The 288,358-nt window shown below is 43.6% G+C and overlaps 4 protein-coding genes and 1 long non-coding RNA gene across 7 annotated transcripts in view; 2 read left to right on the top strand and 3 right to left on the bottom strand.

The window, feature by feature from the left end:
- The window catches only part of APBB1IP (amyloid beta precursor protein binding family B member 1 interacting protein), a 49,839-nt gene extending 7,959 nt beyond the window's left edge, over positions 1–41,880 (bottom strand). Inside the window, exons 1-10 of one of the 2 annotated variants that reach the window (XM_083406375.1) lie at positions 41,507–41,880; positions 21,531–21,602; positions 18,789–18,876; positions 18,005–18,306; positions 15,528–15,605; positions 12,512–12,671; positions 11,210–11,331; positions 7,441–7,515; positions 6,427–6,570; positions 3,384–3,494 (exon numbers count right to left, since the gene is read on the bottom strand). In XM_083406375.1, the coding sequence (XP_083262501.1) occupies positions 3,384–3,494; positions 6,427–6,570; positions 7,441–7,515; positions 11,210–11,331; positions 12,512–12,671; positions 15,528–15,605; positions 18,005–18,306; positions 18,789–18,876; positions 21,531–21,602 (1,152 nt within the window). In that variant the 5' untranslated portion in view covers positions 41,507–41,880. Of the gene's footprint in view, positions 1–3,383; positions 3,495–6,426; positions 6,571–7,440; positions 7,516–11,209; positions 11,332–12,511; positions 12,672–15,527; positions 15,606–18,004; positions 18,307–18,788; positions 18,877–21,530; positions 21,603–30,959; positions 31,112–41,506 lie in introns of those variants that run through there. The other variant, XM_083406376.1, reaches the window with a different exon arrangement.
- Positions 41,881–59,285: 17,405 nt separating this feature from the next.
- On the top strand, positions 59,286–67,356 carry LOC310661353 (uncharacterized protein; the record flags this gene model as incomplete). Its single annotated transcript, XM_083407202.1, has 4 exons — positions 59,286–59,991; positions 61,166–61,704; positions 62,560–62,626; positions 63,981–67,356. The coding sequence occupies 4 exons, from the start codon at positions 59,286–59,288 to the stop codon at positions 65,516–65,518; spliced, it is 2,850 nt and encodes a 949-aa protein (XP_083263328.1). The 3' UTR covers positions 65,519–67,356.
- Positions 67,357–84,543: 17,187 nt separating this feature from the next.
- On the bottom strand, positions 84,544–123,140 carry GAD2 (glutamate decarboxylase 2). Its single transcript, XM_083406867.1, has 16 exons — positions 121,851–123,140; positions 120,867–120,926; positions 120,408–120,560; positions 118,959–119,192; positions 105,763–105,853; positions 104,253–104,365; positions 102,279–102,394; positions 101,482–101,561; positions 100,707–100,761; positions 98,469–98,585; positions 96,766–96,830; positions 95,350–95,428; positions 92,923–93,072; positions 90,345–90,452; positions 88,415–88,504; positions 84,544–87,631 (listed from the first exon to the last, which is right to left on the bottom strand). Exons 1-16 carry the CDS (start codon positions 121,924–121,926, stop codon positions 87,458–87,460), a joined length of 1,761 nt encoding a protein of 586 aa, XP_083262993.1. The 5' UTR covers positions 121,927–123,140; the 3' UTR covers positions 84,544–87,457.
- A 4,569-nt stretch (positions 123,141–127,709) lies between these two features.
- On the bottom strand, positions 127,710–228,765 carry MYO3A (myosin IIIA). Of its 2 annotated transcripts, XM_083406047.1 has the most exons (36): positions 228,351–228,765; positions 223,179–223,361; positions 220,961–221,095; positions 209,472–209,576; positions 208,580–208,679; positions 195,466–195,542; positions 192,709–192,854; positions 191,198–191,263; positions 189,094–189,249; positions 182,221–182,320; positions 180,641–180,757; positions 179,844–179,948; positions 179,670–179,753; positions 178,953–179,155; positions 177,955–178,053; positions 177,704–177,818; positions 174,802–174,928; positions 172,760–172,970; positions 170,853–171,000; positions 164,745–164,898; positions 163,506–163,594; positions 162,510–162,639; positions 158,363–158,442; positions 158,160–158,201; positions 157,452–157,529; positions 154,108–154,313; positions 152,341–152,452; positions 151,163–151,325; positions 149,518–149,604; positions 148,953–149,076; positions 146,197–147,613; positions 145,647–145,785; positions 135,668–135,777; positions 134,146–134,186; positions 130,463–130,606; positions 127,710–128,149 (listed from the first exon to the last, which is right to left on the bottom strand). In XM_083406047.1, the coding sequence occupies exons 2-36, from the start codon at positions 223,344–223,346 to the stop codon at positions 128,035–128,037; spliced, it is 5,493 nt and encodes a 1,830-aa protein (XP_083262173.1). In that variant the 5' UTR covers positions 223,347–223,361; positions 228,351–228,765; the 3' UTR covers positions 127,710–128,034. The 2 variants fall into 2 exon arrangements, with proteins under 2 accessions (XP_083262173.1, XP_083262174.1); XM_083406048.1 differs by lacking the exon at positions 158,160–158,201.
- Positions 228,766–253,270: 24,505 nt separating this feature from the next.
- Positions 253,271–261,043, top strand: LOC310661170. Its single transcript, XR_014503806.1, has 3 exons — positions 253,271–253,763; positions 257,999–258,093; positions 260,726–261,043. It is a non-coding gene; the product is annotated as an uncharacterized lncRNA (long non-coding RNA).
- The last annotated feature ends 27,315 nt before the right edge of the window (positions 261,044–288,358 follow it).

Genomic DNA, 288,358 nt, shown 5'->3' with positions numbered 1-288,358 from the left:
ATGTTCGCATGCTAAGTAGAATGTTCAGCTCAATGCTGATGAGTACTTCCATTCTAGAAATGATTCTTCAGTCTTCTGTTGGGTCAGAGAACTTGGAATTTTGATGCGTTGTAAGTATCAGTTAAATCCAGCAGATGGCATCAGATACTTTTCAATTTTTAAAGATCTCTTTTAAACAAAACAAACATTACCGTGAACCTAACCTTTGCCAGTCTTCCTTAATATTCCAGATAATATACTTCATTATTTTTAAGAGGCTCCATAAGGATGCAATGCAGATTTTCTGAAGTATTTTTAAATTCAAATATCTTCACTTGAAACTCCCCTCATGAAGCAGCTTTTCTTTTTAAAGAAATAAAAAGGCTGGCAGGGTTTTTGACATCCTTGCTGACGTGTAATATTTAGTTATACCCTCCAGTTCCTTTCTCTTGTCTTCTCTCTGAAGCATTCTTATTAGTTATTAGTTGCCAATTACAACATGAGGCAGGGCTCCCCTGTCTTAAGGTCAGCAACTCAGTGGCTACATGGCTTAGCGTGAAAGCTTGAGTGTGTGAGAATTCCTGCCCCCTTACATTCTACAGTTGCTTTGACCTAAGCCATAGTTTGGCTTAGCATGTCCTCCAAACCTGGGCTTGCGGTTTGTCTCCTTCAGACAAACCACGAGCAGTAAACCTAAGAACAGGCTTCCTCAACCTTGGCCTTCCAGATGTTTTGATACTACAATTCCCATCATCCCTGACCACTGGTCCTGCTAGCTAGGGATCATGGGAGTTGTAGGCCAAAAACATCTGGAGGGCCGAAGTTGAGGAAGCCTGCCCCAAAACAAAACCTTGGTTATAGATCATGGTTTGTTTGAAGCAAGACAAACCATGAGACCCAAGTTCAACCACGGCATCTCTCTCAGAAGCTCTGCAGCAGTACCACCAAGATGTGGCTGGGATCTCCTCTTTGAGAAACTGCATATGTGTCTCAAGTGTATTCACTCTTAGCCATATGTACGAACTGGATTATTGTATGGAAGGGAGCACTTTAGGAGAAGTAGCTATTTCCATTATAGCCTTTAAACTTTTACATTTCAAAGCAGAAGCCTACAAACTCTTTGGTGCCTGATAGAAGCATTCTTATTTAGACAAACTTGCCCAGATGCTTAGAATGTTGGGGTAATTTTAATCTGTTTCGTTATTTTAGCTTTTGCATGTTTAAAGTCTGGTTGTGGGGGGCCCCCCATTGATTTTACTGTTTTATCTTTTGTAAATTGCTTTGAGGTGGTGGTGGTGTTTTTCACAATCAAGTTGTGTATGCTTTTTGTGAAACAAATAATAAATACAAACTACTGTCCTGGTCATAAGCACATGGTGGGCATGACCTCCCATTAACTTGGAACAGTTCTCATTGAATGCTGGAACACCTCTCATTGTTTGAATGTGTGATTATATTATCACCAGTCAAATACCTCAGTTTGTTTCTTTGCATCACATCAACCAGTTTGCAAGGGGAAGCAGGCTGGGATGCAACAAGACAAACTCCGGATTTCAGCTTTATGCAGTTTTTGAGTTTATTACACTACGAAATATATGTACCAAATACATGGACTAGCCCTAGAAGGCCAACATTAAAGAACATGGCAACACAATTCTCAAAAGCACCATCTGAAAGATGTCTCTAAAGGTTATTACCAAAGCCCAGCTGGATGGGCTGCAATGGCAGGTACTAAGGCGTGGAAATAGGGTATGATGATGCTATTGTGCCAGCTTGTTCCCAGGGCACCAATTCTTTCACCCTAGATTAATTCCACATTATGCACCATTACTCTCAGGTTACTCATGCAAAACCTGCGCCAATAAAGCATAATTAAATTCTCCTGGTATCAGACACAACAGACTGACTAAACGAGCCAATTTACATTTAGATTACCTTGCTACTGTCAACTGTGAATATATATTTTATTAAAAAAAACCTTGGGGTTAAGATTTTATGCTAGTGACTCTTTGAATTTCCAAAAGTAATGCCATAGTGCTCATAACTTGAACTCAAAAGCAAATGCTCCTGACAAGGCGCTACCATACCCTAAGTTTTAGCAGGCTTTTCGGTGAAACATGGGGATGCAAACACCTAGTTGTTTGTTGGCAAAAAAGACAGACTACAAACGTACTTGAAAGTTCCATTAAAATAAATAGGACTTAGTTCATTGCAACCAGGCCAAGGCCTGTACATAGCCAATCCTCAAAGCTCTGTGTCTACTATGCATAACTGTTCATTTAAAATCAGTGCAAATTGGGATTTATCATTCAAATATTTCAACAGTCCTGGAGTCTGCCAGGCTTTACAGCCAGACTAGACATGATGCAGGATATTCAGTTCAAAAGATCCTCTGCATTTTAAAAAAGTGTTAATAGCAGCTGGGAGCCTGGGAAACTGAAGAAACTTGGTGTGTAATGTGAAGCGTATCATAAGGAAAACTTTTATACTTCAATAATTTAAATCAGGATCATGGAGCTTGGGGAGGGACTTAGCATTCCCACCATGCCATTTTTCCAATCGACGTTCATCTAAAACTCCATTTCACACTGTCATACCTAATTTGTGTTGCAATCCTGGAAGCCAAGACCCAAGTCTGGGGCAAGTACTGTTGGATTAGAAAACCCCAGCAGAGATTTAAAATCACAAAACATGAAGCAAAGAAAAGAAAAGCATGGAAATACAAGTTGTAAAAACTTAAAAATGTGCTCTTCTGTTCGAGTCCCCAAATGTCCCCTTTTAAAAGCTTTTTCCAAGCTAATCCACACCCCACAGCACAGAGATAGACCACACCTTTGGTAAGTCATAAAATGGTTTACCTACAAAAATCTTCAAAGGTCAGATTCATGTGCTTTCCCATGCAGCAGTCAGAAATGATGCACAGGCAGCCATAATATGATTTAATTACAAAAGGTAAAAGTTTCTAAACTATTGGTAAAGAAAAAAACCACTAGTTTCAGACTCCGATCTGGTCGGAAACAAAAGAGGCTGGTTAAAGCCATGCAGAGCTCCTTACATATTGAGTCATATGGAAAAGAGGAATATTATAAAGGCTTGGTGACCTTTTCCTCTCAAGGTAGGAAGTGGCATAGGCTTAGGCTTAGTCCTGACGGGACAGCTTACTCTATGGTTTAAGGCCTTCATTGATTAGATTCAAACAGGCTAGAGTTATATGAGGTTGAAACCCTGCTATTTCCCTCTCTTACCTTTGCCCTCTAAAGATTGTTTATATCCAGAAACTCTAGAAATCTCACTTCCATTTCTAGGCTCTAACTAGTAGAGTTTTACAGAACAACAGGATTGCACTACAAATGTGACACATGTTTACAACAGCCACTCCAGAATGCATGATCTTTTGTACCTACCTTTAAGACAAAACAGTGGTCTGTAGGTGCCTTATACTTTGCTTTGTACTGAACACCGTAATAAACATTTACGTTCTCAAACTGTATGAAGCAAGCCAAATCCCGAGATGTCTACAAAATTAAAGCCAAACACACCATAAATTATTATAGGTAAAGGTAAAAGGTAAACATTATTCGAAATTACATTATGACACTAAACACGGTCATCAGGTTAGTCTGATCCTGTTTCTTAATGCAAAGACTTTTAAGCGTAACAACAACAGAGAGAATATCAGACTTAAGGCTTCTCCTGAGCTTTCAAGTTAAAAATGAGTAGCTGCACTATCAGAAGCTGGTTTGTGTACTGATTTGCTGTGTAGCCTTTTTATTTCCTAATTCGGTACCATGAACTTTCCTAAACAGATTTCTTACCCACGTATTCTAACACAATCTGACTTTAGTTTCCTTTTTAGAAGTGTACGCAAGTTACTGTGATCCCCTGGAACCCATGTATCCTTAGATGTTTCTATAATGGCTGTGTAAACACAACACCTTTAAAACACATTCAAAGCACATTCTTCTGCTCAAATACTTAAGGGCGCACTCTGCATTGAGGCAACACCGGTTGTTGAAATTTTGCGCCCCTAATAATTTTGCACCAAGGGTAACCGCCCCTATGGCCTCCCCAATGCTAAAACACTGGGTGGATCATCACTTTGAGGGGTAAAATACAATGCCCACATGTGCAAGAAAACCACATATATAATTCATGTTCACTGGAAAATGCCAGCATGGGTTCAAGCATCTTTATAAAATAATGAATTTTTCTCCAGTCACATTCAAGGTTTATTTGTATACAAGTGCAAAGTTGATCTGTGATTCTCCTCCAGGCTGCATCAAAAGGGCAAATTTCCCTCTCGCCTCTAGTTGCCTTTTGTCTAGTGCTGTGAAATAGCCCTTGCTTGTTCTTAATGGGTTGCTATGGCAACGAAGTTTGTCTTACTAGTGCAGTAGTGCACCCGATTTCCGAGCTAAGGAACTGTGAGTAAACGACATAACACAGGCATTCATGTGATGCTTCTTTAATGGAAATGGAACATGGTCTCAGAATTCTTCCTAACTTTGGCTACGCTTTAAGCCAACTGATGACAAACTAGATGCAGCGTTAAATAGGTATTTGCATTTAACATGCACATTTATAAAGACTGCAAATGGAAGCTCTGCTGGGGGGCGGGTCTGAATAGCCATGGCGACTGCAGCAAGAGTCCCTCCTCTGAAGTTCTTTGCAATTTTCTCAGCTCCGCAGCAAGGAAGCAAGGGTTAAACTCACCCTCCACACTTGGTGCTATCCTGATAACTATCACAACCACACCTGTGCCTTCTGTTTGTGTTTTAATACTGTTAACCCCCCCATCATCCATTCCAAACGGCTTCCTCCCAAATCAGCTTTTCCTGGAGTGAGGATGGAGGAAAGGTGTGTTAGGAGTTAAGTTATGCATAGCTGCAGGTAACCGGTCATTAGGACCCGAGAGAAAAGCATGCTTGCAGACCTTAAGGACACAAAGCTAGGAAGGGCAGGGCAAGTTGTCAGTGGGTGGGATTTCACTGCCATCATGCACTGTTCATGACCCCTTCCATAACCGAATTAAGAGGAGCCCTGTAAAAGGTGCAAATAGCGAATTCACATCTTTACAGGTCCAAGACTGTAACATGCTTTGTGATGTTTTAAGTGACGAATATATGCACACATGTTAATGGCAGAACAGAGAAATGTCCCCCCAGCAGTGAATTGCTGTTCACTTTCCTTATGTATTTCTGGATGGCAATTCAAGGTGAATTTTCTGACGTGATACTGCCAGGCTGTGCCCATTCACTTCAACAAAATGTGTGTGAAAAGAATGGAAATGCCATAGTAGAATACTGGATTGCACCCTCAGACTTGGATCCACGCAGCAGTGGATCCACCACAGGCGTTCTGCTCAAGTGAGGACCTCCCCACACCCCCTCACCAATTTAAGCCAATTTCCACCCTCCCTGCAGCTATAGTCTCCTTTACTATCCCTTATGCATTTGTGGGAGGGGGCACATGGGTGGCAACCATAGGAAGCTCAAGCTTGTTAGTAATATACCAAAACCATAGATTCAGAGAATCCCTTTGCCTGGGGGGGGGGGGGGGGACACCAAAACCAAAGGAGAGAGAAAAGGGATTCATTGTCTTCCCTCAAAAGCTACATCCTAGAGATGCGGGTGGCGCTGTGGGTTAAACCACAGAGCCTAGGACCCACCTGCCCACCTAGCAGTTCGAAAGAACGTCAAAGTGCAAGTAGATAAATAGGTACCACTCCAGCGGGAAGGTAAACGGTGTTTCTGTGTGCTGCTCTGGTTCGCCAGAAGTGGCTTAGTCATGCTGGCCAATAAAGCGAGATGAGCGCCGCAACCCAGGGTTGGTCACGACTGGACTGAACCCTTTATTATCCAGACAAAGAATAATATTTGGTAGAAAAAAATGCATGGCAGATATGCTAAAGGACGGAAGGAAGGAAGGGAAAGAAAGAAAGAAAGAAAGAAAGAAAGAAAGAAAGAAAGAAAGAAAGAGGCTATCAAAGCCAAATTTGATACTTTCTCTAACTTTCTCATTAGCCTGCCTTGAACAATGGCAAGACTCTTCTGCTTGCCTTGTGCCAAAAGAAAACCCTGAATGTTTGCAAACTGTTGAGATACGTTTCCATAGGGAACTAGACGAAAAGTAATGGCACCTTTTTACTTTGAATGGGCAACTACAGATTTGGCCTTTTTGGTTTCCTTTCATGTCTGGGTTTTAAAGAAACGAAATGTTTTTTTTTAATCTAACTGGAAAAACAAACCTGGGGGGGGGGGAGTGGGGGGGGGTAGCCCCAAAGGAGCTCAGCCACTCTATTCTAATATTTGCACAAGTGCTGCAGCCCAAAGAAGGACCCTCTCAGGTGCACCAGATGCTGCCCTTAGAATGTCACCTCGGGATTTCTTTACTTTCACCTTCATGAATTGCTTTATTGCCTGAAAGGATTTCTTTGACTTGCCTGACCTTGGTCTTTCCTTTGGGTACATAATAAATTCCAGAAGCTCGCAGGAGAAAATAACGTCTCTTCCAGGACTTCTTCCCGTCTTCTTTTAAATAAAGGGCCCCTTCAACTTCTGGTACAATGACAGATGTGCCACAGAAGCTTTCCTGTGGAGTGAAAATGGGGTTAGACAAAACAGAAGGGGAACGCAGGAAACGTCAGAGCCAGCTAGCTCAGTTCTGCCTGCACAGGCTGGCAACCATTTTCCAGGGCTTCCAGACTGGAGTCCTTCGTAGCCCTACCTAAAGATGCCAGGGGCTGAACCTAGTTATACATGCAAAACATGTGCCCTATCGCCGAGCTATGGCCCTTTGTAGGTCGTAAAGGCTATTGAGATTATGTACACCAATGATTTGCGCACTCAGAAAAGCACTACACATAGGGGAACAGCACAACAGATGGGGATCTTTCAGAGCCTTTCCAGGGACTGAACTTCAGATGTTTCTGTAGGCAAAGCAAGCGTTCTGCCACTAAGCTACTGCCTGCCCACAAGCAGTCGTGTTAGCAAGAGCAGCACACTGGCCACAGGTTAGCAGGTTAACTATACAAAAATGATATCTCCTAAGGCAGCCTTTCTCAAACTCCCATCACCCCTAACTACCAGGACCAGTGGTCAGGGATGATGGGAGTTGTAGTCCAACAACATTTCCTAATCCTTTGTTGTTGTTGTTCTTGTTGTTGTTCTTACCACCTTAAACAATCTGGTGTCATCAGCAAACTTGACTTACCTCACTGCTTCCCTTTAACTCTAAATCATTTGTGATTTAGAGTTACAAAGTCAATATTGATTCTTTGGGGACCTCACATCTCACACCCCTCCACTGTGAGAACTGTGCATTTAATCCTATTGTGCTAGAGCTTCCTGTTTTTGCAAAAATGAAGAACTTGAAACACGTCTATTGTGTTTGGGGTCTTAGGAAGACAGCCATCCATTTCATAGCCAAATGCAGTGTTGCTTATCCCAAAATTTTGCTTACCTCCAGTAAAGCCTCTTTGCTTTTTTCATTCATTTCCTTGCTTTCATTTTTCCCTTTATTGGTCAAGTAGAAATTCTAATTAAAAATGCAAAGAAGGGTGAGGATGATAAGGCAATGCCCATAAACTGGGAAGGTCACTAGACCTAAAACAACAGGTGTAAATAGCAGGTGCTATACCTGTGTCTACCCCATTGCATTTCACGTCAAAGTCCCAGTAGCTGCCATAGTCCATATAAAGTTTCCAGTCAGATAGCCAATCAGAGCTCTCAGGAGCAGTAGGTACTGCTGTGTGCCTGTTCATTTGCCTAGCAAGCAAGCAGGTGATAGCAGGGAGGAGCTGGAGGAGCAGCTGGTGACAACTATGGAGGAAAAAGTGAGGGCCTTGGACAAGTCAGATAGCCAATCAGAGCTCTCAGGAAGGTGTAAAAAAAAAAAACACCTGCATGCTATCGCACGTTTTCTATGCAAAATAATTTTCAGTATGTGTCTCCTCATTCATTAGAGTGGACTACTTGCTTCCTATGATCACTACTTTCATTATACAGACTATGATCAGTGAAGGCTGGTGTGGAATTTGGCAAAAAAGAGCAAGAGGTGAGAAGTCTGAAATAAACATAGAAACAAATTTATGTGACTTCACATGAACATTTTGAATCTGAGTCTCCCCAATGGAAAGAGAGGGGAAGGTATTTCTGTACGTAAACAGTATATTCATGATACATACAAAAGGCATTTACACTCCAATCCTATACCGACTTTCCCAGGAGTAAATCCCACACAACTATGCTGCCAAAGCCCAACCCTAATCACATTTACTTGGGAAAGTCCTTGAAATTTTAATGGGACTTAACTTCCAGGAAAGTACCATATACACAGAACAATCATGCTCTTCTTGGACACTGAGACTTGCACAGGAAACCAAAATTTCAGCGAGCCTTGCACAGAAAACACATGCATTGAACCTAATGTCCCATTAAAAGACGACCAAAGCTGTTTGCATTTGTTTATGTTTGAATATGCACGACAAACCCAATTCTCATCTTGCTATTGTCACCATTTAACAAACTCAAAACAGCTGCCCACAACCTTTTTTTTCTTCTTTTTTTAAGAACTTCCTCTGGCTACAAGCAATTTATATTTGAGCATCTGGTATTTATTTAAAGGGGAAACAGACCACCCTGTATCTTTAACTCAGTTGCTATAGACCACATTTTGGTACTGGTAAACAAGAAGGATAATTGACAGGAGTTTTTGACAACAGCATATGACCTTGCTTGTCAAACCCATATTAAGACAGATGTGGTTTTTTCCTTGTGTCTCATTTTTCAGCATTGCTATGCATTGTTGCTTACTTGATACACTTCCATTGCTAAAAAGGGAAAATGCTCGCCATTCACCATCCTTCAATAAGCAGGCTGGGTCAAAGGACGAGGCTGCAAGTTATACAGGTGGATATATCGTCACGTGATCTCCTATAGACTACAGCACCACTGAAGAAGACCACGCATGTCTGAAAGAAGTCTGTGGTTCCTTTCTGAAAATACTATGAGGAGAAATAGTCTCTGACAAAGCAGACACTATATGCTGCTTAGTTCTGTTGCAAATTACCGGTATACAACGTAAAAAGGCTGGTGAGCATTATACTGGATATACACGCATGCATGCAAAGGAGAGACTATGGATTCTTGTAAGCCACCTTGTTATGAGATATACTAATGGAGAGGGTATAAATATGTTAAATAAATAAATCTGTGTGAAAAGGAAGGTCGCTTAACAATTTTGTTGATTCTCCTGGGATTGTAACACAAACCTAAGTATTAGAAGTATAGCTTAAAAACTAATGTTTACTTTCTCTTTTCTACCAGCTTTCCCATTTAACAATTGGTAGTTGTTGGTTGGGAGCAAAAGGATCTCCGTTTCTGTGATTCCCATGGACAACTGTTTTTCGTTATTTGAAAACGTGATTCTCAAAACAAGCATTGTGCATGGTGTTCTTTTACTTTAACTAGAGAATTGCTAGTGGCCCTCAGATAGAGTTTATGCCAAGATGTAACGTTTTGGCACCACCGGAAAATCTACTTATTCACCCAGGATTTTGGTTGAATCTTTGCCACGGCACTTTGTAAAAAGCTATTTAACTGTGCATGTGCTCTTGCGTGTTTTACTGATGGGAATATTTTGTTGCATTTTATCAGTATTGTACCCCACTTCATTTGACTAAACTGCGGGAGGCAGTGGAAGACAGGTGTGCCTGGCGTGCTCTGGTCCACGGGGTCACAAAGAGTCGGACACGACTAAACAACAACATCATCCCACTTCAAAATGTTATTGTAAAAAGCAGCAACAAAATTTATAAATTAATAAAACAATACATTTGTAAACCGATGCTTTATCGTATTACTGATTATTGGTTAATTATCGGTTGTAGTCAACTAACCTTTGCTCAGAATAGATAAACCCACTGAAATTAATGGGCCTAAGTTGGTCACAGCCATTCAATGGGCTTACTCCGAGTAAAAGTTAATTGAATACAACTTTATATAATTTCTTTTCATTTTTATTGGCATTGTACCCAGGTTTGGGATTATTTTAGAATGAAAAGCAGGCAATGAATTTTATTTTTTAAAAAGCGGAATTTGATGTCCTTCTGCTGTTATTTTCCTTTACGTGTCATGACAAGCATAAATAAACTAGCCCATTTACTTATTCCAGGTCATCCTTCACCCACCAGTACACAGGAAGGTTGGGGCATAGTGATTGAGGCAGCTGTGTAGTAATTATCTGTATTTTCATTGTTGAGTGACTGCACCTGGCTCTTCCTTATTAACCACACAACATCCAGCTAATTAACTGAAAGAGGGGTGGATTCCTTGGTCCATTGCTCTGCATGCAGGCTGTACACCAAATGAAACTTTATCAAACACACACAATTAAGATTATGTTATCATAAGCAGGATGGGCTTCCAAGGTCACTACGAATCCTCCCAAGATGTGGGTTGGATGGTTTGGTTTTCTTATGCTTTCCAGGAATTTGAGTTTGCATCCTCAACACAAAACCCCACGGTCACCCCAGTTCTAAAGTGAAGATGCATTAACTGGGAGGCACTGATAGAAATAATTACAGCAGCAGCAGCAGCTGGTATGAGATAAGTTTATTCTGCAATGCTGCTAAGCCAGGTCTGGGAAACACTCCGATCTTCCCAAAGAGCAGTCCATTTGTCATAGCAGTCACTTTACAAAGTGAGTTAAATTTCACGTTATAAAGATATTTTGAGGATGTGAAGTTGCAGCTAACGATGTTGCAGCTTCCGACACAAGCTTGTGACCATCCATTTTAATGAGTCACTGGAGTAAAATGGAGCAAAGCCTTTTAACATGATTTCCCTGGGAAAATAAAACTAATTATCCAATGAACAGAGTGATTCCCAGAGCCCATGGCAAGCTGAATGAGTGAAGTGGGGCTCACCAAATGGATAAATCAAGAAATCCACCAAAATCTCCCTTTCCTTGTTGGATGCTAAAATGCACTTTGGTGTTACTTCAGTTTTGACCTTCAGTGACTATTCCCAAGAATGACTATTTAGTGTTTAGTAACCAATATTGTGCTCTGATACATAAGAAGCACAACTCAAGATCCCTTTGATATACCAAGACTGGACGCACCTTCAATCTTTGTTACTTGGGCGGCAGAGCAAATAAAATATCTAGTCATTACTGTATGAACTAAAATCTTACTATACACCAGCTTGCCTAAGTTATGTTACTTTACCTGTGGGTTTTTAAACACAGCGTATTTTTCCTTTCTTTCCAAAAACAGAATCTTATTCTCAGTGTCACGGGTCCAATGTGATAAGACTTCAATCACATTTTCATGGTCTTCAAAAAATCTTTCTAGGGAAACCCAAACCAGAAATGTTAAGACAGACAAATATATTACACACATGCTCTGTCATCAGTTCACATTCCTATACTTAAATGTAGTAAAATGGTTCAAAGGGATGTGGGTGGTGCTGTGGTCTAAACCACTGAGCCTCTTGGGCTTGCCGATCAGGAGGTCAGCCGTTCAAATCCCTGTTGCTCGGTCCCTGCTCCTGCCAACCTAGCAGTTCAAAAGCACACCAAGTCCAAGTAGATAAATAGGTACTGCTCTGGCGGGAAGGTAAACAGGGTTTCCATGCCCTCCTCTGGTTTTGGTGTTCTGTTGCGCCAGAAGCGGCTTAGTCATGCTGGCCACATGACCTGGAAAAACTGTCTGCGGACAAACGCTGGCTCCCTTGGCCTGTAAAGCGAGAAAGCACCGCAACCCCAGAGTCGTCTGTGACTGGACTTAACTTTCAGGGGTCCTTTACCTTTACTTTTTAAAAATGGTTCAAAGCAATTGCTTATCCATAATATTCAGACCCCAAGAGCCATGATAGACTAGACCATATGAAAGCATCTTTGCCAAAACAGAAAAACTTCCCAGATTTTCTTTTTTTTTTTTCAGTTTGTAAAAATTTGCAAAGGAATTCCCTAGATTTCACTAGGTACTTTGATGTTTCAGACTTTTTCTTTTAACACTCCCCTGCATGTATATATTTATATATCCTTACATATAATAAACATGTAAGGCTGTCGTGATGCAGCAGTTTGCTACCTACGGGCAGGTGGTGCTGTGAACTACAGCGTTATGACAAACTGGGCTCTTAGAACTGCTTGGGCATGACACCAGCATTGGAGGGTGATAAGCAGGCAACCAGAAATTGAGGTGGGCAGACCCAGGTGGGTGAGCAGGCAGACAGGTGGCCCAGGTGAAGTGTCAGGAAAGTGGGGAAGTGGGATGGCCTTGGCAGGGAGTAAAGGGAGGGGGCAAAGGGAGGCACTGCCCCTAGTATGTGACACACACCATTAGTAGAGAGAGGACACACCAAAACTAGGAGCTCAGATCTATCAGACACAAACAAGAACCCACCAAAACGAAGAGATGGGTGCTGGATGGCAATGGCAAAATGTTACCTGATGTGGCATTTTGAGCTTTCTAGTAAAGCTCAAAAAATATAGCGTAAGAAGATCCAAAATCTTTGCAACGTACCTATTTGTAGCTCTGGGTATATTTCATAAAGGCACCAGTCCACATTACAGTCGCAGTGGGTTTTCTCAAAGAGATTGTCCAATACATCACGTGCCTCTTGCCGTTCATCCACCATCAGGGATTTCGTACTGTTATCATTCATGTGCACCTTGACAACAAGCTGCAGAAAGAATAATAGATGAGGCAGTTAATTTCAATGTGGACCAAAAGGCTACTGTGGTCAAGAATCTGCCTGGGCTGATCAGAGAGAGCATTGCCAATTCAAATCCATCATGTATCATAAAATTGGACCTGGGGGTGGGATGGGGGGACATAATATGTCTTGGGAACACTACCAAGTCAACCAAGAGGCTTCCCTGCCTCTTTCCAAGACAGAATTCATGTTTTGAGTAAAGAGTAACTGAAATGTCATGTAAATATACAGATTGTTTCTCTAAAACATTATTAAACATACAGTTTGCATGATAGCAGAGTTGCCAACATTTTTACCAGCGCTTGCTCCTACATCTTTAACAGCATCAGCTTCAGCAAAAATTAGGAGGTTTTAATGCATATCTCCCTCTCGTTAAAAGCTCCTCTTCCTGGTGGTAGAAAATCAGGCTACTATTAAAGATACAGAAGCCGGCTGCACTAGTTTTTCCACATCAGCTGGCAACATTATATAGTATCCCTGAAATTATTATTATTTTCTCTCATTCTCTGTGTGGTTTATTTTTAGAACCTTCTCAGAGGAGGCCATAATATTGGTTGGGTTAATATAAAATGAAGGAACAACAAACCCATCAGATCAGACCTAATCTAGAATCCAGTTATAACTGACTGGAAATTCAACACCTAATCTCATTTTATATTGACTTCAGGGATAAAAACATCCTACCAGATCTTCTGGTCTCTGCTTGAGAGATTCGTTAATTGGTGACTGTTTCTGACGACCCGCATGGCTGACTACACAGGTCTAGGATTGGCATAGACTGTGCAGAAGAAAGGGCTATGTCTAAGAGAATATAGTACCTGCCTTTCACCAGGACAGAATCCCACTTGTATATTAAAGCATTCTGTCGGAAGAAATAGGAAGCCATTGTTTAGGTATGCACCAATTTAGGGGTAACTGGCCTTTCTGCATTAGAGACACTGAACCTTTAATGGTTTTGCAGACATGGGAATTTGGGCACCTCCAGCTTTCCAAAGCCCTCCAATACTCTGCCACAAAAAGCTGCATTTGCTGAAATACCTCCAGCTGCACAACAATGAAAGGAGCAGGTGTTCTAATGTGGTCTAGTGGTTAGAGTGTTAGCAATGAAGGTCTAAATCCTCATTCCGCTATGAAGCAAACTGGGCTATCTTGGACTAGTTATTCTCTCGCTCTCAGCCAGACCTACCTTTTGACTTTATAATAGCTACAAAGGCTGTGCATCCCCCCCCCCCCATGTTAAGCAATTTTTTTACATTTTAAGCAATTGGCACATGTTGTTCATGTTTGTGTTTATTTCATGATCAAAATGCTTGTTTCCACAAAGTGAAAAGAGAAGTGTTCACTGGAAGGAGACTTTAGACTTCCTAAATAATCACAGTCCTACTATCTGTCTGCATCTAAGAAAATAAAAAAGTCAGTTCCTTGCCAGGAAATGTTACTTTAGTTCTGCTAATTCTAATTATAAGATCTCTGCACGAACAGCTCTGGCAGCGCAGTGTTGAATTTTGCTCAAACTATAAAAAGCAAGGAGCGTTGAGAAACTAAGCTGTATTCTTTCCAAATATCTCCACTTTAGTAACTTGTACTTTGGTACTTGTGCAGGATATTTGTTTGTTTTGAATACACTATCATAATTCTTTGAGAAGAAAAGGTAAAGGGTAGTGGAAATAATGCCAGGCCAATATTTGGGATTGCCCAGAAATATGGTGATAGCATTTTTACATTCTACTCCAGAGGGTTGGGGGGAACCCCTATAACAGATTTGGGGAGAATTGCGCAAGTGGAAATCCATTTAGTGTAGCACCTTGGTGCTACTCTAAATAAAACCCAAAGGCTTAAGACTCTCAATTACTCTTCTATTTCGCAAAAGTGTGTGTCTGTGCGGTACTGCTAACCTTCCCATCCACCTGCAGCCCTCACAGCACGGAAACCATTCACAAGGCTCCTCCAACCTTAGGAGCAGATTTTTTGGGATGGGTGGGTGGGTGCACAGGGAGTTTTTGGAGACATCGTGGGGCACGTAGTGGGCCAGAGCTCTGGAGCCTGATATTGTTGCTGCTTACCTGGACCAGAGTGGACCAGGACAGTGCAGCAAGAAGGTGTGCAGGCATGCTGGCTGAGTCAATTTGCTGTCCTGTCCTGTCCGTGAGCCCAATGCAGCCCCAACCTCACTGCCACCAAGTCCCATACCTGCCTCATCCACTTAAACAGCAGCAACCGCGGATGTCAGGCTCCATGGCTCTACTCGGCTACAAATGCCATTACAGCTGCAGAAGGAGGTTGACCATTCAGATTTCATAAACAGACTTCTCTGTTGTGTTCACTAAAGAGGCTAGGATCTAAACCAAGGTGACATATTTTTACACGTCATGGAAAGGGCAGCTATTTTTGTTTCTTTAAAAAGTCATTAGCAGTCCTTAGGGCTACAGTTCCCATTTTACATGATAACACTCCTGTTCTAACGGATTGTTATCAAACACATCTATTTGTTTTTTTAATTGTTTTGTGTATATTTTATTGCCACTGTCCTTTAACTGTTCTGGAATAAATATTTATGAAGGGTGGCATAAAAAAACCGCCTTCAGTAAATAGAAGTGGAATATCCACAGCTTGGTGGAAACCAGGTATGACCTGTCTGGTTTGTGATCTGGACATCTTGGCAAATCATCCAATCAACAGGCAAACAAAATGGAAGGGAAAGTACATGAAACAAACCAATACTTGACTGTATAAAATGGTTGTTTAAAATCATAAGGTTTGATTGTCAATACTTTTGCAAAAATAAAATAAAATAAAATAATAAAATAAAATAGAGAATGCTACCTTTTTAACTTTGGCTTCCTTCAGTTTTTCTAATGCAAGCTTAATCTTGTCAGCTTTTGCTTGCGCTTCTTGTTCTTCCTGAAAGAAGAAAGATTGTAAAGCCCCTTTTAAAGACACCACACCCCAGTAAGAAGCATTCTATCCCCTTTCCATTTCATGAACATTTTCATTTCTTCTCCCTTTTAAATTTTAATTTTGGGTGCTTTCTGCTCCAGGATGGGTTTGCACAGCATCCCATTATGTCGAAGACCACTCTTCTAGTTGGTTGGTTTCTTCTTGTTTTGCGGACCGCCATAATTTCCAACATTAAGGCCATCACACAGGAACATAAGAAGAGAGCAGCATCCTGTTCTCACAGTGCCCAACCAGATGCCTGTGGGAAACCAGCAAACAGTATTTGACCTCAAGAGCACTCTGCCCTTCTGTGAATTCCAGCAACTGGTGTTCAGAAGCAGGGCATGACCTTTGATTGCTTTCTCCTCCATCAATTTGTGTAATCCTCTTTCCAGGTTGGTGACCACCACAATCCAGCCTGGATAGCTCAGTTGGTTAGAGCAGGGTGCCGATGACACCAAGGCTGCAGGTGCAATCCTTGTAAGGGACAGCTGCAGATTCCTCCATTGCAAGGGGTTGGACTAAATGGTCCGTGGGTTCCTTCCAACTCTACAATTGTATGAGTTCCTTAGTTAAACGATGTGCTGCGTAAATAAGTACTGTAGTTTTCCATGTATAAGACGATGTTTTTTATTCTAAAAGAATATTAAAAATTGGGGATCATCTTATACATGGATAGTGCAAAGGGTGGACGGGCAATTGGTTGTAGCCGCGAGCCAGAGATTGTCAGCAGCGATTTGGCGTGTGATTGGTGGCTGCGACAAGGGCTGCTGTTGATTGGCTTCTGCTGCGGCAATTTTGCGGGCGACTGGTGGCTGGTGAGCGATTTTCGGCAATCCCCCCCAGCCCCACGACTCTGGGCAAACTCCCCCCATTTCCTTAATTTGGAGTCCCCAAAAATAGGGGCCGTCTTATACATGGGGGCATGTTATAAACGGGAAAATACAGTTGTTTTTTTAATCTGTCCTGAGTCTTCCAACATTTGTTATGGCTATATGTTGCCTCCAATATCAGAGATGGTAGCTCTCTGAATAGGAGCAGGAAAGTGCTATCCCACTCATGTCCTGCTGGACTCAATAGGTCTTTGGTCTGATTCAAGGATGATATGTTTTTACACCCATTCGTTGAAGTTTCAAACTGCTGAAGGTACAAACTCAGTTTTAGCTTAACATTTCAATTTATACAGAAAAGTAGTCTGCCCCTTCAGCAGGAAAACTTCCATATTATTCACCTCTCTGCTTCGTGATCTCAGGCAAAACCAGAAAGACAAAGAGGACGTAGTAGCTCTCTGGACTAAAGAACCACTATACTTCTCCACATCGGGCTGTCTCAACATGAAATACCTGATATTGTGCTTTCTGGCCAAGAGAAACTTTCGGGGTAGTTGGATTGTACTTGAAAAGGTCAGGAGAAAGTGATTTTGCTTCTAAAACAGAAGGGCTTTTCATTTTGCTATTCTAGGTTCTCTCTTTTGGTGCTACGGAAAACATCTACAGAATCGTTAAAACAGCCTTTGCTAACCTGGTGCCCTCCACCAGGTGACAACTCTCATTATAGGCTGGCTATGGCTGATGGAGGGTGGCGCTGTGGGTTAAACCACAGAGCCTAGGACTTGCTGATCAGAAGGTTGGCGGTTCGAATCCCTGTGACGGGGTGAGCTCCTGTTGTTCAGTCCCTGCTCCTGCCAACCTAGCAGTTCGAAAGCACGGCAAAGTGCAAGTAGATAAATAGGTACCGCTCCGGCGGGAAGGTAAATGGCGTTTCCATGTGCTGCTCTGGTTCACCAGAAGCGGCTTAGTAATGCTGGCCACATGACCTGGGCTCCCTCTTCCAGTAAAGCGAGATGAGCGCCGCAACCCCAGAGTCGTCCGCAACTGGACCTAATGGTCAGGGGTCCCTTTACTTTATGGCTGATGGAACTTGCTGTCCAAAGTATATGGAGGACACCAAGCTGGTGAAGGTTTACATTAAAACAAAGGCCTAGCAGAGTTTTGAAATGAGATTCTGTCAGTGTTTGAAAAAGAAAAGGTTCTGACCTCCTTTGCCTGGTCCTTGGACCTTAGTTGGCACAAAGAGTCCTTGAGAAAGAGTACTTTGCATAATGCTGCTTTTATTCTAAAAAAAGTCTTCTCCAACCATGACCGACAGCTTTATACATATCAAACGCAATCAGCTATCAACCAACCAACCCACACCGCACACAATCAATGACCACTCTATATATACAGGCATATGTAGGTGAAAGGTTGCGTGAGTCATGCTGGCTTTGCCAATTCATTGTAGGCAGCTGACTCATGCTGACTCAGTTCCTTTCATATTAAAGAAACAGCGGCTAATTTGAAGCCGTGACAGATTCTGCTCACCTGAGTGTGTGGTTCAGGAGGCTGGGTTGGAGCAGGTGGAGGAGGAGGAGGAAAACCAAAGGTTAGTTCTGGAGGAGGTGGCGGCAAATCATCCTCAACCTGGGTAACGGCAATATTTGGGAAACTTGACTGGGCATAAGTGGCGACAGGAGCATTTGCTGGAGCCTGAGTCTTGGCAGCACGTTGGCAATGAGAGGCGTCTTTCTGTTCTTGGAATGCAGCTTTCTCCACTTCACTTATGTCTGCTACAAGATCAGACATTAAAGCATCCAAATCGGTATCTTCCAATGCGTTTAAGGATTCTGTTAAGGGGCGGGAAATACAAGATATCTCAGGCATCATTTCAGTACTGATCTTGAGCAACTTGCTCTGCTGGTCTGAGTAGATGCTGTTCCACAGATTATAATAAGGATGGCTTCTAGCCAAGGAGGTGACAGAGGCAAGTTTTTAAAAGAGCACCTGGGAATACTGTACTAGAGGAATTTACATCTGAGTATTAAAAGCCAGGCTAAGATTTGCATAGAGAAATGAAATATAATAACCTGAGTACCACAGTCAAAAGCAAATTATAGCTCTGGTAAAATTTACAGGATCGCTTTTTTGAAAGAAAGAGAAAATTTAACCTTTCATTGTTTCAAGGGTTAGACCGAAGTCGTTTCACACATTCAAAATGAATGAATTGTTTCAGAAGAGAAAAGTGTCCATTTAGCTTTTTGCTAAATAGTGCTTGCCCCCTCCCTCCCCCCACAAACAGATCACAGTAATACAAAATACAAATACTCACCATTTAAATCTTTAAAACCAACTGCAAAACTAAATTCCTCATTGGCTGCTTTGCTGGGTGGAGGTGGGAGTGTTTCTACTCCCAAACTCTGATGAAGAAAGGGAGGAAATATCACTGTCACTGGCAAAAGTCATGGTAGAAAAGTTATTCAAGGTATCCTAAGACCAGAAACTTATCTACTGGGCTGGTTATTCTCTATAGAAAGACGTTTGCTTTGTGATTGGAAGTGTAGTCTTAACATCCCTTTCTCCAGAATAACTTGCCCCACCTTTGACATCAAACACATTTGAATGCTGCTTCATATGTCATGGGGGGAATGAGTTTTGAGTTGTTTATTTATCATGTATTCAGTGTGAACACCATAAGGGGGGCAGGAAACTTTTGACTATAAGCCATTCTCCCCCTCCCCGCTTCCACAGCTCTGTTCAACCATCCCCCCCAAATCCCCAAGTCACTAACAAAACACAAACAAGTGAAATGTCATGCATTTCACATACTATCTAGTTTGTCTTAAGGTAAAAAAATAAAAAAATAGAAATGTAAGATCCATGATTGGACCTCCTGATGTTGATATATCTTTTTAAAAGCAACAGCTTAAGTTGCCAGGGCACTTGCAGGGTTTAAAAAATCCTTTCCCCTGTGCTGTTTCCCTGATTTAAACCACCTTCCACAAAAGAGCTGTTTGTTTCCCCAGCAAGATAAATAGCAGCTTACAGGGCAGGTGGGGAGACAAAACTGGGGAAACAGTGGCGGTGGCCACTGTCACAAAGCAGACTCAGTGTCAATATCTACATAGAAAAGGTTATTTATTAGTTTTCTCATTTACACCTAATCCATTATTAAGAAGCCAGAAACTTAATACTCTGGTTACATACTTAATTCGTTCCAGAGGTCCATACTTAACCTGAAACTGTTCTTAACCTGAGGTACCACTTTAGCTAATGGGGCCTCCTGCTGCCGCCACGCTGCTGCTGCACTATTTCTGTTCTCATCCTGAAGCAAAGTTCTTAACCCGAGGTACTATTTCTGGGTTAGCATAGTCTGTGACCTGAAGCATCTGTAACCTGAAGCGTATGTAACCCGAGGTACCACTGTAGTGAATTGGGATTACGGTTCTGATAGCCAACACTGTGTCATTAAATCATAATGTTTGTGGGGTGCCTGGACTCCCCTTCTAATTCTGGGGTGCTAGATATTTATTCTTGCATATTAAAATACAAGTCAGGATGAGTCATTAGCTGGGAAAATGGAAGTGGCTCAGTGCTGCCGTCCCTCCCAAAGGTCAGTTAGTTCGAAAGACAAAAGGAAAGTTTAGGATGGAGTTTTTGCAGTGATGTTGTAGTCTGGAAAAGATCAGCAAGCTGGAGAGGGGGGGGGGGTCAGAGCAACATTTTGGAGCATGTTTGATTTTCTCTTTTGAATCCAGGAGTGTGCCTATGGGAGAAACAAGGCGCTTTTGGAGTGGCAATGATCTGAACCCCTCCATGGCAGGCTCAGGTTATATATATCTGTGTCCATAAACCCTATGCCATAAAGACACCAGTCTCCCCTGTGCCTCATTTCCAAAGGAAACATGAACCTTGGGTAGGAGCCTGCAGCCCTGGAATTTTGCACTGCTGTGGAGGTTGGGGTGGTATGAACAATATTTTATTTTATTTTATTGGTTTGCAAGCTCCTTCCAGCAGAATTCCTAATCTACAGAGTAAAATACAACTGACGGAACCTATCTGAACACCATAAAAAAAAAAAAAATCAGAAATAAAGCTTTATGCCAAGGGACTCGTATATAAAAACCAAAGTGGCAGGTTAAGTGCTTCAAGTTACACTTTCAAAATTTATGTAATTTGTGCCATAGATTCTTATTTTGCTACGTTGCCAGCATTCCGCTGAAGTCTAAAGGCCAACTTGACATTACAAAGGATATATGCGACCCATTTCCCAGAGGTTTCTTTTTCTAAAGGAAAAGCAGCCGCAGGACTCAACAATCAGAAGCAGAAGAGAGGTGAGGTGGGCCAGGGAGGGAATTAAACTCCCCTACAGGAAGGAAAGTAGCTTGGTGAAGGGGCAGGAGAAGGGTTTAACAGACAAATGGCTGAAAATGAAAGACACAAGGTCCCCTGTATACGGGGTCTCCCCACCCCCCACAAGAGGGAAAGCAGAATTTAGTGAGCAAATACGTGCTCCAATGACATAGTAACCTGTTTCTGCTATAAAATCCCCCATCCCCACATAATGCATGCAGGGATAGTTATACAGTCGTACCTTGGAAGTCAAACACAGTCCAATTGACTTTCAAAATGTTCAAAAACCAAAGCATGGCTTCTGCTTGGCTTCAGGAAGCTCCTGCAGCCAATTATAAGCCGTGGAAGCCCTGTCGGACGTTCGGCTTCCAAAAATAGTTCACAAACTGGAACAGTCACTTCCGGGTTTGCCAAGTTCAGGAGCCAAAACGTTCGGGAACTAAGCTGTTTGACTTACAAGGTATGACCGTAGTGTCCTTTCTTTTTAAAAAATGTTGATAGGTGTGCTGGTCTAGCACAACAGGCATTGTGATGTTTTGCTTCAACTGCAAAAAGTCTCTCACGACTGGTACTGGTTATTTCATGGGAAACGTGGGGGCAGAAGATGAGGAATCAATCTCGGTATGTTGAAATAATTATATTTAGTAAGAAAGAACAACGATGAATGAATTTTTACTGTCTTTTACCAATTCTCCAAATCAGCTAAGAAAGTACAACTTACCTGTGTCAGCAAATCCATTTCCCCCAATAAATCGCTGAACATCTGATCTATATCGTCACATGTTTCCTCCATCTGAAAAACAAAAATCAGGCAAGGGTGAGAGCAGGGAGCCTCAGTGCCTACCAAAAACATCACAAACTTCTGCAACATAAAAGGGATGCCCTCAAGTTTCATTCTTTTACTACTAACTGTAGCTTTTCTCCTATTATTATTATTATTATTATTACTGAAATAAACCATTTCATTTTCAAAGCATTTTGATAAGACTAGTTCTCAGATATAGCCCCCCTCTAAGGCAGGTCACTGATCACCTGTACTGGTTTTGCAGTGTCTTTTTCCTACTCCAAAGAAATAATATCCTACTTACTCAGCAGTTATCCTGATTTGCTCACAAAAAGCTTACATCAAAACTAGATTTTATTTAGTCTTTATTGAACATATGTTCTGATTTGTTTGTAGAAAGGTTATAAATCAACGAGCACTCATCCTAATTAACAAGTGGGGTGTTTACCGGTATATGTCTTCATTTAAATCATTCATTCATTCCACGCCTTTCAGTTTATTTCTTAGTCACTTTCCTAACAGCAAAAAGCCCATTTATTTTTTAAAGTGGATTTGTCGCACGAAGGCAACAGATCACTTAAGTCCATTCTAATTGCACAAACCTAAATTTCCCAGTACGTTTGAATCCCTCCCACAAAATGCTGACAATCTGAAGGCACCCCAGCGTCAGAGTTCAGTAAAGCATGTCCTAGAGTAATTCCAGCCCTTTCCTTTTGATCCAACATGACTTCATTGGCCATTGGTGAAGTTTGATTCATTGGAGACCACCACCCAAACAATGTATGGAGAAATTTCCACAGAATATTCGATCTTTTCAACTCCCCTCTGATGCTTACACTATTCTATCAAAGAAATAAAAGTCAGCTTGCTTTGCGGAGCGTACCCTTTCCAGCCAACATGCCTTGCTCAAAACAGTAACAAAGAGCAAAATTATCTCCTAGCAGGCAAGGAATGCAGCAAAGGCTGCAGAATACTAAAGTACCAAAGAAAGCACACACCAGACACATGATTGTGATGGGGAAGATTGCATAAGTCATAACCTTGTTACTGTTACATGTGAGAATGACTCAATATACAGCCGGGTGGAAAATCGGTAGCAGGCAAATGGCTGAACCCATTCCTGCTTCCCCTCCCCCCAATAAAATTTAGCCAATTCCAAACTAATTCCCATTTCTCTTAGGGCTATCACTCAAAGAAATCTTAGCCAAATATATATAGGTAAAGGTAAAGGGACCCCTGACCGTCCAGTGGGGTTGTGGCTCTCATCTCGCTTTATTAGCCGAGGGAGCCGGTGTACAGCTTCTGGGTCATGTGGCCAGCATGACTAAGCTGCTTCTGGCGAACCAGAGCAGCGCATGGAAACGCCGTTTACCTTCCCGCTGGAGTGGTACCTATTTATCTATTTGCACTTTGATGTGCTTTCGAACTGCTAGGTTGGCAGGAGAAGGGACTGAAGAACAGGAGCTCACCCCATCGCGGAGATTCGAACCGCCGACATTCTGATCGTTAAGTCCTAGGCTCTGTGGTTTAACCCACAGTGCCACCTGCGTCCCAAGCCAGATATATATATATATGTATGTATGTATATGTGTGTGTGTGTGTGTGTGTGTGTGCGCGCATATAGCAAAAAAACACTCTCACTTTCTTTCTAAATAAGGTGCAGAAGTGGCCTGGTTCACACTTTACACAAGGTCAGACTGTGAACAAGCAAATGCACATTTCTGGGGACAGAATTGCAGGTGCTTTGCTCCTGACTCATTCCAGCATCTACCATGCTGCTTTGTAATCTAGCAGCAGTTACAGGCTTGGCTTCCTGGTATTTCTGGCCATGCATGATACATGTGATCAAATGACAGTCAGCTCTCATTATTTCACCCCCCCTCCCCCAATGAAGACTTTGTAAAATGAAAAGAAAAAGAGGAAGTTAATGTCAGCGTGCAAAATTCATAGCAAATACCGTCAAACCTCAGCTCTGTTTTCAGCTCTGTTTTCAAGCAATTCGGCTCCCGAACACTGAAAACCCAGAAGTAAATGCTCCAGTTTAACATTTTTCGAAAGCCGAATGTCTGATGCGACTTCCGCTGAGTGCAGGAAGCTCTTGCAACCAATCAGAAGCCGTGATTTGGTTGTCCAACGTTTTGGAAGCTGAACGGGCTTCCAGAACGGATTACGTTTGACACCCGAAGTTTGACTTTAGTTTGATCACCCGTTCTTATTTATCATTAATCACAGACACATTTCAGAAGTGTGGCTGAGTTGGTTTATTTAAAAAGAATTCAAAAAGTATCCAGGAAAACAAGTTCAGGCTTGAATCCCAAGTAAGTCCCTTTTGAAATCAAATGGACTTCAAAATAAACATGGATTAGGACAGGGCTCAGAATAATTCCATGCTGCAAGGGGAAAAAAACCCTACTTGATGAATGGTAGCTATTTATTCAACACTCTGCAATTGAGGATTCTAATTAGCTTCTCCTAGCCAACAGCTTTTTAACGCATTGCCAATTGTGAAGAAAAATTAACCAGTCCCTGATTAATAGGGAGCAGAATCACCCCATTCTCTCCTGGATAGAAACAACCTCAGCCATGAGTTTATGACTATTGCCCCTGTAACAAGAATGTTTTTGCAGCACAGCCCCCACAATGCCTCTGATTACCATAAATGAGCAGTAGGCGAAGGAACAGGCCAATGATCTGCGCTGATATGGTAATTGCTAGGGAGAGAAAGAGCCACCAAGGCCCCGCTAGGCATAGCTGACTAATATGCAGTTCAAACTGTTTAATATTTATGAGATAAATATGAGGTTATCACTTGGGCAGCTCCACTCTAAAAGGCCGCTTAAATTTCGCAGCATAACTGAAGTTTTGCACCACTGCAGCTGAAACGGCATCCTCCTCTTGCCAGCTAGGCTGCCTGTTGCCTGTCAGAATCAGTCACGTTTCACCGAAATCCCCCAAATTACCAGGAATATGATGCACTGCACAGTGTCTCAAAAACTGGCACGGAAACATTCAGCAAGCCTTTGGAACCGCCCCCCTGTCTCTGTCTCTGTTTCTGTCTCTGCTGGGTAGGTGTTCAAAGGCTAATAAACTCCTGTTAGTACCAGAAACTGGGTCAAGTACTACAGCCATGCAAGAGAATGCACAGACTCTAAGCACTGCTGCTTGATTCCTATATGCCAATAAAATGGCCCAATGCAGTAACTTGTGGAAACATGCTATAATAATCATATTCTTTAATGCACATATTAGGCTTGGCCTTGATTTCTTTAATAGAATTTTCCCATTCTTCAAATCCACACTAGAGGAGATAGTCCTAGCTCTGAACTACTACATCCCACGCTTCTGCCTCTGCCTGGAAAGGTGTTTACAAAAAAACAACAACATACAATGGTACCTTGGCTCTCAAACTTAATCCGTCCTGGAAGTCTGTTCCAAAACCAAAGCGTTCCAAAACCAAGGCATGCTTTCCCATAGAAAGTAATGCAAAATGGATTAATCTGTTCCAGACTTTTAAAAACAACCCCTAAAACAGCAATTTAACATGACTTTTATTATCTAACGAGACCACTGATCCATAAAATGAAATCAATAAATAATGTGCAGTCACACAATCAATCCATCAGTAGCTGAATTGGGTTCCATACAGTCACAAAAAACAAAAACAAAGAGCCGCAAAAACAAAAGCAGACCTCAAAATCAATAGCAAAAACAGACAGACCTCAGCACAAAAGTATGGCACTCAAATCAGAAGCATAACATTCAAAACGGAGCACATTTGACTTCTGAAAAGAGTTTGCAAAGCAGAACACTTACTTATGGGTTTGCAGTGTTTGGGTTTCAAGTTGTTTGAGTACCAAGGCATTTGAGAACCAAGGCATACCACTGCAGATGCAGTCATACATGCTAAGGTACTAATGGTAGCAAAGTGCTGAGGAACTGATAGAACTAACATTCTTATTCTTCTTCTCCAAAGGACCACAGCACTCCACAGCATGGCACACTTACATAAATTGCCTCTTGTACATATAGATCACCAATATTTTTTAAAATTCCTCCTGAATTTGGAGCATGGCGCTTGGCTCAATCTCATGTGATAGGACAGGAACCAACCATGTTCCAAAGCAGCCTTTGCCAACTTGGAAGGCTGGTATCCAAAACATCTGGAAGGCACCAGGTTCATAGAATCATAGAATCATAGAGTTGGAAGAGACCACAAGGGCCATCGAGTCCAACCCCCTGCCAAGCAGGAAACACCATCAGAGCACTCCTGACATATGGTTGTCAAGCCTCTGTTTAAAGACCTCCAAAGAAGGAGACTCCACCACACTCCTTGGGAGCAAATTCCACTGTCGAACAGCTCTTACTGTCAGGAAGTTCTTCCTAATGTTTAGGTGGAATCTTCTTTCTTGTAGTTTGGATCCATTGCTCCGTGTCCGCTTCTCTGGAGCAGCAGAAAACAACCTTTCTCCCTCCTCTATGTGACATCCTTTTATATATTTGAACATGGCTATCATATCACCCCTTAACCTCCTCTTCTCCAGGCTAACCATGCCCAGCTCCCTTAGCCATTCCTCATAAGGCATCGTTTCCAGGCCTTTGACCATTTTGGTTGCCCTCCTCTGGACACGTTCCAGTTTGTCAGTGTCCTCCTTGAACTGTGGTGCCCAGAACTGGACACAGTACTCCAGGTGAGGTCTGACCAGAGCAGAATACAGTGGCACTATTACTTCCCTTGATCTAGATGCTATACTCCTATTGATGCAGCCCAGAATTGCATTGGCTTTTTTAGCTGCCGCGTCACACTGTTGGCTCATGTCAAGTTTATGGTCAACCAAGACTCCTAGATCCTTTTCACATGTACTGCTCTCAAGCCAGGTGTCACCCATCTTGTATTGATGGGTTGATGAAGGCTGTTTTAAACTGAGATGAGTTTTAAACAATACGGGAGCATTTCCAGATAATCATACCATAGCATACTTGACCTAAAGGTTTGTTAAGTTACAATGAATAATCAGCAGGATTACTGAAGTACAGAAAGTTCAGTACCAAACATCTGAAAGCTAGCGTGAAAAATGCGTCTCCACTTTCTAACACTACTTCAAGGTATGCATTGTTAAATTTATGCTAGGATATACTTTATGGCATTCGTGGGTGTGATTTAGTGAGACAAAAAACAATTGATTTTATGATTTAAAAAATGAGACCAAAAAATTGTTTCATTTCATAAACATTCATCGCATTGATTCTTATCAAATAAACACCACTTATCACATAAGATAAATACAAAACAGATGGACCATCAGCAACTGTAATTTCTGGCACACCAAAACTGATTAGCATGACATCAAATAAAAGCATGCCCTTCAGGCAGGTTGGTTTTATAGATATTTGGGGATTGTTATTTATATTAAATGGCAACATGAGCTTCGAAGTATATTTGTAATAGGGGAATTTGATAATGTGGCATGTTGCCCGCTTTCCTAGATCTTGTTTATTAATAACATGTAACAATGCCTGGAATTTGATATTGTTTTTACAAGACTAACGTTGTTGATTATGCCCCTACTCCACTGAAGGAATTAGATAAATCTGACGAACTGGAGCTGTGAAGCAGCAGCAGGTCGGGGCAGGGAGGGAATATGGTACAGTACAGTTTCCTTTGTAATCTGCTTGATGGGAGACAAGATGCAAGAAAGCAAAGGTTCATCTAGGCAACAGCTCCCAGTCCTTCTGATCTAGCATCACAACAAAGAGTGTGGGAACAGAAAAGTCCCTGGTCCCCAGATCAGCCATGCTATTAGTATGGAGAGAGACAAACAGCTAGTCCTGCTGCAGTCTTTATTAACAATGGTGATCATCAGCAACCATTATGGACTGAAGCATCCTGAATATTTACCCTGTGGGAGAATCAGTAAGTGCTGAAGCTGCTCTTGATCCTCAACATGAGGTCTCCCTGGATGAGCCCTTAGTAGTATTACTGAAGTACTCTTGTCTGCCATTACAATGGCTACATTAGCATGAATGCAAATCTGTTTCTCAACAGCGAGCCACCCAATTTGTGCGATGCCATGGTCTATTACACACCCAATCTGCATTGTAGATGGGTGCAGTGGTAGTGGGGGGGGGGGGCTGCTTTTGTCTCATGTTGAGGTGCTGTTGACAATGAATAGGCATATGCCACTTTTTCCTTCATTCGAGCGGGTTGCATTCTATTTTGAAATCTTTCACCCTCCAACAGTGTTGATTCTACCACAGTACAGATGGGGAAACATGTGCCCCTCCAGGCATTGTTGAATAGCTCCCACCATCCCTCATCATTGGCCATGCTCACTGGGGCTGATGGAAGTTGCTGTTAGCTGGGAGGCTTAGTCACTGCTGAATAGTAAGAACAGACTTGCTCTGTCCAGGTTCCAAATTCTGTTCAAAGAACTGGAAGTGGGAGTCATTTCAAGAAAAGGGGAGCAGAATTTCACACATACAAGGAGGAGGGTTTTCTTCTTTCTGAACATTACTGCCAGGAAGAATTCTGGATTGTTGACAGAGCTAGAAAAATATTTCAAAATCTGAGGTGAGGTAATACCCAATGAGCAGCACTGGGAGGGGCAATTTCAAGAGTGATAGTTGAAACCTGACCACAGAACCACACTGTGTTCTATTAAAAACAAAAACCCATCTATTTATTTAACAGAAGTTGTAGACTGTTTAATTCTAAAATGGAACATCTTTAAAGCAGTTTACATAAAATAGTGTGAATAGTTACGAAATTACACACACACACACACACACACACACACACAATTATCAAAAACATTAGTAATGCCACTAATATTAAAGTAATTTGAAAACAAGTATGCATAAAACTGCATGTCTGGGTAGACTTGACAAAAGTGGTCAAGCAGGCACATCAGAGTCAAAGGTGATCCTTCAAGTAAACTGGTCTCAAACTGTTGAGGTTTTTATATACCAATAACCAGTGGCGTAGCGTGGGTTGTCAGCACCCGGGGCAAGGCAAGTAATTTGTGCCCCCCCCCCGCTGCACTGTCCCTCCCCCAGATAGTCCCTCGCTCTCTCTCCGCACCGCATCGCACGCCTGGCACCCTCCCCTCCACAGTGGGCGGCGACCCGGCGGCTCGGATTCGCACAGCCAGCACTGCAGTGAGAGAGAGTGAGTGAGCCAGGTAGGGGCAGAGAGCTGCGATTGCGAGCGCACCCCCCCCCAGATGTTGCGCCCGGTGCGGCCGGCCCCCCCTGCACCCCCCACGCTACGCCACTGCCAATAACAACACTTTGAACCTGGACCCGTAACAGGTCAGCACCCAGTTCAGATCTCTGAGCAGAGGTGGAATATGTTGACAGAATCTGACTCTTGTCAGCAATTGTGCTGCAGCATTCTGCACTAGCTACAGCTTTCCGGCTCAACCGCAAGGGAAGCCCCACATAGAATGCAATGCAGTACTGTAATCCATTACCAATGCCTGATATAATGCAATCAAGCTATCCCAGACCAGTAACAGTCGCAACTGCTGCTACAGCTGAAGCCGACACATTATTTCACTAATGCGCCACAGTAAAGAAGTGTCTTTAAAAAAAGGAAGTGGTTCTCTACTAAGTATCTCGGTGACTCAAGTTTCTGACTGTTAATGAGTAAACAGGTTTAAATCTTTGAACAATTTGTAACAGGAAAAACTAAAGGTCATTTTAAATTTTGACAGAAAGCCTAAAGAAACAGAGGAGGAGGGAATACTTTTTCAAAACGAATAGAGGTGGTGCAGGAACAGTGCATATCAGACTGCTTTTATTTAAACAAAAGGGTATAAAAAAGTAGTAATAATAATACAGCCACATCAAGGAAGATGCTTCTAATGGAGGCAGAAAAGACTACTCTTTTCCACATTGACTTTTATCCCATAAGGGTGGGGAATACCTGGCCTGCTAGCCTAAATAGGTCCAGCATGGGTCCTATTTAGCCCGTGAGGCCATTTCCCCGCCTGCCCCACACCTTGATGTCATATGTGATATTAGGATTGGGGCAGCTACTTCTAAGTAAACATGCAGAGGATTGTGCTGTAAAGCAACTAATTTTAAAAGGGAGGCAGGGGGTTAATTTTTAATGGGTACACAATTATTGATAATGCTCCATAACAGATATACAGGAAGCCTCATTATCGAATTTTTCTTCCTTAACTGTTATTTAAGCACCAATAAATTAGCAAAACTATTAAATTCATTTGCAAATATCACCTGTGCTGAGGGGGTAACTACATGTCATGTGTTTTGCAGCTCCAAAGCCTTTTTTTTTTTAAGGAAAGCAGCTGGCAAATTGAAAAGGAGAAAAAGGGAACAGAAAAAGGGTTAACAACCACTCCCCCCTAGTGCTTATCCACTCAAAATTACTGGCACCAAAGCTGTTTTCTTTTCAGATTACTCTATTATACCAGTTTACACATAACATATAGTTAGCTCCTGATATTGCAGCTGCAGCTGCTTTGCCCCAGCAGGAACAGCACAGCAAAATTATTAATTAGCTTTACATGGGATTAGCTGAGCAAAAAACCCCCCAAATCTTGTGATTCAGGAGGCCTGCACGTGACTGATAAGAGAGGCATGGGAGAGAATATTCAGCAGTTTCTGCAGTGAAATTTTGCCATATTCAACTATCTTAAAGGAACAGTTGTCTATAGTCTGGAGGGTATTCTAATTCAGAGCAGTGCAGCATACAATTGCAGCACAAAGCACCTCTGCAGTCAGTGCTGTAAAACAACAGGTTTGCCGCAACATCTGTTTTAACGTTTCTGTGTGCTTCCTGTTCGATATGGGTGGGGGAAGGACTGAAGGAACACCATCAGTTAAGTTTAATTAGCAATACTTATATTTAAAATGAACCATACCTGTATAAATAAAGTAAAAAGAAGAACAGTTCAGGCAGGAAACAATCACTCAGGAAGACAATGAATAGCTGTTTTTTCATAATCAGAAATCATGTAAGGCAGAAATAGCCTCCCAACATTGTGGACTACAATTCCCATCATCCCTGACCATTGCCAGGTTGACTGGGGCTGATGGTAGTTGGAGTCCACAACATTTGGAAGGCAACTTATTTGCTGTTCCTTTATCCCTGCTCTCGCCCTCCATGTGTTCATAGGCTGCTGTAGTAACTTTCTTGCCATCTAAATGGTGTGCAAGTAAATGCCTATCCACTGTTTTCACTTATAGCTAATAACCTAGTAGTAGTAGTATTTAAATCTATATACTGCCCTTCATCCTAAGATCACAGGATAGGTTACAGTATAAAGTTGTTTTAAAATACACTGCTTACTCTAGAGCACTCCCCCCAACAATTTTAACCTATGGCAAATTTCGGTTTACCTCTTATCTGTGTAATCTAATCAAAGTGGAAGCAGATTAAGGGGTTGCCCCTTTAGGATTGCAGAGCTATGTGTTCAAAGCAATGTCTTTCCATCTGCCACTTCCCAGAGTTTGCTTCTAGCCCAAGGACTAAAGAAGGCAAAACGAAAACAAAAAAAAGGTTTCTCCTTCTAAGATGTTTATCCTCTCGCTTTGAAGTAAAAGTTCACATTGTTGTTGTTTAACCATTAAAAAGTTATGCCTCTCTCTTTGATTGGTAGACAGGATCCTCCCACACCCCTCCTGTGGCTCACTGGATCAACGGTTAGTTAACTGCTCTCATCAGTTCTCCCTGCAGGGAGCCTCAAATCCTCACCGGTGCACTAAACAGTGCACAGTCTTATCTTGAAATGCAGCCTTTATTCCCTGAGATCTGACAGAAGGAAGGGGAGGGAGGGCAAATGCAGCTGGTGGGGGGGGGGGAGTCCTTTTATGTAACTGTCCTTGCGCGAAAGTATAAAGCATGAGGAACTTCGTAGGGTTTTGCAGTCAGGAGGACTCACAATGACCGGTGATTACCTTCATTAAAGCCACTTGTATCCATTCTACAGGAACACAAAATAAGTCAACTTTAGACCCGTTTTACACAGTTGTTTTCCTTTTGGTTGCGCATGTGCCTAAAATTGCATCATACTGCGCAAACCGGAAGAACTTTGGCACTCCTTGTGCAGCACATCATTATTAATGGCTTTTAATTTATTTTGTATGTCTGTCGTTTTATTTTGTTGTTAAGTTGCTTTGAGACTTTTTTGTAATGAAGTGAATGACAAATGCAAGTCACCATCACCATCACCAGTTGACCCACAACATCTCCCTTTGTGACTTATATTTAGGCAACACTCCCCAGCCTCAAAGTGTCCAAGGCACTTTTGAGAGCTGTGACAATCATGGAAATCTTGCTGGGGCATCTGATTTACAGGTCCCAGGTTCATCCCAAAGCATTTCCCATTAAAAAAGACTGGGTAGAAGGGGATAGCAAAGACCGTTGTCTAGTATCCTAGAAAGCTACACGATGCCAGGCGAGACAGACCAATAGAGTGACCCGGTATGAGGCAACTTCCTATGTGAAAGTTCACATCACACGTTTTTACTTGTGATGAGACACCCATGGACTGGTGAAAAAATAAAACAAAATTGCTGAATATAACCAAATGCACCACCCCTTATAAAACATGTCACAGAGAGATCTCTAGGACAGAAGATTCTCTCCACCTTAATATAAATGTTAACATATACTATATTATTGTTGGATATTCTACTTGAGAGATTCTTCAGAGGTAAGTCTGCTTTCAAGTGTAACCAACTTGTTCTCTTGCTTGGTCATGGGGCTACAGAAATAATGTCAAGCAATGTACAGTCCTTAGCAACCATTTTGGAACAGCTATTGCTAATGTATTCAGAACACGGAAAGATCTGGTTGCTTGGCTGATCATATGATGACTCTAAAAAATTGCAAAGCTTTTCCATAGCATGACCTGTCAGTAGACCTCAGTGGTGATTTGTCTAAACTAGCATGACAGATTGAAATGGGGAGATTCTTATATTTCTGGGAAATTTCCTTGAAGAGAAAACTGAAGTTAGAAAAAAAAGTTTAATTGATTAAGCGATATGAGGCTCCTCAAAAATGTCCATCGGTTGTCATTGGGAGAACAGGAATAAGGTTCTATGTTTAGTTCACAGAAATTAGAAAATATTTTACCTGACACTAGGGAGGCAAGAACTGACTCAACCTCAGTCAAAATTCTATCACTGGGTTGCGGGGGGGGGGGGGAGAGCAAGGCGGTGGCAGGAAAAGTATGCTAACTAGAAATGGTAAGAAAATTTTAAAAAATCCAATCTGTTAAAGTCACTCTCAAATGACTATTCCCCATCCTATGCTGTGATCCACATGAACCTGCCATTTCACATTGTTGTACAAAAGATCAAAAATCCAAATATCTGAAAATGTTGGTACATATTCTGTAGGAAGTCGTCCAGTACAGATTATAAGAACTGCACTGTTTTCCAATATGCATACATGTAGTTCTGGTTAACTTGTAAGGACATATGTTTCATGAGTGGAATTTAGTTCTTTAACTTCCCTGCCTCATCAAAACATTCGGGGAATGCAATCACCTGCCTTTAAACCCTAGACTCGCATGTTACATAAGAAGAGCCTGCCTGGATCAGAACAAATGCCTATTTAGCCTAGCATAAGTTTTCTCGCCATTTCTAAACAGATGCCTAGGGGAAGCCCGCAAGCAGGGCATGAAGGCAATAACAGCCATCTCTAGCTATTGTTTCCCATCAGTTAGCAAGCCGCCTCTGACCTTGGACAGCTACAGAGGCAGATTTAGGGCAGTGCAACCAGTTTTCCCCCATACAGGGCGCAAAGCCAAAGTGGGACCTTGCTGCCTCATTCCCAAAGCCTAGTAACAACTTGCAATGGGAAGGAGGAGTGAGGGTTCTGACAGGGTCCTATATAGCCCGCCCTCCTCCTACCCAAAGCCTAGTCAGCCCCTTCCCAGGAGGTGGGAGGGCTCTAGGACCTTGCCCGAGCCTTCACGCCTCCTTCCTTAAAGCCTGTTACTGTGCTTACCCAGCTTTGGGAAGGCAGTTGTTGGCTGGGAGGGGGCATCAAATTTGGGCCTTGCACAAGGTACCCTATTACCAAGGTCTGCCCCTGACAGCTATTATGGTTAGGACTCGCTGATAGCCTTATCCTCCGTGAATTTATTTAATCCTTCTTTAAAGCCATCTCCTGAAAGAAAACACACACAGCAAAGATCCCCTTGAGCAACTTCTCTTTAGGGTGCACTAATGTAGTAAAAATCAGTAAGTGCAGCTATTGCTGCAATTAATTATGAATTTATTACCTGCCCTCCACCCTACATTCCCAGCGCTGGTTAAAACACAACGTTAAAAACAGTTATTTAAAACCTAAAACTTATACTCACAAAAATGGGGTGGGTCCCAGAAATATAAATGAGGGCCAGTTTAAAGATTGCACTTCCATGCCAAGGAAAAGTCATCTGTTAATTTCTGCACTTATTAAAGGTACAGAGGCTATGTCTATAGAGTATGGGCAAGCCAAGGTGGTGCAATTCGTTTTTAGATGTATTTTCATATTGTGGTTGTATTTTCAGATTCGTGGTCATGTGCACTGGGAAATGGGATTTTACATTGAAGGAGACACATCAATGGGGCATATGACTCACATACACAGGCTCGTCCATTGAACTATGGCCTTCTCCTATGGATTGTAAGGTTATATTGTGTATTGTATATACAAATAATGTATATTGAAGCACCACACAATGCTATGATTTTTTATCTGAAGAGCCTTTCACTGACCTACGAAAACAATTGTGATAAAAATTTGTTGAAAGTGTCTGTTTGCTAAACAAATCATTGGACAATGGTCAGGATCAGGTGTTCTTGTGATTTAAGGAATTTAAGGGGTCAAATAGCTAAGCCAGCATACCAACCCCAAACCCAGTCTTTAAGGTAAAGGTAAAGGTAAAGGTACCCCTGCCCGTACGGGCCAGTCTTGACAGACTCTAGGGTTGTGCGCCCATCTCACTCAAGAGGCCGGGGGCCAGCGCTGTCCAGAGACACTTCCGGGTCACGTGGCCGGCGTGACATCGCTGCTCTGGCGAGCCAGAGCCGCACACGGAAACGCCGTTTACCTTCCCGCTAGTAAGCGGTCCCTATTTATCTACTTGCACCCGGGAGTGCTTTCGAACTGCTAGGTTGGCAGGCGCTGGGACCGAACAACAGGAGCGCACCCCGCCGCAGGGATTCGAACCGCCGACCTTTCGATCGGCAAGCCCTAGGAGCTGAGGCTTTTACCCACAGCGCCACCTGGGTCCCCAACCCAGTCTTTACTAGGCAATAAATACAAATTAAAAGCACACACCCCCCCCCAAAGGTAACAGGAACAGGACAGTATTAAATTTTACTGCTCTGCCAAGAGAAAATGAAAGCAAGTGGATTTGTCAATTACATTGCAAATGCTGATTACAGAATATGAAAGGCCTGCTTGAATCGAATAATGAATGTAATAGAATAAAAACCTAAAAAGAAGCAATTCACACTAGAATATGGACATTACTGATATTATTCATAAGTAATGAAATTATTTCCCCCAAAATAATCATTCCTTATGATAAGAAGCTCCTTCTGCAAATTGATGCAACAAAGTATTTTTGCTTAATGCTGTCATAGGTTGAGAGTGAAGTCAATGCTAAAGTCATAACATTTTGAAATGTAGCCCATTTTATCTTTATTAATGGAAATTAACCTGACACAGTATATGCTTAGCAGCAGAGGAAAGACAATCCAATTTACAACATACCATAGTTACAAGCTTTTTTTTAAACTCAATAACTGTTCTGTATATTAATGATTACATTTCTTAGCTGCACTAGAATATGGCCTTGTCTGTATCCGATGCAATATTCAGACAATCAAGGTCAAACAAGTTGTCTCCTTTTGTTTGCTACATGTTTATATTTTTCTATATAGTTATTGCACCATTTCCATATCTTTTCAAGTCTGCTGTTCTGTCAGAAACACACACACAAACCGGAAATACATTCTGCCAAGCAAGACTCTTCCTTCCCCTAACAATAACCCACCTTTTAAATGTTTGTTGAGTTTTGCATGCAACTGAAATATCAAAAACCACTGGTGCATATCAAGATTTACATGTGAAAACGGAGCTTTTCACCTTACGGGAAAAGGTGTTGTTTTTAATTTTATTTTTGCCTGGAAGCACAGGAAAACATAAAAAAGCACAAAGGCTAAATTAGAAATTATATTATTATTGTTGTTATTGTTGTTAAAATATGTTTACCGCCCTTCACCTGTAGATCTCAGGGCAGTTCCCAACAGAAAACTACATGATAAAAAGCACAAAATATAAACAAGAACAAAACAAACCGCTAACCAGCCCCTGGATCACCACTATCATCCTGTGGGTTTGTTTGAGGCATCAATAAGCCTCCCTAGAAGCAGGTTCTCGGGGTAACTTGCAGAAAAAAACGAATTTTAAATGCATACAATAAAACACACGATAATGCAAAAGCAACATCAAACCAGTTTGCAGTTCTGAAGCCTGATAAGGCTTTGTGCAAGACAGAGACAGAGAGTCTTCCCCTAATACCAGATTTTCTTGTACAAAATGCATCAAGACATTAGAAGCCCCATGGTTTTTTATTCTAGTTATTAGTGTGTTGACCTAAAAGGGATGGCTCAAGCTCACATGCCCACTGAGCTATGAAGTTCACTGGGTGGCCTCGGGCTAATCTCTATCTGTCAGACCAACAGACCTCACAATATTGTTGTGAAATAAAATGTTGGGGGGCGGGGAGGCTCTTTACATGACCCTGAGCTCTTTGGGGAGTAGACTAAAAACACAATGAACAAATAAATAAACAAATACTGCTTGACACAAGTAGCTCTGTTCATGGGTATAATAGTTTTTGAGAGTGCAGTTCTCAACATACTTTCCTGCACGCAGACATGCACAGGACTGCAGTGTAAGAAAGATAGCATTTAACACTGTAAACCTTGTTAAGTTTAATAAGAAAGGAGTGCACTGAATATACTTCAGTTCTACTTTCAACAAAGGAGTGAGTCGGAATTACCCCAAAGGCGCACTCTTCCATTGTTTTTCGAGACAGATGAATGCCAACACACAAAAATTAAGTTAGGTTCACGTATCTTAAGTCCTAAAAAATCCCCCACCTCATTCCTTTTTCTAAAGGTGAAAAGGGTGTGGGGTTATTTAAACTGGTTCCTCTGTCCCAATTCTAATAAGGAAGGAGGAACTGAAAAACACACAATTCTCCAGAAAAGTAAAATAAGGAAGGCATCCTCATGCAAGCACCAGGTAGGCAATTATTTACCGTATTTTTTGCTCTATAAGACTCACTTTTTCCCTCATAAAAAGTAAGGGGAAATGTGTGTGCATCTTATGGAGCAAATGCAGGCTGCACAGCTATCCCAGAAGCCAGAACAGCAAGAGGGATTGCTGCTTTCGCTGCACAGCGATCCCTCTTGCTGTTCTGGCTTCTGGGATTCAGAATATTTTTTTTCTTGTTTTCCTCCTCCAGAAACTTGGTGTGTCTTATAGAGCGAAAAATACGGTAATTCTATTTTGAACATCAATTTTCATCTCAGTATGCAAAGCAGCAACAACATTTATCTGGAATGCATAGAGTACTGATCCTGGGCAATAATATTAACTGACTCAAGCTTCCTGCACTTCTGGTCCAAGGCTATGGTACACCGTCAGAACTAGAACTAGAGGGGAAATTTGCGGGAAGAGAGAAGCAGGCATCTCTAGTCTGAGACAGTTCTTAGGAGCCATAAAGGTAAGCATAGACTGAAGAATGTGCACATTACATCTAGCCTGCAAAATGGAAGCTAGCTGTTTTGGACAAACTTCAGTATATATTCCCAGCAAGTGTGGTGAAACTTCTGCCTATTTGTCCTTAGTGTACTTTGTATGTAACACGTTCTCAGTGCCTGATGGCTGCTCAGCTCTGAAAGTGCCGTTTTTGAGAAAAATACAGAATCCAGCTTCTTTCTTTTCTGCTCCAGGATAATGTTCAACGCCGACAAAGCAGGAAATAAGCAATCAAGGTTTTGTAATATCTTTACTCAATTGTACTGAGGCCACAAGTGTGCTTATGCTTTTCCATTCTAAATCCAATACAATCCATGCCTCATGGAAAAGGAGTATGAACATATTTTTCTTTGGAGTCAGCAATCTTATAGAAAAATACCAAGGTGCTAAAAGCCAGGTTCTGCAAATTTGTGTCTCTCTCACACACAGTACATGACTGGTGAGCTGAACTGAGTCCAGCTTCGTGGGTCAGCGACAGGCCACATGCTTTGCTTGCAGAAGGTCTTAAATTCAATCCCTGGCACCTCCACTTTTTTAACAGGAGGAGGACGACAATGTATGCTAGATGGACAGTCTTTCTATATGCCTATGACTTTTAGACACCAGTCCAGGAAATTTCTATGCAGATGTGCCCCATAGCTGAATGTTTTTTCCAGGTCTTCAATACAGGTAGTTCCAATTGTGTACTTTTGCAAAAGGTGGGGAAACATTGTTTGTTCCCTAGATGCTCTGCTTGAACTTCAAGTGGCTTAACTGGTTGTTATTACAATATACATATGATCTGTGAACAGTCATACACATGAGGTAGTTGTGTGTGTGTTTGTGTGTGATGTTTATATGTGTGTAGCATGTGTTTTGTAAACCATCAAGAGGTATTATTACAATCAAGCAGCATATACATTTTCTTAGATAGACAGATAGCTACATAAATAATGGGAACAGGGTAGAGAAGAAGTAGTTGTTCTCTTGAATACAGTGTTTCTGTGGTGATCTGAAATAAGAGAATAACTCTTATGCTCTCATAGGAAAAGGGGCAGTCCCTTTTTTATTTTTATACATACGTAAGTATATAAACCACATGTCTGAAATAGAACAGGAGAGCAATCCTGTAGCCATTTTGACTCTTCCAGTGACCTCAAATATTCTCTGCAGTGAGGAAGGAAATGGGAAAAGCCTCCCCATTGTCTCTTTGCTCACAAATCCTGTCTTAAGGGTGTATTTGTGCATGAATAGGGTGAGTCTGTGACCTGGATTTAGGAACTATTTAGCATCTCAAAAGGAATGGCCAGGCTGTCCAGGTAAAGCAATCAAGTGACCACTACAGTGGTACCTCAGGTTACAGACGCTTCAGGTTATGTGATTTCGGGTTGTGCACTGCGCCGAAACTGGAAATACCGAAACGGGTTACTTCCGGGTTTCAGTGCTCACGCATGCGCAGAAGCACTAAATTGCACTTTGTGCACAAACGCCAAATTGCGACCCGCACGTGCGCAAATGCAACAGGTTGCGAATGCTGCAGGTTGCGAACGTGCCTCCCGCACGGATCACATTCGCAACCTGAGGTTCCACAGTATCAGTATCTTGCCAGACAGCATCGCCCCCGTGATGTATTTCTGCTGTAGCCTGCCTCCTGTGATGTAGGTATGATGTTTTGGGGGGTGGTCTTGAGCTACAGGGTGGGCAATTTCAAAAGTCGATATAAGGACTTGCACACCATTGTTCTGGGTCCCTCCTGCCTCCTGTGTGTGGTTGTGAGCACCCTGTTGCAATAGTTAATAAAGATCAGGGTTACTAATTGCCTTGCTTCTCAAGATTCTCCGTTATTTACTCCTTCCGATAGGCACTCTATATGGGCACATCGATACCCAATAAGGTAAAATGAGCAGTACTTTTCTTATAACACTTTATAATAAGAAAACTCTGCTTGTTCTTTTTTACACAGCTTTTTTAAAAAGAAACTTTAGGTGTGGTAAGTCAACACTGTGGTTCTTCCCCCTGTGTTGCAAGAAGGTATGCGATTCCGGCCTCTACCAGCAATTGCAAATTTCTGTGGCAGGAAGTTTTGCAGAGCTGGCAAAACCACTGTAGAGAACTGAGAATGCTGAGAGGGGTAGAGAAACGAGCATACAAAATCTTCACAAACCAGCCACAGAAGAGAGGTTGTTATGAGGAAACTGAGCCGCCTTTTCAACCCTTCTCCACCTATATACCCAAACAACTTTCAAATTAGATTCTTAAGCAGAACTCAATTTTTAAAATCAGAGACGCTTAGTGATGCTGATTGAAAGCCAATTATCAGAGTTTGCAGGAGGCGGGGGGGGGTAGGAAAAAGGAGGGGTAAAGAAAAACTGTTTCATGTACACTTGAGGAAAAACACTCAAGACATGTCCTGAAATCTATTTGTTTAAAATATGTTATACAGCCTGTGCCAAGCCTCAAAAGGTGACCTGCAATGCCCAGTAAGGCCCTTCCAAATTAATGAAAATCCACCCAACCACACAATGCCATAAAAGAAAATAGCAGCCACATACTGTTACTGATATTATTGATATTCTCTGGACACAGTACCTATAAGACAGAGATAAAAAGTAATTTCTATCCTACAATAAATTTTCTTTAGTGGACCTAGGGAAAGGAGAGGACTTTTTAAAGACTGTCATTGCTTTTGGTGTGTATTTTTCATATATACGGTATTCAATTTTTCAAAAAAATAGCATGATGGTTGTTGAGTGAATGGTCTAGAATGATCCTGGAAAATGCTCGTTTTCATCTCTAGCCAAGGATGAGGGAGAGAAAATCACCCTCGGAGCATTACGTTGTATATGAACCCCTGTTCCCCAAAAAGAAAGGTGGAAACCCACAGGGTACTGGAGACAGCCATGAACTCTTTCTGACTTTTAATTTCCTGCTCCTCCTCATTCAAATCCTTTTTTTCTGGCGAAGGAAAGAGCCTCTCTGCCTGTTAGGTCCAGCTGCCTTTAGGGCCATGGTTTCCAACGGTGTGTGTGTGTGTGTGTTTGATTTTTAAGGGGGGGAATTTGAGAATGAGTTATTAACAGTTAATGGCCTTTTAGGCTTTCTCCACGTGAATTGGAGTTCACCTTTTGAATAATAAGAATTACATGTCACAGTAAAGGTAAAGGGACCCCTGACCATTAGGTCCAGTCGCGGACAACTCTGGAGTTGCAGTGCTCATCTCGCTTAATTGGCAGAGGGGGCCAACATACAGCTTCCAGGTCATATGGCCAGCATGACTAAGCCGCTTCTGGCGAACCAGAGAAACGCCGTTTACCTTCCCACTGGAGCGGTACCAATTTATCTACTTGCACTTTGACGTGCTTTTGAACTGCTAGGTTGGCAGGAGCAGGGACCGAGTAACGGGAGCTCACCCCGTCACGGGGATTCGAACCGCCAACCTTCTGATCGGCAAGTCCTAGGTTCTGTGGTTTAACTCACAGCACCACCCGCATCCCCATGTCACAGTAGTAGTAGTAGTAGTAATAATAATAATAATAATAATAATAATAATAATAATTTGTTTGTTTGTTTGTTTGTACATACATACATACATACATACATACCCTGCCCATCTGGCTGGGTTTCCCCAGCCACTCTGGGCGGCGTCCAACAAAATATTTAAAATGCAATACAGTGGTACCTCAGGTTAAGTACTTAATTCGTTCTGGAGGTCTATTCTTAATCTGAAACTGTTCTTAACCTGAAGCACCACTTTAACTACTGGTGCCTCCAGCTGCCGTGTGCAATTTCTGTTCTCATCCTGAAGCAAATTCTTAACCCAAGGTACTATTTCTGGGTTAGTGGAGTCTGTAACCTGAAGCGTCTGTAACCCAAGGTACCACTGTACAATAAAACGGGGGTTTTAGAGGTGCTTAGGTGGGGCATGGCCAAAAAAGGGTTGAGAACCATTGCTTTAGGGACAAGTCTTCTCATCTTCGCCCTTGACCCCACGACTAATAAAATTTAGGTCCCCCTCCTAATAAGGGGCTTACCCCCCAAAACCCAAAACACCCCGCTCTGCTGCGATAGGAGGAAGGGGAAATGCAGTTCCAGTCTATGCGCCCCACAGAAGCCCAGCAAGACCCCCGAGGCTTACCTTGGCTGCTGGCCTTGGCCTGCCCGGCGTCCAGGCAAGGCGAGGGGGGTCACGGAAGCGCGCGCAGGGACTACACGGGTGGCTCACGCAGGCAAGGCAAGCAGGCAACCCGTGGGGCGAGCCCGCCTCTGCTCAGCTCCCGCGAGCTCCTCTCCGGCGAAGGAAGTGGCTCCGGGGCGGCCAAGTGGGCGCTGCTGGGCCTCTCACAAGCACGAGGCTGAGAGGAAGGGCCGGGCTCCGAGGTGAAGGGAAATTTCCCCGGGCGTAACTCGTCGAACGAAAGGAGGGGAAGGGAGCCCTCCCTAAATTGAAAGAAGAAGGGAGGGAAGGAGGAACCTTCTCAGGAAGCAAGCAGCAGTCACCCTTAAAAACAAAAACCACTACTGTTAAGACTCAACGGTGTTTTATTCTTGCTCGCTTCCTGGATGTCAGACGTTCAAAAGGGCTCACGGGTGCATGTGAGGGCGAAGCGCTGTTCTCAACCACCATACATTCCTCCTGGGTGAAAAGTAACCTTCGCCCAAATAACTCCATGCCTGGCTGCTTGTAACTTGTGGCCCAATTTTGTTTTCTCTCTCCCTGTTTTGTTTGAATTCTACCTGCCCTCCTCATGAATGGATTGCTGAAAGAGGCAAGCATGGTGGGTGGGGGGTCTGGAAGATGTCTCAAGCATCATTTTAGCTGTTTTGAGATGTTTGCACAGGATCTAGTCACACAACCCATTTTTAGCATAAACCCAGTATTTAGGTTTAACTTCTATCCTGGACCCCCCCCCCAAATTAAACATCTGAGTGGGAATATAGATATATATTCCAGTGCACATTGATATAAGTTCATTCAAGTTGCAACTCTTACTAACACTACAGCCAGCTCCACTGCAAGACTAAACATTCCATTAATTTTTATAAGGCAACCGGTCGATTTACAATCTATAGTTGAGGGAGAAGAACCAGCAACCATATATTGGGGTGGGGTGATGTGCAGGCAGGGGAGTTAGTTATTCTTACATCACCTGCTCTGTTAGAATAAGTGATGCAAATACCCAGTTTCCATCTGCAAAATGCTGGAATGTTACTTTCCACTCGCAATGCATCATACGTCTCTAGTCTTCCATCTCCATATGTCTCCCTCTATCACAGGCTTCCTCAACCTCGGCCCTCCAGATGTTTTGGGACTACAATTCCCATCATTCTGAACCACTGGTCCTGCTAGGGATCATGGGAGTTGTATCATATACAGTCATGCACACACCTCTGCCTGTCTGAAGGATAAGCAGCATTTGACCTATGGGGAGAACTACCCCAATTTCTTTTTCTTTTTTAGCATTTTTAATATCTCAAATGTGTTCCAGTAACATAAACATAAATCTGGAGGGATTTTTTGTTCTCTAAAGGGGATTCCCCATGTATGTGGATGTGGGAAACTTACAAACTCTTACATTTCAAAGTGGGTGTTGTTTCTTACACATGTAGTGTATTAGGTTGCAACTGTGAGGTGACCCCGGCCATGGATTATTTGTGAACACAAGCATGGGCTGATAGTGGTCCACTTTAAATGTCATGCCACCCTCTGCACAGATAAGTTTCCTTTTACATTCAGCTCTGCTTTTTAATCCAGTGAAGCAGGCAATAGCAGATTTATAAAAAGAGAAGTGCTGGGCTGAGCTTAAGCTTGCCTCGAAACTGCGTTTTCTAACATGGAAGTATTGAAAAAATTCCAGATGAAAACAATGAGTTGCAGTTACACAGTGGGAAGGGGAAACAGACCCTAAGCATATTCAAAGGAACTTCCTCTTAACATCACATGGCTCAAATTAAACTCTGCCAACTGGCTTTCATTCATCCAACCTTACCACAAAAACTTTCGGGGGGCTTGCCTCTGGAAATTAAGGTATGCAGAACACCTCCTACAGTGCTTCCAGACAGAGGTTTATTGTGGAATTGGTACTGCTCATGCACCCAAATATTTCACACTGTCCGCATGATGTTATACCTATACTTTTTGTTACTGTACACTTAAAGCAGATTTCCTCTTACCATGGAAAATCCATTAACTAAAAATAACTTGTTATACATTCATAGTCACTGCAGCTGTGGAAGCTCATTGGCACATTTTTTGGTGTGTGTGTGTTTGTGTGTAATCATATGTGTGATGATGTTTCGGTGAGTGGTCCCTATCATTGCAGTCCTGCTTTCGCTTGCTCCCCACTCCCCTAGCACAACCTAGCTGCTCAAACAATGCAAGTGTTCCTATTTGCACAGATTGCTACATGCTGAAGGTCCATTTTTCAACAGCCCAGTTCAGAGGAATTATGCGGCAAGGGTAAGGACAGTGTAGCAGACACCAGAGTAGGCATGCCTAGACACACAATATCAACTCACCCTCAACTCACTGATAGTTAGAAAGACAAAGGCCAGAGTGGAGGGTTGAGTTATATGAGCTAGAAGCTGGAAGCAAGAAGTAGGCTGGGAAACCAGGGAGTCAGAGCCATGCTTGATTTCTACTTGAATCCAAGGTTGTAGCTATGGGAGAAGCAAGATCATCTTGGGGTGTTAATGCTGTGAACTCCTCCATCATAGGCTCCGGTTGTATATCTGTGTAAATAAACCATTTATCATAAGGACACTACAGTCTCTGCTGTACCTCATTCCGGGTAAGCAACTGTAACCCCTGGAATTTTGCACCGCTCGGAGCTTGGAGTGGCGGGAAACAATATCATCATATGAGGTTAGGGGGGAGAGAATTGGGGAGAGAAAAAAGGGGGTAATGATATTTCATTCTTTTGCTTAGTATATGTGCAGAGGTTTTGCTTCAACTTCATGAGGATAGGTTCTTTATTTGTCTGTTTGTTTTTGACATCAATGTCTCACACCAAATGTAACCGACCTGTAGAAAGGACTCTTGGAATTGAAATCAGAGACATTGTATGTACCTTTACTATTCATGAAAATATTTCAATAAAAACATTTAAAAAAACACCAGTAGCATCAGATGACTTATTTTTTTCAAATTTTGGTTTGAGGGAAGATGCATCACAAGGCAGTATTTCACAGGAGAGATGTGATTTGTGCCTAGCATCACATGTGCTGCGGTAGGAGCACAATGGATGCAGGGAAAATGGGAGTTTTGTATACAGCCTGCTTTCAAACTGTGATGCAAATGGAAAGCACCAATAAAGGAACACCACCTGCAAAAGTGGAACAAAGTCACAATGGCTGTTAGCAAATTACTTAACTCGGATTAATTGGATTGAACAAACAAATAAATGTTAATACATCTTCTGGGGGTGTTATAAAAAAGGCACATGGGGAAATAAAGCTGAGAGATATACCACTGGGACAAACTTATTCAAAATGCTTTATTGCCCTCTTTTAGAAAAATAGTCCCCTTGCCAGTTTACTATTATTTCTCTTTCCAGAGGCCAAACCAAACAATCTCCCAGCTGAACTATCTGATTAGAAAAATATATCTAGAAGAGAAGGAGAATAACTGCTTTTTGGCTTATTCCCAAAAGCATCTGGAGTATTTGCAGTGAATGATATGCAATTATTGCCAGGACTTTCTAGCCTGCATATAAATTATATAAAGAAAAAGCTTTTGATTGCTTAAAGTCAATCACTGAAATTCTAATCTGTTTTTAGCGTGACCAAAATAATGTCCTGGAGTCTCATGCTAGGATGGAAACCACACTAAAACAATAAACCCTGAACCATAAATACCACACAGCTTGGAGCAAAGATAAATGTAAACTGTTTACAGAGGGTCTTTGAGAGCCCATCAGATTATGGAGCATGTCTCCTTGCAGTGGAAGCCTTTAAATTCTTGCAGATTTTTTCATTAGCAACCAAAGAAGCGGAATCTCTCACAGAGCACAGAAAGACAAAGTGGGGAAAGGTATTTTTCTTTATGATGTTTTGGTCCAGTAAAGGATATCACTTTACCTGGTGCATGTTTGTTTGTTTTTTAATTGTCTGACAGTCATTTGAAAGAAGTTAATATGAAACATCTTGGATGCAATCACATTTACATGAATTTACATAGGTCATCTAAGTATTATCCAGTGAATGAAATTTTAATGCGACTTGGAAGCCCCAGATCAAACCAATTCAGCACTGGGATCTGAACCACTGAATCAGCGGCGTAGCGTGGGTTGTCAGCACCCGGGGCAAGGCAAGTAATTTGCGCCCCCTAACCCGGGGCAAGGCAAGTAATTTGCGCCCCCCCGCTGCACTGTCCCTCCCCCAGATAGTCCCTCGCTCTCTCTCCGCTCCGCACCGCACACCTGGCACCCTCCCCTCCACAGTGGGCGGCGACCCGGCGGCTCGGATTGGATTCGCACAGCCAGCACTGCAGTGAGAGTGAGTGAGCCAGGTAGGGGCAGAGAGCTGCGAGTGCGAGCGCCCCCCCCCCCAGATGTTGCGCCCGGTGCGGCCGGCCCCCCCTGCACCCCCCACACTACACCACTGCACTGAATAAGTTCAAAGCTAGATTTAACCTGGCTGCAATCTGCCAAGCAAACTCCATTCAGCACCATGGAACTTGCATCTGGGTACATAGGCACAGCATTGTGTTGTAACATTTGGACGCACCCAGGGCTGCTAACTGCTACCCCTTTTCATTTTTCTTTTGTCCTTACTGCCTTACCGTCCCCCACTCCCTGCCCTAGTCTGTCACCACGGCCTTCTAAAATACATGTTGCATGGGTCAAAGTTACAGGGTTTGAGATAAAAAAAAAATGTCACCCCTTGACGAGATTAGCACAGAAACAGGGAATCTTGCTCTCAAAGCTTTATAGACAAGATTCCAAAAGGTTCAGTGCAATAAAATCACTCAACAAAATCTTTAACAATTAAAATCCTGTTGTATAACATTCATGAATTCACATTGTGTGTTGCAGAAACCTGGCTGCTGCCTCCATCTTTTTAAAAAAATATTTTTTATTTGATTTTACATATAAAAAGTTATCACATTACCAAATATATAACCATATGTAGAGTTTTCTCTGAATCCCTTGACTTCCCACCATCCCCTCCATGGGTCCCATTGTCAGCATTTTCAGCTGCATATTATTACCTAATCCATATTTTATATCTTTCCACGCTATCCATTGTATTTGTTACATTACAAGTGATGTTAAAATCCTGATAATGTTTTCATCTGCTTACAGTGGTCTCCTAAATAAATCATAAATTTTCCCCATTCTTTCTTAAAGTTATTGTCTTCTTGGTTCCTGAGCTTTCTGGTCAGTTTTGCCATTTCGGCATAGTCCAACAGCTTAGTTTGCCATTCCTCTCTCGTGGGGACTTTGCCTTCTTTCCATCTTTGGGCTAGTAGCATCCGTGAGGCTGTTGTAGCGTACATAAAAAGTATTTCCTACTCCTTTAGGATGTCGGTACCTGCAATTCCTAATAGAAAAGCTTCTGGTTGTTTTGTTTTTTTAACGAAAATTATTTTAAACATTCCCCCCCCCCAATTCATTATATATCATTTCCCAGAAAGCTTTCATTACCTTACATGGCCACCACATATGATAAAAGGTACCTTCTTTCTCTTTACATTTCCAGCAGGTATTTGTACTTGTCTTATAAATTTTTGGAAGGGACGTGGGTGGCGCTGTGGGTTAAACCACAGAGCCTAGGACTTGCTGATCAGAAGGTTGGCAGTTCGAATCCCCACGACGGGGTGAGCTCCCATTGCTCGGTCCCTGCTCCTGCCAACCTAGCAGTTCGAAAGCATGTCAAAGTGCAAGTAGATAAATAGGTACCACTCCAGCGGGAAGGTAAACAGCGTTTCCGTGCGCTGCTCTGGTTCGCCAAAAGCGGCTTAGTCATGCTGGCCACATAGCTGTATGCCGGCTCCCTTGGCCAATAAAGTGAGATGAGCACCGCAACCCCAGAGTCGGCCACAACTGGACCTAATGGTCAGGGGGTCCCTTTACCTTTAACTTTTATAAATTTTTGCTAACTTACCGGGAGTCAAATACCACTGACATCTTTACAGTGGTACCTTGGGTTACAGACGCTTCAGGTTACAGACTCCATTAACCCAGAAATAGTACCTCAAGTTAAGAACTTTGCTTCAGGATGAGAACAGAAATCGGACTCCACCGGTGCGGCGGCAGTGGGAGGCTCCATTAGCTAAAGTGGTGCTTCAGGTTAAGAACAGTTTCAGGTTAAGAACGGACCTCTGGAACAAATTAAGTTCTTAACCCGAGGTACCACTGTATCTCCATCCTGGGCAGACATTAGGAAGGCTGACTTACATTCATCCGACTGCTGGTGATAGGAAAACCTCTGACCTGGGGGCAGATTGTGGTCCTCTGTCTGACCCCTAGGGCTCTCCCACCAAGCTGTGCTCCCTCTCCAGACCACACCAGCATCAGCCCTGTTCTGCTAACCTCAAGTGCTTTCACTTGGTGTGAATGTGTGCCCTAGACCAGGGATAACACCTGTGGCTTACCTTGATAGTAAGATGGGAGAGGAAGTAAAGGTAAAGGTCAAGGTACCCCTGCCCGTACGGGCCAGTCTTGACAGACTCTAGGGTTGTGCGCCCATCTCACTCAAAGAGGCCAAGGGCCAGCGCTGTCCGAAGACACTTCCGGGTCACGTGGCCAGCGTGACATCACTGCTCTGGCGAGCCAGAGCCGCACACGGAAACGCCGTTTACCTTCCCGCTAGTAAGCGGTCCCTATTTATCTACTTGCACCCGGGAGTGCTTTTGAACTGCTAGGTTGGCAGGCGCTGGGACCGAACAACGGGAGTGCACCCCTCCGCGGGGATTCGAACCGCTGACCTTTCGATTGGCAAGCCCTAGGCGCTGAGGCTTTAACCCACAGCGCCACCCGCGTCCCTAATGGGAGAGGGAGTAGACTATGCCAAAATCTCGGGCTTCTAGCATAGCTGAAATGTAGCCTACAGTACACAGCTGAGAATCACATTGTGTCCCACCCACTTTTGCCTCTCGCTCCCTTCACCTGTGGGATGTGCTCCCCAGAAGGTTACTTCCAAGGGAATTTGGTCCTCAAGTTGAAAAACATTCCCTACCCCTTGGATTAGGAGCTGGAGCTAGTTCTGAACTGCAGTTTAGGAGAAATCTGGCAAACAATGAGTGGGATTTGTTGGGGCCACAAGCTGAATGTGAAACCGACCCTTAATTAATTAATTAATTAATTAATTAAACCCCACCCATCTGGCTGAGTTTCCCCAGCTACTCTGGGTGGCTCCCAATCAAGTGTTAAAAACAATACAGCATTAAATATTAAAAACTTCCCTAAACAAGGCTGCTTTCAGATGTCTTTTAAAGATAAGATAGCTGCTTATTTCCTTCACATCTGAAGGGAGGGCGTTCCACAGGGCGGGCGCCACTACCGAGAAGGCCCTCTGTCTGGTTCCCTGTAACCTCACTTCTCGCAATGAGGGAACCGCCAGAAGGCCCTCGGCGCTGGATCTCAGTGCTGAACGATGGGGGTGGAGACGCTCCTTCAGGTATACAGGACCGAGGCTGTTTAGGGCTTTAAAAGTCAGCACCAACACTTTGAATTGTGCTTGGAAACGTACTGGGAGCCAATGCAGATCTCTCAGGACCAGTGTTATGTGGTCCCGGCGGCCATTCCCAGTCACCAGTATAGGCCCTGATGACTTTCTTGATCTTTACTGGTCAAATGGTAGTTCTATTAATTGGTCTTCAAAGATTTTGGTGATAGTAATGCAGAAAGTCAAAATAAATTTAAGGAAAGAACTCCTGGGCAGCAAGTTCTTTTCATGTAATTGACATCACTTAACTTTCCCATGCTGCCACCACCTCAAAGGCTCTGCTCCTCCCTGCCCGGAATATATGTGTGTTTGTATGTACCTTGCAGATAAGGGGGAGGGGATAAATTAAGAGCATGAGACTCTTAATCTCAGAGTCCTGGGTTCGAGCCCCACCTTAGGCAAAAGATTCCTGCTTTGCAGGGGCTGAACTAAATGACTCTTGTGGCCCCTTCCACCTCTACTATTCCATGACATTACCTCTCCACATGCATGTATATCGGTGTCATAGTATCAGTTGTGCAGTAGATCTGAAGGGGTCCTCATTCAGAAGGAATGGGAGCTACTTGCTCATGATAAATAGTCTAATGCACTGTGCAACATGCATGCATATTTCAAATTGGCATGTACTAAAGGCTGTGTGAATTTGCTCTCAAGTGGTTTCTGATTAGGTGCCTTTTTTATTATTATTTTGCAAAGCAGGTATACCACCACATGGAGTCACTGCTTCACTGATTTTTCTTAGTTCCCCATCCCAGCACAAACAGCTGCCAAAAAAGGTGACAGGCAGCCTCAAGAGATATTGTGACATATCATTTTGCAAGTCGTAAAACCATTAGTATACTGTAATGAATAAAGTGGGGGTGGGGGAGAGAAGTAGGAAATATATATTCTAGACATTTTGAAACTGTGGAGAACAATGGTTCTGTTGAAAAAACCTCATTCATCAAGAAGCAATAAATTTGCCGGCTAGAAAGTACCATTCTGTTGTCTCACTCTAATGAGGTCTTAGTTACATTACATTGTAAAATGGCTCTGTAGAAATAAATATTAAAGAATAAGATGAAAGGGGAGGATTGAAGATGAGGAATGTTGACTTCTGTAATAGGAATTGTATATTGTATACAGAAAGCACTGTCTAGATCATGAAGTCACTGAAAACTATATTGAAATTTAGAAGCAGGAGGGCAGGGGGAATAGCTTGTTACTTGAGTTTCTGTTGGTACAAAAATATAGAGAGAAAGGAGATGCCAAGATCCAGGTTTGGAGCAAGTACTTTTTGGTAAGAGAACCCCAGCAGAGATTTAAAATCACAAAATATGCAGCAAATAAAGCATGGAAATATAGGCTGTTAGACCTTTAATACACACCCTTCCAAGTCCCTTCCAAAGTTTCCCCCTTCCCCCAGCATAGGAAAAGGCCACATATTTGGTACGTTAAAAATGGCTTTAGTTAAAAACTCTTCAAAGGTCTGGGTCATGTGCTTTCCCCTACATAAATCAGAAAAGTTGCACAGGCAGTGAAACTTAGCTTAGTTAAAAGGTAAAGGGACCTCTGACCATTAGGTTCAGTCGTGACCGACTCTGGGGTTGCAGCGCTCATCTCACTTTACTGGCCGAGAGAGCTAGTGTACAGCTTCCGGGTCATGTGGCCAGCATGACTAAGCTGCTTCTGGCGAACCAGAGCAGCGCACGGAAACGCCAGAGCATTTATCTACTTGCACTTTGACGTGCTTTCGAACTTCTAGGTTGGCAGGAGCAGGGACTGAGCAACGGGAGCTCACCCCGACGCGGGGATTCGAACCGCCGACCTTCTGATCGGCAAGTCCTAGGCTCTGTGGTTTAACCCACAGCGCCACTTGTGTCCTAAACCATAAAAGTTCCTAGATTATTGGTATAGAAACTCAAAAGTGGCTGGTAAGAGCCATGAAGCTGAACTGGAGAAAACAGCTTAAACCTCTTCACACACTGAGCTTCTCAAATAGACTAGTGGGGTAAACAATAGGCTTGCTCACCTATTTCTTCCAACAGTTTCTGGTATCAACCCCTTAATTTGTTAATTAGATTTAAGCATGTTGTTTTTTTGGGCCGGTTATCCCAAAGCTTCAGGGAAAGAAACATGAGTCTCATGGGTAGGTAGTAAAAAGTGTGACAAATGCTGACCTTTGGCAACCCTTAGTGCTCTGTCCCACAGCACAGCATGGCTAATATTGGGATAACTGGGTCAATTACCTATTGAAACCCTTTTTTATGCAGAGTAAGCAATATTTGGCTAGTGAATCTTGTTTAGAGAATAGGCTTTACCTGTTGCATCCACAAACATAGAGATGGTTGTAGGTATGGGAATGATAAGGTTGTTTATTGCATTATAGAAATTGTAGAAAAGTTTCTAGTTCTAGTTTAACTAGACTAGAGAAGAACAAGGCAGCCATGATTGTGCCGCTGATCTGTTTACCCCGCTGCTTTCTGCTGTGGAAACCTGTGATTTAGCACTGAACTGGAACAAACAGCAAGCGAGTTTCCCATGGATTGCTGTTTCTTCTGATTTGACACTAAAGAGCAGGTTTCCCCAAGGGAAAGCAGTGGGGTAGAGGCAAAACCTCTCAGACCCATGGCTAGAAAGCATGGGAGAAGCAGGAAACCACTCAGGCCCCCCATGCATTCTAGACACAGGGCAAGCCCTCAGCATTGCCTACAGTGTAGACCATTTGGTAGACCAGACTTGGGTCTCCAGCTGTTTTTGGACTACAGTTCCCATCTTCCCTGACCACTGGTCCTGATAGCTAGGGGTGATGGGAGTTGTAGTCCAAAAACAGCTGGAGACCCATGTTTGGGAAACCCTGGTGTAGACTCTACACTGACTGCCAACAGGATTTCAGACAGGGGTCTATCTCAGACCTGCTTGCAGTTATTGGGGATTGAACCTGGAACAAAACATGTGTTCTGCCACTGAGATCCAGGTTTTCCCCAGTGTGTTTGTATGATGGCTTCTGAAGCCTCCTTGAGTGATCGTTTCTCATCCCCTGAGGAAAGAGAGAAGGAAGATATAGGGTCGCTGTATCTTTTCCACCATCAATGAAAGATCAGCTTGCAGTGGATGATTTATTTTTCAGCTATAAATCATCCTCCCCATGCTGCTCTATGCTGTTTACATGCGAAGACCAACCCCATCAGGCTGTGATTTGGGGTGGAGGAAGGATGTTTGGACAGAAGCTGATTAATGCCTACCACTTTGATTATTCAGCCTCTCTCCAACCAGCCTTCCTCCATGGAGACAAAAAACAATCCAACTCTACCATTCAAACTCCTGTACACTAGTATACATCCCAGTTTGTGCAGATATGATCTATGATTAATCATACATACATATTTGCACAATGAGAACTGTCCTAATACTAATAATAATGGTTGGTTCTGAGTTGGTGCTCTTCTTTTCCTTTTCTTTTTTGCCTAGGTTATCTTGAGCCTATATTCAGTTCTTAAATGCGACATTCCTCTAGGGAAACTGGGATCTCAGCCCAGACTTTGCTATTCATATGGAGTCAATACACGCCCAAATGATTGGAACCAAGTTCAAAAATAATTATGTTGCGTATATGAAAGTCATTTTGCACAAGCATATGGAAGCAAGATGAGAAGGAAAATCTAGACTGGAGGAAAAATATAAAGAGAATAGTGCATTTCGTCCAGGAGTAGGATATCTGGGTTTTAGCGGCAAGTCAACTAAGAAATAGTTGATCATGGGTGGGAACTTCTATGATTCTGGTTTTGCACGTGAGTATGCTGGTATCAACCAGCTTATTCCAAACAAAACGCCAATACTGGAATGGCTCCAACTTATATCTAAAGCAAGAGACTTCTTTTGTTCTTTACTGGTATTTGAGCTAGGGCCATTTTAAACAGAAAGACATTCCCTTTGAAGTTGAAACAGTAATGCAAGTGAGGTGTTGTTCCAACTCCCTAAATGCGTGAGCAAGTAGCTTCAGATGATCAAGGCTGCAATCCTAAACTCACTCGCTAGAGAGCAAGTGCAATTGATTGAACTTTGTGGTACTTATTTCTGTGCAGAGGACAGGGCTTTCTAGCTAACAAAAGTGTTGCCTTTCCTCCTTATCTGATTTCAAAGTTGAGGAAAATCAGCGGCTGGTGGCAATTTGTGTGTAATCAGTGCTATTTTTCTAGAAAAAGAAGTGTTGGAACTCACAGTGAACACCACCCTCATGCTCTTAGAATGGCAATGGAGCCCAGCTAAGAGGTGCCCAAACTGAGTTGGGCTGAGTTCCCACTGTGTGTAATGCTCATCTCACTGGTAGTAGTAAGATGTTCCAAGGACACAGCATTGGTATTGGTATTGGTTTCTTTCAGAAGCCTGAATTAAAACTTATCACTTTGGGGGGGGGGATATTTTTTAGTTTTTGGTATCACAAACGGAATGCAGAATGTATAGGAAAATATCTGACATTAGGTATAGAGTCAGACTAAAATGACTTAAGTGCATTGATTTCAGTGGCTCTGAGTATGACTAACATTTAATATCATCCCTATGAGTACAAAAAAAATATAACTTATACAAATGTGAGCTGCAAAATGTGAGAGAAATCATTGAAACATAAACCTTTTGTTGAAATTGAGGCTGACGATGTCCAGAGCAGCTTTTGTGCCACTTTAGGGGAACAGCTGAGAACTGAAACATGTCTAGCTTTTGAATATAACACTTTGCTAGCAAAAATGAAACACCAACTTCACATTTAACAGACAGAGAATAAAACAATGCATTTGCAGAGCTAACTCTGCACGGCCAATAAAAGTATAGTGTTATGATTCAAACGCTGAATAAAATATAGACCAGATGGCTCCCTACAGTAGATCAACTACAAATCTCTCAGAGATTTAAATCGGAGTCGGGATTGCAAAACTGCCTATCTATCTCTAGCAATCTTTCAAGTTAGTTTTCAGTTAAATTATAAATGGTAGCAACACACTTCTTCTATTACGTACTCTTTTATGTACTTCAGTAGGGCAGAATGTTGGATGTTGTAGCATTCTACTGTTTTGTTTTATTCATGTACTGTCATGTACTGAACCATCTACTTTTTTGTACAATTGATTTGAACATAAAAAAATAATCCAATATATACAAATAATAGAGAGAAACTGAAAAGATGGAATTAAGTTTCACACTGGCACATGGATTTAAATATGCAAATATCTGAGGACAGAGCAATCACAGTATAGCAAAGATTTGTGCATGCTTTTGCAAATACCATAACCTAGTACAGTCTTACCTACTCTAACTGGTAGCATCTCATCAGGGTCTCAGGTAAAGGTCTTTCGAAGCCACCTGATCTTTCAGTGCAGGATGTGAAACCTGTGGCCCTCCAGATATTGCTGGGACTCAAAACTCCCATCAGCCCCAGCCCACACAGCCAATTGTGAGGGCGGATAGGAGGAAGCCCACCTTCAAACAACACCAATCTCAATGCTTTCCCAATATAAATTTGGGGTTACCTTATATAGGGATAATTCTACAAGCTGGGGGAAATCAGGCTCCAAACTGCTTCACTTGGGGTTGTAGATTATTTGTTTTGGTGTGGGTGGGTCAATTGTTACTTTCTCCTCCTCCTCACCATTCCATTTACAGTTATACCTCGGGTTACAAACACTTTGGGTTACAGACTCCCAGTGGCGTAGCGTGGGTTGTCAGCACCCGGGGCAAGGCAAGTAATTTGCGCCCCCTAACCTGTGGATTTGCGCCCCCTAACCCGTGGATTTGCGCCCCTTAACCCTAACCCCCAGATGTTGCGCCCGGTGCGGCCGGCCCCCCCTGCACCCCCCACGCTACGCCACTGCAGACTCCGTTAACCCGGAAATAGTACCTCGGGTTAAGAACTTTACCTCAGGATGAGAACAGAAATCGAGCGCTAAAGTGGTACCTCAGGTTAAGAACGGTTTCAGGTTAAGAACAGACCTCCAGAACGAATTAAGTTCGTAACCAGAGGTGCCACTGTATATCCTCAGTGCTTTCATTTCCTTAATACTTGTAACTATGCAGTACTTGTAACTATTTATGGCACTCAAGCACATAAATGTTTTTGATCCCTCAGATTTGTACAAAACCAGAAAACTGCACCAGCAAATCATATTAAAAAAGAAAGAAAGATCGCACTAGATATTGAGCAGCAACATGAATCTGAAGTGTATGCTAAGAATTTGCAATTCATGTCATTTCATTTCCAGAGGTGCTGGTAAGTATTTCTGATGCAGGAGCATAAATAGATTCCTGCATAGCTAGCTAGCTATTGATTCCTCAGATTTGCAGAACTGCACAGGTAACCCACACTGAAAAGTGTGCTGAGGATTTATAATTGGCTGACTGTGTGCTTTTGAACACTACCTTCACAGTGAGCTTAAAAATTAAAACAAACAAGATGCACACTCACCTGTCTCCACGCATGCCTTGTTGGTACTGAATCTGCATAATAGGGAACAAAATACAAAAGGGAACACCTACTGGTGGGAACAGAAAAATCCAAAGTGGTTCCTGATATATAGATTCCTATTATGTGCGTGTGTGGACTTCTCTTTTAAACAAAAGGAAGTGGCTTAACAGCCAAATAATGCGCAACTGTGGACAAGTCCCAATTGCTTCTGGAAGGCCACAGGTTCTCAACTCTGTCTCAGAGGGAGAAACCAATGGCTAGATCTGGGTTCTTTAACTTGCAGAGCAACATTGCACGCAGGGCCAGATTTAGGTTTGATGAGGCCCTAAGCTACTGAAGGTAATGGGGCCCTTTCTAAGTCCAGCTGTCCTTTGTCAACAACAAATTGTCGCTGTTTTCTGTGTTGAATATATGCTGTATGGTAATTTATGGAGCTAATAGGTATCTAAAGCCATTTGCACAGGTTGCCATACAACCAGTCCATGCAGAATGTAGGTACCCTATATATGGAAATGAGCAAACCAGTGATATTTTAGGGAGCAGGCTAGCAGGCAGGGTCCATTACTGTGAAATTCCGGGAAGATTCTTTCCCACAGCTAGCCACACTGTTGCTGTATGTAGGTTTTATTTTATTTGCTTTTTATCTTATATTTTGGAAATGCACATCCAGGTTTTTCCCCTCTTTAATTTTTTTGGGGGGTCCCCAAGAGAGTGGGGCCCTAAGTTATAACTTGTTTAGCCAATACATAAATTCAGCACTGGTTGCACATATTGTTAGACAGGGGTCAGAGTGGCCGGCCGAGGCGGGCTGAGTCCCTTCCTGATGCTGATTGGCTTTGACGCTAATACCGGCGTCACTTTTTGTTTTGACTCGGGGGTGACAGGAGGAGCCTTTCATCTTCGCCCAAACGCGGTTCTTCGCCCTCTCCCTGCAGTCAAGACCTGCGCGCTCCCCAGTTAATTCCGTAACCAGATTCCCAGTGTTGCTCTGCCTCCTCCTCCTGAAGCTGCTGCAACCAGGGAGACTAAATCAATCGCTACTCACCTCTGAACGGCGGAGCCTCCTCCTCCTTGAACCTTTTCCTGCCTCTGCGGCAGCGCGGGATTTAAAGAGTTAAAGGGAGGGTCCTGGGAAACCCGATGCTAATGATGCCTAAAGGAATTGTTGCACTTTAACATTCCCTTCCAGGGTTTCTGAGGAGGAGGTCAGTTTCCCGCCGTGGAGGCAAAACAAACTTTGCCTTCTTCACGCGATCATTGATTCATCTCTGTCCAGATCCAAAAGAGCAGAACATTAGATCTCCCCAAAACTACTGGTTTCGGCTATCTGCTCTTTTTTTATTTATTTTTAAGGTAAGCAGTTCGTTTTCTCCCGTAAGACTGGTTGGATCATGCTCTCTCTCTTTTTTAAAGAGTGTTAACAGTCAGTTAAAAGTTCATAGGCGAATGTACCCAGCTCGGGAGTGGGGGGTGTCTATATTGTAAGGAGAAAGACTTTTACTGCAGCTTTGTTTTTCCAGATGGGGATAAATCTGCCAGAATAAAGTTATTTTTCCTGAATTCAACGAAGTTGTGCTAAGGGAACCATTTTAGAGCTTTCTTGAAAGGTTGATGGGACAGGTAGTTAGGATAATAGAATAAAAATAACAACTATTTTTAAAAAAATTGCTTGGTATTAAAACCTAACTAGAATTCTTCTTGCAGATGGACTGTTCTCAGGTCCGCTGCATCTGATCTTTTCGGTTTTTCTAAGGCAGAGGAATAGAAACGTGTGATATCCTTCTAAGTACAGGAATGTGAGGCCTGCAGAAATCAGTGGGGCTTAACTTCCAAAGAACATGTTTAGGATGCGGTTGGGTGGCTGAGAGGAAGTTCCTTCGCTGCTGTGGTTGTTGATTTTGTTTCAACATTTGCGAGACTCCCTTCAGGTTTTATGTTTCACTCTGCCTGTAATGCAAATTTTAAACATTCACGGACTAAAATGTATGTTTGATTCCGCCGCCGCCAGCTCTGCCCCACCTTAACACCAGAAGAGAAGTTTGAGCCTTTCAGAAGGGATACCTTGGAATACTGTCAATTGATCAACAGTTTGCTTCTGGGCACAGAGGTGCTGCTTCTCATCATTAAAATTAATTCAGTTCCAGGATCAAGATTTAAAGGCTGTCTTCTTCCATCCAAACCTGATTGTTGTTGGTGAAATCCACTAAGGCAGGGATACAGAACCTGTTGAATTGCAGTTCCCATCATCCCTGACCACATTAGCCATGATGCCTGGGGCTGATGGGAGCTGAGTACTACTGAAGGGACAGAGAGGTCACCCATACCTGGAGTAAGGTCCTTTTCTGGATTTTCCTGTTAGGATTTTGAGGGGTGAGGGCCTTCTCTGTGGTGGCATCCAATTGTCAGTTGCAATTGTGGATGTAATCCTTGAGGGAAAGACCATAGCTCAGTGGTAGAGCATCTGACTTGCATGCTGAAGGTTCTGGGTTCAATTCCCAGTGTTCTCCAGGTTGAAACAATGCGGAGATGGTGTCAGTTAGTGTTGACAGTGTAGACCAATGGTCTGACTCTGTATAAGGCAGCCTCCTATGTTCCTATCTGAACCCTTTTCTACTAACAACAATGGCTTTCCTAACATTTTATGCTTTGCTGTTTTGTTATTGTTCTCTGTTTTTAATATCAGTATTGTTTATAGATATTTCTCTCCTCAGGATAAATATGGTATGTCCAATATCCCCTCCTCTATTCTAAGAATCTGGATTTTGTTTTAGGGCATCTGTAAACATTGGCCAGCCTCTGCTCATCAGCCTAGTTAATATTGTTTCAGAAATCCCTGCTAAGATGGGAGAAATGGTTGTTTTGCCCCTATCAAGCACAGCTATCGCATCTTGGGGTGGGGTAGGAACGGCAGTTGTTCTAGACAAACACTTCAATTGGACAGTGACCCTGTGACATCACTGCTTGTGTGGCATAAGACCCTCTAACCACTATGACACAGTGACTTCTACCATTTTTCCCATGGGCCTTTGCAATAATCCTGAGAGGTAGTAGAAATAACAATGGTTGCCTGTCCCACTGGGATTTGCACTTCGTCCACCCAGACTGAGAATTCTGTCCTAACACACCACTGCTTTCTAGTTTCTAACAGAACATCTTTCTTAAAAACTGTTGTTTTCTTTCTTTGATCCTATATGCATGTAATGCTAAACGAAAATATGCCTTAGCATGAATGAGCAAACATGCAGGTTCATAGCTGCTGTATTACTCACCAGTTCCTGCTGCTTCCATGACTGAGGTTTGTATTGCTTTGGGGAAAAACCAAAAGTTATAACCAGGGTTTGCTTTTCATTTACCACCTGTGGTTTTTCTGGGGGAGACGAACATAAGCCTGAGTTTGAACATAAAGCTAAACCAAACCATGGCTTAGACCTGAGTAGACTTGCAGCAGTCGGACTGAGTAAGGTGCTCAGTACTGGAGATCTTCACTCCAGGAATCCGCACACTTGCTGGTTCATATTAAGGCAGAGTGCTACCTGCAAATTGGACCCGTATGCCAATGCCCTAAAAGCACAGACTTGGTCTCTCTTTCCTTGCCCCAGTGCTTTCCTTGCCCCTCTGCTTTCCTTGCCCCTTGCCCAAGAGAGCCAGTGTAGTGGTTAAGAGCGATAGACTCGTAATCTGGTGAACTGGTTCGCGTCTTCGCTCCTCCACATGCAGCTGCTGGGTGACCCTGGGCTAGTCACACTTCTCTGAAGTCTCTCAGCCCCACTCACCTCACAGTGTTTGTTGTGGGGGAGGAAGGGAAAGCAGAATGTTAGCCACTTTGAGACTCCTTAGGGTAGTGATAAAGCGGGATATCAAATCCAAACTCTTCTTCTTCTTGCCCCAGGAACTGCCAAGGTCTCTCTTCCTCTTGCAGGTGACGCTGGAGATGCTGGTGAGACAGCTCCATTGGGCTTTCTGTTGCTGGCTAGGGGTTTGCCTGTGGCTTCTGGCTGGCGAAAGAGGATGCATCGGCGCTGCGCACTGCCGGAGCCCCCCATGCAGCCGGAGCAGTGACAGCGAACATCAGCCCAGCAGACAACACTGCCAGGGCCCCCACTGCTCAGGAAGGGCAAGGCACCCTTCTCGTGCCTTTGCCCACTCCACCACACCTGTGCAAGGGCAGCTGCAACAGCCTCTAGGGGGCAGCAGCCTGGGACATGCTGCCTTGGCCGCCACGAGGGGCGCAGAAGAGAGTTGCTCTGGAGGAGACTGCAGCGCTGGCGCTCCCAATGGCACCGTTCGGGACTGCAAAGGCATTGAGTGCAGGCTGCCTCTGCACATTCGCCAGAAGTCCAGGCCAGCTACCCAGACCATCCCATGCCCTCCAAAACAGGGGGAAGGTTGCCAAGAGCCCACCTTGGTCAGAGCAACTGAGAGGGCAGCCCAGTTCATTGGAGAAGATCTTGCCTACACAGCTTCAGAACTAGGCGGTGCTGCCCTGGGCGTTCAGCTGACCTGTGATGTCAAACCAGGTAGGTGTGGTGTCTAAACTAGGCCAGTTCTAAAATGGAAAACGAGCGAGGTCCCAACTAAAGAGGAATGGCAACTTAAGCTGATGGAATATGTGCAGCATGCGGACTTAACATATAGAATAAGAGAACAAGAAGAACATACGGTTATAGAAGATTGGAAAATGTTTATTGAATATATGGGGGGAACTTGTGTACACTTGAAAACGTTGGCAGCATTAAGATAAATTCAGCAGTGTAAATAAGTTTGGATGGATGTAATAATGGAATACTGAATGGTTTAGTTTATGTAAAATATGCAGAGACTTATGATATGCAAAAAGAGGAAAAGGGAAGTCATTGATATTTTAAGGATGTTTAAATGAATGTTCTAAATGGTAAAACATAAAATTATATATATATAGAGAGAGAGAGAGCCAGTTCAGATCTGTGTTTCTGATCACCTTTCCCGATGTTTCAGTGACTGTTAGCCAAGATGACTATGCTCTGCTTCCGTAGTAATTCTTCTGAATATCAATTGCTAGAAACCACAGGAGGGGAGAGTGCTGTTGTGCTTGAATCTCATTTGTGGGTTTCCCGCAGGCATCTGCAGAGGCGCCAAGTTGCCCCCAAGACTGAGAGTGACCAGCGCACAGCACACGTCTGTGACATGCATTGCGCGACATCTCACACGTTTCCTGACACCCCGCAAACTGGTGCAGTCTTCTGCAACATTGCATCCTCTGGCGGAGCCGGGCCCTGAAGCTGAAGCTCTGCCACCTGCCCAAGGATGTTGTGTGCTGATTCTGGGTGCGAGGCTGGACTTAGCCTGCAACAAATAATATAGCACAGCAACATGCTAAGGCCAATAGAAAAACACATACATAACTAAATGATTCAAGCTTTGAAATATTCTGAACTCTTCATCAGGCAAATAGTGCCTGATGAAGACTTCTGGGTATCAAAAATAGGGTACATCAACTTGGTTTAATGGTAGGACATTTCCCCATATGGATTACACACACACACACACACACACACACGGCTTTGCTTTATTTCTGCCCTTGAATGCTATTTGCTTGCACCAAGCTGAATGCTCCAGCAAGTCCTGTCACACATTCTGGTGACCTCGTTTGATGATGTTTTGAGAAATACCACCAAGGATTTATGTTTTAATGCCAGGTTGTTTGTATTTTAGGGGAAAATGAGGTTCCGTCTGAGGATGCGCTTGTGCTGCAACTTCAGCTTACGAAAGGACAAGAGAAATTTGTCGACTTGCTAAAAAGCCAGCAGGTGGTGATTGTGGATTTACAGCAAAAACTTGCAGAGCAGCAGAGCATGTTGGTGGCTCAGCAGCGGGAAATCGTAGAGCAACACAGGAAAATGTATGAACAAATGGATCTGATCAAGGTCCAGTATGGCATGCTTTTTGACACGGTGAAGCAAATGTCGTTTCAGAGTTTGCAAGAGGATATTCAACATTATTTCGAAGCCAATCTCCAAGGCCTTCAGAACCAAGTCAGAAGTCATCTCCAAAAGTCCTACTCCATGCATAAAGTAGAAGTCGATGCCAAAGTGATTGATGTTGGGGAACCTTTAATGGACTGTGGCCTTTGTGAAAGTGACGAATTTTGTAATTTCCAAAAGACACCCTCGCAGTGTGAAAAATGCACCTTATGCCCTGCTGGCTTTTTCCAGCTGTCTGAGTGCTCGACAAATGCTGATCGGATATGCCAGGTGAAAGATCATTGTGCTCGGAATCTCAATGGTACCTTTCCCCCAAAAAGGAACAGCCCCACTGAAAGGTCACAGACAGACCAACTAAAGTTAAAGTACAAATACAGTGGTACCTCTGGTTACGAACTTAATTCGTTCCAGAGGTCCGTTCTTAACCTGAAACCATTCTTAACCTGAGGTACCACTTTAGCTCATGGGGCCTCCCGCTGCCACCACACGATTTCTGTTCTCATCCTGAGGTAAAGTTCTTAACCTGAGGTACTACTTCCGGGTTAGCGGAGTCTGTAACCCAAAGTGTTTGTAACCCGAGGTGTTTGTAACCTGAGGTACCACTGTACCCATGTTTCAGTATTATATACTTTTGGGTTTCGTTGCATTATTCTTTGTGCAAACGACGTTTATTATGGCTGTAGTCTTATCACTTTTAACTTTTGCCTGTATGCTCCAGCACAAATTACACATTTAACATAGAAAGTTGCCTGATGCTGAGTCCATTTAGGTCCATATTGTCCACACTGATTAGCAGCAGCTCTCCTGGTCTTCAGGCAGGATTATTTCCAGTTCTACCTGGAAATGCCATTAGGGATTGAATCTGGGACCTTCTGCATGCAAGGCCGATAGATGCTCTACCACTGAGCTGCGGCCCTTCACACAATTTATACCTTACTTCCATAAGCCTCTACAATCAGGTCCACATCCAAGTTTGATGGGCCCCTGGGCAAAGTGTCCTGGGTTGGGTCTCCCTCCTCGGTCGATGGACCCTGACCTGGCCACACTGGCCGTTCTCCAAGCAGCACAATGCCCCAGAGCAATGCAACATGTTTGAACCTGACTCTTGTTATCTGTTACTCATAGGATAGAGATGAGTGCATTGAATCACCAAACATCTGTGGAGAAAGGATCAAGTGCCTGAACACTCCAGGTAAGTTGCTGCATTTCTGTGAATGAAGCCATTCATGAAGGCAGGAATGTTCCCTCATGGTGCAGTTTCAAGTGGAAATTGTGGAGTTGGGTTGAAGAGTAAGGGCTTTTAGGACTCTTTGTTAGGAAAAAAAAATCACTTTTATGTTGCAATGCATTATTTCAATTCAATATGATCTCTTTACAAGTGCCGCATTTATAGAATTATTGCAAATAATTTAGTGGCAGCCATACTTAGTCATGAAATATGGGGAGCCCCTCCCAATTTAGTTTGATGATACACAAGTTTTCAGTTACATATATATACCATTCCCTGAACATCCCCTTCAAGCCGCTTCAACAGGACTCACTACACCCTCTAAATTATTTTTTAATTTTGGACTCCCATCAGCTCCAGCCATTGTGCTTCAGAATTATTGCATGCAAATTAAAAATTGGGTCTATCAGTTATATTTGTATGTAAGTAATGGCAATAGTTCAATAGAATTGCATGCAATTTAATCAACACAGAAGCATAGAGCGGTAGAGTTGGGTCATCTAGTCCAACCCCCTGCAATGTAGGGATCTCATCATGCGGTCCCCCATCTAATTTGAAACCACGCTGGCCCCTGCTTAGCTTTGCAAATGTGCTAGCAGTTTTAGAAGGGGATAAATGTTTTTAAAATCAGAGACAGCCCTCTTGGGGTATATATTGCCTCTGCAACATTATGTTTTTATTGTATGGTGCCTTAAGAGCATGGACAGACAGGATATAAATATTTTCAGGTTGTTTGTTGTTTTGGGTGTCAAAAAAGGTTATTTATGTATGCTACTACTGTGGCCCGTGTTTTGTTAGCCCCCAAATAGAAAATGAGCGAGGTCCCAATGGCAACTTAAGTTGACAGACAATGCACAACTTGAAGACTTAATATATAGAATAAGAGAACAAGAAAAACATACGTTTAAAGAAGATGGGGAAACGTTTATGGATTATATGGGAAATAATTGTGTACAGCTGAAAATGCTAACAGCATCAAGATAAATTCAACAGTGTAAATAAGTTCTGACGGATGCAATGATGGAATACTAAATGTTTCTGTAAAATATGCAGGGATTTATTATATGTAAAATGAACCATTGAAAGAGAAGAAGGGAAATCACTTTTATTGTAAGGATGTAAAATGAGTATCTTAAATTGTAAAACAGAAAACTTAGTAAGTTGCTTTGGGTTAGTTTGTGTAAAAGGGGGGGAAAAGCATGACTAATAAGTGCAAATAATAATAATAATAATAATAATAATAATAATAATAATAATAGACTAATAATAATGCAACATGGGCCTGCGACTGAAACTGTATTTCCCTGTGTGTGAACAGGAGGATTCCGATGCCTTGGAATTGCAGCAAAAGAAGCTGCCTTGGGATTGTGCGGAGAAGAGTATTTCTTTAACAAAGAGCTGCAAGAGTGCCAGGCTTGCTTAATGTGTGAAGACAGGGCGGTTGTTCTCCCCTGCTCCACCGTCAGCGACACCGTTTGCTCAACAGCCGGTGAGAACAAGCTGTCCGAGTCCTGGACTGCGAATGTCATTTTACCCATGGCAAATTCTGGCGCTTCTCAAATTTATCCCGGCGTTACCTTGAAGATAAAGGGGAAGCACGAGTGGGAGATCGTCACGGTGGAAGAGAACAGCCTGGTCTTCAAGCAGCACGGCCTAATGTGGGCCGACTTCAATTTTGCCGTGAAACACAACTGCAGGAATTTCCTCCAGCTTGCCTTGAAAGTCAGCAGCCAGGAGGAGGAAGGCTGCGAGCTGAGTGCGGTCCGCATTGAGCAGCCGGAAGGCAAAATCTTCCAGAGCGTCAGTGTGAGCGCCGCTGCGGAGGTAGAGCCAGGCCAAGCTCTCTGGCTGTTTTTGAAGAGCCCCAATCAATTCTGCAACCAAAGTAAAGACTTCAATGTTTACGACCTCAACACACCCCTCAGTTTGCTTTGGTTATCCCACGATACGGGGGCGGTAGCCATGACTGCGCAACTGTCCACCGCGATGCACTACCAAACGAACTACCGGCCAACTTTCAGATTGGTTTCCCTTTCCGACCCTTACATGCTAACCTTGTCCCACGATGGCAGAGCCGTCAAGTTTACGGAAAGGGGCGTGGTGAAGTTCGTTTTGCACCAAGCCTTATACTCCATGGGCCCCACCTGCATCCGCGAAGGGCTTTCCCTGGTGTCTTATCTCAACCGAAACGGCACGAACGCAGAACTAATGACCGTGCACAAGTCTGGCGTCAATTATCGAGACACGTCGATATCTGCCTCTGGGGCCACCAAAGTTGAAGCCGGGGATCTGATTAGCTTTGAGATCCTTTCGCCAGCACAATGCAACATTCGTTATTTTGGAGACAGCTCTGGAATTAGTACGCTGAGCCTCATCTGGATCCCATCTGCAGTTTCCACTGCTCTCTCAGCCTCAGTCTCCGTTAAGGGGCTGCCCACAGGAGCTGTCAGAAACAAATTACTGGATTTTACTCAAGTTTCCTCCATTGAGAAGCAGATCCGTCTGGTTTCTACTGGGCAACTTGCTCAGAAATACTTTGTCTTTACCGAAAGGGGAGTCGCCAGTGTTGTGTTTTCAATAAAGCTGATCCACTCGTGTAACATGCTCCGGGTGACTCTAAATCAGCTCCTGGGTGATCATGGGCAGCCTCATTCAATTGCGCAGCAGGTTGGAGGGCAAATGCCAGAAGGAAGTATCTGGACCAGCGTTGCGCTTCGCTCCTCCTTTGAAGTTCATAACGGTACAATGATATCTGTTTCTCTGGACTGTGTGCGTGGCAGGGTCAACCACGTTGCACATCAGCATGGAACCGGCTTGTCCATTTTATGGGTTTCATCTATCCCAGGAGGAAACTGACTGTTGATAAAAAGTATGGAAGGAATCGGGAAAGGTGATTGGTAAGCTCATGTTGGGCATTTTCTCCTTTCTCCAGCTGCAGTTGAATGGCACAGAACTCGCTCAGAGAACAGGTTAGACAAAACGCAGAATACAGGGATGGGGAACCATTGTTCCTTATCGTTGGCTGAGCTGATGGGAGCTGGAGTCTGCGAACACCCAGAGGGCAGTTTGTTGACTTCCTCTGCTCTGTTGGTAAACTTTTCTAGGGAGTTAAATCAGCTGACTTTCAACAGGACTAATATCTAGCTGAGACATAGCAATGCCTTGGATGTGTAGTTGCCCATTCAAACATTAATAGAGTGATGCTGAAGCCACTTTGCCATAATTTTGAGTGTTACGAAAGGCAGCAAATTGTTAGATCTTCAGTTTTTTATTATTGTATTTTGATGGCTGGGATGGATATTTGTTGGGGCAGGAAGAGAGGCACCATTTGCTCCTCTGCCTCAGGCATCAAATTGTCTTGGACCAACCCTGCATGTAAGTCCATACAATCACCCTGGGAGCCATGCTTCATAGAATCATAGAAATGTAAGAATTAGGAAGAGCTTTGTAGATGTCCAGTCCAAGGCTGGGGACTCCATCTCCCATCTGTTGTAGTCAGATTGGGAAGCTCCACAGGTTCCCTACTCCAGATGTAATCCAACCCCTTGCAGTGGTGGACCTTGCGGTCTCAAATATCAGTGGCACTCTGTGCGATGCCAAAGTTCCCCCCACCCATGCCCCTCACGCTCCATTCCACACCATAGTTGTTGCGCCCCCAAGGCTCGGCACCCAGTGTACCAAACTGGTCATGCTCCCTAAAACCCTCCTCTGCCCCTTGCTTGATGCAGGAAATAAGAAGAGACTTGCAGGATCAGGCCAAAGTAGATGCTTACTGGAAGACCACTAGCAGGACCTAAGCACAACAGCACTCTCCCCACTTGTGATTCCCAGCTTCTATGATTTCTTATGTTATTGCATTGTTTCAAAATCTGTATACTATGGAATTCGACGCAATAAAACACAACATGTAAGAAATAAAAGAAGCAATTAAAATGCAGTTATAAAATCACCATGGATCAAGCCCAGTGCATTGCAATTGCTACAAAAGGCAGGGAAATTGTTAAGGTGTCTGCCAAGACCCTCAGCAATTCTCAAGTAGTCTGTGGGGGCCGTTTGGGAACCACTAGTCTAGGTAACTAATCCTGTTATCAAATCCTCTTATGATCAAGATATTTCTTCTGTTGTTTATTGGGTCCTAGCCGTACCAAAGCAATCCCTCTGCAACCACACAGGCTGCACTAGGGACAGTTGTGACCATTAAAAAAATCAACACACACAAATCTGCTCTGCTTGCATAATTCTCCTCTCAGACTTTGGAGGGTCTGCCAGGAATTGTATGCGAAATAACAGAGAGGTTTGATTTACATCCATTCGCCATTTTATAAAAGGTATAATATTAACCCTCTAATTACTTGTGTCACATTTTACAGATTTTATTGGGATACCTTTTCTATGCTTTAAGACAATTTTGTATATTGGCTAAAGTGTGCCGACATGGGGGCTTTTTCTAGTATATTAATTTAAAGTATGCAAACTGTGACTGTTGTTTTCTTGGTTTTGTGCTTTGTGCTGGGCATTTATGCAGAATATGGAACGTTCTGAAAACTATATTTATGTTTGTTTTTATAGCCAAATATCACTTTAAATATTCTAAAAGCAAAAGCACAGCTCTTGATCTGTTTTTATATATATATATATATATATATATATATTGAATTGAGGGAATTTAATTCAAATAAAAGATTTTTAACTTACTTACTGTCTAATGGCCTGATATGAAGAAGTTGTCTGTAGAGTGGTCCTATTCAGTTGCCTGAGACACCAGTCTTGTGTTCTCCTGCCTATTGTTGGACCAATAGGGATGGCCAGTAGGGATGATGGGAGTTGTAGATGAACAATTTGTGGAAGGCACCAGGTTGGGGAAATAAGCTCCATGTAAAACAGGGAGACTTTCTTCTGAATGGAAGTGTGCAGAATTATGCTGTCACCTTATGCAGGCTCATCTGGAACTGAGCCTCATTGGACTCAATGGGATCACCACCAAAGGATTCATCACTGCTGTTCTTGTAAGTACTTATAGCCCAACAAGACGTAGGGGACCCTACGTCCCTTGACCTGCATTCTATCTGCTGATTATCCCACAGGCATGCTTTCTGGATAGGAATTGTGTAATATTTGGAACTGTCCTTGCCGGTATGGCATTTGCTCAACACAGGTGCATCGCCTGTGCCACTATTTAAGGGTGACTTTCACCTGCTTGCTTCATTGCTGCAAACTAGTCTAGCTAAAGACACCCCTGTGATGTATGCAGAGGAGCTTTCATCTAATCACTTCAAAGCAAATAGGGCCCATCTAGTGATTTAAGCCGGTAATCGCATCTGAATGGCATGACTGCGGCCCTCGCCTGAGAGCAGCATAAAAGCCTTCTGGGAATATTAATAGATGGAAAACAGGTGGCGTCAGAAGAGAGTTACAGATGCTTTGCATCAGACACAAATAAAACTCACGTTCCTTTTGGGAGGCCAAAACTGGACAAGGATTTAGTATATACTATAAAATGTTTTGTTTGGTCAAGGAGACGTTTTGTTGGTTTTATTAAGAAAGAAAGGAGAACGGGGAGGGGGAGGAAATGCATTTATCTTGTGCCAAGTGGTTACAAGTACCTGAAGCAAATGTGTTTTATTTTCATGCTTGGAAGAGCATTAAAATTCTTGGGAGGCAATTTCATTCAGACTTCTGAGTTAATTTATTTTATTCGCTGGATTCAGCTTATTATGCATTGCCAACGATTAAATATTTTGCGTGACAGGAATTGTAATTTTTCCTCTTCGGTTGGAGGTGTTGGAGCTCACAAAATAATTTTAAGCTGAGAAAAGGGAAAAAAACAAACTCATTTACAAGGGCTGTCAATGAGTAGTGTCATAATTTCCATGCACTGTAAATCTATACAGGTCTACTCAGAAGCAAGCCCTATTGAGTTTTGTGTGTGTAGGAAAATGTGTACAGGAATCCAACAGTAACTAAACCCACCTGGGCTGCAAGTCTCTGCCCAGATTCTTACTTGTAAACTCACTGAACTTGATGGGACTTCCTTCTGAGTAAACGTGTAGAGGACTGTACTATTACTGTGGTTCAAGCCCTACCAAATACCGTGGAACTTCCTTCTAAGTAAACGTGCATAGGATTGCATGGAAAGATTCACTAGAAATCTCCCTTCCTTCCTTTCCAGTCTTGCAACAGTTTCCCAGCTTAGCTACCCAGCTAAACAATTACTTGCCTGATTACTTTTTACCTAGGCTTCTATATAGTTTAAACTCTTCTAGTTATTTTGTAAAGGTAAAAGGGACATGGATGGCGCTGTGGTCTAAACCACTGAGCCTCTTGGGCTTGCTGATCAGAAGGTTGGTGGTTCGAACCCACGCGACGGGGTGAGCTCCCATTGCCCCAACTCCTGCCAACCTAGCAGTTCGAAAGCATGCCAGTGCAAGTAGATAAATAGGTACCGCTGTGGCGGGAAGGTAAACAGCGTTTCTGTGCACTCTGGCTTCTGTCATGGTGTTCCGTTGTGCCAGAAGCAGTTTAGTCATGCTGGCCACATGACCCAGAAAGCTGTCTGTGGACAAACGCTGGCTCCCTCAGCCTGAAAAGCAAGATGAGCGCTGCAACCTCATAGTCGCCTTTGACTAGACTTAACCGTCCAGGGGTCCTTTACCTTTATCCTTCTACCTAGTTATTTTGTATAGTCTCAATATGTACAGTTTGAGAACCAGAAACCCACCCTTTAAATTTATAAACCACTTCATGAAGAAATCTCTTAAGAGGTGTACATAAAGCAGTAATATACTTATGAGATAAAATCAGCAGAATTAAGAAAGAAGTACATATAACTAAATTAAATGTGGAGACAGACTTGCTAAAGTTAGTTTTTAGTTATAACTCCGTACTTAGTCCCCCATCTTGCTGGGGCTGATTTATAGAATATATTTTAATTAATTTTGTTGGTTTGTCAGAATTTATCAGAGAATGAATAAGTGTTGGAAGCACAGTCACTGACATTTTAAATGAGATCTGTTTTGTTTCCTGGACCATGTTTCAGCATATCTATTGCGTGTGATGGTATGTATGCAAACAGCTTAGGCAAGAACGGCAAGGAGAGGCTGCAGGAAAGACCTTGAATACATTTTAGGAGGAGGCCCTTAAAAAGCCTCATGTCTGGTTCACTAAGTATATACGATGGCTGCAAAAAAAAGGAGAAAACTTGATGAGGTTTTGTGCTTGGTGGAGGATTTCATGACTTCACTATATCTTGGGGAAATTATGTCGTGGGGGAAGGAAAAATGAGGTAAAGGAAACAGAATGGGGCTGCCAAACTGGCTTTCGCTAATGTGGTGGCCTCCAGCTGTACTGGCTAGGGCTGATGGGAGTGGGACTGCAAAACATCTGGAGGGCACCAAGTTGCCTGGGGCTGTGCTAGAGACAGACCCTGTCCTTGTTTCTTCGGAATATTCATACCTGGCTGATTTCATCTAGGAAGATGTGTTTTTAGTCAGAAGGAAAGTTGGGGTTGGACAACATGAGCCTCAGGTCCCCTAGGCCTGCGCCATGATTTTCTTTCCCATGGTGGCTTGTCGACACCAACTGGAAATAATCTGCAACCCTTTTCTGACTAGCGTTAAAACGTGGCTTTCGGAAAAGCCTCACGTCTGCTTCCCTAGTTTGCCCTCGAGAAAATTAGAACAATATGAATTCCTTGAACAACAATTAGCATTGCCATCTGTTATTGCCAGCAGATGGATGTGATAGCCTTGTGATCTTTGCCTTAGGATTAGACTGTTGTGTTGCTTTCATCTATGTGATACGCACATAAAACCAACCCAACCCTGTCTTTAAAATAATCATAGTGCTTGGGAGAAATGTACACAGCAACACATCGCAGGAATCCTCTTGCGTTTTCCATGTGAACTGAGATCCCATCACCTTTCCTGCCCTCTCTCAAGTCTTTCTACAGAAAGTCCACAGGAGACAATGGAACAACTCAACTAAATAAAATGCTTGCATTTTTATGTATGCTGTGAGCTTAACATGTAAAGCATGTTCTCAAAAAGTGGATTATGAGTCCTTTGAATGACTGGGTGATAGTTGGGAGCATATTGAATGCTAATGTTAAGTGGAGTATTTTGGAATTGCTCAACCAGCTTTCATAAATGCGTCTGTCCAGATCAGCCTTGTCCAGCCTTGGTTGGACTACAACTCCCATGCTGGTTGGGGCTGATGGGAGTTGTAGTCCAACAATGCTTGGAGGATGCCAGGTTGGCAAAGGCTGGCCCAGAACCTTGAATAAGAACAAGAATATCAGCAGCAGTAATAATTATATTTTGACTTCACCCCCAAAGGTGCACTCCTCTGTGGTCTCCCCAGACAGGTCGATGCCAACAAGAAATTCTGTTGCAAAGACATAAGAAGAAAAAGGCATCTCTTTAATATGGGGCATTCATAAAATAAAATAAAAGAAGAATATAACCATGTCTTATTTTCATTGGTTCTTTGTTGGCGGTAATTTGCTGAATGATCCCTAATAACTTTAGAAAGTTACTAGATTGAGAATTAGCACCCAAATACTCAAAACTGGACCAGACAGCATCTTGGACTCCATTTCCCCCAGCTGCATACATCTTCCCAGGGAAAACTGTCTTCTGCTTAGAGGCCCCTGGACATAGGAGATGGACTTAGTCTCAGGTACAGGGACAAACTTATTGCATATGAAAAGTTCCAGATTCAGTCGCTGGCATTTCCAAGGCTGGGAGAAGCAGAAATTCCAGAAAACCTATGAACCTGTGCAGGCAATACTGGACTAAGTGGGCTAATATTCTGACTCAGTATAATAAGGCAACTTCCTACATTCCTGGTGTAACTTTGGGTGAAATAAAAATTCTACTTCTTCATCAATAAACAGACCACTATGTTCCATTCAGTTTTGCTGTAGGTTGTTCTCAGCTGCAAAATGCTGGGCTGCAATGTTGTGCTAGATTGCGGGCTGGAGGGGGAAGATCAGTGAACAGAATGGGGGAGGGAATATAGTTTAAGAAACTGGCTGTTATTTGAGGTTGAGATGAAAGATGAATCAAACGATATGTGAGTGGGCAAAACTGGATTCCTTTGAAGAGCATCGGTTCCTTCCAATGTCTACACACAAATGTAACATTACCCTTCCTGCACTTTGGGTGCCAGCAATTTCGCCTTGCATTATACAGATGTTTAACATCTGTGAATACCTCCCAATGGTAGAAGAGCTTCAAATTCTTTGCCAAAAGCTGTAGTCTGGAAATGTGCTCCTGTCTCCCTGGAATTTTGCAGCTGATAGTGAAAAACCTCTCCGTTTCCAAATTCAACACATCTTTTCCAGCCATGCCAAGAACATTGGCATTAAGAACTGCATTTGGTTTGATTTTTCTTCCATGGGGAAACAGCAAATCATTATTTTGAGAGGCTGGAATAGGTGCATGATGCCAATTCTCTATGCTTGAGGCCTGCTAATTCTGTCCTGCATTTCATGACCCTTGGAGTTGAACGCAGCCTGGCTTCACAGCTCAATGTAAGATATGCTGGCATTCCAGTGGCAGCCAATAATTATTTTACAAATGTCAATATTTTGTCATTTAAGGCACAATAGCAACATCTCCTGAATGAGATGAATAAGATCACCTTGTCTAATGGATGAATAGCTGGTACAGGGCTGTTTTATATTAACTTCCTTCTTTTGTTGCCCTACAAAACAGCCAGGTGAGTGAAAGAAAACACACTTTCTCCAGCTTGCCCTGTAAAGTAGGACAGGATAGGGCCACTGTCTCTTGTAAGAAACTTCCTCCAACAAGTTTTATCCCCTAAATTTGAACTGGGAGGAAGATTTGACACTGTTTGCATTTTCAAGGGAGGCTAAGTAAAGGTAAAGGGACCCCTGACCATTAGGTCCAGTTGTGGCCAACTCTAGGGTTGCAGCACTCATCTCGCTTTATTGGCCGAGGGAGCCGGCGGACAGCTTCCGGGTCATGTGGCCAGCATGACTAAGCTGATTCTGAACCAGAACCAGAGCAGTGCACGGAAACACCATTTACCTTCCCGCCGGAGCGGTACCTATTTATCTACTTGACGTGCTTTCGAACTGCTAGGTTGGCAGGAGCAGGGACCGAGCAACTGTCGCAGGGATTCGAACCACCGACCTTCTGATCGACAAGTCCTAGGCTCTGTGGTTTAACCCACAGCGCCACCCACGTCCCATCAAGGGAGGCTACCTTGGACTAATATGCAAACCAAAACATAGCTATCGTTGGAAATATGCACGTCTCTGAATCTTCTAGCACAGTCCTCCTGCCAATGAATGTTTACAAAAATGCATTATACTGGGAAAGCTGCTTGCAAAGAAAGAAAGAAAGAAAGAAAAAAGTGTCTATCTGTAATGTTGCTCCAGGGCACTGTGTGAAATTTCAAACGGCAGCTTGCCAGCCTAGCTTCTGCCACCAATCAAGTTTGCAGCTGCAACCAGTCGTGGAATGCATGCTTTCATTAGTGCAGGGATGGGCAATTTGTGGCCTTCCAGATGTTGCTGGAGTACCATTCCCATCATCCCTGACCACCAGCTCATGGGAATTGTAGTCCCACAACATCTAGGAGGCCACCGCTTTCTCATCCCTGCTTTAGTGTATCTTCCAAGATGCTTTTATATACAGTGGGTGACGTTTAGTTAGATTAAAACACCAGTTTTCTCAATTTCACCTATGTGTCCTCCAGGTTTTTAAGCAGACTTGATGAAGCTCTGTTTTGCTGAATCAATAGTAACCAATTTATTTTCTCGGGTACAAGGCTACATTTACTACCTTTATCAATGCTGGAATCTCCTCCTCCGTCTCCCTGAGCTTTCTGTAGTAGCAATGTGCACGATACGGGTCATTACCCAGAGATTGGGGTCAGTTCCTCAAATATCATGTTACTTATCATTGGCTCCTTCTGGGATCTTTTGTCCCATGCCTGAAAAAGGTTTAGCTGTGTCTTTAACCAAGGTCATCCTGTTTATTAGGACTGAGAATTCCTGTGCCTCTTGACAGTGAAATCCTTTTGACTGGCAGCAGAATGACTAAGCATGATTTCAAGTGTAAGGGACTTGTCTTGGTGTGCACAGGCCCCAAGACATGCCTTTTATCTGTATCTGTGCTTTTTAGAAATTCTTATCTGTTTCTGAATTCCTCTGTGCTCTCTTCTTTGATTAGTGCTCCCAGTTCATGATAACGGATACTCTCAAAACGTTTATAGCGTTTCCTTCTGGTTAAAGTGGATGAAATGTACACACTGAGGAGTCCCTCCGTCGTGGATTAAGTCTGCCAAATATTTTCTGGGGATTTAGGGGGCAGGGGCAAGTAAAAGGAATTCACTTTTACCAGAAGCCTTTTTATTGGGTATTGGGTATAGTGGGTGAATCCAAGAGAAGATAAAAGACTGTTTATGTATGCAACAACTGCGGCAATAATTATTTTAGCCCCAAAATGGAAACAACAAGAAGCACCAATGAAAGAAGAGCAGCAAATGAAGATGATGGGCTTTGCAGAACTGGCGAAGCTGACAGGAAAAATCCGAAACCAGCAAGATCAAGTATCGCAAAAGGACTGGAGTAAATTTATACGATATCTGAAAGATTATTGTAAGTAATTAACATCACTAGCAGGGTAGTCTGAAGACTTGTAATGAGAAATTCTCTACCTTTCAATATTTTAAGTTAAATTTTGAGTTATTTCGTAATGTGTGTCATTAGAATTGGAAAACGTACAAAATGCAATGACAAAAAAGGTTAATTTTGAAAGCCATGAGGCGGGAGGGAAGAAAGTTAACAGGCTCTAAAGAGCCAGGGACATTAAGTGGAGCGTTATGATGTGAACGTATATTATAAATTGGAATAGATAGATAGATAGATGATAGATAGATAGATAGATAGATAGATAGATAGATGTTTCACTTTTCTCCATAATTGCTTGAGGGGGCAGGGTAGGAGATAAGAGTATTGGACTAGGATTCAAACTAGTCCACTCAGTAATGAAGCTCACTGGGTGACCTTGGGCCAGTCACTCTCAGTCTAACCTACCTCACAGGGTTGTTGGAAGTTTTTAATGTTTGACATTTTATTATTTTGCTGGAAGTCACCCAGAGTGGCTGGGGAAACCCAGCCAGATGGGTGGGGTATAAATGATAACATTATTGTTCTTATTATTATAAAATGGGAAAGAAGAGAACTATGGTATGTGTGCCACATTGAGCTTCTTGTAGGCAGGGCCGGATTTAGGTTTGATGAGACCCTAGGCTACTGAAGGTAATGGGTCCCTTTCTATGTCCAGCTGTCCTTTGTCAACAACAAATTGCCGCTGTTTTTTGTGTTAAATATATGCTATATGGTAATTTATGGACCTAATAGGTATCTAAAGCATAGCTGTCAACGTTTCCCTTTTTTAAAGGGAAATTCCCTTATTCCGAATAGGATTCCTCGCAAGAAAAGGGAAAAGTTCACAGCTATGACCTAAAGCCATTTGCACATGTTGCCATGCAACCAGTCCAAGCAGAATGTAGGCACCCTATATATGGAAATGAGCAAACCAGTGATATTTTAGGGAGCAGGCTAGCAGGCAGGGCCCTTTACTTACATCATAGGAGCCTACACAACACAAAACACTGTTGCTGTATGTAGGTTTTATTTTATTTGTTTTTTATCTCATATTTTGAAAATGTACATCCAGGGGTTTTTTCTTTATTTTTTGGGGGGGCCCCCACAAGAGTGGGGCCCTAAGCTATAGCTTTTGTTTAGCTTATATGTAAATCTGGCACTGCTTGGAGGGAAGATGAGATATATAAATGCAATCAATCAATCAATCAGTCAATCAGAGGTGACTGTCAAATCTTGCTTGTCAATTTTTGAAAAAAGTTTACAGCTTCAGAGCGGTCTCCTTTTCAGTTCTGTGCATGCCCTGTAAGTCATATGTTTTTGCTCCCTTCCCTGTTGACAAATGATAGAAACCAAGCACACAATCTTTACCAATTACAATAAAGTTGTGTCAAGTTTAGTGCTGCAGTAGCATTTTTGGGATTGCCACTGACAGCTAGGCACTTACGCAGCATAGAGGGCAAGCAACCGACTTACCTCTTATGATTAGGAGTGACAGCATTAAAAATCTATTAGTTCATTCTCATTAAACTTATTGGAATGCCAACTTTATTAGCATTGCTGCTGCAGGAAATTTCCCACAGCAGAACAGGCAGCCGTTTGTGGATTATGTATCTCAGGGATGGGTGTTAAAATGGCCCTTACCACAGTCAGCTCAGCTTTAGAGGTCAAGTTGCACAATGAATGACAAAGCATAGCCCTGGGGCTTGCTGAGATCTGCAGAATATTTTCTTTGTCTCTTAAAGTGACATTGACAAAGAGGGAGAGAAACGCACCTTGAAAAATGAGGAACCACAGGCTCTTTTCTCAGGCATTTAAGAATGGGAACATGTGCACCTAATTTCAGGATTGTGCCCACTTCGGTAAAATTGAAAGCAATTTTCAGGATGAAGAACTGATGAGATTTTAATGTCTCTTTGGTCCTAATTTAACCTCTAGGTAAAGGTAAAGGGACCCTTGACCATTAGGTTCAGTTGTGGCCGACTCTGGGGTTGCGGCTCTCATCTCGCTTTATTGGCTGAGGGAGCCGGCGGACAGCTTCCGGGTCATGTGGCCAGCATGACTAAGCCGCTTCTGGTGAACCAGAGCAGCGCACAGAAACGCCGTTTACCTTCCCACCAGAGCGGTACCTATTTATCTACTTGCACTTTGACGAGCTTTCGAACTGCTAGGTTGGCAGGAGCAGGGACTGAGCAACGGGATCTCACCCCCTCGCGGGGATTCGAACCGCCGACCTTCTGATCGGCAAGTTCTAGGCTCTGTGGTTTAACCCACAGCGCCACCCACGTCCCAATTTAACCACTACCACCACACTAATGTCCAGATGGCATGTTGTACACACCTGAAAACATACTTGAAATCACTGGTCAAACAGTTCTGTCCCTGGGCAGTTGTAGGATGCCTTGAGAAGACCACCCCACCGCAAACCCTTTGGGGTAACAGGGTCCTTGCTGGGAAGATGCCATTTTCCCCCACCTCATACATTCCTGGGGTCCATGCTCTTTTTTTGGCATGATGAACTTCTGACCTTCCAAATTTGGCCTGCACCCATTTCCCACATTCCAGCCACTGCAGTTTACCCCTCACAGAGTTACAGTTTCCCTGCAACCGATAGCTCACTCAGTACAACATGAGACTTTTAATCTCAGGGTTGCGGGTTCGAGTCCCACGTTGGGCAAAAGATTTCTGCGCTGCAGGGGGGTTGAACTAGATGACCCTCGGTGTCCCTTCTAGTTCTGTAATTCTATGATACAGCGCTCAGAATTCTCTGAGGGCAAGAATGCACTTCAAATGCACTTTAAAAGTTCAGCATAGATCAGCCAAAAGGCTCACCTGCATTTTTTGTGTGCCGGGCGGTTGGCAAATGCATAGAAGATACATATCCTTGAAAGAGACAAACAAAAAGATGGTGACCTAGGAAGCCATATCTAATGCAGTCCCAGAATACAGGACTCATTTGGGTTCTTGAGCTGCATGGGGAAGTAACTTGTCCTGTGTGATGTATACTTTGTTCCTTTATTTTCATGATATACAATGGTACCTTGGTTCTCAAACTTAGTTCGTTCTGGAAGTCCATTCCAAAACCAAAGCGTTCCAAAACCAAGGCGTGCTCTCCCATAGAAAGTAATGCAAACTGGATTACGGTAATCTGTTCCAGACTTTTAAAAACAACCCCTAAAAGAGAAATTTAACACAAATTTTATTATCTAACGAGACCATCGATCCATAAAATGAAAGCAATAATCAATGTACTGTACAGTGGTACCTCGGGTTTCATACACTTCAGGTTACATACGCTTCAGGTTACACACTCCGCTAACCCAGAAATAGTGCTTCAGGTTAAGAACTTTGCTTCAGGATAAGAACAGAAATTGAGCTCCGGCGGTGCGGCAGCAGCGGGAGGCCCCATTAACTAAAGTGGTGCTTCAGGTTAAGAACAGTTTCAGGTTAAGTACGGACCTCCGGAATGAATTAAGTACTTAACTCGAGGTACCACTGTACTATGAAATAAAGAAAACATTATTGTAGATGATGAAAACTAAAATTATTATTTTTTCTTACCTGCACTGATGATAGTCATTGTTTGGATGGGGGGCTTTTATCCATTTCCGCAGTCACATAATCAATCAATCAGTAGCTGAACTGGGTTCCACACAGTCACAAAAACAAATTAAGCGAAAAAGCCTCAAAAACAAAAACGCAAAATAAATAGCAAAAACAAAAGTGCCAAACTTAATCAGTTCCAAAAGTCCGTTTGACTTCTGAAATGTTCAAAAACCAAGGCGCAGCTTCTGATTGGTGCAGGCGCCCCAGAAACAATAGCTGACAGCCGCATGTTTGGCTTCCGAAAAACATTCAAAAACCGGAACACGTACTTCTGTGTTTTTGGCATTTGGGAACCAAGGCGTTTGAGAACCAAGGTACCACTGTACTTGTAAAACACTGGTTAATTCCAGACAGTGGCGTAGCGTGGGTTGTCAGCACCCGGGACAAGGCAAGTAATTTTCACCCCCTAACCCGTGGATTTGCGCCCCCTAACCCTAACCCCCAGATGTTGCGCCCGGTGCGGCCGGCCCCCCCTGCACCCCCCACGCTACGCCACTGATTCCAGAAATCCCAGGAGGGATTATTTCCCATCTCTCCCCCTCCCCTGACCCTGTTTAATGTCTTTGTCACTCTGAAGTGTTAATAGCTCTGATGGAGGTGTAAATGGCTTCTAACTGGGCCTTTTTAGCATCTGGCACAGACATTGTTACGTGTTTTAGACCATATGGGATTGTTCCTTTGGGGGGAACACCTTGATCACCCACAGTCTCTCTAGCTTTACACAAGGAGGGACTGTTGCTATAAACAATTAAATGGGCCTGTGATTTTATTAACGTATTTTATTCTTCTTGCAATCACTTCAAGACTTTTGTTTTTGGAAGCAACTCAATAAACCTAAACTATTCCAAAAGGAGGGGAAGTTTGACCTGTTTGCTTAATATGACACCCTGCTCACTTTGCTGGGTATTTTTTTGCCACTAGTCATCTTGTCATCATTATGACACTCAGAATATAAGACAGAAGATCATCAAAAGCATATGCATGAGACCAGAGAACAAATTCCCTGGAAAGGTGTTCAAATTTCATAGAATCATAGAATCATAGAGTTGGAAGAGACCACAAGGGCCATCGAGTCCAACCCCCTGCCAAGCAGGAAACACCATCAGAGCACTCCTGACATATGGTTGTCAAGCCTCTGCTTAAAGACCTCCAAAGAAGGAGACTCCACCACATTCCTTGGCAGCAAATTCCACTGTCGAACAGCTCTTACTGTCAGGAAGTTCTTCCTAATGTTTAGGTGGAATCTTCTTTCTTGTGGTTTGGATCCATTGCTCCGTGTCCGCTTCTCTGGAGCAGCAGAAAACAACCTTTCTCCCTCCTCTATGTGACATCCTTTTATATATTTGAACATGGCTATCATATCACCCCTTAACCTCCTCTTCTCCAGGCTAAACATGCCCAGCTCCCTTAGCCGTTCCTCATAAGGCATCGTTTCCAGGCCTTTGACCATTTTGGTTGCCCTCCTCTGGACACGTTCCAGTTTGTCAGTGTCCTTCTTGAACTGTGGTGCCCAGAACTGGACACAGTACTCCAGGTGAGGTCTGACCAGAGCAGAATACAGTGGCACTATTACTTCCCTTGATCTAGATGCTATACTCCTATTGATGCAACCCAGAATTGCATTGGCTTTTTTAGCTGCCGCGTCACACTGTTGGCTCATGTCAAGTTTGTGGTCAACCAAGACTCCTAAATCCTTTTCACATGTACTGCTCTCAAGCCAGGTGTCACCCATCTTGTATTTGTGCCTCTCATTTTTTTTGCCCAAGTGCAATACTTTACATTTCTCCCTGTTAAAGTTCATCTTGTTTGTTTTGGCCATTTGCCAAAACACTAGATCCATTTGCATGCATCTAGTGAGAGAAAAACTTCTGGAATATTTTTAGAGTATGGGGCTGCAAGTTTCATATAATGGCACTCCCTTTGGTCTGTGGTAATTGGCTACAATGTACCTGACAATACTAGGGAGAGATATAAACATGGGTAGGCAAACTAAGGCCCGGGGGCCGGATCCGGCCCAATCGCCTTCTAAATCCAGCTCACGGATGGTCCGGGAATCAGGTGTGTTTTTACATGAGTAGAATGTGTCTTTTTATTTAAAATGCATCTCTCGGTTATTTGTGGGGCATAGGAATTCGTTCACCCCCCAAAAAATAAATTCCGGCCCCCCACAAGGTCTGAGGGACCCCTGCAAGGCAGGCAGAAATGCAGTAGGTGATGCTCTTCCTGCCATGCATGTGGATATGCTGTGGTGGTGAAACTTTAACAGCTGCATGTCAGGTAAAAAATAAACTAGCAAAGTTACAGGAGCCTTGTCAGGGGAAAAGGTGACAAACATCCACTAAAGGATGAAGCCTTTAGCTGTGACATATGAATATTTGCATTTCTGCCAGTTCAGCCATTAACAGAGTGAGGAAATCCTGATCACAAATTACTTGCCTTGTATTATGGGGAATTCAGTATGGTCAAACAAGCCTCAGAAGAAAGTATGGATTATCTGAAGCACAAACCATGTGCAAAATGCATCAACTTGCACTCCATTTTTTCCCCCAGGTTATTGCTTTTAGTATTGATAATAATATTTATATAAATTTGTTGAGATTTTTTTGGGAGTTTATATTTATTTATTTTAGCTTATATACAAACAATTATAACAACAGACAAAATAAGGTGATTTTTTAAAAATAATGGTATTTCCGCAACAAGCTAAATGTGTTTTGAAATCTTATGTCCACAATATTAATATATTAGCCGAAGTTTCAAAGTGCTCACAAGCCTCTCTGAAGTGGTGTGAGTCGCCGGCAGGGAGGCTGGGGAGAAGGAAGCCGGAGGAATACCAGCTAGAGCATGGAAGGTACCCATATTGTCAGCAGCTTCATAATTCATCTCTGCCCGAGGTTCTGTGCAAGGACAGAATGAGACGTGGAGTCACTTGCCATTTTTTGTAAGTGCTATGATTTATCATCTGCCTGTCAGGGAATAATTTGTGAGGCTGTTTAAGCTATCATGTGGTCTAGACTCTCAGAGAACACACACACACACACACATTTCCAGCTCAGAATTATTGTAGAAAATACCAACGGCATGTTGCTCTCTGTTAAGTCTTTTTCCTGCCCGTGTCCTCCTATTGCCCAAAGGTGTGGTGGTTCTTGTTGGATGAGGAGCACAATAAACACACAGAGGCTAAATATTTTATTAAATAATAGCCCATTGTCCTGCAAACCTTCTGTCTTTGGCTGCTGGGAACCCTATTAGCAACAGTTGTGAAGATGGATCAGGAACTCTGGCCAGTGCACAACACTTTCTGTGGCCTAGAGATTCTTACTAGTAAAGGTGTTTGGGAGGCTTATATACCCTTAGGGTACATTTACAAAGTTAGGAGATTTGTTTCATTTGTTTATGCTTTCTCTGAAAGGGACACCCTCAGGCCCAGGCCATGGTCTGCAGATACCTGATGCTGTAAGATTGCGGAATTGAAAAGTCTGGTCAATACACAGGCCTGATCCAAGACATTTCTCTTCCTGAAGGGAAGGATACCCACCTCCCCAGTTCCACATACAGATGCCAACCAAACTTGTTGAATATTTATTCAACATTGGGAATGGAACAATGTCCTCCAGCGCACCTGAGGGCGTCAGACTTGCTTAGGGGGTCTAGGACTGGCCACATGGCACCATTTTCATAGACTGTGTTACTATTCCCCATTCCTCCCTCTATCTGCCCATGGAGGTGCTAAAAAGTATGGCAAGCTGTCTCCCTAGCTGGTTTGGGGGTAGCCCCTGGTTCTGGTGCAGGTCAAATAAATGCACCTCTGCCTCCCTCGTTCTCTTGTTGTTGTTGTAGTTTAGTCGTTTAGTCGCGTCCGACTCTTCGTGACCCCATGGACCAGAGCACACCAGGCCCTCCTGTCTTCCACTGCCTCCCGCAGTTTGGTCAGACTCATGCTGGTCGCTTCTATAACACTGTCCAACCATCTCGTCCTCTGTCGTCCCCTTCTCCTTGTGCCCTCCATCTTTCACAACATCAGGGTCTTTTCCAGGGAGTCTTCTCTTCTCATGAGGTGGCCAAAGTATTGGAGCCTCAGCTTCAGGCAAACAGCTAGGGCAGCTTGGAAGGGCCCTTGTGCAAACACAGATGCATGCAATGGTTGAGGCCTGTCTGGAAAGCTTAAAGCCTGCTTCACGGGAGATGGGTGGAAGAAAAGGAAATGTGAGTTGACCCTGCCCATAGCTTGACCAATCGTGGCTAGGAACAGCTAGGAGCTAGGTGGAGTTTTGACTTGAAATGTTCATTTTGGGCTTCTCAGAAGTACGTAAGGGCAAAAAGTGGGCAGGGGGAGGGCCTGCCTGCAATGGTGCCAACCTGAGAGGTACCTTGGCACTCTCCAGCTAAAAACAAGCACTGGTTAAGAGGCATACTGTATGCACACCTATCTAGATAGGGGCAAGGCTGAGCTGATGATACCTGATCACCCATTTTTAAAAAGATGATCTGATGATGCAGATGGAGATCCTACAGGTTGTCCCACATGCTGCAGTACCCCTCTGCTTGCTCTTGGTGGTCAACCTTGCTTTGTTTTCCTTCCTCTTTATTGTACTTGGCAGCTGGAGAATTTGGGAGAAGGGAGAGCAAACAGATGGTGAGCTTTGAAGATTGAATGCTGTGAGTCAGTGCTCAGCTAATGTTTCCATTTATATACTTCTCGATCCCCCTCCCTCTTTCCTCCTAGCCATTTCAAACCAGCTGTAACGATTCCTACCCATTTATCCTGAAGGGTGCTAATTAAGGCTGTGCACACACTTTGGATAATAGCATTGGAATTGGCTTAATTTGGGCGCAGAATCCAAGCCTTTGCATGTGCTTTAAAACAAAAACCCGACTCAGATATTTGAAAGCTCCAGCTGCTTTACCAACCATTTTTAATATTTGGATATTTACAGCTAGGAGATGGGAGAGGCATTCATGCAGCTCACATTTCCATATGGTTTTACAACCACGGATTTCCTGCACCCAACCACATAAACCTGACCACAAGGCTAAGCAGTAGGAGATATGCTATGCATGCAGAAGACCCCCACGTTCAGTCCCCAGCATCTCCAGATAGGACTGAGCAAGACCCCTGCCTGAAACCCTGGAGAGTCACTGCCAAGCAGTGTAGACACTATCTATCTCAGCACTGAGATAGATGGCCTTAGTGTAAGGCAACTTCCTACGTTCCAAGCCCTCATGGTGAACACTGAACAGGGATGCCGGCAGTGTGTCAGGGCTGGAGTCAGATGCAGGTCAGCACGTAGAAGCAGAGTCAGTTGTCAGTGAAGTTCAAGGAAACAGCATACAACTCAGCAACACATCCCAGTCGGTCTTGCCCCTATAGAGCAGTTTCCAGGACTGAAGGTCCCTGCCTTCCACCCATTCTAAGGCTCCTCCTCTCCAGGATATCTCCCAAGCCTCTCTGACCTCTGTTCCACTCTCCTCACGATCCTGCACGTTCTTGGAAACCAGGGGGGGAGGGGAGCTTGTTGCAGCAGGAGAGGGGGACTCCCTGGATTCTTCAGCAGCCTCTTGATTCCCCTCCTCTGCTTCAGCCTCAGAGTCTGAACTGCTCCCTGTCACCGGTTATCCCTACTCACTAAACCCTGTTGCTCCTTCAGCATCAGGTATCTCCTCCCAATCTTCTTCTTCTTCTGGCTTCTCCTCAGTGTCCCACCACCAATCCCCAGGCTCTGAGCCTTCCTCCTCTGGTGTTTCTCTAGCGTATTCCCCTGGCTGGTACCTCCCACCACTCCTCTTTGTCCAGCCAATCCCTGACACAGTGGCAACCTTGCAGACAAGCATTAAAATGGGGAAGAGGTTTTCTATGGGTCCATTACAATGAATGAGTTGAAGGCATATGGAACCTTACTGGAGATTGCTGTGGACCAAATGGGAGACTGGCTAGAAGAAGAAGAAGAGGAAGAAGTGTTTGGATTTGATATCCCGCTTTATCACTACCCTAAGGAGTCTCAAAGCGGCTAACAATCTCCTTTTCCCCTCCCTCCCCCACTCTGTGAGGTGAGAGAGGCGGAGACTTCAGAGAAGTGTGACTGGCCCAAGGTCACCCAGCAGCTGCAAGTGGAGGAGTGGAGAAGCAAACCCAGTTCACAGGATTATGAGTCCACCGATAGTGGAAGAAAGAAAGGCAAAAAGAGGAAGGAAGGAAGGAAGGAAGGAAGGAAAAGAAAGAAAGAAAGAAAGAAAGAAAGAAAGAAAGAGAGAGAGATTCCTTGTTAAAAGAAACATAAGTTGCCAAATGAGCTACAGGTTTTCATCTCCTTTACAAAAAACACATTTTCTTTTATTTGTGATCCCACATCCCTTATAAGATAATGAAACAGGTAAACCACTTTATGTATATATAGATAAGAGGGGAATCAAGAGCCTGTGAAAGTGTCCCATTATTTCTGTGCTTATCACATTTAATAGAAAATGTGCTGAAGCAACAACCTGACAGTGGGTGACAGCTGGAATAAAGCTCCCTAGTCCTCATGACCTTTGGCGAGAGATGGCACAAAAGATGCTCCTGCTTCTTACGATCTCCCAGGTCGGTAATGAAAAGGGAGGGAGGGAGGGGTGTGTGGAAACCCCGCAGAGACATGTCAGCCACATTTTTACACTTTTTATTTGGGTTCTGAGTGACATCACAGATAAAATACTTTAATCAAATACAAGAAGAACAGGTTGCCATGTAGTTCTCCCCCCCCCGCCCCCCCGTCCAGATGCAACAAACAGAGTTAACATGGAAAAGAAAATCCTGCTGGTGATTATCCACATGAAAACACCAGTTGAAGATCTCAGATCGGCACACACAAGTAATATCTACACGGACCGTAATTAGCTTTATTAAGCAAAGCAAAAAATCACATGCAAGATGTAACCCAGGCCTATAAATCCTCTTTGCCATTGCTCCCTGTACCTTCCCTGCCCCTGGGGCAACAGGAACATTTGGCTGGTGTGTTGCAAACTGGCTATTATCCCAAGTTTGACTGCCATGCAACTGTCCATTTCATTCAGTGGAAGTCGCAGTAGCACCAACTAAATGGAGATTTCACAGCAGCAGAGTTTGCTGGGTGGTCCTCAAATGCCCTGATTCATGGAGATCCTCTGGCTGCCCTCCCCCCAATCCTGCGGCTGCTCTCCTCCAATGAAGTGAATGGAAGGAAGAAGCCATTATGCACAGAGGCCTCTATAGTCTCTGTTGTTATCTGAGTAGGGATCTCATTGGCAGAGCTGTTCACTTTCCAACTCTTAAGCGTTAAATGTCTAGAGTTAAACATCTTTTCACAGGAATCAGCTTAGGGTGGAAGAGATTGTGATCCGAAGCAGGTGAGCAATAGAGAAACTAGAACGGATGCAGTTCTTACAATATCAAGGTTCAATATCGCTACCACACAATTAAGGACGGCTCAGTTAATATATTGTACAAGCTTATACAGCGATACATGTTTGATTGGCAACACTGTACAGTTTTAAGTCTAAAGTGCACAGCCTCAGTCCGAGGTGACAAAAAAATAAAAATAAAACCTTGCTATCAATATAATTTAAAAGGCAACACAAATTACAGACACAGCTTCATCTCCTTGCTCTTATATTTTGCAATGCTACAATGAGCCAGTACCCAAAAATGTAATTATTTTCTATCAATTGTGACGACATCGCATTGGTTTACTTCAAGTATTTTGAGAGAGCGTAAAACAATATTGCTTTACAAACCCACGTGGCCACGTTGATCCTAGTTAAAGCTAAAACCCAAAACTTGGCCAGTGTTATAAGTAGAGACAACTCCAAGATGTGAAATTCAGGTAGATGGAATTTCCCTCTTTCCCACTCCCATCTTGCCTGCTTCCAATATGGCCTAACTTGCAAGTGTAAAGTCTTGGTGGGCCTTCAATATGCCATAAAAATGGTCCTCATAATCAGAAGAGGGTTTTGCTAGGGAAGGCAGGAACAGTGCCTGAAACTGCAAAGAGGTAAAGCTAAAGTGCTTTATGTGTATTTGAAGGTATTTCCTTCATATCTTGCAATCCTCCATCTCTGCATAAGTGCAGGGAGTGGCTTGAAGGACCAACAACCCAGTCCAAGATCTTTTGTTGCCCGAGGCAAAGCAGCAGATGCCTCTCCAACCACATGTTAGCGTCAAGGTGCATAGGACCTATGACTGGTCAACTTATTTTGGTACCTGAGGCAGAAAAAAACCCAAATTCTCTCTTGCCTCCCTGGTTGGGGAAAAATGCAACCATAATAAATTAAATAACAAACCAAATTGCTGCCCTTTCACGGCACTGGAAACTAGCTGCTTCACTCTGCCTAATGGTAGGGCAAAAATTATATAGGGGCTTCTGCAGCTATGTCACCTCGCGTTGAATCTATGTGTAGAGGTTGGATTGCACAAAGGAATTCTGGTTGGCTGCTTTGGTGAATTTTGGCCATATGATTCCAAGATTTACCCCACCCCATAGCTGTCAACCCAGCAATTTGGCTCCCTCACTGGTAAGCCCTATGGTTTGGTCTACTTATGTTAAGAAGTTTTAGGCTTCCTTTACCTGCAGCTCATTACAATGCTGATGGCACAAGCAACTGATCTGAACTTTGACCTTTTTATTATTATTATTGAGAAGACTCCAAATACAACGCCATGTTAAGTCCTGGGTAGCACTTTCTATGATGATTGTGCGTCTGCTTAGATAGGCCACTTGAGAAACATCGTAAAGATTTTATAATTTCACTGTCATTGATCTTGTTTTGTTGTTGAAGAGCTGCAGTAATCTCTTGAGGTTTTCGTAGTACTAAACTCTGGAGATGTAAAGTGACAAGCAGAACAGAGACATTTCTATTGGATAATTTTATGTGGGCTTCTGTCTCAAAATAAGCATTCAATGCAATTTCTCTGAAGGAAAATAAAGGATCTTAATATCTACTATTACTATTTTTTTGCCCCTGCAGTCTTCATAACCCATAGAAAATAAAAATCTATATTTTACAAAATAGGATCTTTTTTAATATATATAATATATATATATATTTCTTTTGTAAAATTATATGTAGTTAAATACATCTGAAATGTATGTAAATTAGAAATTCTGTTCTAATATACCAAGAAAAAAAAGGCAACATTTCTTTATTTGAAAGCATTTTTTGTTTTATGCTTTACAATGCCCCTCACTGTGTTCTGTGACTGTCTGGGGGCAAATTTGGCTACGTTTAATGCAAACTATCGCTTTTACTAACTGTACTAAAATTTGGAGGGTGGAATCATGAGCATTTCATTATTCTGGATTTGTTTGAATGCAGCCTTTTTATATTTTCTAATTGGGAAATATTCACAAACTCAACGGGGAGCGGGGGAATACTTTTAAAGAGGAGCAATGTTCTTAAGTGTTAAATTGTACTCTACTTTGACGGCACAATATAGAAATAGATTCACTTTGGAACAAACTACAAATACATTCACCACAGTTTGTGACAACTTAATTGTCTACCTAGAGAGACATTTCAGAAAGGTCTGGAAGACCACACAATTATAAATCTTGCCCAAGGCGCTCTATTTCCTCAATCAGGAAATCAATGTCTTGGTGAGCCGCTGCTGGATTGGAGATCACCATGCGGAAAAAGTTGACCTTGTCTCCCAGGGGCTGATAGCTGACCATTGTGGTCCCATACTCCATCATTCGGGCTTTAATAACTGGAGCCACCTTCACAGACACGGTATGAAAAACAAAATTAATATTCTACTGCCTCTTTTCTGAGCATATTCTTAGGGGCAAGCTAGACATGCGGTCCTCTCCCTATAGCATCCAGCAGAACTCACCTGTATCGCAACATTCTGTTGCTCTCCCTTCCCGTTCAACATCATTGGCTGACCTGTGTTCTGATGTCACAACATTCCGTTGATCTCCCCTCCCGCTCAACATTATTGGCTGACCTGTGTTCTGATATATGGCCACATTCTATGTCTCTCCCTTCATTGGCTACCACTTCTTGGGTTTACACCAGTGTAGCATTTGTCCTACTTGGCTCAGCAACCAACCCAAGCCCCCATAAACTGTGCAGCCTTGTGTAATAACTGCGTCAGGGACCCTCTTCAGTTGCAAGGGATCTGAGTTCATGCTGGACATCTGGCCTCCAATGCCGTTTAGGGGTTGTCCACACTGGAGTTTACCGTGTGTTTGCAGCTGTTGGCGTTCCCATTTAATTTGTGCAGTCCACATGATATTACTCCCAAACAACAGCAATCTCAATGCTTTTTGCCTGTAAATTGAGTTTCCCTGATCCAGAGATACTGAATCAAGAAATAAGAAATTAGAAAGCAGGGACAAACACAGAAGAGAATGCTGACAGGTATGAATGGGAAAGACCGAAACTGCTGCTCATATGCAAAGGCATATATGTGCAGGTGTGGACTAGTCTGGTCTCATTTGAAAAGGGGGAAAGTGCAGTCTGTAATAGAAATGAGCACATTGTCTTCTTCTTTTTACCTTTGAAAGGCGGTTCATTCTTTCTTCATTATCCTCCATATTTCGTAAACTGGGAGGCACATACCAGAAGCAAACGTTTGTGTGCTGAGGCTAATGGAAAGAAAACAGCATCTTAGATTGCACAAGCAGCTCAATTGCCACAAGGTCCATGCGTTCCACATAGCTCTTCCTATGACACTAGATCAAAAGCAAAAAGCCAACAACCCCAAGCTTGAGTAGGGTGCTGTTTCTCAACCTTTTTTAACCTCAGCTCCTCCACTGATAAACTTAGGCTTCAGTCTCCAGTGTAAATTCCTAGGGAATAAGCCCCATTAAACCCAGTGAGAAGTGCTTCTCAGTAAACATGCATGGGGTTGTGCTGTTTACTTACCTTCTGCACTCAGCAGTAGCAACAGGTTGGATTCAGAATATGCTAGTTAAACTTGTTTCCCATTGAAATGAATGGGTATTCACATAGCCATGACTAACTTTGATTTTGAAATGTTCCAGGTTAAGAAACTTGTAGATTTCAATGGGACCTAAGTGCAACTCAAGTATGTTGGATCCAACCTAATGTGTTCCAAGGAATATGGCAGGGATAATGGATACTGGGAGAAGGTGATGGGAGCATATGCTTTGAACACACAATGTCTGAGCGTCAGTCCCTGGCGTCTTCACTTAAAAAGATCTGGCAGCAAGGGTAGGAAAGATCTCTTCCTGGAGCCCTGGAGGGCCACTGCCAGTTAGAGAAGACTGAGATATATTAGGGTTTCAAGAGCAGACTTGAGTTTTCCTATGGATTCCTTTAATTCCCTAGGTGTCCATAGTTTGACATCAATTAGATCTACAGTCAAACCTCAGAACTTGAATGTAATCTGTTCCGGAAGACCGTTTGACTTCTGAAACATTTGAGTTCCAAGGCACGGCTTCTGATTGGCTGAGAGCTAGGTTTTTGCATAGCCACATTGGACATTCAAGTTCTGAGGAACATTCGAAAACTGGAACACCCACTTCCGGGTTTTTGGCACCCGGTAACTGAAACATTCGGCAACGGAGCTGTTTGAGTTCTGAGGTTTGACTGTATTACTTGTGGTGCCTGTACTCTGAAGCTCAGCAGTTCGAATCCATGCAACGGGGTGAGCTCCCATTGCTCTGTCCCAGCTCCTGCCAATCTAGCAGTTAGAAAGCACACCAGTGCAAGTAGATAAAAAGGTACCGCTGCGGCAGGAAGGTAAATGGTGTTTCCGTGCGCTCTGGTTTCTGTCACGGTGTTCCATTGCACCAGAAGCAGTTTAGTCATGCTGGTCACATGACGTGGAAAGCTGTCTGTGAACAAACGCCGGCTCCCTCGGCCTGAAAGTGAGATGAGCGCCACAACCCCATAGTCACCTTTGACTGGACTAAACTGTCCAGGGGTCCTTTACCTTTTTATGTAACAGGGAATACACATATGTATTCACTGGGTTAGATTTACAACCTAAGAGCATAATACGAGCTGGCTGGATTAGGCCAATGGCAAAGTGCCAACCAGATTCCTATGGGAAGCCTGCACTCTTGTCTTCCTGCTAGGCAGGAAGGCTGATTGATGTTCTGGTCAATTCAGGTGCTCTCTGGGCTCCTTACACTGATCTTGCAACTGATTCATAAATCAGCATAGTAATCATTCTGCTAGTGCTTACGTGGATTCCTTCTAGCACACTGGGCGGGAAGATTACTTGACAAACAGTCCCTTGGTAACAGTCTGATCTCTATGATTAGCAAGTACAGGGCAGACTTTTTAATTAATAAAATCCCCAATCTATAAAACGGTATAGTAATAGATGTTCTGGAGCAGTGCAATCCCAGTGCACTTTTACTTGGAAGTCTGCCTTTCTGTGATTGGAGATGCTTACTCTTAAGTAAGTGTGGAGGGATTTGCTTTTCAAAGCTATGTTAAAATAAACACACACACCTTTCCCTCAATCACCAGCTCAAAGCCTTCTCTGTTCTTTATTTTGTTGTACAGGTATTCTGCAAGTTCCAGGCATTTGTCAATGTGTGCTTCAAATCCTACAGTGCCCTTTGGAACAAAGGAAGAAAGAGAGAGGAATGGAGGGTTAGGTTTGTTAATTGTATATATCGCTTGGCTACAAGAACCCCTGAAGAAATTTACAATCAGAAGAGAACAAAATATTATTATTTTTTCTGATTTTGGAGGATGCACTAAAAAAAAAGCATCTCAGCAGGCACTGTTTTAAGATGAAACTAACACTTGCCTTGTTCAAATCCTTATGCAGCAGATCAGCATATGACCTGAAGGGTGCTGCTTCTCTAATATACAGCAATCTATTAGCAGGAGATGCTGGAGGTCTCTGAATTGTATGGGAATCAGAAATAGGCTACCTAATTGAAGATCAAAAATGGGAGGGTATCTGACCACTTCCCACCTTGAAACCCTCTCTGCTCACTTACAGGAGGCCTCGCTCAAGGTCCCCCTTAAAAAGTAGCAAAAGCAGCAGGCTGCATATTGTATTTATCATTGCTCAAGCTCCTGGAAAGTTCTGGGCAAAGTTTTCCTATTGAATCCAGTAGGGCTTCCTTCTGAGTAGGCATAGTTAGAATGCATCCTTTTGTGTTCTTACTTATGTACAGAGATCACAGGACATAAACCCTTAATTTCACAATTCAAGAAATACTGTATTTTTCGCTCTATAGGACACACCCAACCATAGGACGCACCTTGTTTTAGAGGGGGAGAACAAGAAAAAAAAAATCTCCCCCTCTCTGTGCAGCACCCCTTCAGCGAAGCGGCAGGAGAAACAGAGCCCCTTCCATTTCTGCTCCCGCTTAGCTGAAGGGACGCTGCGCCTTAGCTGAAGGGGCACCTACCCTTCAGCCAAAGGAACGCGAAGCCTCCGGAGCGCGGTGGGAGCACTCCCTCTGCGCTTTGGAGGCTTCGCGTTGCTATCGCTGAAACCAAGGAGCCTGCATTCGCTCCATAAGACGCACACACATTTCCCCTTAATTTTTGGAGGGGAAAAAGTGCGTCTTATAGGGCGAAAAATACGGTATGTGAATGTAGTCAGGGTGAAACTTGATTTAAACCATCCTCTTCTTTTCCTGTGTGGATAAAATCAATGAGTTAAATCACCTTGATTTCATTCAGTCTGTCGGGTCTACATAACTCGTGACCCACCAACTATGTGTTGTGGTGCTGCTAGGTCCTGGATCATTCCCTTCATTTCTTCTTTTTGCATCCACATACAGAGAAACCAGGAGCTTTATGGAGCAGCTGTAAGGCCTCTATAACTGGGACATGGTGTGCATTTCCTTGTTGGATCAAAAATGATGCACACCTGACTTAAAGCAGTGGCAACCTGGTTAAGGTTAGCTATAAGATGATGCCAACAATGGGTGGCAAAAACATCTACAGCTGCATGAAATGTGTGTTTTCTGCAGGCCATTGTAGTAAATGAATTTGTTCATCTTAAAGGAAATCTTGGGGGAGGAATCTAAAACCACTCAGCAGGAAGCATTATATTTGGCAATATTTCCAAACTGCAAAATAAGCTGGTCCTCGGAGAGTCTTTACAAATATGCCCCTAGAAAACAACAGATTTATAATTGGTTTCCCCACATCAATATTACGCCCGCTCCTAATTGCTGCATAAAATGGAAGCAGGTGTTCTAGTCACAGTTTTGCCATGTCTAGTTTTAAGAATTCATACAACAAAATCCTCTTGTCGTTCTCAAAAGCTTTTAGCCTGATTACGCTAAAACAGAATTGTTAGGTTGCCAAATTGGCTGGAGTTGAGGTGCAGCAACTGCTCCATGATGTCACAGGCTCGAAGCTTGAAAGCGGCACTCAATTCCTCATGGCTGAAAGGTGAATTGGCAATTATTATTCATTTGTTCACTCCCAGGTTTGTGCTTTTTATTTATTTCACGCACAGAAAGCTCGTGTTAGGGAGGGCAGTGGCTTACCCAGAGACAGCTCTTGTAGGAATGCTCAGCCGCAGTTGCCTAGCAACCTAGCAACCAACATTTACTTATTTAGCAAAATTCTTAATTGCTTTGCATTCAAAAGAATAGTAAAGCGGTGTACAAAACGGAACTCAAATGCAATACAATGCATTTATAATGAAATAAAAACCTCCTATTAAGATAACATTATGCTGTTCAACCAATAATGCTCACAATTACACACTCATTTATATATACCTGAGTACAAAATCCCAACCAGTCACTTTATATAGTAAAGGCCCCATTCATACCATGCATTTAAAGCAGAATCAGGCCACTTTAAACAGTCATGGCTTCCCCCAAAGAATCCTGGGAACTGTAGTTTGCTAAGGGTGCTGAGAGTTGTAAAGAAGCGACTAAGTTTAATAATATTGCTAATAATAATAATAAATGATGTTGATAGTATTATGATGAGTCGCTCTTTCCAGGGAACTCTGGGAATTGTACCTCTCTGAGGGAAATAAGACACCTACTTTCCCCTCTCTTTTTCTGACTCCCTTGCTCCCTCTTCCACTGTAAATACTCACCTTTGCCCTCCACATCAGCCATAGCTTGAAGACATCAACATGGCGCCCACATTGCAAGGCTTTGTCTCCAGTGTCGTATGACAGGTCGTAGTGCTTATCTTGTTGAAAGAGGTAGGAAGCGTGCATTTGGTTACAGCTTTGCATCAGGCCCTTTAAAGAAGCAGACACACTCTGAAGGGCAAGTGGAATAACATGGAAGTTTTACTGATTCAAGAAAGCGCTTGCAAACAATTCCCCATCCTTGGCTGTGCTGCGAGGAACAGTTGATGTGTGTTTGTAAAGGCCTCATAACTTTGACCTTGTAAGAAGAAGAAGAAGAGTTTGGATTTGATATCCCGCTTTATCACTACCCGAAGGAGTCTCAAAGCGGCTAACAATCTCCTTTTCCCCTCCCTCCCCCACAACAAACACTCTGTGAGGTGAGTGGGGCTGAGAGAATTCAAAGAAGTGTGACTGGCCCAAGGTCACCCAGCAGCTGAATGTGGAGGAGCGGAGACGCGAACCCAGTTCCCCAGATTACGAGACTACCGCTCTTAACCACTACACCACACTGGCTCCCTAAGGTTTCCTAAGGAAAGGATACAGGCTCCAGTGCTGGCAGAAGAGGGCCATCAGTTGTATCTTTAGACTATATTATGAAGTCAAGAGCATTATTTTCATCCATGCTTATGGGACACCTTTGGGAGAAGAAAAGGCTAAGAAGCAAACTCTACACAAATCGGGAGTGGAGTCGCTAAGATGATGTTTTGTACGCCTCCTTCTGGAAATTCCTGCAGCCAAGCTGGTGCCAAATGTATTGTTCTGCTTTCCTTGTGACCACATCAGTGAGGCCGAGAGGGCAGCCCAGGCTCCATACACATAGCCCAGACTTGCTTGCAACATCATCACATAAATATATTCTTGCCATTATAGCTATTACCCTCGTCCCCAACTCTATAAACAATTCAGCTGAATATGTGCTATTTTCTGCTTCACCTCCTACCATGCAGCCCCCAGCCTGGAGGAAGCCAATGGGGCACCCTCCAGAAACTGTTGTGTTCCAGCTCCTCTCATCCCATGCCAGCACAGCCAGCGGTCAGGCATAATGGGAGTTGTAGTCCACAACATTTGGAGGACACCATGATGGCTATTCCTGCCCTGGCTGCTGTGAAGATGGAAGCACCTAGTAACCAACTGTGTGTCGCTGAGCTCTTAAATCCACAGTAAGGAAAGCTAGGGACCTTTTGGAAACCCCATTTGCTTCTCATATTCACTCGACTGCTAAAGTAGCATAGTGCCCCCAGTGCAGCATCCCTCATAATATTCCATAGTAAAGGTAAAGGGACCCCTGACTATTAGATCCAGTCGTGACCGGCTCAGGGGTTGCGGCGCTCATCTCACTTTACTGGCCGAGGGAGCCAGCATACAGCTTCTGGGTCATGTGGCCAGCATGACTAAGCCGCTTCTGGCGAACCAGAGCAGCACACGGAAACGCCGTTTACCTTCCCGCTGGAGTGGTACCTATTTATCTACTTGCACTCTGAGGTGCTTTCGAACTGCTAGGTTGGCAGGAGCAGGGACTGAGCAACAGGAGCTCACCCCGTCGCGGGGATTTGAACCGCCAACCTTCTGATTGGCAAGTCCTAGGCTCTGTGGTTTAACCCAAAGCGCCACCCGCGTCCCTCATAATATTCCATACTAGTTGGGGAAGGAAAGATAGGGCGAAGGAGCCTTACGCTGCTGGGGAAGGAACAGGAGGAGGAGCTTTGGAGAGCAGGAGAAGGTGGAGAACATCAGTCCTCACAGCTGTCTCATTGGGGCAAGAACTATTGAGAAGGGTTGCTGTGACCAAGCTGTTTTGTTTCTCTGAATAAAGCATTAACTTCACTGCCATTGGGTGCTTTTTGTTTTACTGCTGACCTAAGCCTGACTCCACCTCCTGATATCCCCATTTCTAGGCAATAACCACTGCACCCATTTTTTAATTTTATTTTGTGATTTCAGGTTGACTATAGATTTATTGGGGACGCGGGTGGCGCTTTGGGTAAAACCTCAGTGCCTAGAACTTGCCGATCGTATGGTCGGCGGTTTGAATCCCCGCGGCGGGGTGAACTCCCGTCTTTCGGTCCCAGCTCCTGCCTACCTAGTAGTTCGAAAGCACCCTTAAGTGCAAGTAGATAAATAGGTACCGCTTTATAGCGGGAAGGTAAACGGCATTTCCGTGTGCTGCGCTGGTGCTGGCTCACCAGAGCAGCTTCGTCACGCTGGCCACGTGACCCGGAAGTGTCTCCGGACAGTGCTGGCTCCCGGCCTCTTAAGTGAGATGAGCGTACAACCCTAGAGTCGGACACGACTGGCCCGTACAGGCAGGGGTACCTTTACCTTTACCTTACGGATTTATTATTATTCCTTTTCAGGCGAAAGATGTCAATATGGATGTAAACATACCTCTTCTCGAACGAGCAGAGCGGAGCATTGCAGTGGGACCCCCATCATTTTGTGTGGGTTCCATGTCACAGAATTGGCCCTGGAACAGCAACCAAACTTTAACATGAGGTGCGGCAAGGGCAGATTGCATTCACAGAGGCGTAAAATGCAAACAGCAAAACCAAAATAAAAAGGCGGCTCTTGTATGGCCAGAACAGTAAGGCTGAAAATAAGCCAAGCAGCTGAAAAAGAAAGTCATTATTTCATGCCATAATCAGGCTTTTTACAAACATCCAATAACAGTTAATATAAATGTATTGGCACAGATAATGTTCCTTAGAAATGACAGAGATTTTTCAGCTTGGAACTTTTCCAGTGAATGTCTTTTTACAAGTCCATAGTTGTTTAAACTATGGTTAATGAGAGAGTGGTACCCTGAATAGGTATCCTGGCTTGCTTTCACTAACCAAACAAACCACAGTTCCCTGTGTCTCGATGTCATGGAGAACTTTGACTGGCGGCCCAGCTGCATCCTTGTCTGGGCAGGAATAGCCTAACTTCTGTTGTCTATGCTCTGGTAACCTTTAGGTTCAATTACTGCAACACATTATACACAGGGCTGCCTCTGAAGATGGTTGGGAAACATCAGCAGAATTCAGCGGCCAGGTTGCTCACCGGAGCCACAGAGTTTGAGCATATTACACCAATCTTGGCCCAACTGCACTAGCCGCCAATTAGTTTCCAGGCCCAATTTAAAGTGCTGGTTTTGACCTATAAAGCCTTAAATGGCTCAGGACCGCAATACCTTAAGGATCGCCTCTCCCCGTATGAACAGACCTAGATCCTGCAGTCATCATCTGAGGCCCTTCTTTGTGTGCCTCCTCCTCAAAAGGTCTGGAGGGTAGCAACATGAGAATGGGCCTTTTCGGTTGTGGCTCCCTATTTGTGAAGTGTTCTCCTCAGGGATGCTCGCTTGGTGCCTTCATTACATATCTTTAGGCACACGGTGAAAATGTTTCTTTTTAACTAGGCCTTTGGCTAAATATTTTAAATGTGTTTGTGGAAGGGGGGTTATTGATTTGTTATTGTGTATTTATTATGTATTTGTGTTCTCATTTTGTATTTTTTATGTTGTGAACTGCCCTGTGATCTCTGGATGAAGGGCGGTATACAAATTTAATAAACAACAACAACAACAAAGTAAAAGGAACAGCAGCAGGCTCTTATGCTTTGCAAAGATTTGGTCAACTATTTCAATAATGATTGGAACTTGAAAAATAGTTTCTGCTGCCACATTCGACAAGAGGATATTGACTGGTTTTAAATTTGCAGGAATTCTGGTGGCAGTCAAGACAGCATATGAGTAGCGTCTAATAATATTTCCATCAGTCACTGCAGCACATAAGTGATATTTAATGACATGTCCGTAATCCCTACCTTTCAACACCATTTAATTTCCATTTATGTTTCCTTGACATCAGCAGCCCACCACCCCACGCTCCCTGGAAAAGAAAAGAAAGAGCATTAATTGTATTCAGTCGTACGGATTTCAAGGCTCTAATATCCAAACCCACAAGTCACTTCTGAATGTTCTCCTTGTGTGATCAGGGAAGCAGCCAAAAAAATATTGTTGAGGAAATTTCAAAACAGGGGAAGTGTATGAAACATGTTCCCCAAGTGCACATTTGAAATTTGCAACCACATGATGCAATGACGCTGTTGGTTTAAGTGGCTGTAGAAAAGAAAGAAATACCTTAAGCCCTTCAATTCAAGTGACTGTCCCCTTGCATTTTGTCAATTCTGTGCAGACAAAAGTCGTGCTGTAACAGCAGAGGGGAATCTGTGGCCCTCCAGATGCTGTTAGACTTTGTCAGCCCTAGTCAACAGGACCAATGGTCAGGGAGGAGTGTGGATGTTTGTGCAGAGTTTGGATTTGATATCCTGCTTTATCACTCCCCTTAAGGGATCTCAAAGTGGCTCACATTCTCCTTTCCCTTCCTCCCCCCCAACAAGCACTCTGTGAGGTGAGTGGGGCTGAGAGACTTCAGAGAATTGTGACTAGCTCAAGGTCTCCCAGCAGCTGCATGTGGAGGAGCGGGGAAGTGAACCCAGTTCACCAGATCACGAGTCCACCGTTCTTAACCACTACACCACACTGGATCTCTCATACCACACTGGATCTCAGTAGGGGGAAGAGGAAGAAGTCCTGATAAATCATAAGCTGTTTTCCCAGCTTTATTTATTTTTAAAAAGCAAGGGAGCAATCCAACACCCAAGATCTTCTGGGTTGAGTAGAGTTTGAAACAGGTAAATCTCTGTCTGAGTCTGGGCTTAGCTGGGGCAAACCCACTTCAAATCCCTCATTCCAGCTCAGTTAGAGGTACACTGGTGTAAGTCCTTCAGCCCAGCTCTGTTGCAGCTGGTTTAGCTGAGGCCAGGATCAGCGATGGAGCATGTTTTCACTGTGTCCGGGGCATGCATGCCTGTTGCAGCCTCTTCACAGTGCCTTGCCAGCACCCCCCAGAAAAAATGGGACCATCGCCCCAGCAGACCCCCCCCCATGTTACACCCCTGGCGAAGACAAGTCCCCCAACAAGGGGACACAGTGGGGCAGGGGCACACTCACACCTGTTCCAAACCCTTTCCAAATTGGTCACATGACCTAGCAACCTAGCAGAAGTTACACAGCCACCTAGATTGAACCAGCTCTGACTGTTGAAGGCAGTATGCTTCAAATACCAGTTTTTGGGTAGGGAAAGTGTTGTTGTACACAGATTCGGCTTGCGGGTTTGGCCACTGTGAGAGCAGGATGTTGGCCTAGATGGGGCTTTGGCCAGATCTAGTAACCTTTTCTAATGTTCTTAAATAAACAGTCACATTCCTATAGGATGGGCCTACTACCTGCTACTAAACACAAGAGCTCGAGGTAATATAGCTTTGAATATCAAAAACTAGGGACAAAGAAAATGAGATTGCCCACACCTTCCTGCTCTTCCCGACAGCTTCCAGAATCTGGGGTTCTCAACATCCTTCAGAGACTCTGCTAGGACATGCATTTCCACTTTAAACAGCATGGTTTTTGGCTCTGCCAGCTTACTGTTTTGTAGCTCAGCCCTTTTAGACTGTACTTCTGTACTCACATCAACATGCATCCAGATCTTGTACTTTTTGCAGATATCTGCAATAGCTATAAGTGGATCAAATGCCCCATAGACTGTAGTTCCTGCTGTGGCGCTCACGAGGAAAGGAACAAATCCCTGCAGGAAGAAAACAACAACAAAAACAACAGGAAAATGTTCCAGTGGAGAAAATTTCCTTTAGACATAGAGACTATTTTCTGAAATTGAGCGTCTTTCAGTCGCAACAGCTCTGTAGGGAAGTGGCGTGGAATGGAGGCTTAATACTGTGATAAGTTTTGGGATAAGGCAAGGATCCCCAAAACTCCTGGCTGCCAAATCCTCCTCGTTATTCCTAGATTTAGTGAAAGTTAGAATTAATCAAGGTTTGATTAAACTGTGCCATACACTGCTGGATGCACTTAATGCTAACAAGCCAAGCCAGCCTGAGAGTGTGGGTCCGTGGAGGAACAAAGCTGATAATGGCCGAATCATTAACTCACCAGGAAAGCCTTCAAGAGGGTGAAAGCTATGCCAGACCAGGAGGGGTAGGGGCTCTCCTTCAGTGTGTGTTAGTGGACATAGACCAAAGGGATTAAAGGGTGTAGGGTTTTGGTTTGGAGGAGATAAGCCAGGGTCTGTTAACTGTGAGAAGGATGAAGAAGGCGGAGGGCGGGGCAGGGCAGGAACATCCTATGGGCTGGCTGTGATAGGCTGTAACAAAGAGACAGAGAGCATGGCTGATTTTCTGTCTTTGAGACCCAAGACTGCTGCACCTATGGGAGAAGCAAGAGACCCTCTTGGGGCGTAATGCTATCCACACCTCCATCATAGGCTCAGGTGGTATATATGTGTGTAAATAAACCATATATCTTAAAGACACCACAGTCTCCACTTTGCCTCATTCCCAAAAGGAAACACGAACCCTAGATAAGCACCAGAGATCCTTGGAATCACATGCACCGCTCAGCAGAGATTGGGGCGGCATGAAACAATATCATTAAGGCGAGGCATACCAGTAATCACAGACTCAACATCTAAGAAACATGCCTGATTTATGCTGCCAAGCAAAGCTTAGATGTTATAAGAGACTGCCACTTGCACATCTTGGCTTCGTCTTCCTACACGGACTGGCAAGAGCTCTCTAGAGTTTCAGGCAGGGCTATTTCCCCAGTCCTATCTAGAGATGCTGGAAAGGACTGAAACTGACACCGTTTATTTATTTTATTTTATTGGTACACTGCCCTATAATACCCTTAGCAAATGGGCTTATTCATACTGACCTTTCCTCCACTCTTTCAAGGAACGGTCTTTAAAGCTATGTGTCTGACAGCACATTCTCATTCTTCTTCTTTTGCTCCAGAGCGCTCCCTGTGAAAACTTGCTCTTTAAATCTCAATCAGTGCAAAGGGCAATCTGCTTAAAACCCAATGGAGTGCTAAAGAGCGGGTTTTTGTAGGGAAAACTCTGGGACAAAAAGCTCTACCCCCCAAAAAAAATGCTCAGACATGCAGCTTTTAAGCCCAGATCTATGCCTGGCGAGAGTGGAGCAAAAGTTAAGTGCGGATAAGCCCAATGTTGCGACCCATCAACATCCTTTTACTGTAATTTGCTTATGTCATTGATACTTCTGCCTGCAGGTGGCAGCAAACTGCTAAGGCGACAAAATGTGTCCAGATGTTCGGCTTTTGTATGAGGCTTTTCCTGGCAGGGAGTAAAAATGAGCATCTGGTAAGGGTAGGTTTACTTTGCAATTCTGAACTCTGTTGAACGAGTGATTTACACTCTTCTGGCCTCAGCTGGGCGGTGTAAGAAACAGTTTGTTGAAAACCAGACAGTTCAATTTTTTTAAAATCGTTGAGAATGAATGTGGGACTTTCTAGATGCAAAAATGCATGCTCTCTGACAATGGGCCTGCACCTCCTACAATCACAGGGTCTAGACTAGAGGATAGAGAGAGCTCAAAAGAGTTGGGGTGACCCAACATTCTTGCACATGCAAACTCAGTGAATCACTTTGTGATGCCCACGTTATTTCGGAATAGTCTATTTTTCGGACAGGTTTCTTTCAGTGCATTGGTCCAACTCATCATTAACTCACATTTCAAAGGGGGGGGGGGTCTTTGTGTGCAGATTTATAAGGCAACTCAACTTTTAAAACAATGATTGAAATTCCATAGGCAATTCCCTTGCCTCACTCCCCAAAACGGTATGCTTTCCTATACACGTACAGATTACTGACTGTAGGTGGAAATCTACTTGCCTTTTGCTTGGCCTCAACAATTCTCCTTTCAAGATCAGATGGGATCATTTTGCCTCTGCAATAGAAAAGGGGGAAAAAATAATCAAAATACCATGGCTTTGCTGTTAGCTCTTTCTGTCCTCTACTCAGGTTAGTTAACTTAGATAAGATAGTGATTTATGAAAAGTTCTACGCAACATTTATAAACCTAACTAGCCACTTGGAAAGCGATTCATTCCATTCTCCATCACCTGCCTCCCTTAACTAAATTTGAGTCAGTTGAAGAGGTTTGCAAACAGGTCCTGTTTCTTAGTACAGTACTATTAATAATAATGTATACTTTTGTTTTGTTTTTTTGCAAATCTGAATGTTTATGTGAATCTCAAGTGAAGTGGGTGGAAAACACCAAATGACAGAATGCAGAGTTATGGTTTTTTAGTACATTTGATGTACTCAAGGGCCCTTGCTCCTGAACTCAGTTCACTAACTTATGTCCACATGGTGCTTGACAGACCTTCTGCAATCCAAAAATGTATTGTGCAGGTCACAAAATATATAACTCTGCTGGTACAGCCCTGGGGCCATGAGCTTGGCTCAACAAACCTGCTATAAACCACTTTTTGAACTCTCTGATAAATGCCCAGCATGTATGTGGCAGAGCTTCCTCAGCCCAACACAGGGCAAGGCTATATTATATGAACAGGCCATTTTTTTATTTTTATTTTTTTAAATATCATTCTTTCTGCTGCTTTCAAAGAATGGCTATTCCTGCTGTCATTCATAAGGCTGTGCTTACCTGTCATCACACCTGATCAAAATCACACTGTCAGTACCAATTCCTAAGGCTGCTGCTCCTTTCTTCACAGAAAAATGACTCTGAAAAAGCACATGGGTTATTTTTGCAATGTTTACAGCAGCTTCGCTTCTTCAGCTGTAAAAGAATCATGAAGCAGCACCTAGGGGAACAATCCAGCAAGCCCTTATTCCTGTGCAAATGAGGCTCTGTTTGCAGGCCCTGGTGAAATGAATGGGAAGTTCTGCGTGGAGACCTTAAACATCTATAGCTTGACTGTTCGGTGATTAGGTGTTTAGTCAACCACCGAATGCAATTTAATAAGGGCTGACAGAACATATGTGGAAGAGCTTTGAACTCTGAAGTGCTGATGTTGCTAAATGCTCTCAGATGACTGTCTTTTTCTTGGACACCACAGGAGTTACATTAGCCTAGTCTTCCCCAACTTGGGGTCTTTCAGATGTTTTGGAGTGCAGCAACAGTCCCAGCCAGTGTGGTCAGCATGGATAGCGCCATGTTGGGGGAGGCTGGATGAGATGGACATAAATGGAAGCTACAAGAGGTCACCACGAGATTCGACAGCTTCATAAAAACACACCTTCCCAACATAACCGACACAGCACATTTCAGAAGGAGGGGAGTCATAGCTCAAGACTCATTTGTATGCAAAAAATAAACAGAGGACTCTCATGTTAACAGTAGGAAAGCGGCTATGTCTTTCCCCAAAGGGCGTTTGAAGGAGCCTGGTTTAATCAGCAAAGAAGTGAAGCTAGCAAAAGGTTGAAAGAGAAAACACCTACATGCTCCGATGTGAAGGCAACCAGTCTTGGAATAGCTGCCATTCCTTTCTCTTTAACTTCCGGGAACATCTTGAAACGTGCAATCAACATAGCATACATGTTAGATATGGCACCACCTGGAGTCCACAGTAATACATCGTTACTTCCTCTATTCATAACGGCACAAAAGCTTTAAGCACAAACTGTACTGGTCATGCAACTTTTTCAAAACAAGAGACATTTCTCATATAGAGGGCCTGGCTTGATCTTAGGTAAGGGAACTCCATTTCCCACCCGCCACGGAGAAAACCCACTGAACACGTCCTTGAGTTTGCCTACAGTAGATTGGACCTTGGGCTGCATTTTAGATCAGGGATGGGGAACCTCAGGCCCAGGAGTGAAAAGTAGCCCTCCAGACCACTCTGCCTGGCCCGTGGGACTCCCCCCAGGCCATGTGTTCCTGAACTGAGATTATAGGTAAAAAGGTAAAGGTAAAGGATCCCTAGATGGTTCAGTCTAGTCAAAGGCGACTATGGGGTTGTAGCGCTCATCTCACTTTCAGGCTGATGAAGCCAGCATTTGTCCACAGACAGCTTTCCAGGTCACGTGGCCAGTATGACTAAACCACTTCTGATGCAATGGAACACTGTGACGAAACCAGAGCGCATGGAAACGCCATTTACCTTCCAGGTGCAGCGGTATCTATTTATCTACTTGCACTGGCATGCTTTTGAACTGCTAGGTTGGCAGGAGCTGGGACAGAGCAATGGGAGCTCACTCTGTCGTGGGGATTCGAACTGCCAACCTTCTGACTGGAAAGCCCAAGAGGCTCAGTGGTTTAGACCACAGCGCCACCCACGTTTATTATGCCTACTGCTTCCCTAGACAGAGAATGGAGAGATGCGGTGTGTGCATGGAAACCTTTCATTATTGCATGGCTGGAATGTAGCCTACCCTACTAAGGTAAGAGTTGCATCTGTGGCTTCTTTTCCTTGCCCAACACAGCCATGCAACCCTCAGGAAGTTGCCCACAAGGAAACATGGCCCTTGGACTTAGAAGGATTCCCCACCCTTGTTTTAGATACTTTCAAGTGCCTGTGGCTGCATATTTATTTTGGAAATACCCTGCTTGCCCAATGGCTCTACATACACTGGGTTTGATTCTAGCCTAGTTAGCTGTACTTCTCCCATTGGAATGAATGGGGGGAAACTGTCTCATTGGCAAACTGACTTTCTCTGGTGAGGGACCAGATATTCCTTCCATGTCTGGACACCCCTTTCTTCTGGTCAAATGTCAAGTCCCGTATGGCCGATAACCAACATGATTCCTTTGAGATGTTGTTGGAGTACAAGTCCCATCATCCTTGACCATCAGCCTCGCTGGCTGGCGCTTATGGGAGTTGGAGTCCAACAATATCTATATGCACACTGGCTGTCCCAACCTGCAGGGTTCACATAGTGTAGGATTTCCCCCAGCAGACTAGTTGGAGAAGGCTGCCCCAAACTATTTTGAGAGGCTGCTTTTGCCTGAGAAGCAAAATAACCAAACACAAATTTACAGGGCAACTTGGATTTAAGGACAGGAGAGAGAGAGTACATATTCCTTGTTATTTGTGTTTCTATTCCTATTTACTAAAGGGCTCAAGAGAGCACCACTACCTCATTAGTAAATATTAAATAAAATAGCTGTAATTCCTTTCTTTCATTTCAGAACACTTCAAAAATATTTAATGTACCAGAAGAACCGGGCAAATGTCTCTTCTGATTAATTTCCCCACTTTGGCTGTTTACAAAGCAGAAGGAAGTATTCAGCAGGGACAGATATTAATGTCTTTAATAATCATGTCTCTGGACTGCCATAAATATGCTTTTTTTATGTACCCAAGAAAGGATACTCAGGATTATGAGTGAACGAGAGCCCTTCTGAATATTGCAGACTGCGAAGTACATCATACATTACAGACATAAATAGGTTTTTTAAAAAAGATCACTCACCAGGTGAAAATATCCCATCACCAGCACCTCCTGGCCAACCAATGATTTCTCTCATTTTCCTTAAGGTGACATACTCCAAAAGTACAAACACTGGAGCAATTTCATAGGTGAACCTGAAACATAGCAGTGCCCATATTTTATTGACCTGGTTAAGATATAAACAGAACACCCTACCCCCACATGATTTAACTACAGTTGTACCTCAGCCTAAGAACAATCCTGTTAACAAACAATTCGGGCAATGCACTCCGCAAAACCGGAAGTAGGTGTTCCAGCTAGCGAACTTTGCCCTGGAAGACAAATAGAAGCCGACTGGTGGAAGGGCACCAGTGGCAGGAAGCCTCATTGGGGAAAGCACACCTCAGTTTAAGAACGTTTTTGGTGTAAGAATGGACTTCCGGAATGAATTAAATTCGTAAACCGAGGTACCACTGTATAACATATCCTCCTTCAGTGGAATGGGATGTTTTAGTCCCGCCTTTTAAAAACATGAATGTGTATTAGATTTTTCTCTGCTTTGCTTTGTGCTGGTTTTTAATGCATGTGCTATTTATGTATTTGTTGCAAGTCACTTAAAAAGAAGTGATGAATAAGTTTACTTAACAACAACAGGCATTACAAGACTGATACAAGTGTGAGATGTAAATAGAGGGCAGATTAAGGAACTGAAACCTACAAGTTACCAGTTCACACAATCCCAGAGGAAATAAAAAGATTTACCTCTATCTAGTGAGGCTTAGGGACGCAGGTGGCGCTGTGGGTTAAACCACAGAGCTTAGGGCTTGCCAATCAGAAGGTTGGCGGTTCGAATCCCCGCGACGGGGTGAGCTCCTGTTGCTCAGTCCCTGCTCCTGCCACCCTAGCAGTTCAAAAGCACCTCAAAGTGCAAGTAAGATAAATAGGTATCTGACGGGAAGGTAAACGACATTTCCGTCCACTGCTCTGGTTCACCAGAAGCGGCTTAGTCATGCTGGCCACATGACCCGGAAGCTGTACGCCGGCTCCCTCGGCCAATAAAGCGAGATGAGCGCCGCAACCCCAGAGTCGGCCACGACTGGACCTAATGGTCAGGGGTCCTTTTACTTTACCTTTTAGTGAGGCTTAGTGATGTAGGAAATAAAGGTTTTGACTTGGCCCAGGGAAAACCATGTTCTAATCCTCACTCAGCAATGAAGCTCATGCAGCAACCTTGAGACAGACACTATCTCTTAGTCTAACCTACCTTACAAGGATGTTGTAAGGTTTAAAGGGGCAGGGAAGAGAAACAGGCTGTATGCTCATTGGCGGAGAAGCAGAATAATAATACATTTATTCACGTAAAACACAAAATAATTCTCTGTTGCATTTCTTGAAAGTTGCTAAGTTTTGAAACTGTAATTTTTTTCAGTGGGAAACAACATGACTGCAGTGATTGTAATAGCCAGACTAAATTTTTCAAAAGATATCTGGACTCAATACTAAGCTTAGACAGACCCCATAATTAAAAGCACCAGCAAATTCACATACTTACATATTAGTGTTGGCCGTAGAAGTTAGCCAGTCTGCAGCCAATCCGACCATATCCAGTCCAGTTGAAAGCTGATTGAAATATCTGGGATGTCCTGCATAGCATTGAAAAAGTGGATGGCATTTTTTTGTTTCCAGCGAATCATGTTTTCTTAATCACTTTATTGAAACGTTAACTGTATATTTCACTGCACTGGAAAAGCGATCAAAGCATGAGACACGAATGCCACATTGCTGAACTTCTTGTCTACCTACATTTGCACCATATACCTGCCACGCATTGACCCATGTAATCCATCTAGCCTTCAATGTGCCACAAGCAGAAAGGAGACATTTAAAGGGCGAACGACCTGAGAGAACTGACTGGTTTTGCCTGATGTCAAATTCTTAGACTTAAGCAGTGACCCAACCCCTGTAGTCATATAACTCTATCCAAAGAAAACCTGAGTACCAGACCTGATGTGAAGAGACCCTAACTGTTCCTGGACCAGGACCAAACAGATGAGACTCCTGTTGGCTGTAAGCAACCCTGCAGGCCTCCAGCCAGCAGAGGGCAGGGTTGAGACTAACAGATAGGGGAAAACACACTTTGTGGCTTCCTCTCAATCTCCCAAGCTCCACCCTTTCCTGTTCCTTGTGCTCTCTCTCTCTCTCTCTGCTGTAGAATGCAGCCCTGAGAAACTCAAGTCTGCCGTGTAGGCTTAGGATCTGTAGACATCTTTGTAATAATAAAAAAGTGTTTGCCAATAAGACCTCTTTGTGTTTTATTTACTCTTTTAAGTAATGCTAGTTTGTGTGAATGAGACAGAATGGGTGGTGGTGGGAATGAACAGCTCCAGCTTCCAAGCTTTTAAAATCTGCTGTATATGAACCATTAAAAAAAAAACCCCACCAAGAACTCAGTGACACACTGATCATCTAAACTGCCAAGCACGAACCCTCTGAGAAGTGCCACACCATCTGTCCCAAGTCTTCACCTCCCGCCCCCAACAACCCTTGCTAAAGACACACCTAAGGAACCATCAGCATGACCTGTCTTACTCAATGTGGCGCATCCCAGTCAGGATGCTTCCTGCCCTTTAAAATTCACAGTCCTTGGAGAGGAGGCAGAACTTGGCACAAACAGCAAGCAAGACACAGGGCGCTTCCAGACAACCTGTTCATTGAGTATTCCACTGGATTTGTTTTTAGGGAGATTAGATGATGTTGGCTACAGTGGTACCGGTACCTTGGTTTGCATACATCTTGGTTTGCACACGTTATGGATTACAAACGTGTCAAACCCAGAAGTGCGTGTCCCGGTTTGCAACCTTTTTTTGGATTACAACCCATTTTTGGGGGGATTATGAACAAAATTTTTTGGGAGGCCCCATTGGCGAAAGCGGACCTCAGGAACGGATTATGGTTGTAAACCAAGGTACCACTATACTTAATGAGCATTAATTCTTTTTTTTTTTGCAGGGAGGTTAAACAACATTATATCAAGACAAGTGGTATCCCACACTTTCCAGGGGACCTGTTGTGCAAGACCTACCAACTATAACTGTGTGACCTGAATTTGTTGATATGTGATTGCCTATAGTCTGTGATTGCCTGTTGCCAGGGCAACCTGGGAGCTGTCCGTTGTACCTGTATTGCCTCCTTGCTTGCCAGCACGTGGAAGAACGAGCTCCATCGGCCGTGACCCTGTGAGGTGTCGTGGCCAAGGGAGTTTGTTTCTGGGCTGGTGGGTTCCTTCACCCTATGAGCTCATGTGACGCCCCTGGGGGCCCCTCCTCTCCCTTCTGGTAAAAGATGCCTTCAAACAGAGGACTGCCCTCTGTAAAACAGGATATGTAGTCAGCCTACTTTCCTTGTATTCCCCAGCATGCAAGTGTTCCTCCCAAAATGCAAGGGGTATGTTCATGCATGTGCAGGCGTGCATACACACACAGCATTGGAAGGCCCTGCTCTATCCTATTTCCTTGTCACTATTTGAAAAATCATATGTAAGGAGGCAGCCAGAAAATGGCTGACCAGGTAGTGCTGGAAGAACGATATGCTAGTACAGAACTTGTGCTTGACAAATATCCCCTGAACACCTGTGGAGTACAACTGTATTATTTCTCGCACCATGCTGTTCCGTTGCACAAAGTGGGTCTCCCTTGGGCCTCAACATTAATGGGGAACATTAATTGGCCAATTAGGCTGGTCTTTTGTCAAAGTCACCTTGGAGTGTTCTTTAAGACACATGCAAACACAAGAGGCTAAAACTGGTTTGCTCAAGCGCAGAGTGTGAAAAGAGAACTGAAAATGAGTAATCCAGGTCTTGGTAGGTAAGTGGCAGGTGGCGGAGAAGTAAACAGGCTGTGATGACCTGGGATTTGGACTCGGATGCTGAACCTGAGGAATCCCAGCCTGCACAGGATTCCCCGCCTCCAGAACCAGCTGAGCCGGGGCTGGGGCATGAGCCTGAAGGGTCCTTACCTGTGCTCGATCCTCAGGTGCAGGCACCAGCTGAGTCTTCTCTGGCTCCTGAGGTGATAGAGGACCCATTGCCTGCAGGTGCTCCACTCTCAGCCCCGTCAGAGGAAGCTGAGGTTGCCTCTGGGTCCGGTAACCCTCCAGCCTCTCCTGAGCTGCAGAGGCTCTGGGCAGAGAGGCGGAGGGAACTAAGTTCCCGCAGGAGGAGTGCTCGCCTCCAGGCCAGGAGAGGCGAGTCACATGTGGACCGGGGCTGCCCTATGCCTCGGGGCAGATAAAAGCCAGCCAGCCCCAGCCCCAAGTTGCGGGAGCAACATTGTTGGTAGCCAGTTCTTGCCTGAACCCTGTCCTGCTTTCCTTCCGGAGCGCCTGACCTCACCCGACTCCCTGCCCTGCACCCAGCTTCAGCTTTGACGGACTGCCTCCATACTGCACCTTCGACCTCGGACTGGACTCGGACCTCACCTCACGGTTAACCCGCGGGACCAGCACACAGGCATTACAATGAAGCTGTAATGCCTGTGCTGTTATGAATAGGTAGGTTGCCACAAATACCTTATGCCCCAATCCAGAGGAAGCTAGTGACCTAGTGGCAACCCCATGCATGCCTATTGTATCCAATTATTGTATCCAATCACATCCAATTAATATCTATGAGACTTAAGCTAGACTAATCTTCTCTGCCTACGAGAAGAAAAGCCATGGTGCATCTGCAGCAGCACAACTGGACGCCTTCATCTGCCCCAGCTGCAACAAGACTTGTCTCTCCCATATCAGTCTCTACAGCCACAGCAGGCGCTGCCTGCAACCTTCCAACAGCTTGACCTCACCCACAAAGGCACACTCCTCCAATGTCTTCCAAGACAGACAGATGCCAACCAAGTCTGTAGTGCTTTCTCTTCCACTACAAAGAGCCCCTTTCAAGGCTGACCTTTGTATCCTATTACTCAGGAAAGGGTGGATATTTGCAAAGCTATTCTCAGGGATGGGTATCCTTGGGACTGGTAGGAAGGGAACCCACACGGTAGGTGGAGCCAGAGCCAGTGATGGGCGGAGCCAACTCTTTCCAGTTTTGTCCCCATCCACTTCCCTGCTAAGTTCTTCAAGGGCAAACACTGAGATGGAGGAACAGGAAGTTGACAGGCAGGGCTAGCCTCTGGACTGCATGTAAGTAGGACGATGGGCAGGTGGGAGCTGGCTGAGGTTAGTAGGACAGTGGCCCATTAGCCCCAGTGCACCAGCCTCCATTGACTACTGCAGAGATCTGACATAAGCCAAGGTTTGGAGATGTCTCTAGATACTCTCGGCACACAGTGTAAAAAAATGTGCATACTGCCAGGAGCAAACCAGGGAGCGCAACTGGGCTATGATCCTGCTCTACAAAATACTTATCAAAATGTTTAATCTGGACCTGAGCACAAAAATGGATTTCTGGAACCAGTTTTCTATCTAACCACAGCTCAAGAAAAGCTTGAAATGATAAGCCGAGGTTTGCATTTCCTTCTCCTCTTTAAAGTCAACTTCACGGTACCTTGTAGCAACAGCCCTTTGGAAGACCTTTGCTCACATGCCACATGTTGTCAATGAACGCTATATTTCAGAGGCGGAAGCAGGCCTATGAGCTGAGGAGCTTGCTGCGGCTTGTAATAACCTCTAATGATTACAAGAGACAGGGCAAAATGAGCAAATGGAACTCTCTGCCGACTGCTTTGCGCCGTGAGTGAAGGGGCTGAGGATGGCATGCAGATTGCTCAGACACCAGAAAATACAGATCATTTCTCCCTTCTCAGAACACACAGTTATGAAGCCCTGAATCTCCTGGTAATTGTGATTTTAAAAACAAAAACAAAGAAACAACAACAAATAAACATAATTCAAATCAACGTCTTCAATGTGTCAGAATGATGCATGAGAAAATAGTCAGTGGCCTGATAAGTCCATTTACAGGGCTTCTCGTTGTTTCGATTTGCAGATCTTTCGGAGAGGTTTTGAAACATAAAGGAAATGTTCCCGAAGCTCAGTAGGGCCATGGAACACCCTTGCCTGGCTATATCCAAAATAAAGCCCTTTCTAGGTTTCAATACCAGCAAAGAGAGAGAGAAAGATTAAGAGGCGCTTCAACAGCATTGGATGATTACGAAAGCAGGCCAGGAACACCTGTTCCAACCCAGGCAAAAAGAACATTGCTGCCTGCCTGCCTGCCTGCCTGCCTGTGAGGTGGGAGATACAGAGGAGCTATTAAAGAAAGGCATACAAAAACCTAAGAGGGAAATTATCAGTCTCCAGCAGTCTTGTATCAGTCAGGCACACACTCCACACAAATAATTCAGCCCTGTCCGTCATCCATGGTACGGGCACACAAAGGCTCAGAAATCAGGTTGTGTGGGTGAAGCAAAAGGAGGGAAATTAGGGGTGGGGGAAGCAGCAGCAAAACTCATTATTCTCTTATAAATGGAGTCTCTGCCTCACCCTTCTGAGGCAGCTACTTTCGCTTAAATGATGTTGATTGGATAGAAGCGCCTAGCAGCTGCAAAAGAGCACTGGCTCTGCTATTTGGCCTTTTTCTTTGTTATGTTTTTTAAATATAAGAATAGCAATATGTCTCCTTCCACCAAGGCAGGGGTAGGCAACGTGAAACCCTCCCATCCTTCCTAGCCCTTGGCCATGCTATGCCAGGCGGAAGGCACATGTCGGCTACTAAGAAATTTTGCTTTATGTTATTAGTTATGTCCCACCATTTATCCAAGGAGCTTGAGGTGATGTGTTTATCCTTGTAGCAACCCCATGAGGCAGGTTAGGCTGAGAGGCAGTGACTGGCTCAAGGTCACCCGTGAGCTTCGTGATCAAGAGATTTGGACTCTCATCTTCCAGGTCCTATTTTGATACACTAACCACTACACCATCCTGGCCCTTAAGTTCAAGGTGGCCTAGATGGTTTGGCAACCATCCAATGACCCTGTGAGGAAGATTAGAGTGAGAGAGACCCCGTGGGTCTCCCTGGTCCCAGTCCGACAGGGTGTGCTCCTACATGACATGGAACCCAGGCCAGCTAGACATTTGCTTGATATGCAGCCTGCACGTTTTTCCTTCGTTAATAACTGTGCACAGGGAAGGTTGCACACACAGGAAGGTCAGGCTGACCTCTTCCCTTCCTAGCGCAATCAAAGCCAAAATCCACTGAATATCAGTTGTTGGGAATCAAAGGTAGTTAGAGAGCTGTTGCGCTCATGGCCTCCTGGAGGAATTCCCCCAGGATTCTGGTTGTCCACTGTGAGAACAGAGGGCCAGGCTAGATGAGTCACTGGCCTGATCCCCCTGCAGATCCCCCTGTGGAGAGCCAGTGTGCTGTAGGGTTAAGAGCGGTAGACTCGTAATCTGGGGAACCGGGTTCGCATCTCCGCTCCTCCACATGCAGCTGCTGGGTGACCTTGGGCCAGTCACACTTCACTGAAGTCTCTCAGACCCACTCACCTCACAGAGTGTTTGTTGTGGGGGAGGAAGGGAAAGGAGAATGTTAGCAGCTTTGAGACTCCTTAGGGTAGTGATAAAGTGGGATATCAAATCCAAACTCTTCTTCTTCTTCTGGCAGTGAGAACAGCAGGCAGCCGTTTAACAGAAGACCACAATAGAAGCCATTGGCGTAAAAATGGATAGAACTGTGCTGCAAGTGTATTTTCCAGTATAATCTATTTCAGAGGCAGTAATGAGGGGGTGAGGAACACGTTATCTTCCAGATGCTGGACTACAGCTTCCATGATCTCTGAAGACCGGGCACGCTGGGAGCTGGCTCCAACAATATCTGGAGGGCCACAGTTTCCCCACCCCTGCTATGGGCCCTCACTTGCCCTTACTTCACCTAGCCAACAATGACCCTGCAACAACACTGGAACAGCAGGAGATGGGAAATTAGTATCACTTTCACATGCATTCTTTTTAGATTCCAGGTTAAAATCCAGTACCAAGTTTGAGGACCATTACCTCTATCTATCTATCTATCTATCTATCTATCTATATTTGTTGATTTTCATAGGAGGGAAATCTTTAGAAGAGTTCAAACATACAGGAAGAAGAAGACAACAGAAAGGCAAAAGGTGGAAAGACACTGGTATCTCGGGTTAAATATTTAATTCGTTCCGGAAGTCCATTCTGCATCAAACGCAGCCACCATCCTCACAGCTTTGGATGGGAATTTCATTGCTTGGAAAGCGGGAACCAGGCAGACTGACAACGCCATGCCTTCTCGAGCGGAATGTTTGGCTCGAATCCGGCTTGGAATTTGCAGCTCCAAAGAACGACTTCAGAAAGCCAAGCTCACAGCAGCGCCCCCTGGCGGCGTGATGTTTATCTCCTGCTTTTGACAGACACCGATTCCACGGAGCAATTCTACACGTGCTCCGAAGCGAGTCCAATATGCCAAGGACGTGCAGCAGGCCCGTTCACACGCTGTGCTAGGCCTTTGTTCTGGTTCTTGCTCGTCCCGCACTGCATCTGCCGCTTATGTTGCCGCTTTTCTCCCCCACCTTCCTTCCCTTTGACAGCAAAAGCCCGCAATACATGGTTTAAATCGGATTGATTGCTCTTTATAATGCATTTACTGTAGTACGAACTCTGCTCACAGCCATCCCCCGCCAAACCAGAGACAGACCCGGATGAAGAAGCCACTCTACTTCACACAACCACTCAGGGCTTTTAGAAATCGGGAGTAGCTGAATTTCCATGAACTACACATTCCGTCCTCCCTGCCTATTGGTCACATTGGCTAGGGCTGATGGGAGTTGGAGTCCAGCCGCGCATACACTCCTCTAAAATTCATCTGGTGAAAGGCATCGGGCGCAAACCCGGTTTTGTCCCCTAGCGAAACTGAAATGACAGTCCACGTAAATCTGACCCAATTACAGCCAAGCAGCCAATTCCTTTCCTAATCCAGTCTAGCATTTTGATTGGCATAATTTACCGCAAATGGCAGACGATATATATATATATCTATCTCGTCTGCCATTTGCGGTAAATTATATATATGGAGATATATATATATATATGGATGGGGCGATTTACAATCGCTTCCTACACAATTGAGTCATGTCGCTTTTGTATTTCCTCCCCAAGTTTCGAATTCAGGGTTGCAAACAAAGCGCAGTACAAAACTGGTATCCCTTACCAGGGAGAAAACCCCATCGAACTCAGCTCACCTGACTTCCGATTAAACAAAGAAGAGCGCAACCGAAGGGCAAGAAGTAGATTAAGTTTATGGGGCTTGTGGGACAACAACGTAAATCTCTGAAATACATCTTGATCGAGTTAAATCCAGTTGAGACCAGCGGTGGGACGAATCCTATTGAAAACTCAGAGGGCCTTACTCCGGAGTAACTGAGCTGCCACAAGCCTGATTTCTCGAAAGCCAATCCCTCTGATATTGAATTTTCAGGCTCTTCATGCATCTGATGGAGCGGGTTGGAGCGCTTGGCAATGTGATCCTGCGCATAAATCTCATTGAATTCTATGGAGTTTCCTCCCAAGCCATTAGGCGCCAGGCAAAAACTTTCCTCTCATAACCAGGCTTTTGGTCTTTAATGATCCTTCCAGAAGCGGGTGGAGTCGAATCATAGATTAAGAGTCTCCTGAGCTACCGACTGAATCATGTTAGTATCGCAGGGGATCGTATTTTCGAGTGTTTTTCTCGTTCTCTGCTACAGAATCGAACAAACCTTCTACGTGGCACATCGGAGAGATAGACTTGGTGCAATCCCCGCCCTGCTGCGCTCATTTAGGGGTCTTCTCGCTCTCTCTGAGCCAGCCACGTCGGTGCATCCCCTTGTGTGCGTTGTTGTTTAGTCGTATCCGACTCTTCGTGATCCCATGGACCAGAGCACGCCAGGCACTCCTGTCTTCCACTGCCTCCTGCAGTTTGGTCAAACTCATGCTGGTAGCTTGGAGAACACTGTCCAACCATCTCGTCCTCTATCGTCCCCTTCTCATTGTGCCCTCCATCTTTCCCAACATCAGGGTCTTTTCCAGGGAGCCTTCTCTTCTCATGAGGTGGCCAAAGTATTGGAGCCTCAGCTTCCGGATCTGTCCTTCCAGTGAGCACTCAGAGCTGATTTCCTTAAGAATGGAGAGGTTTGATCTTCTTGCAGTCCATGGGACTCTCTAGAGTCTCCTTCAGCACCATAATTCAAAAGCATAAATTATTCGGCGATCAGTCTTCTTTATGGTCCAGCTCTCACTTCCATACATCACTACTGGGAAAACCATCGCTTTAACTGTACGGACCTTTGTTGGCAAGGTGATGTCTCTGCTTTTTAAGATGTTGTGTGTACACTTACACATATGATCACAGTCCTTCCTCGATATAACATATTCCTTGTACCTCTGCTAACGCACCTGTCCATCCTCCTCCTAGGATGGACTCCTTCATTCCCACGTGCAGTGTCGCTCGGTGACTCACCACAAGCTGCTTGGCTCGCAGCAAGAAATGCGAAGAGTCCTGCAAGAAAGTGTCTCGCTGCCTTTTCCAGCCCTGGTTGCGAGCGTCCTACTTGGCTCATTTCTCTTCCTCGCCAGCTCCCTCCTCCCCCAAAACACGCGCGGGCGGGCCCGCCTGCCATATCCGCGCACCGCGATCCTCAGTATAACAGGTTCCTTCTGAAAAGGCTCCCGGGAGGCGCAAGCAGGCAGGTAGTGGCTGCCCGCTCGCTCCATCTTGCTCCAGGCGCTCTAATGAATAAGATCCCCTCCGGGACAGGCGATCGTTAGGAAACGCGTTGAGAAAGGGAAACGCGCAAATGGGATGTGACGATCGCCGCTCGGGTAACTGCTCTCATTTCGGAGCGTTTGGAGAGGCGCCAATCGCGGATCGTGACCTTTCAGAACCTACTCGCTTTATAACGCAGCCTTAAAGTACACGGGACATCCGACAGATCCAGTTGCGCGCATCAGATTCAATACCCAGTGGCAAAGGCCCCCCCCCCAGCCACTCCAAATTAATACATCTTTCTTTAGGCTCGGCTGTTAATACGCGCAACCGTGATTGCGATCCACAAAACGCTTAAACCGGAGTAGCCAGGTTGGCAGCCGTGGGATTAGAGAGACCCAGATGGGGAGAGAACAAAAGACCACCAACCCCAGCGCCACCCTCTCAATCGACGCAATCCTCAATCGCCCGTACGATCCCAGAGCGACTGACTACAAATGAGAGCTGCGCTTTCGTAGATACGCTTGACCTCTTCCTGCTTGCGCACAACACAGAATCATTCGGAGTCACTGGGAAGACATTCAAACTGATTTCAACCGCGCTTCCTTCCAAGAAACTCGGCTCTATAGCCTTACAGCCGTCGGATCCTTTACTTATTCCGAAGTGACTCTCCTTTCTTTCAAAGAAGACGCTTACAAGAGAATGTTCAGGGTTGTTTACTGGTGGTTTGGCCGATTTGTGGACAGAAATACAAATGTCATACGCAAAACAGAATTTGCTATTTGATTGCCGCAAATCTTGGGTCTGTTAATCTTGTTGACGTTTCCCCCTGTATTTTTAATATTCATGTTTACGCAGAACTAAGTGCTCCTGAGTTGAATGCAAAGGACTCCTTAGGGACCGTGTTTAGGATTTCAGCCGAAGTCAATAAACGAATCGGGTCGAAACAAACATGGCTCAGCCTCAGGGCCGTAAAGTTGACGGTTTGGGGCACTGAATGAACCGAAAGATGGTTCCTTCCTAAGAACACAGTCGCTCGAAATAAACACAAACTCACAGGTGCACTTTCTTTTCAACAAAACAATTAGGAAGGGGACACAAGCAAGAAGGACTACTAAAATCAAATTTAAAATATTTAAATCATTTTTTCGAAAACTGCTCCTAAGGAAAATCATCTATATCTATATCTATATCTATATCTATATCTATATCTATATCTATATCTATATCTATGAGAGGGAGATGGAATAGACACTGTATTAAAATGATTAAATTGGAGTTAGGTAATAATACCTATATATGTAGTGTGCGGGTCCTACATTTAATTTATACGCGGCTCGGTTTTTCAGTCACTTGACAACATAACACTCCTAATTGCTGGTTTTTAATCGGCCACGCTTCTCTCTAGGTATCCCGGGAAAGGGCGGACGCTCTGGTAGGAACCTCGTTTGGAAGAATTTACACCCGTTGAAGGAATCGAAATAATATAATAAGGAGCGCGCGATGGAAATGATCGATAATGGCTAACAAATCATTTTGATTGGGAGGTTGTCATCTCCAAGACGTTGTGAAGCGTTTCTCTCGTTACATCCTCCACACCCGGCGGGCGGGGGGAGAGCTCAGCTCCCAGTACATCCACCTGGCAGTTAAATGATGTTCTGGACGTGCTCCGACGGATTATCTGCTCGCGTTTCTTTGGGAACATCGGTCAGAATGAGCAGACGAGACTCTGCCGGCTTCGCTGCTTTCAATGCTTTCGCCAACGTCCCATCGCCTTTAATGTCACTTTCCTTTGGGGGGGGGGGTCGCGAGCGCCCGACTCCGTAAAAGCCGCGCCCTGTCGCATCCTGCCTCTTGGATTGCGCGGCGTTTTGACTACACGCGCGCACTATTTACGCTTTCCCCTCTCTATACCCACGCCTTATACGTAAATGTGTGTATGTGCGCGCGTGTGTGGCCGACACTAGAAAACCCACCCCCCCACGTCTGTATCGCCTAACCCGTTAATTTCCAATGTGTTTACAGCGATGCCTATGAAGACATAAGGCTCAACGCGTGTCTTCTCAGAAATAAGCCCCACTGGTTTCAAAGAGGCTTACCCCCCAAGGTTCTAGATATGTCTATTCGGAAGCAAGCATTGAGTTCAGTAGGGTTTATTCCCAGGTATAAGATTGCTGTTTTAGCCGTCCCTTCCTCCGTCACGTTTCTTGATTTGTTATTAAGTTAAGGCTCCGGTCAGATACACGCTTGAGGATGAATCCCTCTGAAACAAACGGGCCTTACTTCCAAGAGGCTATGTTTGGGATCCGACTGCCAAAGGCCAGCCCACACCACCCTGAAACCAATGGCACGTTTTAAGGCGCCGCCTTTAACTGGTGTTATGGATTGCATCCAAAACGAGGCACTTTAAGGCATGAAATGATCTCATCTCCGCTGATAGATGGCCAGGTCGTAAATCAGCACGTCAAACGCTAATGCAACCAATCGTGACGTCTGGGTCTGAGTTTTCTTGACAGGGAGTATTATTATTATTATTATTATTATTAAAAAACACGATCAAGCCCTAAAACGTACAGGGAGGGAGGGAAAGAATACAGGGCAAAAACCATCATTCACAATGAAAATCACACATGAAAGAAAAGAAACTCGAAGCAAAATCAATACAAACCTCACACTCTGTGTTTGTTGATTCTGTAGGGTAGTCAAAGGCTGCAACCCTATGGACACTTACTTGGAAGTAAGGTCCGTTGAATACCATAGGATTTACTTCTGAGTATATATATATAGGAGGAGGGTGGGGTGGGGGAAAATCAACTGCGAGAGAATCACCTGGGTCCTGTTTATTCAGAAATGTCCTACTAGGTTCCAAGGTGGGCTTAGTCCCAGCCAGGTAAGCGTGGGTAGAATTGCAGCCCAAAGCTTGTATCTCCATGGCTGTCCACCCTCTTACGCGTGTGTATGTGTGTGTGAGAGAGAGAGGGGAGGGGGAGAGGAGAGAAATCTCCTCGACACACTATGGATTATTAGCTCATATTTCCAGCAATCAGGTACCAACCTCTTTTTGAACCGGGCGACAAAGTGGAGCTTAAAAGGCCATTTGGCATTTAATTCACCTTGTTTATTGGGCCGCCGTCCATTTAGGAGAATGAATCAGTTCCGTGCAGCTCAGGATGCCCAGACTTGCCATCAGGGGTCAGGACTTTGCTCCAGGCGCCAGAGCTCAATTTACCCGCTGTTTCTTGCCCAGTTGGTTTTCCCCAAACAGCCCAGAATGCTCCCGATGCCCTTCTGGGTGAATTCCTTTCTTCAGGAAGTCTGACTGAACCCTTCTTTTAGAGGAGCTCCTTCCGTCAAGTGGCATAACACCGCAACCCTATACATGTCTGCTCAGAAGTAAGCCTCTCCTTTTTCTATGTCGCTTACTCCAACGTAAGCAAGTAGGGCCGTAGGAGAGTAAATCCGGTTTGCCTCCAGATTTGCGCTCTGGAAGTCCCTACTAGGATTTTAAACGTGAAAGAAAGAAGGATCGGGACCTCATTTATGGACCTGGGTATGTTTAGTGATGGTATAATAATAAAAAAGAAGAAACTATTTTCCCCTTGCTGGCTAAAAAAAATGGACGAGGACGTCTAAAAGAAGCGACTGTACAATTCTGAGATGGCTTTTACTCTCAGTCATAAGGAAATCTGTAATTTACACTACGCCAAAAATGTGTATATTTAATTCAAGAACCTGTTGTCACCACCACAAGCCATCGCTACATGATCTCATAAAACAAAACCAGCTAGTAGTATCTTTTCAGCCAAGAAGCTATGAGTGATCTGCACCGAATAGACTGAGCTCCCCTCTCTACCCTCTTTCAGCGCAGGAATTACTGCTTGTTTGTTCCAAACGTCAGACATTGCTCCTCAGCGCAAGACAATAAATACTAAAAACCGGCCAGGTTTCTCACCAGATTCCAAAAGCACAAAGAGACGGAGGGTGGGGGCGCCTGTGACTTTAACCTAGAATCATTTTACATTATAACACCCGAAGGTAGCTGTTACCTGTTTTAATGGCATATTTTAGCGCGATCCTGCAGTTCGACAGAATTTCTTCCAAAGTCTGGGGTTGATCTGCCAAATCCCAATTATATTCCTGAAGTAGCTCGTTTGGGTAATGGAAATCAATAACTTTGGTTGATCTGTCGAAATTTGTCACCAAGTACTGGAGCAAAATGTCCATAACATCTTGTAGGAAAGACAAAGTAGCTAATTCTCCGTCCGAGGCTGGCAGAAGATCTGGAAGGATGCAAAGAGGTGAAATACGACATTGATTTCATAGTTAGGTTTTGGACACTTTTTCTACTTACGGTGGACTATCGAAATTGGTCTCTTTTATGTTAAATATTATTCAGAGGTACAGACGATTACAAAAACCACTGAAACTTTATTTTACAAATGTTCATTTCCTGATAATATAAATACTGTACTTTTATGTCTCTGTTAGTAAACAAAACCCCGTACTTAGAAGTTGATTTATTACTTGAAAATGGGTCCGTTAAAGATCTCATTGCTCCTACTCATGTTTCTACTTGTACTGGATATTTGAGATTTTTTTTTTAACAAAAATAAAAATAAAAATAAGAGTCATCTACCAAAAAGCAGATTAAATGAAAAAGAAAAATTCAGAAATCAAGGTGCAATTGCCTCACTTTCAAAATAGTAAACATCTTTGTATTTCGTGCATGCCATGTTTTGTAATGAGTTCCCACCACTAATTTCTCCTTAATTCTGACATTTATGTCGTCAATTACCAATATGCCTCATCACGCCGTTAAGGCTTAAATTGTTCTTAGTCGCTGTCCCTCCAAGTGGTGCTGAAACCACCATAAGGTAGTTAGGAAAAGAATCTACGGTATCAGTCTCCAATATTTTCAGGCGCTGACTAATTGAGAATGTCGAACCAGCGCCTGTGATTCCGAGGAAGGCCATTTATCGGTTTAATACATTGCCACTCGGCGTAGAAGGTTTCGGAGGGATTTGATGAAGCAGAAAGATTCATATCCTGTCAATAAGCTTTTTGGCAAGAGTTTCCAGAATTAACAACCTGATTCCAACTGCTGGATTTCCCTCTCGCCGCACACCCATTCACACATCACCACCGAACACGCGCTTTAAAGTGGGATAACGACATTTATTGCCTTTAGAACCTAGAATGCTAACGACAATCAATTGTGTCCTGGTATACACACACACACGTATTTATGCATTGCTCAGCCTCTGCCTAATCGAAATCCTCTTGGCAAGAGGAAGCCAGGGTGGTCGCACAGAGATGTTTACCAAGCCTCTGTCAATGGCAAAGTTCCCATTGGATTTAATGAACCAGGATTATAATGCTTCCCACCAAAAGGCTTCCTCCTTTGGAACATATACCAGCTGATGAGTGGCTTCCAAAGCATCCAGTCCGGCTGACCCCATTCTGACACCCCCCCACCCCAGTTAGGAGATGGTTACCTGATGCGTGTAAAAACGCATAATTGACATCCTCTTTCTGGCAACCGCAGGGCTTTTTATTGCAGGTGCAAGGGGCCTTCCCGGCGGCCGAGCTCGGGTCCTCCTTAGCAGCCCCCGTTTCCATGGGCTTCTCCCCATCTCCGTACAGCAAAGCTAACAAAGACACAAAGGGCGAAGCCTAAATGGCACAGCGGAGACTCAAAAGCACGGAGTGGGGGACCCAGTACGGTTCGTTCAAGGCGGCTCCATAGACCCATCACCGAGTCTTCAACTTACTCTGGGAAGTCCTCCTCGGATCCTTTGGAAAACGGAGGGTGCGCGCGCAGGGTGGGGTGGGAGAGGGAATGTATTTTTGTTTTGTTTTGTTTTGTTTCCTATGTAAAACGTCTCCTCCCCCGCCCTATTTTATTAAAGCGTCTTCCTGCGATTTGGTCCCCCCATTTCCTTCTCATCGCTTACCACAGAGTTTGGTTGAAATGCCTCCTGTAAACTTCTGGGCAGCTTGACACCAAGCTTTTGCTGAGGGGGGAGAAACAAGAATATAGGATCAGACGGGTCGTTTCGTGTGGGTTCGATGAGGAAGATGGCCCCCCACGCAAGCACACATAACAGGGTCACTGCAGACCAGACACGATGCTTCCCCCTCGCCGGGGGTTTGCTTAGGATTTAGCGCATGGTATATGGGTTATGTTATGGGTAATGTAAGGGCTGCAATCCTGCGCATACTTAGACGGGAGAAAGCCCCAATGAAATCAGAGGGTCCTTACTTCTGAGTAAGAAGATGCTTAGGATTGAGCTGCGCACGTATTGCTAGCTGCCCCCAAGCCCTACATATGGGAAGAGGCGCGTTAGGATGAAGCAAGCGGACAAATGCGCGTAAGCAGTCTTGGCGATGCAAGCATATGGATCCTTCAGCAATCCAGGACACTTTCTAAGCGAAAAGCGCTCCCGTCCCCTCTCAGCGACGCAACCTGTGTCCACCCTTCTGCCCACCCCGCTCCTTCCCTTTATTGAGGGCCAGTTGTGTTTGGGTGAGTCCCAGCCGGGTAGCAGCATCCTGAGAGATATTCCACTGAGCTGCTTTTCTCCGAGCCGGCCAGGGGCGCTCCGGGTCCCTCGCTGCGCGCAGGTGAGGCGGCCCGCTGCGTCTTCTTTAGGTCCTGGTATTTTGGCCCCTCCAAATGAATCCTTTCTTAGAGGGGCGCCTTCTCCAGGCAGGGACGGGCGGCCCCCTCGATCTTCTCAAGGCGGCCAAAGGCACGAACGATTATAAAACCAGACGTCGGTGGCAGCGGTGGGGGATGGAAAAAAAGTCAGGTCAGGGTCAAGCCAAGCCTTCCAGGATCTGGGCTGGCAACTTTGCGCAGGAGGCAGGCGCTGAAAGATGCGTCGTGGTCTTCCTGGGGCGGGGGGGTGACTGAGTGAGTGAGTGGGGGCTCCTACCTGGACCGGGGTTCTCAGGGTCTCCAGATCCATCTTCAGACCCGAAGGACCAAAAACCCGCGCCGGGAGTTGCCATCTGCGGAGCTTGCGAGGAGCCGGTGAAGTGCAGCGAGCGCGCCTGGGCTGTATGTGCGAAAGACAGAGAGACGCGGGGAGGGCGGGGGAGGGAGGGAGCGTGTGTGTGTGTGTGTGAATGAGCGTGTGGCGGGGTTGTGGCTGGGCGAGAGGGCCGGGCAAGGCGGGTGGCGATGGCGGCGACGACGGCGCCGGGAGAAGCAGCTGAGCGTGGCGCTCTGGCTGTGCGCTCCAGACAGACACCGGCGCTGGCTGGCTGGCTGGGTGGGCGGGAGACGAGCTAGCGGCTGCGCTAGGTGCTCTCCATGGTGCTGATCCGCTCGCCCTTCGCTTTCACAGCCAAGCGGACAGAGGAGGCGGGCAGGCGGCGGGGTGCATTTATTTGCGCTCCGCCAGATGATCGCCTCTTTAGCCCCGGGACTTGTGGCGCGGATGGCGAAGGGACGCGCTGCCTGTGCGTCTGATCACGACTCCCTTCCAGGCGGCGGAAAGGGCAGCGCTGGCCGACTCGGGCTCTGGCGACAAACGCGCTGACCCCTCGCGGAAAGAACTGCCTCGCAGGGACAGCGCAGAGGTGTGGGAGACGTGGTGGCCGAGGACTCCGGCTCGTGCGCTCAGACAGGGAATTCAGACATTCGGAAGGGAAGACGTTCGAGATCGGTGCTGGGATGCTGCTTCAGGATCAGCCTGGAAAAGTGAGAGGGATCCTCTGATCGCGTTCGGATTTCAGGCTGCTCTGTCTGGAAGTGACCTTGCCTATTGGGGAAAACACATTGGATTCCACCCTGCCTGCCGCAGCAGTGTAGATGCCACAACGGACTAGCATCTGATGAAGTGGGCTTGAGACGCAAAAGCTGATGCCGTAATGGATTTGTCAGTCTTTAAGGTGTGCACAAGACTCTGTTGTTTTTGCTGCAACCTGCTGCTCCTCTGGAAATGGATTCTTCAAGTCTTCTGCGTCATCGTGATGGGGATGGAGACTGTGGCAGAGCCGTCTCCCAACAAAAGGAGGTGCCAGGAAACAAACTCACTCACACATCACATATGCCCCAGTTATTAAAGATTCCGCGGTGAACCATAACCTTCAGAGTGTCACCACTAGTCTCTGCCTGCAAATACTCAGCAACCCACCAGAACAATCCACAAAGCAGGGACAGCTAGGAAGAAGCTAGGGGAGGTGTAAGTAGCAGTCATATCTGAGCAGCCTTTGGGCTGTGACTCTCCTACCACAGACCTTTGGGGACAATGAGTAAAGCAACTCTCTGAACATTTCTGGTTCCTGAAATGTTTAACACCAGCCCACCACAGCTGTGCCCAGCTAGAGAGAAACTGAGAAAAGTCAGCTTGCAGTGGAAGCAAAAAGTTGGATGGTTCAAGCCTGGTTGGAACACATCCTTGATCTGTGATACTGCCTGTGTGTGCATCAACCTCTGACATTTGCATGGCTGGAATGCAGCCTACTGTAGAGATATGAGAGTCGCATCTTTTGTGTCCTCCACTTCTGCCTCTAGCCCCTGCTAGTCTTTGCTACTGGGTCCCCAGGAAGCTGCAGGTTCAGGGAATGTGCCCTCAGGCTGAAAAAGGTTCCCCAACCCTGGTTCAAAACAACACCCATATGGCTGGTTGTACCATGTAAGACTAGCTCTTAGGTCCCCATCTCCTAAACCATGGCTAGACCCCTGGTTCGCCTTCCCTTTCTCTCTCTGTCCCCTCTTACCATGGTGACTGCTCCTGAGCTCCTTCAGCCCCAACATCTTGTCTGGCAGATGGGCAAAAGTGCACTGAACAGAAGAACTACTAAGGCTTCCCATGAATTATATTCATTGTCTTCAATTCCACGTCAGGTTCTGGTACCCCTGTAACCTTTACAGATGAGCTGGAACTGAATACACCCCAAATAATGGGAGGAAAAATGTGGTACTATGAACATTCCAGAGCAGGAATGGCTCACCTGTGGCCCTGCAGATGTTGCTGGAATACAGCGCCCATCAGCTCTGCCACCATGGCCAATGGCCATGGATGATGAGAGCTGTAACCCAATGACATCTGTTAGGCCGCACCTGCTCTAGAAAAATTTGGAAGTATGTGAAAAGAGAAACAAAAGGCACAATACATCTTAGCTCCATTGGGCTTTGTTTCTGGAGCATCCCAAACCAGATAATGGCTTTTACTGAAAGATGCCCCACTGGTGGGTTGTTGGATCACAGAATTCAGAGAGCTGATGAATCTGGCTGGCAGTGGAAGTTGGGAGCCTTATGGCACAAGGCCCCAGACAGTGTGGGGTCAGGACTGTGCATTTCTATGGGCACTGTGAAATCAACAGTAGGACCATAACACAGATATAGTCAAGTGTGCTCTCCATATAGTCTAGCACTGCTGAGGCCTCTTTGTAAGAGAGAGAATGAGAAAGAGAGAAATGGAGAACCTTTCTTTCTTGCCTCCTGCCTGCCCTTATTCTCCCAAAGTAGCTTTTGGCTCAGCATGTCACTAAACAGGTGGTACGAAGAGGGACCTCAGCTGGCTGACTGAAGAACACATTTGTGAGTTAATGAACTGCAGAGACAAATGTATTAGTCTCTCCAGCAAAATATGCTGGAGGCATTAAGGACCATCTCTGGGGTGACTGCAAGCCAGCGAAGTACACATGGCAAACACACCAGGTCCCTGTTTCAGGGTATAAGTTTCCAAAACATATACATTTATTTTGGGCTCTTGTTTTGAGCTGGAAATAGGAGTCACTGTGGAATCGGGGGGGGGGGGGATCTGTTTGACAATGCCCCGTAATGTTCTGCAAAACTTGTGAATATGGAAAGCATGAGCACATTCCCTCAAAATCAAGGGCCTCTTGAAGCTATTGCTCAGTTCTCCAATTTAACAGTAAGACTACTCAGCAGCCTCAAAGCAGAGGGTCCTTTCATTTATGAACCATGCCAGGTTCATGGAGATTGGCAGTGCAATACAACAGATGATTTCAGGAGCTGCAAAAAGTTAAGAATGCACATGAAACAAGGGTGCAGGCTCCAGGCAGTGTGGATGCTAACATGCTGTTGGTTGAGTTATCTGAATATTTGAAGTTAGGGGACAACGCTCCCCCCCATGGAGACACCTCTTGGGGAAGGCAGATATTAAAGCTGCCAGCAGCCTCTCTTCCTTTGTTCTCTGAATTCTTCTTCTTCTTTCTTTGGTGATCACTCTTAGCCGAGTAAGATTGTCTTCCATAAACACAGTTTTAACAATGAGTCTGTAAGTGACTGTGGAGGCCAATTCTGGACCCACAAGTCCTTCCACAGTGGGGAAAATGGTTCCCGGGTGGGAACTGATCATGGTGTGGATTTGCCAAGAGTGCCTTCCTCTTAGCATGTTTCTCCCTTGCGTCCTGAGTTTGAGTGTCTTCAAAGCCCATGACACCTTTGGTAAAGGCTGTTCTCCAACTGGAGCGCTCGCTGGCCAGTGTTTCCCAGTTGTCGGTGTTTATACTACATTTTTGAGACAGTCTTTAAACCTCTTTTATTGACCACCAGCATTACGCTTTCCATTTTTAAGTTCGGAATAGAGTAGTTGCTTTGGAAGACGATAATCAGGCATCCACACAACATGACCAGTCCAACAAAGCTGATGTTGAAGAATCATTACTTCAACAATGGTGATCTTTGCTTCTCCCAGTACACTGATATTAGTTTGCCTGTCTTCCCAAGTGATGTGTAAGATTTTTTAGAGATACCATTGATGGAATCTTTCGAGAAGTTGGAGATGGTGTTTGTAAGTGGTCCATGTTTCACAAGCATACAGTAAGGATGGTAGTACAATAGCTTTGTAAACAAGCATTTTGGTTTCCCTGCGAATGTCCCGGTCCTCAAACACTCTGCACTTCAATCGGGAGAAAGCCACACTTGCAGAGCTCAGGCAATGCTGGATTTGCAGGGCATCAATAGCACACATTCCACCTTCCTGTATCCTGAAGCTAGTTTAAGTCTTGTGTTCAGTGAAGCAGGCAGTCTCTTGGTTTCCTTTTAAAACTGCCTGGACGGGGAAACAAGACTCGTGTTTATGAAAGGGCAGGTCTGGCTTGAGTTTGTTTCAAGCTTCCAGTTGACAAGCACATCAAAGTAAAAGAGGAACATGGGCTTCAGTGCAAGAGAATATTGTACATTCTCCTCTCCCAATAGATTTATCTTTCACTGGAAGTAAACCAAACGTTGCTTGGACTAAGGTTTCCACTTTAAACGGTCATTTTTATATTTGTGTTTATTTAGCAATTCTAAAAAAAATACTAATGGGCATGACTGAACTAGTCATACAGGAATAAAAGACATCAATACAAACATAAAAAACTGCAAATAAAACACATTCCGACTTCCAGGGTGCAAGGTGCACTCATTGCCACGGCACTCCTGCAATGTAGGTCAGCCTTTGGCAACCTAGCACCCTCCATCACATGCTGGCAGGGGCTGATAGGAGTCAAAGTCCAAAACATCTGGAGGGGGCCAGACTGGCCAAGGCTGATCTAGGTCATTAATATTCCCCAGTTGACAGATAGGGAACAGAAGAAGAAGAGTTTGGATTTGATATCCCGCCTTTCGCTCCCTTTAAGGAGTCTCAAAGCGGCTAACATTCTCCTGTCCCTTCCTCCCCCACAGCAAACACTCTGTGAGGTGAGTGGGGCTGAGAGACTTCAAAGAAGTGTGACTGGCCCAAGGTCACCCAGCAGCTGCATGTGGAGGAGCAGAGACGCGAACCCGGTTCCCCAGATTACGAGACTACCGCTCTTAACCACTACACCACACAGGAGCAAAGGGAGACCGTAGCTTCCTAAAAGTCATCTCCTGAGTTTGTCTCTGGTTGACTGTGGCTCAGTCGCCCCCTTTGGTCTTGCTTCCTGCCCCCTTTTGTGTAGAAGTATGCTAATGAAAGCAGAATCTACATTTTAAAAGGGATTTTCAGTTTCAGCAATTGAACACCCCTCCTTCCAGCAACGTTCAAATGTACACTGTAAAAGAAAGAAAAAGCACCCACTCACACGCATACCAATGGAATGGAAAGTGAAGAGCTGCTTTTAAAATGGTTGTGTGTATGCCTAAAGAGTGGTAGAAGGGCTTGCTGGCAGCACACACCTTAAGTAGCTTCTGAGAAAACACCTGGTTTGAAAATGGGAGTCATTGTCTCTTCCCCTCTGTGCAGAGAACCTACCAGTCAATTATAAATCACTGGTGCAGAAACTGGAATGCTAGCAGCATTCAATATTTCCATTTGTTTCAAAATAGGTGAAATTATTGAAGAATCCATTTCTCTCTCTTCTGCCCAAAGTAACCAGCAGGAAATAAACCAATTCATATTTCCCTAACCGTTATGAATCCCAACAAAGACTAATGGTTTTCAGGAGAATCTGGATCTATACCAAATGGAGTAGAAGCGAGAAAAAGCAGGAACACTTGTCTACTTACAACCCCAAACAAACTGAATGGTGTTTTGCCTTTTTCCCACGGAATCCTTCTGGTACAATTTTGCTATCAAACACACTTTGCATTTCCTGTTTTTTGGGGCTACGAACGGGCACTCAGTATGCTGAAAGCTGGTCCAAGTTGGTTCCTTGTTAAATTGTGCCAGATGTTTATGGTTTGCTTTTTGTTTATGTGTTTGTGTGAATTGAAATAGCTCCATTTTAACAAGATATAATGTGCCTGAGAGTTTCAAAGGTCAGCAGACAAACCTAGTCTAAAGGAAGACCCACATTTGAGTTTTCACTGTAGATAAATGATAGGGGAGAAAAAGAGAAGAGAACAATGATTTGATTTTTCAGTTATCTAGACTTTTAATAAGTTACAGCATACTAATAAAATAATTTTTCACACATTTACATTTTCTTTTTTTAAAAAAACCCACCTAACAAATTACAGTACTCTGTAAACCCTGACATCTTTCCCTGTAAGGCGCTACAATCTTGTGTGTCCACAAACGTAAGCACACAGTTGATTTAAAATGCCAGAGAGAATTGCGGGGCGGGGGGAGAGATTAAAAAGAAAAGGACACAGTATAAAACCATACAAAAAAAAAGGAGGAGAAGCTTATGCTGATGAAAACCAAAAAGCAGCAGCAGCAACAGCAGCAGCAGCTAATACTGCTGGATAAGGCGCCGGCGCTGAGAGGTCTTCCGTAACAATTTTTGATAGTCATAAGGATTATCCTTGCTTTTGTTCTCTTCCACTGGAGTCTCTGTGACCCTTGGCCTAGGAAGAAGGGAAACAAAAGTGCTTTTGCAATAAGAAATCAACACATTTACTTTGGAAAACTTTGTTAATCAACTACTTAACCTTGACCTTTGGCAATAAAACAAACCAAACCCTCACCCCTCTTCTCCCTGCAGCTGTTTCACTCTCCCTCTCCCTCCCAGCCCTCTTTTGCAGCAGGTGGAAACTGCACAATGTATGCAGTGAGAGAGACATCGCATAAAAGCTGGGAACTAAAGCAGGGTGCAGTGAAAATGTTGAATTGGCAGGGAATGATCCTCTTGGTACGATTCAGCAGCTGTGTTATCTGTCTTCTTAGCCCCAACTATGCTAAACCATAAGGAATGTAAGACTTTATGGACCAGATCCTGGTGCTCTTGGAGGAAACCAAAATATTAGAGAGTACCTCTCACCATATATTTCTTTTTATTTATTTTAATTAGACCATTTCTGTACTGCTTAATATATAAAAAAATCTCTAAGCAGGGTGCAGAAATGTAAATCAACAAAAGACAAGTTAAACAACAAGAAACACAGTTACATTCACACACATTTCTAATAAATATAGACCAGTATCAATTCATTCTCTTTCTGATACACTTCCCTTCTCGGCCTTCTGGCACTCAGTCAGGACTCAACCCATCCACTCTGGCTCTCATCCAGGGCCCAGACTCACAATTCATCCACAAAACCTCACGTAGAAGAGGGACCCTGGATACTGCTGACATCACCCTAACCCAGGGGTCAGCAAACTTTTCCAGCAGGGGGCTGGTCCACTGTCCCTCAGACCTTGTGGGGGGCTGGACTATATTTAGAAAAAAGAAAGAACGAACGAATTCCTATGCCCCACAAATAACCCAGATATGCATTTTTAATAAAAGGACACATTCTAATCATGTAAAAACATGCTGATTCCTGGACCATCCGTGGGCCGGATTTAGAAGGTGATTGGGCCAGATCCAGCCCCCGGGCCTGAGTTTGCCTACCCATGCCCTAACCTCTCACTTTTGGCTTGCTTTGTATGGGAGGGCATCAAGGTGGGTGGAGCTTTAGAGCATTGCTTTAGAGCATTGCCCATAGCTGGGACCCATTCAGCAGTATCCACACCCAATGATGACTGGAGCACCATACGCCAGATCCTTTTTCTTTTCTTTCTTTCTTTCTTTCTTTCTTTCTTTCTTTCTTTCTTTCTTTCTTTCTTTCTTTCCTCCCTCTCTCCCTCCCTCCCTCCCTCCCTTCCTTCCTTCCTTCCTTCCTTCCTTCCTTCCTTCTCTCTCTCTCTTTCACTGTGAATGGGGCCTTTTCAAGTGACTGTCCTATGGACATGCATTTATTTTTCTTCACCTCTGAGCTCCAGTTCAAGAGCCTAAGGCTTCTTGGTTCACGAAGGCCTTTGGACAGGCTGAAAGAGAGCACTAGAAAGGCCTGGCTCCTGCTGTGAACATGGCTCGTGGCTTGTGCCACTGTGACTTTTGATTAGGGATGTCAGAGAACTCTGATGAAAACAGGAATGGAAAAGGCCAATGTGAGCTTATTCGTTCCATGGCCAGAATGGAAATCAATCCAGTGAATGCAATTGGCATTCACTGTTGCTTTCAGTTCACAAACGATACGTAATTTATTACTTTTATTTCCCCCTTTGCATTGTGATTCCTTTGCATGGAAATGATTGGGGTGGAATAATGTGATGAATTACAAAAGTTATATAATTCTGCCACAGCAGAGAGCAAGATGAATAATTCAGCTTTTGGCAGAAGATGAACTGCAATGGAAGAGAAACAGCGCTGCGTGCTATGAATTTAGGACAGATTGGAAAACAATGCTTTCTTACATCCCTGCTTTCAGTCATGCAGTCTGTTTACATGGATGCAAGACCCGAATGTACAAAGGTGCAAAGGATTGCAGCCTGGGTCTACCTTTTAATATTGATTTTTGCTGTATAAAGTATAGTTCGAGACCAGTTAAGCGGAGCTTAGACCTCACTGAAATAAAGGGAACAGTTTAGTCTTGGCCTGAAGCCTCCTGGTGCTAATGTGAACTCAGTATACAATCCATATCTATAAGTGTCTTTGAATAACATTGTGATGAACTAACTTGTGTGTACCTCAGAAAAACAGGATGGAAATAGTTTGGATAAAATACAATATACACGTTTGCAAATTAAGCTGTCTGTAGTTCCTTCTTCTGGATAATCTGCATGATCCAGTTGCAGCTAAGCAGCTAAACGACTGATTTCACTGGAAGACTTGAGGATAGGTCCCATTTAATTCAGTGGAATTTTAAAGTGTTTGACAATCGTTTGGTATAACTTACCCTTCACTAACGCTTAATGTTTCAGTTCTGGGCTCTGTTGGCGGTGTCTTTTCTCGTGTGCAGGTATTACTTGCATTTGAGATTAAATCAGTGGATGAAAATTCTTGGTAATAGGGATCTTCTACATCTAGTATCTTGCCCAGACTAAAACAAACAAACAAACAAACAAACAAACAAACAAACAATATGGTAAATTCCTATTCTGTGTCATCTTATACAGTCAAAAGACATTCCGCAATGGAGATGTCATATCTTGGAATATGCAGAGATGGTAAAATTGATGGCACTGATAAAAGATACACATTTAGAATCTTTTAAAGAAGGCTGGAAACCCTTTCTAGTCTATATAAAAAGTTATTTCCCATATGTGAAGACCACAACGGGGTTTGAAGTGTAAGAAAATAGCAGAATATATTAAGAAACATGTTAGAGAGGATTAAATTAGATAAGACAGAACCTTAAGGTGCAATTGTATGTAATTTGGGTTATGAACTTCATGTCAGGTGAGCAGGAAGTCACTAGTTTTGTGGAATTGGAATATAATATAATTGTTAAGCAACAAACATAACTTTCTATATGGAAAAGAGAAGAAATTATTATTATAAGAATACAATGGAAATGTCATACCTTGGTTGGAATAGGTCTGCAAAGCAACAGCGGAGTACAACAAAAGACAGCTAGAAAAATGCTTTTCAATATAAAAGTATGTAAAGCTGCAGTCATTGCTTTTTATCAGCTACTTAAAGAGCCACCTCACATACCTTATATGGTCTACAAAGTATTCATTCAAAAATCGGCAGTGGGATAATATGCATGTTAATTGATAACGGGGGCAGGGGCATCGTGTTTTTAAAAGGCTTTGAAAGCCCGTTTGTGAGCATCTACTTTTAATTATATCCATGCAGATTTGAATTTGGGAGGGGGCAGCAGAATCTACTATTAATGAGGAAATGGATCCCTTTGTGTCCAAAGCAAAAATGGGCAGGAACAAGACTTGGAGCGATCTGTCTGTCATCTCTGCATTGAACAGTCAAACATCCTTATGATGGAAATGTGTTTTTCTACCAGATATTTTTTAATGACCATCTTCTAACAACGCTGAAAGGCTGGGCAAACTTCTACATCCTGCAGAAGGTCTGATCCAATAGAAACATCTCACATTATTTTACTCATTCTGTATGTAACACTTTTCTGGGACATACACACATAGAAATTAGTATCTGTGGGAAATGGACCTGAGGTCGTTATTCAGTCTTTGTGCATTGCTAGGCTTAAGGACAGTTATTAGAAAGCACTCCATAAATTATATCGTGCCTAAAAAATGTAGTCCTTGAGTTCCAGACAGATGCAATGGGAATCCTCAGAATTCTGAACAAAAAATTGCTCCCCCAAGTCTTACTGCAGGATAGAAAAGCAAAACACTGGCCATTTAAAACACCCACTGCTGTTGCCAGAGATGGGGTCTTTTGGAAGGTATACAGAAAATCCGCGCTGGGTGTACTTCAGCACTGTACCAGGACTGAAAGGCTCTACAATTATTGGGCAATTTTCCGCAATGCTACTCTTACTGATATAATTAGGGCTGTATTAGAACTCCCTTTATAAGCCCCTATTTCTAAGGATTTATGCATTTAACACCAAAATGCACTCCACTTTGCAATTTCGTAGGCAAGGCTTCTGCTAAGCCAAGGCTGCAAGGCATTGAAATTCAGCATTTTGCGGTATCAGTGAAAATGTGACATTATCAGAGGCAAGTCAGGCTCAGAAATGAATGAATGCCTTAGGCTGATCAATAAGGAGCACAGAGATAATCACCATCTATATGTTTAACTGTTTCAGCACAGGGCCGGAGAGTGCTTATAAAATAAAAGGATTCGATTCATGTACAGCACCTCCTGCCACAATCCATGCCACTTATTTTTATTTTATTTTCTGTAAATTATTGGTAGATCTTGGTGGACGGTACTGGAGACCACAGCAAAGTGAAAGGCGTGCTGGTGTTTGCACAGTTAGAGGAACCCTTCAACTGGCTGCAAGAGGGTGATGAGGGCTTCAGTCAGTCTGACGGCAAAGAGACCACACTACATGTTACATACCCCGCAACATTTCTCCAATGAAAATAAGGATGCCCTAAGGAAAAGTGGACGTGGGTGGCACTGTGGTCTAAACCACAGTGCCTAGGGCTTGCTGATCGGAAGGTCGGCATTTCGAATCCCCGCAGTGGGATGAGCTCCCGTTGCTCGGTCCCTGCTCCTGCCAACCTAGCAGTTCAAAAGCACATCAAAGTGCAAGTAGATAAATAGGTACCACTCCAGTGGGAAGGTAAATGGCTTTTCTGTGCACTGCTCTGGTTTGCCAGAAGCAGCTTAGTCATACTGGCCACATGACCCGGAAGCTGTACGCTGGCTCTCTCAGCCAATAAAGCGAGATGAGGACTGCAACCCCAGAGTCGTCTGCGACTGGACCTAATGGTCAGGGGTCCCTTTACCTTTACCTTAAGGAAAAGTGGGGTGTTCTGGGATCAAATCAGAAACCAGGACGGCTTCTGTAAAACTGGGTCTGTCCCTGGAAAATAGGGACACTTGGAGGGTCTGCGTAAGAATATTAAAAAGGCCAAAGGTCTGTCTACTTGAACATCTTGTTCTCATAGTGGGAAGCTTGTAAGCAGGACATGACTGCAAGAATAGATTGTGATTCTCAGCAACAGGTATTCAGAGACATACAACCTCCAACACTGCTAAACACTGGAGTTTCCTGACAGGAATCCCTAACCTAAGATGCTTCTTCAAAGGCAGCCATGAGGAGTATGGCTAATGGCAGTGGGGCGAGGAGGCAAAGACCCAATGTTCCCCCCTGTGCATTCATTGTGGGTCAAATCCCCTGCCCCCTCAAATGCTGTTAGCCTTAGAGGAGAAAATGTAACATGTATACAGATTGTAAATGAAAATATGGACATTTAAGGATCATCAATATTTTTGTTTGTTAAGAATTTTCTTTGATTTTTTTTTTAAAACTAACCTAATTTACAGATAGGTGTGTGATGCCACAGTGAAACTGTGATTTAATTTTATTTATTTTAAACACTGATAGGCCACCTTTGAGCGTCAAAACACTCTCAAGGGGGGCGGGTGTTCCATAGAATATATTAACATTGGTAACAGCAACATCAAAAGAACCCCCCACCTCAAAACTGTGATAACCACTAATGGAATCAGCCATGGCACTGAGAAACATTCACCTCAGTAAAATACTAAACTCCATTAAATATTACAGCTAAAACCAATTCAATTCAGAAACCCAATAAAAATTATTTAAGCAAACGCAACAGAGAACAAATGAGTCGTTAAGGCTTTCCCAAAGGCCTGCACCTTGGCCATGACTAGATTATGCTTGTCTACCCTTATCCCCCACAATTTATTTTTATTTTTTTAAAAAATTGGTTTCCTGTTCACGTCTTTCACAGTCTCCCTGGGGCAAGTAGATGGGATGCATAAATAAACCAATGTTCAGAATTCAGTAACAAATTTTGTTCTAATCAAAAGGCAAGAATTCGACCCTGCAAATGTTTGTCTTCAGCAATGATCACGTAACAACATTCCTTTCCTTAAATATCAATTAACAATTCCCCCTTGTTGTCACACCAACATACAATTGTGCCTTTCTGAAGCAACAAGAAAAGCTACCTGTTTTTTCTTGGTTTCCGCTTTTCATCCTGGACTGATTTCTGAAAACACAAATTTTGGAGTGGTTATAACTATGATCATATAGTCTGTACAAATGTTAATTTATGGTCCTTTTCTGTGACCCAAAGATGTGCATCATGGTCTCATCCCCTCCCCTCTGCCACCCACTCCTTCAGGTTACAGACTCTTCCATGCCACTCCTGAAACTTGAGGGAATTCTCTGTGATTTCATTTTTTTTTAAAAAAAACCTGATTTAAGATTCACAGATGGCTTGACCTAACCCTCCAGCCCAACCCCACTGTCTATATTTCAGAGATGTCACAATTTTTTTTTTTTTGTAAGCCACACTAACCACTATGGTGAAATACTGAAGCATGCAAACGCAGTGGCATTTGAGAAGATGTACCTGGTGAAACATCAATTCTTGGACAATTGTAATGTCCTCTTATCCTCAAAAGCTTTTAAACCATCGTCATTATTACTTTTATGCAATATATTTCTTAACCACTGTATGCTGAAGAGTCTGGCTTTGGATGCCATGCTAAGCCAAACCATGGCTTAGCTCAGTGCGGGGTAGAGGCAAAATGATTTGGGAGGAGTGAAGCAGCTGTGGTGTCTTGTCCAGGAGCAGCATGCTAAGCCATGGTTCGGGCTTAACGTGACACACAAACCATGCCATTGTAACAGACATGGAGCATGTCCACCTCCCTCCCTCCCCCCCTCTCTCTCAATGCCTATTATGTCACAGGATATGATGCCACAGGATACATCACTGTGCCTTTCATCTCATGCCCTTGGCTTACATCATTGTCTCCCAGTGGTGTGGAGGAGAAACAAACAGGGCAAGGACGTCACAGCATCATGCATTTATCATCACAGATGGGTGAGAAAGAGGGAGCAAAGATACGTGAAACAGTGGCTGCTCCAGAACATCTAGTTCCACCCTTGTTTTGTTCTCCTCTTCTTCCAATTCCTCTGCTGTACGTTTGAGTGCCAGCAATAGCGGCAGCCTAACTAAGCAAATGTATTCTGTCACCTGCTGCTAAGTAGGTCAATAGTATGCATGTGCCTCTAGCAAGTGGGCTTAATTGCTCTTAAGAGGAACCTACAAAACAGCTTTTTCCATTTCCTTCTGACATATCTGATCACCGTCCCCCCTCCCCTTTCCCCTTTTAAGCAGCAGAAGGGTCAGATTTGGAAAGCTGTGGCAGATAGTTGACCTCAGTCCTCCCCTTTTGCGATTACCTTTCACATTGAGAAAATAAGTTGCAGCACTACGACGCTGCCTTGGTGCAGATGCTCAGAAACAATGGGATTCCAAAATGTGGAATTGCAATGAACATTCTGGTTTCGGGGTACATATCTAAGCCTTTGAAGGCCAGAGTTTTGGGGATTGACCTTGGAAGAACATACATCACACCAACATTCAACTCACCAATATTAGTCTTGAATTAGAGCTGCTCATTCAACTATAAGCTAAAGGGGCAGATTTTAGTCATATCGTTTGACAGTAATGCTTACATGTATGAGAGTGTAATATGTCGAGTCTTCGGGGTTGTTTAGTGTCTTCGGTTTCTGGGGCCTCCTTGGGCTCCTTTGCACAGAGTGAGCATCCTCTGATTTGGAAGCAACTGCAAGAGAGGAAAATACCTTTATTTTACACAAGAGAAATGTGGGCAGGATTCCTGCATTGAAGGGGTTTGGACTAGATGATCCTCAGGGTCCCTTCCAAATCTACAGTCCTACGATTCCATGAAATACTTTGAGATACATCAAGCCCTTTAAAGAATGGCAGTGCATATATTCAATGATCTGCTAACACCATCCAAACCTATAGAAGATGGCTGTCATTGTTTCCATGGCTGCTATTACGACATTAAAAGAATAAAAAAGATGGCACAGGTAGAAAATTCTTATATGTTCTTATACTGCTTCTGGAGCAAACTCAGTCATGTGCACACGCTGCAACAACTATCTCAGTTTATGTTTAGGGGTTCTACATGGTTGAGCCTGGATAGCTCAGTTGGTTAGACCATGGTGCTGATAACACCAAGGTTGCAGGTTCGATCCCTGTATGGACCAGCTGCATATTCCTGCATTGCAGCAGGTTGGACTAGATGATCCTCAGGGTCCCTTCCAACTCTACAGTTCTATGATTCTATGATTCTATGTTCAGCAAAGCCACAAATAACCAGTCACTTGACTTATGCCCTCAAGACAAACAGGGACAGAAGCTTTTGTAAACTGGAAGCAGCTAGCCAGACACCTCAAGGTTAGGAAAGGGTAAGAAATTGGTCTGTGTTTTAATGTGACCTTACTTAATTCACTCTTCCTGAAACGGTACACAAACCAAAACACAGCTATCCTTCAGAATTCTCTGAATTTGCTGATACAGTTGTTCAACCCCAAAGTACGACATTTAGAGTGTGTATTCAGAAGGGACTCTTGCCTTCAGAGAGCATTTTCTCCCTCTCTTTAATACAGTGGTTAAAAAAGTTAATAAAGCAGAAAACTGAATTAATGCATATTTTAAAATCTGATGAGTTTCCAAAAAAAAAAAAAAAAAAAAAAGGTGGTGTGCTTTCGCATTTATAGCTTTTGACATTATAATATCTCAGTGCAAAGGAGTAAGACCTGGGCACTGTTCCTTTCCAATCAGCTACAGCCATACATTCCAATTTTCCACTCATATACTTCAAGCAGTTTTCAATAGCTGGTAACCTCCCAGACTGCTATTCTGCCTGGTCTTGCCCAAGCTAAGCCTCTCAGAGGCTGATATTTAGCTTTTCATTTACACCTGGAAATATACATTCAGATCTGAAAAGGAAATATTGCAGAGTTTAGCATTTATTTATAAGTGCAAACATAAACCTAATTCTTTTAGAGGTGGCAAGCCTGTGTCTGGGACATGTCGCTTCAGGACACAGGTGTTGGTATTTACACCGGAACAATCTCCAAGACATCTATACACACAGGAAAGCAGCATATCAGGGGCAAGGCTCAGATAATGCATTGCTCTTTGGTGTCTAGTTTGTTTTATGCAGAGGGGATTTTCTTCTTCTACAGAGGATCACACATTCATGTGACACCTCCCTCCACATCCGCAGACTGAACTGGTATTGCCCAAACAGAGTTTTATCACCTAGGAACGTAAGAGGCAGGCTGGATTAAGGGCAAAGGCCCAACGAATCACGTCCTCTTCTTACAGTGGCCAAACAGATCTCTTTGGGAAGTGTGCGAGCAGGATGTGAGTGTCTCTCTGTTTGTCCATCTTGTCATTCTCATCTGTGCATTTTGGGACACTGGAGTTGTGCTCCCCCCCCAAAAAAAGTGTTTTTCTTGGGGAGGAAATCGCTCGAGATCACAACAACCATAATGGCTGCCGTTCTCTCACAATAAAAAACAGGATGTCCTGGTTTTCCAGGGACACCTGTGGGGTATGCCATCGCTATACCCTGTGGGAGAAAATGTTTAACTGTGCACTGTGTAAGTAAATACTTTTATTTGTTTTCCGTCATTCAGCTTTATGGCATGACCCTGAGTTTTAGCATTAATGTATAAGAGAGGGACAGAAACCTCCAAGGACTAGGACACAGTTACAAGACCTTCAAGTGGAGACACATTTAGGGGAGCGCAACAGGTTTGACCGCACTGGGTGTGGAGTCTTGGGGGGGGGGGGTGCAACTATGATGTAGAATGGAAGGCAAGAGGTGGTTGTGGTGGTGCCAAAATTTAGCATTGCAAAGGGTGCCGCTGAAATTTCAGACTCAAAGGGCCTCTGCTACTTTAATGTTGCAATATTGGGTTGTAGTCAGCTATGTTCTACTCAAAGTTGACCCACTGAAATTCATGGACCTAAGGTAGTCATGTCCATTAATTTCAACGGCTTTGCTGTGAGCATAACTAGTGTTGGACCCAATCTTCAGTCTGGATTGTGCCTGGGACAATCGCCCCCTTTGCCCAACTGAAGTTACACCATCTTAATGCGACATGCTCATATGAATGGCACCCAAGCTCTTTGCAGCGTTCACCTTGGTTTGACCTATATGGATAGGAAAAGGAAGTATTTGCTCTCTTATGCTTCACAGAAGCTTTCATCCCTGGTGGTAAGGAAAATGCTATTCACCCACTACCATAATACCATTTTAATTAAGAAAGTGGCACAAGCATTTATAATCAAAATGATCAGCAATACATCAGTGTAAGCACCAGCAAAATTAGCTGTATAACTTTTTCTTTGTTATGTGTGATAAATGCAGCCTTGGAAAGGTCACTGATATATTGGAGGACCAGAAGGAATAATGTTAATTTACAACGTAGTTGAGTAATGATTACATTTATTGTTCTAGCTTCTTATCTGGAATGCAGGCGCTGCCTAATTTAATGAATGGACAATTATCTCTTAACATTTTGCCTTTTGAAGAACAATGGCGCTTTTCTAAACCAAGGTGTAGTCAATTTACCTTAGACAATGAAATTTCAATGCAATTAATTAATTTTACTACACTGAAAGCAAATATGAGCCAGAGTCTTTAATTTAAAGTAGATAGTCAGTGCTAGATTAGAATCTCACTTAAAACTCTTTCATTGGGACACACACACACACACACACACACACACACACACACTTGTGCTGTTGCAGTGTAATGACTAAGGCCACATTCAGATATCACAACAAATCATGGTTAGTAGCAATGTGAATATGCTGTAGTGAGCCCCAGGGCCCACATCTCAAATTTTCCTTTCCGTCTCCTTTGTACTTGGGAGGTGAAAATGTGAAGGTTCTCTTAATCTTTGGAATCAAACCGCCATTTCCCATTTCATATATTATGGAAAACCACAGGCAGTTAACAAACTGGAATATCAAATAATGGTTTGAGATCCTGGCTTGTTAACTACATTTGTTTAAGCCACGGTTCCCTGTATTCAGACGAAACAGGAAACTGTGTTTTGTTCCAAACCATGAATGGAAGTTTCAGACACCAGGGTCTAAACTGATTATGGTGACCTAGGAAAATTATGAGAGTTAATATTATGTTAATATTCGTCATACCAATTCCATGTGCTGATAAATGTGCCCCTGTGCAGCCAAGCACAGGACAACAATGCTCCGAAACCTCCTCTTCCTTAAAGTGGCTATTTAAAAACATTAAATTCTCAGCCATAACACATCAGCTTGTTTCCTTGCTACCCTTTCACCTTGGGTGGCCAACAAAAATAATCTCCAGGAAATATAGCTAAAATCAAAAGTTAACACAATAGCCATCGTGGGTTGTCAAAGATGAGTAATGTGCTCCTATTCATAGCTAGAGGCAGACAAGCATTCCTGTTTGGCATACAAAGTACTATTTTTGGATTCACATATCACAGCTGTAAGATGACATACAGAACAAGTGAAGTTGAAGGAAACATGTACAATTATCACTTGAACTATTACAGTAATTATGGAAATTGAAATGCCAACTGATTTAAAGGAAAACAAAAGATTTGCAGTTGTTGCCGTTTGCTGATTAATGCCTTTATCAGAAACGGGTTCCACAAGGATGCTATTCAGCAGGAAATATTCTTGAAGAAAGTATTTGCTTTCTAAAGGGTAGGAAAGAAGATGTGCTGGTTTTAATTCATACTCCACTTAGAGGCAGGTCTTTGTCTCTGATAGATGGACCAGCTGAAAAAGCAAAATCATTGCTGGGGGGGGGCAAATATTTTTATTTTATTAATGAAGAAAAGGTCAGGATACCCATTTTATTTATTGTATAATCAATGTTTCTAGTTATCACCTAACATATTACTTCATCCCCCCCATTACAGTATATTTTTTAAAATCCATAATAGATCATAATCTCTATATTACAGAACACTAATAATGAAAAAAGAATGTGTTGCTATTATTTAAAAAAAATATAAACTGCCCACCACTGATTCCAGGGCAGTATACCAAGAAATTTAAAACTACAGAAACACAATATGGTTAAGAGGAATAAATCCATTTAGCATGCTCAAACTTTCTTAAACTAATACGTGCGGGCAAATAAAAAGGTTTTATTTTAACCTTGCATTGAGAAGACAACAATGCCAGCATCAGGCATGCTTCCATCAGGAGGCCACTACAAAGAAGGCCCTCTCTACTGTACATACATATATAATGTACTAAAGAAGGGACATGGAAATACAACTGTGCAATGAAATAAGAGCTCAAATTTGTGACTTTTTGGAACTGTTATAATGCACACTATATTGTTTAGACAGAACAAAAAAGGAGACTGGTATCGTTTCTCCACTTGTACAGTTGACCCCATCCTAGATGATCAGTTGGAATACACAGCTTGTGCTGGAACTACTGTAAAAGGTAAAGGTGAAGGACCCCCGGGTGGTTATGTCCAGTCAAAGGCAACTATGGGGTGCAGTGCTCATCTTGCTTTCAGGCCAAGGGAGCTGGCGTTTGTCCACAAGCCGCTTTCTGTGTCATGTGGCCAACATGACTAAACCGCTACTGGCACATGGAAGACCATGATGAATGCCAGAGCACACGGAAATGCCACTTACCTTCCTGCCATAGCGGTACCTATTTAACTACTTGCACTGGCATGCTTTTGAACTGCTAGGTTGGCAGGAGCTGGGACAGAGCAACGGAGGCTCACTCTGTCACGGGGATTCGAACCGCCAACCTTCCGATCGGCAAGCCCAAGAGGCTCAGTGGTTTAGACCACAGCGCCACCCGCATCCCACACTACCTGCATGTTTACTGGTTGTGTTCAGGGACATGTGGAAAACACTCCAGAACAGCTGCTTACTTTTGGGTTGAGTATAGGACTAACCCCAAGCTAATGGCACTCAGTACTGCTTAAGAACATAGCTATGTAGCATTTATTTGTGGGGTGGTGGTGGTGGAGGCTGGGGCTGATGCACTCATGACACGCACTGGATGCCTATAGTCCACTTCAATTTCTCCACTTATTCAAACAACCAAAGGGAACAACTGTGAGCCCAGCATGCATTCTGCCACCTTCACAGCCAGATTTTCAGGGCTGATGACAGAGAAATCTAAGATAAAGGTGCTTTCATTTTTTAAAAAAAATAATCCAATAGTTTATGAGGGTTTTCACATCATTACAATAGAACAATGGATTTCGTTAGTCTCCCTCCCCTACCCCAGCTTCCCCCTTCTTCCCAACCTTGTCCCCACCCTCACTTTTTAGCTGCAATACCATTTCCTATTTGTGCATTTAAATGACGATTATGGGAAGGTGCCCTGCCGGTGTCTTCAGGAATTCTGAAGCAGGTAGTTGGGTAGCTAAGCTAGTTAGGTCTTGTTTTTCCAGCTCCTCAACAAGTCTCTGCTGTTACCTGGGAGGCAGAATGGAACTCTGGCTGCCCCCAGTTGTCAGGCCTTAAAGGATGGGCTCAAGTCGCTTCCAGGTGAGCTGTTTATTGAGCATTCATCCTGATTTGCTTGGAGCGCAATTAGACAACCCTGACTAGTCAATGGCAATTCATTCAGAGTTGGATATGGGAAGGTTAGAGGCCGCCAGGGCTTTTTTCCAGCCATAATTCATTGGAAGTTCTCGGCAGCGGCGCCCGCCCTGTGGAGTGCCCTCCCATCAGATGTCAAGGAGATTAAGAACTACACAACATTTAGAAGACATCTGAAGGCAGCCCTGTATTGGGAAGTTTTTAACCTCTGACGTTTTATTATGCTGTTATATTTTGCTGGAAGCCACCCAGAGTGGCTGGGGAAACCTAGCCAGATGGGTGGGGTATGAACAATAAAATTTATTACAAGGTGTGACTGGAAAGTTCGATGAATGGTCACAGAAATCAGATAGCGAGAAATATTTGAACATGCAATCGGCATCGGAAACCCACGAAATGCTCACAGATGTGTATGGAGATGAAGCTGTAACTCGAAAGACAGCGTATGAGTGGTGTATGTGTTTCTGTGAAGGGTGGCAAACCGTTGAAGATGACCCTCAGCCTGGCAGACCATCGACAAGCAAAATGGCGGCAAATGTCAACAGAGTTGGTGAGTTATTGATGTGGGATCGCCGTTTGTCCATCCAAATGGTGGCGGAAGAATTGCATACTCCGTGTGAAATTGTTACTAATGTTACTGAGTTGTCCCACCCTCCATATTCTCCTGATCTGGCCCCACCAGATTTCCTTCTTTTTCCAAAACTGAAATCTGCACTGAAATGGCACTGATTTTCCAACATTTCACATGTCCGAGCTGCTGTGACGAAGGAACTGAAAGCAGTACGAAAAGAGGACTTCTCCAGAAGTTTCCAACAGTTCCACGAACGTTGTCAACGGTGTATTGTATCAGAGGGGCCTACTTTGAAAGCCTGTAAGGTATGTATGTTTGAATATTTCTCGCTGTCCGATTTCTGTGACCATTCACCGAACTTTTCGGTCACACCTTGTGTTATTATTATCATCTCAGTCCCAGCACCTCTCAGGGTTCTTCCATTAGGAAGAACTTCCTGACAGTAAGAGCTGTTCGACAGTGGAATTTGCTGCCAAGGAGTGTGGTGGAGTCTCCTTCTTTGGAGGTCTTTAAGCAGAGGCTTGACAACCATATGTCAGGAGTGCTCTGATGGTGTTTCCTGCTTGGCAGGGGGTTGGACTCAATGGCCCTTGTGGTCTCTTCCAACTCTATGATTCTATGATTCTATTCTATGATTTCCATTATAAGAAAACAAGGGAGGTGGGAGGTGTTTATAGTGAGTTCTAGCACCTCTGGATGCTGCTGTATCAAAGCAAGCTTTATCTCACACTTTACAGTGCACCTTTTTCCTGCTCTTCTCCTTATCGCCCAAAGCCAGACCTTTTAAGGACACACAAGAGCTCCAAATCAAATGAGCAACCTGGATGTGTCAAGGTGCGATTGAATCCCATCCCAACATAATGACAAGTTTGCCCTCAAGGCCATAGCTCAGTGCTGGAGCACCTGCTTTGCATGCAGAAGGTCCCAGGGTCAATCCCTGGCATCTCCAGGTAAGGACTAGGAATTCCCCCTGCCTGAAATCCTAGAGAATTGCTGAAAGTCAGGGGAGACTAGATGGTCCTTTGGTCTGGCTACCAGTATAAGGCAGTTTTGGATGTTCCTATGAAGTGCTCACAGAGGACTTCATTACCCCTTTCTCCCACAAAGGCCTGCACTGAATGCATTTGTTTTAACCCACCACACCAAAAATGGGCCAATTAAACTTCTTTCAGAACATCAATGCTTTTCCAAAGGGCAACAGAACGTGAGACATAATGCCTATGATTTTGTGCCTCTGGGGCTCCTATACTGTTTTTGCCAATAATTGAATGCTTGAAAGGTGCTATTATTGCTCCCGATTCCACTCCAAAAAGCAATTAAACCATGCCTTTGCTGGGCAAAGAAAAGCAATGAAAGATAACTTTTAAAAAATATATATATTTAAAAAGATACCATTGCTTTTGATATCAGGCTTCTCAATCAAATGATTGCTGAAAAGATGACTAACTACCCCGCAGGTACATAAAGAAAATGAAAAAGTAGCATTTTAGAAGGTTAAAAATGCAAAGAAAGAGAGCCTCATTTAAAACAATATTTTTAAAAGGGCATCTAGACCTTTTTTTAAAAAGCAAATTGCTCACAAGAGCATTTATTCAGTGAAGGCCATATTGTCCCTGAGTCCAATCAAATTGCTGCTCAGTTCAGAAACATTTGTCCCATTATTATTTATATGCAGTTTTGAAAGGATAAGGAGAACAATTTTCATTTGCTATATTGTGGGTAAGAAAAGAAAGTATGAGGTAAGGGATGGGTAAATAATACATTCAATGCATATTACGAAGAAAGGTAAATTTTGTGTGTAGGAGAATTTTTTTTTTTTGGTATTATAATAGACTTAGATTTCATGAACATGCATTATGAACTGGGTATCCAAAATTGCCATCCAAAGGCTACTTGGACCAAAATATTCACTTTTAAGTAGCTTTAATCTAAGGCTGGAAAGCAGACAGGCAATTTAATTTGGTTTAGTACCTGCTCAATGGTTCAATCCTACGCATGCGATTCTCACTGAGTTCAGTAGGACTTGCTGTCTAATTCAGCCTTTCCCAGACTGGTTTTGGACCACAACTCTCACCACCAAGTTTTCAAGGTATTAAACACCTTGAGTCCCTTCTTTCCTTTTCTGCCATGTGTGAACGGACAGGAGAGGAAAGGCACTTTTAGCTATGCATTCTCTTATCCCTTTCTCATGTGTGTTCTGTGAAAAGTGGCATTTGTTACTTTTCCAAAATATTATTTTGAACATTTAATCCATATTAGCTGGGAATGATTACTCATGCTGTCAGGCCTCACTTTAAATTTAATCCTAGAATTCGGCTTAAAGCTTAAAGTCATCGGCAAATAGAGTATGATGAAGGTTAAAGGTCCTGCCAAAATAACGAAGAAAAGCTTTCGATTCACTTTTTGCTCTCACGGGTTTCAGAAACTAAGAGTAATTAAGATAACCAAAATGCAAACTTCAATTTCCATCGGCACTGGATCTTTTCATTATGCAAAGGCATTGCTAAGTGGCAGCAAAACTGTACACGTATTTGTTCCTCACCATAGCTTGGTCCACATGTAATGCGGACTATAGGATAACTGGAAAAAGAGGAGCCTCTTTGGGCCTGAGCAAACAGAGAGACTCTCACCCTCCCCATTTCCTTTTCATTTCCTTCTGCACACTCAGGCCAGGAGGAAGACTTCTGTCAAGTTTTGCTGCACTTTCAGACAATTTGAGCTTACTCTCATGTACGAACCAATGCAGACTTTGGTCTGATGCTAAACAAATCAACTTCCATCCATGAATTATGAAGCTGGGTTGTATGTAATGCTAAGCTAAGAAAGTCTGAAAATGGAACTGAACTAGGCAGACTAAACTGCTCCTGGCTGTGCAGAAGGAGAGGGCAGGTGAATTGCACATGTCTGACACCTTGGAGAGCCATAGGTAAAGGTAAAGGGACCCCTGACCATTAGGTCCAGTCGCGGACAACTCTGGGGTTGGGGCGCTTATCTCGCTATATTGGCCAAGGGAGCCGGCGTACAGCTTCTGGGTCATGTGGCCCGCATGACTAAGCCGCTTCTGGTGAACCAGAGCAGCGCATGGAAACGCCGTTTACCTTCCCACCGGAGCGGTACCTATTTATCTACTTGCACTTTGACATGCTTTCGAACTGCTAGGTGGGCAGAAGCAGGGACTGAGGAACAGGAGCTCACCCCGTCGTGGGGATTCGAACCACTGACCTTCTGATCGGCAAGTCCTAGGCTCTGTGGTTTAACCCACAGCGCCACCCGCATCCCATGGAGAGCCATACATGTAATCTAAAGCCAGGCATAGGGAACCTGTGGCCCTCCAGAATTTATTGGAGATGCATCAGGAATGAAGAGAGTTGTAGGCTTACAGGTTCCCCATCCCCGTAGTTGCAGAGTATATTCCTTTCAATACTGAGAGTGATTGTTTATTTATTTATTTTTTACCAGGCTGGCACACACGAGGAGAGAGGTGGCCATTTGTTTGCTTGTCTTTGGAGAGCATCACAGGCCTCAGCTGATGGGACAGAATCATTTCGTTCAGCTTCTGCTGCAGCACCAAATAGTCTTCCGATAATTTTGATATCTAGGAAATAAAAACACCAAGCTTTAATGCAAATCAATGCTGGGCAATGGGAGTAGGAGAAGCAATGATGGAGAGAGGGAGAGAGAGAATTTTGCTTTTGTAGATAGGTATCTTGACAACCTCAACAACCCTTACTGCTGAACTCATACTATTTTCAAAGGCATTACTATTGTTATTAGCAAGCATATTTTTTAAATTCAGAACAGGAGCTGATTTCACCAACCCTTAAATACACCTCTGGATGTGGGAGGATATAGAAAATCTACATTACAAAGGTAAAAATCTCATTCATTGCTCTACCCACTTTTTCCTCTGGCCCTACCTGCCACTGGCATGTGGCCCTCAGAAGGCTGCCCAGAATGGAATATAACCCCCAGATTGGGAAAAGTTCCCCAGCTCTAATCTCCTCACCTGCCTGGAAAATGCCGCCAGATCAGACTTGTCCTTCTCTGGGCCATCTTCCGGAACATCATTTGATCCCTCAGCCTCAGCGCTGGATCTCTGCCTCGCTATTGTTGCCTTGGGACTGGGATTTTGACTGCTCCCTCCACCATTCCCCTCACGGTGTGCTCTCTCTTGGTTCCCACCCGGCAATTTCCCTTCTTTCCTGAGCTGTCCTCGCCTTCGGTATCCTCGATAATTACTCTGGATGACTAAGGCTGCCTTCTCTTTGTCTCCCAAGGTTTGCTTGCTGGCTTCAATATGTTTCTGAGAGCCTCTCGCAGAGCTTTTCCTTACACTTGCTTTATTTTCAAAGGGAGGCAGCTGGCCGTGTTTCAAAGAACCTCTTTCCAGGTGACTGCCATGGGGAACAATGGGCCTTTGCACCTCCGAGCCCCTTCTTCCATGCAGAGTTGGCTGGCTCAATTCACTTGCCTTTCTGATAGATGCTTTCTTAGGCAAGCCGTCGGAAATGGCCTTTTTCTCACCTTCCTCCGGGAGCTTTTGTTTCACAGAAGACTGCCGTTTCCTGGGAAGTACTCCTTCCTTCTCCTCTGGTGCCTTCAGATCTAAGTCAGAGATGCTCTGAGTCACAACAGAAGCTGCACCTTTTTGGTCGACACCAGCTTCTGCTTCTTGCGCTGGTTTGAGGTTCTGCTCTGAAGGCGGTTCTGGCCCTGCCACGTTCTTGCCGCCCTGCTCCTTGAACATCTTCCGTTCTCTGTAACCGCGGTAACTACTCTGAAGGATGACAGCAGCCTCCTCTTCACTTCGGGGAGGAGACTTGTTGTGTCCAACAGTTGTGTTACTCTCAATCTCTGTAATTTGTACATCTTCTTCAGTCTGAGGTGGTGACTTGGGCACAGCAGCTGCACTGACGTGGACCTCTGGGGGTGAGGTCTGCCCCTTATCTGTACTTCCCAGTTTCTTACACTGCTCATCCTTAAACTTCTTCCGTTCTCTGTAACCCCTGTAGCTACTCTGGAGGATAACAGCCGCCTCCTCTTCTGTGTGAGGCGGTGGCTTGAGCTCAACAGTTGCGTTGACCTCAACCTCTACAGGAGAGCTTTGCATTTCATCTGCATCTCCCATTTTCTTACAATGGTCCATACCAGCTTCGGCTTCTGGTGCTGGTTTGAGGTTCTCCTCTTGAGATGGTTCCTGCCCAGCCACATTCTTGAAGCCCTGCTCCTTCACCTTCTTCCTTTCTCTGTAACCACGGTAGTTGCTCTGAAGGATGACAGCGGCCTCCTCTTCACTTTGGGGAGGAGACTTGTTGTGTCCAATGGTCGCGTTACTCTCGATCTCTGTAATTTGTACATCTTCTTCTTCCTTTTTACTTGGGGTAGCCGCCCTTTCAGCCTGTTCCTTCCTAAGAAGTGACTCTCTGACAGAAACATATTATATTTAGGAGATATTGTGACCCTGATACAATATGTATGCATTAAAAGGTTAATATGATATGTGCAATTTTAAAAATGAGAACAATATAATAATAATAAATAATAATAATAATAATAATTTATTATTTATACCCCGCCCATCTGGCTGAGTTTCCCCAGCCATTCTGGGCGGCTTCCAATTGAGTGTTAAACACAATATAGCAATACAGAAAATGTTGGGGGTCCTTTTTTTGTTGTTGCTTACAAGAAGAAAGAGCGTTAGGGGGAAACAATGAAGAATACCCCCTACTCAAAGTAAAAAGTTAAAGGGACCCCTGACCATTAGGTCCAGTCACGAACGACTCTGGGGTTGTGGCGCTCATCAAAAAACCAGCCATTTCAGATTGTTTAAAAGATAGTTGGCATCATTCACAAAGAGGTTCCCCAACCCTGCCCTAGTACCCACATTTCCATATACATTACTTGACTGGAGAATTGAACCTCAAAAATTTGGAGAAGTACAAATTTCAAAGGATAAACTAAGTTTTGGTCCACCTATCAGTTCAAAAAACATGACTTAAGTAAGTTCCCTTTTTGATGTGAACGGAAACCACTCCCCCTTCCTCCCTACCACAAACTGTGGTTACTCCTTCCCCCTGGAGATACAGATGGCATTTCCACCACCAAGCAAAAACTTTTTTTTTAATTCTTCCAGGATTTGGGGGTAAATAAATTATTGCGGCTTAATGCCTTTGATTTTTATTTTTTTTGCTCTACTGTGTTTTGTCAATTGTTTTAAATTAATGCATATGTTATGTATGCAACTGACCTCCCTGAGATCAGGGAATCTGCTCCTGAATCTGTTTTGCTCCTGAATCTGTTTTAAAGAATAGAAACATTTGTTGCAGTTAATTGTACCCTAGTTTGAGTGTTAGGTAAGGAGATTATTCAACAATATTTTCTTGTTCATGCTTCCCTCCGCCACCGCCTGTGTTGAGCTCTCAATATCTGGCTGAAAGGCCTTTTCTTGTTTTAAAGCAAATGGAGCCAGGAATCCAATATTCAGACTTAGAGCTACCAGACCTTTTACAAATCAGATGTGGATAAAATGTTAGCAGTCAAATATCATTTATTTGCATCCAGTGTTTTTAATGGAAATCACATGCCCTTCTTTGACACGTCTACTGAAAACAAAACGCAATATAATGAGATATATCTCACCTTGTCTGCACGGAAGAATGCAGTTCATCATGGTCTAGGATATATTGCTACTTTCTGACTATATTTTATTGCAGAAGGAGACGGCATTTAACAGAACAATCACAACGAGAAAGCAAACAGTACCTTTTCCTTTTGAAGCTCCTTCGCTCCCTGTATCCCCTGTAATGACTCTGAATTGTCGTTGCTGCTTTAGAATTTGCTTCCTTTTCTTCCTTAATTTTCCTCCTGATTAAATATCCTCTTGCAGCTGATGTAAATTACAAGAGGAACATAACTCAATAATTTGTTTATTCATTTGAGCTACTCATATACTGCAGCCTCCCCCAACCTGCTGCTCTCCAGATGTTGTTGGACTACACCTCCCATCAGCCCAAGCTAGCATGGCCAAAGGCCAGGGATGATGGGAGTTGTAGTCCAAAACACCTAGAAGGCACCACGTTGAGCACTCAAAACAACTCTTAGACCCTCCAAATACCCACATCTTGCTTTGGAGGGGAGATATTCATGCATAATAAACACACAACACTGGTAACAACTCTTTTTGGATAATTTAATCATTTGCTGTGATCTTTGTATAAGGCATTCTGCAGCTACGGTAGATACTGTCATGTATGATTACTCTAAGCTGTTTTTATTTTTATTTTTCGAAACCAACAAGAATTATTTACAAATTATAAAAAATACTTGCCAGCCTGTAGCTTGGTAATGCACATTTCGATTTTGTGTGCTGCCTTTGCATTTGAATACTGCTTGCGAGTAACATATCCCCGGTAAGCTAAAGAGAGATAGTGAAAGCTTTTTTAAGCAGACGCCATTATTTTCACTGAACTACTGATGCATGCTCAGAGTAGAAACAGAGAAGAAATACATTCGGAACCAGGTATATAGATGAGATGTTACGCAGATTCCAAGATCATGATAAGAAAGCACATTTGGATCAATATAAACACCGTTTTCTATACTCAAAATCAGCCTTCCCCCAAATTGGTACCCTCTAGAAATTGTTGGACAACAACTCTCACCAACCGTGGCCACTGTACATACTAGCTGGGGCTGATGAGAGCACCAGGTTGAGGAAGGATGCTCTAAGTTCAGGACCACACTATTAATATTATTCTCTTGACACAAAAGCCCATTCAGTTTTAATAGGGAACAAATCTTAAGTGTGGTGAATAGATCAAAGTTCCACCCATCACATTAAAAGTATGAAAGCATTAACCATCAAAAGGGCAGATTCTCCATATGTTGTGATAAAAGTTCCATTTGTGGTTAACACAATAAAGAAGAAGAAGAAGAGTTTGGATTTGATATCCCGCCTTTCACTCCCTTTAAGGAGTCTCAAAGCAGCTAACATTCTCCTTTCCATTCCTCCCCCACAACAAACACTCTGTGGGGTGAGTGGGGCTGAGAGACTTCAGAGAAGCGTGACTGGCCCAAGATCACCCAGCAGCGGCATGTGGAGGAGCGGAGACGCGAACCCGGTTCCCCAGATTAGGAGTCTACCGCTCTTAACCACTACACCACACTGGCTCTCCAGTGTGATATAAAATAAAATCATAAGAACCACCTACTAGATCAGACCAAAGGCCCATCTAGGCCCGCAGCCTGTTCTCGCAGTGGCAAACCCGGTGCCTGTAGAAAATAGGTCCCAATACTAATCCTTGAGGAACTCCACTTTCTATTTCACTCCATTCAGAGAACTGTCCATTTATTCCTACTCTGTGCTTCCTGCAACTTAACCAATTCCTGATCCTCTAGAGGACATCACCCCCTTTTCCTTGACTGCTAAAGCTTACTCAGAAGTCTTTGGTGAAGTACTTTGTCAAAAGCTTTTTCTAAGTCCAGGTACACAATGTACTTGCCTTGTCTAATTCAATGAAATTTTCAGATGGTCTTAAGCTTAGATTGTTCCTGTTCTTAAAATAACATGTCATTCTTTAAATGGGGCCTGCCATTAAAAATACAATTTTCTGGAAAATATTCCACGCGGAGTGGGAACACAACTCGGGGGGGGGGGTGTACCCATTAACCCCACCCCAGCTACAACTGAACCTTCACCAGATATTCCCCAGGCCACCAGTTCAAGGTGCTGTGAGCTTGACTCTTGACATCACCATGCAATATATATATATAATTATATATGTTAAAATATAAAATTTGCCACTCAAGATGACTAACAACAGCATAAAGGTAACAAAACAAGATAAAATATTATCCAACAACCAGTCAACCGCAGCAAAAAGAGCACCTGCTGTTTTACACTGAATTTCTTATTTCACATCTATATGAACAAATACTTGCACATAATTATGTTTGTTACATTGAACCATTACCTGCTTGTATTTTAATTGCACTTTCTTCCCTTTTCTCCTTTATCTTTTTGTATCTCTTTGAACCAAGCCACCCTCTGACATACGCTTGAATCAAAACAATCCTGTTAATGGTCTCCTTTCGCATTAAGTTCAGCTGCTCTACATGATAGTATTTGAGAAATACCTGTAGGAGGTAAAAAGAGAAGAAAGAACTACATAGAAGGCTGACAACTCCTTCCATCCGTAAATGGCACCCCCAGTGTTGGACTCTCCAGAGTTTAAAATAAGCAGTTGCAGATCTGCCTTAATAATGGCTGTTTGTTCTTGAGGAGTATATTTCTCTATCACTCTGCCAATCCTGAACTCCTTAGAACAGGGGAACTACTGACAAACACAATAACTTTTAATTCCAAGCTGGGTGAAATGCATGTGAACTTGCATACCGTATCATAACAAAACATAATGTACTTATCCAACACACTTTCCCTCTCCTTGGATCTGACTGTAGTGGCGGAGCAGGCAGAGAATATGGGACGGTCTCCTTTAGGAAGGCATTTAGCTGCACCCAGTTATACAGGTGGAGCTGAGATCAAAGGAACTGGGCTCAGTTACTGCTTCAGCTCCAACATGATGTGTGAATTTAGACTGGACAACTTTTAGTTTATCTACCTTTTACTCACCCACCTGCCCAAAGAAAAGAATGAGAATATAAGGTGATGTTTTATGAAGAGCAACGCACACATGATTGATAAGAGCAATATATCTAGTGTTAGTGAATTTGTAATGCTCAACAAGAGACTGGACGCCACAACTTAACAGGCCCCAGTGGAATTTATTTATTTCATAAAATGTATATACTGCTTTTTTTTAATAAAAAAAGCCCCAAAACGGAATTACGAGGGATCTGTCTTCATCTTTCCTGTCTTCTCTGCAGCCCATAAGATTACAGTAGGGAAAGACTTACCGTACCCAATGTACAGTAGGTGGTACATTGGGTAGTTTTGTGGGTAGGGCATGGATGGATCTGTGAGATGGACAACGAGCTTTTGGGACCATGTTGCCCTTAGATCCCCGGCCACAGCAAGATGTAGCCTCATTCCAACTTGTATTAGCAGAGGCAACTCTTTTCAAATCCATCAGTATAGTCATTTATACCATTTATTTCAACGGGGGCTGCATCTAATGAGCAAAGGTACTACCTTAGTTTTCCCAAGTATCCAGTTATCAAGCTGGGCTTTTTCCAAGATGGCAGCACAAGTTTCAGGGCTTACAGGGGGTTTGTCACTTGATTTGTAACAAAGGAGATAGTATCTAAGACAGAGAGAGAGAAACCCAAATCCTTTAGTATTGCATTTGCAAAAGACATTCAGCGCCAATCAGTTAACTTTTATTTCATTCATACAAACTGTGAACTTGCATGCATAACAGTTCACATCTGAACTGATCAGCACATTCAGAAAAACCATGTGGTACAGCCCCCAGTACGGTGCCATGTTAACATATCAGTGGCGAATGGCAAGTCTGAATGGTCCCCAACATAAAAACGAAAGAAGTGTATATACCAGATATCAAATATACCAGAGAGAAGGCTAAACAACAAATCTTCTTCCTGACAAACACAAGTTTTGCACAGGAAGCGGGTTTTCTGAATGGGAGAGCATTCTGTCATATGTTTCCCCAGCTGTCTTCTGATGCGGTGCAGGCTGAGAGCAAGCGTTTTTCTGAATATATAGATTGGGCTTTACTCCAATTTACAATGCTCCCAATTTGCTTCTGAGTCAAATGACTCTTTAGAGCTAACCTTCACCACTCACACACACAATAGATTAGCACAGGAGTCAGCAACCTTTTTCAGCCGGTGCACTGTCCCTTAGACCATGTGGTAGGCCGGACTATTTTTTTTGGGGGGGGGGGAATGTACGAATTCCTATGCCCCACAAATAACCTAGAGATGCATTTTAAATAAAAGCACACATTCTACTCATGTAAAAACACACCGATTCCCAGACCGTCCATGGGCCGGATTGAGAAGGCGATTGGGCCGCATCCGGCCCACAGGCCTTAAGGTTGCCTACCCCTGGAATAGCATAACTGTTCTTCAGTGTATTGTTGGTTGGTTGTATTTGTTGTTTTCACTGTTCCTAATTTATTGTGAAGGAATTGTTTAAGCTGAATTTTATTGTATCCAGAAAGTTGCTTCTTTGTAGACAGAACTACAGCACAGGATGTTTAATCTGTGCGGTATTCCTGAATCAAAATGCAATGCCTGTTCTCCAAGACTTTTCACCCCCACTTTTTCAGAAGCTTTCCCAACATCAAGGGATGATTTACACATGCTTGTCAATACTGGTTGACTTTAACGGCAAGCGATGATTTGTGTATGTGAACAGATAGCTGGAGGGATGCGGGTGGCGCTGTGGGTTAAACCACAGAGCCTCGGACTTGCCGATCAGAAGGTCGGCGGTTCAAATCGACGGGGTGAGCTCCCATTGCTCAGTCCCTGTTCCTGCCCACCTAGCAGTTCGAAAACACATCAAAGTGCAAGTAGATAAATAGCTACCGCTCCAGTGGGAAGGTAAATGGCGTTTCCGTGCACTGCTCTGGTTCACCAGAAGTGGCTTAGTCATGCGGGCCACATGACCCGGAAGCTGTACGCCGGCTTCCTCGGCCAGTAAAGCGAGATGAGCACCACAACCCCAGAGTCGGCCACGACTGGACCTAATAGTCAGGGGTCCCTTTACCTTTACCTTTCTACAGATAGCTGGAGATATAATACTGCAGACAAAACGTCTGTATTACCTTGCATCACTGAAAGGGCAAGACTTTTCTGTGGTGACCTTTAACTGGCAGTTGGCCCATGTGCAACAATCCAGTGTAGAAAAGCCTGAGTGAACCAGAATCTGGTTTGGTACTAAAATGTCATTTCTGGACACAGTCTACCAAAACAACACTTGTAAAGGACTTACCGCTCTATGAAGTTAGCAAAGAGAATACGGTGAGAATAACCCTGTCTCCTGATCCGTGCCGTTTCCAGAATTCCTGTGTAGCGCAGCTGTACCAATACCTTTTCTCTGTCATATTTGTTTGCCTGTCGATCATTGTTCGGCTTAATGCAGCGCACAAAGTGAGGTTGACCAACCACCATTTTAGATAACAAATCCATGAGCGAATACTGAAAAGGAAATACGGGGAGAAGCCTTTGGAAGCCCTTCCATACAGTGCCTTTCTTGTGAGTGCTCAAAAGCTTTGCAAAACTTGTATTCATTGAAATCTGTTTGAATTTTCCTTGCACCAGATTAAGAAGATTATGGGCCTGCCCACGTTTTATGTAGGCAATTATACAGTACACTGTATTTGCGGTACCCCTGTAATGCATCTGGTATAACACGCGTGCAGAGAATTCACCTATAGTAGGAACTAGTACAGTTGCACTGTTCCCATGCTGAAAACACCAATATCCTATCGCAGGCACATAATTTCACAATTTATTACTGCCCTAAACTGTAATTTTATGGCAAATTCTAGACTCCAAAAGCAAGGTGTGCTGCCCTAGTGGTTGAAGGTGTGGGATATACATTTATTAAATTTATTAAATAAATAATACTTTTCCAAATAGGTTGCATATGCGCTTTTGACTGTTCCAAAGAAACTGAGAACATTCGTTGTCTTGACTTTTCCAACAGGTAAGTAAATCGTGGGGTTGCTTTATGTACTGTACTGAACTGGTTTCTAAAACAACAATGACATTTGTAAAAGTTAGTGTTGTAAATTGCTATGTAGATTTCTTAATATAGGCTTGAAAAGCAGTGCCTGCAGCTTATAATTTACATTTCCCATGGATGCTTGTGTCATCTTCTGGCTGAAATGCACATTGTCACTTTGAAGCACTACTTCTTGGTTGCATACTTCTATGCTCAAAGTCATGTAAGAAATCTCAGTATGACCTTTAGTGCTCAGAATTATTAATCCTGTTTTGTTGTGGTTCGTGGCTTAAAACAAAACATTGAAAAAGGGGTCTGTGGCCCCCTGTCTGTTCTGCAGCCTTTATGAGCAGATGATGGGCGATGTAATTGCCTGTTGACAAGAAATTGTTAATGGCAGTTATGGCATAAAATGATGTTCTGACAGGTGTTCTGGAGAGTGTTTCCAACGCAGATTCTTATGCAAAACCAAGGAGCTAATTGTGCATCAGGTTGACTCAAAGGAAAATAACAGCAATAATGGAATAGCGCATTATTCAAATGTAAATTCAAAAAGTGCATTACGTTCTCCTTTGGTTGTGTACTGTAGAGTACCAATTTGGATGTGTACCACAGAATTATAATATTATCAGTGACATAATAATGAAGCCAAGCCAACTCGGACAAAGTGACTGTTAAAATGCTTGGCAGTGACACATTTAAGTGCTGTTATGAACATTAAGCATGCTAACAAACTACAGCCAGACTCTTTTTCTGACTGCCATTCTGTCCCTGTGGATTTCGGCCTCTCATATAAAATAGGGCCTGTTCAACCAATAATATCAACTAAATTGTATTTTGCTTAGGGCAGTGAAGCTTCTGTCTCCCAATTGGCTAAGCTGCTATAGAAGCATAACAGGTTCAGCTTTCCTGGGATCTAAACGGTTTTTGTCATTTCTATGTGAGGAAAGGAAAGTTGCCAGTTTGATTGGGATTGAAATCCATGGTAGCCGTGGAAAAAAGAGCTAAAAAAAACCTTCCTGTGTTTTTCTCCTTGACTAGAAGGACCACCTCTCCTGGTATGTCCCATGGAGGACCTTACAGTCTTCAAACAAAAACATATTGGAGGTCCCGGGCCACAGGGAGGTTAGGCTGGCCTCAACCAGAGCCAGGGCTTTTTTGGCTGCGGTCCCGATATGGTGGAATGCTCTGTCACATGAGACTAGGGCCCTGCGGGACTTGACATCTTTCCGCAGGGCCTGCAAGACAGAGCTGTTCCACCAGGCCTTTGGCCAAGGCACAGTCTGACCCCCTCCTTTGGCAATCCTCATAGAACTCAAGCCCAATGGTTGCCATTAATTTGATTCTGAATTGATTTTAGAATGAATTGATTTTAGAATGCTGTGTTACTTTTATTGTTGTTAGCCGCTCTGAGCCCAGCTTCGGCTGGGGAGGGCAGGATATAAATAAATTATTATTATTATTATTATTATCATTATTATTATTATGATGCAGTTCAAACACAGAAACCATTCAACTTCTCTACAATAGAGAGAGGAACCTTAGCTCAGAGGGGCCTGGCAGAAGTTCCCAGGTTCAGTCTTGGGCATCTCCAGTTAAAAAGGCTCAGGGACCAAGGCCAGGAAAGATCTGTGCCTGAAACCTTGGGGAACCAAGTGCTGCCCATCAGTGGAGACAATGCTGGGTTAGATGGGCTGATAGTCTGACTTAAACGGCAGCTCCTTGTGTTCACATGGCTGGATCAGCAACTGGCATGGGCAGGAAAATTCCAGGGACCATGAGACTTGGAGGATCAACTGTGGCTAATATGGGTACCCTTCTACTAAAAAAACCAAAAAAAAAACCCTGAGAAAACAAGAGCCAGGTGAGATGGCCCTGTCATCACATCCCCTGCTAAGCTAACTTGCGGGTGCACCAGAGAAACATTTGGCTAGCACCTAGCCTCCCCCTCAAGGTCACATGGGAGATGAAAATATATATATCAAAAAGCTGGAAGAGATATCCTGAAATGTAAACATCTGGAAAATGTCAGGGTATCAGTTTGAGGAAGAAGAGTTTGGATTTGATATCCCGCTTTATCACTACCCGAAGGAGTCTCAAAGTGGCTAACATTCTCCTTTCCCTTCCTCCCCTACAACAAACACTCTGTGAGGTGAGTGAGGCTGAGAGACTTCAAAGATGTGTGACTTGCCCAAGGTCACCCAGCAGCTGCATGTGGAGGAGCTGGGACACGAACCCGGTTCATAAGATTAGGAGTCTACCACTCTTAACCACTACACCACACTGGCTTGAGTGAACCAGGGTGCCCTGAAGTGTTTTTCTTCAGAGGAGAACTTGTGGCCCTCCAGATTCACCCCCCCCTACATACTGATCATGCTGGCTTGGCCTGATGGGAGTTAGAGTCCAACAACATCTGGAAAGGGACAGGTTTCCCACCCCTGCTTTGGATATTCTAATACTAGTCTAAAAGCTTTCAAGTTCCAAGTGAATTATCTTATCCCTAAGGAGAAATAGAACTATTGCATCTATAGAGACGGGCCCAGAAATCAGCAGGCTGGCTGCTGCATAAATCATATATATTAAGAGGAAGAATAACAGCTAAAGCTTACTCTGAAATATGAAGCAACTGTCTGCGTTTTCATATTGGTTGTTTCCCTCGGATGATGCGTGGAATCCTCCGGCTCACTCTATATGTATCAAGAAAGAAAATAGCACCCCTTATCTATACAGTGTCTGAAGCTTATTGCACCAGTTTAACAAAGTGTCCTCTTAAAGAACACTATTAATAATAAAAAATAGTCATCCTAAGCTGCAGATGCTACTGAGTAATCACTAGGAAAGTCAGAGGTTATTACACTAAAAACATTACAATACTTTATCACACTGTACACACATGCAGAAACACACACATATACTGAACACAGTTTGATAACTGAACATACAGATAGATATCTGTTGCAAATGGCATCTGAAGGAAAAATGGTTTGTCTAGATTTCTCTCTTTCTTTTTTTTAAAAGATTAGGACTGTTAACATCCTGCAAATAATAATTCTGTACCCTTGTCACAATGGTTGTTTTCAACAGAGCCTGATTAACCCCACAGCCAGAACCTTGGTATGCTCTCATTTTAAAAAAGCATACCAATCAGGAACACATTTACTTGGAATTAAGACTTCAGTGTAGTCCAGAAAACATACTTGCAAGGAAGCAGGCTTAGGGATGAGTGCTAAGGACAGTGACAGCAGAGAATTAATTTAGCTTTCCCTGAAGTAGTTATAAAACTATAGTCAGAAAGAAGGGAAATGTAGGTTTTTTACCTCACGGAAGGAATACGAATTGCACAACACAAAGAAATCCAGCTAAACAGAAAAGAAAACAGGAGAGATAAAAAGAGAGGGAGAGAAACCAAGGAAGGGGTTACTTGCTTACTTTTTTTGTTTTTGTTTTAGTAGCAACAACAACATTGCCCCTCTCGACTTCAATATATGGGTCCAGGCGGCTGCCCATGCGGTTTCCTTACCTTAGTTTGGCTGATTGATTTCTGTGGCGTCCATGTCTGGTAGTTTATCGCACTCTTGGTTTTCGTATGTGCCAAGTTACCTAAGAGAAGGAAGAAGGCACCTTACTCAAGATGTCCACCCCTCTAGATATTAGCCCAGGATGAGCAGAAGGCTGATCTACTGGGATAACTCTGGGAGACTTGCAATTGATCCGAAAGATTTCTGACTCCCAACTGTTCAACAATAGCAGTGGCAGAACAACTACCTCTCCCTATGACTGATGAAATGGAGAACGCTTCGGCAGAGGTCGCACACCCAGGAGGTCAGAGCCTCAACACTCCCTTCCCAGCAGTGGTGTTGCTTGCTGTTTACTGGAGGGAAAGGGCTGAGGGAGCGTGTGGGAGTGACAAATTGTTTCCACTGGTGCACCTGCACCGTGCAAACCTCCTTGCCCCCTCTCCCTCTGATAAACAGCAGTGACACTGCTCCCAGGAAGTTAGCGTTGTGGTTCCACCCAACTGGGCAAGCTGCTTCTGAGTTTGGAGCAACCAGGAATAGCTTTCTGTGTGGAACGAGGGTATGTTCACCTCAGTTCTCGTACTCAGAAGAAACCCCTGTGATCAGCATCTGCTTAAGCAGCACCATATTCTTTAGTTCCAAGTGAATGTATTTTGCTTCTCAGGGCTCTAGTAAAAAACAACAACCAGTGGTTTCCCCCCCTAAAAAATGTTTGGGGTACTCTCATTTTCCTACTCATATTGAAATACTGCCCCTCAATGAGGCCAAACTTAGATTCACAAAATGTTTAGGGGTATGTGTCCCCCCCCCCAGAAAAAAGCACTGACAACAACACAGTAGATTCCGTAAGATTGAAGTCTGCTCTCCATGTATGATTATTATCAACAAATTTATAGACCAGATGAAACTTTTTATGTATGCAAGCACGGCTGTGTGGATTCTGTTAGTCCAGAAATGGAACTATGCTGAGATGGCAAAACTTACAGGAAGAATAAGAAACCAGGAAGAGGAAGTCTTTAATAAAGAATGGGAAAAGTTTATAATTTATTTGAAAAACTATTGTATCAAAAATTTGAACTAGGGAATGATAAAGGATTTATCAGAATAGTTACGAAAGAGATGCAGAGGTGAAAATCATTATATTAAGATCCACAATGGGGGGAGGGAAGTCAAAGGGGACTACCGTATATGTTTATTTATTTTTTAATTCACTTGTTTATATAAAATAGAAAATACAAAAATAAAATTTATTTTAAAAAACATAATACATGTAGCTTTCAATGAGCCACAAGCACATTCCTCATTTCCCTTTTGCTTGTGAAGAGAGAAGATAATGAATACTTGGCATTTACATTTATTCTCCATTACATTCTCTGGTGATTACAGACACCAGAGCCCCCCTTATCACCCTCGCCTTTTGTGGAACTGCACTACCTTAGAGAAGTGACTGGTGTGTTCTGCATCATTTTGAAGCATATTGTACAATTTTATGATGGCCTACCAAGCTCTAATATAAACGAGGAACAAGTCTTAGAAACCATTGCCCACACTGGTTCAGGAAGCAAAGAGGGAGGCTATATTAATGAGCATTTTAAATGCCCTTATAAAGTGTTTATTTTTATGTTTTGCATTTATATCCAACTTTTTTCTCCAAGGAGCTGGAGATGGCATACAGTGGTACCTCGGGTTATATACGCTTCAGGTTACATACACTTCAGGTTACACACTCCACTAACCCAGAAATAGTGCTTCAGGTTAAGAACTTTGCTTCAGGATAAGAACAGAAATCGAGCTCCGGAGGCACGGCAGCAGCGGGAGGCCCCATTAGCTAAAGTGATGCTTCAGGTTAAGAACAGTTTCAGGTTAAGAAAGGACCTCCGGAACGAATTAAGTACTTAACCCGAGGTACCACTGTACATGGTTCTCTCCCCCTCCTTGGTTAATCCACACAATAACCCTTTGAGGTAGGTAAGGCTGAGAGACAGCGGTCGGCCCAAGATCACGCAGCAAGCTTCATGGCTGAGTGGGGATTTGAAAACCTAGTCGCCCAGATCTTAGTCTGACATTCAAACCACTACACCATGACTGCCTCCATCCTCTGCAACTCTATTGACAGGCCCCCACCTGGCCCCAGAGCCAAACCCCAGCTGTGCCGTTGCCTGCCTCCTGATGAACAGCTGAACAGGCTTTTGCTAAACTTTCTTCTTTGTGTGGACTATGGTAGCCTGCAATTCAGACAGGGCAATGCGGACTAGCAGGGCCTAGTCTGCTTACTATGTGATTTGTGGGGACTTGATGCACCCAGTTTAGAGCATTTGCACCAAGATTTTTTAAAACCCTTGACTATGAAAAATTCTAATCCCAAATGCCTTCCATAAAGCGACTTCCTCATTACAATTCCAGAAGTGGCTTCAATTATGCAGAATTTAAATATAAATTAATCTTGCAGTTGGGTACTTGGGAAAAAAAACACCACCATATACACTTGTGGGAAAACTAATTATGTGCTGGCTGCTGAAATAATTGACAAATAGTGCATAAGCATAATTTGCATTTTTCATATTCTCATGCCATATTTGAGGTGAGCAGTGATAAATATGTCCAGAATGGCTGACCAGCATTGCTGGCAGCTTCCTTTCAGCTCCACCCCCAGGGGCCGCAGCCAATTGGCTGGTGGTGCAGGTCACCTGGATGACCCACAGCCTATGGGGACAGCCCAGGGGTCAGAGCCATGGTTGGCATGACCCCCTGGGTCAGGGGAGCCAGCGCTGGGTCACAAAAGCCGCCCACGTCATGCCTGGTGAGTGGTCACTGCTGGTTTACTTAAATATGTGGTTGGTGGATAATAAACATGAACCAAGCACTATGCATCCTTGGGGGGGGGGGGGGGCTGGCAGAGGGTGCAACTGGAGCCTGAGAGAATGTCAAATGTAAAGAGAAAGAAGGTATCTTTTTTCATATGTGGTACCACATATGGTCCTGTGAGACTGCAAAAGCCCTCTGGGAAATGATCCATAATGAATTGAAAATAATGTTGAAAATAACCTTTGTTTAAAAAACTAGAAGCTTTTCTTCTAGGTATACTTGGAAAAGAGGTGCCAAAAAACCAGAATAAACTATTTATGTATCCAACCGCGGCTGCCCAAAACTGGAAAGAGGATTTGGCCCCCAAAAGAGACCATTGGCAATTAAAATTGATGGAATTCACAGAGATGGCGAAACCTACTGGAAGATTATGAGATCAAGATAATAGACTTTTTGTAACAGAATGGGGGAAACTGAATACATGAAAACAAATTGGAAACAAAAACGTTAGCAGGATTGATATAAACAAGAGCAGTAAGAAATTTATAGGAATTATAAAGGATAAATTTGTAAAAAGGATAAATTTGGATACGCAGTAAGAAAATAAGCTGCAGAAGGGGAGGGAGGGAAGTCACAGTAAATATTTTTGATTTGTGTAGATTTATATTCATTGTTGAATATTGCAAAATGGAAAAAATATATTAACAAAATAAAAGAATGTCAAATGAAGAGTTCATATTTTTTTCTTTTGAGTCCTTCCTTCATTATACTACAGCCAATTTCCCCTGCAACATACTGCTACACAAGAGTAGGGGCATAGAGTTGCACTTTACATTTTTTTTACTGGACTTTAAGGAAATAAATCGTTCCGCCATGACTTTTCAGCTCAGCTGCTTTGCACACAAGAGTTCAAGGGCTGAACTCTTGACATCTCCAAGTAGGTATGCCAGAGACACCTGCGATAAACCCTGGAGAGTGGTTGCCAGTCAGTGTAGACAATAGCGAGCTATATGGACCAATGATCTGGCTCAGTGTAAGGTAGCTTTCTCGGTTCCTAGTCTCTGAAGCGCAACAGCTGAGGCACAGGGGTTCTGCAGCAGACCGAACTGTGTGGAAAGAGTTCCCAGAGGGTAGGACATGTGGAAGGACGGCTTGTAGGGAATGTTTCCTGGATGAGGGCAACACATCCGCTGCGTAGCCTTCATTCCACTGCTCCTTTCCTGTGGCGCTCAGTAACGTGGCAAATGCCTGCTTCCCTCCATGGTAAGGTGGAAGATGCTAGCCCAGTTGTGAACTCAAAGGCAGGCAGCACCTAACATTGGACCTGTTAAAGGGTAGCATTACCTGTTTTTGTAAGAGGGTGGATTACCAGCTGCCGAGTCAAATAGTTTTCAGAGGATCGCAAGAGCAGTACAATGTCAGCTGGTAAGGTGTCTCGGTTTTTGTTCAAGAACCCACTTGCGTTATATAGAACCTTAAAAAAAAAAAAAAAAAAAACAGGACGGCAAAGGTTATACAGCAAATTTCCTTACGTTGACCAATACTTCCATGCATTAGGCCTACTGGTTCCAATATCAAACCATTCATTAAAAGCTACAAAATGGTAACAATCTACAGCAGTGGTGGTAGTGTGGAGATGCTGAGCTGTTCTCCTGACCCCGTCCTTGCTGCTTATTTGTATCGGGCTGTGAACAGGGGGGTGGCAAGGTCAAAACTGGACCTCTACCACCCACCCAACACTCCTGCCAATGTGCTCATGTGCCCCTGACATTTGCACCGGCCTGCCTCACACCAGTGATGCTGGTGTTAGGAGGGCACGTCTGCCTCACCCCATGCTTGGCTACTGGTGACATATGAAGTGGGTCTCAGGCTGTAATCAGAAAGCTGAATCACTTGCTACCTCACCCACCAAGTGATCATCAGCATACTTCTGATCCAAAAAGCCCTAACATGCCTACAATGGATCTGTTGGTGAGTGAGGCGCTGCTTCAGGTAGTTTCCAAATTTGTATTCCATTCCTTTGTTTTTACAGTTGCATTGCTTATGCATGCCTTAAACAGCAAAAAGGATGCCATGACTGTTTTTGGGCTGTGATACTGGAGGATTTCTCTCCCAGCAAAACTTTTTTCCATTTATTGGGAAGACTATAAATGATTATTCTGATCCAATTATTTTTAATTATCTGAAGTCTCATGTCCTCATGTGCCAGAAAGTAAACAAGTATCATGATATATTATTGAAATTATGCAATTTGATAGTGTTCTATAACCTGCTTTGGAAGAATTCTGCTTTGATAAGTAGCCTAAAAATGATTTTTATAAACCAAACAAATAATTTTACCTTCCCTGCATAATGGTAAATCCCAAACGTCAAGTCTATTCTTTTTGGTCTCCAGAAATATTTTGATTTCAGGTTGTCTTCAAATTTCTCTGTAAGGGAAACACACAGGTTTTCTTCTAAGGGAATAACATAAATGCACTTAGGTGGTTGCTTTCCACCACCTATTCCTTCTCCATCTGCAAATGAGTAGGCATGTGCAGATGCTTCCATAAAAACTTCTAATACCGTTTTGGTGGTTTCTTCTCAATTGATGTAATACAAATGGCCAACTAGTGGTGGTGGTCATAAGACCATTAACTGCAGGGTCTAAAATTACCTGGCTGCACCACTGCATGTAGCTCACCCCTGCTGTAGACAACACTGAGCTAGTTAGTCTGAAGGTGTCTTTCAGTAAAAGGCAGCTTTCTGTGCTTGTTCTTCCCAAAGGCACAATAATAATAATGAATAATAATATTTTTTTATTTATACCCAGCCCTCCCCAGCTGAGACTGGGCTCAGGGTGGCTAACACTGAATATAAATATAGCAAAAACATTAAAAACAAACAAAAGTTGATTAAAACATAAGTTAGATTAGTTTAAAATGCAGCTTAAAATGCATCCTCGTTTTAGTGGTAGGCTATAGATCAAAGCCATAAGGGGAGAAAACGTCAAATATTCACTGGGGCCAACTATCCATGCTAGTCCTACATGGATTTTTCCCAGCGAGGGAAAATTTATACAGTCATACCTCGGGTTGAAGTTGCTTCAGGTTGAGCGCTTTCAGGTTGCGCTCCACAGTGACCTGGAAGTAACAGAATGCTTTACTTCCAGGTTTCGCCGCTCGCGCATGCGCAGACGGTCAAAATGATGTCGCGCGCATGCGCGGAAGCAGTGAATCGCGATCGGCACATGCGCAGAGGTGGAGACGCAGGTTGCATTCGCTTCAGGATGCGAACGGGGCTCTGGAATGGATCCCATTCGTATCCAGAGGTACCACTGTATACAAATCCCACATAAGGGGTTTCATTAAAAGAAATAAATAAATGAGACACAGAATTGCCACTGGCACCCTTTGGTCTACTCTGATTGGCAGTGGTTGTCCAGAGGTCGAGACTGAAGTTTTCCCCACCCCTAGTTGGAGATAGCAGGGATTGAACCTGGAACTCTTTGACAACGGAAAATGAAAACACAAGGAAATGCTCTTTAACTTGGACTGTTAATACCAGCGCACCTTTAAGTACAAGCTGCAAACAGCTTACCCACAAGCGTCTGATCAGTGGCGCGAGGAAACCGGCTTTCCTCATCAAGCAAGGACAATAATCCCATTGGTTTTTGCAGGAACATATCTAACAGGGGCCTGTTGTCTTCATACTCAATAACTCGTGCATCAACGCCTTCGTACAGGTATTCATTCTGCAACAGAGGACAAAATGTGCTTTGCTGCTGAGCAACACTGCAAAGTGCTTCATGTAAATGAAGAACACAGAAGGGAGTTGGAGCTTTTAGGTTAGATGTCAACACGCCCCCCCCCCGAAATAAATCTGTTCTGCAGCAAATCTTTCATCCTCTGCTCTGGTTTGGGGAAAACTAAAACCTCTGTTTCCCGTCAAAGGCATTTTTATGACCCCAAATCTCCACACTAAGTATTTTTAAACCTACAGACATGATTCTGAGTATAAGATGACTAAAACATCGCCATGATCCTCACATGCACCAGAACAAACACTTCTGTGTCGTGCTGATAAAAGCTGTTCCTAAAATAGTCAATTCTTGTAAAAAGTAGACAGGTTGACAGGGCTGAAAATGCAGGTGTGTGTCTGGGGGGTGGGATATTAAATCACTATTTATGAATTCTCAGTCAGCTTTTGTATGACGAAAGCACAGTCTCCCCACTGATGTGACATAGTGACAGGAAATGGCCACCACACAATAACCTCCCATCTTCATTAAGTCTCTGGCTTCTCCATCAAGATTACCAAAAGCAGCATCAGTGAGCGCTAAAGGTGTGGGTAAGGTTAATACCTGCCTCTTAGACTGAAGCTGTAGAGGAGAGCATTGAGTGGGAGCTGGTTTATGTGATTTGTGGTGGCTGGTGCTTCCCCAGTGTTTTCTCAATGGGCTGAAATTGGCGTTTTTGCTCCAATTAGCAGGATAAATGCCAATTTTCATTATATTTTAGCAATATATTCTATCTTGTTGGGTTTTTTTGTTTTTCTTTTTGTAAACCTCTTTGGAAACTTTGCTGAAGGGTAAGTGGCTAATTAGAATTATAGAACTGTAGAGTTGAAATTATAGAATTGTAGAGTTTGACTAAACTGCGGGAGGCAGTGGAAGACAGGAGTGCCTGGCGTGCTCTGGTCCATGGGGTCACGGAGAGTCGGACACAACTAAACGACTAAACAACAACAACAAGAGTTGAAAGGGACTGCTAGGGTCATCTAGTCCAACCCTCTGCAATGCAGGAATCTTTTGCCCAGTGTGGGGCTTGAACGTATGACTCAGATTAAGAGTCTCCTGCTTTTCCGACTGAACTATGGGTGGTATCTCCAAATATGTGATAGGTTGTCATATATGTGATAGGTTGTCATAGCAACTATGATTTGTCCAGTTAGCATTGCACGCATAGGAGCTGTTACATCAAGTGACCAGTGCAAAAGCAGCTACAGCAAATAGCTTGTATCCGAGCCATTCAGGTTAATAGTCCCCTTCTCTTGGTTATAATGATATGCGTTACATGGGTTAAGTGCATTTTACAAATATATATATATTCTGCCTCTAAAGCAAAAGACACATTAAGCAGCAGAGTAGCCATCTGGAAACCACTTATTCAAAGTGCAGTTAAAGGAGTTATTTTAGATTATAGCGTATTCCAAAGGGACAAGCCTATTTATTACCTTACTTGGCACTGTAAAAGCCCACTCTTCCAGGTGAGAGCTGTTTTCCCCTCACTTATTCTCGTGGTATGAAACTGGGAAGAGTTTTTACTAAGCCACCCTTGAAATGGCAGGATGCATGCTATGAAGTGGGGGAGGGGTGGAGGGAAGGAATAACATCTCTCCTTCCACTATAAAGGGAGACTTCTGGGGAGTAGAAAAGGTACCCTCTATATGGCAATGAAGCTGCACTTTGGATCAGATCAGAGAGCAAGCTCCGAATCTACAACACAGTGGAGGAAATTTTCAGGTAGGCAGTAAAGAGGTCCTTTCCTTCCTCTTCTTCCTCCACAACCCCTCCCCCCATGGTCTCCAAGTCTCCTGATTCAGGCTGCTAAGAGCTTGTATTAAGAGTTTGGGGATATCTAAACTTAGGGTTCTTCCAGATGACCATAGCTGTCAAGTGTCCCTTATTTGAAGGGACAGTCCCTTATTCCAGCGCCATGCCCCACTGCTGTCCCTTATTGATAGATGTCCCTTAAATGTCCCTTAAATGATGTCCCTTAAATTTCAAAGGAAGCAGCTCCTCTCCCTCCCTCCCTCCCTGCCGGCCAGGGAGGAGGGAGGCTCCAACTGTGTTGCTTGGCTGTGTTGCTCACCCAATAAGAAGTCTAAGAACAACTGGGGGGTGGAGCTTGCATGCCTTGTGTGTGGCTAGTTAATGCAAGCTGAGGGGTTTTTTGAATGCTGGACGCCATTTTGTTGCACGTGCTGCTGCAAACTTTGCAGTGCAAAGCCAGGCCGGGGAGCCATCTTAAGTTGAGGCTGCATAGGCCTTGTGGTGCATGTGATTCAGATTCTATTCAGTTGAACCTCTGGTTACAAAGTTGGTTGGACAGTGTTCTCGAAGCTACCCAGCATGAGTTTGACCAGACTGCAGGAGGACAGGAAGACTGGAGTGCCTGGAACAGGTGAGGTTGCAGATCCCTTATTTTGGCTGCTGGTCCCTTATTTCCAAGGCTGCTGGTCCCTTATTTTCAAATCTGTAAGTTGACAGCTATGCAGATGACCCTTTTAAAGCATTCATCCTGGCTTGCTTGCACAAAGCTTGTGGGAAGAATGTAAGCAGGACCAGAGCTCAACAACTGAGATGCTTGACATATAGCAACTGTTCCATGACAAGCACCCATCCTGACTTGCTTGATGATCTTCTCATTGCCATTTTCCTAACCACAAAAAAGTCAATTTCTTTGCAAAAGCGGATTTGTTGTGCTGCGGCAACAGAGTGCTTTAATCCACTTCAGTGGCACCCACCCAGCTTGCCCCGGTATGCGCTTGAATCCCTCCCACAAAATACTGACAGTCTGGAGGGCAGCATAATAAAAAAAGGAGTTTACTAGATCGAGGCTTATAGTCAGCAGTTTCTGTAACATTTGCTCTTTTCCTTGACTGGGGAATCTTTTCCTAAACAAATACCCCACTGCCATTTTAAACTGTTAAATATTCATTTTTCACCCTTTTAATAAGCTCCTGAAGTCTGTTCACTGACCCTTCAAGTTCATTAGCATTTTGGTAATTGCACTATCTCATTTGGCACCCGTCTTAAAAAATCAGATTAAACTGTACAGTCAGACTACCCCCCCCCCACCTTTTGAATTGCAATAAATTTCAAAACTGAAATAAAAGCAAATTGTCATTTCCCTCCCCCACAGAATATTCATGGTTAATATGCTTGTTGGCAAATGATTATAAAAGTTCCAGGTTTTTAAAGAGCTGCTCTGTATGATATTCACTTAAAAAAAAAATATTCTGCTGCTGAACCATAAATTACACAGTACACCTTATTCCTCATGAAAACAACATAGCATTTGCACCAAACCTATTATCACTGTGTTCTGTTGCCTGGATACTGTAAATGGGAAGCCTAATGTAGTTTTAGACGGACATTTAAATTGCAGAAAGCAATCATACAGTTCTGCATAGAATGTATTATAAACAAAGCATTTTACAGTCTTTGGTTGTTTGTTGCCTCTCCAACAGAAGTTGTAGGTAACTTTTCCTAGATAAAATTGGGTATGGGTTCAAAATTACCCGGCTCACTTTCACCACGCCCACCCTCAACCTTTTAGCCTTTGCGTTAAATGCTCTTTTTACATGTAGAATGACCTTATCCTTAAAAATTAGCGGGATAGACAAAAGAAAGTACTTCATGCACCAAATCGGGTCCTCCCTTAAAGAGGGCACGTATTGCAGTGAGACCTGGAAAACCGACACCCTGTGTTGTGGGTGGGTACGATTGGTCAGCCACAACACCTGATTGGTAGGTCCCTTGAAGCTGGGTACAATCTGGCCAATGGGACACAGTCTAAACGGTTCGAGGGACCTATTTATGCCCATGCACGTGACCCAGAGCTTCCTCTTTCGGTGTGTGCATTCGGAACACCCACCTACCTCTCCCTACTTTTTGGGCTTTGCGCTTGACCTTGCTATGGCATCGTGTCATCTGTCGTTGGGACAGGGGCACAGCAGGAATTGCCCCCACTTGGCTGATTGGCTCTTGCCATTTGGGTTTCACCTGCTGCGTAGAAAATCATCACAACTTGTAAGGTTGAGGATAGGCTCTAGTTCAGGTGATAGGGATGGCAGAACGCTCGCGCCATCCCTATGTGAAGGGTATTCCATTAAAGGAATCCAGGGACTCGATGGTTTGGTTAACCCCTGAGAGGGGGTTGTGCCCGTGCCTGAGTCCAGGGGGACATTTGGGTGGCGGAATTAGCCCGTTCCCAGCTTTCCACTTATCCAGGTGTTCACCCTTGGCTGACCTATGCTGGAACCCTGGGTCAGCGCTACCTGCATGGCAGGGAGCTAGTCAAACCAGAGCCTATGCAACCAGTCACTTTCTGTAATCAATAAAGTTGTGGCCTAAATTCTGCCAAAAACCAAAACTAAAATTTTGAGTCAAGTGTGAATTTATTTAGGGGGGAGGTTTCTGGTTCTGAACACACAAATAGTTAAACAATGAAATTCACTCTCAGAAGTAGCAGTAGCCACCAACTTGAGTGGCTTTGAAAGAGGATTAGACAAATTTGGTAACGGTAAAGCTATCCATAGTTACAAGCCACAATAACTTCCTCATGCTTCTATAGCTGGAGGTCGCATGCCTGTGAATACCAGCTGTTGGGAATCATAGGTGGACAGAGTGGGGCTGCCCTTGGTTTCTGGTCAGGGGCTTCCCCTGAGCATCTGGTTGGCCACTGTGAGAAGAGGATGCTGGGTAAAAGAGAGGCATTTCGTTCTTATGTCCTTAAACGGGACTCGGGTGGTGCAGTGGGTTAAACCACAGAGCCTAGGACTTGCCAATCAGAAGGTCGGCGGTTCGAATCCCTGTGATGGGGTGAGCTACCGTTGCTTGGTCCCTGTTCCTGCCAACCTAGCAGTTTGAAAGCACGTCAAAGTGCAAGTAGATAAATAGGTACCGCTCCGGCGGGAAGGTAAACGGCATTTCCGTGCGCTGCTCTGGTTTGCCAGAAGAGGCTTAGTCATGCTGGCCACTTGACCCAGAAGCTGTAGGCCGGCTCCCTCGGCCAATAAAGCCAGATGAGCGCCGCAACCCCAGAGTCGGTCACAACTGGACTTATTGGTCAGGGGTCCCTTTACCTTTACCTATGTCCTTAAACACCTCCCAAGCAGGGGAGGTAAAGAGACTGAAAAGGTCTGCTTGGTCACACTTGTCAGCCCTGCTTCCACCAGAGGGTCTTGCACCTTGAGGGGCCTGACATGTGTTGCACGTGTGCTGCTGCATAGTCAGGAGGAGGCCGAGTGCAGTGCGGCTTCCTCTCTTGTTCTCAGGAGGAGCCAGCCACTGAACTGTGCCTCTCTTGGCTCCGCACTCAGCCTCCTCCACCACCTCAACACTGAGGGGCCCGGCCCTCTGCCAGCCAATATGGAGGGGGTCGAAGACACCTCCGCCTCTAGGAGTTGGCATGCCTAGCCTCCACCATATTCCTTCGGCTTGTCATACATTCAGAATGTGTGAGAAGTCCTATGCACATAGATTAGTACGCTCGTTAAGCATGAGGGATGCATTAGCTGAGAGGCGCTCTCCCTGCCAGTGTGCAAAAGGTGTTGATTCGAACACTTGAGGTGGCATTCAACTAGTTTTACCTGAAGTTAGACCTAGTGAAGTTAATGGACCTAACGTAGTCATGTCCACTGATTTTGATGGGTGAACTCTGAGTAAAACATAAGCTGACTGGGAGTCCTACCTCTGTGTTTGCCTTTAGCACATGCATCTTTTTCTTCTCCTGGTTTTTTGCGTGGCCCAATAATTCGATTGGCAATTTGATGCTGTCATTTCAGTGTTGTCTTTATGCAATTTTAAAAACTGACCAACTCTTTTGGTTTTGTATGATGCTTTGAGCTGTTTTTCTTTTTTAAAGCAGCATAAAACACTTAAAATAAACACAACACAGACACAAAAATTATAGCACCCACCTGCTCCCATGCAAAGACATGTTGGTTGAAGTAGAACTGGATCTGCTCATTGGCAATGTTGATGCAGAGCTGTTCAAACGAATTCTTTTTGAAGTTTTCAAAACCAAAGATGTCAAGAATCCCAATGTTCAGCCCTTCGTCATTACCGCTGAAATTTACAGAATTTGCACATTAGATTCTCCAGCGCCGTTTGGTTATTTCACATCAGCTTCAACCCTGCAGCTATTTGAAAAACATAACTATTACATGTCTGGTTTGACACGGCTGGGAGTCGGCAACTGGGCAGGGTCTCCTCCAGTATGAGATTCTGACAGAGTCTAATGTGCTGTGTGCCAAGGAGAGTCGGCCGGAGACCAAATGTCTAACTACAAGCCCTTTATTTCTGAATGTAAGAGTGGCCACAAGATCAGCCAGTCCTTGCTCCTGGGCAAAAAGTGATCATAGAAGGCACAAGTGTTTGCATATCCCGTGGGTTAATTTGCATTGCAAATCTGAATTTACAAAGGCATTTTGCTCTACAGCAATGTATCCCGGCTGAATCAGGACAAAAGCCCCTTGCTTAAAATATATGTAAGAGATTGGCTGCAACACTTACAATTAAACGAGGTATTTAAAGAAGATAAAAAGAAAGGTTTCAGCTATACTTTATCTAGATTCCAAAGTGAAATCATTGAAGATAATACAAAACTCCTAAGGAAAGCATATAAGTTACTATTAGGATGGGAAACTAAAGACGAGGAAGTCAAAAGTGTGATGATAAAGTGGGCACAAGACCTGGGACGCAATATACAAATGGGAGATTGGGAAAAATTATGGAAATCTAATTTAAAATTTCCTGTTTGCATATTGTTAAAAGATAATTATATGAAGATGATGTATAGATGGTATATTACACCTGTAACAATGGCAAAAATGTATAAAACAGGCTCTAAGAAATGTTGGAAGTGTAAAGAAAAAGAGGGTATGTTTTTACATATGTGGTGGAATTGTAAAATAATCAAGAAATATTGGGAAATGATATATAATGAAATGAAAAAGATGTTTAAAATAACCTTTGTTAAAAGCCCAGAAGCCTTTTTATTAGCTATTATAGGTCAAGACCAGCTGAAAGGTGAAAACTAGTCCAGGGTCTGCTGCTACATTACATTGGTTTGGTCCATTTTCTGCAAGGTGGAGAGGAAGGAGCCCATCTGTTTGTGCACTATGCTAATGTTATCACTACCCAGGCAAATGTCTGAACCTAAGATAGCAACCTGTAGTGAATTCTCAGGGCAGGTTTATCATGAATGGCACATGAAGGCAGATTGAAACTGCTTTCACTGCAGCTGCTGCAACACACAAAATAGCACTGCCTGGATCACTCTGATCACACTGTCAGTTTTCACACCTTTGGCAGCAGCTGCCAGAAACACCAGCTGACAGCCAATCCACATGGTGAGCTCTTCTTTTCACTCTGCTGCAGGCATAAGCTACCACACACAGAAGCCATGGCCAGTGCATATCACAGGCTCCTTGCAATGCATAAATCAGACCTTATGCTTGCATACTGGAATGCAGAAAGGAAGAGGTGAGGCTTCTATATGCATGGAGTGGTGGATTGAGCCCAAACTGTAAATTTAAACCTAAGGGAGGGATGAGGCAAGGGATGTGGCTAAGAGAGACATGTTTGTGCTGCTGAGAAGCACAACTACAAATAAACTGTTCACTATTGTCTTGTTCTTGCTTTGTTTGCAAGGGCTTAGAATAGAATATCTTAAAAGTTGGGTTTGGGAATAGCTAGTGAAATTGGTATTGTATTCCATTTGAAATTTCTGGTCTGGATTACTGGGGTCTCGGGACATTCAAGATACTGTGCATTTCACATTGAGACAAGGTTCTGTTTCTTACGAGAGAGAAAAAACCCTTACCTTAAAAATGTACCTGGCTTGAGCAGCGCATTGATGCGGTTGACTATCCAACTAAAGAGACGCCCGTACAAGGCTTTGGCTGTGGCGTCTCGTACATCGAAAGCTTTTTCCATCGTGTTGGGCCGTATAATAGTTTCCCCTCGGGCCACCACACAATGAGAGGTCAGGGCTTCTTGCAGTTCATCTGCCTGTATACACAGCAAAGATGCGGCTGGAAAACGGAGGAATGGTGTCATGTCCATAATGTATCAAACATTTCTTAATTTTATATGTAAAAGCTCCCTACAACAGGTGAGGGGGACCCCTGGACCACAGACTGGATACCACATGCATTTCATTAAGCACCCTGGGTCTCCTTCTGCTCATCAGCTGTACAGCAGGAAGTAGCTGAGAAGGATGTTGTGCAAAGTATGAATACTGCAGCTCCTTGCTCTGCAAGAAGATCAAAACAGAGGGGGAAATACACCAGCAAAGAGGTAGACGTGTGTTCCTTACAAATATACATGATGAGTCTATGCGTTTTGCAACTGTGTATTTGTAATTTTCACGATGCAATTGGATTTGGCTGTTTGAGGCTTTAAATAAGGCAGGGCTTGATTTCACCTGTGCTTTTCATTATTTGCATTCTTCTGTAAGGGCTATTGAGTTCTTTTGGCTTCAGGCGATCTGGGCTGATAAAGGGTGCTGTAGAGGGTCTCTGCCAGTTTTATAGCCTTGTCCTCATGATATCACTTCCCAATGGCTATATCTCCCTTTATCTGTGATCACTGAAACTGGGGTAGCCTAACCCATGTCGCTCCTTCCCCAAATGCTTCCCAAACACATTGTGCAAACAACAACAGGACACCAACAAAATCAGCCGCAACTAATCATCCCAGAAGGCACCTGACAGAACTGGGAACAGTGTTACTAAGTCCACAGAGCTCACCAAGTTACTATCATGCTAGAGCGCATCTACTCCCCCACTGTCTCACACCAAGGGAGGACCAGCCTTCTGTCAGTTACAGACTCTCACTCTGAAGGCATCTGGTGTCTTTCTTTGTTGCACAGGCTCTCACCCTGCGCAGGAAACCAGACATGCACCTTAGGCCCTCCCACTATCTAACCTCCTCCAGGTTCGTGTTGGGGGGGAATAGAAGGGGGTAGTGTTCTCACTGCTGGGAATCCTGAAGAGATGAAACTCGATGGTGTCACCCCTGTTGTGTAGACTCTGCCAGCAAAGGGCTGCAGGGCTTCTATGTTCCCTGACCCAGCAAGGAGCTGATGCAAGAGGCTGCAAGATTGAGTGCAGCTTCTCTCTGGACTATGGACCAGGCAGGGGGTCCCATTCCTTACCACACTTACCAGGGACCTCAGCTGTCCCCAAAGCAAAAAACTAATCACCCAGATGCTCAGGTACTCAGCCCCAGGAAAGATCTTCTCCAGTCCCCCAGTGCTACAGCTATTCATCTCAGGAAATAATCTCAAGGTTGAGGGTCACAGGAAGAAAGTCCCCACTCAAACTCTAGACCAGTGTTTCCCAAACTTGGGTCTCCAGCTGTTTTTGGACTTCAATTATATATCCTATAATTCCTGACCACTGACCCTGCTTGGCTAGGGATGATAGGAGTTGTAGGCCAAAAACAGCAGGAACCCAAGTTTGGGAAACACTGGTCTAGGCTTTCTAAAAATTCATGTGGCCTGTTGTGGGAGACACTGAGCTTAGCTCAGTTGGTAGAGCATAAGACTCTTAAACTCAGGCTCATGGGTTCAAGCCCCATGTTGGGCAAAATATTTATGTATTGTAGGGGGTTGGACTAGATGACCCTCACAGTCCCTTCCAACTCTACAATTTTATGATTCTATGAAAAAACAGGCCATGCCAGCCCCGTTACCTGCTTGAAAAACATGTGAAGTTTGTTAAGAGGCTGGGTCCAGGCTGTGCAGAGCTTTTCAAGCAATGAGGTAAGATTTCTGCAATATGCATATAAGGCTGGAGCTCATAATTATGGAGACAGTTCACAAAAGGCATTTAATTATTATAAAAAGGAAAGAAAACTCACAGTTCTCCAGAGGCGTTGGATTGGAAATGATGCTCTTGTCAATCATGTACTCAGTTACTACGGAAGAGAATTCAATGTTGCCCACGTTTAAAATGGCAGCAAGGATGCTGTATACGCTCCCTAGTTCCTGAAAGACAGATGCACAAAAACATTCCAATTCATAGCCTTATAATTGACACCCCAGGCAACAATCACAGCATTCCATTTCTTCATTTTAATATCCATCTTGCATTTAGAGAAACAGCATTTTACCAGGGGCTGCACCCTCTTCAATTTGCTTTAACTTTACAGTGCAGCTTGAATGTTGTTGTTGTTTTTTAAAAGGTATGGCATGGAGGTTATATAGCTAATAGACTATGGAGCATGGTTGCTTGGTAGCAAAACAAACTACAATTTCTAGCTCATATTACTATGAGTTGGGGGGACGCACACAGATAGGCTGTACGTCAGTACTCAATGGGTATGTTTTTCTGGATCTTCCCCTCTTAGGGATTTTCTTCTAAATATTTTTCTGATTCTGCAAATCTTAGGGTAAGGAAACAAACAAACAAACAAACAAACAAACAAAAACAACCTACTACACATGGGCTTGTGTTTTGATTCTTTTTCTTTTGAAAAAATAATCTCCCACTATGTCTATTTGTAAATTATTCTGATAAATGAAATGAAATGATTATATTCTGATTACATTGACTTCTGTCATTACACCATGTTACATGTATTGCAGCTAACCTCTTTTGTACCCTTTCCTGATCTCTTGTAAGGCGTGATTACTTTTATTCCCAACAGCCCTTTTCCTGCACCGTGTGTGTGTGTGTGTGTGTGTGTGTGTGTTGCCATGTAACCTTCAGTTTGATTTTAAAGGAACAAAGGAATATATAGGCTATGTGTTTAAAGCACAGGGACCTGCCGCTCTGTTAAAAAGGGAGAGTTTTTCTGAAATGCTTAGAGGGTTGTTTTGACCATACTGCAATCAAGATCTGCCCCAGAGCCTTTCTAAACATAGCAGAATCTGGAGGAAACAGAAGTCTAAAGAAGACATTTCTGGGGGCTTCACTTTTTCATGCACTCCCATGTAATTTTCCCCCATCCTGTGCACCCAGAAAAGCAGAATGCTGTCAATGGAGAGGCAAAACCTGCTGTGTGTGTGGCTATAGCTCTTAAGAGAGCACAAAATAGACAAGCCAGCCTCTTCTGTTAGGAAACAGGGTACAGAGAAACCTAGAAAGATGTTACAACTCATCCCACTTGTGTGTGCTTCAAGGGCTAATTTTGCCTGATGAAAAGCTTGTTGAAATTACAGTCTTTTGTACTAGCTGGTCCGAAAAAGCCAAAGCTGACACTGAACACGATTTCATGGCAGTGTTCACAAATCACAGTAAGGCATTAACTATGCACAAGCAAATTGGACAGGAGTTGCTCCTCCTGCTCACACCGGGACAAAAGAAACCACAAATCCCTGTATTAAACACACCACCCCAATCTCTGAGCAGTGCAAAATTTCAGGGGTTCCAGATGCTTACGAAGGGTTTGTGTTTCCTTTTGGGAACGAGGCACAGCAGAGACTGTGGTGTCTTTATGATATAAGGTTTATTTACACACATATACAACCTGAGCCTTTGATGGAGGGGTTCACAGCATCAACACCAAAAGAGGGTCTTGCTTCTCCTATAGCCACAGCCTTGGATTCTAGCAGAAATCAGGCCTGGCACTCTGTCTGTCTTTCCAGACTTCTATTGCATCCAGTTTCTAGCTCATATCACTCAACTCTCTGTTTTGTCTTTCCAAACAACAGACAGCTGAGGGAGGGAGGCCTACCCATTTGGCCTCTGGCACACTCTCTTTATTCCCTTAACAAACCATACTTAGTGGGCATTACCAGGCTGGCTTGGGTATTCCAGCAATTGATTCCGTGCTGGATCCAGGAATTAGAAGGGAAGCTCTGACATACAGCCTATCTGTGTGCCTCCCCCCAACTCATAGTAATATGAGCTAGAAATTGTAGTTTGTTTTGCTACCAAGCAACCGTGCTCCATAGTCAACTGATTATGGTTTGTGCAGACTCACAACTTAAAGCCACCACCAGCTGCCACCTTTGGGGAAGTACTCTAGAATGGGGTGGTCAACCTTTTCTGGACCAACAGGTCACTCTTTGGCTAGAAACTGAAGGCTAGAATCTTAGACATACAGACCCTCCTCCTCAGCTAATCCATGCAGATCAGCTGTGAAGAGGGTGTTGCATACTCTCCTACATTTCTCCAGTGAAAATAGAGACGTCCCATTCCCTACTGATAATTTTACTATTTATACCCCACACATCTTGCTGGGTTGCCCCAGCTACTCTGGGTGGCTTCCAACGTATATAAAAATGTAATAAAATATCGAACATTTAAAAAACTTCCCTATACATACCCTCCCATATTTCTCAAATGAAAATAGGGACATCCTACCATACCCTCCAACATTTCTCCAGTGAAAATAGGGACATCCTAAGGAAAAGCAGGACATTTCAGGATCAAATCAGAAACCGGGATGGCTTCTCTAAATCAGGGACATCTCGGGAAAATAGACACTTGGAGAGTCTGGTGTTATTGCCCTCTCTCTGCTTATCAAACAGCTGATCTGATGACTGGAGAGGAGGTGATTTGCATTCCTATCGGGGCGATGGGTTTCAGCCACTCTAGCACTGTGTCAAATGTATTCCCCTTCTTTTTGCCACTGCCTCCAAAATTAGTGGCATCTTGGGGGGGAGAAATTAGTGTGGGGGTTGGATCAGGCCCCTGAACTGGGAGCAAGACAACCACTACTCTAGAAATTATTGGCAACCTTCATACGCGCTACTGTCAATCAAGGCCTACTTCTCTCTCTAAGGTGCACAAGTTAAAACATCACTGACACTCACCTCCATTGTAAACCCAATCACCTTGAAGCACTGCTCAATTAATTCAAATTGGGCTTTGTAGAAGCTATTGTTCATGAAATCTTGTACAGTTCTGAGATGTTCATTTTGTAGATACCTAGAGGGATGATGGGGACAGGGAAAAGAGTATGAGAAATTGTGAATCCACTCCACATTTCAGAAGGCTCACTCTAGCAAAGGCAGCCCACTTATGCATTCATCCTAAATAATGCAATACAAATGGAATGTTATACCTGGGAGGTTTATTTTCTGGCAATTTGTAATGAGCTAGTTTTTTCTTCTCAGCCAAACCAGCATAGATGTAATAGAAAATATGAAAATTCTTCTCTCCGCTGAAATGGGAAAAAAAACACACCACACACCCCAATATGGCAATTATTGAAACACAATCAACATTGAACCAGTAACGTCTAATTTCTGATTGCCTTCTACTATTATAAAATTCATTTTATTTGAAATGTTTTCCCACTGCCTTTCAGGGCAACAAGCCCTCCTAAAACAGCTTACAGTAAGATTGCAACAGCTAACAAATGCAATAAATGGTAATAGTAATCATAGAAGTAGCTTAGCCCAACTCAGGGGAATGCGACATCATGATTCCCAGTACACTGTTAATGCTTAACCCACATAAATCTATGTGTTGGTCATCATAATGTTTACACAGAGCTTAGATCAGGCTTCCTCAAACTCGGCCCTCCAGATTTTTTGAGACTACAATTTCCATCATCCCTGACCACTGGTCCTGCTAGCTAGGGATCATGGGAATTGTAGGCCAAAAACATGTGAGTTGTAGGCCGGGGTTGAGGAAGCCTGGCTTAGATGTACAGGCCCAAGCTACATGGGCATTAGCCTACATAAAATGTAAATTATTATTATTATTATTATTATTATTATTATTATTACACAGTTCATGTTATGCACAAGGCAGTTTCAGAGGCTACATCCAAGGTGTCTGATTGGGCTAGTCCAGGCATCCCCAAACTTGGCCCTCCAGATGTTTTGGGACTACAACTCCCATCATCCCTAGCTAACAGGACCAGTGGTCAGGGATGATGGGAAATTTTAGTCCCAAAACATCTGGAGGGCGGAGTTTGGAGATGCCTGGGCTAGCAGATGGAGTCCCACCCCAATGACATGTAGGCTGTACCACCCTTAGGGTTTGTTTGAACCAAGCCTCCCTCTCTCTTTCCCACAGCCAGAAAAGCTCCCCCTTTGTTTTCCTTTTACTTACACAGCTTGATGTATGACTCTTGATTTTTCTAGGAGGTATTCTGAAATCAGAGCACTTACAACAGTTCCACTGGAAGTGAACTTCATTTCTAGGTATTTCCCAAATCTGCTGGAATTATCATTAATAATAGTGCCTGCATTTCCAAAAGCCTCCAGCAGATTGTTGACTTGGAGAATTTTTTCTTGAAGTGTCCTGTTATTAGCCTAGATACGCATTCCAAAATAACAACAACAATAAGGAAAATGCACAGAACTTTAAAACACAAATATAATTCTTCAAAATAGTGATGAAATAGTACTCCTTTCCTCTGTGGGTTGTTGGAATCCTCCTTATCTGGGGATGTCCACCATCAATAACTAGCAGAAAGTAAGGGCTAGTTCACCTATTAGTTCCTTAACTAGGGGAACATATTTATTTGAACCACTCTCCATCCTATTGGGGATTTGATCATGTCTAAGGGTGCAAAAGAAAGATGTAGCAAGGCTTTATTTACAAGTTGGTGGCTGAGCTGGCATGGTACAGGATGGCAGAAGGCAAAGACCAGGCATAGGCAAACTCCGGCCCTCCAGATGTTTTGAGACTACAATTCCCACCATCCCTGACCACTGGTCCTGTTAGCTAGGGATGATGGGAGTTGTAGTCCCAAAACATCTGGAGGGCCGGAGTTTGCCTATGCCTGGCAAAGACATAAATAAAGAGGTCTAGGATATGTCTTACCCTTCCAAGGACAGTCAACTGCTGAACCAGAAGATGGGCACTTTGTGTCTTCCCTGCTCCACTTTCTCCAGATATGACAATACACTGAAGGCAAGAGTGGAAGAGCACATGCTATAACCAGCTATCTCCACAACCCAGAGAGGTATATCAAACCCAGCCCACCATTACCACTACCTGATCAGAGCTGAATGTGACCATGGACTGGTATGCGATATCAGCCACAGCAAAGATGTGAGGAGGGTTGGCAGTCCGTTTGGCCCCAATGTACAGTTTGGAATGCTGAAAAGTTAAAAAAGAAATGCTATGTACTCCTCTGTTTTTAGACTATCATCTTGTGTCACTGGCCTCATGAGACTGACCAGTTATGAGCAGTGATGTTGCCAAAATTTATAATTACCGTATTTTTTTCCTCTATAAGACTCATTTTTCCCCTCCTAAAAAGTAAGGGGAAATGTGTGTGAGTCTTATGGAGCGAATGCAGGCTGCGCAGCTATCCCAGAAGCCAGAACAGCAAGAGGGATTGCTGCTTTCACTGCGCAGCGATCCCTCTTGCTGTTCTGGCTTCTGAGATTCAGAATATTTTTTTTCTTGTTTTCCTCCTCCAAAAACTAGGTGCGTCTTGTGGTCTGGTGCGTCTTATAGAGCGAAAAATACGGTACCTGGTTCGGAATACTCATTTGCCTAGCTCAGAATGCTCAGAGGCAACATTCCACTCAACGTTCTCTTCCAACTCAGAGTGAGAAATGAGACTTTGCACAACTTCTTCCCTTGTGGCCTGTCTTTAGTCCAAACGTAGGACATCAATCACTTCTCCGACAGATCTAAGCAAACAGCTCCAGGGAGGACTTTGAAAGCTCCAGGGACATGTGGTCAAGCCCAGTGACGTTACCAAGGGGTGTGTGTGTGTGGGTGTTTGTGTGGGTGTGGGTGTGTGTGAAATCACTCAAAATTGCAAAATTTTATTTTCCTACCTGTGTAGCGTAAAGGTCTAAGTTCCGAAAAGGATTGACTGCAATGAGAATGTCCCCCACGTAGGTGTAGATCTGATTCTTGGCGTAGCTCTTTTGCAGTTGCTCTGTTACTGTATTCTGTTGGCGGGGAGGGCAGAGAAGGACATGTCTATTGATGTCTGGTTTTGAAAATTTATTCAAAGGAATTAAGAACCAGGACTTTCGGGCATCTTGATACTACACAGACATCAGTAACATTTCGGTGTCTTGAGCCATATTGCCAACATGCATAATTGTGTGTTCCCTTACTATGTGCTCATTTACCTTCAGTTCTGTGCATCTGCATTCGTGATTAGTAGCACAAAAGTGTATTAGAGCCACAGGAGACCTCCTACTATGTCACACAGTGTGTCCACCCAGTTCAGTATTGTCTGGAATGACTGGCAGCATTTCTCCAGGGTTTCTGATAAGTGACCTTCTCACTCAGCCCTACCTGTGGGTTGAATCTAGGGCCTTTAAAGCATGCAAAGCATGTGCCCTGTCACTGAGTTATGGCCCATCCTAACTGTGTCTGACTATTGCTCTATCTAACTTGTCAACTCTCACCACCATTAACTTTCCAAGATTCTCCTAATCTGCTGCCTGACATCTATTTAAAATTAAATGGTGACACCAAGGATTGAACCTGGAACCTTGGTGTGCGAGGCGTGTACTCTACCACTGAGTAATGGCTCCTTCTACTGAGTCTACTCACTCTCATATAGAATACGCACTTGGGGATCTCTATCATTTCCTTAGTTGCCTTATTTTGTCATTTGCCCCAAGTAAGAAGTAACAGATTGACTCTAATCTAATTCAGACACTTCAGGTAACATTATGCAGGAGACCCTAACATATCAGGCCACAGTTCGTGGATATATAGCACTTGTGTTGCCCATGATTTCACCTTCACTCTCATCATCCACCATGTTTTTATACCTGCCTTGCAAAATTCACACAAGACTGGAGAGGAGAAGAGAAATTTGCTACTTCTTTCTCTCATTAGCTACACACGTTATCACATTTAATGACTTTTGCCTTTTGGCAAAAAAACAACTTCTTAGCATATGGCTCATCATAGTGCAAATAAATGTTTGGATGAGAACCTAACACCTTAGATTAATTGCATCCATTAGTTCAGCTCCTGTGCCATTAATTGGCTAATGTTGGCAAAGCTGTTTCAAAAGTATAAAACACTCTAGAAATCGACTAATAATGACGAACCACTGGCTTGGTGAGTATCAAAATCAGAGGCTAACAGCATTTCCAGGTGGTAGGATTGATTCTTTAAGGCTCTCCAAATGTTGTTGTACTCCAGATCCTATTAACCCCAACCAGCATGCCCAATGGTCAGGAACATCAGGAAATATAAGCCCAATAACACCTGGTCCTATAGTCCACTGACCCCTATGAGGGAAATGCAACCCCATCCAGAAATTTAAACCACAGATTGCCCTATCACAGAAGACTATTACCCCGGGTGGGTGCCTGTTCTCAGCATGCAACTTCCCCAATCTACAAAATCTCCTAGCATTTTTTTCTTTACAAAAAAAATGTCTTACCTCATCTAGTACTTCCAAGGTTGCCAGATCATCTACATCTTCCTGGTTGGTAACTGGAGACCTGCTGTAATTCCCTTTCTTAGTATGAATACGCTCAAATCTGTGCAAGAAAACAAAAACATGGAAGGATGCTTCTACTTGCAAAGAAGAACAGTTGTGACATTAGCAATAACCCTGTTCACACCTTCTACTCATGTTCAGAACCAACCCAATGAGTTGAGGGGAGCAGGGGTAATGTTGCTAAGCTCTGTCCCCATCGCCATCTCTCTTTACAGGCTGAAGGGTGTGAAACAGGGGCCCTCCTGAAGAAGAGGAAGAGTTTGGATTTGATATGCAGCTTTATCACTACCCAAAGGTGAGTGGGGCTGAGAGACTTCAGAGAAGTGTGACTAGCCCAAGGTCACCCAGCAGCTACATGTGGAGGAGCAGAGACACAAACCCGGTTCACCAGATTACGAGTCTACCGCTCTTAACCACTACACCACACCGGCTCTCCTGTATTTGTCAAGACTCTTTTTGCCATTCAGATCCCTGATCTTCCACCATAGGAAGCTCTCTACTTCAGATGCTTCCTCTCTAACTTGAGGAGGGTGACAGTAATGGTGACAGTGGGTGGAGCTTCTGCACACCATACATTTAAAGCACATTCAAAGCATCTCTGCCCCTGAAAGACTCCTAGGAATTATAGTTTAGCCTTCACAGAGCCACAATTCCAAGCATGTGCACACACATCTTCCCCTGGCCCTGACCTTGGAATCCCAGAACAAGATCTTATGCACATTCTCACAAAGAACACGAGAAAAGCTCAAAGGTGACATGAGCCGCGGGCACAAAAACGTCTTTTGATAATGCCCTGCTGTTCAAATGAAAGGTCATGGTACATGTACATCCTAAGGAACTGCAGGCGGGGGGAAGTATTATGTTGAGGCTGCAGGCATTTCAACATGGGCAAGGGATGTTTGGCTTTCACACAAATCTGTAATTTCTGAATCCATTTGCTCAGCAACGCTGTACATGAAGGTCATCTCCTTTCCAACGCCTGTCCTGTCAGCACGGTGACTTTGATCAAGCAGCTGCCCACAAACGATAGATGCAGGAAGTGACAGCTTATCTTTCCCATTCTATTCTATTCCCCTCCCCCCACATCAGGAAAGGATGTAGACCTTGAGTCAACTTGTCATTTCCCATTCCTAGTGTCAGCCATTACATACTGTGATTTTTTCTTACTATTAAAAAAAAAATGGAACCATGCTGGCAAATACATAGCAGTGTTGCTAGAATAATTGCCAATGTGGTATATATCACATTCAGCCCACAGGGTTTAGCAATGGCTGTAGCTGGGGAGAAACAGAAATAAGCCAAGACGCAAGGGGAATCTTCTGTTCCTCCTCTTGCATTTTCCTTCTACCTGGGCTTTCCTCTAAGAATGTCAATTTCATTCCACGCGCTTCACATTCAACTGATGCTGCTCATATATTCAGCTTTGTAGCATAGTTTCAGAGGGAGCTCTTCCTTACTGATTCTTTTATGGCTAGCTTTAGAAACCAGCTTCATCATGCAACGTATACAGAAGGGACAGATATGCTAACACAATGTTTTGCCTGCTCTAATGTGAAAGGGCATGGATCCCTCGAGGGGTGTGAATGATGCCGCTTCTCTTCATTTGCCCCCAAAGAGTTGATAAAAATAATTCTCCCATCTGACGTTGGCGGATGGATTTCCAACCTCCCCCCATCCTGCTCACGGGCACTGTGAACAAAAATATCACCCGCTTCCCCATCTTAATCTGTGGAATTTTATTCTTTGTGTTTGCCACAGACGTTCTGTTCTACAGGCACTTCCAAAGACCTGACAGGCTGATTCATCAAGGCTGTATCGACAACAGAATGACTCAAGACAGTTATTGTTTCTGCTCAGTTTCTCTCCTCCCTCCCGCCACCCCCACTTCATCCCTGCCTTTCAATCAAAGCAAAACGAGGCCACTGGAGCTCTTTCAGTTTCAATTGTCAAAATGAATAAAAGTGATCTTTGATGGCTCAAAAAATAGCGTGGAAAATGCCAAATCCTTGGCAATTTGTTGCCATTTGTAAAGTAATTAGGCTGACATTTATCCCATCGGATCCCAGGGCAGTGTGCAAATGACAAAAACCAAACAACAGTATGATGCTTAACTGTGGGTGGTGTTCACCATGGTTTATTGCTTTAACAAGTGAAACAATGGCAGTCAGAGTAATCTAAGGCATGGTTTAACCAACATCCATGGTTAAGCATCATACTGTTTTGCTTTGGTCATTTGCACACATACTGCCCTGGGATCCTACAAGAGGCATAGCAATCTCAAAGTCTTCTTCTTCCTCCTACTCCAGTGGTGACTGAAATCTTGGTATAAGCCCACCCAAATCATTGGGCAGGTATGGATACAACTACCTACATCTCTTTCATATGGACACACTGTGGGATGACGCAGAATCCATTTGCAGCAAGCTTTTATTTTCAGAATGATACCTGGTCCTCAATAAGCACTTTTTGTGGGAGCTTTGGGGGGTGGGATGGGATATGCAACAGATCTAGATGGTGTGTGGACTACATAGAAAAAACAAGCACTCAGCCTCCTCCATTGATTCTGGAATAAAAAGTCACACGTACACGGTAGTCTTCTCTCAACACATATTTCCCAGCATCTATCAGTCACACCCAGTTCCTTTAACACATCAACAAGCAACATGCTTTCTAGATCTTTTCTCTAAAGTTCTCCCCGTAAATCCTGTCCAAATGCTTGCAGGGTTGCTTTATGTGTGTGTGTAAAATCTTTTGTAGTGAAACCTAATTGGATCAGCTACAAAAACAACAACAACAAACCCCAAAACAGAAGCATCACTACAATCCTCCTTGGACTAGCAAACACAAAATGGGCAGATGAGACAACAGAAGACAAGCTGATCTTGCCAGATAATGCTTGATGGAATAACCTCCTTGTTTGAGTGTCACTTTTAGTCATCTAATTGCTATGCACTGGAGCATGTTAGGATGAGCAAGGCTGCTTTATATGGGTGAACTGTGGAGGAGGAGTTGAAAAAAAGAGTGTTGTAAAAGCTGAGGGTAGCCTTTTGCAAACACGTTGAAAGTGTTAGAAGATCGCTGATTGTGAACACTGATGTGAATGTGATCAAGGAACATCCCATGGATTATTATGACCTCAAATCAAATACAGGAGAGGGGTGAACTCAAAATGAAATCTGATTCCATGCGCTGGAACAGTCTTGGACCACAATAAGTGCACTTTAAAAGTGAGTGGACCACACAAAGCACCTTAGAGTAGGGCTGCCATTTCCCCAGGCATTACCGGGATTTCAAAGGGGGAATTTCTGAAAAATCAGGGGTTTTCTGGCAGCTTTGGGGCTCAACAACTTTGGGATTTGTCTGGAAAACCCCCCTCAAAAACTTTCAGGGTGTCCTGGTTTTCACTTTTTGAAATATGGCAACCGTATCCTTAGAGGTAGATATGAACTTGACACTCAAGAATCAAAGGTCACAGGAATCATTTCTCAAGGGTTGGTTGCATGTGCTGCAGCTTGACATCAGAGTGGAGAATTGGATACGTAGCTGTCAAGTGTCCCTCATTTGAAGGGACAGTCCCTTATTCTAGCGCCATGCCCTGCTGCAGTCCCTTATTAATGGATGTCCCTTAAATGTCCCTTAAATGATGTCCCTTAAATTTCAAAGGAAGCAGCTCCTCTCCCTCCCTCCCTCCCTGCCGGCCAGGGAGGAGGGAGGCTCCAACTGTGTTGCTTGGCTGTGTTGCTCACCCAATAAGAAGTCTAAGAACGACTGGGGGGTGGAGCTTGCATGCCTTGTGTGTGGCTAGTTAATGCAAGCTGAGGGGTTTTTTGAATGCTGGATGCCATTTTGTTGCACGTGCTGCTGCAAACTTTGCAGTGCAAAGCCAGGCCGGGGAGCCATCTTTAGTTGAGGCTGCATAGGCCTTGTGGTGCATGTGATTCAGATTCTATTCAGCTGAACCTCTCGTTACAAAGTTGTTTGGACAGTGTTCTCGAAGCTGCCAGCATGAGTTTGACCAGATAGCAGGAGGACAGGAAGACTGGAGTACCTGGAACAGGTGAGGCTGCAGGTCCCTTATTTTGGCTGCTGGTCCCTTATTTTCAGGGCTGCTGGCCCCTTATTTTCAAATCTTTAAGTTGACAGCTATGATTGGATATCAAGTAGCAAGTAGCCAATGTCTTCAGAATAACTGGGGGAGGTGCAGGTTTTAGCCCTTGTAGCTCTGATGTTAGTCTTCAAAATGTGCAAAATCTGGTAGAGTTCTAGGAGTCTGTTAATCCCCACACAACTCTGTGAGGTAGGCTAGACTGAGAGGCAGTGAGTGGCCCATGGTCACCTAGTGAGCTTCATGGCTGAGTTCTGAACCCTGGTCTCCCGGGTCCTAGTCTGACACTCTAACAACTACTACAACACAATGACTCTCATTTTGGGCTTTCATTTGAGGCACTTATACCTTTGTATTTCATTCACTGCTGATTGCATTTGAAATACACATTCAGTGTTTACTACTTGTATGTTTTTTAAAGGGGCAAGTGACCACTTTATGTAAACTAGAATGCTGTAGGAGGAGAACATGTTTAAAAGAGTTTTTCAAAATGCTAGAAAGGGTATACTCATTTGCAAGGGGGGGCAATGCATTCTTATAAGATAAATTGCAGTCTATAAAAAGGACAAAATAAATCCTCAGATCTCACTGGAAGAGTGCAAAAACAAAATAAAACACAAACCAAAAAACATTAAGCCACCAAAAATATCAATAAGAAGAAATTCAGCTGATCTTAATCAGATTTCTCTATACAGCTCATTTGATGTGGGGAAAAGGAGACATTAACAATTGAAAGTGTTAAAATAGCACTGCCTTTTATGTTCTATGTGCTATTTGATCCCCCTCAAAAAAACCTATTATCTGTTACCTTGAAGCAGAGTAGAAATATATCAATATTCACCAATGACTAAGTCTCACATTCAGAGCATTACTTTGATGAACTTGTTTCAGAATTTCTGAAACCATGCCAAAACACTTTGGGCAATTTCATACAAGGCTCGAAGATTATGAATGCTTCATAATGCATAATTACTTTGCTAAATACTGTTGGAACAAGGATGAAAATATCCCCGTCTAAAAGTGGCATTATTTCTGGCAACACATTTCCTTTCCTTTGCACGTGAAGGAAATGTTTTGCCAGAAATAATGCAACTCCATAGAGGGGGGTATTTTGGCCACAGTTACCGTATTCATGTGGAAGAGCTTCAGTGGCCTCAAACCTGTGAGAACAGTTAACAGACATCACAAAGAGTGTACAGTGGTACCTCAGGTTACATACGCTTCAGGTTACATACACTTCAGGTTACAGACTCTGCTAACCCAGAAATAGTACCTCAGGTTAAGTACTTTGCTTCAGGATGAGAACAGAAACCGTGCTCTGGCGGCACGGCAGCAGCAGGAGGCCCCATTAGCTAAAGTGGTGCTTCTGGTTAAGAACAGTTTCAGGTTAAATACGGACCTCCGGAACGAATTAAGTTTTTAACCCGAGGTACCACTGTATTCCACAGCTGAGTAGATATGTATGGTGGACAACTAGGGATTGCCTGACTGGGATTGTAAGAGCAGGGAGTTTCCAACACCTGTCAAACAGCCACACGTGAGCAGTGGGTTGTATTCAGTTTGGTTAAGTCGCATATTATGCTTATCTAATATTACATAATCTGTATATACAGCTCATTTGATGTGGGGAAAAGGAGACATTAACAATTGAAAGTGTTAAAATAGCACTGCCTTTTATGTTCTATGTGCTATTTGATCCCCCTCAAAAAAACCTATTATCTGTTACCTTGAAGCAGAGTAGAAATATATCAATATTCACCAATGACTAAGTCTCACATTCAGAGCATTACTTTGATGAACTTGTTTCAGAATTTCTGAAACCATGCCAAAACACTTTGGGCAATTTCATACAAGGCTCGAAGATTATGAATGCTTCATAATGCATAATTACTTTGCTAAATACTGTTGGAACAAGGATGAAAATATCCCCGTCTAAAAGTGGCATTATTTCTGGCAACACATTTCCTTTCCTTTGCACGTGAAGGAAATGTTTTGCCAGAAATAATGCAACTCCATAGAGGGGGGTATTTTGGCCACAGTTACCGTATTCATGTGGAAGAGCTTCAGTGGCCTCAAACCTGTGAGAACAGTTAACAGACATCACAAAGAGTGTACAGTGGTACCTCAGGTTACATACGCTTCAGGTTACATACACTTCAGGTTACAGACTCTGCTAACCCAGAAATAGTACCTCAGGTTAAGTACTTTGCTTCAGGATGAGAACAGAAACCGTGCTCTGGCGGCACGGCAGCAGCAGGAGGCCCCATTAGCTAAAGTGGTGCTTCTGGTTAAGAACAGTTTCAGGTTAAATACGGACCTCCGGAACGAATTAAGTTTTTAACCCGAGGTACCACTGTATTCCACAGCTGAGTAGATATGTATGGTGGACAACTAGGGATTGCCTGACTGGGATTGTAAGAGCAGGGAGTTTCCAACACCTGTCAAACAGCCACACGTGAGCAGTGGGTTGTATTCAGTTTGGTTAAGTCGCATATTATGCTTATCTAATATTACATAATCTGTACAAGTCTTAGTTCAAATTCCAGCTTCCTCACTGGTTTACAGAGATGCTTGCTACTTAAGTGGGTTGCATTCATAAAAATGAGGAAGATGCCTAAAATAAAAATTTGAAGAATAATTTAAATAAATGGTCTTCAAGACCACATTTTGTTACATGCAGACAGACACCCCCCCCCAAAAAAAAGTACCTTGCTTTTTCTGTGATTCCCATTTGCTGGTGAACATCAATGAATTCCATCAGCTGCATCTGCAAGACAGTCTCTTTGCCCTCCACTTGCTTCACAAAGTCATGCTGCAGCAGGTCAGACACTGTTGGGCGTTTCTCATAATCTTTGGTCAAACACCTGCACCATTGGAAAAAGCACAGCTTTTAGGAAATGCAGTTATGTAATAAAAAGACAGGCGGTAGCAGAGAACTAGGGAGGAAGAGAACTGGGGCATGGAAGAGTCCTGTGGGTGTAGTGACCTCCCTTGTGGGAGCGGGTGGCACTGTGGTCTAAACCACCGAGCCTCTTGGGCTTGCTGATCGGAAGGTCATCAGTTCGAATCTGCATAAACGGGGTGAGCTCCCATTGCTCTGTCCCAGCTCCTGCCAAACTTGCTGTTCGAAAGTATGCCAGTGCAAGTAGATAAATAGATACCGCTGTGGCAGGAAGGTAAACAGCGTTTCCATGTGCTCTGGTTTCCATCACAGTGTTCCGTTATGCCAGAAGCGGCTTAGTCATGCTGGCCACATGACTCAGAAAGCTGTCTGTGGACAAACACCGGCTCCCTTGGCCTGAAAAGCGAGAGGAGCACCGCACCCCATAGTCGCCTTTGATTGGACTCAATCATCCAGGGGTCACCTTTAGTGACCTCCCCTCCTGGCAGCACCATGTTCACCAGCATGGGAGGGGCAGAGGAGCTGTGGGTTAGTGATGTTGACTCCAGGCAGCTTTTTATGTCTTCAGCTCCCCTTTTAATTGGTGCTTTTATAATGTTGCTGGATTTTTGTGTTTCTTGTCTGTTTTAATCTTGCTATAGGTTTGTGGGGTGGTCAGTCTGGATGATACTCATGGGTGTCCCTTACGAACTTGTGATCCAGTGTAGGGGAAGGTAAAATGTATACGAGGAAAGCAGCAAGATTTGTTGAGGTGAGAGCCACCTCCATCCTATGATCAGGTTGCACATACATTTAAATGAAACCACCCTAAAGACACAATACAGTCATACCTTGGTTCTCAAACTTAATCCGTTCCGGGAGTCCGGTTGACTCCCAAAATCGTTCAAAAACCAAGGCGCAGCTTCCAATTGGCTGCCGGAGCTTCCTGCACTCAATAGGAAGCCACATTGGACATCCAGCTTCCAAAAAACGTTCAAAAACCGGAACACTTACTTCCGGCTTTTCAGCGTTTGGGAGCAAAAACTTCCGAGTACCAAGGCATTCAAGAACCAAGGTACAGCTGTAGTCTCCGCTAACCTGCATTCCAAGGAAACAAAATTTTGGGCAAGCGCAGGCACCCCTGAGTCTCTTGCCATTCAGAAATTGGAGTGCGCACAACAATATTGCTCTCCTTTTGTACAATGCTCAGAGAGCAATATTCATAAGTTCAATTGGCAAACAAACATCCTTAAAAAAAAAAAAATGAGGAATGTGTTATTGGAATAACATGATTTACCTAGTACCTGTCTCCTCATGCCCTTTTTGGGCAATTTCTAGGTGTGGGCTTTGTATTCGCTCTGTCACATCCAGTAGTTTGCTAAGGGTGCTGACCTCACAGAGCTACAATTGCCAGCTCTCTTAACAAACTATAATTTCCAGGATTCACTATGATGGTTAGGAGTGCTTTAAGGTGGACGTGACCCAAAAAAAGGTGGTGTAACCCACCAATTCCCTGGGGATTAGTCTCTAGCCAATGGACCAACATACACAGAGCATAGGAAGCCGCATTATGCTACAAAGACATTGCTTTAAAATTCATAGTTTCTGTATGTTGGAAATTGCTCTGCGTTTTCTGAATAGTAGATCCTGTGTAAAAATTACTATGGTTTACCTAAGCATTAATGGTGCAGGAGCAATAAAATTGCTAGTCCATTTGCAAAGCTAAGCAGGGTCCTACCTGGTTTCAAATTGGATGGGGAACTGTATTGCAGGGGATTGAACTAGATGACCCTTATGGATCCTTCCAACTCTATGGCTATCTGAATATTTTGGATGCTATCTGAATACTGTAAACGTGGCTACATTATTTTTAACTGCATGGTGCTCCTTTATGCATTGATTTATTTTTAAATGGCTCCATTGTCACTCACTTGCTGATAAAGTCATTGAATTCAGATGACCATATCTCTGGCTGCCGCAATGTAGGAGGCGGATTTCTGTGGAAGATGACATTAAAATAGGTTTACATGTAGAATTACAATAAGCTTGAATAAATTTTCAACCAAATAGAGTGAGAGAAGTCAAACTGAGTAATGGATTTCTGGAAGAGTCATTAAAAAATACACAGATTTCCTCTAGCTTAAAAGGAGCATTGTTTAGAAAAGTATAATGCACCACTGATTGTCTTAATGTTATAAGTCTTTGGAAAGGGGGGATTTAAAATCTCTATCAAATAAATCAAGAACTGCAGTAATTTTCTAGCATTCAAACAAAATGATACAACTAATGACCTATTCATCATTATTTATGTGTCGTGACAAGTCCCCTGCAGTCCTAAAGGCAGTAGGCTTTACAATTCTTTGGTTTGCTAACACTGTCATGAAATTCAGTTGGATTAAATATCCTCTTGGAGTTCACTCCAGCCAATGACAAGAGGCTGAAATGGTTGAACAAGTTGATTTTGTTAAGGAAATGGGTCTGTTAAGTGTCTTCTTTGTTATGTAAGCCAGAGCCAGAGTGTTGCCACAGAAACTAAATGGTTAGAGACAATTCTGGAAGGTGAACAAAAGAGTCCATGTGTTTTCTATCATCATCCCCTGGCTGGAGTGATGCTATCATAGTGTCTATATGTGTTTGAGAGAGAACAACAGACTGGCAGTCATGGAACTGGGTCTGAAAGAGACACAGAGAGGCTGATCTGCTGTCTGTGAGAATCCAGTGTTATAGCACAGGGTGGGGGGCACAGAGAAGTGGGATCTGTTGGAGAGTTGATGCTGTGAATCTTCAATCTTATGCTCAGCCTGAATATGTGTAAATAAAATCACAAAAATGTCGTAAGACTCCAGTGACGTTCATTCCTAGGAAACCAACTCAGGGTACATACAGGAACTCTGTGAAACCTCTCATTAATGGGGGTACACATAAAACAAATATTGTCAGGATTACTTCTAATTCCATCAGGATCATAATCTACCTATTGGTCAATTGCATGACCCATGAAGAATTCTTTAACATCTAAGAAACAGGTACATGTCTGGCATCACCACATGGGCCAGATGTACACGGACTTCAACTCCCATCATCCCTGACTAGTAGCCATGTTGGTCCTACCACATTGGCTGCCGCTAGTTTAAATGGTTAAAATGGCACCCAGCACTATATTTACACATATATCTACTTGCTGCCAAAGTAAGTATTTATTCATGCCTTCCCAAAGCTCTAGAGTCTTTTGGCTAGAAAGTTCCATGCAGGATCCATTGTGATCAGTTTTCTATCTCCAATTAAATTTGAGGGAAGAATTAGATAACGCTACCATAAGAGCCTGCCATTGTGTGGATGAAATCACTGAATACATTTTACAGAACTGTTATTCCTCCTTCCTGCCTGCCCCATTGTGGTCAAGTAGCCTGCCCAATGAAATATATGTGGAATAAGACGGTACCTTGGTATTTTGAACAGAGCTCTCATAGGATGCAAATCAGCCAGTGGTGGATCTCCATCGCCTAACTCTATAGCGGTGATCCCAAGTGACCAGGCGTCACATCTGGCATCATAGGAACTATCCAGCTGCTGCTCACATGCAATTACCTGTTAAGATATAAAATTAAATAACAGCATCTGAACTGGAGCTGCTGCCAGAAAGGCATTTCACAACCATCTTGCTTGCATCTGAAACACGTTCCTAAGCCTTTTCAGCAGAGCTATGAGAACAGGCCATAATTACAGGCTTTTTGCCCTATGAAGTGGACGTATTCTGAGGAGGCAAGTATTTAAGCTGCTTTTTGGCCTTCCACACTGCCTGCCAGAGAATGACAGTTGTGAGGCTGAAGCACCTCAAACCGTGACTCTTGTATGGCAATAATACGCAGAGGGTGGAGGGAAGTGCTCATCCATGTTTCCGCAGCTGTCGCCATGGCAACAAAATGTCTGCCTCAGTAACTAGCTTAGCCTCCCCTTTAAAAAGAGAATTGAATATTACTTCCTTCTAGGATGAATTAGTAAAATCCAGGACCAGGTGAAGTCCTTGATACTGGGTCCAAAAACAACTACTGCCTTGAACTACAGCTGTAGCAAATAACTGAGGAGGTCTTAGCAAGACACTGACCTCATAAGCTTTGGAGTGGCAAAATGGCCTCTTCATCACGTTCGAAGAATGAGGCGCAACCAGGCTTATTCCATAAAAGTTACCTCTGCCTGGGCAGGTTTCTGGGTCCTCGTTCTACACTAGGCCTAAACAACTTCAGATTCTCTAAATGAAATACAGTGGTACCTTGCTTCAGGTTACATACACTTCAGGTTACAGACTACGCTAACCCAGAAATATTACCTTGGGTTAAGAACTTTGCTTCAGGATGAGAACAGAAATCGTGCTCCAGCGGCGCGGCGGCAGCAGGAGGCCCCATTAGCTAAAGTGCTGCTTCAGGTTAAGAACAGTTTCAGGTTAAGTACGGACCTCCGGAGCGAATTAAGTGCTTAACCTGAGGTACCACTGTACACCAAAGTTCAAAGACGTTCTGTATTTACCTGCCTGGTACTGCAGAGGGAGTGTGGTGGTCAAGCACATGGCAGACCATGTGACATGGCTGGGGGAGGATTGGTTTAGCTTTAAAAGAGGTTTGTGCAGATTTATGGAAGATATCAACAGGCACACCGACTCTAGGGGGTCAAAGGCACCTCAGCTCCCTCAATATTTGTTTTAAAGGGAGCCAGCCCTTTAATGGGTACATGTGATGTCACATGTGCATGCAGCGTGTGCTGGGCCCCCTCAATCTTGGGGGCAACCTGGTAACACTAGCTGCCAATAACCACTAGCCCAGAGACTGTTCTCCGCAGTATACCTCTGAATGCTAGTTGCTGGGAATCACAAGTGGGAGAGTGATGTTGTGTTCAGATTCTCCTTGCAAATTTCCCACAGGCATCTGCTTAGCCCCTGTGAGAACAAGATGCAGGACTAGATAGAGCTTTGGCCTGCTCTTACAGTCTTTTGTTGGTAGGTCATGTTGTGTAGACGTCCCCAGAGCAGCAGTCCTTTTGTTGACATTCCATTGTGATCCATAAAGGAGCGCAATTTCATGAAATGCATTATTATTTCAACCCCTCAGTGACCCAAGTACCAGTTGAGAGCCAGTGTGGTGTAGTGGTTAAGAGCGGTAGTCTCCTAATCTGGGGAACCGGGTTCGCGTCTCCGCTCCTCCACATGCAGCTGCTGGGTGACCTTGGGCCAGTCACACTTCTTTGAAGTCTCTCAGCCCCACTCACCTCACAGAGTGTTTGTTGTGGGGGAGGAAGGGAAAGGAGAATGTCAGCCGCTTTGAGACTCCTTAAAGGGAGTGAAAGGCGGGTTATCAAATCCAAACTCTTCTTCAGTTGGATAGCAGAAACTAAGAAACCTCTGCATTCCCACTCCCACCCCGAGTTTCAGCCCCAGCAAAGAATGAGCAAGAGAAATGAATAGAGTGTTGGTTTGTTGTCTCTTTTGACTATACATTTCATCACACATTGCCCTTCTCTGAAATCCCCGGGAAACCAAACATTTGGTTTGGTGGCTGACTATTGGGAGAGGGAAAGAATACATTTGGTTTTCCAGGTCTTATTTAATTTTTCCTCAAGGAAATTTATGCAGAGAAAATGTCATGCATCGAGTGAGCTGAAGAGGCAACTGAACATATTAATAAGGCTGCAGGCACACGCCATACATTTAATGTTCATTACTTCCCCCAAAGAAACATGGGAACTGTAGTTTGTTAAGTGTGCTTGGATCTGTAGCTCTGTGAGAGGTCAACCAAAACTTCTAGGATTCTTGGGGTGTGGAATTCATGTGTTTTAATTATGTGGCGTGTATGCAGCCTCAATACTTATTATGTATGAAACCTGACAGGATTATATAGATTTCTGCGATAAACTATCAACACCAATCTAAACATGAACGAAGTTAACTTCACTGCCATGGATTTATTTTACTGGACCCAAATGAATAATGCCAAAACATGAACTTGGCTGCAGTCTGTTTTAATAGTCTTAACACAGATCAAATGCAAAGCCCCCCCCCCCCCCAAGATGGAATAGTGTCAGAACAGAGAGAGCTAGAAACTTAGGGTGGGTATAGCAAAGGATTTAGAAAGTGATAGATTTTTTAAAAAGAGAGAGAAGCACATACAGACACAACCCCATAGTAGGAGTTAATAAAATTTCATCTAACCTCAGGAGCCATCCAAAAAGGAGTTCCCACAGATGTATTCCGACGGAGACGACTGCTGGTCAGCTGGGCTGATACACCTGAAGGGAACAAGGAGATTGAGGCAGTTGACACATCTATGCTTAATGAATTCTATGCAGAGAGTATCACATCTATTGTTCTAATAATTTTGTTCCAACATGGCGTTTCTCATTCAAAAGCTTAGCAGCATTTTTTCAGCTCTCTGCCAACAAGCAAGCAAGAAGGCTGGTAAATATCGCATGCCCTGCTTTCGCCACCCACTCTGAGTTTCATTCACTGCCAACGGCTTGAAAGGGGTTTGAATTTAGTTCTAAATTCGGGTTTTTACAAGCAATCTGACTGCACTTTTTTTGGGACCGATGATTACAGTATTTCTGTCTCCTATTCTTAGTGGGAGGAAACCACAACGGGCATTTGAGCGAGTCAAATTCGCTCTTTCATTTAAGGCATACATTAGCTATACTCAGTTCTTTTTTTCTAAAAAATAAATAAATGTTTAGGGGTACTCTCATTTTCCTACTCATATTGAAATACTGTCCCTCAATGTGGCCAAACTTAGATTCACAAAATGTTTAGTACCCCTGCATCCCCTCAGAAAAAAAAAGCACTGGCGTTACTCCAGAACTAGGGGTGAAAGAAAAAGCAAACCTCAGCTACATTAATAGTTTGTTCGTTCATTTCATTTCATCCTCAGGAAACATCTGAATTGCATGCATCCTTCTGCTAAAAGCACGATTAGTCGTAAAAAATAAAAATAAAAAAACCAAGATGCATGAAAACTGCACTGAGCAAGGCTGCTCAATGACTCCTAGCACATTTCTGCTAGGATGCAATGACAGGTTGGAACACAGCTAAATGTGTACACCATTGAAAATCCGCTCACATGGAACACAAACTGTTGTTAAGACCTACACTCTAACCTGCATAAATGATTTTAAAACTTTTGACTTTCAGGGGATTTGTGCCCCATTGATTTCTCACGCAATAACACAAATAAACCTAGTTTAACGGCTTAAAACCAAACAGGAGAGAGACCGATGCGTAAACAAGAGAAATAAAAATAGTAGCCTGCAAGGCTAAAAATATCTCCTTTCTACAAAGGTTTGCTTACAATTAACTTACTCATGGCAGTTAAACCTATTTCTTGCTGCAGCCGCCTTCCCAGAAAGGGTCACAAGGGACACAGAAACAGTCAAAGAACCAGCTGCCATGCCTACACACTCCTGTTTTTACCATTCTTAAGATTCAGAGAAAAGTTTTCTAACCATGCTGGAGCAGTGGCAACGAAGGCAAGCAAGAGTTATTCAAACACCTCTGCTAGGAGACTAGCTGCTGCTTTTGCTTCTTCTCAAATGTCACCTAACATCAGGCTGCAAAGCAGACGGAGAGAAGATGTTCCCCAGTCATAGAACCATAGAGCTGAAAGGGATCCTGAGCATCATCTAAGTCCAACCCCTTGAAATGCAGGAAGATGCAGCTGTCCCATATGGGAATCGGACCTGCAGCCTTAGCACTATGAGCACCACACTGTAACCAACTGAGCTATCCAGGCATCACTGTGCAGCCACCATTCCATCAGGCTACCTGAACTGAGCCCCTCCCAGCTGGTTGTTATAAGAACTGTCACTTTAAGAAACTGGGGCCACAACTTCTCCCCTCCCCCCACACTTTCTTGGTCATGTCTTGTAGATTGTACATGCCTGAGGACAGGGATTATCATAGTGCTGAACTTCAAAAGCTGCTCTGGGAGCCATTTCAGCTAAAGCATGGGATTTCCTCACCCATTAAATGTACAGTATTCAGACAAATACATAATGAAAGATGCATAGCGTCATGGAACAGGGAGTGCCACATATGGGGAGTCACTACTAAAAAGTCCCTGTCACACAATCTTGGGAAGTTGGAGACCGTGCTCCATTTGAACTAATATTAGGCCACAAACACACCATACATTTAAAAAAAGAATCCTGGGAACTGTAGTTTGTTAAGGGTGCTGGGAATTGAAGCTTTGTGAGGATTCTTTGCGGGAAATAATGTGCTTCAAAAGTATGGGGTGTCCACAGCTAGTCATTCACATTTTGCAAGGGTTTCTTCCAGCTAGATCGCGTCCTCTTTCCATTGAACCTTCAACTATCAGCTGCCCTGCCAGGACAATCTTGATGATATTTCATATATTGCAGTCACTTGTTGTGATTCTTAAAATGAATTTCAGTGTAACTTATAAGCTGCTTTGCCACAATTTCTGCCTCGAAAGGTGGGATATAAAGGATTGTGATAAATAAACATAATTGGGAAAGGGGGAGATGCCATCTTTTCCTTGCGTGTTACAGATTGTGCTCCTGAATTAATTTCATTCACTTAGGCTTGGCAAAGGCAAAGACATGGACAATCATGCCCAAGAAGCAACTGAGTTATTTTTTATTATGCTTCTGTTGTCAAATTTGATTACCATAAATTGCCTTGCAGAGAAAAGGGCAAACATAAATCTAACATTAATTTGCAAGAGATGCTCAGTTGAAATCATGGCCCATTCAATTATTCTAAAGTGCCCCAAAAATATTGACAGCGCATGAGGATATATATATATATATATATGCAACACGATGCAAGTTTTAAATCTGAATCATGAAAAGTGGCTTTCTGAAAGCTGACTTTTAAATTTATTAGTATTATTCTTAACCTTTTGCTCTTGGCAGCAAGCTGGCATTTCAGTTTGTGTCATCTGCTGAACAATATTTCCTTAAGCGCTTGCCTCTCGCAAAAGGATCGTGATGCTATGCCACACTTGGCTGTACTCTCTTTCAGCACCTTGTCAGCCAGTCAAGAATAAGGCCAGGCTTGCAAGTTTTCTAACAGCAGCTTTTCTGAGGGGAAGGCGGGGAAGAGAGGTCGACATTATTTTTGGAAGAAATCTAAAAATACAGCAGAGAAGCATATGGATCAAAACCACAGTGCAAATCTTTTGCAGATGAAAGGTTTCCCAGAGCTAGACAGTTATGCCAGACTGAGCAAGAGAAACTTAATCCAGATAAAACCAAGGAGGTGCTGTGGGTTGTGAGCTTGACTGAGAACAGAGCCATCACTCCTGCAGCTGTATGTTGTTTGGGGAAATGGGTAACACTGATGCCTGGTATTACCACACAGCATCCTTGGACTCTCCTGAAAATACAGGGCATCTTTCATTACAATTAGATTTTCTAGAGTCATAGAACTGTAGAGTTGGAAGGGAACCCAAGGATCATCCAGTCCAACCCTCTGCAATGCAGGAATCTCAACACGTGGTCACCCATCCAATTTGAAACCATACTGGACCCTGCTTAGCTTTGCAAAGGTGCTAGCAGTTTCACTGCATGAACAACAAGCAATGTGCAACAAGGCCCTCTCTGTGATGGCACCAAAGCTGAGAAACTAGGGAAGTTAACCTTGTTTCACCCTTATTGTCTTTGAGATGACAGACTGAAGTGGCTCCCTTCAGGTGGGTTGTGTTAGGCATTGCTACCCATCTTTACTATTGGATATGTAAAGCACAGTCTTTTAAAAAGTCTAGTCTTTTTATTATTCCAAAGCAAACTTGTCCAGAATTGCCATGCCACATGTGATGGTGTGGCGCAACAACTACACAATGATCCCTGATTGGAATCAGCGAGGCAGGCAGTTTTATTTACCGATACATGAGACCATGACTAAAAGTAATCACGAAGCCCTTCTCTGACTCACGCCTAAACATCAGCTGGGGGCACAGAGAAACGTCTTTTTCTTTTGGAACAATTTCAAGTGAAATTGCTTTAACTAATGGTTACGCCTTGCAGAATGATTCACACAAAGTTTACAGATACTGAAAGCCAACAGCGTTCTGAGTACAAAAGGATGCCAACGCATTGCTTCAAGACAACAGAGGCTCTGTCAAACCTTTGGAAAGCTTTCTGAATGTCACTATAGGCAAGAATAACGTGACACTGGATGGAAGATTCATAGCAGAGATTACAGGAAATCAGAATTATAGAGCAGGGGTGCCCTTGGGAGTCTCCCTAGGCCTGTTCCTCTCCACAGACCATGCCTCTTGGCGGTCCTGTTCCACACCCCTGGGTGTTTTTGCTTGGCTGGAGTGTGTCCTTGGACTGCCTCTTGCTTGCCGGGATGCAGGGTCGAGATGTGTGATGCGTCTCATTTTTGCATGGCTGCACTGTAGCCTGCTGCACAAAGGAAGAGTCACATCCATTGCTTTGCCCTCTTTTGCCACTGGGCCCACCAGTCACTGCCACACAGCTCCCAGAAGGTGCCCCAGTAAGGGAACGTGTCCCTTGACTCAAATAAAGGTTCCCTGCCCCTGTCATGGAGAGCACATTTGCATTGGAACCCCTCTCCTCCAATAACATGCTTGAAAGCAGTTGTTTAAAGAAATGTAGGCCTGATGGGGGTTCATGGCAGGACTTGGCTGGCACACCTCACTCTGGGTCATGCAGACAGCACAGTCTATACTGGCTCTGTTAAACTCTCCTTTTGCTGGGCAGTCATATTCTTTTGTGCGGGGATGAAAATTAGACATTAGACGCATGGAATGTGTACATCTAATCACTGAAGAAGAAGAAATCCGAAGGATTTCCCAAAACCATAATGTGGCATAGAAGGTGTCAGGAATGAGCCAGCTCCAAGTGTAAGTTTGTATCCAGCTGCTGAATACAGTCAGGAACAGAGAACAGTTTGGAGTCAATGCTGGCTGGGCAGAGCACACAGCTGCCAGAGTCAACTCCCCCTGATCTTGGATGACCGGATGCCAAAGGAACAACTGAGAGCAGGCTGGAACACAGCCAAAGCTCTCAGGAAGCTCAAAAAGGCGCAAACAGCCATACAGACAGTTTTTCAGAACAGGAAGAGGCTTATAGCTGACATAATAAGTCTGAGGTGGCAGAGAATAGCGGGGCTGCCAGACAGGAAGCAAAATAAGAGACGAAAGGGTCGGAAGTTCAATATCTTCTGTCAACACCGGTAGTAGTCTTCAGAAGGGTCATCTTGAGTGATAATGCTGGCGGCTTGGATAGAGCTGTCCAGAGCTATCTGTTTGTTTTTGCAATAAACCCTCCTTTTTAATTACCTACGTTTACCGTGTTATCAAGCCGGGAACCTGGACTCCTGACAGAAGGGCATCTCAATTTATTTAAGTTCCTCCACCGACACCTTACGCACACCCCTGTCAAAAACCACAAATCCAATATAGCAAGTGAGGGAATGACCTAGCATCAAGAACGCTTCTGAGATGACCGACACAGTAATCATACAAGTGACTCTGTCCATTTGCTGGCAGGGTGCACATTGGTATGCATCTGACATACAACTGGCCTGCAGCATGCTGCAGATCCCAGAATTTATACTGAGGCAAGAGTCTGACTTAAAAAACCAATCTGCAGGTCTGCACCAGCACAAACAGCTGAATACATCTGCATTATCTGCACGATAGTTTTACATGGAGTCGTGTCAGCAATGCTCCAGATATACCCAGAGGACGAGTGAGGCATTGGGACAATAAAACAAATCAGGATAGGTGAAGCAAGCGACTTATGGCATATGTAACATGGAAAGATGAACAAACCACATGCTCACGAATCATCTGGAGTTGAAAGAATAGTCACAGTAAGCCTTAGAGGTGATGGTTCAAATAGACAAGGGGTGTAAAAGCAACTCCTTGTCCCCTGAGCCATGCTTCCAGAGAGGACACCAGTCCACCTGAATGTTTTCCCAGGCCTTTGAGCAGAGGAAGCCCACCAGGAGGCAGGGGAGAGAGATTCCAAGAAGGAGGAACCACCCAATCCAAAGCTCTATTGGTGGAGAGAATATTTCTCCATTATTTTCTTCTTCTGTCAGCCTATTGCTTTTGGAGGGAGGGTGGGATTTCACCTGCCATTGGTCCCAGAGCTGGGATACTTTCCCTCTCACTCTGGGGATGTTAGGCAGAAATTGGAGGGCCTGGAATTTTAGGTGTGTTTAAGCACTGACATTGTCCTTTTCCTAGCAAGCATTGTCCTCTGTCCTTCCTTACATCTGGGCCCCCAAGAGGTGGGAGAGAGGAAAGAAGATGGGCGTGTTCGGTTGAGCTCCACCTTTATATGAGTCTCCAGCTTTATATGAATTTATCAGTAACCCACAGGGCATGCCTAAGACATTTTGCTACCCTTGCCTGTTCTATGTACTGAAGTCAACTGGTCTGGTAACTGAATCTTATTTCAGCACTGGTGACAAGGACAGCGTCTTCCACCATACCTGACAGCAGCAGGCTAGCTTGGAGGGGCAGCTTAGCCCATAAAGGGCACCCACTGCTGCTGCTGCCCACCCACGTCCAGCATCTGCTACCTGAGGCTGCTGCCTCATTCTGCCTAATGGTAGGACCAGGTAGAACCTGACTCTTATACACAGCTTTGCTTCCATAACATCTAGATTGGCTCCAAGTTCCACAAACAGCTTAGATAAATTGTTTCAGTTCAGCATTCCCCTGGTACTTGTGACACACCAATGTCAAATATTCTAAATAAAAAGCCAATTATCTTCCCTCAGCTTCTCAGAGATGATTCATAGTGGAGTTTGAGCCTCTGGTTTAGTCACGCTGCTTGATGCTCCAAGCAAAGCTGTCCATTTCTGTTCTTTTGATTTGGTTCATTCTTTAATTCATACCCTCAACTTTACCTCATTGGATTACTGTAATTGTTTCCTGTTTGGTTTACCGGGGTCTTATCTCAACCGTTTCATTTCAGTGACAACTCAGCTGAGTAACAGGCAAACCACGGTTTGACCACCACCGTGATGGTGCCTCAAGCTCATATTTTCTCCTCTTCCCATGGCACGTTCAAGTTTCCTTCTGCCCTACCTGGCTTGGATGGACAACTGTTTTATTTAATTATTTATTTAGAGCATCTAAATGTTAACATGTATTAGTATTTTAACTTTTGTATGTTTTAAAGCAAGGTTGTATTTTTTTCCTTAATTTTACTGTTTCATGAGTTTGTTTGTTTTTTTAATATAAAGGGGCATATAAATGTAATGAATGAATGAATGAATAAAATACCCTGCTCTTCAGTCAAAAAAGACTCCCTCAGTGACTTACATACAATCAACTACATACAACCAGGATTTTATTTTGTTTTTTTTAAGATATGAAAGGTCAAGTTAAGCTTGTTGTTAAAGAAAAGAGCAGGGAATATTTCTTCAAAAGCCGCATGTGCTACTGGTTCAAATCTACTTTAGCTATAATCTGGCACTAGATGAGAGACAAAGCAAGTATTGCTGGCACTTGAGGTTATTAGCACAGCTGTCTCATGAAACCCCTACAAGGTTTATTCAAACGAAGGAATTCTGACAGATTCAACTTCTCATACAGAGGTGAGGAAGTTACATCTGCTGGAATTTCTTTTTCAACTCAACAAAGAGAAGGCTCAGGAGCCTTGCCTTCCAGTGGATTTACCGTATTTTTTGCTCCATAAGACACACTTTTTTCCCTCCTAAAAAGTAAGGGGGGATGTGTGTGCGTCTTATGGAGCGAATGCAGGTGGGAGGCAGGCGGGAAAAGTCCCCAAGAACCACACACACGCTCTGCGGGGCTCTTGTGGGCTTTTCCCCGAGAAGGGAGAAGGGAGAGCGGCTCTTGGGGGAGCCGTAGCCGTGTGCAGCCTCTCCTGGGCAGGGGATGAAGGTTCTCCTTGCCCGGGAGAGGCTGAGCATGGCTATCCCAGAAGCCAGGGCAGCAAGCGGGATCACTGTGCAGAGATCCTGCTTGCTGTCCTGGCTTATGGGATTCAGAATTTTTTTTTTCTTGTTTTCCTCTTCCAAAAACTAGGCACCGTATTTTTCGCTCTATAAGACGCACCAGACCACAAGACACACCTAGTTTTTGCAGGAGGGAAACAAGAAAAAAAATATATTCTGAATCTCAGAAGCCAGAACAGCAAGAGGGATCACTGCGCAGTGAAAGCAGCAATCCCTCTTGCTGTTCTGGCTTCTGGGATAGCTGCACAGCCTGCATTCGCTCCATAAGACGCACACACATTTCCCCTTACTTTTTAGGAGGGAAAAAGTGAGTCTTATAGAGCAAAAAATACTGTACATCTTATGGTCTGGTGCGTCTTATAGAGCGAAAAATACAGTGATCATCCTAGATATTACTGCAAGATATAGTATTGCAGTAAATTTGCTCATGTAGTAAATACACTTCGGGTTAAATACAATGACAGGTCATCATGGATGGAAAGCACATTCGCTCACACAGAATGGCACATTGTATTTCACTGATCCTCCCGCCATCCGCTGTAGCTCCTCACACGCTATCTACACCTGAGGTTTGGGGGACACTCTGCAACAATATGGGATATAACATTTGTAGAATCATTATCTTGAGCATCCCCAGTGTTGGTAACTGTGGATAACTTGTCAACCCACAGACCTAAAAGATTAAATATGAGCTGAAAATATATCAACACACTGAAAGAATTTTAGGTTATTGTCCCATTCAAAGATCCAGGTGCCTAAATATGTAGAGAAAATTTTGATTTCAATAAAATGTGTTGCAATAAAAAATATTCACTATTCATTCTGAAAAGTCCTCCAGCAGTCGTCACAATCTCTATAAAACAATTCTTGCATTTCAAATCACCTAAAATTATTATAAGCATTCAAATTCATTTTTTGCGGCTGTCAACTTCATATTCCAAGTAGGGTCACCACAGTTACCTATCTATTTATAGCTCACTATTTGAACTTAATTAGCAATTACTTATTTCCATTCCCTACATATGTTAACTCTTTCCTGTAAATTGCAGACCTAAAGTACATGACACATGACACAACATGAAACTAAATGAAACAACCCAGTCAAATCAAGCTAATTAAAAAAACCTCAAATCTAATTATTTGTGACTAGTGCTCTTTACATGCCACGCCTTAAATAACACCAAAATAAACTACGTCATAGTAAATTAATCAACAAGGTTTAAATGTATGAACACAATGTGAGATCAAATTATGCAAAGCTTGCCTCAGTTTGTGAGGTGGGGAAGTGGGCATCACATCATGTAAACCCCATAACACACATGTGATGCCATTAGTTATCCCACAGGGATGTGCCTGGGAATGCTTCAGGGTGGAGTGTGAGTGCATATCCTGACCGGGCCATGACAGAGAAGCATGAGGATGACTGAAAGACTACAGCAGGCTCCAAAATATGGAACTCACACAGTGCTTTTTTTTCTAAAAAAATGTTTATGGGTACTCTCATTTGGACTCAAGAAAACCACCATTTTATAGTTCAAATCGGGGGAAATAAATACAAGAGTACAAAGTAAAAAAGCACAAAGAACATGCATTACCTCATGATGATGAAAAATAGTAATTTTCCTACGCATATTGAAATACTGCCCCTCAATGAGGCCAAACTCTCATCAGTAAACACCACACATCCACATTCTGCACTGTTTCACACATTAAATGCTCACTTCCGTCTGAGACTCTGGAAACACCAGGATAGGAAAGGAAGCCTCCATCAGAGGTGGTAACAACAAAACTGACCAATAACTGTGCTAGATTCCAACTCCTACTTCACACATTAAACACTCGCTTCTGTCTGAGACTCAGGAAACACCGTGACAGGAAATGAGGCTGCCATCGGGGGTAGCAACAGAACTGATGATTCACCGTGCTAGAGAAGAAACTAAAAAAAATAAAATTTTTAGTTTCTTCTCACGTTAGAATCACAAAATGTTTAGAAGCATGCATACCGCTGCGTGTCCCCATAAAAAAAGTACTGGACTCGAACATTACAGAAAATGTGTGCCCGAGAGCCTGCGGCAAAAGTAGGGCATGCAGCGTAAGTGGGAATAAGTAGAGTGGCTGAAATCTGGATCTTTACTACTGTGGCGCCATTGTCTGTAATGGCTGTACTAATCCAACAGTGTCTGGAATGACTGCTGGGGGGCGAAATAACATGACAGCCAAGAAAGAAATGTACAAAAGGTGCAGGCCGTTCACAAAGGCTAGCATCACTGCTGTGCAAAATAAATTGGCTTAGCAGAACAGGAAAATATTATGTCCCACAATTCAGAAGTTCACAAGCCACAAAGGGAAGAAAAAGCCAGTTCTGTTATCAAAGGTCCATTAACCTGCCTATTATTGACAGCAGCTGTCATATGTGATGTCAAGCTGGCAGAGTACAAACCGACTAGTTGCAACAACAGAAAAAGAACCAGCAAAAGTCCAGTGGAAAAACAGCTGAACTTTGATCTGGGAGATCCGAGATAAAATCCCAAACTAGCCACAGATATACTGGGAGGCTAGTTCTTAAAGGCACAACCAGCAAAAGAGAAGCACATTTTGAGTTTGACGGACTTAAACAGAATTAAGGCTGTTCTTAGATCTTGTCCACTGAAATGCAGTGAAATTTACGAGCGTTTAACTTTGCTCATATTTATTTAATTGAAATATATTCCCTAACGATCTTATATCAGCTCAAACCACCAAACGACGAAAGAATTACAGTAATGTGAAACAAGTAAAACCACAACCAATCATGTCAATCCTAGGATGGACAACAAGGTCAGAAAAATCACATTTTCTTTTAAAAACCTCTGTATAGGTAAGAATGTCTCTTTCCTTTTAACAGCTACTACAGGTGTTGAGCTCTGTCAGGGCTCCTGAGGGACGTGTTTCCAAGTACAAATCATGTAAAATTAACCTTGGATATATTCTAAGGCAGGGATAGCCACCGTGATGCCCTTAAAATGTTATTGGAATATCCATCATACCCAACTCCCATTATTCCTGAATGATGGTCAAGCTGGGAGCCAGAGCACACCTGGAGGGCACCACATTGGCTATCTTTGTCCTAAGGTAATTCCCCCCCATTCAACATTAATTCCCTAACTGTAAAATATCCATATTCATCCCAACTGGTAGGACCGGTGAGATAGTGTCTCTCCATGTTTTGCAATAGCCAAGCAGACAAACGTAGGCTCCCCCGGCCTGTAAAGCGAGATGAGCGCCGCAACCCTAGAGTTGTTCGCGACTGGACTTAAATGTCAGGGGTCCCTTTATCTTAACCTATGGGTAAGTATTTATTGAAAATCTCCATAGGTTTGGCTAGAATACTGAAGTTATGGAAAAGTAGCTCTAGATGCAGTTACTAGACTAAGATTCTAAAGAACCAAACTCATTCCAAACACTACATGAAATAAGAATCTGGTTTTAATTTAAGATAAGCCAATATCCACGCCAAAAGCAAGATTTTAAGACTTCAAGCTTCTTACTCCTGGAAATTTATCTCAAAAATTTACAGCCTCCTATTCATGGTCAACATGGGTGCTTCTGACCAATCAGCTTTAGTCTTTGTTCTTAATTCATTTTACAGTTGAATGAGGTGTTCCCTTTCTGTTGTGAATGGGACACTATCACACAGGGCTTGACCTAATTAGTACTGAGCGATATGGCCAACCTCATTAACATCAAGGCTGCATGAGTAGGCACAGTATCTTGAGAGGCAAGAGAATATTTTTCCAAACCTTACAGCAATCAGGACTTCCCAGCACACCCATAATTAGTGTTTTTAATAATCATATTTAGCATTTCTACAGCACTTTTGAATGTTCAGAGTGATCACATATTAGATAGAAACACACACACACACACACACACACACAGACACACACACACACAACTTGTTATCCTTATAATAACTATGAAAGAATCCCCGTTGTGGGGATTCAAACCGCTGACCTTCTGATCGGCAAGTCCTAGGCTCTGTGGTTTAATCCACAGCGCCACCCAAGTTAGTAATATTACTTCCATTTTACAGATCTTGAGCTGAGATTGGCTTCCCTAAGGCCAATACATGCATTCACATCAGAGGTGAGGTTTGAACTGAGGCCTTCCTGATCTGACATATTGGCCACAATCCTGTGCCCAGTTTCCTGGAGGTAAGCCCCACTGAAGTCAATGGGGCTAACTTCTGAATGTATAGGATTGCGCCACTGGTCTCTTAACCACAAGACTCCCATACATTTAGCCATATGTCAGTGTATATACATCATGATCCTACATTATTTATTTCAAATATTTATATCCAAGTTTAAAATGTTAAGCAAAACTCCAAAGGGATAATAAAAATCAGCCTGCACACAAAAAGTAACTTTATGAACAACCAAGATCAACTCTCAGAACAGGAGACGAGTCATATAATTGCAGCACTGGCAATAACAACACCAGATAAAAAAGGGGATGCAACAGTCTATGCAAAAGTCTGTCACCTCACCACATGGAGTTAATCTGCATGACAGGAACCTCCAAAACACAATTCAACTATAATGTCTGATGGGAGGGGCGTGGGACAAATGGCTTGTGTCATGGATGGGTAGAAATGACTTAAAGGTAAGGGTAAAGGTAAAGGGACCCCTGACCATTAGGTCCAGTCATGGCCGACTCTGGGGTTGCGGCGCTCATCTCGCTTTATTGGCTTCCGGGTCATGTGGCCAGCATGACTAAGCCGCTTCTGGCGAACCAGAGCAGCACACGGAAACGCCGTTTACCTTCCCGCTGGAGCGATACCTATTTATCTACTTGCACTTTGCCGTGCTTTCGAACTGCTAGGTTGGCAGGAGCAGGGACCGAAAAATGAGAGCTCACCCCGTCGCGGGGACTTGAACCACTGACCTTCCAATCGGCAAGCCCAAGACTCTGTGGTTTAACCCATAGCGCCACCTGCGTCCCTTTTGGAAATGACTTAGCAATAACTTACAGAATCCCACTTTTTAGGGGAGACACCAGTCACCCCTGGGTTAAGCCAAAGTTTTATACCAACTGGAAATATACTTTGGTCTTTTTTTTTGAAATCCAGGATACTGCATCATGAACTACTTTTAGGCAGACCCCAAGGTGAAAATCAGTGCAGTATTTGGTCAGAACAGGTGTAACTTTCTTCTACCTGAGGAGAGGGCAGGGCGTGAGTATATTGAAGCCCAAGGCTTGCTCCACCTCACATTGGGTCATGTTTGCCCAGACCCTAAGTTGGCTGCTTTTGACAGACAAGTGCAACATGGCATCTCAAGGGCATAAGGACATTGCAACTTACCAAAATCCACAAGTTTAACACCTCCTTCAGTGGTTAGAAGGATGTTATTTCCCTTGATATCACGGTGGATAGTTTTGTTTTCATGCAAATGCTGAAGCCCCTGAAAAGAGAGTTTATGCTTTTTTAATGAATTTATCTTCAATAAAGAAAATACGAAATTGTCAAAATATTTGTAAACTTAGTAAGTATTCCATTTAATGTGTTTTTAATTCAGGAATATACCTATAGTACAAATCCACCATAGTTCACATGAGTTTAAATTATCTCTCATGGTAAACATCTGCATGGGGGGGAAATCCTTAATGAATAAAACTCATACATTTCCCAAGCCAATGAACCTTACAAACTTACAGTGTTGTCCTGAGATTTGCTGTGTCTGTAGTTAGGAAGATGGGGGTGAAGGAAATGCTATACCAGCAATATGTAACAAAATTCAGTATTTGTATGTAACCCTAAACCATGCTTTAGTGCTACGTGTAAAAGCCTTGGACTCATGCACTCCCTTCCCCTTCTTTCATGCAGCCATGAGACAGACTTGGCAGCTCTTACTTGCAACTTTACAACTCTGAGCAGTTTCTAAACAAGTCAACTTCAAACCATGGTTTACGAAACAGGCTTGTTTAACCATGTAGAGTTTCTATTAAACCATGATCTCCATTTCATATATAACAGCATGCAAGGCTGCTAGAACCTGTTAGGCAGCGCTACCCACTGGACTGATAGTAAGGAAGAAGGAAAGCAGATGAGGACTAGGTAAGGACTGGCTGAGGGCAGACTGAGGTTGGCGGGGCCGTGTCCCATTTCCCTTCCAGTGCTTAACTCTGTACCAAAATTAATTCTCCACCAAAATCAAGAGCCAATATTTGAACTGTTAATGCATTTCCTTACTTACCATCAGGGCTTCATGTAAAATGAAAGCAATAATAACTTCACTCATTCTTTCTCCTCGCTTCAGAAATCCTTTTACAAGGTCAGTCACAGATCCTCCATTACACAGCTATTTGGTTGAAAAGAAAAGAAAAAAGTAATGATTACATTTTTTGTTTTGTTTTTTATTAGGCTTGTTAACCCCAGTTGCTATTCATTCATTTAAAAGTACAGTGGTACCTCAGGTTACATATGCTTCAGGTTACATACGCTTCAGGTTACAGACTCCGCTAACCCAGAAATACTACCTCAGGTTAAGAACTTTGCTTCAGGATGAGAACAGAAATCGTGCTCCGGCAGTGCGGCAGCAGCGGGAGGCCCCATTAGCTAAAGTGGTGCTTCAGGTTAAGAACAGTTTCAGGTTAAGAACGGACCTCCGGAACGAATTAAGTACTTAACCTGAGGTACCACTGTATATTTATAGTCTAACTTTCTCCCATGGATTAGGGATGGATCAAAAAGTAAACCATGTAGGACTGAAAGCTCTCCCTCAAAATAGGTCGCCTTAAGACCATAGGGAGCTTTCTTATTTATTCCCAGCTAAGATAATTGGTCTGTCTACCTAAGCATCTACTCTACACAATAGGCAGACTTCTGCTCTCATGAGTATACTTCAGCTTCATAGGAGCTACTTGGTGTTTTACTACAACCTTAAAATCCACCAGCTGGAGCAAGGCACAAGACACATCGCCATAATATTACTACCACATTTATATCCCACTTTTCTTCCAATGATCTCAATGAGGCCTACCTACATGGTTCTCCCTTCTCTCCATTTTATCATCACAACAACTCTGCAACATAGATTCAGCTGAGAGACAACAACTGGCTCAAGGACACCAAGGGAATGGCACACAGGTGTTGAACCCTGGTTTCCCAGGTCCTAGTCCAACACACTAACCACTACACTGGCTCTCTTCAGAACAGGGTTTTGCTTTTGGTTCTAGAGCTGAACAGAGGTTTCAGACTGGATTGACAATGATCTGTAAAAACACTTTTAAAAAACCCATGTAATAGAACTCTCAATGCAATTTTCCATTGATAACAGATCAGTTCTTTACAGTGCCCTCTGGTGCCACATTTTTATAACACATTTTTTATGTTTTAACTGACAAGTGTAGATGAGTCCATAGTCATTATACACCAGGCATAGCCAAACTTGGCCTTCCAGATGTTTTGGGACTACAACTCCCATCATCCCTAGCTAACAGGACCAGTGGTCAGGGATGGTGGGAATTGTAGTCCCAAAACATCTGGAGGGCCAAGTTTGGCCATGCCTGTTCTATACAAGCACAAAAATTGTTCCTGGTTACAGCAAGATTTTGTTAGATCATCAGTCTTAGCTTGGAGGGGGAGTAGCTCGTTACTGCTATTATTAAATGACCGGGATTCTAAAATTCTTGCTGATCTGCTGCAAATTACCCAGAACTCCTTTATCAAATTATTCTCCAGTGCTTTTTGGGTAGAAAATGAGGTGTCAGTACTCATATATTAGGGTGTGGGTGTGTGCTGCGAATGCCAGTACAAAATGGCTGCCACAGGCTGTGAAGGAAAAGAAGCTGATACTCCATACCAGAATACTGTCACAAAAAAGAAGGCCAGCCTTCTGCCCACCTCTTTTCCATGATGAATGGGATCAGAGATGGGATCCTTTCCCCAGCTTTAGATGGAGATGCCAGGAATTGAACTTGAGACCTTTTGTACGCAGAGTATGTCCTCTACCACTGAGCTACATTCCTTTTCCAAGATGAACTATATATCACATCTCAAAAACTGGGAGCTTTCACATAATTTTATGCTGTTTTGGAGGAGAACCTGAGGAGATCCCTTATGATTTAAGACATTGTGCTTGTAGTTTAGGCCACTATGTAAGGTATTCCTACTTATTTATTGCAATGGCCCATCTAGAAGGAAGTAAGAGCTATGTTATTCAGCCAGCTCACTCGTTTGTTTTGACCTTTGGTAGCAGTTAGCAGGAAACTTGAGGCCTTGCACGCAAAGAGATATAGGCAATCACTAGAAAAAGTGGCTCCGTTTACCCTTCCCACAGAAATACTTGACTTATTTACCTAGATTCTCATGTGGCAGTCTGTTTTAAGGACAGCTGAATGCTTCATTAATTGTCCATGTTTATCTTGTCATACAATCGATGTAAACAAACTGAAACTCAATGGAAGTTTTGCAGTCCTGTGGGAATCTGTGGTGTATCGACTGCCCATTTGTCAAAATAATACGCTGAGGTTAGCTCTGTGCTCTTCAAGTGAGGCTCTGTTGGGCATAAGCCATCCAAGGACAGGGCTTCTCATCAGTTTAAATATTTGCAGAAGGCCTGGCCCTTTCATGAGCCACAATGAACACTCAATTCAGGTGAGGGATCAGAAGTGGTGCGTTACCAGAACAAGCACACATGCAATCTCCCATCCACACAATTGCTCCTCACTGATGGGTCTCTTTCTCTTCTGACTGAAGACACATTCCCTTCAAACACATACCCTTAACATGACACAGTCCAAATCTGGGACGCCATCTTCTGTGTCTGCAGTCCCACATGAATCACATGACCCATGCGAGATCTCAAACCCTGGAAAAATGTTGGTTTTCTCAGGCATGGTACCCCAAAATGTATGTTTTGGGTCACCAGGTGAGATCGTGGACCTGAAGAAACTGTTTTGGTGTGCCACCCGAGATAACGAACCCCAAAAATCTGCAAACGTAAGATGAAGGCTGGCAGCATCATCAACCCTGCCATGTGAAAATCCCTTGCAGGGAGCCGCAGTACCTGGAGACAGGCAGTCAAGTTGTGTACTCCTAGCTGTGATCAGAGGCGAAATGACCACTGGGAGGAGCGCAGAGAGAAGAAATGCCATGGTGCATCTGCAGGAGCATAACTGGACACCTTCATCTGCCCCAACTGCAACAAAACATGTCTCTCCCTTATGTCTCTCTACAGCCACAGCAGGCGCTGCAAACATCCAACAGCTTGACCACCTCCAAAGGCGCAGTCCTCCATTGTCTTCCGAGACAGATGGATGCCAGCCATCTTAGGTTTACATAAGAACCTAGGAAGCAGCCATACACCAAGACAGAATGTTGACCCATCTAGCTCGGTACTGCATTCACTGACTGGCAGTGGCTTTCCAGGATTTTAGGCAGGGGTCTCTCCCAGGCCTGTCTGGAGACTGAAGCTGGCACCTTTTGCATGCCAAGCAAGTGCTCTACCGCTGAACTGTGCCCCCACCTTTTTAACACTGAGTATAAATTAAAGGTTGGCACGCCAAGAAACCTGTTAACAATACAAAATAAACACGCTTTCCACACAACTCCCTTTCTTAGTATCTGATACTTTTTAAATTATTATTTGATCTTCCTATAAACTGGCACTTTGGGTGGTGCATAAAATGAAGGCGTTGAAAAGCAGTTGTCAGGCGAAGTTAAAATCACTGATCCTCAAAGGAAGAAGCCGAAGCACTCTTCAGCACATGCAGGAACAAATGTATGCAAAGATGGTTTTTTGCACAGCATCCAGCACATTTATTTGTAGTGAATTCAAAAGGGGGATATTTCAATACATAATGGAGAAGGAATATTTGGAAGCATAGTCCTACATGTCATTTTTTGAACTGGGCAAGCAGGACTCCACGTTCCCTGGGTTAATATAAGCCTTGTTCTATTTTCTCCACAGCCCAGGGAAAACCTCATGGGCAAAGTGTCCCCTCCAATTTATTTTTTCTGTTCCTATGTCTATTTTTACTAATTGTGTCAAGACACCATGACTGTCTTTGTAGGCACAGATCAAAGGTTAGGTCTTTACAAACACACAACACAACACACACAGTCAACCGTCTAAATTGGTGCAGCTGAACATACAGCAGTTTAGCAACAATATCCATGAAAATATGATTGGGGAGGAGAAGGAAATGAAAAAAACAGAATTCACCCCCATGTGCCTAAAATATTCTGCTATGCTTATGAATCACCTTTGAATTGCATTTGGGGAGGGCAGTGGGGAAGAACAAAATGGAACTCTAGCTCTGAGCCAGCAGACTTTTATATAACTACGAACACGTGTCACAATGTTAATCTGTCACTCACTGAACCAGATGTTAATGCAACCACTTGCAAAGGTTTTTAAATCACATATTCCCAGTAACAGTTAGCAGCAGAGAGGGGTGTGGTCATGCACCTAGTACCAGTACCGGGGTCAGTGCCACTGCCACTTAGTGGAAGGGAGAGGTTGGCACTGGGTGGACGCATTGGCAGGAGCACAAGGGAAGCCACAGTCATATTCTCCTGATATATGGAGGAACAGGGAACAGGTCTGGGTCCACTGACCCAAGCCCCTGTGTTCAACTGAAGGTCTATGGGCTCATCCACACTTCTTCTTGACCCATGTCTAGAAAGCACGTGTCCAAGCGGTTTTCTGTTTGTCCCACCATTTTCCACAGGAAAACCTGATGGATGTTTGCTCCTGTTCAGTGGTAAAGATTGGGTTTTCCTGGGGTGGGGGTGGGGACAGCAGGGCAAGAGGAAGTCTGGAAGGACTGGGGGATGCTGGTCTCCTGTTCTTGTCTGGGTCTAGGCTCTTTTTCACCTTTGGCTAATGTTTGGGTACCTGGTGCTGCTTCTCTTCCATCCTCTGCCCCATGTGAATACCTTAGCACTGGGGCTAATGATCCTTGAACCTACAGGCACAGCAGCTTCCTAATGCCTGTGTTGAGTCATTGGTTACCTGGGGTGAGAAGAGGCCATGTGCTCTGCTAATAGAAATGTGCCGCCTGTGTTACAGATGAATGATGAGTTAAAACTGCAAGATGAGCTGGATGATTTCGATGACGGGGTTGCAATTTAAAATGACACTTGGAAGCACTGGAAGCAAGTGCTCCATTATAAATTTGGTCATTCAAAAAAATCAAAAAAATCATTTGTTCACTTGCTTCTCAATTAGCCCATCACTGAGCTATGCTAGACAGGCAAGGAAGATGAGACCCATAAAGCAATAATTTTTCTTGATATTGGAGGGACGTGGGAAGAGGAACAAGTACTGAGTATCAGACATAAGAACACTGGAAACTGCCTTATGCCAAATCAGACTAGTCACCCATCTAGCTTATATATTGTCCATGCTGAGAGCCGCTCTATAGGATTTCAGGCAGAAGCCTCTCCTAGCCCTTTCTACAGATGTTGCAGATAGAACCTCTGACCTTCTGTGTGCAAAGCAGATGGCTGAAAACTGACAGCCACTTACCAAGTCGCAATTTCTCACACTAGAAGCGGTGGGGATGTTCTCCCAAGCTTGGCTTATAAACAAACTTCAGGAGCTGCCCATCTCAAAACCAAGGTGAGCTTTATAGTTGCCAGAGTTATCCAGCTTATAACCTGTAATATGGCTGTAGCCCTCCAGATGTTGCTCAGAGGGGTTCCCCCCTCCAGACACACTCCACAAAATTAGCTCAGGGGGTCAGGAAAACCCATGGATCAGCACTTGGGGGGTGAGAGGCGGCGGGTGTGTGTGTGTGTGTGTGTGTGTGTGTCATTCCATCTGGCAAGTTGAAATGCTTGCCCAGACATAACATTTATCATAGCTTGATGTTGATTTCTACCTAAAGTTCCCAGCACCCTCAAACTCTTCTTTGTGGGAAAAGTCATGTGCTTTAAATGTAAGAACTGGATCAAATGTATGCTGTTTGGATCTCTATTCAGCTGTTCAATCCTTCCAGAAGTTCCAGAAGTATTTAGAGGCCGTATCCAGGGACTGAATTAAAGAAAAAGAGACCAGTCATCTTGTGTAGCTCAAGTTGTAACTTTGAAAGATGATTCAAGGATTCTAGGCTGAACTACATCATAAACCTTGCATACATTTGCCAAGACATTTTTTTTAAAAAGTCCAATCTTCTTATGGCCAGCATTAGAATTTGCATTTGTATTAGCACATGAAAATATGCAAATTTAGTCTGACCACTCCTTACAACATTTTCAGCAAAGGGGTCTTTTTAAATGTGTTGCTCTTCATCTCATCCCTCACTGTAGCATTAATGTATACATTTATATATACATATAAATTCAGAACATGTAGAATTTTAAAAAGATATTTATAAATTATGCTTTTTCCAAAGGAGTTCAGTGTAATGCACAACAAACACATATAAACACCAGAACACAAGCAATAAAAATATAACACTGAATTAGCATAAATAAATAAATAAAGCAGTCTTTTTTGTCTTTTGTGAAAAGCGAAATCAAGCTTATGGGAAATACTTTTGGTCAAAATATATATAAAAAAATTAATAAATGTTGAGTAGCACCTTAGAGAGCAACTAAGTTTGTTCTTGGTATAGGCTTTCATGTGCATACATAGTTCTTCAGATACACTGAAACAGAAGTCACCAGACCCTTATATATAGTGGGAACATGGGGTGGGGTTTTCTCAGGAGGGTAGTAGGAGATGGGTGATTGACTCAGTGGGTATGGTAAACCTGTTGAGAACTGTTAACGACTGCCCCCTCTGTATATTTTAAGGACTCCTGACACAAAAACTTATGCAGACAAATAGGTCTGATCTGCCAGCTTTCTTACCTCTCTCAAATCTTTCAGATCAATAGCCCACATAGTATTAGGGGAGGTAAAATTATTTCTATTTTTCGTAACCCAAAACTGTAAAGTCTGCACTAGTGAGCTATCACTCTGAAATATGGCAGCCTTCACCACCTCCCTCAGAATGTATGACCATGCCTTCACATTTCACCCACTTCTGCCCAAAAGGAAGGGGGAAGGCTAGAGCTATTTTGACTCCCCATAATAAGTGATGAGGGGAAGAGAGAATGGAGCTTCCGTTTTCACTCAGTGGATTCAGATCCTGACACAAGATCAAACCTGGCTGAACCCAGAGTTCTTTAGGGTGAAGAAGACTGATTCTCAAACAGCTGACTCTGGACACAAATCAAATCTTGACACTAGTAGTGCAGATACCTGAGAACTCGTACCTAAACTTTCATCTGCCTTTTTGCTTTTCTATATGATGATGAAAACAAAGTGTTAGGCCTTTATTCTGTACCCCAGGGTAGGCAACAATTTATGCCCTCAGTCTGCTCAAGCAAGGGATTGTAATATGTAATTTCCCCCAGAAAATTACCAGTATTTACCAGACCTCAGTATTCTAAAGCCTACTTGTAGTCACAAATCTTTGATCTTGCAGAGAAAGGGGGACATAATTTTAAAAGAGTGGAATTACTGTAATTGGGAAGTAAAAAAAAGAGGCATTACGCGGCTCATTATTAGAAATGGCTAAATCAAGGCTAGTTTAGAGCCGTAATGGATCAAAGAAGGCAGAGCTGGATTGAAAGGAGCAATTATACAGGGCAGCATGGAAAAATAACCAGGTCTGAAGAGTAGGAAAAGGCTCTCTTATATTGGCTTGCACATTTATTTCCCATACACGGCTTCTTTTGAAAGACAATATATTATGTAGTATAATTAGAGCACACAGCCAAAAGCAAAGCAGCGCTATTTTCAGCGCTATTGCGGTGAGCAGGCATAAGGGTTCCTTAGTGAACCATTTCGTCATTATCGATAAAGCGGGTTCAAGTATCCTGCTTTTTGTACACATTGTTATTGGGCTATTGTTTCCACACAGGCGGCAGCACAACTGATTAGGCCAAGGAAGGAGATGGACAAGGAAATGTAGTAGATAGAGGTGGACAGAAGGAAATGCAATGCAAAATGCAAGCAAGCATTTATAGGAAATACAAAAGGGGTGGGTGGGCAGAACTCTTGATTTTAAGTAAAAGAACAGATATTTACTTACTAACTTACTTACTTACAGCAAAGTCACCTGTTTCCATTAGGTGGCCTTGATAATATGAAGCAGTTGGGAAAAACTGAGGCTGCTTTCTGTATGACATATACCAGCTTCTGCTCTCTGGCAAGTCTCATGAATTGAGAAATTTATAATAGTTGAAGCAGGCTGCTGCTACCTTTGGTCTTTATAGATCTGGACTGTTTTGCACACTATCCCAAACAGGGTTGAGACTGAACAGAAGCAACATGTGATGGCTCTCTCATACATATACATATACATATACATATATACATATACATATACATCTTGGGGAAAGGCAATAGCTCAGGGGCAAAGCACCTGCTTTTCAGGCAGAAGGTCTCAGGATCAATCTCCAGGCAGGGCTAGGAGAGAACAGAGAATGAAATCCTGGAGAGCTCCAGAAAATACTGAGCTAGATGGGCCAATGGGATCTTCCTATACTTCCATGCCTGGCTTGCCACAGGCTGCGAGCGCCACCATTTATTTATTTTGCAGATGTATAAACTGCTTCATAGCCAGAAGCTATCGAAGCAGCATATAATGAGGTATAATACATACTATAAAAGCAGTAAAACCACTTCTGCAATTAATATTCAATAAGTCGACTGGGACACGCTTCGGAGAAACCCTTTTTAACCAATTTATTTTACAGACAACTGTGGGAGCTTATGAATTGGGGGTTTCTATTCTGAGAAGGACCACTAACCACTGTTCTGTTTTATAGGCAGCCGAAGGTTTTAGTTACCAAGTTCAAGGGGAAAGGGGAAAAGACTATAACTGCATTCTCCAACCAAGTGTGCTCCAGATATTTTGAACCACAACTCCTATCATCCATGATCAGGTTGGGGAAGTGTGGAGTAGAAAACTTGCAGGATGGGTAGGAAGCGAGTCACAGAACTTGGTGGAAAAACATCCTTATATAACCAGGGATTATTCACTGCTCCAAATAAAGCACACCAGTTTACACAGTGATGTTGGCCACATAGTAAGAACCAAGGTGGTTTGTATGATTCTTTCCCTAATCTATATCAATTCCGACTCCACACACATATTCTAAAAAATCGCAAGGCAGGAACACTCTGTGGCCTCCATAAACTGGCTTGTGAGATCTGAAGCACAGTTTCAGCTATGCAAATATTTAGATGTCTCTGCATATCAAATAGTGTTCAAACATCCCTGTAGCCCATTGTTAATTCCTCACAGAACATTTGTTCCATTTATTTTGATAAAAACCAAACTCACAACTGATAAAGTACAGGCCTACTGAGGAATTTACAGTTAAATTTAAATATTTATACATCTCTCCTGCGGAATTAAATGGGAACAAAATGCAAACGCTTGATGTTAACTCTTAAAAGAGAGCGGGGGGGAGAGATCAAAGCCGAATAATATAACTTAGTATCACTTCAGGCAGGGCTTTAAATTAGCAAACACTGCTGCCAACTGGATCACAATAATCCTCCATGATAATTATTCTTTGGGATTAGTAGTGTGTGTGGTTAGCATTATTAATTAACTTCAAGGACTGCTGCAAGGAAGAATTCATAACGCAACGCTTATCAGGGCAGGCCTGCAGCTGAACTACAAAGATGAGTCATCGTATTTCGTGCTCTCCATTCTCAGGGTTCAGGCTATGAGTGTCGATGCAGCCAAAACAGCACCATCCATGAACGAGAGGGAAGCAGCAAAAAAAGCTCACAGGAAGCCAAAGCTTTGTAGAAATCATTTGGGGAAAAAATCAAATAAAAAACCAGGGGGAATAAACCCTAAGGGGGAGGGGGAACTCTCCTCAAAACATCCTAGTGGGGACTGAGCATGCTCAGTGGCCCTGGAATGCTGACTCTTGCAGGTGTGTGTGTGACAGAAAATGGGGGAGGAGGGAGAATGGAATGGAATACCCAGGTAAAGGGCATGGCCGGCATCTAAAACCGAAGCACAACATTTTGCTGCTGGCCTCACTTGCTTCCCAACAATAATGTAGTAAGTAAAATTGTGGGAGTTAATACGCCCACCCTTCAGAGACTTCCCTAAATGTCTAGCAATTGTTTTCCAAAGTCAACATGGGCATAGCCAGGATTTATCAGAAGGGCGGTTATTATGGGGGGGGGCAGAACCGAGTTATCTGTGACACAATTGGTCAGTTAGTTAAGTATTTTTATTTATTTACTTGATTGGGGGGGGGGGAGCTGCTCCTTCCCCCACCCCCACAAGTCAATGGAGCAGCTGTATAACTCTCATTCATTGAAAATGGGGTTTTCTGCAGGAAGATGTCTGTGGATGCTGCTGCAGATTAACAGCTGACTTGCGGGGCCAAATCAAGACACTACTACTGTCACATTAAATAGGTGCTCAAAACAAAGCAGAAACAGTCTTTCCTTGGCTGTACTGCAATAGCGAGGCATGAAGATGACAAGCAGAGCTGCTGGCAAACTCTGGCATTTCTAGAGCCTCCCCCCAAGATCTGAGGTGCCCAGTCACTTAATCTTTATCTCACATGAGATCAGCCGATGCCTGGAACAGGCCAGAATAGTTTCCTCAAGTCTGTTGGCCCTCCCCAGAGTGCTTCTCAAGAAGACACTGGGCTTGCCCTAAGGCTACAGGGCTGCATTGATCTGCTGCATTCTTCTCACTGTGGACTGGGCTTCTCTGCTGTCATTAAAAAAGAAAGGTGAGGCTCTGCAAGGGCCTTCCTTCAAGGAAAAGCCCTTCCAAAGCCTTGCCATAAGGTGGTAGGAAGCAAGATTTAGCAAGGGCCTCTCCTTAAGGAGAAGCCCTGGCTGAATCTCCCGTCCCACCAGGTGGCAAAGCCGACTTGGTGAGAGAGGGGAGGCATTCTAGAGAGCTTTTCCACTTAGGGGTGCAGGGGAGACCAGTGGCAAAGCAGAGTTTCTCCGGCAACAGAAGTGGTGGGATGGGCAGGATGCTGCCTCTTGTATTTCCACCGCCTGAGGTGACTGTTTCAGCCCACCTTGTCTGTGAGCTGGCTCTGGCTATAAGCAGCACATACAGTGGTACCTCGGGTTACAGACGCTTCAGGTTACAAACTCCGTTAACCCATAAATAGTACCTCGGGTTAAGAACTTTGCTTCAGGATGAGAACAGAAATTGCGTGGCGGTAGCGGGAGGCCCCATTGGCTAAATTGGTACCTCAGGTTAAGAACAGTTCCAGGTTGAGAACGGACCTCCAGAACAAGTTAAGTTCTTAACCCGTGGTACCACTGTATCTGCACATAAAACCATCTAAAAGCCATCATAAACACAAATGATCACACAAGGAGTGGTACCAGAGACTCCTAAGGCATGCCTTAGGCTATTGGGATATGATGGGTCCTGAAAGTCAATTGGATGTAGTGTCTCAGGTGTAAACAACATGGCATCTTCCAGATGTTTTGGACTACAACTCCCATCCTCCCTGACTATTGGCTACACTGTTTAGGACTGATGGGAGTGGCAGTCCAATGCCATTTTAAGGGTACCACAAAGTCTACCTTTGCTGTATCTAGTAAGTGCAATTAGACTAATATCCTGTGACACTCAAAACTCTTTAGTAATGACATTGAGCTTTCTCACTCAATGTTGGGGTGGTTGCTTAAAAACCAGAAGGAGAACAAAAACAAACCAATAAGCAAAGCACCTACCTCCAGAACCAGCCACAGCTGGTCTCCATCCTTCACATCTTTCTTGTAGTACAGTCCATAGAACTTGACTACATTGGGATGGTCAGAAAGAGCTTTCAGAATGTTGTACTCTGCTTCAATTTCCTCATCAATGTCCTAGTAACATGGATGGAAAGCAAAAGAAGAAGAAGAAGAGTTTGGATTTGATATCCCACCTTTCACTCCCTTTAAGGAGTCTCAAAGCGGCTAACATTATCCTTTCCCTTCCTCCCCCACAACAAACACTCTGTGGGGTGAGTGGGGCTGAGAGACTTCAAATAAGTGTGACTGGCCCAAGGTCACCTAGCAGCTGCATGTGGAGGAGCGGAGACGCGAACCCGATTCCCCAGATTAGGAGTCTACCGCTCTTAACCACTACACCACACTGGCTGAATTAATTCACACTAAACAGTGAATTAATGGAACACCTTGTGAACATGTTTTACGGACAACATATAATAATACACTTATTAGGTATACTTGTTGATGTGCAGTCAAAAGGTTTTGCACTGCATAGAATCTGAAAACAAATTGGTCTTTTGAGAAAATACTGAAAGATTAAAAGAAAAATTGGGGGAAGGTTTCTAGCCATAAGTGTCTGAAGTCTGAGAAAAAGTATAACCTGAACTCAATACTTCTAGGGGCTTTTCCCCAGTGAAATCCTAGACACATCTACTCTAAGTAAGCCCCACTGAGTTCAATGAGACTTATTTCCTGGTAAGTGTGTATATAGCTGGGATGGGAGACCTATGGCCCTCTGAATACTGTACCCAACTCCCATCAGTCCCAGGCCAGCTTGGCCAATTGGTAGGAATGCTGGTAGTGTAGTCTTATGACACGTGGAGGGCACCAGGTTTCTGATCCTAGGAAGTAAGGCTTAGTGCATTTGCTGCAAAGTCCCTTTAGAAGCCAGGATGGAGGTTTTTATAGAAACTGCAGCCTATAAAACAATTGGATATCAATACAGTGGTACCTCGGTACGCTTCAGGTTACATACGCTTCAGGTTACAGACTCCGCTAACTCAGAAATAGTACCTCAGGTTAAGAACTTTGCTTCAGGATGAGAACAGAAATTGCACAACGGCGGCGGTGCAGCAGCAGGAGGCCCCATTAGCTAAAGTGGTGCTTCAGGTTAAGAACAGTTTCAGGTTAAGAACGGACCTCCGGAACGAATTAAGTACTTAACCCGAGGTACCACTGTAGTTGGATACTGATAGCATTATTCCTCTTTTTCTACATTGCAGGCTACAAAATGGTCTCCTTGAGTTCCAACTCACGTATTCTTAGTTTTGCTAAGAACGTCCTCTCTATATTTCACATATCTTTAAACCGCTGTAAAAATCAAGAAGCATTTAGAAAAAGAAAAAACAAACCTACAAATGAGTAAGTCGGTAAAAAAAAAAGGTAAATTGATAGCAGTTGCTTGGGTTTTTTTAGTTAGTAATTTCATTTCTTCAGTTCAATCCAGTGTAGTGTTCTTAAAGAAAGATGGAAATTTTCAAGCACCTTGTTTATTGCAATGGCTCCCTCTTCAGACACTCAGGATTCCTTCAGTTTAAGGAAGTGATATAATCTATGTGGTGAAACTTCCACAGATGAGGGCATTACATTCACAGTCCATGAAGCAGAAACTATGGACCAGTTGGCACCTGACACCCCACCTTTCTCAAACAGCAGCCAGCCTTTCAAGAACACAAGGGTTTGTGGCAAATTTATGAAACAACAGAGGAAAAATAAGCTAGCCAATAAAGGCAATGAATATGTTGTTATAGATGGGGGACACCCACCTAAACACTATAAATTAATAAATGGTAGGATTTTGATTATTAGCTGTATTGAAGGGAAGACTGGAGGCCAGTGAAAAATGCAGGCTAAGCTTTCTTGCAAAGATACATTAACATGACAAAAGGTGTCGGTGGCCCATTTAGGAGGAATCTTGGGTCTGGGCGGTGTGCTGGGAAGATGATGGGGGAGAAACAACAGTGGGCTCCATCTTGGGCAGGCTGGCTGAAGGCTGGCTGGGGGAGATGACTTTGACACCAGTGCTGCACTGCTGTGGGGAACAATACCCTCTTGAAATGAACATGATGTAAGATCTGGACTCCCTCCATGCAGATTGAAGGTGTAAATGTGTGAATAAAACATAGTTCTTAAAGCTATGACAGTCTCTGCTGTGCCTCAGTTCTAAAAGTAAACTTACGTGAACTGGATCCAAGATTTTGACTGCAGCTTTGCTCCCATTTTTCTTGTTGAACACCTTGAAAACCTTGCCATATGTTCCTTTGCCAATCGTCTCAACTATTTCCCAGGTGTCTGAAGGATCAGGAAAGCTGTCAAATATGATCGTTTTGCCAGTTAAGGGCAGCATCTCAAACAGCAACTCCTGGTGGGGGAAAAGAATTCTGCATTGAAGCATCACTGAGAACAGTTGTCCCGATTACAGAGGAAGCTGAACAGAAATGCATTTATTCATTTCACTATGTTTCAAAATTAATTTTTACCAAGAAGCCTTTGTAATAAAAAAAGTTTCAAAAGGAGTAAGAGACATAATTTCAAAATCTCAGCTATTTGGGGCAAAATTCACATGATAGTGCCAAGACAACAGTGGACTCCATAGTACAGAGGTAGCCATTGTGTTGTCTTCTGGATATGGTTGGACTACAACTCTCACAATCATATACTGGCTGGGAGCTTGGAGGGCACCACGATGGCCACTTCTGGTATAGTGGCTTAGAGGTCAGCCAGGTAGTCAGTTCAAATCTCGCCTCTTCTCTGATTTCAACAGAGGCCTCTGACAAGCCAAAAGTGGGTGGCAGATTCCCTGTTTCTGAAATGCCCTCCCTTGGTGAGATGTGTCAACCTCCCTCGCTATTAACTTTTTAGAGGAATTCAAAAACATCTCTTTGCCTAGACATATGATGGCTGAAGGACCTGTCCCTGGCAGCCCTGAAATGATTCCAACAAAACACTAAAATACAATAACCTATTAAACATTAAAAGCTTCCCTAAACAGGGCTGCCTTCAGATGTCTTCTAAAAGTTTGGTAGTTATTTTTCTCTTTGACATCTGGTGGGAGGGCATTCCACAGGGCGGGCGCCACTACCGAGAAGGCCCTCTGCCTGGTTCCCTGTAACTTGGCTTCTCGCAGCGAGGGAACCGCCAGAAGGCCCTCGGCACTGGACCTCAGTGTCTGGGCAGAACGATGGAGATGGAGATGCTCCTTCAGGTATACTGGACCGAGGCTGTTTAGGGCTTTAAAGGTCAGCACCAACACTTTGAATTGTGCTCAGAAATGTACTCGGAAACGTCATCTAGTCCAACCCCCTCCAATGCAGGAATCTCAGCTAAAGCATCCATGGCAGATGGCCATCCAACTTCTGCTTTAAAACCTCCAAGGAAGGAGAGTCCACCACCTCTTGTGGGAATCTGTTCCACTGCCAAACAGCTCTTTCTGTCAGAATTTTTTCCCGGAATTTTAGTCAGAATCTCCTTTCTTCTGACTTGAAGCCATTGGTTTGAGTCCTACCCTCCAGAGCAGGAGAAAACAAGCATGCTCTTTCATGTGACAGCCCTTAAGATATTTGAAAATGGTTATCCTATCTCCTCTCGGTCTCCTCTTTTTCAGGCTAAACATACCCAGCTCTTTCAAGTGCTCCTCATAAGGCTTACTTTCCAGACCCCTGATCATCTTGGTTGCCCTCCTCTACACATGTTCCAGCTTGTCAACATCCTTCTTGAATTGTGGTGCCCAGAACTGGACACAGTATTCAAAATTGTGGTCTGACTAAGGCAGAATAGAGTGGTACTGTTACTTCCCTTGAGCTGGGCACAAGACTTTGGTTGATGCAACCTAGAATAGCATTAGCTTTTTTTTTGCTGCTGGTGCATCACACTGTTGCGTCATGTTAAGCTTGTGGTCTACCGATACCCCTAGATCCTTTTCAAATGTACTGCCAGTAAGCCAAGTGTCACCCATCCTATATTTGTGCATCTGGTTCTTACTGTCTAAGTGCAGAACCTTGAAATTCATTTTGTTAGCTTGTGCCCAGTTCTCCAATATGTTAAGGTCATTTTGAATTCTGATTCTGTCTTCTGCAGCATTGGCTACCTCTCCCAGTTTGGTGTCATCTGCAAATTTGATGAGCATCCTCTGAATTCCTTCATCCAAGTCATTTATAAAGACGTTGAACAACAACGGGCCCAGGGCAGAACCTTGTGGCACCCCACTTGCCACTTGACAAGGAACCATTAATCTCTTTGGATTCAGCCAGTCAAATCCACCTAACAGTTACCTCGTTCAACCCACATTTTACCAGCTTCCTTGCAAGAATAGCATGGGGGCCTTTGTCAAAAGCCTTACTGAAATCAAGATACACTGTGTCCACAGCATTTCCCTGATCCACCAAGTTTGTAATTCCAAAAAGAAAAAAGAAAGAAAAAGAAATCAGATTGGTCTGGGATGATTTATTTTTGAGAAACCCATGTTGGGTCTTAGTAATCACAGCATCCTTTTCTAAATGCTCACAGACCGACTGTTGAATTATCTGTTCTAGGACCTTTCCTGGTATCAATGTCAAGCTCACCAGTCTATAATTACCTGGGTCTTCCTTTTCCCCCAGGCAAAAATGTTCCTCTTTAATCAGGCCTTTGGCTATTTAACATCTTATATCCTTTTAGATTAAGGTCACCAGATTTTTTTCAATGATTCTGGGGACACTTTTCAACTTCAATGGATTTTGTATGGGGACTGATTTGTAAATCCGGGGACTGTCCCCAGGAAATGGGGATGTCTGGTAACCTTATTTTAGATGTGTGTGGTTTTTTTTTGGGGGGGGGGGGAAGGCTATAGTTTTGTTTTGTCCTTGTTTTTATTATGTATTTTGCATTCTTATCTTGTATTTTTAAGCTGCAAACTGCCCTGAGATCTTTGAGTGAAGGGCAGTACACAAATTTAATAAATAAAATAAAATAAAATTCGAGAAGGTTTTTTTTTTTACTGTTTTTAAGTTTTAATTGTATTGTTTTAGTAGTGACAGGTTTGCCACCTTGGGCTCCTTTGGAGGGAGGTTGGGATACAAGCGGCGGCCATTTTGCACATGTCTGACAATTAATGCACGACCGCTGACGCATGCTTCATTTTTGGCCCTGGAAGGGGGTGGGACAGCCTTATAAACAACCGCTGGAATGCGCAATGACCCAGAACGCAACCCCCACACAAATGGGGAGCGGCCTGCATACATTCAATAAATAAATTGGGTGGGGGGAGGGAGTGGCCCCATCTTTTTTGGCTCAGGACCAAGTGGCATGTGGCTCTCAACTGTTTCCCCCCAGGGAATGAGGGCAATGGTAAAAAAAAAAGATTCCTCTCTCCCTACTCTAAGAACTAAGGATTTGTAAATAGTATTGGACAGTGTTCCCCCGCCTTGGGTCTCCAGCTGTTTTTTGGACTACAACTCCCATCATCCCTACCCAGCAAGCCCAGTGGTCATGGATGATGGGAATTGTAGTCCCAAAACAGCTGGGGACCAAAGGTTGGGAAGCACTGATATAGGAGATGCAGCTGCTATCATTCTGTATGGTGCCCATGCTTTGTGCATGGCTAAGCAGGGGTTAGGCATCAGTAGTCCATGAACAAACTCACATTTACTTTCCTCTTAGCAGCACTCAATTTAAGAAACGCAGCAAAACAAAACGAAAACCCAAAGTGATTTTTCAACCAGTGGATGCCCAATGAACATTTCTGAAGAGCAAGCCAGATCCCCAAGTCTAAGCACCTTTTAATTTTCCTATTACAAGCCAATGAACATTTACAAGTGTCATAAAAATCAATACCTTTGCTCAAGTCTATTTGTCAGAGCTGACAACAACAAAGCATCGGTGGCCAAAGAACTGGGTCACCCGTAACCCAAGAATTGCTTGCTTTATCTGAGTACTGATATCCAAGTTAGAAATTAAGGAAGAGTATCAGATAACCTGGTCAAGGAAAGGAAAGGCTCCTGGCATTAAAACACAGTTGCACATCCAACTGCACATACCGGTACATAACATGATTACTTCCCCCAAAGCCAGTTAAGAACAAGGCATCTATAGACCCTCCAGAACAGGCTAGATTAACACGAGAGCTGTGCTTCCTTATGACAACACCAATACGGGCAGTGAGTTTAGCCAGCTAGAAAAAAGGTAAACAATATAAAGTTAGGATAATGGCAGTTGTCGATATATATTTGTAACGTTGCCTACGGCATACTACACGTTCTCATGGTCAAACCACTCATGGACCTCTAGACTAGACAAAGTTGCGATGCGCAGAGGTGTGAAAAGTGCAGAAGCTGAAGGCACCACACCTGTGACACTCAGCACACTGACTTGGAAGCACATTTCATTGAAATCGATGGGACTCAAGGCCACATCCTATGCAACAGGTTCCCTTCTATGCAGCAGCTGACCATATCTCATTACAGCCTGTAAGAGTCCAGGGTCTGTGTTTGCACACAGGGCAAGAGAGAAATTGCATCTGCAATTGGATCCTGCTTCTTGTCATGTGTAGTCCACATGTACATGTGACAAACCAACACATGCGTTAACTACTCATGCTTTTAAAATTAATATTTTGCTATTACTATGATGTCACTAGGGTTCATGGCACTTCACACTGACACCAAAGCGAGACTACTGCCAAGTTTCTGAACATGGGCGTTAGCAGCCAGTGAACAAACTCACTTACTTTCATCTTACAACACATTTAAAACGTTTTATGTGCAGCTGTATAGCTGCTACTCTTTCCTTTACTAGGGAGGCAGCCCCATAGAACAAAGGGGACCGCGTAAAACACCCGCAAAACTCATTTGCACAAACCCCACTGAAGTCCATTTATCTTACTTTACTCCCACGACAATCGGTTTAGGATTGCTGCCTACGCGCGCAGCCCGATCCTATGCAGCTTGCTCCCCAGCAAACACACGCCATGAGTTTTTGTTCAGTCTGATAACCGGGGATTGGCGGTGGTTGGGAGCAGGAGTGCCAGTTTGGCCCCACGACCGTGGGTGCCCGGGGCAGTGGGTGCCATGCAGCGCACGTGGCCCTGGCGCCGAAATTTGTGGGTGCCCAGCCCCTTCGTGGGGAATTCTGTGGGTGTCCGAGCACCCAGGACGCCGGCACCTATGGTGGGGAGATAACACGCAGCAGATCCCTTGCTGCCTCCACGAGCAGCAAGGCACACAGCTCGCCGTTCTGGTAAACGCGCGCTCCTTGCGCGGAATCCTACACGCTCCCTGCAAGGGCGATCTTCCTCCCCATCGCGCGCGCTCAGCTGCTCCTCCGACCCAACCTTCCCCATCTTCTCGACACCACCCTGGGGGGCGAGGGGGCTTACCTTGCCTGGTGGTGCAGGACGGAGACAGGAGCCCCGCGCGACTCTTCCTGCCCCGCTGGAGAGCGGCTCGGGCGCGGGTTCGAGTCCTGCGCGGCCACCAGCTCCCTCTGCCCGCGGGTAGCTCGGCCCATCCAGCGGCGCCCGCAGAGAATCAGGGCGGGAAAGCAGAGATCCCGGCGCCACCGGCGCTCAGCTCTCCTCGCTCCAGATGGCCAGATCAGGTTGCTCCGGCTGAGCAGGCAGCTGCCCAGGGGTTCCGCCCGTCGGATCCTGACCCTTCGCCTGCCCTATAGCGGATGCTTTACCCCGGGGGTCAACAGAAGGCCACGCGAGCAGGCTCTCGCCCTCCTCCTTGTCCTCCCCCTATTTTCCAGGCATCCATAAGGGAGACACCCATCTCAGTCCCCACCACCGCGCGCCCCTCGCACTCTTTCTAATGAGACATGCAACAGATTGTTCTCCTTTAAAAAAAAAAAAGTAAAATAAAATCCGCCGCCTGCCCTCCTCCTCCTGGTGGCCTGGATAGCAGCCACCTGGCGTTAGGAGAGACAAGCAATAAGCTTTGCATTAGTCGCAGCAGATCAGCCCCTCCCCGCGTTGATAGCCCTTTTTCTTCCTCGTTGTGGACGTGAACGGCAGGTGCTGCTGCTGCTGCTGCTGTCTGCAACCGGGCTAAAGAAGGATGCCCATATATTTTGATAACCCGAAGCGCAAAGCCAGGACTCTGGGAAGGGGCTCTGAAGGCTGAAACCCTAAGTAAACTATTTCTTCACTCTGGAAAGCTGCAGACGACGCACACCTGCATGCCACGGTTTGTCCTCCTAAGAAAGGTTCGCTTGAGAGCCGGCAACTGCCCCCGGGGTCACCCACTGTGCTTCAGGGCAACACAGGGATTCGAACTCTGATCTTCTTAGTCAGATATTCTAACCACTACGCAGAGTGGCCTAGGAAACCGAGAAGGGGCGAGGAATATTTCTGGCCTGGTTCGGCCACACCCCACATCCTTGGGCCAACTTTGAGAGGTGGGAGTGGGGGTCACTCACCTGATGTCACTATAGGTGGGTGATCCTGCCCACCTGTCAAAGTTGACCCACAGAGGTGGGGGAAGGTGTCTGCTTCACTGGCACAAGGAAAGGGCTGGCAAAGAGAACTGAAACCTGCCCATCAGCTGATGTCACTCAGTGATGACAGCTGTTCGACAGGTCAGTGTGGTTTGGGGAAAATGGCCTCTGGGCTAAATTGGACACTCTGGCAGGCCAATAGGTCCCTCAAACCATACCACAGAGTAAGTTCCCATTAACTCACTTGACATACATTACACCGGTGATGAAAAATCTGCGCTTGCTGCCTATTAGCTACTCAGTCAAGTTCAAGGTTTTGTTGTTGACATTTAGAGCCCTAAACAAATTGGGAGTGGCACACCTAGAAGATATATCTGCTGGCATGTTTTCCATGGTACAGACCAAGCTGGTGACTGATATCTTCTGATGAGACCCTGCTGGGGTCATTTCACCAGCACCTATCCTCTGGAATGCTCTCTCTCAGATAATTAATGAGACGGAGACAGCGGGGATTTCCAGACATCTCTTAAAAACTTACATGTTTACCCAGGTTTTGCTAGATTGTGGCTCCTAATTTTTTTTAAATTTTCTGTTCTGTACATTTTCAGTTTTAGTTTATGTATAGTTCACTTTTGTTTTTAGGAAATGCTATTGAAATATTGTCGCACCGTTATTGCTTTTATTTATTTAGAAATGTTTGGAAACCAGTTCATTTTTTTAAAAAACAACAACCCTAAGCTGTAGTACAAAAACAGTATAAGTTATTTTCAATAAAGACACAGGTAAAATCTGCAAAAATTTAAAAGGAAGTGTACACAATTAAATAAGTGGGCTTACTGAAATAAATGTTTTCAGTGAACATAACACACCTGTTTTATATTTAAAAGGAAGGGAATTTTATGTAAACTGCTGAGGGGAATTATCATTGTTATTGATAGTAATATTATTAGCTAGGGAGCTAATTTTGACAGGTGGGCTATTCCACCCACCTGTCAAAATTAGCTAAAGGGGTAGGGAGATAGCAATCAAGCAGGAATAAACTCCCTCCCCACACACACATCAGCTGATGTGCAAGAGGTTTAATCCTGCTTTCAGCAGGGCAGCCACATCTTTGCTTGCCTCACACCTGATGTCAGGTGTGCAGCAGGTGAGTGAGTTTTGCATTATGGGTCCAATGTGGTCTGCAGGCAGGCCGGAGCTTTCCCACCCCTGTACTAAATGGTATACATTTTTAGCAAATAACAGGATGATGCCACCTCCTCTGTTTTTAACTATACCTGCAGATTAGTCACAGGCATTTTAGTTGAGTGACAAATTATGTACATGGAAGGCAATTAATAAATGAATTCTGTCTTCTGTAAAGTTGTTAAAAATACAAGAACCCCCTCCTCTTTTGCATTTGGCCTGCTATAGCAGTTCTCTACTCTTGAAAAAATATCAAGCAAGAGTAGAATTCAACTTACGGATCTGGATCTGCCAAAATCTTAACCACAGATGACTGAAGAAACGCTTGTGTGGTCTGTATAAACCCATTTTAAAAGGCAGCATGCTAATAGGACACATAGTCTTTCATATCTAGGGCATGCCGTTCAACTCCTTCCAAAATGGAGCTATTCTTCAGCACCCAACAGAAGACAGGCTTACTGAACGGCTGCTGAATAGCTGCCCTCAAGTCTTTCTGGGCAGAAATGCATTGAATTAAAATGGACCAGACAACTAGTAGTGGTCAGGGGTGGTCAACTAGGGGTGGTCAGGTTTTGTTTTGTTTTAAAGGAGCACATGCACCTTTCAGAATCTCGTGAAATATTTTTCTGTGGATTTCCCTCTTCTCTGGAGTTATTAAAGGTGCAGTAGCCCCCTGTTGCCTTTTTCACCAGGCCACTCTAGATAGTGAGAAACAGAGGAATTCAGCCCCGAGGAGAAATAAAAATGGCTGTCAGTCCAGAACAAGCATGAACTCTTGTGTTTAACGCTGGATGTTGGTTACAGCTTGCTTCGAAGATCAACAAACCGAGGAACAGAATTAGGAGGGAGAGTGTGTATGATGCCTGAGTATTGCTGTTCAGTGTGCTCCACATACCAAAATAGGCTGCCCTGAGCACCTAAATGGATTTCCCTCTGACAGCAGACTAAGAGGTGGTTCCTATGGAAACTTGGCTCTAAACCATAGAAGCCTTAACGGGTCACACAAGCTACAACTGGAAACTAACAGGAAACTATGCTGACTTTGCAGTGCAGGTGTCTCACGTTCCCTGAAAGTTTGGAAACATTATTTAGGGCGCTTTTGTGTGGAAGAACAGGCAGACAATTTTGACAGCTGAATTTCTTTTTGTCATGGCAGGTGTTTAAAGGCAGAGGTGCTCCTGCATGCAAGTGAAAAAGCTGGCAACGTATAAGATCTGTTCACTCTAACAATTATAGTGGACTCAATTATGATTAACTGCACAATGGACTAGGTTTCCATGTTGCCATCCAACCATCTCACAAATCCGATGCTTTTAGCTGCCAGTCTATAGGTTCATCCATAAATATTCCTAGGTCTTTCACTAATCTCTAGGGGATGTTCCAAAGATAGCCATCTGGAGATTTGGATTTGTCATCTTTCCTATCCAATTAGGGAGAGCAGCAAACAGTGGCACAAACAACTTTATATTTTCTGGAGGATTCTAGGCCTAAAAGGATAACTGTGACAAGAGAGTAAAAGTCTTGTCAGCTCTGCCAGCTTGTTTTACTAACCAGTCCTTTCATAGCTCATTCCTAAGGTTGCCAGGTCCAGGCACTGAGAGGGCAACTTTAAGGTACAGATGAGGAATCTTTTTCAATCCAAGGGCCAAATTTCCTCATCAAACTTCTAGAAATCCCATGACATTGGTGAAGGGGGGTCCCCCCGACAGGGCCTTTTCTGTAGTGGCTCCTCTTAACCCAGGGATTTGGTGGCCTTTCCTGGCAACCCAAATATCACTGGGTACAATAATGTTTACATCTTTAACTGCTTTTAATTACATGTGTTTTTAGAACATCTTAACTGCTTTAGAATGTTTTTGCTTTTTTAAAATCTGTGTATCTGTTTACCACAATGGGATCCTAGGGGGAGAAAGTTAGTATATAAATTAAACAACAAAAATAATTTCCTACCCAACTTTTAAGGGTGCAGGACTCCTATTCTCTTTTGCATCTGTTCACACTAAATGGAACAAGTTTAAATGGAGAGGAAAGAATCTTCTTTACTCTGGAACCAAAATAACAGTTTAGAAAATTGGAATCCTCAAGATTTCCTTAATGCAGTACCTTAGCAGCAATGGGCTTGATGCAAAGTCTTGTTCTGTTTGTATCAATGCATCTTGGGAAACTGGAAGTAAACTAATGCATGACTGTTTCTTAAAACATTTATTAGTATAATGGCAAAGTGGGTGCTGTATCATGGTGCCCTTTTGGTTTCAGAGGGTAACCTTTTAAAAGAAAAGAAAGAAAGTAGCTTCCCAATACATTAGTGTTAGTAATTTCTCTGACATTTTCCTGTTGAAAGGTGATGCGTGCTTGTTTGTTTGCCAGACTAGCAACAGGGAGCTTAACAGAGCATCAATAAAACCCAGGCCTTTTCCGCTCCCAAAACTGAACACACGGAAGGCAATAGATGGAGAGTATGAAGAGGGAGGTGAAGATAAGTGGCTGATCAGATATTGTTGGACTCCAACTCCCATCAGCCCCAGGCAGCATGACCAGTGATCCAGAATGATGGGGATTGTAGTCCAAAAAATGTCTGGAGGGCCACAGGTTGCCTATCCCTGTGCATAAGCCATTTCATATTTCAAACAAAATCTCACTTACTTAAAATCATGTCAAGGAGGAATAACTCTTCGGTTGCAGACATGACTAATGAGCTTTAATTACAGTACTAATAGTTCTGCTTAATTAGTTGAAGTGGGGCATATGTACACTTGTATCATCTTGTGCATTGTTTGTGGATCAGAAGCCACAGTGTTTTTGCATTTCTTGGGCCTAGCCTCGATCCATGCGAACACAGGGCAAAACTTCTATTCACGGCAAAAAGGTCCTACCTTATAAATGCACATTTATTTCATGGGGAAAACATAATATGGAAGGCCTTGGCAGAATCAGGATCACAGGGTGGGGCAGAGCCACTAGACTAGCTTGTCAGCTGGTGGGTCACTATTGCTTAGATAGAGAGGGAGGGGGCAAGGCAACAGGGAGATTTTTGTGGTGCCAATGCAGGCAGCGGAAGTGCCGGATTGGTTCAGTTCATGCTTTGGCACTGTAACATGTAGCTGTTTCTCCAAGAGACCTTAGGAACACCAGATCTGTGCTCTTGATATCATGATAAACCATCACAATAGCATTCATATTTCTATATTCTTTGTATTTATTCCTTCCATTTCTGCCCCACCTTTTGGTATACCTCTAACCATTTGAATATTTTATTCAAACAGTTAAGGGGAACAAAACACATAAATGCCTAAAAACCAATTAGGGAAGAAGTATACCGAAAGCACCACTGAAATGATTTAGGTTTCAACTGGGCCTATATTTACAGTCGTACCTTGGATCTCAAATGACTTGCAAGACAAACTTTTTGGGTCCCGAACTTTGCAAACCCAGAAGTGATTGTTCTGGTTTGCGAACGTTCTTTGGAACCCAAACGTCTGCAGCTTCCGATTGGCTGCAGAAGCTTCCTGCAGCCAATGGGAAGCCACGCCTTGGTTTCCAAACCGTTTTGGAAGTCGAACGGACTTCCGGAACGGATTCCGTTTGACTTCCAATGTAGCACTGTCATTCTCCTCAGAATTTGTCAGACTACAACTCCCATCATCCTCAGGCAATGTGCCCAATGCTCAAGGATGATAGGAGTTGTTAAAGGTTCTGGAAGGCTTAAGGTTCCCCATCCCTGAATTCAGTAATTTTGGACTCTGGACTTAATGGTGGGGCCCTTTAGATAGCAATGAGTACTTCAAAAAGTATTAAGCCAGCTTTGTTGCAACAAACAGCCCTCTTGTCAGGGCCTCTAGACATCTGTCCCTAGAGTCCTATCCTTCCCCCCAAAGTCCCTTTCTCTCCCCCCGCTCTGCCTTGCTCACCCACTGAATGGGCATCTGGCAGTAGTACAAGAGGCAAAGGCCCCAGGAGTGGGATTTTAGAACTTATTCTAAAGACAGGCAGCTAAGCAATTGCCTACCACTATCTTCTATCTAGGGACGCGGGTGGCGCTGTGGGTTAAACCATAGAGCTAGGACTTGCCGATCAGAAGGTTGGCGGTTTGAATCCCCGTGACGGGGTGAGCTCCCGTTGCTCGGTCCCTGCTCCTGCCAACCTAGCAGTTCAAAAGCACGTCAAAGTGCAAGTAGATAAATAGGTACCGCTCCGGCGTGAAGGTAAACGGCGTTTCCGTGCACTGCTCTGGTTCTCCTGAAGCGGCTTAGTCATGCTGGCCACATGACTGTACGCCGTCTCCCTCGGCCAATAAAGCGAGATGAGCACCGCAACCCCAGAGTCGGCCATGACTGGACCTAATGGTCAGGGGTCCTTTACCTATCTTCTATCTGGTCAAGACGATTAGGGCAGAAATGTGTTTTGCACCTGCTATGCAGGAGAGAGCCATTTGCCAGTTAATTTGCGAGGTATTAAGAGGGACATGATAACATGTCTTGGATTCCTTTCTTTTAATTTATTGAACAATGGTTGCCGAGGGAGTCTAAAAATAAATTCATCAGCATGCAGGCTGATATTTTAGAAATCCACAGAGCTTCCACTGCCTAGATAAACTTCCATGAAGAATTCCTCCTGAGCACCAAAGTAAAGGCAACACAAACTTTCCAGCAGGCATAGCGGGGGAAAAGATTCCCAGGAGTGGGATTTCAGAGATTTTTGATGTTGCTGTTCATATATGCCGTTCCCTCTGAACTGCCACATTTTGAGTCATTTTCACACGTTCCACAAATTCCAGCCTTCTTGGTCCATTGCTATAAAAAAAAGGCAACTTCGCTTTCATAATAGTTATCCTAAAACAACACAAAGCTGCAGCAGAAGGAGAGATGGGGAGCAGGACCATTCCATCTGCTCTGTCAAGATTCAGTGACCAGCCCGTTGGCCTCCTCCCTCAATGGTTACCTGGCAACAACCTGAGCCATTGCACTAGCTTACAGCAGAGGGAGAGATGGGAAGCTGCTCCATTGACATGAGAAAGATGAGATTCCATTGGTTCTTGGGGCTTGTCCAAACTTCCACTTGTCCCATGCCTAGAAAATACAGGTCCAAGCAGTTTTCTGCGGTCTAGGCACAGGTTGAAGGATCTTCCTTTTGCCATGCCACGTTCCCCTGGAAAACCCACTCTTTAGCACAAAATTGGAACAAATGGCAATCCGTGAAAAACCTGATTGACATTCGTTCTGATTCAGCACTAAGTCACAAGTTCCCCCAGGGAAAAGCGGTGGGGAAAACAGAACTATGGATGAGCCCTTATCTCCCTGAACTGTTTCTGGTCCAGCTGGACAATATTAGAACAACTGTTCAACTTCAAGGATGGGCTGCCTGAGGGTTTTTTTTGGGGGGGGTTGGGAGTTGTTTTCTGTTCCCCCCTTGTTTTATTTGTGTTTTGTTTTTTAAATTGTAAGCTGAAGAGCAGGGTAGAAATGCTATAAATAAACATACAATGGGATCAAAGTGACAAGCTGAAAAGCCTTTGTTCTGCCATGGTCTCGGGCACCACGCCAGAGACATACATTTATTTATCCATCAGTCAATCAATCAGTCAACCAATTAAGTTAGTATACCACCCTTCATCTGACTACAGGGTGGTTCACAACATAAAAATACAAAATGAATATATGTCCTGTGGTGCTCTAGAGACAGAATCTTATACTTTGCCCCCAATAAGGAATTAGGCTCAATAGTTCCAAGAAGGATGTACACACTTTGCTTACTTATGGGAGGGGTGGGAAAGCTCCAATGCGCAGATCAACCTCCACCCACCAGGGAGTGCAAGTTGGCCCATGAGACCATTTCCCCACTCGGGACATAAGCTAATGGACGGAAGGGTCAGGTTAAATCCTGCATTGGCTGTGACCACCTTTTCCCAACAAGGAACAGGGGAGTGCAGCCAAATTGAGCAGGATTCCATTCAAACCCCTTCCTGATACAGGAAGGAGTTTGCATTGAAATCCCTTGCTAAAATGGAGGTGAAACGCTTTTAGTGGGGGATTCCATTGCAAAGCCCTTCATATGGAGTGGGTGGCAGAAATCACTCCATTTTTGCAAATGGTCCCTGCCTTTGGGACTTCAAAGCTCTTTGTGCCTGGGTCCATTGGGATGTCAAGTGATTGGTGAGCAACACCACCCACCCGTTGAATTTGTTCCCCAAGGCCAATCCTGATAAGGATCTGCCCTATGGAGCCAAAATAAGGTTCCCCCCCTCACCCCTGACTTATGGGAAGACGTTGACCTGAATGACTTCAAACCCTTTTTGTAACTTGATGTTGAACTTCCTGTGCCTATTGTAGCATCATTAATAATAAGTGTAGGAACAGGTAACACACTGGCAAGTCTTTGTATGCCATGGCTAACACTTGGGAACTTCTCAGTTTCACAGTAATAAATAAGTCAAACATTCCTTATTCATGAAGATGGAAAGGTCACATTTCTATTCCCGCTGTGTAACTAAAACAAATGCAGCTCACCGGACTTCCAAATCCAGGCAAACTCCTGGCTTGCTCAGTGCACCATCTAGTGAGAATCCCATCTCTGGTCTCCTTACATGCCCTGGGTTAGTGATGACAGAGATCAAGACCCAGTAGCAGTTTGAAGGAGAGAGAGGTAGGGTGGGCACATACAGATTGCAAAACAACAACAACAAACAAACAAGAGAGGATAACAGAAAGCCCAAGAAAATTTTAAACATGCATATTTGTTCATATGTATAGATGCTAATTTAGAAACTCTGGGGTTGCGGCGCTCATCTCGCTTTATTGGCCGAGGGAGCAGCGCACAGAAACGCTGTTTACCTTCCCACCAGAGTAGTACCTATTTATCTACTTGCACTTTGACGTGCTTTTGAACTGCTAGGTTGGCAGGAGCAGGGACTGAGCAACAGGAGCTCACCCCATTGTGGGGATTCGAACCGCTGACCTTCTGATCGGCAAGTCCTAGGCTCTGTGGTTTAACCCACGGTGCCACCCGCGTCCCAAATTTAGAAATGTACTAAAATTTAAATAGAAATACAAAACATCTCACCATAGTAGGGAAGGTCACTGTGTGCCTGGCTCTTCTCTGCCAGTGGTTCATGGGCCTGAACTTAGACAGTATAGCCCTCCAAACAGAGGATGTTTGGAACTGAAAGCCAGTCCTGAACCTTCGCCATCTATGGTACAGCAAGAGGCTTCAGGGTGAAAGGAAGGTGTTGCTTTTCTCTTCCCCTCTCTTAAATCCCGCCCCTGATATGGCTCTCTGAAAAGAGGCATTCTTCTTATGGGATAGGGGCATAAACTGTAGCACTTTGTTGAAGTCTCCCCCTCTGTGTTTCCTTTCTAATAACATTTGCGCCTCTATATTTGCATTGGAAATAGAGTCCATGACCCTACATCAAACAAGATGCATATACTTCCATTCCCATAAAAAAATGCAGAGGGTAGGTTTTAAGAACCGTGTTAAAATATTTACCCCTTTCTTGCATCTTATTTCTCATAATCGAAAGGACTAAAGCAAGAAATAAATAAGACAGGTACAGTATAATGTTTTCTGGTAGTAAAACAACCAGTTAAGGAAATTGTTCCCCTGAGTTCTTTCCCTTTTATCATCTTCACCAGGGAAAATCAATATGGTGCTAACGAGGTGGTGACGCTCCAGTATACCTGAAGGAGCATCTCCACCCCCATCACTGAGGTCCAGCGCCAAGGGCCTTCTGGCGGTTCCCACACTGTGAGAAGCAAAGTTACAGGGAACCAGGTGGAGGGCCTTCTTGGTAGTGGCACCTGCCCTGTGGAATGCCCTCCCATCAGAATTTTAATATTTAGCAGGAAGCCGCCCAGAGTGGCTGGGGAAACCCAGCAAAATGGGCGGGGTATTTAATAATAATAATAATAATAATAATAATAATAATAATCTCCCATCAGTCCATGCCAGCATGGCCAATGGTCAGAAATTATAGGAATTGTAGTAATATTATTATTATTATTATTATTATTATTATTATTATTATTATTAATATATTTGTACACCACCCATCTGAATGGGTTGCCCCAGCCCAGGCTTCCTCAACCTCAGCCCTCCAGATGTTTTTGGCCTAGAACTCCCATGATCCCTAGCTAGCAGGACCAGTGGTCAGGGGTGATGGAAATTGTAGTCTCAAAACATCTAGAGGGCCAAGGTTGAGGAAGCCTGCCGCAGCCACTCTGGGCAGCTTCCAACATATATATAAACAACATAGATAGATAGATGATGATAGATAGGTAGATAGGTAGATAGATGATAGATAGCTAGCTAGATAGATAGATGATAGATAGATAGATAGATGATAGATAGATGATAGATAGATAGATGATAGATAGATGATAGATAGATAGATAGATGATAGATAGATAGATAGATAGATAGATAGATAGATATAGATAGATATAGATGATAGATGATAGATGATAGATGATAGATAGCTAGATAGATAGCTAGCTAGCTAGCTAGCTAGCTAGCTAGATAGATAGATAGATAGATGATAGATATAGATGATGATAGATGATAGATGATAGATAGATGATAGATAGATAGATAGATAGATAGATAGATAGATAGATAGATAGATAGATAGATGATAGATAGATAGATAGATAGATAGTCGAAAAACAAGTGGAAGGCAGCACATTGGCTACCACTGATACACATGTCTTTGGGATGAAGTCACACATGAAATATTGGCCCTTTTTGAGTGTGTGTAACTCTTCAGAGCAATGACCATCTGAAATGGTTAAAAATGCCCATTTCCAGACATACACACCAGCAAAAAAACAGCTGCACCTGGAAACTGAGCAAGATTGGACTAGATGATTCTATGCCTGCACATTTAAGCGCACTTGGGTTGTGCCTGCCCGTACAGAGGCAGTACCACATGGGAAGAAATCAAACTGAATTTAGCACAAGCCATCCCATTCTTAGGCAAAGCTCACTGAAGCTAATGTTCATTTGTACTGATTGGTTCTTGTCCCTCAGGCCCAATAGAATCACTGTGCTTTGTCACATGAGGGTGAATGACATCGCTGATGAATGGTCTATGGCATACCAGCCATTTAAAGAGCTATTGTTGCATTAATACCCGAGGGATTTCTGCATGTATGGCAGATCATGATTGTTAAGGGGTGGACGCGGGGCGGGGGGGGGGGAGTTTCCATAAATCTCGGAGACATTCAAGGATAAGAACTTAACACATGATCAGTGCTTCTACCCATGACTGCTAAAACTAAAAATCATGCCATGTGTGTGATATAAAATCTACACTCGTCACCTTCCTATCCATTAACTGACTGGCAGGAGTCATTCTTACGTTTTTCAACTAATACTTGCAAGTTTAATAATTCAAAGCAAGAATACAGAGCAAGTCTTTTTTTGTTGTTGTTGTTTTGTTTACCCTGAACAGGAAAGATAAAAAAATATATGAGTTTTTGTTGTTGTGAGATGTAAAACGCCTTTGTGAATATTCAGTGTGGGGAAACAGGTAAACAAATCCTCGCATTTCAGAAAGCTTATGCAGTACGTGCTACTAATTGGAACTATAATTGTCACTTTCTCTTTTGGAAAAATGCAGACTGTTGTGTGCTTTCAACATGCAAAATCGCAAGCAAAGTCTATGCCATTCTTGTTATTGGTATTCCAGCACTTGTGCTCTTGGTATGTCTGTTTAATTTCTTGCTCCACTGATTTACAAATGGTAGAAGTAGCAGGGGATCATCACAGTGCTAGGCTGAGAGAAAGACCCTAATCTCTTAACAGCTAGCAGGCAGAAGGCCAGAGAGCACTGTTATCTGAAACAGCAGAGTGACAATTGAAAACACAGATGATGGGCGATAATGGGAAATCTGGAAAGCTAGAGGAAAACGGCAGGTTATTGGTGTTTAAATGATTCGCATCATTCTTTGCAGAGGGAAAGCTTTATATTTGGATTAGGGCAGTTGGGGGAAATTATCACACAGGAAGCCTGAAATCTTGATCAGGGAAGGTTCCTAGCCCAACCAAACCCACAGAACAGGAGACACAATGAATCTTGAAAGGCAAAAGGTTCAGATATTAAACAGCTGAGAATAATGCACACACAAATCAGGCTATGCACAGCTCCAGGTCCCAGTTGGAGGGATCCAACAGAAAAAGGGAGTAAGCTCCATTGAATTCAACAAGACTTACTTCCGAGTAGGCATGGTTAGGATTGTGTCTTTAAAGACACCTCCTTTGGGTGACAAGGATTCCTTTCTGGTCTATGACTTGCAGCAAGCCTTTATTGGCAGCCATCATCCATAACCAACATTGTCAAATGAATAAATAAGAAGGCTAACAGCAAGTAACTGAAACCTTTTCCCCAAAGAAATAGGTCAGGGAGGATGCCAAAATATTTTTCGATAAGAGTGCAATATCTCTGTTTTGTTAGTCACTGTAATATACAGTCATACCTCAGGTTGAAGTTGCTTCAGGTTGAGCACTTTTGGGTTGCACTCCGCAGCAACCCAGAAGTAATGGAACACATTACTTCTGGGTTTCGCCACTCGCGCATGTGCAGACGGTCAAAATGATATCATGCACATGTGCGGAAGTGGTGAATCGCGACCCACGCACACACAGACGCGGGTTGTGTTTGCTTCTGGATGCGAACGGGGTTCCGGAACAGACCCCATTCGTATCCAGAGGTACCACTGTATTATCTCTCTGTTGCTGCTGGAAGAAGTAGATGGTGGCACCTTGCTGGCACGAGGCAAAGATTGTGAAAAAGTAGCACCTGCCACCTGAAAAGAATGCAGAGAAGTAGAGCAGAGCAGAACAACACAGCATGCCAGCCATTTGCACTTGAACAGTTCTTTAAAAACACCCACAAATTAAGTAGGGTTGCCGAGTTAGGAACCTCCCAGACCCTGAAGTGTTGAGCCCAAACCTGATACCTAGAGGCAGTCCCTGGTGATGTCACAGGGCAGGCCCTGGAGATGGAAGTTCATTGGGAGGAGGGTAGCCCTGCCCCTACGCCCTGAGTTTCTATGCTATAATTTGCAGCTGGCTCCTGCCAGACTGAAGCTTGCAAGCTCCCTGCAAAGTCTCCAAGTGTGCAGCAATCAAACGTAAAGAAATCTAGTGAAGAAGATGACGGTGCCAGAGCTGATGCGATTCATGTGAATTATGAATTTTGGTGTCTAACCACAACCACCAGTTGCCCCAGGAGTTCAGAACCGAAGGGAAGCACACTTTGGCCTGCACCACTGGCCAGGGTACCAAAAGACACTGGGAAGCTGCGCCTTCTGTCTCCCAGGAAGATCATCAGCGCTCTGCTGAAACTGCCAGTTACTTGGGACCGCAGAGCTGAAGATCCACACTCTGGCTTTTGCCACCAGCCAGGGGACCTCGTGTCACTGGGAGGCTGCTTCCTCCCGCCTTCCAAGGAGAATGTCACAACCAGGTGACCTGGGCCCATCCATTGACTAGTGAAACAACAGCTGCTCCTGTGCTTGCTTTCCTCTTCCCTCCTGGTTCGTTTTTCTTTTGTGCTGTGTCATATAAGTACAGTGCTTAGCAAATCCTTAGGTGCTTTTGAAAGTTTTAAATAAAATTAAAAATCCCAAATACAATAATCATCATCACCACCATCTCAATGTAAGATGAGGTCAGTTTTACTGTCCATAATAATTTTGGCCCAGTAGGGGGCAATCCTGCCAAAGGGCTTAGTTGTAAATGCACCATTCACTGAGATCTCTCCCCCTGCAAAGTCCTCTGAAAAATGCATTTCTCAAACCAACAGAACAGCTTGTGGGTTTTTTCCTCACTTTATAAGAGCAGGCCTTCATTCAGGAGGCTGAAGAACTGGACTAAACCAGGAAAGGTCCCTCTTTTCAGGACTCTGGAGCTCAGACAGGTCTCTAGCTACTGCAGAGAGATTGCGGCCATACTCCTGCCATCTCTAACCATCATTAAGGCTGGCTTTGAGCTCACAACTCACTGACTCTGCTAAGTATGAGAAGCAGTGACAACAGCTTGTGGGAAGAGTTGTTGTTTAGTCGTTTAGTCGTGTCCGACCCTTCGTGACCCCATGGACCAGAGCACGCCAGGCACTCCTGTCTTCCATCGCCTCTCACAGTTTGCTCAGACTCATGTTTGTAGCTTCGAGAACACTGTCCAACCATCTTGTCCTCTGTTGTCCCCTTCTCCTTGTGCCCTCCATCTTTCCCAACATCAGGGTCTTTTCCAGGGAGTCTTCTCTTCTCATGAGGTGGCCAAAGTATTGGAGCCTCAGCTTCACGATCTGTCCTTCCAGTGAGCACCCAGGGCTGATTTCCTTAAGAATGGATGCGTTTGATCTTCTTGCAGTCCATGGGACTCTCAAGAGTCTCCTCCAGCACCATAATTCAAAAGCATCAATTCTTCGGCGATCAGCCTTCTTTATGGTCCAGCTCTCACTTCCATACATCACTACTGGGAAAATCATGACTTTAACTATACAGACCTTTGTTGGCAAGGTGATGTCTCTGAGAGAGTTGCAAGCTAAGAAGACGGAAGAAGAACTGCCTGGTAAGAGTATCTAAGTCTTTTGCTTACCTCAGCAAATCTCACCAAGCTTTTCCTGCCGCAAGCATTTTTTGCCACTCAGGGGAAGGGATGTAGCTCAGAGGGAGAGCCCCTGTTTTGGTCCCAGGTTAAGTCCCCAGCATCTCTGGATAAACTTGTGCCTCAAACCTTGGAGAGCTGCTGTCGATCAGTGTAGATACTACTAAGTTAGATGGACCAGTGATCTGAATCGGTATTCAGTCCCTACACTTTATATCTAGAAACAAAAACAATCGCTTACTCCAGTGGAAAGAAATGACCCACTTCTGAAGTCTCCACTGCACAAATTGTTCTGCACTTTCAGATGACCGGCCCTAATGATCTATTTTATCTTCTTAGGACTCCCTGGGGCAGCTAACAATAATAACCAGATACAGACCAGTTGGGGTAACTAAATTATACACAAGCAGACATCATTTATTTTGTCTGCAATCACAGGCAGCCTATACCAAAAGACTTCAAAAAGAGCTAAAGTAAGTCCATAGCAGTGGCAGGCTTAAGACTTGTGACTGGCAGATCTACTAGTATCCCAAAGTCCCCCAGCTGAAGCCAGGTGCCAAAGAGGCATTGGGTTTATAGTAGTGCCAGATGCAAAACTGAGACTCAGGAGGCGGAGTTGATAACCTGTTGCATCCCGTGAACCATGTACTGAGATAACCTACATATATGAGTGCAAATCTACGTCTGAACAACCAAAGACCAGAGATTCTAAAACAGCATAATTAGATCTGGCAGAGGTCCGAATTTGATCTATGAGGCCATTTTCTCCACCTGTCTCACACACAAACACACACACACACACAAACACGCCCAATATGTGAAATCATGAGAAGGGCAGGTAAAAATATGACTGCAAAGGAACAAATGGGAGCTTGAAGCACATTCCTAGTTTTTCCTTGGCTGATTGGCACCAATAGCAAGCCCTTTGCAGGTGTGGCTTGGATTTAAACCACACCTGCAAATAGACATTTCTGCTCAGACTAGGTTTGCTGGTCTGTGGAGGTAAAAATGTTCAGAGGTCCAAACTGCTTGCAAATGCACAAAGCAAGGCTCTGTGTCAGAGCTGACGGCTAGCTCCTTTGAAGTCACATGGCAGCTTTGTGGCCCCACCCACCTGCCAAAGCAGCCCATGGGGGCTGAGGAAGATCAGGATCCAGTCTTTCCACCTGTAAACCTCCCCTTCCCCTGTTCTAAAACAAACCTCAAAAACTAGTCAGCAGGGTTTCACAGAAACCTAGTCAAAAAGCAGCCATCCTTGTATTTTAAAGGTGAAGATCACCGAGGGTGCCAGATAATTGTTGAGAGCAAAGCTAGGCATGGCAGAGATATTTTCCCCCTCGCAATATTATTTGCTGTTATTAAACTACCGAGAGACAGGAAGCTTTGCTAACCTACTGCAAATCACTCATAGATCTATGAAAAGATGCCAAGCTATTCTTTCTATTGAAAATGTTTCAAATTGGAATTAAAAGAGCACCATATAGCATGAACAGCAACAGCAAAAGAGTTTAGCCATACCTACCGCCTGTGGGAAAGCTTACACGTCTCCTCGACAGCAGATCAGAAATATTCGAAAGTGAATATTATTACGGCAGCCAAGCTACTTTAGCTAAGAATGGTTGCATTCTTTTGGCCAGCCAAACACAGGATTTAACACAGGTTTTTAAGATTTATGGTTTGATTCTTTGCATTTGATAGGGTTCTTTGATTTATTTCAAGGCGTTTGTATCCTACTTTGCTTTTCTACCTAGTAAGATTTAAGTTTTGGCCTTCTGGATAACTGTAATAACTTAAAATGTGATCGTTATTTTGTGTTGCAAAATGCTGCTAGACTGTATCTGACATGCTGCGATATAAAACCTTGTAACTAACTAACATCTTCCTGGATGTCATGACTTCCCCTTATACCCTCCAATATGAAACCAGTAGGGTAAAAACTATGAATTGGTCTTACTGGGCAAGCGGACAAAAGGCAGGGCAAACAAACTGTTTGATGTAGCAGATTGTTATTATTTGCCTCCATTCTTTTAAATGAGCATACTGACAATGTTGAATTAACCCAAATGACACTGCCCATGGTTCAAGTACCACTTTGAAGACTCTGCTGTATGTCCTCCCACCAAGAGAGGCTAAGAGGGTAAGGGGCATGGGACATGGCCTTTTCTGTGGCTGCACCATCTCGTTAGAGAAGTTAGAGTGGCTTCATCTTTGTTTGTTTTCAGACAGGCCTTTAAAATGTTGTTTGTTCTGCATAACTTTTGAGGGAGTTTAAATGTAATTAATTCTGCTACACACACACAAACAAAAAACAAACAAACACACAAACACTCACATACACACACTCATCACGCTTGATCTTGCTCAGTTTGTTATGATCTTGTCTTCAAGTTAACAGTCTTTAAATTGCCTTGGGGGGGGGGGGCGTTTGAAGGCTGAAAGGTGACTCATAAAAACTGTATTTATAAATACATTGTTGCTGAACTACAATGGTCTCAGATTTCCCTCCTGGGAATAAAGTTCCTGATTTCTTCACAGAAGAATACAACAGTTATTACAGGCAGGCGGCATCACACGCTCTCCTGAACTAGGCTGGAATGTAGGGCAATTTTTTTGCCTGCTTAAAAGCCCCATGAAATAATCTCAACCCCCACAAAACTCCCTCTCTTCTTCTGAGGGCTTTGACACAATGCATTTTGCTGAAATCTTTGAGCTCTTGCATTCATTTTTTGTTTGCTTAAAAGGCAAACAAACCATCTCACCCCCCCCCAACAAACTTCCCTGTCTTCTTCTGAGATCTTTGACACAATGTTTTTCTGCAGCCATCTTTGACCTTCTGCATCCATTTCTGAATGCCTGTACCATTTGCCGCTAACAGCCTGGCACATGTATAAGATTTTTCCCTAGTGCACAAATAAAGTGCAATCTAGAATGGGGGAAGAATATATATATATAATTTTCTTCCTGCACTGCAATAGGTTAGGCCATGGGTCATATAACCTCTTGACGCTACATGCAGAATCGTGAACTGTTAGGGCAGCCAAGAGTCATTCCCAGACTCACATTTGGACAATGCCACTCCTGACTAACGGTCGGACCGGCCTTGAGGCTACTGTTAAACACCAGCAAACTAATAGCTGACATGGACAAGGACATTTTATACAAAATTGGTTTTTCATTTAAGCCACAGGCTTTGAAACAGTTCTTGCCAAATGAAAAGGGCGGTGGAGAGAGATTTTTCAGCCTGCCACACACTGCTTTTGCCTTTGTTTCTGAAGTCAAAGCGGGCAGAAATAAAATAAACAGCTTGTTCTTTCTTGGTCATGCTATGACCCCAGATGTCATTGACTAGGTGTGGCATGAAGGAGTCTAACTTTAATAGTTAGACTCAAAATGTCAAATGGTCCATATAGCACAGAAGAATGTTCTCTGTAAAGGAGGATGCCTGGTGACCTTCCTGTAGGTAGAGGGTCTTGGGGCTATAAGATCAGACTACTCATTCCAACTAATTTGCTAGCTGCACATACAAAGTTGGTAGTGATGGTCAGATGGAGAGGCATTGGTGACCTAAGCTGGCTTTGCTCTCTGCAAAAGTGGATGTTGCTCTGTCAGTGGTCTCGGTTGTTTGCCTTAACAGCAAAGCTGCCCTTGGGTGAGCTTTACCTTACCACTCATTGGCTAATAAATGCACCATATAGTACAACTCAAGTCTGTGCAAATGTCCTCAAGGAGGTAAAACAATAACAACACTCACTACTATTCATTGGCTAGTTGCGAGTGCCGTTTCATTAAGGCAAGACTTTCTCTACCTGGTCTGCAGATGTTTTTGACTACAACTTTCATAATTCCATTTCTAGAAAATTATTATTTTAGGGAAGCTTTTAATGTTTAACAGACCACTGTATTTTAATATTTTGTTGGAAGCCATGCAGAGTGGCTGGGGAAACCCAGCCAGATGGGCAGGGTATGTATGTATGTATGTATGTATGTATGTATAAATAAATAAATAAATAAATAACATAAATTACAAATAAATAACAGGGAAAATAATTAAGGAAGAGAGAATAATAATAACAGCAGCAGCAATCTGATAATGCTAACAGTGGACTACTGTCAATTCACATTGCAGATACGGTGACCACCAGTGTACAAATATTAAATTAAACATGTAACTTAATATAAGCCCCTGCCCCAGATATACAAATTGGTATCCACACAGAATGGATGCTCATATGAAATATGTTTGAATGCAGCCAGGGCAGCGAGGTCCTCAGACCACTGTGTGACAGACAGTGAATATTTATCCTTCCAGGCTGAAGGTAGAAGTCCCTGAGCCACTATTTGTTGTTGTTGAGTTGTTTAGTTGTGTCCAACTCTTCGTGACCCCATGGACCAGAGCGCGCCAGGCACTCCTGTCTTCCACTGCCTCCCGCAGTTTGGTCAAACTCATGCTGGTAGCTTCGAGAGCCACTATAATGGCTCTCATAATCCACTTTGGTTGTCTGTCCATTAATCACCCTGCTGCTTCCATAATCCATAATTCCATAACATGTGAAGGGCACCCGGTTGGGAAACACTGCTTTATGGCAACTCGCCTGCCCCTTCCACTTAACCCTGATAATTATAACCAGAAATCAACTTCACACTCATGGGAATAGAGCGACAAGGCAGAACCTCAAAGAATGAACAAATAACAAACAAACAAACAAACAAAGGCTGGGAAAATATGTTGATGTCAATGAAATAAACCCAGAAGATGCCCGACTTTGACAAGCTTTATCACACCAGACAGTGTGCATCATATAATATGAAAATAATGGGGAAATAAAACAGTCAAACACAACTGAATCATTTATCAATGATAAGAGACCAAAAAGTGCAAGATAAATCTGAAAGACCACAATAATGATTTAGTACTTCTTTATCAATGTCACCCTGGGCGTATCATAAAAAATAAAATAAATGTCGCAAGTATAAAAATTGAGTTTGGGTGTCATGAAATGTGGACTGTGTGGACTGGGAGTAGCCCTGGTGCCAGAAATGAAGTAGGGGCTATTTTAAGCCACAGGGATATCCCTAGAGAAGTGTATTGCAGATATTAATATCATGCAGCCTGAAGCAACTGGATGCATAAAAACAGACTCCTCTTGGAATAAAACATTGTCCAGACCCATAAGTATTAATCAAAGCTTTACTAAGCAGAACTTCTTGAAAAACAGGTAGAAAACAATCAAAGATATATCCAAATAATTCCATAAGACAGATGCCTGTCCAAGGCATAACATACTGTAGCTTATAATTAGAGCTGACAAACAGAGTTCTCTCTCTCACACACAAACAGGCTCCATTAGCCTGCATTTCAGCCCAAGGCTGTTGAGCTCCTTGGAGTGAGTCATATACACAACTTTCTCCAATCTAGCTCTCCTGTAGCGCTCCCTTGCACTTTCTAGTGCGCTTTAGTGCTCTCTAGCTCCCTCTGCTATATGCTGTGGCTTCAAGAGACCTAGAAACATTGGTGAAATGTTCAGTAGAAATGTGCATGATGTTTTCAGCTTTCAATATTACTATCTAAATACCACATAATGTACCATTTTGCTCTGTCTTTGAAGCAAGCCTACCTTGAATGAGATCCTATGAGCGTTTGCAGGATTACAGTGTGCTAGATCACCATCTCCTGAAATTTACATAAATATTTAGCTACACACACACACACACACACACACTGCAGGATGGGGTGCAAGGAAGGCTAGACAACAAAGAAATTATGAAACCAAATCTGTAGCAAACTAGGAGGGGCTCAAGAGCGCATGAAAGCTGAACAAACAGGCACGCTCTATCAAATTACATCTCTAGTGCTGAATCATTAGAATCCATTCCCCTTTCATGGTAATCAATGCCATCCAGACTGATTCCAAGGCATTGCTGCCCTGTAGCCTTTTATGAACATTACAAGCAACCCACGTTTGTTGAATGGCATTGAAAGTACCCCAATTAATGAAACTGGCCAGTTGGTTTTCCTCATTCTCCCTCCCCCCCCCCCCCCGCGGGCATGGCTAATGCAACTGTAACTGCCAAACATTTCATGCCTATTGATTTTGTACAAAATTAGCACTGTAGGTTTTAATTGTGGTTTTGGACGTTTCATGGCTGTTGCATTTTACCAGCAATCAAGCCTATGCAATTTAATGTAACTCGTTACTAAGCATGGCAATAATCCTATGCGTTTTTCTTTAATGGAGTTGCGACAGCTTCCCCTTTCAAAGGCTGCTCCCAGACTGATTGACTGGCAGACAGCTTCCCACACGGAAGTCATTTTGCCAGATTTACTTCTCGGCCAACTGTATGCTACTGTGTCACACCAGCTAAGCATGACATGGCCAGCTGTACCTTTGGAAGGGAAGTGAGGGTGAATGATCTAGAAGAACATGGAAGGGCCTTCAACCAGCTGACATCATTCAGCATCTAAAGGAAAAGGGGGGTTTCCTTATATTTCAGTGATGCGGGATATTTTTGAAAAACATAATAGGCCCTCAATATGACAGGCTGTTCATTTTAACATGTCGCAGGCCAGAAGGCTCCCTGAGGTTCATCAGGTAATCTTTTCAAAACCCTGCTACTTTATAATAATTTATAATAAAAAATAATTCTGGGCGACTCCCAACAATTCTGTTAAAAACACAATAAAAGTCTGTCTTCTAAAAGTCTGGTAGTTGTTGTTCTCTTTGACATCTGGTGGGAGGGCGTTCCACAGGGTGGGTGCCACTACCGAGAAGGCCCTCTGCCTGGTTCCCTGTAATCTCACTTCTCGCAGTGAGGGAACCGCCAGAAGGCCCTTGGAGCTGGACCTCAGGCTGAACAATGGGGGTGGAGACGCTCCTTGAGGTATATTGGGCCGAGGCTGTTTAGGGCTTTAAAGGTCAGCACCAACACATTGAATTGTGCTTGGAAATGTACTGGGAGCCAATGTGGGACTTTTAGGACCGGTGTTATATGGCTTATTGGCAGAATCATTTTAATCTGTACTGCACTTACACTTTATTGCAATTGGAATCATTGTAGCTTTATTACAACGGACATCCCTCCTCTTCCATCCAAGCCTCTAAAATTAAATGGAATATTCAGCAGTAACACCACCGTCCTATGCCTGTTTACACATAAGGAAGCCCCAGGCCACTGCATTTTATGGGGTTTACCTCCTAGAAAGTGTGCTCAGGATTGCGTTCCAGTGGCGTAGCTTGGTTTGCTATGGCCCAAGGTGGGTGGGAGCAGGGTACCAAGGGTGAATGGAGCCCACCAGCCCAGCCCTCAACACCGACTCTGTTGGAGTGACCCACCGCCACCAGACCAAAGTGGGGCCACACTGTGCCACCTGCCCACTCACCTGTGCAGGAATCTGGCCAGCCAGCACAGTCCCGGGGTTATCCCAGCCTCCCAAAGTGGCTTGAGGCTGGCAGGGTGGCATGAGAAAGATGCAACAGCCATGCACCCTTTGATCCTAGCCTTGCAGACATATCCCAGCCTTGCAATCCCAGCCTTGCAAACTGGATTGGACTTCATTGTATGCTGCCCAGAGACTATGGCATGTACAGTGGTACCTCGGGTTAAGTACTTAATTCGTTCCGGAGGTCCGTTCTTAACCTGAAACTGTTCTTAACCTGAAGCACCACTTTAGCTAATGGGGCCTCCTGCTGCTGCACCGCCGCCGTTGTGCAATTTCTGTTCTCATCCTGAAGCAACGTTCTTAACCTGAGGTACTATTTCTGGGTTAGCGGAGTCTGTAACCTGAAGCGTATGTAACCCGAGGTACCACTGTAATGGTATATAATTTGTTGAAATGATTAAGGAAATAAAGATGTCCAAAATGGGACTATTCAGTCTGCGTCCCAAGTTCTTACAATTATGTCTGAATTATCTCTTATTACAGCTGTGTTCCATAAAGGGAAGGCATGTCTTTACTTTAGAAATGCTTTGTCTCTAATATTTAGAAACCTCCATGTTTGATTTTGCGCTGTTCCAAGCCTAGAATTTGGCTCATTTCTGCCAAGAAATTGCAGCCATGATTTAGGACACCAGTCTGTTGCCATGGCAATCATTGTGTCATTACGGTTTTAGTGGAACAGACCCTCTGCAGGTAATAAAAATGAAGAAAATAGGCTGGGAAATAGAAATGCCTTGCTTTCGAATGATAAGTGATCATGAAGGGAAAATGACAAGAAAAAGCCATGGGAAAATGCATAGGATCTGATGGGAAAACACTACAAAGGAATTTGTGCTTCATAAAACAGATTAGTGCTTTTAGCCACATTACCAGCATTTGGTTGCTGTTTTCCACACTCCAGGTTAGGCTATACTGTGAAATTCTAATACATACATGGGGGAGAGAGGGGGGGGGGGATTCCTGACAGTGAATTATAATTTTGGCCAGTTGTCAAGAGTCAACTAATTGTGAATCAGGAAGATGAGGATTCACAATATTATCCAGAATGGCCAATAAATGAGTATTGGGCTTGGGTGAGATGGCAAAGTTAGCAAGCTTAATTAGAGGAAAAATCATTGTCAACATTTATTCAGGACTAGAAACTTCTTATGCGCTTTTTGCGTGAAAGAGAAAACGAACTTGTAACATTGGGATTTGGTTGGATTTTAATGATTGAATAGCTGTAGAGCAGAGAATCGGAAGTCTTTTTATCATTCTTTATCTTTCTTTAATCTCTTATCTCGCCTTTTCTTTTGCTTTCTCTTATCTTTCCGTCTCTCTTTTTCTGTTCTTTGTTCTTTTTTAGATCAAGTAGCTGTTTTATTTCAGTTTATTATAAAAAAGATACTTTGTAATGGGTATGGACTATTGTATATTTTTGAATAGGTATCAATAAATGAATTTCTAAAGAAGAAAAAGAAGAATGGGCAATAAATAAGGATACAAAGGTGCCCTTGGCTTGCCCCCCTAAATCACTCTCCCCCATACCTAGTGCCCAGCTGATGTTGCTGTGGACTACAGCTCCCACCATCCTTTACAATTGACCAGGCAGGATGGGGGCTGATGGAATCAAAGTTCTGGAAGGCACGAGACTGGAGAAAGCATTATTTTTTAATGAAAGAATTCTCAGTGACAAAATTAAGGGAGTGGTGTATAATTGCAGCATACAGCAAATTTTAAGCAAATCAACCTGTGTGTGATGAGTAAAACAGGGTGTTTGTGGTAAAAAGAAATTGTTTGAAAGGAAGTGCAGATCTTTTATACAATTTGAGAATGCAAGATGCAAGACTTTCCCAATCTCATAAGTTTCTGGTTGCTTTTTTGATTTTCTTGAGGCTTTTCAATATGTGTTAAATGTATTTTTCTTTACACACGCAACCTACCAGAGAAATTTTACTAATTGTATTGAACCCCTTTTGCCTTCCTAAGTTAACTTCTCATATATCTCACCAAGCGAGGAAAGCCTAAATTCACTTTTCATTTTACTTTAGGTGATTCTCTATGATTCTGTGTTTCTGTAGTAATCCTACAGATGGCTGTCATGCTATACAGCTGGAGACAAGGAAGGATCAAGGTAACTCAACCTGTTATCTCCTCTTCCTCCTTTACTGCCTTTTTTCAGCAGAGTGCCTACAGCAGGAATCGCCCACTTGGTGCTGACCAGATTTGTCAACTGCAACTTCCACAATCCCTGGCTATGTCTTGTGACATGGAGAGAGTCTGTCACAAGGAGGAGGAGAATGAAATGCCCCCATTTGCTAGCAGAAGCAACCTTGTGCTTCAAAGCCAAGTCTACGTTGATGCTGCCTTGTAAAATGAACATCAGCCTTTTGTGTGTGTGTTGTTGTTCTCAGATTACTGAAACGGATTTTTACAATTCCCCTCAAACGGATATGAAGGAACGAGTCAACATCTGTAGAATGACGTGTGTCTGTACAAAATAAATAATATATGTCAAAATCCTTAAAAGGCTGCTCCTATCAGAACTGGCACCCTGTTTCCTGGGGAGACAGCTCAACCATTTATCTAAATTATCTTGGTAATATGACAGAGTGATTGCTCACTAATGGCCAGTAACAGTTTTCTTTGTCATTTTCCTAGTCATTACCTCCTCTGAATGAACTCCCGAATAAGCTTCTGGGACATCGTGACTGGAATATCAAGCGAGACTATTCCGATTCAAACTGCTGTACCTAGATATCTGGCCTTTCTTCTCTCACACCATTTTCATTTATGAAAAATAATACTCTTCTATTACAGAGCCCGATGAGCTTAGGAGATATTTTACTCTTAAACAGATTAGAAGCAATATTTATTTTTCACAGCTGTCTTCTGTTTTGCTGCTGACACATAATACACAGTAGCTCTGCTCTCCGCGGCTGTTGACGGTATTTATTGGGGTTTCTCTGCCTAGATGGCTGCAATTTTTTCCTTTTGTTTGGTTTGGATGTTTAAGTCCATTTGCCCTTTTTGCCGGCTGTGGAGAATTGCTGATTACACAACGCCGCCTGAATCTAATTTTCCCTGCTGAGTGTTTGAAAAACCTTTAGCTGAAAGCTGGCACGTGGGCAGTCTCCAACTTCTCAAAAGGTTAGTGATCTTCCAGATCTTCAGATCTGGCACATATTTTCCAAGGTTTATTTATTTTGATTGATTTGACATATTTATAGGCCATCTTTCCGGCTTTCAAATCCTCTCAGGGTGGTTTCCAATATGTCAACAGTGGCAATAAAATAGCAGCAAAGCTATTTGGGTCTCATTTTATGATTTCAAGACTTGGAAGTACCCCCATGTTTGTTGATTTTTAAAGATGCAACTATATTTCATATCTGACTAATAACTTTGGCCCAAATTACCTTAAGGACTGTTTGATCTCTTCTGCTGCACCTCATAATCTGGAGCTGACATTAAAACACTTTTGTTCATCTGCAAATATGGAAATTGACACACAGTCCATTCTGACAGAGTAAGGGAATTTGAAGTGAACTCTGGATAAGAAGTGGATTAACCATTCAGAAGGGGTCCTAGTCTATTGCACACTTAACTTCTTGATTAATCTCACTCTGAACCATGTACCTCAAGTTTAATATAACAACGATCCAGTTCTCATATCATGCCTATTTTGTGTGTCTCAGTCTTTCAGAAAGAGAGAGAGATGCTTTCATCTTGGCATAGTGCATAGTTCTGCAAAAGTTCTGGTTTGTTGTTGCCTGTCACTTCTGCTCAAAGTAAAACTTTAGTTAAAGTGTGGAGGAGAATGGCTCATGGTTAGGGTTGTGCACCAACCACAACATTCAGCTTGGACCCCACAGTTTGCTGCTCTGGAAAATAGCCTGTTTTGGCCTGAAAAGCTGTGGAAGCTGTGGAAGCTGCCTGATATGGCTCATGTCGGAATCTCAATTCATTAAAAAATGAAGTTTTGCACTTTCAGCAAGTTCTATTATGGAGAAATAAAAAATAGCTATACTGTTTGTTGTTTTGGATAGATTTTGATTAAATCCTCCTGACTGGATACAGGCTGCTAAATTAAGAACAATTGTGTGTGCTGGGCATCTTGGAAGTTTTATTTTATTTATTAAATGAAACATCTCTACAGTTGTGTGTGTGTGTGTGTGTGTTGGGGTTTTTTGCAGAATTGGATGAAATTTGCAGGCTTGTTAGCACTGAGCCTCCATGATGGGGGCCCCTAGCATTTAAAATTGTTGTAAACCTGCCCTGGGACCTTAGGATGAAGGGTGGGAGATAATTTCTTTAAAATGTTAATACTACTACTAATAAGTACTATTCACCTTATTTCTATGATTTTAAGTTTTTTTAAATCTGTTTTTAAATATTGTGTTTAATGTTGCAACTCAACTTGGGACCTTGGGGTGAAGGACAGGCAATTAATTACTAATAATAAGGGGTAGGACGGGAATGCTCACCTGACCTTTGGCCACCAGCATTGCCACGTTTACAGGGAGGGGGAGGGGAGTGGTGGCAGGGAGGTCAGTGTAGGGCAGCTACATTGGCAGAGTCAGTCCAGTGTGCCTGCCAGTGCACTTACACCATGCTGACCTCACCTCTCTCCTCTCCTTCCTCATAAGTACAATGTCTTCAGTGACAGGCAGTGGCGTAGCGTGGGTTGTCAGCACCTGGGGCAAGGCAAGTAATTTGCGCCCCCTAACCCGTGGATTTTAGCAGGGGGCAGAGAGCTGCGAGTGCGAGTGCGCCCCCCCCAGATGTTGCGCCCGGTGCGGCCGGCCCCCCCTGCACCCCCCACGCTACGCCACTGGTGACAGGACATCAAGTAAGTGCCACATGGACCACTACTGGTGTTGTCTACAGGGACTGATGGAGACTCTCTAGAGTTTTAGTCAAGAGTCTCACCCAGCCTTCCTGGAGATGCTAGAGATATAACTTGGGACCTTCTGTCTGCAAGGCAGCTGTTCTGCAACTGAGCTATGGCCCTTCTGAACAGTGAACTGCCTACCAGCTTCTCCAGTTCCTCGAGTGCCATGTTATTCAATGTTGAATCAGCTTGCCAACAATGGTCCGTATAGTAAAAGCGATGGTTTTCCCAGTAGTGATGTATGGAAGTGAGAGCTGGACCATAAAGAAGGCTGATCGCCGAAGAATTGATGCTTTTGAATTATGGTGCTGGAGGAGACTCTAGAGAGTCCCATGGACTGCAAGAAGATCAAACCTCTCCATTCTTAAGGAAATCAGCCCTGAGTGCTCACTGGAAGGGCAGATCGTGAAGCTGAGGCTCCAATACTTTGGCCACCTCACGAGAAGAGAAAACTCCCTGGAAAAGACCCTGATGTTGGGAAAGATAGAGGGCACAAGGAGAAGGGGATGACAGAGGACGAGATGGTTGGACAGTGTTCTCGAAGCTACCAGCATGAGTTTGACCAAACTGCAGGAAGCAGTGGAAGACAGGAGTGCCTGGCGTGCTCTGGTCCATGGGGTCACGAAAAGTTGGACACGACTAAACGACTAAACAACAACAACAAATTCAATGATGAATAACTAGGGCAAGCAGGGTGTTCCCTTTCTTTTGATTCTCGGAACTGCCTGCTACTGAGGTTATTTAAGGAGCCCCTCACAGCCATTGCCATCTGGATTGTAGCCACATTCCATGTTGTCTATGATCTGGGACTAATTCATCTTCCTGAGAGTGTTGTATTAAGGGAGAGTAACTGCTACTGCTGCCAAGTCTTGCCTACTCCCTCCCCTTTGTTAAAAAAAAGCCAAATTTGCAAGTAAAACAAGTTTGAAAACGACACCGGCCTGCCAAAAGAACAACAGCAGAGCCATAGATAAGTATCTCATCAGTGCTGTAGGCTGCTTGACCTGAGTTCAAACGTTTCAGAGGAAAACATAAACATTGGCACAAATGGGCAATAAATATGTCAGCAGGCCTTGCTAAAAACCAGCGACAAGGCCCCATTGCTGATAAAGGTTTCCCCCTGTCCCTCCCAAATATAGGACATTTGGCCTTTTCAGTGCATGTGAAGATAAAACAAGAGCTATGTCTAGCTGAGTTTTGGAGAGAGAGAGGAGGAACACAGAAATATGAGTATCTGATAGGACGGTTGACCCCTGCCAGCGACTCCAGTCTCTGGAAATTTAACAGCATGCATTAAATGTTGTGTAGGTGGCCATAGAGGAGCTCCTTTTGTGCAAGCTGCTCACCATGTGGTTTCAGCCAGTCAAATGGGGAATGAGCACCCCGGTTGAATGCAGCAAATGGACTGGCAAAATGGCTCCACTTCACTGTGTTTCTATAGAGCTTTGCATGGGGTGGGGATGGGGGGAGAAGAGTGTCCCACTGAATGGACTTTTCAAAGAAGCCATTGACTAACATGGCCCCTGGCACTTGATACACACACACACACACACACACACACACACACACTGCTTTTGGGGGTAAAAAAAATGGGGTGCTAGTACTCATCAATAATCTATTTCATCTATTGATAAAAGTGCTGTGGGTGCCAGCACAAAACGGCTGCTATGTTGTTTCGTTGGCGTCCGTCTGTCTCAGGAGACAATGGAGGAGTGCTTCTTGGGGGTGAGGTCAAACTGTTGGCAGGTTGCAGCGGCTGCTGTGGCTGTAGAGGCCAATATGGAAGAGACATGTTTTCTGGCAGATGAAGGGGTTTGGTTGTGCTGCTGCAGATGCACCATGGCGTTTCTTCTCTCTGCGCTGGTGCTCCTCTGGTCACTGCCAGCAAAAAAAAGATGTTGGTACTCTGTATGGGTGAGTATTCTCACAGAAAAGCCATCTCTCTATCCAGGGGTGCCAACTTGGACTGGGGGGCCCAAGTATGCCATGCCCTGTATAACTGATCATATGAGGTGGTGAATGGACAATTTGAATGGCAATGCCCATCAACTTGGCCCCCAAAAAATGTTTTATTGGGAAGGAGGTTGAAGACCTCTTGCCCCCTAAGAGTTGGTATCTATCTATCTATCTATCTATCATCTATATCTATCTATCATCTATATCTATCTCTATCTATCTATCTATCTATCTATCTATCTATCTATCTATCTATCTATCATCTATCTATCTATCATCTATCTATCATCTATCTATCTATCTATCATCTATCTATCTATCTATCTATCTATCTATCATCTATCTATCTATCTATCATCTATCTATCTATCATCTATCTATCTATCATCTATCTATCCTCCACAAATTTGCCCAATCTTCCTTTAAAGCCATCCAACCTATACCTGAGAAATATCATCAACTGCCATCCGAAGCATTGCTAGCAAAATTAAACTACAATATCATTACTAATTAGTATTTTTCTTGTACTACATTTTAGGAAACAGTCCAGAATTCCACAGCCAAGCCTATTTGAATTCAGAGAGCATATGATTTACAGAGGCATCTTAATCCCTCTGTAAGCATCAAAGAATGGTAAGAAAGAAACAGAACGCCTTTGACTATGCTTGACAGAAATAATGTGACCATCAGTCAGAGACAGACATTTTTAGGATGATGTATTTGCATAACATGCAATGTTACATCCTGGGCTGTGTCAGCTAATGCCTGTAAACGTATCACAGTTTCTCACTACTGGGGGGGGGGGAGACTCCTTTTGGTGTCGTTGCAGGAATTAATCACAAATTCAGCCTGCCATATCCAGTCTGTCTTTGTTTTGTTTTGATTTGATTTAAGGAAAATTCTACAAATGTTTACTGCTGAGGGCTGTAACCTTACAGTGCAGTCCTATACTCAGAAATAAGCCCTATTGAATCCAGTGGGGCTTACACCAAGGTAAATGAGAATAGAATTGAACCCTCATTCACTTGCAACTCCTAAACAAATTTGTTCCTGTCTTTTGGGCAGTGGGAGGAGTGCATTTCAGACTTCCACTTGCATTGGCTGACTACCAGTTCAGTCGTACGCGGTGCATGAGCTTCTAGGTTAATAACACACCACCTTCCCTTCAGCTCCAGTTGCCTAATCAGCCTGAAAATGGAGTCCTTGAATAACCTGAGGCAATGCTCACAAAGGCCCATTGTTCCTGTCAGCAGCCATGGCAGTTTCTTAAAGCAAACAAAATTCCAGGATGAAAGCACCAATGTCACATGGAAGCCAAGCCTTCTAATTACAGATGTGTGTGGGCCTGCTCAGCCCTGAGTGCTCACTGGAAGGTCCTGAAGCTGACCGATCCTGAAGCTGAGGCTCCAATACTTTGGCCACCTCATGAGAAGAGAAGACTCCCTGGAAAAGACCCTGATGTTGGGAAAGATGGAGGGCACAAGGAGAAGGGGACGACAGAGGACGAGATGGTTGGACAGTGTTCTCGAAGCTACCAGCATGAGTCTGAGCAAACTGCGGGAGGCAGTGGAAGACAGGAGTGCCTGGCGTGCTCTGGTCCATGGGGTCACAAAGAGTCAGACATGACTAAACAACAAGAAGTGGGCCTGCTCAGTCTACCCAGCAGTGACAGAAAATAATACTCTGCACATGTTCAGAGTCGCTCTTTGCTGTAACTTCACGTGATAAAAATCCCATTCAGAATAGTTCTGATCTTATTCAAAGGATTTCTAATGGACTTCATATGTGGTTACCAGCACAGAGGGGTTAATGCCATAGAGTAAACTGTCCTGCCAGGCTTAGCCAGGTCACTCCCCTTCACGTTGGGAGGAAGGTAATCAAGCCTATTGTTGTACTTCAGTCTGTCTGAAGAAGCCCAGCCTGTGAGGTCTGAGCTGGTTGCCCCAAGATCAGACCACATTTCTCTAACAAACTTTGCTTTGCTTCTATTGGGCATGGGCTGATTTACAAGAGAAGATACCAGTGTGGAGAGATGAGTTATTCTAGCTTGTACTTCAGGAGGCAGAGGGCTGACCTCTTGGCTGCTGATTTCCTTGGGGGTGTTTTGCTCCCTTTTTACCCCTCTGCTTTCCACTAACTCTTCTGTTTCATTAGACTTGGCTTCCAGCCATTTTGAACATGTAATCAGGAAGAAATGCTCATAGATCCATAGAATTGTAGAGTTGTAATAGACTCTGAGGACCATCTAGTTCAACCCCCTGCAATGCAGGAATCTCAGCTAAAGCATCCATGACAAATGTGGCCATCCAACCTCTGCTTAAAAACCTCCAAGGAAGGCGAGTCCATCACCTTCCAAGGGAGTCCATTTCACTGTCAAACAGCTCTTACTGTCAGAATGTTCTTCCTGATGTTTAGTTGGAATCTCCTTTCTTGTAACTGGAATCCATTGGTTCGGGTCCTACCCTCCAGAGCAGGAGAAAACAAACTTGCTCCATCTTCCATGTGACAGCCCTTTAGATATTTGAAGATGGCTATCATATCTCCTCTCAGTCTGCCCTTAATCTGTCTCAGAGCCAGGGGATTAGTGGTCAGACAAAGATGAGTCATCTGAGGGAGAAGAGGGAGCAGACTAGGAGAAGAAGATGTTGGAAGCTAAAGAGGCAACAGGGTTTAGTGAGCAGGAGGAGGCTGTGACAGAAAGCAGTTTGGAGGCAGGAGAGATGGGGAACCAGGGGACAGAGATGAGGCAGGTTGCTGAATAATCCAGAGAGTCTCCCCCTTCTGCCTCAACCAGCTCTCCTCCCCTGTGGTCTCCCAAATCATTCAGAGAAATGAAGAGGTTGGAGCAATGAGTGATAAGGCAATAGAGTCATAGGCTGCAGGTAAAGGAATTGGAGGAGGAGCCTTAGTGTGTGGTTGGAAGGCAGGGACTTTCAGTATGGAAAGACCTACTGGGAAGAATTTCTGTGATCACTAGGCCTGCACTGTTTTGTTTCTTTGAATAATGACTTCACTTCACTGACGCCAGTGCTTTTTATTGCTGGCCTCCTCCTGTCTTCGGCTCCTGACATCTGCTAAGATCATCTTGAATCCCAATTCTGTCTTCAGTGGCATGGGCTACCCCTCCCGGGTTGGTGTCATCTGCAAGTCTGATGAGCGTTCCCTCAATTCCTTCATCCAAGTGGTTTAAAAATATATTGGACAGCAACAGGCCCAGGACAGAACCCGGTGGCACACCATTTGTCTCCCCGCCTCTCTCTCCCAGAGTGATGAGGGACCATTAGTGAAAGCTCTTTGGGTTTGGTCAGTCAACCAGCTACAAATCAACCTAACAATCACCTGAATTTTATTTTTACTACTAAGGACAATGCACAACTGTAAGTAAAGTGTATTTTAAACTTACTTCACTATGTAGTCTGTTTCTCTGAAGGATGGGTAACGGAGGCCAACTGCCTCAAGCAGCTGGAATGTATTAAAAGAAGGCTTAAAAGCCTATTCCTATGCTTCATTAATCTGCCTGATGGGGTTTAAACTCTGTTACTCGGGCTGTTTATGTGTAGGCCTGAGTTTTTAAAAACAGGCACCAGCCATTTTTATTGTGTGTCTGTAGAGGATTAAATATAATTAATATAGTCTCTTACCAGTACCCATCAATGTTAACATTCCCTTTTAAACCAAAAATGTTTCAAAAATGTCTTCCCTTCACAAAATATACCCAGCACAATAAACAGAATCCTCTCCCAAAAATAAATGACGTTGGCTGTGTCATCTATGTACTTCTGTATTTATTTTTCATTTACTGTACTTTCTTATCACCACAATCTTCTGCTTCAGCATATTTTTTTCCTCAGCAGGGGGAAAAAAATCAATGTCAGAATCATTACCCCAACCGTCAGATGATGAAAGAAACCCTGTTCCAAGACAATTTAAAAAACCAATAGACCCAAGGAGTCTTCTAAGAAGATATTGTTGTTTTTTGAACTATGAAGTTACAGTTTGTCTTGCTGTCTAATTCACCATACTAATTGCATTTGACCTTGAAATATGGGTCCTGGTAATTATTATATTTCTCAAGGACTATGAGAGACATCAGAGCTGTTGTGATGTCAGCCAGTATATACTAATTGTCAGTGGTAACATTTGGGATACTGGTGATTTAAACAAATAATGATAATGATAGTCAATCCAAATCAGTGAGAGCTCCATCAGTAGAGCATGAGACTTTTAATCTCAGGATTGGAGGTTTGAGCCCCAAGTTGGGCAAACAATTCCTGCATTGCAAGGGGTTGGACTAGATGACCATGGCGTCCCATCCAACTCTACAGTTCTATGATTCAATCCCTGGCAGCTAAAGATGACCATCCAACCTCTGTTTAAGGAGAGTTCAGCACCTTCCCAAGTAGTCTTGTTCCATTGTTGAACAGTTCTTACCACCAGAAAGTTATGTTTAACAGTATGCTTGGCTTCCATTGCTGGTTGCCCAAGAACTACAGAGCAGAATGGAAGCACTTTCTGCTTCTGCCACCAGCCAGGGCACCATGAGTAACTAGAAGGTCACATCTTTGGCCTCCCATAATGAATATCAACAAAAAGAGGAGGGAATGAGCAGCATGGACCCAATCACTGGCCAGAGGAGGAGGAATTCTGGGGAGCTTGCTCCCTCATCCACCAGAAGGAGCACTCTCTGTCAAGTCAGGTCCTTCAGACTGCAGAACCAAAAGGAAACACAATGCTCTGGCCCCATCTATCTGCCAAGTGATTAAGGGCTGTTGGCCTGCGTGTGTACATATAAGCATGACTTTTGAGTATTCCCCCTGCTCCTGGCCCGCCAGTACTATTGCTGTCTATTGTAATCTGCCCTGAGAACTGGCCATTTGAAAGGTAGAGTGCAAGTCTTCAAAATAAATAAATGTTTAATTGCAACAACTAGGGGAATTTGGAGTCATTTTTGAAACACCCGTTTCCTATCCTAAAAACCCGTTTGACGCAGCAGTGTGTTTATTTGTACTCAGGTGCACGTTTGACCCGCTCAGTAAGGAAAGCAGGCCATGTCAATTTGGAAACTGGAATGACAGATGTGGCTTAATCATTCAGACGATTCCCTTACAGCTGCTGCTGCTGCTGCTGATGTTGTTTCTCCCTCTCATCAAATTTTAAATCCGATGCCAAATAAAATGTTTCCAAGACTCAACCATTAGGCTATAGGGGAGCACTGGAGTTTCCTGCCTATGAGATTGCTATGAGGTTGTAGGCTTTAGGCCCTTCTAATTCTCGGAAATGATAATAATAATAATAATAATAATAATAATAATAATAATAATAATAAATTATTTATACCCCACCCATCTGGCTGGGTTTCCCCAGCCACTCTGGTGGCTTCCAACAGAATATTAAAATACAATCATCTATTAAACATTAAAAGCTTCCCTAGATGTCTTCTAGAAGTTTGGTAGTTGTTTTCCTCTTTGACATCTGGTGGGAAGGCGTTCCACAGGGTGGGTGCCACTACCGAGAAGGCCCTCTGCTTGGTTCCCTGTAACTTGGCTTCTTGCAGCGAGGGAACCACCAGAAGGCCCTCTGCACTGAACCTCAGTGTCTGGGCTGAAAGATGGGGGTGGAGATGCTTCTTCAGGTATACTGGACCGAGGCTGTTTAGGGCTTTAAAGGTCCAAGAAGGATCCAATTGCTGGAATAACCAGACAAATTTATTGGGAAATCTGTGTGAAGTTGGGGGTTAGGAGGAGCAGAGATCAGCTGTGATTCTTCTTTCACCGTCCAGGATACACTTATAGCACCACTGGATGTCACTGTTGCACCATTCCTTGGAACCTGCTTTGTCAGGCTGCCAAGCACACAACCTGCTTTCTAGCTAAAGACCTAATTCTAGGCTTGCCACCTCCCCATTCTGCTGTGACTGTGCACTGACAACTCTTCATTTGCGGCTGGTGCTTTCCCCACACACCGCATTTGGGTATCTTTCCATTAGTTATCAGATAAAATAGTGCCAAGGGATAGGGGCAAAATTTGATTCATTTCCCATTTGAAAGGCTAACCTATCAATAAGAGAATGGGATGAGATTTATTTTTTTCAGAGAGATGAATAGTCATCATTTTAACTGTCCACTCATTTATTTACTTATCTGTGCACAATATATATTTATTTACATCTTTATATCCATATAAAAATTCATGTTATTTTTTTGTAACTATAGTTTACATATATATCCTACATATATTTCACATATCATGCTGCATAATGAATATTTGTAAATAAAACAAAACAAAAACAAATCGGCACTATTTCGCTTCTAAACCCTCTCTTCTTTGAATTTCCAATCTCATTGTGAAGACAAAATCTGCTCCATTACAACCTAAATAAGACCGCGGGGGGGGGTGCCCCCTGCAGCTGCTTTTCCCCTCGTATTTTATTTATTTTCTTTGAATCTTTTGCGCAATGAGTCATCATCGCCTCCCTTGTCCCCCCCCCCAAGGGTTTTCTTTTTAGCATCTCACTTTTTCTTTCAAAAATTGCTGCGCAATTAATTCTTCGGTTTCCGTATGAAACCAACAGGTGTAGAATGACTGACACGCCTCTGATAGGCTCCATCTGGCTGCAGCTGATAACGCAGCCCTAGAGGATGCTGGGTAATATCTCTGCACGCTTAAAAGGCAGTGGCCTAATCTATTTGCAAGGGGTGGAGGGAAGAAAGAAAAGAAAAGCAAGCCTGGAAGAAGCTGAACAGCAGGGCAGAGACAACGCTTGTATAGGCACAGCAGGGGAGCTTTTAGAAAACTCCTTTGAATGATGAGTCACTAAATATGTAGTCTTCTTTTTTTTTACTTCTTGGAAAAATAAAGGAGGATTGAAGAGGGAGCTATTCACTGAACACGACTATGGTCTTAATGCATACAGGAAACTAATGACAGCTCCCCCAACCTCCAGCCACTGTATTTTCTATACCAGCCTTTGCCAACCTGGTGCCCTCTAGTTGTCATTGGACACGGCCGGTGTTGGCTGGGACCAATGAGAGCCATGTAGCTCAACATCTGGAGGGCACCAGGTTGGCAAAGGCTGTTGTATGCAATTCAATTCCTTGTCCCTAGAAAGGAAAATCTTAGCATTGAAAACAGGGTGCTATGTACAAATGCCTCAGCATGGTAGCACAGCCTGGGTAGCTCAGTTGGCTAGAGTGTGGTGCTGATAATGCCAAGGTTGCAGGTTCAAGCCCTGTATGGGACAGCTACATATTCCACATTGCAAGATTTTGGGCTACATGATCCTCAGCTTGATGATTCTGTGAAAACACAGGTATTTATTTATTTTATTTAAGCCTCTTTCCTCCCAAAGGAGCCCAGGAACTGCAAACAGATGGGTCAGGTTCCAAACCACTGAACATAACTAGAATGATGGATCTTATCTAATTCCCTCTGTATAACTAGCAGCAGTGGCTCTGGTTATGTCCTCAGCCCATTTTGCTGCTTTGTTTATGCCAGTGTTCCCAAAACAACAACAACAACAATTTATTATTTATACCCCGCCCATCTGGCTGGGACTCCCCAGCCACTCTGGGTGGCTCCCAACAGAATATTAAAAATATGATAAAACATCAAACATTAAAAACTTCCCTAAACAGGGCTGCCTTCAGATGTCTTCTAAAAGTCAGATAGTTGTTTATTTCCTTGACATCTGATGGGAGGGCGTTCCACAGGGCAGGTGCCACCACCAAGAAGACCCTCTGCCGGGTTCCCTGTAACCTCACTTCTCGCAGTGAGGGAACCGCCAGAAGGCCCTTTGAGCTGGACCCTCAGTGTCCAGGCTGAAACTGTGATATGCGTACCTGTAGGGGTATGTGAATGGGTTTCACAGAAGAACTTATTGATTTCTATAATTAAAAAATAGACATTACTTGCATTCTGCTTGGTATTTTGAAGGAAGGAACAATCGCTAGCAAAACATGCAGCAAAAAGTTGAAGCTCCAGCCAGCCATTCAACCCAATGAATAAAACGAACCTCTTCTTTCCAAGAGAAGTTTTGTTTTCCTTTTTGCTGCTCATCTCTGTTTTTTGGCTTTCCATTCAGGCACAGCGCCATCTTCTGGAAAGATGAATAAATCAATCTGCAGTTAAGAAAAGCATTTCCTCAAGCCCTTCATCACCTTTGCTCTTTGGGAAGCAAGTCAAAGGGTGTCTGAGCAGAGATGCAATGAAAGCTGCATCTCATTATTTTATTCATTATATCTGAACATCGCGTTTTGCCTAATGTCTCAAAGAGACTTACAAAACACTAAACTACAGAAGAAGTAAAATCCACAGTGCAGAACAACAACAACAACTTATTATTTATACCCCACTCATCTGTCTGGGCTTCCCCAGCCACTCTGGGCAGCCTCCCCAAAAATATTAAAATACCGTAATGCACCAAACATTAAAAGCTTCCCTAATAAAAGAATAATACAAGTGTTTGTCCATCAGAAATAAAGCGTACAGTGATACCTCTGGTTACAAACATCTCAGGTTACAAACACTTTGGGTTACAGACTCCACTAACCTGGAAGTAGTACCTCAGGTTAAGACCTTTACCTCAGGATGAGAACAGAAATCGTGTGGCGGCAGCGGGAGGCCCCATTAGCTAAAATTGTGCTTCAGGTTAAGAACAGTTTCAGGTTAAGAACGGACCTCCAGAACGAATTAAGTTCGCAACCAGAGGTACCACTGTATTTTATTTCTGCAGACTACTGCAAAAATGGACTATTGTTGAAAGATGGAGATCCCTGGATATGAACTTGACAAAAAACTGGAGTGAAAAGGTTTGGCAATCTGCCCTCATGGAGAAAGTAGCATGGCAATTTAGAAACAGAAAAACTCAACATGCATCTAAGGAGTGTGGTGTTTTTTTAAATGAAACTTGGTTTATTTTTACACAATATGCAGTGGCTCTTGAACATGAATTTCAGCCTCCTTTGACCATCTCCTAACAACACTCAGCATCCTTAGCGAACTACAATTCCCAGGATTCATTGGGGGAAGCCAGGACTGTTGAACGTGGTCTAAGAGTACTTTAACTGCATGTTGCAGATGTGGCCTTGGCGATTACGTACTTGTAAAGAGTCGGCCATGTTTAACAACCACTTTCAACTCAAGACTTGCTAATTTAAACTTCACTAATTGTCCTGACGATTTTGGCATTGCCTTGTCCTCGTGTGCTATCTTTGAACAAACTGCGTGCCTTATCTTTGTAATTAACCATTCAGCATAGCAACAAATCGCCTATTAGATGTGAGTCATTCAGTTGGTAAATCAAGCGCCATGTCACCGAAACAAAATTGATTTCCTCCTGACCTCAAGTCAATGACAATAAAAAGAGGTACACAGCTATACTTAAATTTCCCCTGTTGTAATTTGCAGGTGCCTTCTGGGCCCATAATTGGAGGCTGTGGTTTTGGAAGGGAGGAATAAAACACTTAATCCGGTTTGCTGTTATTATTTTCCGTTCTGTGGCAACCTGCATTTAAGGTTAGGGCGTATAAATAAACAAGAAGAGGGTATGGATTTAACAGTTAGAGGAGACTTTCCTAGAAATTGTAAAGCTCAAGCAGATTTGACCTTTATAAAAATGAGAGATGGGTGGGGTTTGTTTGTTTTTTTGAGATTTTAAAAATGGAATAGGGGGTGGGGGGACTTGACACTGAATAAATAAATGGCCCTCTCTTCTAGGGATGGGGCAGAAAATTGATTTCATTTGCATTAAGAAATTATCTAATTCACACTCCTCAAACAAATATGTGAACTGAAACACAGGTATCATTTCAAATTTGCACTTTCCTGAATTTTGCAATGGCTGTTCTCCAACCAATGTGTACAGGATTGTATTTATTAGGGGTAAGTTTGCATTAAAATATTATTATTATTATTATTATTATTATTACTACTACTACTACTACTACTACTACAACTACTATTCCCATCTTCTTTCTTCTTCTTCTTTCTCCTTTCTAAGATTGAGGAGAATGTTTTTGTCCATATTTGGGTACCATTTTGAATCAAGATGGCAGACTGAACCTTTCAAAACTACACTGATTCAGAACCTCTTAAGATGACACCACCAACATTTGCTTCACATTTCATGGGGAGACTCCAGTCTGAAACTTCTGAGTTAGAGTCAAAATTGCTGATAAATTCTATGTACTTTGGACTTAACCAGGACTATAGGTTTGTTTCTCACTATGCATATTAGATTGATATGACCAGCTTGAAAGACAGTAATGTCATAGTGACTGCTGTTGTGAATTGGTCATTATGTTCTTGGCTTATATACATTTGGGCTCTGAATGGAAAAATCGCTCTTGCATTTCATGGCTTCCTACTTACAACCCCCACCCCCTTTTTTACATCAGTCTACCCATATCTCAGTGGATTGAGGATAATACTATGCATATGACAAGGTAGGTTCTAGTCGAAGAAATCATATTCCACAATAAAATGGCTATAAAGCAGCCAAATGGCTGTTCTTATAATAAAAGAGAATCTTAATAAAATTTATTTTTTCTGGCCAACAGCTATTCCTGTCTACAAGGGGGAGGGATGTAAAATTCTCACTTGGAGTGAATTTCTTTATTAACCGCAGCCATTTAATCATTTTTAAAGTTATCCCAAGATCCCAATATTCATCAAGAAATGCATTAAGACTGTTTAACATTCAAATGAGACATCTGCTACCTCTCAGATTTTGTTCAAAGTATGCCAATAATTGCCTAATATTTGCATCTCAGAGGGACTGAAATATATACACATAAAAAAGAGTAAAATATGCATTATGAGTCAAGTCAATCATATTTACTTTACACTTGCTATACAGACTTCTTCAATACTTCTGCTGCTTTTCAACACATCGCAAATGAATGGGGATTATCAGAAGTCAGTATTTTAAGATATTGGAGAGGGAGGAAATTCCACTGATTTCTTCTTCTTCTTCTTTGGCAATCCCTCATAGCCAAGTAAAATTGTCTTCCATGAACACAGTCTTAACAGCGTGTCCGTAAATGATTGCGGAGGCCAATTCTGGATCCACACGTGGGGACATAGGTTTCTGGATAGGAGGTGATCATGGTGAGGGTTTGCCCAATGTGCCTTCCTCTTAGCATAGAGTTACCAGATGTCCCCGTTTCCCGGGGACAGTCCCTGGATTTGCAAATAAGTCCCCGGACAAATTCCATCCCCAGAATGTCCCCGGATTTCTTCTAATGTCCCAGGGAAACACAGCACCGGCAGTCTCAGCAGCCCGGAGCAGTTGGTTCTGGTGGTTTCAGGAGCTGCTTGGAAGTCCCCATATGATGGTGGTGCAGGGGCTCTAAGATGCAGCTTCTGGGCTGCCTCCACCTTCCCTGAACCCAGCAAGTACGGTAAGCTGTGAAGGGAGGCTTCACGCTACCTATCAGAGCTTGCGTGCAGGCAGGAGGTGGCAGGGATCTCTCAGTCAGGCAACGGGAAGCCTACCTTCCCAGCTGAGGGATCCCCGCCCCCTCCTGCTTGCACGCAAGTAGGAATGGGATTGGGGCTGCTCTGATGGGAAGGGAGGCATCGCGCTGCCCGAAACTCGCTGCTGCCGCCGCTCTCAGCCCTCCTTCTCCACCTTCCATGCCTGACCCACCGCGCAGCGCTTCACCACCACCATCGAAGAACCAACAACTCGGGCTGCCCGGGCTCATGGAGAAAGGAGATGGAAGTCTTGAAGGAAGGGGAAACGTAGTGGTTGAGGTTAAGGTGGCAGCCGCCCCTCTGCCACCGCCATTGCTGCAGCATCAACGTCCCGAACATGTAGTAATTAATTAAGTAATTAATTAATTAACATGTCCCTGGATTCTTTGAAAAAAATCTGGTAACCTTATCTTAGCATGGTTCTCCCTTTTGTCCTGAGTTTGAACGTCTCCATAGTCCATGACACTTTTGGTAAGGGCTGTTCTCCAACTGGAGCACTCACGGGCCAGTATTTGCCAATTATTTGTGCTCATACTACATTTTTTGTAGCTTCCCTCATCTCTGTAACACTCTCGCTTTACAGTGCAATTCAATACCTGTTGACTGAGATGTAAGCCACCTCCATATGTACTCACTTACCTGGGAGTAAGGCCCCTTAATGTGATTATGACAATGACTTGTGAGGCTAATATGGGGATAAAATGAGGATAGCCTGCATTAGTGCTCCAACTGCAATACTTCTAAAATGCAGCATTGACATTAGAGGAAGGAAAATGCAACCCAGTTTGATCCAGGCCTGGGCCCAGACCCATCTGTTTAAAAATGATTTGATGTGCAACTCCCTTGGCACTCTAGGGAGACTAAGGAAATAAGTTGTTTTTATGACGTAGCTATTAACAGTAAGGTGTTCTGCTCCAGCACATGGTATGGTTTTCAAGACAGACAACTCCCCATGTGGGGTTCAAGCTCAAACAGGTTTATTATGGGGTTGTCTCAAGCCCTGGCAGGAACAGACTCCCATGGCACTGGTGTTAAAACTGAGAGTGGAGAGTCAAGGGAAAATGGGAACTTTTCATTCATGCATGCAGAAGTATGGTGCATTGTGACATCAGAGCAACTCAGCCAAAGGCAACAAATCAGCAAAAGGCATCAGAGCAACCCAGTAGTCACTACTTGATGTTTCACCACCCTCAGCACTGCTGCTAAATCATTCAGCACACGGAAATACAAATGATACATTTCCACAGCCACCCTTTAAACCTTCCTAAAAGTACAACAAACACAACAGCTCTGCTTTGAATGATAGCACTGATCTGGACGCCTTTAGAAAGTCCAATTTTCTTTGCGAACAGAGGAACTAAGAAAGCAAAGACACACAATCCCAGCTGCAAAGAATCCTGGCAGGAAGCAATCTTTTTCTGCTGGGGCATTTTCTCTCTCTTCTATATTTGTTTCTTATTGCTTACTCTGCCAGCCAGATAGCATCAAATATAAGTAGCATCAGACTTGTTTGCTGGGCTTCAAGCTGACCAGGTATAACAAAGTTTTTTGCTGTTGGCTGATGAATGCTGTAATATTTTTTGCTAGGGAGAACTGTGGCCCTGAAGTGATAGGGTGGAAATTCAGGTGTGGCTGCAGGCTTCCATTGCAAACACTAGAGTTGTAACCATGGATTTAAATGTGCAGTATAAGATTTCCCTATTCAGAATAAATTGGTCATATATATGCTGGATTTGGAGCAGTAAACAAAAATAGCACAGGGGTCCTTTATTCACCAGTTCTGCCAGCAAAATCTAACACTCTAGAAGGGAAGGAGTTGCATGTAGACACTGGTGGGTTTTCTTAGACAACAGGGAAAAGGGGCAGGCCTGATAGTCACTGACTGAAGGCTATTGGGCAGCTGCTGGCCAATAATAATAATAATAATAATAATAATTTATTATTTATACCCCGCCCATCTGGCTGCGTCCCCCCAGCCACTCTGGGCAGCTTCCAACAAAACACTAAAATACAATAGTCTATTAAACATTAAAAGCTTCCCTAAACAGGGCTGCCTTCAGATGTCTTCTAAAAGTTTGGTAGTTATTTTTCTCTTTGACATCTGGTGGGAGGGTGTTCCACAGGGCAGGTGCCACTACCAAGAAGGCCCTCCCTGTAACTTGGCTTCTTGTAGCGAGGGAACTGCCAGAAGGCCCTCGGTGCTGGACCTCAGTATCCGGGCAGAACGATGGAGGTGGAGACGCTCCTTCAGGTATACTAGACCGAGGCCATTTAGCACACTTTGAATTGTGCTCGGAAACGTACTGGGAGCCAGTTTAGGTCTTTCAAGACCAGTGTTATATGGTCTCGGTGGCCGCTCCCAGTCACCAGTCTAGCTGCAGCATTCTGGATTAGTTGTAGTTTCCGAGTCACCTTCAAAGGTAGCCTCACATAGAGCGCATTGCAGTAGTCCAAGCGAGAGATAACCAGAGCATGCACCACTCTGGCGAGACAGTCTGCGCGCAGGTAGAGTCTCAGCCTGTGTACCAGATGGAGCTGATAAACAGCTGCCCTGGACACAGAATTGACCTGTGCCTTCATGGACAGCTGTGAGTCCAGAATGACTCCCAGGCTGTGCACCTGGTCCTTCAGGGGCACAGTTACCTCATTCAAGACCAGGGAGTCCTCCACACCCGCCCACCTCCTGTCCCCCAAAAACAGTACTTCTGTCTTGTCAGGATTCAACCTCAATCTGTTAGCCACCATCCATCCTCCAACTGCCTCCAGACACTTACACAGGACCTTCACCACCTTCACTGGTTCCGATTTGAAAGAGAGGTAGAGCTGGGTATCATCCGCATACTGATGAACACCCAGCCCAAACCCCCTGATGATCTCTCCCAGCGGCTGCATGTAGATGTTGAAAAGCATGGGGGAGAGGACAGAACCCTGAGGCACCCCACAAGTGAGAGCCCAGGGGTCTGAACACTCATCCCCCCCCCCCCACTTTCTGGACACATCCCAGGAGGAAGGAGCGGAACCACTGTATAACAGTGCCCCCAGCTCCCAGCCCCTCAAGACAGTCCAGAAGGATGTTATAGTCGATGGTGTCAAAAGCCACTGAGAGATCCAGCAGAACTAGGAAACAGCTCTCACCTTTGTCCCTAGCCCGTCGGAGATCATCGACCAGTGCGACCAAGGCAGTTTCAGTCCCATGATGAGGCCTGAATCCCGACTGGAAGGGATCCAAATGGTCCACTTCTTCCAGGCGTGCCTGGAGTTGTTCCGCAACCACTCGCTCAATCACCTCAAATGAGGATGTCCACCTCACCACCATACCTGTTGTCTGAATTCTCCCTTTGTCCCATGCAAAAGATTTTGCTGGTCCTTCCACCCTCCCTCTCTACAAATTACATATGGTTTTAGACATCTTTATACTTTCATTGCACAAGGAATGGCATCCATGCTGTCTGTGCCTATTTTAATCTTTCCCACTTGGGAAGAAGAGGATTGCAGTAGCAACAAAACTAGTTCAAGCAGTTTCTTTTCTTAAGCAATTCAAAATTATTATTATTATTTTAAAGTGGCCTTTAGGGATGAAAGGGATGAAGGTGTCTGCAGGCCAGTCTCTGCTGGATGGCGCAAAGTGGCTGAAACTCAGACTTACAAAAACAGGACCCTCCCACCTTCAACAAGCTTCTATGCCAGGAATAGCTAACCTGTGGTTCTCCAGATGTTGCTGGCCATGCTGGAGTTCAGCAACATCTGGAGGACACAGCATTGGCTGCCTCTGTGCATTACATTTGTTCACTCTCAAGAGTTCGATGCCAGACAGGGCTTTTCCATAGCAGCATTAAGGAGGGGCATTTCACGCTGCTCCCACATTGTTCCCCGTTGGCACACAGCAGCTGGATAAGCAGGAAACTTACAGTATATTGCCATCTTGTGGATGGCATGTGGCAGATCACAGCTGGCAATATAGCAGTGCTTAAGGAATTGATAAGGAAACCCATGATAACTGCTAGCTTCAGGTCTATTGGATGAAATATTGAGGGTGGTAAGGAAATTCAGCAGTGGAAATGCATGGTGCAAAAAAAGAGACCCTCTCTGCCTTAATACTCACTGGGTGATCTTACGTTTGAGTAGTAGGAAAGATGAGTCAGACGGGAATCCCTATCCATCTCCACACTACACACAATTTTAGAAGCCTCTACCAGGTTCCCTAGCCACTCTTTTTAACTTCTAAACTAAAAGTCACAGCATGTTTCAAATTGTAAGTCTGCAGGACCTGTGTGCTTCAGTGCACATCCAGTGTCCATTGCTTTGGGTCCTAGCCTCTGGAGAAAAAAAGCAGGAGAAAACAGGCTTGCTCCATCTTCCATGTGACAGCCCTTTAGATATTTAAAGATGGCTCTTTATCTTCTCTCAGTCTCCTCTTTTCCAGGCTAAACCTATCGGGCTCCTTCAACCATTCCTCATAAGGCTTGGTTTCCAGACACTTGATCATCTTGGCTGCCCTCCTCTGCACACAATTATAGCTTGTCAACATCCTGCTTAAACTGTGGTACCCTGAACTGAACACAGTACTCCAGGTGTGTTCTGACCAAGGAAGAACAAGTTTGACTATGACATCTCTTGATCAAGACATTCTACTTCTCTTGATGCAGCCTAGAAGAGAGTTAGTTTTTGTTGTTGCTGCATCACACTGTTGACTCGTGTTAAGCTTGTGGTCTACTAAGACCCCGAGGTCCTTTTCACATGAGCTACTGGCAACCCAGGTGTCCCTCCATCTTCTATTTCTGCAGCTGGTTCTTCCTGTCTAAGTGCAGAACCTGACATTTGTCCCTACTGAAATTCATTTTCTTAGTTTTGTCTGTTAAGGTCATCTTGAATCCCGATTCTGTCTTGTGTGGCTATCCCTCCCAGTTTGGTGCCATCTGCAAATTGGATGGGCTTCCCCTCAACACCTGTTGCTCCGGTTGACACATGTGTGGCCATCAGCAGTTGATTTCCCAGCACTTGAGCAGGCTGCCTTGCATTACCTGACTGTGTTATCCTCTGGCATCTCCAGGGAGGCATGTAAAAGACTTGAAAACCAGAACACCTGCTGCCAGTCAATGTTGCACAATTACCTAACTTGGTATGGCACAGCTTCCTTGGTTCCTATACAAACTGTTCCATTACCCACCCTATTCTTTTCTGGGTTTCAGCTCGTATTTCAGGATGCCACCTTGCATAACTTTCTTGTCCATTCAAGGTTAAAAACCATCCACACTAACTATCAAGTTTTAAAAAAAGCATTTCCTCCCTCTTGTGCACAGTTCCCCCCTTTGAACACCGGGGGGCGCAGTAGTACCAGATTTGAACCAACATTTGTTAAAGCAGAGTCAAAAACCAATGATGTAATTTTCTCCACTCTCTGTATTTCCATTACAAGGAGTGTTTTGCTTTTCCTTGCAGACAACAGTTATAGCTATTTATAACTGTCTTGTTTCTAAGCAGCAGGACACCTATTCTTGTTACCTGCTGAAACAAGCCATGTGAAATAAACAACTTCTTCTTCTTCTTCTTCTTCTTCTTCTTCTTCTTCTTCTTCTTCTTCTTCTTCTTCTTCTTCTTCTTCTTCTGTTTATTATGTTTATTATTATGCCACCCATCTGACGAGGTTGCTCCAGCCATTTGGGGTGGCTCCCAACAAAAAATAGTAGAAGCACAATGCAATATGGGGTGGGGGACAACAACGAAAAATACAGAGTAGAAGCCAATTTTCTTCCAGATATACCAGCAACCTTTTTGTCTGATCCCATCTTAGAAATGTATTTATATCTTTGTCATGCCCTGTTTGCCTTAATTTCCTCTTAACATTTTCTTTGCATTTGAATACTAGCAGTGCAAACTGCTTGTGTCAGCTCAGAAGTGAGCCCCATTGAGCTCAATGGGGCTCACTTCCCAGTAAGCGGGTAGAGGATTTCAGCTTGGGTGCCAGGAGCTGCCCTGTCCTCCTAGCAGGGACACTGTTGCCAGCTCTGCTCCTGGATCTGATCTGGGGAGGAAGAGGGCTTCAGGGGAGATGCACTTTATTAAAACACAGAAAACCAGAACCGTCACCCACAACGGCTGCAACTGGAAGAGCTTATGTCTGCTCTTATGCTTTCCCCTCCTCCCTCCCATTCATTTTTCCTCATGTGTCTTTTGAGCTGGAGCACAAAGCCCATCTGAGAACTGGTTTTTGTAAGCCATTCTGAGTGTTTTGGGGGCTACAAAGCAGGATATTGATGCTGTAAACAAACAGACAAAACTCAGATGTTGTCATTATCTTGGTTCCCAGATTCGGGGGGGGGGGGGAGATGCTTTCGGGAAGGATTCCTCTTTGCCCCCAGCTAGAGCCAAGAGAGCCCAGACCATCGCAGACCAAGGAGGACAACAACTGGATTAAATTTCTTCCTGTGAGGATTCTGGTAAGAAACATACAAAGAATGGTGTGGTGAGCACAATTTTATCCTCCTGATGGAGACATTTTTATCTGTTTGGATCCTGGCTTTGGTATACTTCTAGCATCCTTGGGCAGTTGCCCGGGATGTGGGTGGCGCTGTGGTCTAAACCACTGAGCCTCTTGGGCTTGCCGATCAGAAGGTCGGTGGTTCAAATCCCCACGACGGGGTGAGCTCCCTTTGCTCTGTCCCAGCTTCTGCCAACCTGGCAGTTCGAAAGCACACCAGTGCAAGTAGATAAATGGGTACCGCTGTGGCAGGAAGGTAAACAGTGTTTCTGTGCGCTCTGACTTCCGCCACAGTGTTCCATTGCGCCAGAAGTGGTTTAGTCATGCTGGCCACATGACCCAGAAAGCTGTCTGTGGGCAAACACCGGCTCCCTCAGCCTGAAGCAAAGTGAGCGTTGCAACCCCATAGTCGCCTTTGACTGGACTTAGCCATCCAGGAGTCCTTTACCTTTACCTTTTTAACCTTGAGAAGATTCACTGCCACCTGCCCTGAGATGCCTTTGATTCTCTTTTTTTGTCTTTCTGGCTGTCGGTGCTCCAATCAATGCTGGACATGCATTGTGGGAAATTAAAGCAGCCATTGCCACCATGATTTTTTTGACTCAGCTTTAACAAGTGCTGATTGCAGAAACCGAATGGCATCCAGAAGTGGGGAAGAGAACCAATCAACTCTTGTATGTTCTGCTTTGACACCGTACCTTGCAATTCGTACAAGTACACACCAGGTGGCGCTCTCCCTCCCTCACACTTCTTAACGCTCCCCCCCCCCTGCATTTATAGATCTCCTTTCCTTCCACCCAAGTTTTAAATGTTTTAAATTCTTAATAAAATATAATTGGTGTCCACATCTTGGATAATGTCCTCTATTCTAGGGCCTGTAGCGCAGTGCTAGGGTGGCCCAACACACACAAAACACCATATAATCGGAATAGTTTTCTGTAATGGAATAGCATACGCTTCTACTCATATTCCATTAACCTTCTTTATCCTTCCTCTGTTGCCTTTCCCAACCCCGCTGTTGATTGTAAGTGCACTGAGGGCAGAGACTTATATGGGTTGTTGTTGTTTTTACTTATATATACTATTGGCGCTGGTGCTTTTTTGTGTCTGTTTTATTGAAGAAAGGATGGACAAGAGACTCAAAATGAGACACACACACACCCTTTCTTGCTGCGCTGCTAAATGTGAGCTGGTCTGAGCTGTCCAAGGGGGCACAGCTGCCTGCCACTGACAGAGCAGGAGGCCAAAAAGGCTAGACGGAAATGTTGTGAAGACATTTCCTGAAATTTCAGATTGAGAGAGACAGCTGAGAGCACAGCTCAGGGACTCTGAAGCCAGCGCTGTCAGGAAAGAGAAAAGGAGAAAAAGAGAATGAGAAAAAGAGAGAGAGAGAGAGCGCATAAGACGAAAAGTCAAGTGTTTGTCATTGAACGAAGGCCAGTTTTAAAACAGATGTGGGGATGCTCTGGCCTTCCAGATGATGCTGAACTGTTGTTGTTGTTGTTTACACACACACACACACACACAAACCACCTTTTCCCCACACAGGGACTCAACTCCCATCATTCCTGGTTATTGGCTTTGCTTGTTGAGGCTGATGGGAGCTGTAGTTCAGTAACATCTGTTTGTTTTTATAATATTTTATTGAAAGTTTTACATAAAGGAAAAAAAGAAAAATACAAAAATACAAGAATAAAAAAGGGGAAAAAACAAATAAAAACAAATAAAAACAATTCCATTTTCATGATATTTCTTACATTTCTTACATTTGCTTGTTTCCCAGACTTCCCCACACCTTCCCTCACTGTATTCCAATTCATATATTTAATCAGCAAATCCCTTCCCTCTGTCTTATCTTAATCTTTATCTTAATATATAAAGCCTTTAGTTCTTCATCTTTTTAATCCTTGAATTTTCCATATTCCATCACCACCTTATTACTAATAACCTTTTAACCTCATTCCGATGTAGTTCAGTAACATCTGGAGGGCCCAAGATTTTCTCATACCTGCCTTCGAACAGCAGCACAATTCTATAACAAAGGGACAAGGAGCCTTTTTCAGACCAAGGGCCATCTTCCCTGGTGGGGAATCTTCCGGGTTGGGGGGGGGGGGGAGGCATATGCCAGTGAGGGGTGGGGTCAGAGGTAAAAGAGGCAAAAAGCCAATGGATGTACAGTAGACTACCAGGCAATGTGTGGTTTTTAAAACCATCAAGCAAAGCACAACACCCTTACACAGCACTTCTTATCTTCAGTGCCTTGGAGTCAAATAAGATGTCTGTGAGCGCACGTGGGAACCTACCTGTGGAAGTAGAATGCTCTCCCCAGGGACATTTCCCTGGCGCCTTCATTATACACCTTTAGGCACCAGGCAAAAAAGTTCCTTTTTAACCAGGCCTTTGGTTGATCTGATTTACATCCTATGCCCTTTTAAAATGTGGTTTTTTTGGGGGGGGGAGGACTATTGGGTTGTTATTATTGTTATTAATGTATTTTGTGGTTTTTATCTTGATTTGATTCTGTGAGGTGCCCTGAGACCCCCGGATATAGGGCGGTATATAATTAATAATAATAATAACTACTACTACTACTACTATTACAATAAGTAAACTATGACTTCCACTCCCACCAGAGGCAGTGATGGGCACCAACTTAGATGGCTTTACAAGAGGATAAGACAAATTTATGGAGGAGAAGGCTTTCAGGGCTTGCTAGCCATACTCTGCCTCCAAAGTCCAGAGGCCACAGTGCTTCTGAATAGTAGTCACTGGAAACCACTGGAGAGCAGTCATAAGGAGAGTAGAGAGCAATTGTGCTCAAGACCCACTTGTGGGCTTCCCACAGGTATCTGGTTAGCCACTGTGAGAACAGGATGCTGGGCTAGTAGGGCCAAGGGCCATTGACCCTTCCTCGAGTTGGAAGGGTTGTCTAGTCCAACCCCTTGCAATGCAGGAAACTTTGGTCCAACATTGGCCTGAACCCCACAACCCTGAGAGTAAGAATCTCATGTTCTACCAACTGAGCTATCCCTCTTCTCATGCAAAACCGTATTTAGAAAGGTTTTTTGGTTCAGGGACTGGTTGTTTAAGAGGACTGAAAATGTAACATCTAGGGGCCCCAGACAATTCTTTCTCTCCCCACCATCCATCAGAAATAGCAGAAGCTATTTTGGGGTTTGATGTGTGATCGAGGAGGTGTGCATGTATATGTCTTCGCTGGAACCCCAAATTCCTTTCAGTTGGTCTGCTAGCATGTTTCCAGATTTCATCAACAAATAAATATGCAGCGGGACACACTTGCAGATGCAAAGCAACAGAGAGAAAACCCTTATTGTATTAACCAAACGCAGCATACTTTGTGGTGTTGCTGTCACTTATAAAGCCACTGGAAATCTGAATACAATGGCAGTTCCTTACATTTTGATTATTTTACAGTGACCTGCAGAAAGCTTGGCATGCTAGCAAGCAGCACAAACCCATTTTTACACTTTTGCTTTATTTTTAGCACCAGGAGAATGAATTTAACTGTCTTCTGCATAATTAATAGCCAGTCTTTTCATGTTCTGGGGAATTTACAGTGGATTCTCTCTCTCCTTATCTCTGTTCTGGGGGAGGGGGCAGAATCTGCAGTCTTGCTGTCTTATAAACATCAAATTGGAACCTGGAGACAAGCTGACTTTGACCTTTTTGCTATCATATGGTACAAAGTGCAATGGATTGACAGCTTTCATTTTAGATGATATTAGATATGATGAAGTGATACTTCACTGGAAATATTACGGCTGCATTACGTCAAAGGCAGAATTGACATCTGGGGGAATTTCCAGAAGGAAGGTGACACTTTATCCAACAACTTTCGGGGTGTCCTTTACTTTTTGAAATATGGCCACCCTTACAAATATTCTTTCCCTCCGCAGCATTCCAAGTAGCAGCAAAGTTCTTCAATGCATGTCCATACTTGTTTGGCTCCAGAGATGCTATGAGTCCAGTTCTACTCATGAAATATGGAACCATGTAAGAACTTAAAAACCAGTTGAATCAGGCCAAAGGCCCATCTAGGCCAGCATTCTTCTATCTCATAATGGCCAACCAGATGCCCACAACCCACCACACTGGAGAAAGCGGGGGAGATGATTTCTCCTTCCTGCAGAGGGCACGTGATTGGAGGAAATGAGGTGCGTCTGTCTGCCAGTCATTCCCCAGCTTTATAAACCAGAGTTATTGGTTAACAAACCATAGTTTATTAAGGCAGAAACATTACCTCCCAACTGTTGCCAGCCAGATGGGGGCTTAAGATTGTAAACAGGTCATTGAGAGATCACAGTTTGTGGGCAACAGTTTTTGTTGTTGTTTGCCTTATTGGATTTCCCCAAGGAAAAGTTAAGCAGGATTAAATTGGGAAGGGGAAAAGATATATGGGCTATTTGACAATAACTATGTTGTGTGTATGTTGCAAAAACCAACCTTGTAGGCATAGGAGCACTGGTTCCAAAACAAACACCTGGAAGCACACACATTTTCACTCACCCAGTCACAATTCAGATCCAGATATATGGTAGCCTAAAGCATCCTTAAGTGCTCCATTCATTGTAATGTGCTTTATTCTAATCCAGAAGCTGCAGCTAGCGCAGAATGCAGGGGCCAGACTGTTATGTATTCAGTGGTCTGTGTTTGCCTGAGTTTGAGCCTGGACTAAGGATTCTGAGCTCCATTGTTCTGATTCGATACATGATATCCAATCACAAAACATTTCAGGATTTGGGCCTCTGCCATTGGCCCTTAAACTCTGAGTCATGATTCGCAGCTTGGAAGTTTAGACAGCCAATCACGTTTGGAGTGGGAGTAGCCCAGGCCTTCAGAAATGTATATAAGCAGTTGCTTTGCCCCTGCTGTCCAGCTCTGTTAGTTCAATAAAGCTTCTTGCTGTTATCACTGTGTTTTTCCTTGTGGGAACCCACCTACACTTCACAAGACTGCTCACAGGAACAGGCTTCTGGTAACACATTACACCCCTGTTGAGAGAGCTGCAGTGGTTGCCAGTTAGTTGCCATGCCAGGTTCAAGTTTCTTGTGTTCATTCACAAAGCCCTGAAGAACCTGGACCACCTGATTCCTTATGCTCCACTTTGATCACTGAAATCATCTTGTGGGGCACTTCTGATGCCTCCAATGCCCCTGGGGTTTGGTTGGCCTTAACTAGAGACCCAGGGCCTGCCCCACTCCTGTGGAACTCCCTCTACTGGAAGCTAAGCAGAAGTCATCCCTGCCTACTTTTAGACATCTTTTGAAAACTCTGCTATTCAGAAAGACTTTTGAAACGTGAGGTCCCCCCCCCCTCAAACTCCCCCCCAGATTTTATGTTTTTACCGATGCTTTCACTGGTATTTTTATCCCAGCTACTATAACTTTCCATTTTGTATAGCACCTTGCTGTCTCTTTATGAAAAGTATGGCCTATAAATATGTAAATAAATAAGAAATAAGAACCAGATGGGGCTTCAGTTCAGCAGCAAGTGGAATACAGGGGACAGCACTACATACCAGGCCAGCTTGCAGCAAATGGAAAAGAATTGCATTCACAAGCGATCACACTTTTCTTTCCAATTACAGAACACTGATTTCCACCATTAGGAGATAGTTTCTTATATAATTGCTATTTGCCCAGCTGGGGTGTGTGACTGTTTTTTTCTTCTTCTAAAGCATTTTTTTAAAAGAATAGGGGGGAAAGAGGAACAGGGTCTGGCAATGTTTGGCTTGCATTCGGCTCCTTTTCATTTCCAGCAGGAATGAAAGATGCTAAAATTAAACAGTCGCAACACTTTCATTCACAAACCCTGCAGGGCCAAATACCCAAAGATATCCCAATGACATTTGCGTGGTATTTGAAGGATTCTGGGTGAGGGAAGGGCATTATGTAATCAGTGAGCTACAAAAGCACACAAAGGAAATCACAGTGTTCTTTTTGGGAAACAAATGTTTTACAACAGGCAGGGGGTTTTTGTGTGCCTTGTCCAATTTCGACAAGCAAAGGATATTTTGCAAAGGAAAACCTCTCCATTCTTTGGTAATGACTGAAAGATTGCTGTTATTGGTAAATATTGTTGTCAGTATTTTGTGGGAGGGATTCGAGAACATTCCAGGAAATTTAGGTTGGCTGAATTAAAGTTAATGAAAGTACTATTGAGTGCTTCTAGGTTACCTGTTCATTAAGCATTCATTCTGATTTGTTTGCAAGGAGATTAGATGTTGATTGTTTAACGAGTATTTATTCAGATTTGTTCACAGGTCAGATGACTTTGTGCCAATGCAAGGGTTAACCCCTGCATTTGTAGCCTCACTCTCCTTATCACAAAAAGTCAGTCTTTTGGGAAAGGGGCTTTGCTGCACAAGACTTTTCAATCAGCTATAATTGGGCAACCTGAATTTGCCAGTATGTGACTGAACCCCACCCGAAAACAGCAACAGTCTGGAAGCACTCTCTGTCGCTCTAGAGAAATTGAGTGTTTGCTGTTGGGAAAGTGACAGGGAAAGTGCGCTGAAAAGTATGGAATGAATAAACAACTGGTGAGAAGGTGTATAAACATCTCGCAAGCAAGACTGGTTAAACATTGTTTTACAACCTTCCTGCAAACAAATCAGAACAAATGCTTAATAAGGTCTAGATATAATCAAACTTGTGTGTAAGGGTATCAGGAGGTTGCTCGAGAGCAATCAGGCAAATGCCTCCCTGGTCAGCTGTAAAGCCTTGTTATTGGTGCCAAAAAAACTCTTCACCATGCGGAGCGCCACTATTCCGTGGCTCGCTCATTCAGTGGCAGAATCTGAGAGTGGGCGGTCCTTAAACCTTCCCCAGCAGAGTAGTTTCTTGATGCCCAGTCTGCGCTTCCCCTCTCTGCGCGGAAGCCTACTGCACAAGGAGGGTGTGGGTAATGGAGGACCTCTCTCCTCCCTGTTTTGCTCAGGCAAGGTGTCCTGGCACCGCCTCGCCTCCTCCGAGCCCTGCAGTTCCTCTCTGCTGGAGGCGTGGTTACTCTCCTCCGCTGAGGAGGTGCTGCTTCCAACGATCTTTGGGGGCTCTCTGTAATCCATCCGGCTTTCCCCCTCTGGCCCCTGAGCCAATGGCAGTTCCCTGACACTGTGCTTAGGCTTTGTTCAAGCAAAACAGGGTTCAATAAAAAGGTCATCTAAAGGAGATCAATGTGTACAATCTCTAAGGTGCAGTAGCATAATATTGTATTACCATACCATACAGGTAACAGCTCATCTAGGGAGGACACCCATGAACCACCAAAAAACAACAAATGCACCCCACAATCCCTCAGGAAAGAAAGAACTAGGACAAGAGCCCCATAACAGTTCAAGCTTCAGGGGCCCCAAAATGTAGGTCTGCCACTGGGAGGTGGGAGAGGTTTTTTTTAGAAGTTCAGTTGTTCACCTACAGAAAGCAACTCCTTTCATAATGGCAACACAAAAAGGCTATCACATTTTTTCATATAAATGTGTTTTATTGCAGAGAAGTTATATTATTTACATGCTGCGATACATTACAACATAAATCTATCAAACAGTTCATGGTGGATGCTGTTGGTTGCCAGATAATGTTTCCCCCCCCCCCTTAAAGAACCACAGACTAAAGTGAACAGACGTACAGCTTCATTTATTCTACAACTCTGGTTAGTAGCTAAAATGTTCAAAGTCAAAAGGCAGTGTTTTCTCAGGCCTACCTGTCATCATATGCATGCAATAACCTAAGGAGTGCAGCAAATATAAAATCATTATCTGTTTTTTTCAGATCCATAATGCCACCAAAGCTGACAACGGGTAAATAACTTTTTAAAAATATTTTTAAAGCATGTACTTCTTGCATAAAATATACAGGTCTAATATGGTTTGGTATAAATCTATTACGTTTTTTTATAAACCATGTCTTCAAAACAAAGGATGGATGCAGCCTGCTCATGCATTTTGAAAAAGACAACGTAGCAAATGTTTCTGAGCATAAGCAAATTATGACCTGCCTTCTACACAGATCTGCTAAAAACACTGTGACTCTAGAGTTGCATTTCTCTTGGCAGAGGGACATCAATGGAACTCCAGAATAAGGACAAGCTAATAGATGCTGGTGGAGAAGAATGTATGGAACATGGAACATCAATTAGGCTAACTCGGGTTTGTCAGGATATAGCAATGCTTCTAACAGGTTCATAATGTTGTACAATATTAATAAGTCCAGTAACGTTTGGTTTTTCCTTTGTTCTCTAAGGTGCTGAAGAAACTGTAAGTACTAACAGTTGCATCACAAATGTTCATAACCGCATGAGCGTGGGAAATAGTACTTCAATTTACAAACGGATCTCAGTTTCTAAACAGGCTTACAGTACAGTACACGGCTTGAGTGAGCCTATGAAACATTTTGTTTAAAGTGACACAAGGAACATTCAAGGTGTCAGAAAACAAATAAACATGCCAAGGCCTAAGCCTTGGCTACTGTGAATGAGCGTGCCTAGACTCATCTTAGTGTAGCTAGACCAAGCTGAAACCGCTGAAAAGTTTGCCCAATTTCATTTCAAGGGGTTAAATGCCAATGTGCTGAGCTTCCTGCAGGCATCTAAAGTTAGTTGGTGGTTTCAGAGTGGTTCCCTATCGTCAGTTCCAAGCATAGAAATTGTATCAATTTTGGCAGACCTTTGGACAAAAGACTGTCGCCACAAAGAATGTCATTTCCCCCAAATTATCTGGAAGCAGGCTCCATATATATGTATCTTTTTGAATCGCCATCCTTCATTGACAGGTCAGGAGACTGGGCTGAGGTTGGATTTCAGGCTTTGAACCAACCTCTGAATAACTAGTTGAATCCAAGTTAGCAATGAATAGTGTAATCCTATATTTGTATTCTCAGAAGCAGGCCACACTTGAATACGCTAGGACTTACTCCCGGTCTTGATGAGGGCCTGCATCAAGATTCTTTTTTCCCTCTGGAGTTGCCAATGTGTGTTTTCACTTTTGTGCCACCAGAAAAAGCAAACTTGATGTAATCGTGCACAGACTAGAGTTGCTAGACCCCAAGGGCTAAGTTGGAATCTCCTGGTTTGCCTACTTGCCACCCCCCATGTGGCAGGTGGGTTTGAATATTCAGGTGAGCAAAAACACCTTTAGTTGGTTTTTTAAAGATGACTGGAAAGGAAATTAAATGCATATAGAAGTGGCTGGCAACTGCAGCATGAACACTGGCTGTTGGCAAGAGCAGTTCACAACAACCATAGGAACAACCTTCTTTAGCTAAGATTTCAGCTAGTGACCCAACTAGTGACCCAACTCATTTGTTAGGTTTCATTTTTTTTTTTTTTTTTTTGAGTGACTGAAGTTAATACTTAACCCATCATGCTGAATGATATCGCTGGGGGCTGCTTTGGGCCCTGGGATCTCCTGACCTGGCAACATTAGCAGATACAGATGAGCCAAACATTGTGTGTGTGTGATTATTATTTTTTCCTACGGAGGAGAAACACATGTATACATTACATGGCCCTAAAGAAAACTTGATACAATTATAGATATATAATCAAGGTATTTTCACCCACCCACTTTGCAGCTTTTTATCAGCGCACACTGCGATGGCCCCAAGAACCTTTGCTGCTTGAGGCAGCAAATGCACACACATACAAACACACACACACACAGTCAAAGTGTATCCAAGGCTGGCCAAACTTTTGTGGCACCTGAGGCAGAAAATCCCACAAGTGCCTCTCCTACTTCCTGGCAGTAAAACTACAACAATAAATTACCGTATTTTTCGCCCTATAGGATGTACTTTTTCCCCTCCAAAAATGAAGGGAAAATCTGTGTGCGTCCTGTGGGCCGAATGCAGGCTTTCACTGAAGCGTGGAGAGCGAGAGGGGTCGGTGCACACCGACCCCTCTCGCTCTCCAGGCTTCAGGAAGCTATCAGCAAGCCTGGGGAGCCCTGTGGGAGTTCCCGCAGGGCTCCCTAGGCTGCAGATAGCAGCCTGCTGCACGGAGCGTGGGGCGTGCCGAAGCAGAGCGCCCCGCACTTCGGGCAGATATCCGCGGCTGGGGGGGGGGGGAATAAATTTTTTCCCTTTATTTCCCCCCAAAAAACCTAGTGCGTTGGTGCGTCCTATAGGGTGAAAAATACGGTACATAGCCAACCATTTGCTGCTGTCCCGACACCTGAGGCAACAGCCTCACTCTTTCTAATGATAGGGCCAGCCCTGAAAGCACCGTGTGAACATTGGTAATGGAAAGGAGCGGGATGGGTAGGGGAAAGAAAACAAAATAAAAGTTGCCAAAGTTGAAGCAAAACCGCACATCCTCCAATCCTTGAATCTGAGAAATTATCCTAGTTAAGCCAGGATTCGGGAGAATTTGAACACAAGATACAATGAGCAGAAGAACACCAAAGGAATGGAATTGAGGAAGTCCTCTCCTTTAAAGAGACAGAATGGTGTTCAATATTACGTGTCTCTTGCTTTTACCACTATTCCTAGCCTATTTCAGTGCACCCAAAGGGGCAGGTCAGCCAAAGGTCTTGCAGGAAGAGGTTGTGAACTCTCAAATGGCTTTTCACAGTAGGTCCCACACTGAGAAAGTGACTCTTTGCCTTCCACGGTGGAGAGGGTCCCTGCTTACCACGCCGAAAAAGGGAACAAAACAACCATTTCCCTTCCTCCCCAAACCTCCCATCGTTCTGCTTAAGTTCTCTAGTGGAGAAAGCCATTTTGTGACAATTAAAGGCATACACGTACATACATGTAAGGGCATATCCACGTTTGAACCTTAGACTGAGTATTATGGGGTGGGGAAGGATAATGCCAACCTGTACAACTTTATTTTCTTTCTTTGTCCCCACACCTTCCCTATACCAGTAAGATACGCCAGAGCTTTCCTCTTTCTCAGTCTGAATCTTTCTTAGGGGAGTCAAAAGTCTTTATTTCTGCAGCTTTAACTTTTTTGAATGATTAAATATTTTTATACGATATATTGTAAATATATTATATCTATTTCCTTGATTTAAGAAAAATACATTTGTTTTTGCTTTTTAGAAAACGGTTCCTGACAGACTTTGGAAAGACAAAATATACAGACTTCCGAAGGCAGTTCGATTGCATCCCAGTTGTTGTTAAATTCTCTCCCCCCCCCCCGCCCAACATTTCCTTCTTGAGATATGTGCTGTGGTCCAGGAACTGTCTTAGGCTCCCAATGGGATCCTTGGCTGCTGTCCCACATAAAAACCTGCGAAGGATTTGAATATAGATGGAGAGGGCAGTTCCAGGTGTTTTCCTCCATTGATGTACATTGGCAGTAAAAGCCACTAACTACACTGGGAGTGGGAAGCCTGTGGTCCTCCAGATGGTGGACTCCAATGTCCATTGTCTCTGATCACCAGCCATCCTGATGGGAGTTGGAGTCCAGCAACTTCAGGAGGTCCAAAGGTTTCCCATCCCAGCACTACATGCAGATAAAGCATCCTAACCACACACACACCCAATGCGGATGCAGATCACTTGTGGCTGCTTGCCTATCCTGTGTGCAGCTGCGCCCTGTCTGACACCGTCCCCCATCATCCTTACATAGTGCAGAAGAAGATACTGCACATATCCTTACATAGTACAGAGCTCATCTCAGTTGAGATGAATTGTCTTCATATGCTATCTGGGATTCTAAAGTGGTGTGCCCACTTTAGATTCAATAAGGTGGGAGTTAGGAGTCACCACCATGTCTTCATGCATGCATGAAGTTATCCAGGCCGGAATGGGGTCTCCATTAATTTCAACAAAGGCAGTTGATCTGAGTTCACATGCCTTTATGTGAAAGACAGCTTCATTTAAAGGGGATATATTGAGACCTCTGTGCATGCAAGAGATCCATGTGTTCATTTGAGAACATACATGGTGCACACACCAAGAGGAAGCATATTAACCCAATAAATTAAACTCATGGGGCATTTTGGTACCTAGGTGGAGATGTAGACTCTAACCTAGGGCTATATTTAAGAGGCTGAACTGCTACTGTTTAGTCTTCAGCCTCTGTGTTATCCAAAATTCCATGACATCCTTAACAAAGATTTATTCATTTTTGCCCATCAAAGACACCATTGGCTTCAGCTGGGACTGTTATAGACACAGCCTTAAGCAATTGTCCACATCTTGGCTGGACTAGTGCATAGTTCATCCTTGGGATCCCTTGAAACTAGGTTCAAATTTTTGCTCAGCTAGAAATGAATGATAGCTTTAGGTGAACGACTATCTCTCTACCATCACTGGTAGAAGGGAGATTAAAAAGTGCTTGCTTTAAAAATAATAATTATGCACTGCTCTTCATCCAAAGCTCAGAGTGTCCTACAAGTGTTATCTCCCATCCAGGTAGCTTCCATGACCAGACCTGTTTAGCTTCAGCAGTAGAACTGCATCATATGCTTTCAGATCATACTCTCAGCTTACAAAAATGCCACCAACTTCACCTGGTGTACTGAAGATGAATGAGATACGGCTTAAAAGCCAGCATTGGCTAGTGCATAGATTTCTCTCTCTCTCTCTCTCTCTCTCTCTCTCTCTCTCTCTATATATATATATATCAATATTTGGTATGTTATGAGCAGGGTAGCCATCTCCTGACTCAGATATCGCGGTGGTTGCTTCAACTGCTCCAAGTTAGACATCAACTCAAATAGACAACATGAGAGACTCAGAGTTGACCATCATTACTCTTGGTCACTTTCCACCCCTTCCTCATAATGACGCAATGTGTGATGCGTGACACTGTGAATTGCTTCACTCCACTGCTGGCTCACATCACTGAGTCTTGGATATACGGGGCTGGGCAGTGTCCAAGAGCAACAATGTCATGTGCAATGCAAGGAACCTTGCAAGGAAGTAGCAGCAAAGTGATAGGGAGTGGTGGCAGCACTGCTGCCTGAGCTGTCTTTTG

The sequence above is a fragment of the Podarcis tiliguerta genome, assembly GCF_965153285.1.
Source record: "Podarcis tiliguerta genome assembly, chromosome: 12".
Classification (NCBI taxonomy): Eukaryota; Metazoa; Chordata; class Lepidosauria; order Squamata; family Lacertidae; genus Podarcis; species Podarcis tiliguerta.
The sequence above is the reverse complement of the archived record's forward strand: the minus strand, read 5'-3'. Positions and strand labels throughout refer to the sequence as shown.

Excerpts from the sequence above, each read along its gene's own strand:
- GAD2 (XM_083406867.1), bottom strand. The coding sequence starts at position 121,926 with ATGGCAACTCCCGGCGCGGGTTTTTGGTCCTTCGGGTCTGAAGATGGA. Across the intron at positions 102,395-104,252 it reads TGATGGGATATTTTCACCTG|GTGGTGCCATATCTAACATG; the intron begins GTGAGTGATCTT and ends TGTGGACTCCAG. Across the intron at positions 101,562-102,278 it reads TTGCCTTCACATCGGAGCAT|AGTCATTTTTCTGTGAAGAA; the intron begins GTAGGTGTTTTC and ends GTGCTTTTTCAG.
- MYO3A (XM_083406047.1), bottom strand. The coding sequence starts at position 223,346 with ATGCTGCCCTTAACTGGCAAAACGATCATATTTGACAGCTTTCCTGAT. Across the intron at positions 221,096-223,178 it reads AAATCTTGGATCCAGTTCAC|GACATTGATGAGGAAATTGA; the intron begins GTAAGTTTACTT and ends CCATGTTACTAG. Across the intron at positions 145,786-146,196 it reads TGGCGGCATTTTCCAGGCAG|ATATCAAAATTATCGGAAGA; the intron begins GTGAGGAGATTA and ends TTTATTTCCTAG.